This window comes from Argentina anserina, chromosome 6 (genome assembly GCF_933775445.1).
Source record: "Argentina anserina chromosome 6, drPotAnse1.1, whole genome shotgun sequence".
NCBI lineage: Eukaryota > Viridiplantae > Streptophyta > Magnoliopsida > Rosales > Rosaceae > Argentina > Argentina anserina.
In genome coordinates this window covers 24,869,286-25,119,784 of record NC_065877.1, presented here as the reverse complement: position 1 = coordinate 25,119,784, position 250,499 = coordinate 24,869,286, and the positions used below count along the sequence as shown (strand labels likewise).

General features: G+C 37.3%; 23 protein-coding genes, 1 non-coding gene and 1 pseudogene across 24 annotated transcripts; 16 read left to right on the top strand and 9 right to left on the bottom strand.

Annotated features, from left to right (window-relative positions):
* The first annotated feature begins 17,514 nt into the window (after positions 1-17,514).
* Positions 17,515-19,731, top strand: LOC126797148 (probable polygalacturonase At3g15720). Its single transcript, XM_050523822.1, has 8 exons — positions 17,515-17,646; positions 17,739-17,888; positions 17,976-18,152; positions 18,515-18,722; positions 18,838-18,919; positions 19,024-19,132; positions 19,260-19,376; positions 19,471-19,731. Exons 1-8 carry the CDS (start codon positions 17,515-17,517, stop codon positions 19,729-19,731), a joined length of 1,236 nt encoding a protein of 411 aa, XP_050379779.1.
* A 1,815-nt stretch (positions 19,732-21,546) lies between these two features.
* LOC126800736 (ABC transporter G family member 29-like) lies at positions 21,547-31,204 on the bottom strand. Its single transcript, XM_050528145.1, has 22 exons — positions 31,051-31,204; positions 30,335-30,719; positions 29,027-29,236; positions 28,858-28,942; positions 28,588-28,747; positions 28,400-28,476; positions 28,194-28,247; positions 27,431-27,521; positions 26,740-27,041; positions 25,964-26,562; positions 25,559-25,719; positions 25,337-25,446; positions 25,081-25,234; positions 24,837-24,992; positions 24,567-24,742; positions 24,129-24,461; positions 23,665-24,039; positions 23,437-23,570; positions 23,129-23,356; positions 22,853-23,024; positions 22,411-22,665; positions 21,547-22,065 (listed from the first exon to the last, which is right to left on the bottom strand). Exons 2-22 carry the CDS (start codon positions 30,703-30,705, stop codon positions 21,793-21,795), a joined length of 4,476 nt encoding a protein of 1,491 aa, XP_050384102.1. The 5' UTR covers positions 30,706-30,719; positions 31,051-31,204; the 3' UTR covers positions 21,547-21,792.
* A 5,917-nt stretch (positions 31,205-37,121) lies between these two features.
* LOC126798978 (uncharacterized) lies at positions 37,122-224,507 on the top strand. The gene is made up of 5 exons (XM_050526081.1): positions 37,122-37,126; positions 221,421-221,533; positions 222,310-222,416; positions 223,606-223,754; positions 224,021-224,507. The coding sequence occupies exons 3-5, from the start codon at positions 222,314-222,316 to the stop codon at positions 224,096-224,098; spliced, it is 330 nt and encodes a 109-aa protein (XP_050382038.1). The 5' UTR covers positions 37,122-37,126; positions 221,421-221,533; positions 222,310-222,313; the 3' UTR covers positions 224,099-224,507.
* Positions 54,486-57,579, top strand: LOC126798970 (protein SRG1). The gene is made up of 3 exons (XM_050526072.1): positions 54,486-55,190; positions 55,285-55,642; positions 57,278-57,579. The coding sequence occupies exons 1-3, from the start codon at positions 54,652-54,654 to the stop codon at positions 57,497-57,499; spliced, it is 1,119 nt and encodes a 372-aa protein (XP_050382029.1). The 5' UTR covers positions 54,486-54,651; the 3' UTR covers positions 57,500-57,579.
* LOC126798974 (protein SAWADEE HOMEODOMAIN HOMOLOG 1) lies at positions 58,124-62,094 on the top strand. The gene is made up of 9 exons (XM_050526076.1): positions 58,124-58,295; positions 58,701-58,786; positions 58,877-58,922; positions 59,005-59,167; positions 60,217-60,280; positions 61,025-61,076; positions 61,302-61,445; positions 61,656-61,775; positions 61,891-62,094. The coding sequence occupies exons 1-9, from the start codon at positions 58,203-58,205 to the stop codon at positions 62,029-62,031; spliced, it is 909 nt and encodes a 302-aa protein (XP_050382033.1). The 5' UTR covers positions 58,124-58,202; the 3' UTR covers positions 62,032-62,094.
* LOC126798969 (casein kinase 1-like protein HD16) lies at positions 62,725-67,971 on the bottom strand. The gene is made up of 16 exons (XM_050526071.1): positions 67,437-67,971; positions 66,879-67,010; positions 66,714-66,787; positions 66,557-66,626; positions 66,293-66,348; positions 66,105-66,176; positions 65,238-65,332; positions 65,077-65,143; positions 64,842-64,971; positions 64,547-64,765; positions 64,280-64,422; positions 63,932-64,106; positions 63,679-63,769; positions 63,397-63,554; positions 63,099-63,287; positions 62,725-63,002 (listed from the first exon to the last, which is right to left on the bottom strand). Exons 1-16 carry the CDS (start codon positions 67,710-67,712, stop codon positions 62,943-62,945), a joined length of 2,007 nt encoding a protein of 668 aa, XP_050382028.1. The 5' UTR covers positions 67,713-67,971; the 3' UTR covers positions 62,725-62,942.
* On the top strand, positions 78,726-79,406 carry LOC126800133 (uncharacterized; annotated as a pseudogene).
* Positions 89,048-89,850, bottom strand: LOC126798976 (uncharacterized). The gene has a single exon (XM_050526079.1). The coding sequence runs from the start codon at positions 89,770-89,772 to the stop codon at positions 89,158-89,160; it is 615 nt and encodes a 204-aa protein (XP_050382036.1). The 5' UTR covers positions 89,773-89,850; the 3' UTR covers positions 89,048-89,157.
* LOC126797147 (uncharacterized) lies at positions 111,324-111,896 on the top strand. Its single transcript, XM_050523821.1, has one exon. The coding sequence runs from the start codon at positions 111,324-111,326 to the stop codon at positions 111,894-111,896; it is 573 nt and encodes a 190-aa protein (XP_050379778.1).
* LOC126798966 (homeobox-leucine zipper protein ATHB-15) lies at positions 113,521-120,164 on the bottom strand. The gene is made up of 18 exons (XM_050526067.1): positions 119,457-120,164; positions 118,900-119,059; positions 118,644-118,744; positions 118,448-118,538; positions 118,111-118,206; positions 117,906-118,019; positions 117,728-117,811; positions 117,412-117,567; positions 117,241-117,315; positions 116,973-117,079; positions 116,694-116,886; positions 116,096-116,281; positions 115,889-115,972; positions 115,528-115,662; positions 115,118-115,443; positions 114,269-114,374; positions 113,980-114,129; positions 113,521-113,863 (listed from the first exon to the last, which is right to left on the bottom strand). The coding sequence occupies exons 1-18, from the start codon at positions 119,660-119,662 to the stop codon at positions 113,717-113,719; spliced, it is 2,517 nt and encodes an 838-aa protein (XP_050382024.1). The 5' UTR covers positions 119,663-120,164; the 3' UTR covers positions 113,521-113,716.
* LOC126798973 (protein transport protein SEC13 homolog A-like) lies at positions 129,842-131,452 on the top strand. Its single transcript, XM_050526075.1, has 2 exons — positions 129,842-129,924; positions 130,350-131,452. Exon 2 carries the CDS (start codon positions 130,357-130,359, stop codon positions 131,269-131,271), a length of 915 nt encoding a protein of 304 aa, XP_050382032.1. The 5' UTR covers positions 129,842-129,924; positions 130,350-130,356; the 3' UTR covers positions 131,272-131,452.
* LOC126798972 (GATA transcription factor 9-like) lies at positions 136,288-137,664 on the top strand. The gene is made up of 2 exons (XM_050526074.1): positions 136,288-136,619; positions 136,815-137,664. The coding sequence occupies exons 1-2, from the start codon at positions 136,350-136,352 to the stop codon at positions 137,523-137,525; spliced, it is 981 nt and encodes a 326-aa protein (XP_050382031.1). The 5' UTR covers positions 136,288-136,349; the 3' UTR covers positions 137,526-137,664.
* On the top strand, positions 147,435-150,711 carry LOC126798971 (nuclear pore complex protein NUP35). The gene is made up of 4 exons (XM_050526073.1): positions 147,435-147,499; positions 148,222-148,829; positions 149,075-149,186; positions 150,097-150,711. Exons 2-4 carry the CDS (start codon positions 148,252-148,254, stop codon positions 150,406-150,408), a joined length of 1,002 nt encoding a protein of 333 aa, XP_050382030.1. The 5' UTR covers positions 147,435-147,499; positions 148,222-148,251; the 3' UTR covers positions 150,409-150,711.
* LOC126798975 (CASP-like protein 3A1) lies at positions 152,249-154,569 on the top strand. The gene is made up of 3 exons (XM_050526078.1): positions 152,249-152,632; positions 153,550-153,685; positions 154,207-154,569. The coding sequence occupies exons 1-3, from the start codon at positions 152,331-152,333 to the stop codon at positions 154,420-154,422; spliced, it is 654 nt and encodes a 217-aa protein (XP_050382035.1). The 5' UTR covers positions 152,249-152,330; the 3' UTR covers positions 154,423-154,569.
* LOC126798965 (probable inactive ATP-dependent zinc metalloprotease FTSHI 2, chloroplastic) lies at positions 156,943-161,942 on the top strand. The gene is made up of 11 exons (XM_050526066.1): positions 156,943-158,395; positions 158,550-158,722; positions 158,940-159,041; positions 159,143-159,307; positions 159,425-159,565; positions 159,888-160,046; positions 160,239-160,324; positions 160,726-160,804; positions 160,940-161,062; positions 161,258-161,314; positions 161,402-161,942. Exons 1-11 carry the CDS (start codon positions 157,048-157,050, stop codon positions 161,615-161,617), a joined length of 2,649 nt encoding a protein of 882 aa, XP_050382023.1. The 5' UTR covers positions 156,943-157,047; the 3' UTR covers positions 161,618-161,942.
* LOC126800126 (uncharacterized) lies at positions 166,464-176,359 on the bottom strand. Its single transcript, XM_050527414.1, is given in 9 exon segments — positions 166,464-167,801; positions 167,907-168,322; positions 168,419-168,887; positions 168,986-168,990; positions 169,088-169,144; positions 170,300-171,296; positions 171,669-172,084; positions 172,222-174,020; positions 174,115-176,359. Coding segments are annotated over 8 exon segments (4,011 nt in total). The 5' UTR covers positions 172,676-174,020; positions 174,115-176,359; the 3' UTR covers positions 166,464-166,604.
* LOC126798967 (ankyrin repeat-containing protein At5g02620-like) lies at positions 179,632-192,840 on the bottom strand. The gene is made up of 4 exons (XM_050526068.1): positions 191,679-192,840; positions 191,115-191,530; positions 190,156-190,856; positions 179,632-180,773 (listed from the first exon to the last, which is right to left on the bottom strand). The coding sequence occupies exons 1-4, from the start codon at positions 192,133-192,135 to the stop codon at positions 180,236-180,238; spliced, it is 2,112 nt and encodes a 703-aa protein (XP_050382025.1). The 5' UTR covers positions 192,136-192,840; the 3' UTR covers positions 179,632-180,235.
* On the bottom strand, positions 195,213-198,028 carry LOC126798968 (ankyrin repeat-containing protein ITN1-like). The gene is made up of 4 exons (XM_050526070.1): positions 197,951-198,028; positions 197,356-197,798; positions 196,811-197,226; positions 195,213-196,574 (listed from the first exon to the last, which is right to left on the bottom strand). Exons 1-4 carry the CDS (start codon positions 197,983-197,985, stop codon positions 195,459-195,461), a joined length of 2,010 nt encoding a protein of 669 aa, XP_050382027.1. The 5' UTR covers positions 197,986-198,028; the 3' UTR covers positions 195,213-195,458.
* LOC126797146 (receptor-like protein EIX2) lies at positions 199,370-200,110 on the bottom strand. The gene is made up of 2 exons (XM_050523820.1): positions 199,876-200,110; positions 199,370-199,788 (listed from the first exon to the last, which is right to left on the bottom strand). Exons 1-2 carry the CDS (start codon positions 200,108-200,110, stop codon positions 199,370-199,372), a joined length of 654 nt encoding a protein of 217 aa, XP_050379777.1.
* Positions 201,602-212,223, top strand: LOC126798979 (putative pentatricopeptide repeat-containing protein At2g01510). Its single transcript, XM_050526082.1, has 6 exons — positions 201,602-201,723; positions 202,337-203,868; positions 209,015-210,357; positions 210,446-210,545; positions 210,988-211,088; positions 211,608-212,223. The coding sequence occupies exons 2-3, from the start codon at positions 202,345-202,347 to the stop codon at positions 209,966-209,968; spliced, it is 2,478 nt and encodes an 825-aa protein (XP_050382039.1). The 5' UTR covers positions 201,602-201,723; positions 202,337-202,344; the 3' UTR covers positions 209,969-210,357; positions 210,446-210,545; positions 210,988-211,088; positions 211,608-212,223.
* LOC126798977 (BTB/POZ and MATH domain-containing protein 1-like) lies at positions 207,062-207,852 on the top strand. Its single transcript, XM_050526080.1, has 2 exons — positions 207,062-207,155; positions 207,283-207,852. The coding sequence occupies exons 1-2, from the start codon at positions 207,096-207,098 to the stop codon at positions 207,607-207,609; spliced, it is 387 nt and encodes a 128-aa protein (XP_050382037.1). The 5' UTR covers positions 207,062-207,095; the 3' UTR covers positions 207,610-207,852.
* Positions 224,508-225,310: 803 nt separating the features above from the next.
* Positions 225,311-225,994, top strand: LOC126799971 (agamous-like MADS-box protein AGL61). The gene has a single exon (XM_050527231.1). The coding sequence runs from the start codon at positions 225,311-225,313 to the stop codon at positions 225,992-225,994; it is 684 nt and encodes a 227-aa protein (XP_050383188.1).
* Positions 225,995-228,046: 2,052 nt separating this feature from the next.
* On the top strand, positions 228,047-228,709 carry LOC126797145 (agamous-like MADS-box protein AGL61). The gene has a single exon (XM_050523819.1). The coding sequence runs from the start codon at positions 228,047-228,049 to the stop codon at positions 228,707-228,709; it is 663 nt and encodes a 220-aa protein (XP_050379776.1).
* An 884-nt stretch (positions 228,710-229,593) lies between these two features.
* On the top strand, positions 229,594-236,333 carry LOC126798161 (calmodulin-interacting protein 111). Its single transcript, XM_050525022.1, has 10 exons — positions 229,594-230,007; positions 230,118-230,270; positions 230,752-231,590; positions 232,084-232,288; positions 232,973-233,180; positions 233,464-233,927; positions 234,879-235,305; positions 235,485-235,565; positions 235,659-235,846; positions 235,935-236,333. Exons 1-10 carry the CDS (start codon positions 229,732-229,734, stop codon positions 236,100-236,102), a joined length of 3,009 nt encoding a protein of 1,002 aa, XP_050380979.1. The 5' UTR covers positions 229,594-229,731; the 3' UTR covers positions 236,103-236,333.
* A 6,723-nt stretch (positions 236,334-243,056) lies between these two features.
* TRNAR-UCU (transfer RNA arginine (anticodon UCU)) lies at positions 243,057-243,129 on the bottom strand. Its single transcript has one exon. It is a non-coding gene; the product is annotated as a tRNA-Arg (tRNA).
* Positions 243,130-250,499: the final 7,370 nt, after the last annotated feature.

Sequence of the window (250,499 nt, the reverse complement as noted above, 5' to 3'; positions counted from 1 at the left end):
AGGATTTGAAACCTATAAGGGTTCAAGTATAGTTTATGAAATTGACCTTATATTAAAACTGCGTAATAAAATGATTGAACTTACAATTTTGTGTAATTTCTCGTAGAATTCGTTCTTTTTCAAATGAAGGGAATTTATAGAATACCAAAAACTACTAGTACATATATTAAGATGTTTGGAGATCCTAAACTAGTTAAAATATAAAAAAGTACAAAAGTAAAGAAAGTTAGTAATTTATCCATTTGTTAATTCAAGCTTTTTTTGTTTTTTTTGTAAATGCATAGAATTTTATATTTTTAGATCAAAAGAAATCAATTATTTTATCTATTTTGATTGGTATGGGATAAAAACAAGTCAAAATACTCCTAATATAATTAAATTGTCATTTCAATTGATTGGTTATGATAAATTCTAGGGAGTTGATGATGAAATTAAGTAAGAATTGAACTAACTTTATATATTAATTAACTAACTAAGGAAGCAAATATCAAATATGCTAAAACCCATGGGGATCTGAACCCCTTCATACTTCATAATAGATCCGCCCCTACTACTTGCATGTACATTCGATAACTGCGCGCCCAATTCTAGGGCTCGTCAACGGGCGGACCGACCCATAAGTGGTGGGCCCGGACCAGGCAGTAGTATATTTAAATAAGTGACGGGGTTGGATCGGGCCAGATATTTTCATAAATATGAAAATCCAAGCCCACCCACTTAAAGCGGGCTTTTGCGGGCTTGTATTAGAGAAAAACATAATAATCTTATTTAAGGGTTTGGAACAATAAAAAAATTATTAGAAAACATTCTAAAAAATGTCACAAATAAATTCTAATTTTGAAATATTGTCGATCAACATCAGTAAATGTAATCATATATATATATTTAGAGACCCTGTAAAAATTTCGTCCGTTTTGAACATGGTTTCACCGTCCGTACCTACGGTCAACTAAAAAAGAGGTGTTATGATATAATAAAACCCCATTGACCGAGGTTTTTCCAAATGAGTTTCCTCGGTGCGACCGCACATGATCATGCAAAAATTAGGTGATTTCAAATATGTAAACATCTTTCAACATTCGCATATTAGTAATGGGTCATCCCATGACATATTAGTGGTGTTTTTGGTTTACTGGAAATTACAACGGTCAAATGAGGTCCGAATTGAATGAAATTTTAAAATAGTCACTAAATATATATACCGATCACATCGGATGATGTTGATTAATTCCGAGAAGTTTCATTAATATAGTCGCTTTATAATGCGATAGTTTTATTATAAACCTGATATAAAGGTTATGATACATTAGTGGACACTTCGACGATCGACACTAGCAGATGTGATCGGTATATATATTTAGGGAACCAGTAAAAAATTTGTCCGTTTTGGACATGGTTTTACCGTCCGTACCTATGATCAATAAAAAAGAGGCATTTTGACATATTAAAACCCTCATTGACCGGGGCTTTGCCAAATGGGTTTCCTCGGTGCGACCATGCATGATCGGTGATAAAAAATAGGTGATTTCATATATGAAAACGACATTTGGTGTTCGCATCTTGGTAATAGCTATTCCCTTAAGGCATATTAGTGGTGTTTTGGTTTACCGTAAATTCCGACGGTCAAATAAGGTCCGAATTAGATGAAATATTTACAGTGTCACTAAATATATATACCGATCACATCTGCTAATGTCAATTGATCCCAAGAAATTTCTTTCATATAGTCGCTTCATAATGCGATAGTTTTATTCTAAACCTAATATAAAGATTATAATACATTAGTGGACACTTAGGCGATCGACAACTCCAGTTCGAAAATATGGTCGATCGACACCAGCAGATGTGATCGGTATATATATTTAAGGACCCCATAAATATTTCGTTTGTTTTGGACATGGTTCGACCAATGACCGTTCGTACCTATAATCAACCAAAAAAGAGGCATTTGACATATTGAAACCCCATTGACCGAGACTCTGTCAAATGAGTTTTCTTAGTGCGACCGGCACGATATAGGTAACAAAAATTATGTGATTTCAGATATGCAAACGGCTTTTGGCATTTACATCTTTATAATGGGTCTTCCCTTATAGCATATTAGTGGTGTTTTCGATTTACCACTAAATGATGAGGCTTGGGCCAATTCCTTCCCAAAGAGAAATGTTATCTCCATTTCCTAGTTTAGCTAGCCATTAATCGTAGGGCTTTTAATTTCGACACAATGGAACAATATAATTTAAATTTCATACAAGCACATAGGTAAATTTGCATGCTAGTACATACATTATGTTTAAGTTGTAAAAACAGTTAAAGTCGGTTGATAAATGTATGATGTAGAGAGACTTTTTACTCGCAAGTAACATGCTTTACCCCTTATGTTGATTGTGTATTGAACTGGTCATGTTTGAAATCAATTGAATATAAGTACAAGTTAAAAATGATTGTTTATATTCTTATTCTTGCTTCTAAATTAAGTCATATATACAAAAAAAAACTATAATGATGATTGTTGGGAACTTGTGGGCAAACCAAACTAACTCTTATACATGGAGCCCTCGGAAACAAGAACTAATTGGTTTTGACGAAATAGGTCAGTTTGAACAAGTAATTAAACCAGTTGAACAAGTAACTTGTTTTCAACATATGACCTAGGTCTTAGTTTGAACTTTTTGATGTTTGGCAATACTCGGATTTGTACAACTCTTGCCAATACCCTTGAAAATGATATGAGCTTAATTTGATTTGACCCACCGACACCGCGCCACCTTGCCTCTAAATAAAATATATATTATCTTTTAAGATATATACGGTGAAAATATATAAATTTAATTAAAAATTGAATCAAATAACACTTTGTAATTTTAAAATAAATATTCACTATAAAGTGAAACTTCACTCCGAACGAGTATAAAACTTAAAAGCGTAATTTCATTCTCGATAACAACTAGTATGTATACATAGATATCACAAAATTTGAGGGTCTCTGATAAAGTAGGCTTAAAATGATCGACCGAGATTTTTTTTCTTTTGATTTGAACGAGGTTGCGAGACGGTAATGAAAAGGAAATTATGTATAATCAATCAGAATTAGTTAGTATATAATGAGTTAACGTTATTATTCGCTTACAATTTAAATTGAGAGAAAATACCATGTGGCGAATTGAAAACTATGACACTAGAGCAAACAAGTATTAATAAATAATAACAGACTAGCTTCGCCAACATGCGATGTATAATCACTAAAATTTATATCAGTAATTTGGTTCTTCAGCTAGGTAAAAAACTTGACCAACCCTTAATTAGTTGCCAAGGTTAGCGGTCAGCTCATGGAATTAATTAGAGCTAGCCTATTGTTTGCTGTTGCCAGTTAATTGTGATAGATAAGTAGTAGTTGGCCGATGGAGTTGGATATGACAAACTATCTACGATCCCACATCATCCATGCTGGCAGGCTACCATGCATCTTGTTTTTTCAAAACTAACGCTTTTTCCATATTCAGAATTGGCTCCGGCCCGCCTAACTTGCATTGTGCATTACGGAGTACATTTCTTCGTTGGAAAAGGGTCATCTAAATTCACCTGGTGAAGGTTGCATTTGGTTGCTTTAGTTATAAATTAAACCTGGCCTTTGACCATTCATCTTTCTAGAGGAAGAAGGGTTCAAGTGTCTAATCAACTACAACTGGTTTAACCCTTTCACATCAATCTTCTTGTGGTTACTGTCAACTTAATTATTTTGAAGTTACCGTTTTCTTGATATAGATATGTACATTACTGTATATATAAAGTTTATATAAGCTCTATTTTCCCATTCTCATTATATAAAGAAGGGCTTTAAAGAATGATACCTTCAACGAAGGAAAATAGAGCCAATTGTTTCGCATGCGAAAAACTGACGACGTGTTAAAGGGAATTCCACCCACCACTTCAACATAGCATTCGAATGCATGTTTTGACTGTGTGCATGATAAATTATTATATATACTCTGTATATAATTTATGTTATAATTTTAATGTTATTAGTGTATATTTGTTGTGTTTATTTTTAATTATTTATTTATTTTTAAATATTTTAATTGTTTGTAGATGTGAACCTAAGTAGCACGGACACGGATACGAGTGTCCGTATTGGACACGATTCGATACGTAGACACGACATATAGAAATTTTTTTGGACACGGACACGTGGTGGACACGTTAATTAAATATTATTTTTAATATATATATTTATTAAAAAAATATTTTATAAATTTGAAAGTATTTAAAATTTTAGATGCATATATATGTCAAAATGTGCATTAAAATGATAAAAACATAACTTGTTATAATGACTAAGTACTTGATAAGTACCTTGGATAACTAAAGTTCGAATCTCACCACAAGCATTCTTATTTTTATCACGAGTTTCTCTCCTTATATATATTAAAGTGTGCATAAATATAACAAAAACTGAATCTGTTGGAATGGTTGAGGAGTTGTTGAGTGCCTTGGATGACCAAGGTTCGATTCTCACCATAAGCACTTTCACTTTTATTATGAGTTGGTGCGTTTTCGATTTGGACACTCGCGTGTCCGGACCGTGTCCAAAGTCAGTTCGCGTGTCCGAATGCGGACACGCGTATTAGTCCGTGTCTGTCGGACACGCGATACGCCACTACAATGGTGTGTCCGTGCAACCTAGATGTGAACTATACTTTAAATATAATTGACTGAATGCATTAGTCACATGATGTCTCAGTCTCAGTACACAAAATAATAAGTCGATTACCAAAAAGGAGTGGAGGCAGGTAAACCGCGTTGGCTCGCTACCAATTAAACAACATGAGAAAGTGATACATGGGCCAATTGAGTTACGAGTCACTGACAATTACTGGGTACAAACAGAGTGCAGAGAAGTCAGATATCATGGAGTCCGATGGAACCACCACTACATAGTCACTCACTCGCTCGCCGCGCCACCATCTTAGTTAGGCATCAGGCCACCATCATAGTACATAGTCAGTTAGCCATGATGCTAGACGCTGGGTTTCTAATATTAATGCTGCTACAGCTAAGAATCCAAAATCCATTTATTTTTATCCGAATTCGTAATTGGATAATTTTGTTCTCTTCTCCACATTTTGACCATAATGAATACCAAAGTTATTTTTCCTCAGTCACATTGCAACAACACGAGCGAGGTTTTGGCCGCTCAGTCCGAATCTTTCTTTGTGTTCGAGGTTGATCTTCATTGAGATTAGATTCTCAATTCTTATTGATAGTTTTGGAACATATCGTTTACTACGATCAGCTATTTCAGCTAGACAGCATCATGTCCTTGAATCTCTTTCGTCATTCGCAATAAGCTAAGAACATTTCAAAACATATCTTACCAGAAAATTTATGCGTTCAATCTCGTGAATTTGCTATATCAATCAATATATATTACTATTACTTCAATGAAGTGAATATATATCTAGTACAAGGTACTTTTGACCAACCCAGCCAACCTAGCTATCTCGACATGGAGTAAACTCCATCTTATCGTTTGAGGCTAACCGATCCCTCAGAAATGAGGTTAGGTATTACCTCTGTTGTACTTCATTGATGTATATAAAATACTAGAAGCAACATATAGTTATTTTGTGATCCGGGGTCTAGCTCCCCTAGGGAATAGGTGGTGCATGCCGAAATGTGCACAGTGCACTTAACCTAGTATACCTACAGAAACTGAACGCATGCAACAATTGGCAAAAATATTCATAATCACTTGCAACGTACTGATCGAGGTCAGGTCTCATCATCCAGTGAGCTTCTCCCTCCAGATTCCGTCTATATGATAAAAACAGATGCGGTGCGCAAGGTAGCATGTATAAACGGGCTGCTGCTGATTTCCCGATCTCCCCCCACTCGAACTACCACCACTATTCACTACTTGGGAGTTGGGAGAATGGAGTCAGCGGCCGATCCTATTGGAAGTATGGTGGTGGTATGATGAAGCATGATTATAACCAAAGGATACATATATGGCTATGTTCATGGAAGCATGATTATATCCAAAGGATGCATGGTTGATCTTATGCCCCAAACTAGTGTGATGTATAGTGTGTTGGCGTGAATAGTGGCGTGAAACACGGCCCGTGATTCACTCTGTGAATTACGGACTAAATCACGGATAGATAGATTGGTAAATTAGTATATATATAGGTTGATAAGTGTATGAATAATCATCAAGTAATATAACTAATTTATTCCAGTTGGTATCAGAGCTGTGCTCTGTTTTTTACCTGGGTTTGTTGTTTGCAGTTTTTTGGTGCCAAGCCGCCGAGCTTGCTGCCTTGGAGCACACATCGTGGTATCGTCGACAACGTCAGCAATCTTGCGACTCGGCGACGTCACCTCCTTTTCCTCGAAGTACACACCACTGCAACGTAATCAGTCGGAATACCCGACTGTTTCCTGGCGACGTGCAGCTCACCCGAGCTCCAGCAGTCAACACCGACGAGCGCCGCTATCCTCGCTGTTCCCGCTGCTGCGACCTTTCCACAGGAGGCACCTCCTCGACGCCTCGACGAGCGTCGTTCTCCTCGACACCGACGAGCCGCCTCGACAAGCGCCGTTCTTTTCGACACCGATGAGCCCCTCGACACCGGTGAGCCCCTCGGCACCTCGACAATGCTCTGATCTCCTCGTCGTTCCCGCTGCTGCAACCTTTCCACCACCGACATCTCTTTCCGTCAACACCGCCGCGTCAAGACCGCCACATCACGCTGTCAAAATCACAACTGCCGCGTCCGAAACCGACCCGTCCAGATCCGAGAAGCCAGGCCCGGTCAAATCAACCCGACCCGGCCACCTCAACCCGACCCGGTCAACTCAGCTTCAGTCAGTGCATACTCACCGACAGTGCAAGTGCACCGGCGACAGATTGTTCTCCATTTCTCGCATTTTTTGCTCTCTAATCCCTGATTTTTACATTGTCTCCTTTTTCAATGGGTTCTAGACATGAAGCGGAGGGTTCTCATCTCCCTGATGTTCCGACCTTCGAAGTATCTGTCAAAGGTTCTGACAGTGGTTCATTTGGGGGCGCCAAACTCAACGGAACCAATTTCCGTAAATGGAAACGACTTATGGCTGCTCATATTCGAGGCATGCACAAGATGGGCTATGTCACCGGCGTCACTAAGGCTCCTAGTCTTGAGGATGTTGTTGCCTACAATAAATGGGACGATGATGATGGTCTTGTCATGTCCGTCTTGTGGAAAGCTATGAATGATGAGATAGTTGATCTGGTGGAAGCATGTGCTACTGCACAGGTAATATGGGAGACACTAGCCGACTTATTTACTAATGACTCTGATTTCATACATGTTCATGAGTTAATGTGCACAGCTTTGGCAATACACCAGGATGGGCAACCGGTGGCGCACTATTTCACCAAACTAAAGAATATTTGGGATGAGATTGATATGAAACGTCCTTGCATGATCAAAAATCAAGAGGATATTGTTTGGTACCAAAAAGAGAAGGAGCTTGAACGAGTTCACCATTTCCTAAAAGGTCTCGATGCAAAGCATACTAGTGCAAAAGGCGAATTGCTCCAAATGACCGAACCACCTAGCCTTCTCACCGCTTTCACCTATATCCGAAAGGATGAGTCTCAGCAGGAGAGTAGTCTTCAGGCACCGGCTGTCGTTTCCAGTCTCACTGTTCATGCTCGTTCTCTGGCACCACCCCTTCCACCAGCAACTTCCGCTCCCCTTCACCGACAAGGACCACCACCAGGCTTCGGGAATCAGCCTCGTCCTCCTTGCTCTTATTGCCATGATTCTAACCATGCTCGTGTGACCTATTGGAAATTATATCCACACCTTAGGCCTAAGAGGCCTCATTATCGTCCCCAGGCGAAAGCAGCTCTTCAATTAGTTCCGGAACCCGATATCTATAGTGTGGTTGGGCATGATCATCATACTGCTGGAGGAGCACCTACAGTCTCCATCGTTGGCTGCGGTCAAATTGGTATGGCTTTTAATATTTCTTACTATGTTAGTTTTGATACATGGATTATTGATTCTGGTGCATCTGATCATATGACTTATGACAAATCTTATTTCACCGTATTGTCCCATCCACCCTACCCTATGTTACTAATGCTAATGGTGAGGCATTCCCCGTGTTAGGGACATGATCCGTTCGTATTACTCCCACCATAGAGCTTCACAATGTCCTCTATGTACATGCTTTATCTCATCATTTGATATCTGTTCCCCAATTGAACGCTGATGCTCAGTGCTCTGTAACCTTTTTTCCTATGTATGTGATATTTCAAGATCTTCTCACCGGACGGGCAATTGGTCGGGGGTATCTGAGGGGCCGGTTGTTTCATCTGGATCTGACATACGCAGGGGAAAAACCAGGGGGACAGTCTCGGACCGCTTTACTCTCCACTTCTGACAAGCTAAGTGAAGTTTGGTTATGTTATCGTCGCTTAGGGCATCCATCTTTTAGTGTTATGAAAAAATCCATGCCCACTTTATTTCTTAGTGTGGACGAGTCTTGTTTATGTTGTGAGATATGTGTTTTGGGCAAGAGTCATCGATCTACCTATTCCCCTAGTACTTCTACTAAAAGTTCTATTCCTTTTGAATTAATTCATTCTGATGTTTGGGAACCCTCTAAAGAGTCTAAAGTGTCAGGAATGCGCTATTTTGTGTCTTTTATTGATGATTGCACACGTCTTTCCTGGATTGTTCTTCTTAAGAATAAAGATGAGGTTTTTCCAGCCTTTCGTGCCTTCCATGCCTCTGTCCAAACACAATATAATGCTACCATTCGAGTTCTTCGTTCTGATAATGGGGGGGGGGGGGAATATGTGAATCATGTCTTTCAGGAGTTCTTTAACGCACACGGGATTGTTCATCAAACAACGTGTCCTTACACACCTGAGCAAAATGGGGTTTCTGAAAGGAAAAATCGTCATTTACTTGATATGGCTCGGTGTATTCTTTTTAGTGCCCACATGCCTAAATACCTTTGGTGGGGTGATGCTGTCATTACTTCCGCCCACCTTATTAATCGTCTTCCATCTCGTGTTCTTCAAGGGAAAGTTCCATATGAGGTGCTTGCATCTCATGTCAAATTACCCTATTTTCATAATCTTCTTGCCCGTGTTTTTGGTTGTGTTGCTTTTGTTCATCTTCCGCAACATCAGCGTTCTAATTTAGATGCCCGGGCAGTTAAATGTGTGTTTGTTTGGTACGGAGGCCATCAGAAAGGGTACCGGTGCTACCATCCCCCTACTCGGAAGTACTATGTCACTATGGATGTTACATTTTTTGAGGATATGAGTTATTTTTCCTCTTCTGATACTGCTCTTCAGGGGGAGAATTCCTATTTTGAAGAGCTGTATCATGGAGAGGGGGAGACAAGTGAGCCAGTCGATATGGTAAAAAGTTCTGTTGAGATTACCAAGGTGTCAGCCACACAGGCACCATCGGAGGTCGTCACTCAAGAGATTCAGGCACCAGAAGCTGACAACACAACTGCCCCTCATGTCTCTCGTACTACTGTTTATACCCATGATCAATGCTCTCCTGGTATAGAAGATCACTCATCTGAGGTTAGTCATTCTATTCGGGCTAATAGTAGACAATATGTTTTGCCAAATATGTCTACTCGAGGTCAACCAACAAAAAAATATGAGCCTACCCTTCACATTAAAGCCAAGTATCCGGTGGCCAATTTTATATCTACCAAAAGATTATCTAAGTCATATGAGTCATTTGTGAATCAAATATCTACTGTATCAGTACCTAACAAAGTGCAGGATGCATTGAGCGATCCAAAATGGAGGAAAGCAATGGAGGAAGAGATGGAAGCATTACAAAAGAACAATACTTAGGAGCTTGTACCTCCACCATATGGCAAGAAGACTGTAGGATGTTGATGGGTGTTTACAGTGAAGCATAATCCAGATGGGTCAGTAAGCTGGTATAAAGCACGCCTAGTAGCAAAGGGGTTCACCCAGGCATATGGCATAGACTATGATGAGACATTTGCACCTGTTGCAAAGATAAACACTATCCGGGTATTGCTCTCTATCGCTGCTAACTTGAACTGGCCACTTAGGCAGTTTGATGTTAAGAATGCATTCCTTCATGGAGAACTAACAGATGAAGTATACATGGATCTTCCGCCTGGATATGTGGCCACTTCTCCAAGTAACTCCGTATGCAGATTGAGAAAGTCTTTGTATGATCTTAAACAGTCACCTCGTGCTTGGTTTGGAAGATTCTCACAATTCATGAGGAAAATTGGATACATGCAGAGTAATTCAGACCACACATTATTTCTCAAACACCAACAAGGGAAGGTAACAGCCCTAATCATATATGTTGACGATATGGTAGTTACTGGTAATGATACTATTGAGGTGGACAGATTACAAAAGCAGCTAGCCACAGACTTTGAGATGAAGGACCTACGTACACTCAAGTACTTCTTGGGTATTGAGGTAGCCCGGGGAAGTGATGGTATCTATCTGTGTCAGAGGAAGTACATCCTTGATCTACTAACGGAGACAGGGATGTTAGATTGCACTCCAATTGATAACTTCTATTGAGCAGGATCATCAGTTAGCAGAGTATCCAGATCAAGTGCCCACTGACAAAACTCGTTATCAGAGGCTAGTTGGACGCCTGATTTATTTGTCACATACTAGGCCAGATGTTGCATATGCAGTTTGTGTAGTGAGTCAGTTCATGCATAATCCGAGTGTGGATCATATGGATGCTGTTGTGACAATTTTGAGATACTTGAAGTCAGCTCCAGGGAGAAGAGTAATGTTTTCTAATCACAACAATATCCTTGAGATTTGTGGCTTCACAGATGCAGACTGGGCTGAAAATATTACCGATCGGATGTCCACATTAGGGTACTTTACCTTTGTTGGAGGCAATCTTGTTACGTGGAGGAGTAAGAAACAAAATGTGGTAGCTCGATCTAGTGCTGAAGCAGAATACAGAGATATGGCTCAGGGAGTGTGCGAATTATTATGGCTTAGAAATTTACTACAAGACTTGGGTATTAAGCCTAAATGTGCTATGCAGCTGTACTGTGACAACAAGGCAGCTATTGATATTTCACATAATCCTGTGCAACATGATCGTACAAAACATGTTGAGGTTGATCGTCATTTTATAAAAGAGAAGCTAGACGCAAAGATCATTAGTTTTCCTTTTGTTTCCACAGAAGACAAACTTGCCGATATGCTCACAAAAGGAGTGTTAAAAAGGGTTTTTTATGATTCACTTAGCAAGTTGGGCATAGTTGATATGTATGCACCAACTTGAGGGGGAGTGTTGGCGTGAATAGTGGCGTGAAACACGGCCCGTGATTCACTCGGTGAATCACAGACTAAATCACAGATAGATAGATTGGTAAATTACTATATATATAGGTTGATATGTGTATGAATAATCATCAAGTAATATAACCAATTTATTCCAGTTAGTGGATTGATGGGTGTTGTTGTGTCCCTTCCAGCCTCATCTATCATTGTTAATAGTTTACTTGTATACTTTACCTTTGTCTTCTTTTATTAGTGTTGATATGTATATATTGCTTGTTGTGCTGACTGTTCCTTTGATCAAGGGCTATTCTTGTGCTTATAAGAGAAGTATGGGTGATAAAGTCTGTTTCAATACTTCAATCTCTTCTATATATAGTTTAGAGTTGTAAACTTATTTTTCACCAAGAAGAATTTCAGAAAACCTTTCGCAAGTTTTGTGTTCAGTTTTTCAATAATAGAATCGTCGTGAGAATGACATCGTGCTCGATATTAGTGTAATCAGTGGCGGACCTAGGATTACTAACGGGGGTGGACTTGAATGATAAGAAGATATAATGCAAAAAAAAAAAGCTCGTAAAATACTTATGCAATTTATTGTGATGTAAAACACTAGAACTCATTAAAAACTACTATTTGAATAATTACTAGAACGAAAGTTAAGAAAACATATGTAAATCTAAATTGATATTATATCAAATATAAAGGTTAGCTTGGTAGCCTTAAAGACGAAATAGATTGAAAATTAAACACAAGGGAGGCAAATTTTCCAAATTGAGTCTAGTATACTTTAGGAGAAATTTTAAAACCCACATATTATACAAGAAAAATGAAGCCAAAAGGGGTTGATAGGAATTAACACGGGTAGGGTGGGTAATCGTGAAATAAGAAACCATTTAAACTAAGTCTTCAGATAAGGAAAAAAAACACACATAGCAAAAACTATGTTACAATTAGTAGTAGTTTTTTTTTCTTTGCCCAACAATCTGGGTGGACTTGAGTCCACCCTAAGCTTCACTTAGGTCCTCCCTGAGTGTAGTGGGATTGATGAACAGTCCCAAATAAGTTGTACAAACCCTCATTCGCAATCAAACGACAAGTCGTCCAGAAAGAGCCGTAACTGCTGGCAGGGTCCATTGCGTCATTAACGGCGGAGCATTTGACCCCGCAGGCTCGGAGGGCAGTTATCAACCGATCATACGACATCCAGTTCAGCCATTGAGTGGCAGCTCTGCCGTAAGTGTTCATTTTCGAGGTGGTAGTGGCGTAAATGAGGCAAAACTCAGTGTCAGAGTCGATGATGCTGAGAAGTCTGATACTTCGAATGGTAGAGGCGACAAAGGTAGGGAACTCCGTTTGAGACGTGGTGCACAACGCTTCTGGGTTTATTCGAGAAGTGAAGGCTATGTAAGTGTAGAGCATGACCACCTTTTGCGGAGCGGTTGTAGCAGCTCCACATAGCGAAGTCGACGGGGGAGCCAATGTCGTTGTTGATGGTGGTGGTGATGTCAGACATGGTGCCGGCGTATTGGTCGGTGAGGGGGTCCAAAAAGGTGTAGATTCGCTTGAGAAGGTCTTGGTCGATGTCATGGACGACGGGGGCGGAGACGGTGTTGTAAGGAGTCAGAGGGAGGCGGCCGTAGGCTATGATCTCTTCAACGATAGAGGTCATCTTGTTGGCCAGAGATATATTAGAAAGTTAGAATTGTTGGATTAGGGTTTGGTGCAAACTTGTAAATTCTTAATATATCCGAGTTTGAAGTCCCTTAAAAAAATTAAAACAGTCCCTTACGAGGAGGGTTTATTTTTGGAGAAAAATAAAATTATATTAATAGAGGAGTTCCATTTGCACCTCTTATATTGTTGTTTGTGCCTCTTTAATTTTTCTATTTGTGCTTAACTGAACTCAAATGAAAATACAAATATGGATAAAACATATATCAAACAATGATCAAAACCCACCTCCCAAAAACCTCAAACCTACCAAAACCCCCAAAATTTGTCAAATTCACGAAAACTCAACTCTAAAAGTTGAATTCTCCTGTCGTCGGTGATGTGAATTGTCGTTACCGGAAAAGTCAATGACCATCAGAGCTTCGATTGCAATGGGTGTAGATTGAAATTTAACAAATACGAAGAACTAATTTAGAAAAAAAGATGAAGAACTAATTCAAATTGGGGAGAAATTGAAACCCTTTGATGAAAAAAGAGAGGAGAAACAGTTAGGGGAATATTATATGTCGTTGTTCAGTTTCAAAGATGAGTTTTATATATTTCTTCGCTTCTTTTCTCCCAATCCAAATTAATAGAACAATAGGGTATTATGATAAATAAGAGGAGGTATATTTAATTAATTGTAAAAGCTAAAATTAATTAAGAGATTTATTTTGCAATGAGGTACAAATAACAATATAGGATGTGCAAATAGAACCCTCTTAATAGAATTCAACATTACAATAGGGAGATCAAAGTGCTAAAAGTGCCTACCAAATACCAATTATTACAATGGACAATGGGACAAGAACCTAAAAGGTTCATATGTAACGAGACAGTCGATATCTCCTCACGACCAATCTTAAGAAGAAAACCATTCTACAAACTAAACACTATATACCAAAACCGCTAACATATATTCCACAGACTATCATCCCTGTTACATTCACTAAGAATTTATGAATGAACATTATAATATTCTTTAGAGCTGACACACATAATAATATAACACACCTAACAACAACGCGCGCTGACGATCCAAAATTACTGACACCCTAAACCCTCATTACCTCACATAAGGATGAGGGATGAAAAATCCAATTAAAAAAAACCAAAAAAATGGACTTGAGCCAAGAAGTTTAAGACAACCTAAATAACCTAGTCCAGGCCCATTAAGGACATGCCCACCTCTTTGGATCACCAAAGGACAATCCACTATGATCATAGGCGACATGCCACTACCTTTGACCACGAGGTAATCTGATCAACGTTGACGGTCGCCATCAAAGGCCACTACTCATTTGTGGCAAAGTGTAGCTTCATAAATCAATTCAGCACTGAGGCAACAAGAGCTGACCCAGATTCATGAAGCAATTTAGGGAAAATATCGCCCTCTGTCGCTTCCCTATTTTGTACCAACACACCAGCACCAGCTCCCACCTGCCAACAAAATCCCGACTAGTGACACCATAAGCACCGTCAAGAACAACCAAAGCAATGTAGAAACATGAGCAGCATCTCTAACTAGAAAACATATCCGCCACCCTCTTGCGGTTCACCACCACCAACCTGCCAATTAGCTAGACCACTAATTGACCGGCCATTACATATGTTCGACAACAACATCAAAAGACGTGCCATCAGACACAATTATTTTTGAACCTAGATTAAGATCCGGTATCTCAGAGCTCTCATGGCTATTATTCAGTCATAAGTATGATTAGACCTTCGTACATACACATGCTTTTATGAAGAACATCACTTAAATGTAGGAAATACCTTATATGAAAAGATTTTTTTGTGTGGCCTGAAGAAAAAATGGGATGGGCCTTTTTTTTTTGCCGCACTAAATATCTCCAATTTATCACCCCCTAACTACTATTATCGTCCAAGGTAGAGCAATGGAGATGCAGGCTATTCGGGCTGGCTTTCTCCTAGCTATCCACCAGCAATGGCAGGAGGTAGAAGTTGAGTGATAGTGCGGTGACTTTAGCAGCATTGACTAACGAAGTAGAAGACTTGTCAGAAATTGTCATGGTCATTGAAGATTGCAAGTACTTTATGCAATGCTTTAATTTCATTCTTATTCGGCATGTGTTTAGAGAAGCAAACGGAGTAGAATAGATTAGTTACCCTTGATAGTAATTCTAGAATAGATGATATTTGGATTGATGATACACCAGATGTTATTCTTGATATCCTTATTGAGGATGGGTGTACGATACTACGAGGTTTAAGCACTACGTTCCCCTTGGCGTCAAATTCCAATATTATCAATAATATTTGCGACACCTAACTTGTGCTAGGTGCTTTGCCTTAAAAAACCACCATTATCGTCCAAGGTAGAGCAATCACACATCTTTGTAAGCGTACACTCTCGCAAGCTTGTATTTTATAATTGCTTGATTCATTCCCATGGAAAAATTTAAAGAGTAAAACACTTCTCAAAATTGTATAACACGTGATCACATTTCAATAGATAGAAAGAAAGGATCGAGAGATAATTTTTCGAAAAAGATGAAAAAAAATGATGAACATGTTAATTAATAATATAAGTGTCACCGAGCAAATGATTATACGTTAAAAAAAAGTAGAGAAAAAATGCTCTCGCACACTCTGTCTCTCGAAACCCTACGAACGCAACCTCTCGGCAATGGCTCAGCAAATTGATTGCTTCTGGGCAATAAAATTTGGACTGGTGAGGGTATCCATGCCTTTCCTTCTTCCTCCTCTTCATCGGTAGGTTCATGGGTGGGGTGTCTCCTTGCTCGGGTGTTGTGCCTACTGATGGTGGTGGAGATTTGGCGATGGCGTCGCCGATTCCTTATCAGATTAACAAGGATGAGTAGAGTCTCTAGGGGAGAGGACCATTACTAGTTCTAGGTTTTTAGATTGGCAATGGCAGCGACAGGTCTAATGCCTTGTATCTCACTGGGGTGAAGTGTGACGGTGATGTTAGATCGACTATTGATTTGAAGGGTTTAACTCAGTGGAAGTCTGGCATAAAGGAGGTTGCACTGCAGCTTTTTACGGTGGGGAGGCTTGTAACGATGGAGATTTTTGTAACTACAGTGGCAGCTGTTACGACGGCGGTGGGATTGGTATCCTCTCGTAGCAATAGAGCCAATCTAGCGAAGTTGGGGACTCATCAAGTCTCTTTTAGGCTTTTTGGGTTTTGATTTGGGCTGTTGTTGTGACGGGGCTTCTCTTTGGGCCCGTGAGATTTTGGGTCTTGACTTGTGCGTCTACCATGAATGGCGTTGCTCTAGTGTGGGCTTGGTTGGATTGAGTTTTTATGGCCCATTCTCCTTTAGTTTAACTTGAGTCGCGTTGCAGTTATACAATTGTGTGGTTGTTAAAAATTATTTAGATCTTCTACATCGTATGTATGCTGTTAGTTTTGTGTTTCATGACCATGAAAAGGTGGGTGAATCTTGGCTTGGTTGGATAGTTTTACCTAGGAATTGCTAGTTGTTAGCTAGTTTTGCTTCGTGATAGGTAATTATTTGAGTATGGTGTGGTTGTTAAAATTTATTTAGATCTTCTACATTATATGTTGTTAGTCTTATGCTCCATGACCATGAAAAGATGGGTGAATCTTGGCTTGGTTGACTAGTTTTACTAGGATTTGCTAGTTGTTAGCTACTTTTGCTTAGTGATGGCTAATTATTTGAGTAAGAAGAGATATCTCTTTTTGTCCGCCTTTAGGTGTATTATCTTAGTTTTGTCTGTTAAAATACAAATGAATTGACGTTGGATTGAAAAAAAAAAGTGCTTATATATGAGTCACTACATATCATAAAGAGAAGAAAATTGCAACATTGTTACAACCCCAACATAACTCTCAGATATATTATGATCATAATATATTTGAGAGTTATATATATATATATATATATATATATATATATATATATATATAACACCAACTTATTGGGTTGTAACTCCCTGTCATGCCCTAGCTATAGACATTAAACAAAAGAGAAATTCAATTCCAACATTTAAATGATCTAAGGAAAATCATTGAAAACTTGTTTATATTGTTTTCTTGAGAAAAAAAATTTTGTGTTATCGCTAAAGAATGGCCATAACAATTTCACTTTCTTCGTATATGAAATTCGATATTTCTAATGGAGAATTCTGGCTATGTCACTGCCTAAACGCGGTTAGATTAGAGGAAACAGTTTGAGAGGTGCTCTAGTTCTTTACCTAAAACTGAAAATTCAATCAGTCAAAATAGCATTTATATGGATTAAGAAACTAATCTGACTTGTTTGATAACGAAACAATAGAAATACACTGAAATAAATGTGAATTCATGAATAAAAAAACATGGCATGCATATATTCATTTCACCCTTAATCAGTCCTTGCATATATAAACATGGCATGGTTGTATAGCTGTCGATCAGGTTCTACTGTGCAATTGTATCACTCTTTCAATTTGAAATGCTTAGGTCGAAGTCTTTAAACATGAGGAATATACTTTGCTATATGATGCTTTATGCTATTGCGTCATCAAATTTTAGTTTTGGACACGGGCAAACAACTTTTAATGTAATTGATTATGGTGCTGCTGGAGATGGCGAAACAGATGATTCTGCGGTAAAGTTTAATTATCAATCATATTTCTTTCATATGTTATTGTATATAGTTCTTAAGAATTAGTATGTCAGTATATGCTTAATTATAAACAGGCATTCATAGAAGCATGGAATGCTTCATGTTCAACTAATAACGCTAGTGAAGGGTCACCAACATTAGTAATACCAGCAGAGAAGACATTCCTTTTGCAACCTACCATCTTCGTAGGTCCTTGCGATTCTAGCGACGGTATCCGGGTTGAGGTAGGAAACTGAAGCAAAAGTCCAACAATATAAATCCTGATTCCTGAATCATATATATACAACTATAACATTCTTTTCCTGTTGCAGATTATGGGGAAAATCGTGGCACCAAAAAATCCAGATGAATGGAAAGGGGGTGATACGTGTGTAGAATATTGGTTATCCTTCGTAAATTTGAGCAACCTCATCATAAATGGAACAGGAGAAATAAATGGCCAAGGTTCACTTTGGTGGAGCAATAATACTACCTCCCATCCTAAAAAAGTAATAATCTATGTAAATTATTGTCCCCCCCCCCCCCCCCCCCCATTCATCAATAGCTAGTGACCATCTGATGTCCTTACGTGTAAACTATTGCTACTTAATACCTTTTCTTATTATCCTGACTTTCTTATGTATGTGTATAATGTGTATATATACAAGTTAATGTAGAACTTCTCCGAGTCTCTCAGGTCTCAGCTGACCCTGAAATGATCACTCATATGCAGGTGAGCAAAGCTAAATGCAGACGACCAAAGGTGAGCGATACGTCTATGAAATATGCATCGATCATATTATGAAAATGTCGCCTTTTGTCGATCATCTTCTAACTTGACCTTTTTTCTAAAATGCATATTATGTTGCAGGCTCTACACTTTTCAAGATGCGATCATCTTTGGTTAACTGGACTTACACACGTTGACAGTCCAATGGCTCATATTAGTCTCACCCATAGCAATAATGTTACTATCTCCAATCTTTATATTCATGCACCTGAAGATAGTCCTAACACAGATGGCATAGACATCTCTGTCTCAACATATGTCAATATTCATGACTCAATAATAGCAACTGGTAATCTTAATTCTCTTTCAAGCATTTGTGAGTTTATCCATCAACCTTATACATCATTCATTAGGTTTGATGTAATTCTCATCAAATAGTTTTCTTTTGGGAATTCTTACAACAGGTGATGATTGTATTGCCATTAACAATGGTTCATCCTTCATCAATATCTCCAATATTGCATGTGGACCTGGTCATGGGATTAGGTTTGTATACATGTTGCAACTATATAATTATATGCATACGTGAATATTGGTTGGAATGCATACCATGGTGATAAGTCTCCAACTTGTCCTTGTATTTTTCAAAGTGTGGGAAGTTTAGGTGTCAAAAAAAGTCACCAGACAGCAGAAAATATACTCGTACGAAATTGTAGTTTCAATGGTACACAAAATGGAGCTAGAATTAAGACATGGCAGGTAATTGGTATTATTGTTGCTAAAATTATTTTTATCTAATTTTGTTTTCTGTACAAGTGTAACTTCTGTAGTGTCTGATGGTTATGAAACTGTTGTTGTTGTTTTTTTTTTTTTTTTGGCATTTTAGGGTGGTTCTGGCTACGCTAGGAATATAACATTTGAACAAATAACACTAATAGACGCGAAGCATCCTATCATCATTGACCAACATTATTGTAACGGCAGGCATGACTGTCCAAGTTCGGTGGGTTTTCTATTTTCATACCTTATAGTAAATTTGGTTGAAGTGACTATTATTCTAACCGTGTTCGTTATACTATGTTCAACATGTATAATAGACTCAGGCAGTAGAAGTGAGTAATGTTACATATAGTGATTTTCAAGGAACTTCTTCGAGTTCGGAGGCGATTGTATTCAACTGCACAGAAATGTCAGGTTGTACTAACATTGTGATGAAGCAGATCAATATCACTTCGGCAGATGCTGATCAGAACATTTCTGCCTCTTGTATCAATGCGAATGGGACTTGTAGCTCAACTGTTCCCCAAGTATCTTGCTTGAAGACAAATGAAACACTCGCTTTCAATTTATATACGTAGACGTACGTACTTACTACAGTAGGTGACTAAAAGTTTTGGAACAAGCTAAAGTTTGCAGTATAATTTGTTGTACTCCAGAAGTTCAGAATGTCATTACATCTGATTATGTATACAATTTGAATTGATTTCATAGATATATATATATGAGAACTTTCAAGTGCGGACCGTATGTACCTTATGTAAAGTATAAATTCACCGAGTCTAGCGATGGCAGGCCGCAACGGCGGGGCAGACCAGCACATCTGCACTCCTCACCTCTAGGCAATCCCGTTTGTGCCGGTCGGAGCTCCATTGGCTACCCACGGCGGCTGAAATCGCAAAATCGCCAGAATCTGCCTAGAAACTTGAGTTTTGCAGATTCCGGCCATCGTGGGTCACCGATAGAGCTCCAACCAGCAAATACGAGATCGCCTGGAGGTGGGTAATGTGGCTGTGCTGGTCCACCGCGCCGTTGCGGCTTGCCGTCGCCGGAATCGGTGAATCCGCACGGTGCGGACAACCGCACCTGAAACAGCCTGTATATCAGCCCTTCTTGGCTGCGGAGGTCCGCACCAAGATTTTGGTGCGGATTTCCATCTTTTTACCACTTTTGATCAAATTTTCTCATCTCCACCGTCTAATATCTAGATAATATTGTGTAGATCATCTCTGCAAAATTTCAGCTAATTTGATAATCGCTAAGGCCCTCAAAATTGCGTTTTTCTGTTAAAAATATGAACGGTAACGGTTCGACAGAATTCGGTCCGTCCATTTGTTATTCGATTTTGAGGGCCTTAACGATTACCAAATTGGCTGAAAATTTGCAGAGATGATCTACACAATATTATCTAGATACTAGACGGTGAAGATGAGAAAATTCGATCAAAAAGTGGTAAAAAGATGGAAATCCGCACCAAAATCATTGGTGCGGACCTCCGCATTTGAGAAAATATGTATATAGATATATATATATATATATATATATCAGTCCCTATCCAGAGTGAAGGTTCACTCTGAAGTTTCAGAGTGAAGTTATAATTTTGACACACTTTTCGGTCAAATTTTTTCACCATAAGTGATTCAATATTTAGATATGCTATTCAAGATCATCTCTATAAAGTTTCATCTAATTCGGACATCGTTAAGGTATTTAAATTAGATTAAATCAATGAATGAATTAAAACTGTTCAACGTGAACCGTTCGTGTAAATCTCAATTTTGAAAGCTCAAATCATTGTCAAATTGGATGAAACTTTATAGAGATGATCTTGAATAACATAGCTAAATATTGAATCACTTATGGTGAAAAAATTTGACCGAAAAGTGTGTCAAAATTGGAACTTCACTCTGAAACTTCAGAGTGAACCTTCACTCTGGATAGGGACTATATATATATATATATATATATATATATATATATGCACATCTGTGAAGTCACCTCACTCACCATTGCCTGTGCATAAGGTAACGCAGAGTTGCGGAGTACTTTCTGGCAGCTCTTTCTCGGTAGAAAACCAGTTATTTTTTCAGTGAAAACGTACTTTTGACTGCAGTCACTGTACTTATGTAGTTATTACATCAGTTTGAGATCGATCAGCACGCACTGGTTTCCCTGCATGTTGGAATAACCAAGTAATTAGACAAATCAGTCTAGCTCACCTACTCCAAAAAAGATTAGCTGGACTTCATTTGAACTTGTTATCAGTAGCTAAACTCACAAATCTTTCATCGTCAACCTTCCAGAACACAGACCCAAGAATGAGAGAAGTAATCAAGGTAATAGATTGGAGAGAACGAAAATTATGGGCTATAATGATATGAACTTGTACTGGGATGTAGTAGACAAAATTTTTCCATTGATGGCAGTACAGAACTACAGATACAAATCTTTCTCAAAGAAAAAAAAAAGGACTACAGATACAAAGCGTACAAGCTAGTATACAACCTTGACATTTTGAAGTTCACACGTTTAACTTCCCTATGAAACAATCAAGGCTTGTACATAGAAACTCTTACATCTATTTACACCTATATACTTATTATTCACTGCTTGTAATCCAACTTCGTCTGACAAGAATTCTTCTACCTGATTTGGAAGTTGAGTGTTTTAATGCAGTAGGCATACATGAAAGCAAAGAAGAGTGTGAAGCCAACCAGAACTGCAGCCACTGGTCCCATGAAATCTGGATCATACCCGAAATGGTGTTCTACATACCATTTCACAGTCGGATTAGGTGACATTCCAGGTGCCCTAATGGGGTCCAAAATATCACCATATTGTGATACTATCAAACCATACACTGTCCACGCTACAGGGCAAATATAGTAATACCAAATCCACCATTTCGGTATTTTCTGAAAATTAGAGGTCAAAGTATTAACACATAGAAATGAAACATATATGACAATTTGTTAATCATAATGTCTATACATATTGGTACAGAGGGTGAAACCCTCCTATATAGGTGGATCACACTTCCAAATTAGAGATGTATTAGTAGTAACATGCATCTTTGAAATGCTTTTAATTAGAATGCTACAAGCGCCACGATGATAAAAGCGCCCGTTTGGCAACATTTGACAGAACTAGCTACAAGTTAATGCGGCTGATCATAAGAAAGCACTTCCTAGAGAAGCATCCCAATTTTCCAACATTTATGATTAGATTTAAACTTAGCTACTTGTAAAAAGAGAACTTACTGGTCTAGGTATGAAGAAACCGGAGAAGAGGTTGAAAAGCGAATAGAAAGCTGCAGCGAATATGGATGCTACTTGGTGGTTTGGGGTAATGGAAACAGTCATCATTCCGTAGTATGTGAAGTAAAGGAATGAGAAGAAGTTGACGAAGAAGAACCAGAAGAATTTTGCTGCTGTCCATTGAAAGCTCACCATGGCATACACTATCAGCGTATAATATGTGGTTTGAATAAACACATATGGCATTTCAATAATAACCTGCAATTTGATTGGTTTAAATCAAATGTCAAAATATAAAAAAACTGATTCAACATACAATAGTAAGTTATTTGACGAGTTGATGAATATTAAGGAAGTATTCTCATCTAAAGGTAGAGGTATTTCACGTCCAGCAGAATCTAGATTTCTAGCATGTCTATGTATATTTTCTGCTCTAACTAGTTACCTGTGCTAGTGCATAAGGTAATGCAGAGTACATCCCAGCAGCTCTTTCTCGATAGAATACCGTTCTTTCAGTGGCGATAATTGGCTGCACTGTGGAGCAGTTATTAATTCCAACAAACAACACAGCAGAATACATAGCCCCGATAATCATGGTCAGATCAGAAATGCTTTCCCTGAATATGAAAGATACATCACTTAGCTCTTTGTCAAATACTCTTGAACAGCTTATTACTCAGCCAAAAGAATCTTGAAACTTCAACTTGTTATAAGCTCATACCTTTTAGTGCCAACCTTCCAGAACATGGTTCCAAGCATGAGAGCAGATGCTAAGGTGAAAAAGAATCTAACAAGATTATAATCAGGAGTTCTCCAATAAGTCCACCATTGCTTCCACAGACATGATTTGAATTGTTGGAATGATGACTGAGAATACTGAGTAGCAAAGTAGAGATCTTTTGCTCCTGGTGGTGGTGTGCTTAGCTCCTTTACTAAAGCTTTGTTTCTCCTGGACATAGGATTTTATATTAAACTTTAGAGCCTGAAATAATTACTTACTAGCATGAAATTTTTTTGTTAGTCACTTACTTCTGCAAGAAAGATGATTTGTAGTATTGAGCAAAGTCCATTCCAAGCTTGACCTCAGTTCCTACTGAGCTTACCTCAAGCATCCATGTGGCTGGGTTATACTTCTCTTTGATGTTTTGCACTCCAGGAATAGCCTGACATAGCATAAGTGAAGAGTTAAATAACTATGCATTGATTAACAAATTTAATACGTAAAATTAATAAAGAACTTATTAGGCAGATGAACACCTCAAAATATTCTATGATCTTGTGGGAATTGCGGCCTAATGGTCCCGAGTAAATAATTTGCCCTCCTCTCTTCAGGAGTAGAAGCTCATCGAATGCCTCAAATATGTCAATGCTAGGCTGGTGAATTGTGCAGACAACTGTTCTCCCAGTGTCCACAGTATTTCTAACAGTCCTCATAACAATTGCAGCTGCCCTTGCATCAAGACCTGATGTTGGTTCATCCATGAAAATGATTGAAGGATTAGCAACAAGCTCAACTGCAATTGTTAACCTCTTTCTTTGTTCTGTCGACAACCCTGTAATTCCAGGAAGCCCGACTAGAGCATCCTTGAGACTGTCTAGCTCAACCAAATCCATCACCTCTTCTACGAAAATCTGGAAAATAAAAATGAAACAAAGAAAAGGTACTTTTAACATTTGAATCCATAAATTATTTAGACAAGTGTTATAAGTCATTTGTTTACCATCTTGTCCTGTTTGCTGACTTCTTTAGGGAGCCTAAGGAATGCTGAGTAAATTAGTGACTCTTTGACAGTGACTTGGGGTGAGTGGATATCAGTTTGTTCACAATAACCAGAGATTCTTGCAAAGGTTTCTTGTTTCTTAGGGAACCCAGAGATCCTAATATCCCCTTCGATGTATCCACCAGTCTTTCTTCCTGCTAGGACATCCATCAAAGTTGTCTTTCCAGCCCCACTAATCCCCATTAGAGCAGTCAAGACCCCAGGCCTAAAAGCACCAGTAACTTCACTAAGTAGTTGCAGCCTGTCCTCATTTACTCCTTCTTCTTTCATTTCCTGTTATATGTACCAAGTTAGCTAAGTGTTGAAGTTGGACAAGTCACTTCAATATAAAATTTTCCTTGAAGGGAAAAGAGTGAAATCAGGAGAAAGAAAAATTACAGGAGGCATGTCCACATAGTAATTAACATCATCAAAGGACATTGCCAGAGGAGTGAAAGGAAGAACCATTCCTCTCTTGGGCGCAACCCCATTGGCTACTTCAAGAGAAGAATCAGCATTCCTACTTAAACCACTGCCATTGGTTTGACTGCTCATTCGCCGGATTGCCATTTCTCCTGAAAAAAATTTAGGTTCAATAGGAAGTTAGGAACACTTGTGACCACCATATTAAAAAAGAAAAGAAAAAAGAAAGCAGTGTTTGCTTCTCACTTGAATTGTTTGCATCAGCAGATGATAATGACCGAGAAAATGAATCTCGCGTTGACTGAGGCCTTCTAAGTCTTGGTTCCTCCCTGCATTCTTCTTGGTCTCCCTCCATTTCTTCGGCCAATTCTTCAGATATAATAGCTTGTGATTTTCCAGGAGCTATCGAAACAAGAGCATTATAAGTAGTCATGAAATAAGATAAGAATTCCAATCCGTGTTTGACAGAAGGGAAAAAGTTGGTTCTTACGACTGAGGTACATCAGAGATAAAGTGTAAAGGATGTTGAAAAGAATAGCAAACCCCAGAAGGGCTGCAGAGCCAATCCAAAACCAGTTTTTGTCAGGGAAAACTTCAACATTTTGAAGCACTGCCACACCCAATCTGGTAACATTATCTGAAGCCTGCGACACAGTTAAGTTAGTTAACTTCAGAAGTTCAGATGCTATGGCATTTTATCAAATAAATTTATTCTGTCATGGAACATTAAGTTAACCATATCATACCAGTTTGTTCATCCACCTGGGAGAAAACATTTCATTTACAGCAATGGCATTGTAACCATAGGTCAGAGGTGAAACCCAGTAGCCCCACCGCCACCAGTTTGGAATGTCACCTGCCACATGTAAAAGCACAACTCATTGATAATTCAGTAAAGTACTAAAATCTCATTTTGGTTTGGTTTGGACTTCATTAAAAAGAGGACTTCATATTCAGTTCATACTAACCTTTAGGAAGTATGAAACCTCCAAGCAAAAAGACCATGAGCAAAGTGAGAGCTCCACCAGTGTTTGCTATGATCATGGTCCTGCAGACTCCAGAAATTAGCCTGAAGAGCCCAGCAGCCATTTGTTGGATCAGAAATACCAATAATAGTTGCTTGAAAAACCTGCAAAAGTTGTTTACAACTGCAATGAGGATCTCAACAATGGTGATAGCAATTGTGACAGTGTGCTAAGGGTATAAAATTTTTAAAGCATGCCCTTTACACTCTAATTAAGATATAGGAAGCGCCAAGGGGTATAGAGAGATGTTGACCATCAGTGTACGGCCGGATAATATTATGATTATCACATAAGTTATCTGAACATTTACCACCATAGAGAAATGAAATGAAGCCAAGAATGTAGTACCTGCTAGCTTCAGGTGCAAAACCGATAGTGTAATATGTTACGATCATCCAAACTACGGATTCAATAATTGATATAGGTATAGTGAGCAGGATAGTTGGGAGAGTGAAAGTCCAAGCAGGATGGAAAACAAGGTCTCTATGCTTGTAAAATACAGGTAGTCTTGCAATGGTCATCGAGAGCTCAGCAAATCCGTTAAATGTGTTGATGATCATGGAAAATAGAAGTGCACCAATATAGACTGCTCCATCTTCTTCATTTCTGGTGTGCATTTGTGTCTTCAAAAACACAGTTGAGGTAATCATTGCCCCTATAGTGATTTGGACTGTCTTAAAAATGTAGACAAAGGAATTCCTCTTCATGAGTAGCCATTCCTTGTCCCAACTGGCCTTTAGAAGTTCCATTTTGGATACTGAATATCTTTTGAATACTAGAGCTGCTTTGTGGCCTTGGGACTTATCAAAAGGAATTGTTAGCTCATTTTCAAGCCTCATGCCTACATGGAAACGTTTAAACCGTTTTGAGAATTCAGTTACTGATACGTATTTGTATGGCTTTCTTCTATCTGCCCAATATTGCTCTTGGTCTTTTCTGGAGGTAACCTGAAAATATTTGGACAATAATGGTCAATATCTAGCCAAGTGGATTTGATCGGCATTAACATGTTAATGGAACTATAAGTCTGATATCTAGTGGTTTTTATTCATGTTAGTGCTGTTAAGAACTTTTGTGATGCATGTGTCACACACTACTGCTCGTTACTGAAGTGCTGATGTTACCTCTTGCAAGAAATCAGCAGTTCCCTTTCGCTCGGGGCATCGAAAGCCACAGCTCTCAAAAAACTCAACTATGTTCTCACGCGGTCCCTGGTAAACAATCTGACCCTCTGATAAAAGGATGATATCATCGAAGAGATCGAACGTCTCTGGAGCAGGTTGGAGTAGGGACATGAAGATAGTAGCTTCAGTTATGTGCACAATTTGCTGCAAGCACTTCACTATCTGAAATGTGGTGGAGCTATCTAGACCGGTTGATATTTCATCCATGAAAAGTGTTTTCGTAGGCCCAACTATCATTTCACCTGAATTTCGATATTGGAAATTTAAATTGTCAAGACACACAAATGACGACGTCTAATACTTTCAAATGTTGCGGTTTTAACTTCGGAGCTTAGATAGAAAATGATTAACAGTATTGGTTTCAAATTCGATTGACCAAGTAAATGTTCTAAATTCACTGTTTAGTAAAGGGTCGACATATTCATATATGCTTTGGTTGAAGTAGGTGCATGCTTTTTAGACAAGTTCCATGACTTCATAGTGCAACAGTCGCAAGTATTTAATTATGTTTGACATTTCAGAAGAAATTTGGGACAAGTTTGAATTGACATTAGGAATCAAAGACGATATCTTGGAACCCGTTTAGCTCGATTACCACACAAATTGAGAATAAGATTGGAAATAAATTCACCTGTGGTTACACGTTTCTTTTGGCCACCAGAAATCCCTCTCAGCATTTCGTTTCCAATAATGGTATCCTTGCATATATCAAGTCCTAAAATCTGTTCCATTCATAATAAGTTGTAAGAGGCCGGAGAGGCAAAGGTACAAGATTTATATCCACGTAAAATCTATTACACATATATATTACATATCAGTTTCAGTAGCAGCTTCCTTTGCCATGAAACTAATATGTCTCTTCAACTCTAAAAACTGTGTTTACCAGAAACAAAATTAATCTAAGAACTGTGGACGTGTGCAATAGGTGACTGGATGAACTCAGAATACCAAGTTCATTAGTAAAATATATTTTATTATTTTATTTTGTTTTTGTTTTTGTTTTTGGGTTTTTTTTATGAGAAATGGCCGGGTAGGCCACCAACCAAGTGCAGCAAAAAGGAAAAGCGAGGCAAAGTGGTGGTTTCAGACAGCAGTCAGCAAAGTGAACTCTGCAAAAGTTGGTGAGCAGAAGAAAATGGTGACAAAACGACGTAGTGGATATGAATATCTATGAATGAATGATGGTGTCATGGTGACAATAGTGAGATGTGAGCTGTACTTTTAGATAATAGTCGATCTGATTTTCTGGATATGTCTTCAAACAGAATAATATAAAGTAGAGGACATGTTCCAAAAACTAGTGAGTAGTGACGTGCAATTTCCACTATCTTAATCCTCAGAAACTAAATTGAGTTCATTTTTGAGATCAGGGGTCGGGTTAATTATTTACGTACTCTGAGAGTGTAGTCGGTGATGAGATTGCTCTCAACTCCTCCAATTGAAGTGGCCTGAAATAAAGCAGAAAGCATAGATAGGTTAGTTCACGGTCCATGGAGCTAGATGCCTGTCGACTGTACGTGTTAGGGTTCCGAATATACAGTCGATGGACAACAATCGCAATATACATACTAATTTTAGCAGAAGTTTGAATTAGGCTTACCTTCATGAAAAGGTCGACTTCTGCCTCAGGATATATTCCAGCATCCTTCTCCCTTCTCGCAAGCTCAGATAAAAGTTCTATATGGTCGCAATGAACAAGTTAAATTTAGGTTTACCAAATTCATTACCATAGTTCTCTATAAATTTAAAGACATGGGTCAATTTTGGTTTAGCTAGTTCACCACTTACCATATCGAGTACCAACCCCTTGGCACCTTGCTGAAAAGTCTAGGGTTTCTTTGACAGTCATCTCTCCTACATGAACATCATTTTGGCTAATATATGCAGATGTCTTCTGCGGTATAAATTCGTTCAACCTATATCCATTGTATGTGATCTCTCCTTTAACCTGTTCCATATATAAAAAGAAAATAACTTTATTGCTTATTAGTACTTAGCGCGCAGTATTAACGTATATATGCTGAAAGCAATTGCACACCCATAAGATGAGAGCCTGACCTTCAAGCTTGGGTCCAACTTCCCAGCCAGAGCCAACAAAAGGGTTGTTTTCCCTGAAGATGGGGGGCCTAATAGTAGTGCCATCCTACAAATATGCAAGAACTAATCATTTCAACAATTGCTTTCTCTAGAACATAAAATTGTTCTATGGAAAAGAAATAATGTATACCTTGATGGTTTGATGATGCCAGTGGCATTCTTGAGAATTGTTAGGTTTGTTCTCTTAGTCATTGTAATCCCAATGAAACTAAGAGCTGATTCTGCAATGTTCCTGGCAACATTTGGGAGAGTAGGAAGAGCTCTGTTACCAATATGGCAATCTGCTTCGACTGTCAAGTGCTCAAACCTAACTTCCACTGTGGGAAGTCTAATCCCAACCCTGAAAATCACAACAACAAGAGGAAATCAATTAGCTAAATGTTGATCAATGTGTACCAATTTGTTTGTTCAGTCACTTCAGTGTTCGAGTAATTAATATTTAGTTTTTACAAAGTTGATACCCTTTACAACAAAGTAGCTGCCGGAAATTTCTTTGCTAACCAAATATGTTTTGTCACATAATAAACCATTGAAAGAGACTAAAGGCCTTTAAATTAAGAGAGAGGTATGAGAAAGTGACTACAAATAGAATAGGTCAACAAATCTAATATCTCAACATGATGGAGCAAACAAAACAAGCAAGACAAATACATAATTATTAGCAAATTAAGTATATATTATTAAGATTGATCATGGTAAAGATCACTGTTGGTTTTTATGCTTGCTTGCCATGCCTGCAAAGATCCTCACAGAGATAACGACTTAAGCAGTTAGGCTTGGTTCACATCTTAAGCTTCCATTTGTGAAACAACATCATTTTTTTTTAGTCAAGATATGAAACTACATCATGATATTCAAGGTTCTTGACATAAATCATACTAAAAAATTCTTAATATCACATTTTCTTACAAGGGTAAATTTGTCATTAACCTAGTAATCTGATTTCCATTGCCCTCTTTCTTGTTCTCACTCCGGTTGATTAGTAAACAAGGCAATGAGAATCACTCCCTCTCATTCCCATTCTTTCATAATCTCATTCAAGTTTAGTAAACGCCCCCTAGGTGAATAAATCTATAGAAGTTAATGGAAAGAAATCCATGTTTATGATAATGCATCATAGCAATCAGATAGCTAATCAATGTGCTACAGAGTAGAGGAAACTTGGCCAAATAAGCATTTGAGCATTTCTAGCCTCTAGCATTCCTCCAAAATAGAGTTACTTCAAAGGATTTCAGCAATAATCGAAGGGGCTCTAAATTTAAAGAATTTAGGAAAAAATTTCTTTAGAAGATTACGTCTAAACTCTTGACAAGAACTGCTCCACCTACTTTCGAGTGTGATTGATCCCCACAAAAATAGTTAACGTCAAGACTAAAATCAATTCTCTCGTCCTCCCAAACGTCTTTTGGTAAAGATAAAAGATAAAACAAGAACTTACTTGTCGATTCTGCTTCGGAACTTCTTCAAGAACTTCTCATTATCCTCTTCTGCAACCTTAAAAATTCTGTCGATGAAATCTTGACGGTCGGTTACACCAAGCTTCAGAACATCAACTTCCCTGTGCACCACTTTATTGTTCATCCTTTGCGGATACTCGCTCTCCACAATGGACTGGATGAGCCCTGTTCTCAATCTATCAAATGTTGGCAGTTTCTCAACGGCAGCCCAAGTCAGAGCCTCTTCGTCTTCTGCTCGACTGCTTCTTCGAGAGTGCGTTGCAGTCACAAACACTTCCTCCATGCTCCAACTCTGGTTTCTGCTTCTGCTTCTTCGATTTGCACCTACTTTCACTCGTTCTGCTCCGTCCATTTTTAATCACTTTCCTGGAAAAGAAATTGAGCTTAGACAGAAAATGGGAGTTACCCAGATCATGAGAAGGGAAGAGAAGTAGGTATTTACTTGAGAGAATGCTCAAGTTTTCGAGGACAGAAACGATTGAGTTTTAGAGTTTCAAGAATCAGAGCGTTACATGCAAATGGTGGTTGAAATCATTCATTACAATTTGCTTTTGTTCAGAGTTTGTTTGAAAGAGATTTTAAATTGGTAAACTTGGCTTCTGAACATGTGAAACAGTGAAAGCAAAAGGATGGAGACGTGATGTCAGCTTGGTTTTCTGAATTTTCTTGTCAAGAACATGAAAGGAGAAGCACTTACTCAATATCTCTTGGAAATGGAAGAAGGAATACTAATGGGTTGGTGGAGAATTGAAAGTTCTATCAACTAAAACATCTCTCTTCCAAAACGAGAGATTTTGAGAGTGATGATGCAAAATCTAAAGAGTCATCTCATTTGGAGCGAGCATGGGAGTTTTTATACACTACCCAAGGAGGGTGAAACCTAAATGAAAATCGCAAGCAAGTGACAAAAATAAACAGCATACAAATAACAATAACAGTTCAAAAGTGACGGCCGTACCCACTTCTTCTGGAATGTCTATTGATGGAGTAACGTGGGCTCCACATATGCCCATGCATACGAATATGCGATTCCCAATTTGTCACATGAGATCTGGTGACAACATAGATATATGCTAAGTTGATGATAAATTTGAAGTTGAATAAAAATATTTAGAGCTAATACGAGAGTGGAAATAAAGCTTGCAAATATATGTGCAAACATAAAGTGACGAGTTATACATCATGATTCATGAGCATCATTAGCGCGAAGAAGGTGTTGACCTGTAATCGACATCCCAAATCGGCAAATCTTACATCAAATGGCGGATCAAAGTTATCTCGTATTAATTGGGTTGACAGTTTGACACACTCTGATTCTTTCGGCTCATTATTGGTATAGTACAGTTATATCTACGATCGAAACAAAAAAAAAATTCTCAGTATTGGAATTAAGTTAATTGATTCATGTCCACATATATTGATTAAATTCACTTCATGCAATAAGAACTCGATCATTAGTCATTACTTAACCATTGATGTGACCTTGGAAACGAAGAATGGTAACTAAGTCAAGTTAGACTTAATTTGGATATCAACTTAACCGAAAGAAAATATGTTGTCCCTTTTTTCCTGTTTCTCTCCATGTCTCCCATTAGTTTTCTGACATGTGTCGTCACCCCATTTAACAGCTCTTTCAAAGCGTTAGGATGAGGAGAAAATTCATATATTTCATAATATTAATTAATTAAAAAATAAACCAATATTAAGGTTGAAGAAAACGAACCCAGATCTGAAAGGACATGGAAGAACACATGTCAGTAAACTAATGGGAGACAGGGAGAGGGACGGGAAAAAAGGGACACCATATTCCAACTTAACCATTGATGTCAACTTGGTAACTTAATTTGGTTCACGCGTACGGAAGGTATCTAGCTAGGTCAAGTTAGATCCGAAAAGAAATATCTTACATGTCGGTAGGTTTTTGGTTGATTGGGAGTCTGGTAAAATTTTTCATCTGCTTCATGAATATCGGTGTCTGAGATTCATAATTTTTGTTATTGAATACAAGCTTTTTAGTTGAAATTAGTTTTATACGGATGAAGTCAGTATTTTCAGAATACGCATTTACATCTAGGATTATATAAATTTTTTTTGTAAGTATTGTCACCTTCTACTACAAAGCTTTAATTAAGTGGCATGGAGGGTTACAAAGTGTGAACGCTACTTAAAAATAATAAAGACAGATAACCCAATTGCAGATTTGCAGAGCTCGTAACCCTATGATCTTCTGCTAAGAACAATTGGTTTGTGGGGAGGGGGGTAGCAAAGTTGTAAGTTTGTGAATAAGCGCATGTGTTGTGTATGCTTGTTTGTTCTAAGGATGGTTATGGGCACCTAATCAAGGGAGAAATAGTAATAAATATACATACATCCTAATGCTCTTATACAGTGCATAATGGAGACCCTAATGGCAATCCTTTTGTTAAAAAAAATTGTCAGCACTAATTAAGCAGATTTTAAATTAAGCGAAAAACTGAAATCCAACCATGCATGTAGAAACAAATCCATTCAGCCACTTGCACTTGTAGCTCTGAAATTAGTTTAGATAATGAAACTGTTGAGCGTCCCCTAATCGATCAGTATGTTCGTAATTCGTGTACGTTGAACTAAACAATTCCAAATTCTTCCGCTAGCTGTCGTCCGAAATGAATCCGTTGACCCGAATCAATAATTGTTGTGGTTCAGCAAACTCATCCTTGTCTCTTCTAACGAACAGGGGGACTCTAGTCAACTTGAGGTACACCGTAGACGATCGGGAAGTTTTCACCGTAGACCAAAAAATGAACAGACGATCTGGAAGGTGGGTGGATATATGTGGTGGCTCTATTAGGCTAGCAGTCTAATTATCCAAATAATCAAATGAAACTTGGTTGGTGAAGACATCGATCATCATAGATTGGAGCCTTGTAAGGAAATTCAGTGGGAATTATATAATTTCTAAACGATAACCAAGATTGATCCATTAATTATAGTTAATTATAAATTTAAGAAGCACTAATACTGATTTAGCTAACTCATTAGTAACTTTAATTGTGATGCAAAATGAGGGACGAGGAGAAAACTTTCTCAAGGTCAACTGCTCGAGCGGATCGGAATGCAAAATAAGGCTCATTCTTCCTTTGGGAACAAGCTTCTTAATTAAGCTAAATTTTAGCCTGACAATTACTTAAAGAATATGATAACAAGTTAACAACGACATAATTGTATTAAGACTCCAATGGTAACCGATTCATCATGAAGTATATCCTGAAATATCGATAAATTTGGTAACGTCATAAATTAAGCATATGCGTGAATGTTTCAATGGTCATCTTGAATGATACTATTAACAACCTTTTCCCATTGCCAGCAGTCTAAATCTTTGAATTGTATACGCAACATGAATTTTTGAATTGTATACGCATCCAGCACTACAGCAAAATTTGTTATTTACGATGTGTAAATTACACCCTAAATGACAATTTACGATGTGCAACACCAGAAAAGAAAATGTCTTTATAGAACACACTGAAAATGATTTTTTTTACGGTGCACATTTTGCTCACACAGAGTATGATGTGCGTACGACTATAGGTAACAAACGTGGCCATACATTGATGAATGATAACCAAGCATGATATTGCTAAATTGTATAAACTTTGTCAACAAAGGCAAATCCAAAATTGAAAAATGAGATAGGCTAATTTATGCAAGTTTTTTTTGGGCGAAGCCCAAAAAATCTTTGAAAATAAAAGACATGATAACTCAACAAGCTCAAGTTACCGTCAATGCCCATATAATTATTGTCATTGAATAAAAAAGTGAGGAAAAATTGAAAAACACATAAGAAACAAAAATAAAAATGCGAGAACAAAAAAGAAAAAAAAAGAAGAAAAAAAAATGAGAAAAAAAAACTAGCTGGGATCGTACCAAGAAAAACCAAGTCTCAACATACTTAACTAACTCAACTACCACGTTTTAATTTTATATGGCTTATAAAAACTAAAAAAAAAAAAAGAATTCTGTAATATGTCTGGCGGCCCTTGAATAGGTCCGCCGGTGGTCGTCAGTTGGACTTCTCCCCAGGTCAGTACCAACCCCAACCGAAGAAAAATGTGGAGGTTGTTAATTTAAGGCCAAAGAGTTGCTTTATTTAGGTCCACCTTCACCTGCCCCAAATATTAGTTATCCTAATTCAGAGAAAATGTTATATGATAATTGAGATAATGAAGTGGAAACTTCGTGTGCCATGATTTAAAAACCTTAAATCTTACAATGTCATTCAGCCCGGCAGGTGATCCTCTATCCATTTTTCTCTATTCCCTTCCATGTACTCTAATGAAATTTTGACATGGGTCATGCCACTTAAGACAACTTAACGGTAACACAATCCCGTCTATTTTTCTTTTTTAATGAAATTAAATTTCTTAATTACAAAAAGAAAAGACTGAGATGCACTCTAGCTCTTCCATCAAAGCATCTGCTCCATGGATCTCAAGCAATTTGTCCATGGAATGAGATTATGAGACAAACAATCTTTGATGGGTATTAGATTACGGTGGTGTAATCGGTGATGGATATGCCATTGCGGTCTCTTAGCCATACTCACCTCTTTCACCTTCCTCCTCCTATCTCCTACGACCCAAAAATCCTCCTACCATTCTCTCTTTCATCTCCGATTCCCTCTCCTCCAACACATCCATCTCCCACCACCTCCACATCCTCACGCGCCGGCCCTGCGTCGCCGAAACCCCTGCCAACGCCAAAGCCAAAGTCGCCGCCTACGTCCTCTTCACCCTTCACCTCCTCCAATCTCCAATCCCACATCACCCCTACAACGTCACCCTCACTTACCCCATCTCCCGCTCCCTTGCGTTAACCCCTTCACCTTCTTCGCCACCCTCACTTTCGACCTCCAACATGAAACCTACCCGACGACCTCTACACTGACGTGGCAACGGAAATCCTCCCCACTTTCCACCGCTTTGCCAAGTCCGAAGTTGTCACCGGTGACATGGTGTACGTCAATTACGGGCATTTGAGGGCTACGAGACTGAAAAAATTGGGAGTCAACTTTTCTGGCATTGTAAGGTAGATGGAGATGCTAATACTTTATTTTCTTTCTTTTTAATTTTTAAACACAATTTGATTTATTTGATATTAACTAGAAAATAAGTTAACAGAGTTAGATATGGCAGTTAGATTGCTTAGGTGGCATGACACATGTCCAAAATTTATTAGGGAACATAGAAGGGTATAGAGAAAAAGGGATAGAAGATCAGCTGCCATAATGTATGACCTATCTATATGAAGCATTCCTTAATTCATTATTATTAGAAAATATTTTTCTCTTAACTCAAATCTTAGTCTAGTCTGTAAATGCATGCACCACTGTATTTAAATAACTGTAATTGAAGAACCGGGTCTCTGTAGATGACCGATTCCTTGTTAATTTCTAAGTTCCATTGATATCATGCATACCAAGTCTCAAAAGTCTTGGTGAATTAAAAATTCCCACGATTGTTAAATAATCTTGTGATGGTAACTTTTACAAGCTTTGTCATTTGTTTAGGTTCAATATGTACGTATATAATTAACACTCAATTTGCAATCCTGCATATTTCTGTGTATTGTAATCAAACAGGTAAACAAGAGGTCGTACAAAAGTCATTAGGGTTTACAACTTAAAGGCCATTACGTACATTGTACCTACGTCTTCGTAAATTCTAAATTTGTATTAATAATTTCTGGTTGATGTAGTTTGCCAACATATCAGAAACATGTAAATGTCCTCATTTTAGCGAGAGAGATATATATCTGAGGGGGCAGGGGGCATTTGAAAGTGAGCAAATAGGGTGATAATGTGAAATGGACTTAATTAATTAGTTGGCGCGCGGGACTTTTCTGGATCATGTCCTTCAACATGTCAAACCTCGAATGCGAAATTGCGAAGCCTTGGTATATATGCATATGACCCAATCAAAAGGAATGAAATTCTTTGAGGTAGGTACGTGAGCGAAATAATATTGAAATGACCAAGGAAAATTTAGCGTGAACCAAATCTTCGATCCATATTTGAAAGACCATTTTGGTGTCTTGGTTGAATATATCAGATTCTAATTGTATAGCTAGGTATCATATCGAGCTATAACATGAAGGAACTAGACCTGCTGGGAGAGGAAGAGAAACAAAGTTTAAGTTAAACAAGCGGAAAATCTTCAAGGGTAGATGGGTTTCCAATCAGTAAGTTCATAATTTAATCCCACTCAAAAAAGTTATAGCATCCGTTGCAAAATTGTCTTCTCTTATAATATGAAAGAAAGATATTCAAAATAAATCTAGAGCTTCGTAATGTCTTTGTCATTGGAAAATTCTATGATACAACGCTCTATAGTACTGTGAATAGTTACTATGAATAGTAGTAAAAAGAGCTATAACCTTAGTGAACAGTAAAACAATGAAAAAATGTGAAATCTAAATAGTAAAAATTTATTACTTTTCTATTATGAACTTATATTTAATTTCCTATGAACTAGCTTTCAACATGCCAATAATTTTCACCTAACGACATTTTTCTCTAAACGGTTACTTTTCTTTTGACATAATCACTGAAAACAATAAACTTAGGTTCTAATAGTGAAAAATAAACACATATGAAACATGCAAATTTGACTAAATGTGCATATGCAAGGATAGAAAATTTCATGCAAAACTAAATATTTTTGCGACGAATTTTAGGGCACCAGATAGAGTTTATTTATTCAACATAAATACAAATACAAAACTCAGAGCCTTCCTCTTACCTACTCATAATTAAAATACAAACTTATTTGAAGAAAAATGCACTCCACATCAGATTTATATAGTAGAAGATTATTTCACACAATATTAAGCACACTCACACTCAAGTTATGCTATACACTCTTATTCTTAGAACACTTAGTAGAATGTCACTCTTTCTTTATGAGACTATGCCACGATCTTATGATTTTTTTTTCCAACCTTTGTTTTCCCAAAGAAGCTCATACTCTTTATATAGAGCTCATACTCTAAGCTTCAGGCCGAACTCATTTTTGAAAATGGACGACAAAGAATCTCATTTTCTAAAGCTGGTTTTCATTATGTGTCGACAAACTATTTCACAAAAGTAGAAAGAGACCCTTTATTGTTTGGATGTGTCGGCAGCTCACGTTCTTTATTTGGATGCGTCGGCGGCTCACGTTCCTTGTTTGGATGTGTTGGCAGCTCTTACTTTTCCATCATGTTTGTGATATTATCATATTCATCATCTGCACAATCATAATCTGTCAAAAGAATCTTGGTCTTCATGGTCATTTTCTTGCTATGTGTCTTATTTTTCATCTAGATTTGTGTCATAGGGAAAATGATAACGAATCATGTATCCTTTCTCTTTCTCCACTTTCTTTAGCCATGTGGTAGTTTCTGGAGTTCCATTTATTTCATTTCTCATGATGGTAGAGAAGAAATCACATGCATCTGGTGGAGGATGATTGTAGCATGTGAGTATGATTTTTTCTCCATTGGCTAAAAGACTGAACTCATAATTCCATCGAACCATGTTTTTGATGCACATAATGGACATGGATTTCATCCACGGAATGTTATTGTTGGGATTACAATTTTTTCCTGAATCTTTTGAACTCTTGATTGGACCATGAATAATTCTCACATAGTGATATAGAGAAATATAATTTTTGCGTCCATCCAATACTTTCCATTCCGGAGGGGTAGAAATGAATTTCAATCTCAAGATACATCCATTTGGAAAAATGTTCTTTACTACCACAGCTTTTGCTTCTGAGGGTATTCGGCTTGAACATGTACAAGATATCTCCCATAATATGGGCCAGAAACTATTACCAAGGTTGAAGGAAATTACCGTCTCCGATTTTATAGTGAAATTCCCACCAAGTTGACTTTCCATTTCTTTCCTATCTTCTTTCCTGTAATGAGGGATGACCTTTAAATGGCAAATGACATTGGCATCATGCATTTTAAGCTGGCAATATACCAGATCATTGTCCCAGTATAGTTGACACATTCTTCTGCTCAACTCTATTAGCATACACCTTCAAGTTATGCTCTCTAATATATTCCTCTTCTCCATCTGAGCTTTTAAGTTCTAGTGAATCTGAATCAGATCAATTTTCAAGAAAATTGAACTCTTCTCTTGGCTCAGTGTCTTCTGATTTTGTAATACCCTGAAATTTAATATTTACTATTTAGTACTCTAAGGTTATATTAACTTAGAATTAATTCAATTTTTCTTCTAATATTTCTCTTTAAAAACTAATGATTCTAAGGCACATACTTTCAAAGATAGATAATTTCTTTTTGTAAGTATTAGACCACGATTTGAATACGTTAGCTCACATTATTGCGTATACTCGATACTTTGTAATCGAGTTTAAGACTACTACTCATGGTATTATTTTTATGCATTATATTAGTATTAGATAGTGCAAATATATTGAAAACCTTATGAAAGGAATATACTAATTTCCTTTACTTTTTAGAATAACACATATAAATGTGTTTGTTATATCTACATGTATATATATATATATAATCTTTATGTCAATATGTTTTGAACCTAGCTGATTTATTTTTATATTTTCCTCCATCACACTATTTTTTTTGCCAACAACCACACTAACTAGCTAGGCCATCACTCAATATTAATTATTGAGAATGGTATGTGAGAATTGAACTTTTGTGTTCATTCTTGGCCTATTTATAGTTGTAAGCTACCTCAAGTTTTCTTCACACTTCAAAATCAAAAATCATGCAAGTCTAGAGTTCCCTTAGTTGATAGAAAACTCAACCATCCAATGTTTCTCAAACTAAAATTCTAGCATTCACTCTTTCTCTCTTAAACAAGTTCATTCTTTACTGAAGTACTGCAACTTTGGATCCACATCAAAATCTTCCTTTCACCCCTGAAACTTTAAAGTAAGTACATCTTACATCCTTAAAAATCTTTTGCCTTTTAAGATTTATCAAAATGCATAACTAATGATAAAATGGAAAAGATCATGTTTTTGTAAGAGTTATATTTTCGTATTTTATAACATCTGAGTTTGTCCAAGGTAATAATAAATTCCTCATGACAAATACTTCAATTTAGGCTTTTGAATCACTCAAAAATTTTTAGAAATGAAGAAGCTATGGTTAATCAAAGTTGTTAATAAACTCACTGAAAATCTTTTATAACACTCACAACTTTAAAAACTCATATCTCACTCATTTCTTAACCATTCCACAAAATTTATATCAAATTAAAGTATAAGACCTATACTTTTAATCTGGAAAGTTTCAGAAGAAATGATTAAATTTGTGTTACAAGTAGAATACGTAAACATCTAAGATGATAACTTGATGATCGGTTTTTGCACTGCTACTGTGTTTGAACTTTTTTGGACTCAATGACTTTGAACTGGACTATATGACTTATCCTATTGGATTCCTTACGAAAAATCCTTGAACATAGACTCCTCACTTAGCTAATTTGGACGTTTATTAATTGAGTTATCAATACGGAAAGTTGACGGACTTTGACACTATTATTTGAATGACAATTGCTACTTTGGACAAAGACTTTCCTCATTATGGGAGAAATGACTACTAATCCTTTGACTACTAACTAATATTATCTAATTACTTTTAATTTAAAGTACATTTACTTTATTTGTACATTTACTTTCAAATTTAATAACTTGTTTATTTCATGCATACACTGAGTTATTGATTAGTATTTATATATTGGTGTAAGATTATATATATATATTTAAATAAATAAATATATATATATTTAGTCTTTAAATATTGTCTTAATTACTAAATTTTTTGATATTCTATTGACGTTATTGAGTTAGAGGTGTGAAGCCGTGTGATTAGTACTACCCCGTGCTTAAGTGAATTGCTGGTAAAATTGTTTGTGCTTTGTGAGTTAGCCTTGGGCTCTAGTCCCTACAGATAGTGCACTATTATATTAATAAGAGAATTGACCTTGAGTATACATATTTTGGTGTTGGCCTCGGTATGCTGAGACTTATCCGTGTTTTGGGTAAACGTGAACCCTAACATGTGACTTTGTGATTAATTACCAGTTTCTTGAAAATTCACACAATTGATTGAATATATCAATGCTGATATGTATATCTATATGCATAAGTTAGAATTCGTGTGACCAAATACATCTCGTCTTGATACATTTTACTTGGTTGTTCATATTTGAATTTGTCATTAGCCAAATTATTATAAGAATGTATTATGTACTTACTGGGTTTGTGTTACTCATGATGCTACACAATCTTATTTTCAGGTAATAAGTAAATGCTTGGGGAATGTGATGAAACTGCTAAATAAAATGATGGTTTTCTTTTAGTACTATTTCAAGACAATAAATGCGAGACTCATGTATCTTCGCTAAATTTTAATATTTTTAAATCTGTTGTATTATAAAACTCTGATTTAGTTTTTCTAATAAAAGTATTATTCAAACATATATTTATGTCATTTTTATTGAGAAAATTTTATTGGTTTTAAGATCACACCTCTAATTCAAGAACCATATTTCCATATAATAGTGGTCTCGGATTTGGGGCGTGACAGATTCCTTGTTTGACACTATCTCACTGTGATATTTTAAATGACCCTTTAGCAGCAAAATGGGTTCCAAAACGGGCTTGTAATCACCACTCTTCGCTGGCGACCTCTGATATTGATCCGTAAATTCTTTTTCAGTGACACTTACTACTTCTACAAGGCGAGATTCCCAGAAGAACTTGCGATTCTTCTCCAAACCAATCATTTGTGAATTTTGAATAACAATTTGCTGAGAAGGAAATCATTTCCAACCAACACATCAGCTCCCTGGCTTTCACATTGACAGATAATCTTGAATATAAAATTTCCTCCACCTAGGAAAATATTAACATTTTGCGTCATAGTGTTCATGATGATCTCATGTTCTCCCATATCGACTCCAGTGACTGATTTTGAAGATTTTTCCCAATAGTCGTTTGGGATGGCATACCACTTGACAAGTGTATATCTTGAGCCGTTGTCTACGAATGCATGCAGGTTGTATTTCTTGTATTAGGAAAACTTCAATCCTATGTTGATGTAGTTGCTGAATCTGCTAGTTTGAACTTGCTTGACGTGTTCTTCCTTTTTTTCTGTAGTTAGCAACTCTATGAAAGGGTTAATTCTTTCAATGATAGGTTCTCTGATGAGATAATGAGTTTTGTTAGAATGATATTCTATTCATTTGCTGGTATTAACAGATTCTGTTATTTCCTTTTTCTGACTTAATGAAGTAGGAGTCCCTAATATCTTGGGACATATGTTTTCAACTCCCCTGAGTTGTTTCTTTATAGTTTTTGATTTCATGTTCTCTACACATTGCATTCTTAGGAGATCACTGACTCTATCTGCAATCTCTCCTACTGTAAAAAAAGATTAAGAGATTTTTTTCTAGAGACTGTGCTACTACATCATTCCAGGGTTCTTGTAGTTTCATGTAATAGGTTCTCACCAGATCTTCATTATATATGTCTCCGATGGTGCAGTAGTAATTTTGGAACTCATTGGTGTACTCCTCAAAGTATCTCATGTTGCAGATACTTAACTTTTGAATGTTTGCCCTGACCATTTCCTTTGCCTGCTCTCTATGTCCAATTATATCTCCGCAGAATTGTGCATATATCAGACATGCAAAATCTAAAGGATTGTTGGTTTCAGCCAACTTAGTTGCCCAATCAGGCCACTATGTGCTCCTTTTGAAGGATCAATACCACTTTTGGACTATTCCGGTCAATGTTGACTCATAATAGGCATGATTCAGAGTACTCATATTTTGACAACACCAAGGCTTGGGTTAATCTCAAGTTAGTCACTCAATTATCTATGACTTTTCTTTTGTCTCCAACCTGGTCTAAATCAAGATATACTCCTCTTTCAGATACCAACTGTCCCCATTTTGGTTCAGTATGAATGAACTTTTGAGAACTCATTTCTCCAGGTTTTCCTATAGGGGCTATTCCTTTGGGAGTTTAACTTTATTTCTTCTGAATATCTTAGTAGGGTAGTTCGTGATATTCTGAACTACTGTACTTCCTTGAGGGGGATTTGCCATATTTACATTTTCTATATCCATGTTAGAGGATTCACCAGATTCTGGTTTAGCCTCTTGATATGGAAGAATCTTCCTTCTTGGTTTTCTTCTTATCTCAACCTGTGAGATTTTTTGCATGATTTCTCCTAACTCTTTTGCTGACTCACACGTTTCTGCTTTTGCATAAGACTCTTGAGTCTTTCAGCTCCAAGCATCTTTATTGGTCTCTTTTTATCTTCTTCCTCGAATGATTCTTCAAGGAATGTAGATGACTTGGTTCCCGAAGTCTTCATAACTGGTAAATGAATGTCTATGGAATTGTAGGCTTATCTTTTCTCCCATGTCTTCATAGATTGATGCTTTGGTATTCTCAATTTACTTGACTAGAGGAGTCAGGTTTAACTCTCGTGGAATGCCACCTCATTTCATTTTGTAACATGCTTATGCTCGGTATAATTTTTGGGATTGGTGATGATAGATGTAGTGAGTCCGGGACTGTTAAGGAATTTAGTATCTGGGACAACATTCGAGCTCATGTGCTTAAAATAGATTCGGTAATCTATGACAAGCTCTATCATTCCATTTTTCATAGAAATCATGTCTGTCTTGATTCTCAACCTGAGGCAGTGTGATGCATCTCTGAAGTGCATAGTGAAATTTAGAAAAACATTGAAGTACGCAACATGATTTCATAGAGAGGCTTCCACCGTTCCTAACAGGCTTTACTCGAAGTCTGTTATCTTATCATCTTGCAAGACACATAAGACAGAGCAGTCTATTCCGTTCTTGGTTAGAAGTTTTATTCCCACTTGAACCGAACTGCTAATGTGCATGTATGAATAACTTCTTCGAATTGCTTCACTTACTTCCTTATGAGTTATCAACCTGATATCAGTTTCTTCACCTGTTGTTGGAATGGTTAGTTCAAGAATCTTGAACTTGTGAGAATCTAAAAGGAAAGAACCTCTCTTATAGATTTCGTTGAATCTGAATTTATGAAATGTAGCATTCCGTACACTTGATTCTATCTAATTGTATTCAAATTCTTGAGCATTGATGAGTTGTATAGGAATTGTGCTCATTTTGTTGAATACTCTGCTCAACATCTTCATGTTCCTTCTCTTAGTGGAATTGGAGGATTTCCATGTAAAAAGCTTAGGTTCACTAAACTTAAGTTTACTTTCTTCTCTTGGGTAGGAATGTAAGATCACCTTACTTGCTACATTTTGAGCTAGTTGTTCTTCATCAGTGTTCTCTATTCCAGCTTCAGCTTTCATATTTTCTATGTTTTTTTTTTTTGCAAATGGGAGAGTTTAAGGTTCAACTCTCTTAATCGTCCTTCCAGCTCCATACATATCTTTTGAAGATATGTAATATTATAATTTTGCTGATAAATTATTGCTTTCAGATTTTCAGCAATGGCTTCTGAGGTAGGAAGATATAAGTTTTTTGCTTCTTTGTCTCTTTTCTTGACTTTTACCTCAACCATTTGGTTCATCCTATTAAGACGATAAAGGCTTTTGAATGCTCTTTCAAAGTTTATTGAGCTTTTCTTAGTTCAAACGATTGCTCTTGGATGTTATTAGCAAAAGTTTCTGTTAGAACTAACTTCTTTTCTATGTCTAACAGATATTGCATTTTTTTTATTGAGGTAGCCAAGCTTTACTTCAAGCCTTCAAATTCTTGTGTTTACTTCTTCAAGTTGATTGATCTTGAGATGAAATTGGAGATGAAAACTCTCTTAGTTGTACAAGCAGCTTCTCTGCAACCTTGTTGCTGGATATATGATTTAGAAATTCTATCAAACTTGGCCGAGTTGGGTCAAGATTTTCAACTCCTATCTCTAGTTGAAGATATGATAATTCGTCGTAGAGTGTATTCAGTACTCTACAAGCGTACTCTATCGCGTATTGATCCTCCTAGATATGTTTTGAATGAAACACTATTGCCACCTATCAGAATCTTTTGTAATACAAAAGGACTAATAATTTTTTTGGTTTGGATTCTCTTTTGTTAGTTGAGATAAGCCAACTTTGTGGCATAAGGCTTTTAACCTACCTGCTTTTGAGCTAAGCAGGCTCTGATATCTGCTATAGGCAGATCTAACTGATGCTCAAAATGTTTACGGGTCTTTGATCTTCTTCAAAAATTTCCTCGAGGACTCTAGTTTCGTAGATTCTATGTTAGACTCTATAGATAATATCCTAACAATTTATGGTTTTTTAGGAAGGTTATCTTTATATCTCACTAATTTTTTTTATATTTTTCCTTTTCTTCTTGGGGTTCTTTTAATGAGATTTTTGCAAAAGCTAAAAGTTCAAGCCTGGAAGCTATTAAGTTTGCAATAATGATAAAGAAATAATTGTTTACCTTCGAGTATATAATGAATTTATATATTTGTAGTATGTAAATAAACAAACTCAGAGGTCAATGCCTACCATGTTCTGTCAAAAATATATATACTTAAATAGTACTTAAGATAAAATGCATAGGTAAATAGCGAATATTACATATAATACAGCGCTGCACTTGAGACGAACCCTTGTCATCCTCTAACTTAAACCCTTAAGTCTAAATCAATTCAAACAACAGTAAAATGATTAGAAATTTAGAAATATTGTGTTAATTAACCTAAGTACCTAACCCTATTATAAGGCGCACGCATGTACTGTGGAACTGGAAACAGGCAGGAAACATTTTCATCATTATTGGTTTTTGTTGCATCATCTTCCTTAGTAGAATGACCTCATTTCCAGAGAGAGAGAGAGAGAGAGAGAGAGAGTACAGAGTCAATTCACATTATTTCACATTATGAGCAGCCAGCTGCTAGGTGTTTGATGACCAATGTTGCCCATTCGGTTTGGTCAGCAATACATTTGCAAATGCAAATAGTTTTTCTACACTGGTTTTCCTATCAACATATATGGACTCCCATCGATAAAAAAAAACATATATGGATTCCCAAATCAATATCTACCGCCAGCTTGCTTGCTAGGTAGCTAGTTTTTTCTTTACTTATATGTCAGTATCGATCGCTGATTATTTAGCAGTTCGTTCTTCTCAGATACTCAACGTCTTCCCTACTTACAACCATAAGTTTTGTCCAAATGTCCAGATCGAGCTATGTTTCTTTTCTGACATTATTTGTCCCAAAATGACTCGCGCGACTTATCTGCACAGATAGCGATCAGTTCGTGTCCATAATGACTTCAAAATTTCGTTTTCTTGAGTGATTCCTTTTTTGTTTTAGAATGGTTTTCTTGAGTGACATTCAAGTAAGGAAGAAAAACATGAAATACTTTGTGCCACTTCAATTCAAATCAGTTGTTGATTAGTCACCTGGGTGATTGTTTAATTAAGGAATATTCAATCATGATAAAAAAAATGTCGCTATGTCGGGATGTACATATATATCCACTATACGTTAATTTTATAGCAAGATATTCAATCAAGAGTTCAAGATGTTCAAATACTTTAATTTGATCCATCGAATAGAAATTATAACTTACATGTACGACATACCTTTAAACTTGAAGCCACTCGTCACGTAATTTAGCATCCAAGTCTTCAAATTTAGATATCAGATTCTGGAACATTATATTAATTAAATCCTAAATCATCATTTTCAATTAAATTCCCCTTATCTTTGTCATCCGAACACGCACTAGCTAATCCTTCACTCATAACCCTAGATCGATCATCCACGAAACACGTACTAACTAGCTAGGTAGCGAGCTAGCTCTACTTCAGTCTCATTTTAGACTAATTACGTATATATCTCAAAAGGAAAAACAAAAAAAATAAGTCAATAATAAACTCTTGCCCTTTTAATAAATAGAACCGAACATAGAGATGAGCCGGTTCCAAACCCCTTTAAAAAAAATAAAAAAAAATAAACTCTTGCCCTTTCCTCCTCTTATATACTAGAAAACCCCTTAAAAAAACACAGAATTCTTAATTATTAATTCAGAGCTAGTAAGATACGGTAATTTACATCATCAAGGCGAGTTTATTATATCTAAAGGGCTAGTTAGGCTGCTTGAGCGTCTCAAGCTTGCTTAAAAGATACCCAAATGCATGTAGCCACATTGTGTGAATCTAAGGAGGAATTGTCATAACTTGAATCGAAGCTTTCATTTGGAATTAGTACAACGTAACAAGCTTAACATATTGTGTGTGTACTAATTCAAGAAAACCAGAAAGTACGTACATTAATCCGAGTTCGTGAAAACAACATTTGCTATATTTGCCAAAGGAAAAATAACTTTTTAAATCAAGGTTAATTATACATATATCCACTTCCCGCTACGCAAGGATAATAAAAATGCTCACAGATCCAAAACATACATCGGTTACGGGTAAGCAACTAAATGTTAAGTTAGACAATTCCAAAACAAGATCATTTCATGCCGCCTCATGATGCTGATGCTCCTGCTGCTTTATTTATGTACACTGTATTTCGCAGAACACTTTGAATAATTAATTATTAGGATACCTAATCATATTTGCCACTCAAATCTTATACTCGATCTGATGTTTATTCCATTGTGTACATTTAACGCACAACAGAGAGATGCCTGATCTGTATATCTATTTCATTGTCCAATTGATCAGGTCAACGTACTCAGATTGCAAACTTCTATTTTGTTTCTCAACCGGCGAAATTCCAGTACGCACACGTACATGCATGCATGATATGGACAAATTATCATATAAAAACTGACTTGTTTGATCCATCGTGATTCGTGATAAAAATCATACGTACGTACAATGTGGCTAAAAATTATGGTATTTGTATATTTCTTATATATTTATCTTATTACATATCGTTGCTTTGAGAGTATATTTCCTCCCAAAAGTGGAATAGGTTTCCGAAGCCGATTTGAATCGTTTTTAGTTTTATGCTTTGCATAATTGCATAAAGATCGATCAAACTCATCAATAAACAATTGCATAATTGTTTGTGTTATGGACCAACCTAGCTCGCACACTGCTTGACAAGACACATGCAGACATGCAGTTCCCACTTATCCAATTTCTTTTTGTTAATGCATGTCTCATGTCAATGAAATCTTCGCTGTTCAATTTCACTTTCACACACTGAATGGAACTCGACTTTGGCAAGGTGTCTGGTATGGAGCTAGTTTCAATGAGTCTTCCGATAGAGATAATTCGTTTGTGCCACCATTTTTGTATTTATTACATATGAGATACGATGTCGTAATTAGTCTTAGAATTAATGCATAAATTGCTTAGTTTTTTATTAGGCTTCCTTTATGCAAGTTGATTGGTTGCAATGGAATCTGATGATACTTGTTTTAAAAGGATAATTGTTTGCCCAGCATCTCTTCTATTTTCAAAAATCATATAGCATATTAGCATTCACAGTATTCTTAATGGCAATATATAATTTCTCGTACAAAGACTGAAATAAAAATTTCGGCAGATGTGGATGATAATGATTTGCCCAAATCCTACTATGAGAGCCTCTCTTCTCTCTCTATTGCTGCTCCTTGCAGCTACCATCTCATGGCGGTCTTACGGTCACAACCCAATTTCAAGTCATCTTCATTCTATCTCCCTCACCCTCTTTCTCTACTACCAGGAGATTCACAACCTCCATAATTTTGATTCTCCACTTGCTCTGTTGTGCGGTGACTCATGGAAGGATAATTGGGATGATTGCATCCAGATTTGGTACAAGAGGAATAATGACAACATTCCCATGTTTATTCTATGGCGGCGAAGCTACAAGATTCACAAGGCCGACTATAGTGCAAGGACAATCACATCACGCGGAGGCGGCTGAAGCTTCTAGGTTGGAGCCTCTAGGTGAGAGATATCAATAACGCCATCACCGAGGGAAGTGAGCAAACCATCACCTCCAAACTTGGTTTGCTCACTTTTCTCAGTGATGACGGTATTGATGTCTCCCACAAAGGTAGCGAACGAAGTTGATGGTGGCCGCCGAAGGGTGATCTGCGGTCGTTGCAATCTCAAACTAGACTTTCCCATAATTGGGTTTGAGCCTGAGTCTAAACTCAAATTTTCAATTTAACTATTATACATGTCTATTACTATGGTGTAAGTTGTATAGACGTAGAATAGGTATTTTAATTTTTTAATCAGGAAAATTTAAATTTCTAGAGAATAGATATATGTGATGGGTCGGTAAGAAATTCATGTGGTGATTTACTATATGAGATAAACATGTGTTGCAAGAGCCTTGATGACTCATTGACTTACACAAAGCTAGTTTGATGTTCATATAGCATGTGGGTGCAGCTTAGTTTGAAATGAAGAAACAAACCTATAAACATAGGTGGGAAGGTGACAGCAATATTTGAAGATAGAGGACAATGACAATAATTTTTGAAGATGGATGAAGTATGCATTAATGAGCATGCAAACATTGAACTATGAAATGAGGAAGACATTTGACTTTGCTTCCAATTGCATGTTACTTGCATGAGTTGCATAACATGGTGCATGGAGTCATTTGCCTATATAAGGACATGAAGATTGCAACAAATAGATCACAACAAGACAAAGTACAAACCATAGAGTGTTTGTGTGATCCTCACTTAGATAGCTTGAGAGAAAGAGTGAGAAGAAAATTCATCTTGAGAGAGAGAGGTGTGTTACTACTTTAGTTAGTCTAGAGTGAGTTTTTATTGTAATCACATTATTTAGTATAGTGGAAGAACGCACAACTGCTGCCCTGAGGACGTAGGCTTATTTGCTGAACCTCGTTAATTATCGTGTCTTCTTTTATGTTGCCATTTCCGCTAATCACACTAGGGGTAGGAAAAGTCAGATCCTGAGATAATCATTTATCTATCGGCCTTGTATTAGGCAACCACTACTTTCCCAACAAGTGGTATCAGAGCCCGGTGCTCATCGTCTGTGGCATCTGGTGGTGATTAAGATGGCAGAATCGTCGTCATCATCGGCAACAATGGTTAAGTTGACATCGTCAAATTACTCCATTTGGAAGCCCATAATGGAGAATATCCTTTACAACAAGGATATGTACGAGTCTCTTCAAAATGATGGAGATAAGTCAACAGGCAAGACCGATGTGGAATGGAGCATCATGAACAGAAAAGTTGTTGCAGGAATTCATCAATGGATTGATGAAAGTGTTTTTCATCATGTGGCGCAAGAAACTAATGCTTCCTCAATGTGGACAAAGCTTGAGTCCATGTATGAGCGAAAGACAACACAAAACAAAGCCTCATTCATTCGGCGGTTGGTGAACACGAAGTACAAGGATAGTCGTAGTGTTTCGGAACACTTAAGCAAATTCCAAGGCATGGTGAATCAATTGACGAATATGAAAATGGGGCTTGATGATGAGTTGCAAGCACTGTTGTTACTGGGCTCATTGCCAGACAGCTGGACACCTTGGTGGTGTCATTAAGCAACTCAGCTCCTCAAGGCATTATTACATTGAACATTGTAAAAGACAGTATGTTCAACAAAGAAGCAAGGAGGAAGGAGTAAGGAGCAAGGAGCAATGAGCAAGGAATATCGACCGAATCAAAAGCCGTCGTCACCGACAATCGTGGAAGCAGTCGGAAGTTCCATAACCGAGGGAAAGGAAAAGATCGGTCAAGGGGCAAGTCCAGCCCAAAGAAGAATATCCAATGTTATCACTGTGGCCTAAAAGGTCACATGAGGAATGAGTGCATGAAGCTCAAAGAAGAGCTAGCTGAAAAAGGTGGTACCAAAGATACAACCCCTACCTCATATGGAGACGAGGTAATCATCATTTGTGGAGATGGTCATGTTAATATGACATCTCAAGATACATGTTGGGTTGTCGATTCCGGCGCATCATTTCATGTAACCTCACGAAGGGAGTTCTTTACATCCTACAATACCGGACACTTCGGTAATGTCAGGATGAGAAATGGTCCAAGGTCGTGGGAAGAGGAGATATTTCTCTTGAAACCAACACACATCACTGCATGGTTCTAAAGGATGTGAGACATGTTCCAAACATGCGTATTAATTTGATCTTCACAGGGTTACTTGATGATGAAGGCTGCACAAATGTCTTTAGTGATGGAAAGTGGAAGCTTAGTAGAGGTCCAAAAATTCTAGCCCGAGGAAGGAAGGAGAACACTCTCTACATGACGTATGCAAAGTCTGTAGTGGGTATGCAATTACACTCGGAGAAGATTCACCGGTAGAGCTATGGCACAAGCGGCTCAGTCATATCAACGAGAATGGACTTTCTATTCTAGCCAAAAGAGAGGTATTGACTGGGGTCAATGTTAAAGATATTTCTCTAAAATGATGTACACACTGTTTGGCTGGAAAACAACACTGAGCGGCATTCCATCGTTTCCTTGCCTCAAGGAAATCCAATGTTTTGGATGTTGTACATTATGATGTGGTGGTCTCATGACCACAAGTACTCTCAGAGGTGCAAGATACTTCGTTACCTTCATTGATGATCATTCCCGGATGGTATGGGCTTATGCACTAAGGACTAAAGATAAAGTGTAGGAAGTATTCAAGAAATTTCATGCCAGAGTTGAACGGGAGACCGACAGAACTCTGAAATACATACACACCGATAACAAGGGAGAGACATGGGGGCGTTCAGACACTACTGCAAAAGTAACGGAATTAGGCATGAACGATCTGTTCTGAAGACACTTCAGCACAACGAAGTGGCTGAGAGGATGAACATAACTATTGTTGAAAGAATTAGAACAATGTTATCTCATGCCAAGCTACCTAAGAGCTTTTGGGGTGATGTTATAATGACTGCAGTTGATGTGATCAACCTTTCTCCCTCAACTCCATTAAATAGTGACGTGTTGAACATGTTTTGGACCGGAAAAGACGTCTCATACAATCATTTAAAGGTATTTGGCTGAAAAGCATTTGTTCATATTCCCATAGATGAAAGATCGAAGATTGACAACAAGACGAAAGAATGCATATTTCTGGGATATGGAAATGAAGAATATGGGTACAGGCTGTGGGATCCCGTCAATATGAAGATTGTCAGAAGCTGAGATGTTGTCTTCTTCGAAGATCAGAACCTCAAAGATACTCAGAAAATTGAGAAGCCTAAGAATTCTATAGAATATCCGATCAGTTCAGATAATGTTTTTTTGCCGATAAAGCAAGGTAGCAAGAGAGAAGCTGGAGATGTCGATGATGCAACAAATGATGGAATGATTGATGGTTCAGTTGATAATACAACTGATGATGAGGAAGTGGCACCACGTCCTAGCAAATCAACCAGGGAACACATAACCTCAAAGAGACACCCTCAAAATGAGTTTGTTACTCTCACAGATGGAGGAGAACTAGTCTTATGAAGAAGCTCTAATTGATTACCACAAGGGGGAGCGGTTGGAAGCCATGCAAGAAGAGATGCAATCCTTGCATGAGAACCAGACTTATAACAAATGGGTGTATATACTGAAGACTGAAGAGAATAACTTACGACCTAGATACAAGGCAAGGGTGGTTGTTAAAGGCTTCAGTCAGAAGAAGGGAATTGACTTTGAAGAAATTTTCTCACCCGTGGTGAAGATGACATATATCTGGGTGGTACTTGGTTTGGCTGCAAGTTTAAAGTTAGAGATTGAACAACTTGATGTGAAGACGACTTTCCTTCACGATGACCATGAAGAGGAAATTTACATGGAGCAGCCAAAATGATTTAAAGTCAAAATCCAAGAAAATCTAGTCTGCAGAATGAAAAAGAGTTTGTATTGACTAAAGCAGGCGCCACGACAATGGCACAAGAAGTTTGATTCTTTCATGATCGAGCAAGGATATCAGAGGACAACTTCATACCATTGTGTATTTGTGAGGAAATTATAAAGTGGTGAATTCATCATACTACTCTTGTATGTTGATGACATGTCGATCGTAGGACCAAATGTGACAAGATTAGCAAACTGAAGAAAGAGCTCAATAAGTCTTTTTCCATGAAAGACTTGGGACCCGCAAAGTAAATTCTTGGTATGAATATTATCCGTGATCGAGAAAACGAGAAGTTGTGGTTATCACAAGAAAAATATATTAAGAAAGTATTGAAGCGGTTCAACATGGCGAAAGCAAATCAAGTTGCTACTCCACTTGCTAGTCACTTTAAGCTCAGTTCAAACAGAGTCTTGCATGTGAGAAAGAGGAGGAAGAAATGGCAAACATGCCATATGCCTTAGCGGTAGGAAGCTTAATACGCTATGGTGTGTACAAGATCAAACAGAACACACGCAGTTGGTGTAGTTAGTCGATATCTGTCTAATCCAGGCAAAGAGTATTGGAATGCTGTAAAAAGTGGATTCTCAAATATTTCAAAGGTACTTCCAAAATGGATTTATGTTTTGGAAGTGGGGACCCTAAACTGATTGGCTACACAAATGCAGATATGACCGGAGATGTTGATTCGAGAAAGTCTACATCTGGATACCTGATTACACTTTCAGGGGGAGCTGTCTCATGAAAATCAAAACTACAAAAATGTGTCGCTTTGTCAACTACAAAAGCCGAGTTCATTGCAGCTACAGAAGCATGCACAAAAATTTTATGGATAAAGAGATTCCTACATGAATTGGGACATAAGGAACAAAAGTTTGTTATGCATTGTGATAGTCAAAGTGCAATTCATCTGAGTGAGAACTCGAGTTTTCACTCGAAGTCAAAGCACATTGATGTAAGGTATCATTGGATACATGATGTGCTAGAAGCCAAACAACTACAACTTGAGAAGATTCACACAGATGACATCAGTTCAAATATGATGACCAAGTCATTACCAAATGAGAAGTTTGAGTTTTGTAGAAGCGCGTCAGGAATGACGCATCCCTCCAACTAAGTCGGAAGGGGGAGATTGATGGGTCAGTCCCTCCTTAATTGGAGGAAGAAATTCATGTGATGATTTACTGCATGAGATAAACATGTGTTGCAAGTGCTTTGATGACCCATTGACTTACACAAGGCTTGTTTGCTATTCATATAGCATGAGGTGCAGCTTAGTTTGAAAATAAAGAAACAAACCTATAAAGTATAAACATAGGTGGGAAGGTGGCAGCAATCTTTGAAGATTGAGGAAAGTGGCAGCAATTTTTGAAGATGGAGGCAGTATGCATTAATGAGCATGCAAATATTGAACTATGAAATGAGGAAGACATTTGACTTTGCTTCCAATTGCATGTTACTTGCATGAGTTTCATAACATGGTGCATGAAGTCATTTGCCTATATAAATGCATGAAGATTGCAGGAAATATATCACAACAAGGCAAAGATACAAACCTTAGAGTGTTTCTGTAGTAATGTGATCCTCACTTAGATAGCTTGAGAGAAAGAGTGTCTCAATTAGTGAGAAGAAAATTCTTCTTGAGAGAGAGATGTGTGTTACCACTTTAGTTAGTATATAGTGAGTTGTTTCTTGTAATCTCATTATTTAGTATAGTGGAAGAAAGTACTACTGCTGCCCTGATAACGTATACTTATTTGCCGAACCTCGTTAAATATCGTGTCTTTTTTTTGTTGCTATTTCTGCTAATCACACCAGGAGTGGGAACAGTCAGATCCTGAGATAATCATTTATCCATCGGCTTTGTATTAGGCAACCACTACTTTCCCAACAATATGTTATGTATCAATTTTGAAATTTTCTCATAAACTCTTGTTTATTGTATTAGCAAAGATATATGTAATGGATATTCTGGCCTTAAAATCGTATGATTTTCTTAAAAAAAAAACATAAAAATTTCGGTATTATAATAATACAACATTCTCATCTCTCTTTGAATATTTTCCATTTAACAAGATGGTAATAATGATTTAAGGTCCTCAGATTAGAAAAAGAAAGGGAATGCTTACTAAGAGAGAATCTAAGATGATGATTAACTGTGGATCGAGCTGTAAAACAGAGTAATGAGAAAGAAATAAAGATAAGCCCCAAAGTGAAGCACCTTATGATCATGATCATTCCCGGGTTGTAATCAACATCCAAGACATGCCATCATTCAAGCTTGCTTCTTGCTCTTTTCTCTTTTTCTTTACCAACATTTATCAAATTAATAAAGATAGATACCCTAATGTCGATCATATACACAACTACTAGGACTACAAGCTACTGAGCTAGTGAGCTCATTCCATAACTAGCTCATCGATCCCTTGTTTCAGTACCAATAAAATGGCGAACTTACCTCATCCCGTCTCCGAGAACCCCATTGATTTCCGTGCCCCGCCACCTTCTCCTGTTGCCTCTGGCCGCCGATCGTCTCTCACAAATGACGATGTCATTACCGAATTTCTCCAGCATTCCCTCAATGTCCCTGACCTCATCTTACCGGACAAATTCTTTCCAAAACAAAAGTCAGCTGAAAATCCCCCCACAATTGATTTTGAAACATTGTGTTCAGGTCAATATGACGATGCTAGAGTTACCAAGATTGCGGAGTCAATAGCAAGAAACGGGTGCTTTCAGCTAGTGAACCATGGAATTTCAAGAGATTTTGTTAGATTAGTGCAGGCTGAGGCCTCCAGGATTTTCCAGGTGCCACTGGAGAAGAGAGCAGACATAACAAGGTCACTGGAGAGGCCATATGGGTTCGAGGAAGGTCACGGTGAGGAGGCTGACACAGAGTTGAGTGAAGAGTTCGTTTGGTGTAGACAGCAAGGTTTAAAGTTGGCAATGGAGGGAATTTGGCCATTTGGGTATTCAAATTTCAGGTAACATTAACCAACTGCTCTAGTGTTTTGGGTAAACAAAACATGTATTGAACTAAAGATGTATAATGGTAGTTTAAATGCTTGACTTGTGCAGCAAGAAACTGGAGACCTTAATGACAGATATTGAGAAGATTTGTGACAGAATTCTACGAAGCTTATTGATGAACACTGAACATCCTTCTGTTTATGGAAATACTTTTGTTCAGGGAAAAGAACTTGATACAGTTTGTTGTTTCTACAAGCACAATCGGAATGTTTTAGCAGATGAGTGGGATAGCTATCTCAGACATGATGTGATTAGGATGCTGATAAGAGGAACTGATTACTCTCATGCCTTGTGTTTGCATCTATGTGATGGATCCTCAGAATTTCATGTTTACTCAAAGAAAGGTTGGGTGTCTTTTCGGCCAGATAAGGATGCTCTTGTTGTTACCACAGGAGACCAAATGCAGGTAAACAATCTAAACTACTGTTGTTGGCATGGTATATATGTGTGTCATTATTGAAGTTCTTTGCATTAGTATCTGCTAACTGGACCAAAGAGAAACCACGATAATAATGAAGCCAGTATGATAATTACTTTGTCCCCAAGATGGCAGATTGATTATGGGGTTATTGTTGTGTTTAAAATTATGAAGAGAGTTGCAATCATCGTATTCGACACAATACGATACGAAGACACGGCAAATTAAATTTTTTTAGACACACGTTAGTTAATTATTATTTTTAATATATATGAATATTAAAAAAATTAAAACATAAGTGATATAGTTTCTTAATTTAAAACATTTAAACAAAAAGTTAAACCAATGACTAAAAATATTGATTTTTGATGAAAGATTAACATTATAAAAAAGATATTGATAAACTTTTTAAAAAATTGATTTATATTCTATAGAACTATTTAGATCGTTATATATGTTAAATTGTGCATAACTATTAGCAAAAGTATTTTCAGTCGAAATGGTGAGGAGTTCCCTATGTGCATTGACAACCCAAGTTCGAATTACACCATGTGCATTTTTATCCGAATTTATCGCCTTCGTGTGTCCAATTTAGAGAATACGCGTGTCCATTACGTATATGAAAACAATGTGTGTCTGTGAGTATTATACGCGTGTCCGGCCGTATTGTGTCTGTATCTGTGTTGGACACGTGATACGTGAGTGAATGCACATGTCAGTGCTACATAGGTTGCAATAAGGTTGTGTTCTACCCAGGGGCTCGGTCCGTTGAACTTAGAGGCCCTGTGCAGAAGTTTTTTTTACTGATATATATATTACTTAATGATTTCAAGAATTTATTGAAACAAAATTGATGAAGATATATAATAAAAAAGAAGAATAAGGAGGAGAGATACAAAGAGAAAAAAGAAAAAAAACGGTGTATATATATATTTTTAGAAATAAAAGAAATGGTGTCTTAAAATACAGAATAGTGTATACATTTTTTTTTTGTTGAGAAAGAAAAGAAATGGTATCTAAAATACAGACAAACAAATATAGTGGAGTTTGAACCCCTTACTATAAGACAAGGAGAGTTAAAAGAGTCTAAGGTATTATCAACTGATATATACATTGGTTTAGTAAAAATATATACCAAAAAGAAAAATATTTAGAGCCCCCCTCGGACGGAAATCAAAAGCCATGTGCGGCCGCATGGTTGGCATACCCTCCGGGCCGCCCCTGGTTCTACCCCTACTTTGTAAAGAACAGGTAGGTCATTATGGATTAGCGTCATGCCATCGTGACAAAAACATTCATTATTTGCGATTCTAATTTTGCAGACAACTTTGGGGAATCAATGCCTAGCAATTATCAATGACACTATTGAGATATATATTCTTATGTCTTCACATTTTGTAACTTATACGTACATATCGTTTTATTTACGAATGCATGCTATTTTGGGCAGTTATATACGTGTTATGTCACTGATCATGTCGAAGTGGTAAAAATATCGAAGGGGAAGAATAGCACGACATATGTTATGAAGAGTTATCGCGAATTGTTGTATTGTACTTGGGTAGTTTAGAAGTTGAATTCTATCAGTGCAAGTTTTACTATCCACTTTCTTTCCTCTTCCAGGCATGGAGCGGAAGCCAGTACAAGCATGTGATAGGAAGGCCAATCTTTAAGGCTGAGAAGGAGGAATACATTTCAATGGGCTTTCTCTATTCACCCCTAAACATCATGACACACTCCCATGGCAACAAGGAAAAGAAAATTTTACTCAGCGAACAGTTCATGGTGGCATTATTACTAACTCTGATCTACCAATTTTCAGTATACTTCTACAGAAATATGTGATGTGTGTTATTCTGAACAAATTATAAGGATTATTGTTTATTCCTTCAAATTCTACAATGATATTAAAATTTCAGTGCTCTTCTTTCTTTACAGTGCTGCATATGCAACTATTATTTCGCACCGCAACAATTTATTTTTGGGCCTAAAGATCGAGTTTCATACTTATGTGCTTGGTATTTACTATTTAGACCGAGTGCAAAAGTGAAACACTGCTTCTGCATCATCGGGCAAATGGGAGTTGTTCCACTTGTTCATATTATAGAAATTCATCAAGCTTGTATTAACAAATCAATAGAATAATATCGCTCATTTTGGTTGAATTTAGAAAATATCATTATATGATCTCAGACCATCACGCGAGCATGATATTAAAAAGTAGAAATGATGGTTTAAAAAATGTTCAGTATTAAATTGGATGGATCCTTTATTTCTCACTGGATGACTCCGCCCAGTATTCCAATTGGATGGAATATCCGTTAAACGATTTCCCCCGAAATGCTCCCTTATTTTCAAGTTTTAGTGGCTATCTGTGTAATTCCTCGGAATACCCCATCAGATATCTTATTAAAGAACCCAGATAGACTAAGACTACTTGGCAGAATCGCAGTGAACCCAGATAGTCTACTGTACTAGGCAAACTTCCTTCCTTCTTTTGGGAGCTGTGAGTTGAAGTATCAGTGAGTCAGTCTCACTCTCACCAGTCATGAAAGACCTGAAATTTACATACAGTCGTCGTCAGACAGACACAGTGGAAAGAAAACCAATTGATTCCCTCTCTGTATTCACCCATTCTGAGGTAATTCTGCTTTCTTTCCCCCAATAGCTCTCTGTCAAGTGTATTCAATCTGCACCAAATTCTTCTTCCTTTTGCTTTAAATCCAGCTGCTTTATGGGTTTCCTAAATGGGTTCTTTCCTTTATGATGCTTGGTGCCAGAGTTTCGCTTCTTATGGCAATTTACTTTTTGTATTGCAACGTTTTAACCTCTTGAGCTGAGATTTTCTTTGCTTGATTTGTGCTAGGAGTGGATAATGCTTTGTGGTCAAACAAGTAATGTTGTAAATAGCAACATTTTAATTGCTTAGCTAAAAGAAGAGAATGTATCAAATGTTCAAGTCCTGGGAATCCTCATTGCATTATAATCTTTGCTGTTTAACATTCTGCGATAGGTGTTCGACTGTATGTATATATTTTTATGTTAGGTTATGGAAATGGAGAATATATTCAAGGAGAGACCACAACAGTTACTTACTCAGGGGTTTTTCCAAAATCTTGCAACAGATTTCAGGTGAAGTCCTTTATATGTGACTGTCATTTGTTAGCTTTAATCCAACCAACTACTTATCTCCTGTGAACTCATTTGCCACGCTTCTTTCAGCTGCCAACCAAGCCGTCTTGGGAAATCAAATATAACACAGCAACAGGTTTTTCTTCTAGTGATTTAAATCTTTTTTTTTTATAGTATGGAGCCTCTTGTACCAATGATTTCATCATATGCTATTCTAGGTGGAAGATTGGTTCCTGAGCAAACGAAAAGAGATTCAAGCCGAGATTCAAGCCAAAAGCACTAAATCATCTGGTGCCTTTGATTGGGTTGTTGAATCCCATGAAGATCTTTCAGATATGACTATGTTCAGCAATGCACCAGACAATTCTCATAAGGCAAAAGGTTATTTCTTTGTCAGTACCAAAGAACTGTTCAAAAACTTTTCGCATGATGTTTAAATTCAAAGATTTTTGCAATATATATATACAGGGCTTCTCGGCTGCAGACGTCCGCACCGTACGGACGGTGCGGATTCGGTGATTCCGGCCACCGGTGACACTCAACGACGGCGCCGACCAACACAACCGCACTCCCCTCCTCCCGGCGCTCATGTCTGGGCTGGCCAGAGTTGCAGCGCCGGTGTGGGCTGGCCGGAATCTCGAAATTTCAAGTTTCTGGGCACCGTGCGGAGATTTCGAAATTTCGGCCGGCGCTGCAGCTCCGGCCGGCACAGACAGGAGTGCCGGGAGGAGAGGAGTGCGGCTGTGCTGGTCGACGTCGTCGTTGCGCGTCGCCGGTGGCCGGAATCGCCGAATTTGCACCGTACGGACGGTGCGGACGTCCGCAGCTGAGAATTTATATATATATATATATATATATAGCATCAAAACAACATAAATAGTCTTAAATGGTGGATATTGAAAAGCCATTCAAGATCCATAAGTATTTTCTTTTGTAGAGCTATGTATGCATCCTATATCAAATATTTGTTTAGCATGGACTTTTGCTTATCGTAATATAGTTACATGAGATATCTTGTTATACATATATTCAGTTTTCACTGCATGCTTCTTTATCTCTCTGCTGAGGGTGCCTTTCCCAGAGTTTTCTGTTCATTATTTCTGTACATTTAGCAGGGTTGCATGTACATCTATATTTGCTGAGAATTGAACTTTTGCTTATTGTAAAATAGTTTCATGGGATATCTTGTTATACAATATACAAAGATTCGGTTTTCACTATATTTGTGCCTTCTTCAGATATCTCTGGCGAGAAGGGTCCCTTGTACTGTATATAAATCTCTTTCTGTCGCATCTAGTTCTTACATTGTTCTCAAGTCGTGATCTATGTGTAGTAATGTGGTTTGTTAAGGAGTGTAATTGGGAATTGTCCACATATCTCTAAGTTCAGTTAATATATTCTGAAAACTTATGATTGTGACTTCAATACAGATCAATGCGTCACAGATCTTTCAGAGTTGGCATTTGAGGCAAAATCATCGAAAGATGGTGCATGGTGAGAATGCATTCAAGAACTATAGAAGCTCGTGTTATTAAGGCAGATAATTACCCAAAAGAAAAAAGTAATACATCTGCATAAATATTTCAAATCTAGAATTAAATTTTAGTGCATACTTACGTTTATTGTGATGCATGAATGTTCCCTATGTAATAAGAGGTGTACAAATTTTTATATGCTAATGGCATTAAAAGCATATATGAGGATAACTAAAACATATTTGGCGCCCATACATACATACGCGTGGGTGTATCGATATTTTATACACATGAATGTATAAAATATGTTTCACCTCATCCCCAAATCTCAAGTACATATGTTAAGATTTATTCTAGTACTCTTTTCTGCAGCAAGTTGAGTCTTCTCTTGTAGCTTTTACCTCAGCTGTTCTGTGGGATTATCTTTCCTAAGTGATGTCATGTTGGAAGACCTCTTCTGTGTGAATGAGAAGAATAGAAAAATTAAAGGATCTTTAAAAAGGATATAATTATCACGTAATATATGCAATCAAACACTGGTCCACAAGGAACTCTGGATTCTGTTGCTTATCTGTTAGTAGGTATTTCTTAATATTTAAGTGTGGAGTTGCCTTGTAAATTTAGCGTTGTGCTTGTTTTTTTTTGGGGGGGGGGGGAGCATGAACAGTACTGCCAAGAGAGAAAACAGTGTGAGAGCTTTGTTCATCTCTGCACTTCCGATACTATTTCTTGTTCAACTGACTAAACAATCTCTTGCTTTCAGGTATGATGTTGCTGCTTTCCTCACTTACAGAGTTGTCAGTTCAGGAGAACTAGTAAGATTGATCCGTATCTATATGGCCGTTATCCTCATAACATTTGGATGGAAGAGTACTTCTCAGCTTAAGTCTTTTTTTCTAATTAGTGTGTTTTGAGAGAACAGTGCGATGGTTTTTTTTTTTTTTAGCAAATCTAGTTCTAATCATGTCGTTGTGGTATTCACTTGTTCATTTTGAGCTAGTTATTTATTTTTAGAGGAGTTTAATTGTGTTATGATACAGGAAGTTCGAGTTCGTTATGCTGGATTTGGTAGGGAGGAGGATGAATGGGTGAATGTGAGAAGAGCAGTGCGTGACAGATCTATTCCTTTAGAAGAGTCCGAGTGTCATAAGGTCAAGGTTGGGGATCTTATCCTATGCTTCCAGGTAATATGTGCTTTATTTTTTAGAACCTGTCCCCTAATTACATTGACAGAAGGTACCAGAGTTTAGGATATAGTGGAGGGCAAATTCTGACCTGTGAAAACCTGTTTCAAGACTCCATGATATAGTGCCAGGCTTCTGTAGATTGTGAAGATCTCTCCAATGATTATCATTATTACTGTCTTCTCTTTCAGCTTTAACACCTATGTACAGGAACGCGAAGATGAGGCTGTCTACTGTGATGGGCATGTTGAGGAAATCCAGAGGAACCTACATGACCAAACAGGCTGCCGGTGTAACTTTGTTGTTCGGTTCGACCATGATAAAAGCAAGGTAGATCTGTGAGAAAGTTTAGTTCTCAACTCTCCCTACGCATATTTGTGCATAAAGGAACAATTTGAAGTGCATATTATCTATCTAATGCTGCCAATTTTATGCTTTATACCAGGAACAAGTGTCGTTGGGAAGGATATGTTGCAGGCCTTCACAGTACACTTCTTCAGCCATTGTTAAATCCAATCAGGACATCACACCTAAGCTGGAAATAAATAGAGATAATAAGGACATGAAGTTTACTTTTCTTTATTGAAATGTGGCACAACAAAAGATCTTGAGAGTTCAATCCTCAACATCAGAGTACTTTTGCAAAGCATGGTGTTTGACCCATGCTTGTTACGGTTGATGATCGAACCAATAAAAATTCTTGAACATATTTTCTTGCTAACAAATAGTTGTGCATTCATCAGAGGCGCCTATAACAAATGTGCCTTGACAATGTTCAAGTTGGTGCTTCTGGTTGACCACATTTGGGTTGAGTTGCTTCTGCCAGGGCAATCCTGGATTCACCAATGGTGAGAGCCAGTTTTATCCAAGAGGATGCGGATGTGTTCTTAGCTATATCCCATTGAGTCACTAGAATGTTCCGTACAGATTAGTACATTATGAATCAAAGGCAAGTTTACCACCAAGAGCGCCTATTGGCTTCCACTCGATCAATTCCTCGGGTCTTTTTCATCGGAAACAAGTAACTTGACTGATTTCGGAGAATCAAAAGATTGATCGCCCACCCTTGTACACTACAGATTTGACAATGTAAGTCTCTAAAGTGTTAATCTTCTTCCGAGCAGTTTTCTCAAGAGCCTTTCCCTGTTTTATAATTTCTACAAGACAATGCAATGAGAGATGTAGGCAACACTTGGAAAGGTAGACTGTAGGCTATAGTTTATTAAATGGTATCAAATTGTTTTGCTCAGAATTGGCTAAAGAGCAAACATGATGTTCCTTTTTGTAAGAAAATGAGATTTTAATTTATCATTGGCACAAGGATGGTTTCCAGACCTTGACATAGGCAGATAGGTTTTCCTACAATTATATACTTTAATTACAAACTAAGGCTTTTTGTCATCAAAATTTTCTTGATGGTGGGTGTAAATATCCCAGGTAGGAGCAGATAATATGGAACAGCCATCTGGACAGCATTCCAAAAAAAGGTCGCAGCTTTTAAGATACTGTTCGTCCATAACAAATAGATGCAATATAAAGGTTCTTTGCCCACTTCTCCTGTAAAACGCGGGGTATTATAAGATGTTTCACGGCAACAACAGGAAGAATAACAATGAGAAGAAAAGGTAAAAAAAAAAAACAACAGCATGCTACCTTGACATGTGCACTTGGGAAGGCAGAAGTACGTAGCGTTTCCTGTGTTTCATCTTGAGGCTTCTTTCTTGGCACACTAAGAACAAAAGCGGCCTGGTCCCACGTTGCCGCAGTTGCTGTTATACGATATCCAGAATCCCATCGTCGGTGTATTCCTTCGCTAGGATAGAGGAAATCTAGTTCAACCACCTGAAAACAAAATATTGGGCCTGTTACATGAAGGCTACATGATCAAAGTGAATTGAATCCCAGGCAATTTGCAAAATCAGTCACAAAAGAGTTTTGATGTCATGATTACTTGGTCTGAAAAATTAGCACCCCGAGACATAACAATCGCCCATCTATTTCCAGCAGTGGCCATTGATGTAACATAGAAATCTTCTTTCCACTTTTTGTTAATCCACTTAAAAGGAAATGTATCACTGACTTTGTATGACTGCTGCGTAAATGTTGTACCTGAACCAATCAACTCAACAATTATGCAGAATTCACTAAGGAAAAAAGACGAGAAAAAAAGAACAACAAAACAGAAAACAAAAGAATTTTCTGCATCAGAAATGTTCATGAATAGTATTCTAACCCTTGGACATTACTACTAATGAACTCCCATTAGTCGCTCCAGCTAATGCACTGATGTAATAGCTTTTCTCCCACTGCTCCATTATCCATTCCTTCAACAAGATAAAAAATTAGACAAAGATATTAGTATTTGGTGCAACAAACATATTAGGTTACTGTATATTTTAATATGAGAAAATCATAGTAAAAACTCCATTAAAAGTAACCACTATGCCGAAGAAGACTATAACTTCAGGTTTCTTTAAAGCATTTACCTTGTGAAGACATGTCGGAGCAAGTTCATAAACTTGGGAACTGAAACCAGTGCCTGCATCCATAATCAAGGCCCACAAATTCTGAGAAGAAGAAACACTGCTAATATATAACCCATCCTCATTCCCTTTCTCAATATGCTGAGCAAGCCTTGTATCAGCCACATTATAGTGATACCTACAGCAACATGAAAATTAATAAACTTAATAAAATAAAATCTAACATAAGGGAGAATGATGGCGACTAGAAAACTACAGAAACAGAAAACAGGATAATAGAGTGAATTTAAAATAAATGTGCCAAACTTGGTGAGTTCATAAACAGGCTCATTGCTGAAGTTGTAAAAGTACCTCTGCTTCATCGGTCTCCGAGCATTATAGATACTGATCCATTGTGTCGCTGGCATACCCATTCTAATTCTCTTTTTTGGTTGTTCATCCTCCTCCTCTTCCATGGTCAATCTTCCTCTCTTATGACCAACGAGATTGATAAGCTTCACAAGATATAAAGCGTATGTTAGATACACCAGTGATACCATGAAATATGTACATACACCATACTCAAAGGCACATTATCAACAGAAAAAAAATATATATATATATATATATATTATGTACCTTCTGTGCACCCTCTGTGTTTATTGGCCTGATATCAGGATTTGGACTTACAGTCCCATCAAATAATGATATATATTTTGCATAATTAGGTTCTTCATCAAACTTCAAGTTCACCACATGTTCAACAAAATGTCTAAAAGGGAGTGGACAAAAAGAACACAAGGTCTCTGGAGACGTTGCCATTTTCTTCTTGCAGACAAGGAATCCTTTATTCTCTCCCTGAAAACACCTTCATGTTACACACTATAAGGCAAGTAACAATACATCTACTCCAGCTAAGAGAAAAAGGACAGACCTGGTATCCTTGCCAGGGGAGTCGACCACGGAGAAGGAAGACAAGGGTGTAAGCTAGAGACTCAAGATCATCTCTCCTACTACTGGTTCTCCCTAAATGAGCATGCCCACTAGCGTAACGTACTGTTCCTCTGTCATAAAATATAATTAAGTAAGCGACAGACAGCTTAAAACTACAAACATAAAAGGAGACCAGCTTTATGTCTTCTATAAAGAATAGGGAACAGTGTCTGTACCTGAAAACATCTGGCCTTTGGTCATAATCAACATGCTGACCAGTTGAACTATCTCGCCATTTAGTTGCTGATAGGCCAAAACAGGAATAAGATAAGGGTCATTGCCTACCATGCTACGTAAAATAAATAAAAATAATGATACAAGAACAAGATGAAAGTACCTAGTCCAAGATCAACTAAAAATAGCTTTTTCTCATCAGGAGTCCCAGGAGTACCAAGTAGAAAGTTCTCAGGCTTCACGTCTCCATGCACATACCTGATAATGGCATAGAAACAAATTACACATTTATCATGGCTTTAAAGAATCATAGTCATCTCTAAATTACAATGTTCTAAAAATCCCCGCCTAGGACCGCCTCAATTTTGGGCCGATTAATCCCCGATTAATCCTCTGGGCGCTGGTTTTTAGCTGTCCGCCCGATTAACGCCTAGCGTTTTTTAGAACCTTGCTAAATTATATTGACATGGTAAAAACACATTAGGTGTACAAATCCCAAAACTATATCAGTTGTTCCTCAATCAAATTATAGTAATTACATTCTAACTTGTGCAATGTCAAATATTCAGCACTCCAACTACTCTGAACTGTCTACGTAGGCTTTACATTGATAAAAGTCATAAAACAAACATAATGGGAATGTGTAATTAGCATTTCATATATATATGATTTAAGAATATCGTACTACTGTGTTACATAAACTTCAATAAAAATATGATTTAAGCATAATGTGTTCTTTCATCCTGAGGTTCAGTTGAATGAATATAACACTTAAATAAGTAAATTCTATGAACTGTACTCTGCCTTCGCTTTTTTTTTTTAAATCATATTACAATTCTAAAAATTCTCTCGACAAGGAAAAATGAAACTAAATTTCATACTAAAAAAACAAAACAAGAGAGAAACCAGGCTTACAATTGTGTGTGTGTGTATGTGTGTGATGTGTATATGTAGCAAAGACACAAAGAGAGAGAGAGAGAGAGATGACAATGAGAATAATTATGTGGCGATGGGTAACAGATATCCATACCCTCGAGAATGCATCTTCTCCAATATTGATAATGCCTCAATGGCAATACATGCAACCATCTCAATGGCCATCCTGAAAGTAACAGATTAACTTAATCATGATACTGCAGATGAATGAAAGCAAATATCTGTATATATGTGTATACTATAACATTATAGATGACTTTAGAACAAACGTTTCTGACTTACGTTTGACTGCCATTATTCCAAACATCCCACAAGCTTGGCCCCAACATGTCCATCACCTGCAACATAAATGTTCAGTAAAAATACTATCCCAGATGATACAGTGTGTTCCTGTGTGTATTTTATTTTAAAATGGACTATAGCATATATATATATATATATATATATATATATATATATATATATATTCTAGAACGCATGATTAACATCAAGCTTGACAGAAAATAAAAACTCCAAAACCCAATAAGCCAAAGAATGACCGCCTACCATGATATAATACTCTCCTTGCTTGCCCTTATAGTGTACCCGTGGCACACCATGGCTGCCACCAAGAGTGCTGAGAAGGCAAAACAAATGTCAAAATGGATATCCAAATACAAAAGTATAAGAGAGGATATACAATCAGAAACAGAAGAATCCTCACTCATAAACTTTCCACTCCTGTGGCGGTCCATAATTGCACCCTTTACTATTTTTGTGCTCGAGTTTTAAGGCCACCTGAGAAGCAGATAGTGTGAGCAAGAGACAGATGTAAAAGCAGAAGTGAGCACCAAGAACTCTACGATAACAAACCACCACATTACTATACCTCAACAGCTCCCGGTCCAGTTCTCTCATTTGTATTTACAGCAGACACACGCCGACCAACATAAACTTGCCCAAAACCACCCTTACCCAGCTTTCTATCTAATCTGTAGATAGGGGAACCACCAACAGTGACCTGCAATAACAAATTTGGGTATCATTATAGTAAAAATTAATTCCTTTTCTTAAATATACAGTTTGAGATGGCAAGAAACTGACAGAAGTAATACAGACAGCAAAGCTAGGACATTAAAACAAATACTGCTTGTCCTACAACATTTGTACCCGTATATCAAGAGGGAAATAAAGTCATATATTTGTGACTAGACAATTCCACATAGCACATTAGCCAACTAGTTATTCCCTAAAAAATTCTAAAAGAATAACCATGATCTCCTCTCCACTGCACGAAAATAAAGAGAGGATCCTAAACCCTCTCCATTGTGAAAAATGAAGAGAAAATCATAATCCCCAAAAGAGTAAAACTGCAGGCCAATAGAGTACAACACAAAATCATCATATTTTACTGCAACAATTAATAAAGATCACATCTTTAATTAACCTTCTCAGGTAGAGGAGTAGTGGTGCCTTCTTCTTCAGCCTTAGCATTACTCCTACCGCCGCCACTACCACTATCATTCATCTTCTTCTCTTCCACTTCCACTTCCTCCTTCTTCTTCTCCGCCTTCACCACTACCTTCTTCTCATCACCGGCCTCCGCCTTCGCCGCCGCTCGCCTGCGCCTAGTTCTGGTGGCAATGGCCTCTCCAGCGTCGATCGGATTCACAACCTCCTGCTTCTTAGCTGCTCCACGGCCCCTTCCACGCTGTACCGGCATCGTTCATCCTCTGATTCTCCTCATCCGTCGCCCGCTCTCCGTCTCCGACGAGCTCACCACCGCGCCGCCGCCAATCGCTGAGAAACGCGCAATGTGGAGAAGAACGATCCTTGCCTTCTATTTCCGCCTTCAACGCCGAGCAAAATCTGCACAAACTCCGAGCCCTTTGCCTCAGATATCAGAGTCAATTGGATGCTCTGTGATTATCGACGGCGAATTAGGGTTTGGAGCGGATCGGAAAACTAAAGGTTTCAGAGGAAGAAGCTTACTTCCAGAGAGACGCAGGGAGAGAGGAGAAGGAGACGGACGATGTATTAATTTAATATTAAATGTTTTTTATTTGTGATATTAGGAAAAAGATTAAGAGGGGCGATTTGGGAAAGTTTTGTATTTGATTATATGTCGGTTATTGTGTAAGCGTAGATGTTTTAGACTTTTAGTAACGGTGTGATTAAGGAGATGAGGGGGGAAAGGACGAAAATGGGGCTGGGGAGTTGGGATATTTGATTGGACACGCGGTCCACGTAGGCGGGTTGTAACGTACAGCCGGTACAGGGCGAGTGTGTGCTGGTTCACGCCTCACATTCAATTGGCACAGATTTTCGGGTCGGGTTTCTGATTTGGGCCGAGATTGGAACTTCACGTTGACATGTATGTAGAAGAGAAGCAGACGTTGACTATTGGACTGTACGTTTATTTTGGACTTCCACTCACTCTTTCAGGAGTCAAGACTATGTTCAAGGTGATCATATGATCATACAACTGATACAAGGGTGTGGGCGATCGATTTGGAATCGTACTGACAATTAATTTGGTTGATTTGAGTGACGCAAGCCTTCACATTATAACTCGTTTGACGCTGATCGCAGCTCTTCACGCTGTCATGAATAGTGAAAATTAATTGGCCAAGAATATGCCTATATCGGCGGAAAATTCTATGTTGTAGCGTTGTATGCGTGCAACAACCCTAATTCACCGTCCATACATCTCACACACCCCACGTGCATTTTAAGACACCATTTATCCACCGTTTGATTCTGTATGTATGGTATGCAGCGCTGACAATAGTCAAACCCCTATATCGGCCTGATGTTGATATACTTTATAGATTTCTTCGGTAGAGTTGTTAGACTCTCCAATAGTAATGTTATGGCTTAATAAGTCGTCAGGCATGCTATCCTCGGTTGAATATTTTGAGTAGAATTGTTGATTAGCTAGTTTGCCGTATTTTGATTTCTGAGGTCAAATTACCTCATGACGGCTAGCTAGCATGCATAACATGTTGAACTGGATCCATAAAAGTATTATAAATACACTGTCTCATGTTTCAGCAATTACTAGCACACAAGAGTTATTTAGATAAAGAAGAGTACCAACCTTAGTTGTACATGTTGAGAGCCATGAAACCTTGACAATAGAAGTCTTATGCACAATGCTCAAGCGTGTCTTACACAATGAGAATGCAAACTTAATAACGTAAATGAGCTTGTACAAGGACCCATATATATATTGATAAGTTTAATTAGAGTCTCATCTCACGATGCAACTCTAGAAAACCAATCAAAAGCTTTATGTGATAACTGAAATATAAGATTATATATATTTTGAACTCCTTGTATTTATCTAATCAGATTATTAGATAAATATGAAAGTTAAATGTAATTCAATTAATCTCTTTTACTTATTTCAAGATGATGTGTATACAAATAAGAATGCAGACACGTATACAAATAAAATGTAATTTATTGATAATCGAGCGTGAGGTTACAATCTTTGTGAACTCCTCTAATTCTATCTTCGTATGTAACTTGGCTCAAGGGTGACGTGCACTTAATCTTGAGAATTTGAGTTTGGATTTGGATTTGGATTTGATGAAGAATAAGCAATTTGGTAGCTTGATGATTCTTCGTGGACTTAAGAGTTTTCGGGATTTCTCAAGAGTGATCTTGCTCTCTCTTGTGTTGAAGTCGAAGTAGGGGTCATTCTCTTTAGCTCTAGTACCTCTTCTCTTTTTCAAGTGATTTTCTCTCTTTTTTTCAAGTCCTTGTTTCTTCATGTTGGAATAGGTATTTATAGTGTCAATGCTTCTATTTTATAGAATATTTTAATGACACTAAAATAATAATATTTCTTTTTATTGTATAATTATATCAATATTTATTTTTTGATTAATTTAAAATTAGTTATTCTCATAACTAAATTAAACAGATTCAAATAATTGACTTAATTATAACCGTCAAGGAATTTATTAATTTAATCAAATGTCTGATTACCATTTCGAATCATCAATGACATTCAATTTCCAATTTAAGTCGGAATCACATAGCTTCGATTACAATTATCCATTTATATGCTGACGCGAGTTTTACTCGGATCCGCACTAACTTTGTTGACTTTTGGGTCATGTGTGCAATTTTGTCGGGTTCTTGGTTGATTTAATCATTTAATGAAGATGATTTACTTCATTAAATTTCATGTGTCTACAGAGATATTCTTGAGTCCATATTAGATTTAACTCTAAAATTCTCCCACCTGGACTATGAGTATCTCACACAACAAAACATAAGTTTTGTTAGAATATAGTAAATCCTTAGTGCGCAATTGAGATTAACTGAAAACATATAAGCTCACAACTTTGATCTATGAATAAGCTACAATAATGCAGAATCAAGAAATGAGGTGCATCAGAAGACACAGTCACTCCAAAACCACTGAATTCCAGCAACAAACCATATCAATCAAACAAAGTTATCACCTGTAATCACATTAAACTACCTGATGTATCTGAAACAGTTTACTGTAATTTTGATCCTCCTTATGGTTCCGTATGCAAGAACCTGACACCACCTTTTAATGAAAATGTTTGTGTCCTTGATATTATGAAACAAAACATTGTCCAAATAGACAACACAATAATCATATAGCTATATCTTGATCCAATAATCATTAACACAACACAACAAACACTGAATTTTTTGTATCAACCAGAAAATTCATAAGCTGCAAACATAAGGTTCAAATCTGGAAAGTAAACAAATGAGGCAATACAGAAAAATAGACCTTAAACAAAAATCTAAAAACTGGAAAGAAATGACTCCCACTGATCCAACTCCCACTTATCTATCTAACACTATAGAACTTTTATGTGTGAATGGTGACTTTCTTAATCCTCTCATGTTCTTGAACACAAATAGCAATGAGCTCGTTAAGAGTCCACTTGTCTTTTTGGGTATTATATGTTGTTTCCAGCTTACCAAACTCCATCGGAAGTGACTTCAAAACTAGGATAACTAAAAGATCATCTGCAATTGGCATCTTAAGGACATTAAGCTGAGTTGCTATCTCAATCATCTTCATAATATACTCCCTGATATTCACTTCATTCCATAAAGAGCATCAAGCAACATGCTTGTCTGAGCCTTCTCACTAACTTGGAACCTCTCAGCTATGGCAATAAGCAACTCACTAGCTAAGTCATTTTGAGGAATACCACCCTTCATAGCATCGGACATGGACCTCATGATGGTGAGCTTACAAATTTTGTTAGCTCTCATCCACTATCCCTAGCAACACTACCTTCTATAGTTTGAGCAGGAATAGGGGTAGTCAAACACCAATCAACATTCTGTTGGGCTAGGCTGAGTTCTAAATCATCTTTCCAGTCCTTATAATTGCTACCGGTTATGGGAACAATGGTACCCATGCTGCCTAGAGCCAAAACTTGAAAACAAAGCAAAAGAAAAGTTTAAGTAATGGTGTATTTGGTTTACTGTAATTATATATATATATATATATTTTTTTTTTTTACATAAAAGAAATTTTTTAAATCAGAACCATACCAAAACAAGCTTTCACAAAACACATCAAGTGTCAAACTAATACATTTCAGAATATACGTACAATAAGCATACTTATAGTTCAATAACCAGTCTATCTGTATGGTAAAGCACAAGTTATTCTTTATTTTATCTGAACTACAACACATTATAATTCTACAACATGATCAGTCAATACCTGTAGGCAAAAAGAAAAGATCACATTGTTCTTGATGATTCATAAAATGTCATATTCAGAACCATATTTGTTTCTCATAGTAGGTAAGGTTTAAACCATCTGTGGATGATACAATGCCTATTTAAAGAACATTTATGCAATTTTCCAGTAACAATGGCTTTTAGTTAACATAAGATTTTCAAATAACTTTGTTGTGTGCAATATGAAATTTAAAAATTTAAGTTAACATTTGAATACTGAGACTGTTTCTTGATGTTTCATACCATAAACAATAGCTCACTAGAAACACAGCCGATTAATACTTGTTAAGCACAATTTTGACATTTAAACTTGCAACAGGGAAAAGCCACAATCGTTCCAATACCAAAATCATAACTTACCAGTCATAACTACATTTATATTATAGAGTGAATAATAGAATCTCATAAGCCTTCAACAAATTACCAGAAGCCATATCGATATTCTATATGTATAATCAATATCAGCAAATTTTGACATTTAAACTTCATCTGGGCGCACTCAATCAAATCTTAATGCTCCCAGGAGAGCTCTAGGAATCTGAACATTCAATTTATAATAAAATTAGACCGAAAATTTCATCTAATTCAGAACATACAGGATGCAATCCCGCGCTGTAAAAACAAGGTTAGAGGAAGCATACATGCTATTTGGCAGAGGATTCATACAAGCCATGATATCTCAAACTTAATCAAACAGCAAATTCAACAAACAAGAAATATTTGTATGTCTGGGTTTGGTTTTGCAAAAGGGGATTATGGGAATAAGAAATGAAACATACCGGCATTGTTTTCCCTTTTAATGCGAATGCACTTTTTTTTTTTAATAATACCAAACCAGGTTGCAGATTGTGGATTGTGGGTCAAGAAGGATCCGCGTGTTTTAAAATGGGTCCCAGGTTCATGCAATTGTGCTAGTTCATGGTTGTACATTTTGAGAGAGAAAATTTCCAAAAAACTTTCAAAACAACCCAAGCATAACATCAGGCCCGGACCTGAGATGAGGCCCAAGCAACGGCCACCTCATGATAGGGGCACTTTGTGCGATGTTCTTAATATGTTTTTACCTCTAGTTGTACTTTTTTTAGCTCTTATTGTTGTAGTATTGAGTCATTTAGTCGAGTTAGGAGTCTATGGTGACGTTGGTTGCATTTTGGTGTTAAAACAGGTTGAAAACACAGAAATTGTCGAGAGTCATATTTAAAGTAGGATTCCTTGTGTAACTAGGAAACCTAGTTAAATTATGAGTCTTCATTAATCGGCATTTCTATAACATTTGTGATATATTGAGAATCCTACTTGCATTAGGAATCCTTTTTAAACTAGGAAACGTACCATTTGGGAAAATTCTACTTGAACTGAAACTCTTATTCCGTAACTTTCCTAATCATACTTTCCTACTCCGTAACTTTCCTAATCATATTTTCCTACTCCGTAACTTACTTGTCTTTATTCTTGTCTTTTATTATTTTCAGATTTTAAAAATGAGATTGTGTAGCTAGAATGAAAAAAAAAGAAGGAAAATAAGCAAATGAGGTAAATAAAGAAACAATAAGACACCTAAAAATGAGAAAAAGCATGAATTTATCAAAAGAGATTGCACCCACTAATGACAAAAATTAGTGAAAGAAAAAGAAAGAGCTAAATTAAGTAAATAAAAAGAGATAATGCAAGAGAGAAAGAATGAGACACTTAAAAAAATGAATTGATCAAAGGAGATTGCACCCACCAATGACAAAAATAAATGAAAGAAAATGAATGAAAGAATGAGACACCTAAAGATGAGAAAAAGAAGGAATTGATCAAATGAGATTGTACCCACCAATGACAAAAATAAATGAAAGAAAAAGAGATAAAGAAAAAGGAAGAGATAGAAGAGGGATTAAGTAAATAAAAAGAGATAATGCAAGAGAGAAAGATAGAAACACCTAAAAAAGAGAAAAAGAAGGAATTTATCAAAGGTGATTGTACCCACCAATGACAAAAATAAGTGAAAGAAATTGAGGAGAAAAAGTCCAAGCTATAATATTCAAGGAGTCAAAACTCTTCTATAAATAGCACATCATTTACAAATAAAAATCATCACTTCTCCTTAGCATTCAAGAGTTGAAACTCTACCAAAACACCACCATAAACTTCCTTCACAAATCAGCCAAGTCATCCACCCCAAAGCCATCATCATCTCCACCGAGTTTCACATATTGCAGCCGTACCTCTAAGGTTCCTACAATGTGTGATTCTCGCAAATCATCTTCATGGCTTTGTTTATTTGTGTTAATCTACAATTTTTTGTCTATGAAAATTGTAGTTTGTTGTTTATATGGAAGTATTGGTTTTGTATTTGTTTCAAAATTTTCAGATTGTATTTTATATGTTTTTGAGACTATGCCGAATCTATGTTCTTATAATTATTGAAGTTTGTATTTCTATTGTTGTGTTTTACTCTTCTTTTACTTGCTCTTAGATAATTTTCAGATATGTGCATACGAATTTAGTGCTTGTTTAAGATTGTATTTGAATGATATCTTCATCATCCATATTGACACAAATTGAATCAAGCCCTAAGTAGGTTCGGTTTGTGTTAATTAAATTGGGAAATTCTGGAAATTTACATGTACCTCATGGTGAGTGATGCCACCGTGAAGCATGTCTCCAACAAGAATTTGATGTTTAAATGTAATCTTGTTTGATTTCTACCCTAAGTGTTGTTAAACTTGATTTCATGCAATTTAGGTGAGGCCCTAAGTCAACCTAAACGACAATAGAAATCTTGTATGATTAGATGCTCTCCTAAGTCTCTGATTGTATTGGTGTCTAAAAGTATGTAATCAAATGAATTAGAATGCATGATATAACCAAACTTGTAATTATGTGGTGCATTGGTGAATTTGGTTTAGTTTGGTAAATATAAGTCAATTATGTAAATAGTAATTTAGGTTTTATTTTAGTAGTTAATAATCAATCTTAAACCCCTCATTATTTGTTAATACTAAAAGTTTAGAGTTCCCTTCAATTCCCCGGACTAAACGATCTCTACTTATTCTATACTAACTATGACATTTTACATGGTTAATGGTGTGACGCCTTAGAACGCTCTATCACCTCAGGCCCCAAATTCTAACTCTCTTTTTTTACATATATAAAATGTATTTTGAGAATTTGTTATACTAATAACCCACGATAGTTATGGTCTCTTCCCAGTTCCCATTTCTTCATCACTTCGGCTATCATTTCACCAATTCTTGATTTCCAGGCGCCGAATCTCAATAAACCAAGCATGATGGGGCAAATCAATAGAATCAATTTCGTATAGGGTTTCTAAACGGTTTGGTTGCTCAAAACTTGCTCCTCTCCAAGTCTCCAACTTATCCTATTAGAAGTCTCTCCCTCGAATTATGAATTATCTCCAAATTAAATCGCTCAAGAACTCCAAACATTCACCCTTCAATCGGTCTCCAAGTAGGTATATTGGGTTGCTTATAATCTCACAAATATTGATGTTATTTCAAATTGTGCTTCATATTCTTACATATTAACAGTATTGAATTTGGTTGGTTTTTATACAAATATTGTTCTAGACTTCTAGACTTTAGAATGAATTAATACTTTTGAAATGGCCAAATGGGTTCTTATTTTTTAGATTCCAGTACTCTAGTGGGCTATGAGCCTCTAATTGACTGTTTGGTCATATGAAAATAATTAATCATAAACGATTGATGGAAAAATACATAATACTTCAATTGATGAAAAGATGATTGATATGCATAAACTATTATTAAGCTAGTTCAATACTTGATTATCAACACTAAAGGTGTACAATAGGTTATAGGTTTGATATATGACTCAAAGAAATTATAAGTTGTTTCTTCTTTTGTGTAGCATATAAACATTCAAAAGCATATACTTACAGAAAGAGTGTTTCCATAGATATTTTCAGTGATTGACTCAGGTGCAGGTTGTCCACTACTGTAATTAAACGGCAAAAAGATCACATATATTGAGTCAGATCTTACCAAGTAGACGAAGTAGTCGATGTATAAACATCATAATGTGTTAGCAGAGAACTGAACAGGGCAAGACAAAAGAAGTTGAGACATTTAGTTTGATAAACATGAAGCTTTGCATTTTAGGGTTGCCATTAAATTGTTTTACACTTTACTAATTATTTTCTTTATCAGAGAAGCAAGCTACAAAGTGCGCAGACATGCATCCTATAAGAAAAAAAAACCGTGTGGAGCTGTGAAAAAAGAAAAAGAAAGGAGCAGCGAAATGCATTAACTCAAAGTATGGCAAGGACTATTACTAACTACTTTACTAGGAATCAAACAATAGAGAGGGGTGGAACTATAGAAGTCACAAAACAAGTTTAGGTGAATCAACTTGCAAATGAAGAGATGAATCAACTGATAATGACAATGTGGATCAACCTGCAAATAAAGAACTAGATCAGCTTACCAATGAAGATGTGGATCAACAAGAAAATGAAGAGGTGAATCAATTAGCCAATGGAGAGGTTGATCAACCAGCAAATGGAGATGTGGATCAACAACTCAATGAAGAGGTTGATCAACCAGCAAATGGAGATGTAGATCAACAACCCAATGAAGAGGTTGATCAACCAATAAATGGAGATACAGATCAGCCAGCAAATGAAGATGTGAATTAACCTGCCAATGAAATTTCACAGCAGCCTGAGAATGAGGAAGGTGAAGATATAGATCAGGAGAATGAAGCGATTCTTGATGTGCTTGCGAATGTTGATGGATATATTAATCAAGAGATCTTGTTTCCTTTAAATATTGATGATCCAGTAAATTGGGAGAAAATTGGGCATAATATCAGGGACTTTTTAGTGGAAAGAGGTCCCATAAGAGATGACGGAGTCAAGTTTCCCCTTAATAGTGATAAACGATATTTTGAGTCAAGGCATTATAAATGGCAACTATCTACTGGTGAGATTATTAACAAAAGGTGGCTTGTGTACTATATTTCGTTGGACAAGATCTTTTATTTATGTTGCAAGTTGTTCAAGACTCAGAGCACTATGGCTCAATATGGTCAATTGGGAAACGAAGGATTTTGTTATTGGAAAATGTTAGTCGATGTCTCAGCTCCCATGAAACCAGTAAGTACTATATTGCTTGCATCACTAAATGGCTTGAGTTAGAAAGAAAACTTGACAAGAACAAGACAATTGATGAAAGTGTGCAATTGGCCATCAACAAAGAGAGACAACACTAGAAGCAAGTTCTGAAGAGAATACCATCCAGAGAATTGCGAAAAATAACTTGGCTCTTCGAGGTGATTGTGAGAAGCTTTTTGTGGACAACAATGGAATTAAAACAGCTAATTTAAATGGTTGATGAGTTTGATCCAGTGATGAAAGAGCACCTCCATCGTATTCAGGCGCACAAGATTCGTTATTCATACCTTGGCCCCAAGATTTAGAATGAGCTGATACAAATATTGGCTGCTGATGTGAAAGATTCAATTATTACTAAGATCAAACAAGCAAAGTCTTTTACAGTCATACTTGATTGTACTCCAAATGCAAGCCATGAGGAGCAGATGTCCCTTGTAATTCGATGTGTGGATGCTTCAGGAAATACAGTAACAGTGGAAGAATTTTGGCTTGAGTTTTTGAAGGTTGACGATACATTGGGACTTGTCCTTTTACAGAGTTTTCAAATTTTTTTGAGCATGCTTAAGTTTGACATTGATCACATAAGAGGCCAAGGATACGACAATGGGTCGAATATAAAATGGAAACACAAAGGTTTATAGAGACTTGAAGTTAATCCCATAGCTTTCTACATTCCTTGTGGATGTCACCAGTGGCAGATCCAAGAATTCAAACCGGGTGGGACTTGAATTTGCCTACAAAAAACATTTCGACTGTACTCTAATATAAATTAAAAATAAGCTCAATAATCATTCGAAATGTATCACAAATTAAATAAGGTACATATACAATCGTATTGTAATACAAAATATATGGATGCAAACCTAGCTCAGCTAACTAAATTTTACTCTACGAGTACTCGAAACCTCATATTTCTCTATCACAAAATCATTACTAATGACATCAGCATATTCCTTCTCAATGTGAAGGACCATACAATCACCTAAAAATTTTCATTTCATCTTATTTCTAAGCTTATTTTTGATGATATTCATGGCTGGAAATACTCTTTCAGTTGTTGTTGTAGATATTGGAAGAGTCAAAACTAGACAGATTAATCTGTAAAGCACGAGAAAGAATTTTGACTTTCTTGTTTGAACTAATAATGTGCATAACTCACATATAGAAGTCAAATTTCAAAAGTTAGCATCAATATGCATGTCTTTCTCATAGTATGCACACTCTGACCAAGACACCAAGTCTATTTTATTATTGATATATCATGGGCTTGAACAATATAAGTGTTGGACTTATAATTTTGGCCTTTTGGGTGGGACTAATATATTATATCAAACCCTAATTATCCCACGTTAACATGTATATTATATGTAGGTTTTTTTCCTCCTAAAGTTTTTGGGTGGGACTTGAGTCCCACTCTCTCTTTTGCTCTAGCTCCACCCCTAGATGTCACATTCCCAACCTGGCCTTATGTGATATGGTAACTTGTTGTTCTAAAGCAATGTCTTTTTTTGGAGGTATATAACGCATATACACATTATTCTCTTCTTCTACTAAGAGGTGGTAGATTTTCTTTAAAAAAATTGAAGAGACTTACAATAAAGCCGCTCATATTGGGAAAGCCACGTTGAGAGTGTTAAAACCATAAAAGAGCAAGTTGCATAAATTAGAGATGTTTTATTTGAATTGGCAACAACAAGTGAAGACCCAAAAACCAAAAGTGAAGCGGAAAGCCTAGCTGATTTTGAACTTGCAAATTTTGAGTTTTTGTTTGGAATAGTAATCCGGTACAAGCTGCTACATTAGATTAACATTGTTAGTAAATTTCTTCAAGCATAGAATATGGATATTGATGTTGTTATTAGCCAATTAAAATGGATTATTTCTTCTCTTAAAGAGTATAAAGAATCTGGGTTTGATCAGGCATTGACTCAAGGTGAACATATAGCAAGTGAAATGGGGTTAAAGTTGTATTTAAAGAAAAACGCATCATTCGAAGAAATAGGCAATTTGATGAGATCAACAGTGAAGAGGTAACTCATTCATGTAAAGAATGTTTTCGGGATAACTACTTTATATTTATAATTGATTAAGCTCTTTCTTCACTTGAATCTCGATTTGAGCAATTCAAGAATATGAGAAAACCTTTGGCTTTTTGTTTACTGTGGAGAAGTTAAAGTCTGTTGATGATACTAGTCTTTTTATCTCATGTGTCAATCTTCAAAAGTCACTAACACATGATGGACACTCAGACATTGATGTTTCAGATTTATGTATAGAGTTACAATTGATAAGACACTCACTGCCAGTAGAAACAATAAGAGCAATAGATGTGTTGAATTATTTGAGGAAGATGGATGAATGTTATCCAAATGCATATGTTGCCTACCGAATTTTACTAACCATTCATGTTACAATAGCATCTGTTGAAAGGAGTTTTTCCAAGTTGAAGTTGATTAAAACTTATCTCCGGTCAACTATGTCACAAGAGAGTCTAAATGGCTCGATTATGTTATCTATTGAAAAAAAGTGGTCGAGAAGGTTGATTGATACTTTCGCATCCAAGACTGCGAGACGAGTAATTTTTAAGTGACTTTGTGAGTAAATTTGAGTAATTTTTAGTGATATATTTTAGAACTTGGAAATTGTAGTTTTATCTTATGATTTATCGTATGAAACATATTTTATTAGTTATTGTTCGTAGATCCAATACGTGTTTATTTATTGATTTTTTTCGTACTGAAGTGCTACAGGGCCCCATTTTATGATCTCGCATTAGGTTCGGCCATGCATAACACAACAATGATTTATACTAAATTTATGGTATGGCTCTGATACCACATGTTGAACTGGATCCATAAAAGTATTATAAATACACTGTCACATGCAAGGACTAAAAAATCAAAAATATAGTCGAAATTTCGGCGATATTTTCGCTTTTCTCACATGAGGATATTTCCTTCACATACCAACTCATTTTCGTCCGATATTTTCATAATTTCCCGATATACTGCGATATTTTCGAAAATATCGTGATATATCCCGATATCTTGCATGGACCAACCTCACATCGCCATTTGTTGTCACCACCACCTTATATTTAAAGGTTGAAGAGGGGGTTCAAACCTTTGATCAGCCCCTTACACATGTAGTGTCTTGGCCATCTCAACCAAACCCATTTATTGTTATATTATGCATTGTAATAATATATGTATTTTCCTTAATTACTAGTCTTTGTTTATAAAAATGATTTACTAATTCCAACTAATTATACTACTTTTTTTCTTCCTTTAATAGTTTGATTATTCACTACAAGTCAATTGTTAGCTAATTTTAAAAAAATCCTTAACTTTGCTACACTATAAATAGGTAAAAGATTGTTGCACCACTACTCTTTTCCTTTGTTCTTCTTGAATTCTGTTTTACCACTTACCTACTATCATATAAAGTAATAATGAACTTACGGGGGAAATTTAGCAATACAGTATCTACTATATTCCTTTTCAAGTCAATTAGATGCTAAATTTTAAAGTCATTTTTAAAGAATTATCGACAATTGTTTCACCTCAAAGTACTACAACTCATTATAGACTAATAGTTACAATTTTTTTTCTAAAATATAGTAGATAATTGATCAAAGAAACATCTCTCAAAATTTCATTCAAAGTTTCCATCAAATTTCTCAATTAATTTTCAATATCGATATTCTCCGAAATTTCAGTCGAAATTTCCATTTTTTAGACCCTCGATATTTCCGTTCTCGCCGATATTTTAGTCTTTGGTCACATGTTTCACAATTAGCACACAAGAGTTATTTAGATTAAAAAGAGTACCAACATTGGTTGTACATGTTGAGAGTCATAAAACCTTGACAATATATGTCTTTCACATTGAGAATGAAAATTTAAGAACGTAAATGTGCTTGTGCAGGGACCCATGTATATATTGAAAAGTTCAATTAGAGCCCCATCTTACAAGGAAACTCTAGCAAACCAATCAAAAGCTTTATGTGACAACTGAAATATAAGATTATATATATTTTGAAGTCCTTGTATTTATCTAATGATTATTAGATAAATATCCACATTAAATGTAATTCAATTAATCTCTTTTACTTATTTCATAAGATACATATGTGTGTTGAACTCTCATGAGATATTTTTTAGTCCACATTAGATTTAAGGGTTAATTCCTCATATGGTACATAGAGTATGACTACTTGGATAATTTGGTACCTGATGTATGAAAACGGACAATTTGGTACCTGAAGTTCTCATTTTGTAAGCCATTTTGGTACCTCTATCAATTTTGATCATATTTTTAAGGTTATTTTCGTCATTCTAGCCCTAAACACATTAAATTCACATTTTTCTTCATTTATTCCTATAATTGTGGTCTATTTGGAGATAATTATATTGATATATCTACTCCACTTAGCAACTACTTCGCATATATCAAAAATAATTTTTTTTAATATACTTATTGTATCCTAATTATTTTTTGCAAAGGAAATAAATTGCCTTTTATGCAATTGTACTTGTTTATTAAAATATATATTTTAAATTACTTATAATTAAAATTAATTTAGATTGATAGCTACATTATGAAAAATTATATACGTAAATCATCACATATACTAAGTTGATGAGTTATCAAATTTTTAGTGATAATTTAGAGGCAATTTGAAGGTATTATGAAAAAATGAAGTAAAGTAGAAATAAGATGACGGAAATAACCTTGAAAATATGGTCAAAATTGACATAAGTACCAAAATGGCCTAAATTTGAGAACTTTAGGTACCAAATTGTCCAAGTAGCCAAACATCAAGTACCATATGAGGAATTTACCCTAAATTTAACTCTAACTTAACAAGCTTGCTCTCTGTATATATCTGAACCAACTGGCAGGTACAACATGCTTCTAGCTATGAGACGATGGGAGTAGGGAAAATCTGCTGCTAATGTGGCGCTCTGAGGTAAACACAATTAACGGTGGCCAGCGTCGATCGGCGCTGTCCTATGTGCGGGCATGTGCCGCTTGTCATATATATAGTTATAGTTTTGATCCACAACAGATAAGATCAATTCCAAGGATTAGTTAAATAATCCTAGAACCTGGCTCATAGAGTGTCTTCTTTGTTAAGAGATAGAGAAAACGGTTCTTAATTAATTATATCCATTATGCTCACGATCATGCTTCCCATTTGCTAAGTATTACTTCTTCAGAGGACATACACGTACATTCGGATAGTACGTCAAGAGGAATGAAGCCCTGTCGTAAACTTTTGATCCAAAACAGATAAGATGGATAGAAAGGATTAGTTATATAATCCCACAAGCTAGCTAGGACCCGCTTTCTAGTCTCTTAACTAGGAAGACATCCAAGGGATCGATTTAACAATCAGAAAATATGGTTCAAAAGGCCTCTAAATCTATTTTCCATGCAGGAGCTAAGATTCTGTACTTACATTCTTGATATCCTCTGATGTCTGATCTACATATACTTCTTTCTGTGACCAGAGTTGTAAGTTGTAACTTCGATTTTACATATGATCAAGCTCGTGAACATATACAGATATCAAGTTTTATATGTGTAAACGGCAGAGATCTTCTTCGTCTTCTTCTTTTCATGCATGCAGCTAATGATCGATATTAATTAGAAGAGAAGAATTCATAAAATTCGAAATATCAAGTTGCTTTGCAGTGTATTAATAGTGATATGTGGCCGCTGCTTGATTTTTGGGGTCGGAAGGGATTGAGAAGTGCCACCTAAAGTTCAAAAGTCTAATCTGTTTTGGCCATTTTGTGCACAAATGCACAAAATGCCCACCCAATTCTCGTATTGTATTCAGTGGATGAGCACTACTATGATTAATTAGGATCCTTCAGGTCCACAAACTTTGGCTTTAGGTGTGTAAACAGACTAAATCATTCTAAGAGGCCATAAAGGCACAGCATGAACTCTAAAGTCCCTTTAACAATCACCATGAACAATTATTTTGAACCAAAAGGGAAAGGCATGCCAATATAAATTTAACTTTGCTATAGCTGCTCTAAGTTTCCTTACCAATAATTACATTGGTGCAGTGGTTCTAATTGATTGATTGACTTAGAACCAATTGGAAGTGATTTTCACTAATGCATGCCAATTTTTGATGAACTTCAAAGAACCAACCCCATTCTTTCTAAACTGGCTGTCTAGAGCTAGAGGTAGCCGGTATATAAATTGTATATACTGAATATTAATTTTTCATCCTTTTCGGAAAGACACTGTGAATGATATGATCGAGACATCGAGTCATGACTTGAGGAGGTGAGGGTTTCTTTTCTTAACTAGATAACTAATTGCATCGAATGCCATGTGTCCTCCTTAACAAATGGTTTGAGAAAGAGTGTAATCTTTAATCATAGAACATCCATTTATAAAAAGCCTTATGGCTAAAAGGTTAATCTAAAGTATATGCGTTCTCTCGTCGTAGAGAGAGAGAGAGAGAGAGAGAGAGATATGTGCAGTAATTAGGCACTTCGCTGCCATCCCGCCAACAACTCTTTCTTTGGGGTCGTTTTCGAATTCGAAATTTGCTTTTGCAACGTTAATCTATATATAAGTTGCATTATATGGGTTAATTAGTGCACTATTATAAAAGTTGTAGGTATATATGTGTTTGCCATACATGCAAACTAATCAGGTTGTCGATCTATGTATAAAGAATGGTTTCGTAAAAATTTACGTGTCTATTTGAGTATAATTATCTAAGATGGCGACAGGGCGAATATATAAACTCATATTGTGAAATCTTCTCAATATTCTTTCGTTGCTTGTATAAACTCATTGTTTTCAAGATTTAATTGTTGAGCCAGCGACAGGGCGAATATATAATATTCTTCAAATCATTATGATTTCGAATTCGGATTGTTAAGTTTCAAATTAATCGCCGGTTTTGAATTTTTTGCCAGAAAAGTCTTTACCTTGTTATTTGGTAAACGAAGTCCAAATCAATCATGCATGATAGAGTAGCACAAATTGAGTACAACGAACAAATTAAGATGTTCGAGAGGAAATCATTATGCTTGTTCATTAGAGCAGGCTGCTTAATTTTTTCTTTTCTTCTGTTACTTATCTTTAAACTGCCATTGCTTGCAGACTCTTCGAATGTTAAGTTTCGGCCGTATCTATTACAGAATATTGAAGTATTCAATAGCAGTGGCTTACATATTACGTACCATGGCTAGCTAATAGAGGTCTGAACTTTAACGTACTTAGCTTGTTCTCTGAGTCTAAATCGATCTTTTACGAAAACTTGACAGTAGTGTTTTCATTAGTAATTTACATAACATCTCTTTATTTTACATTCGTAGGTAGCATCCTATCCACTCTTTTTTCCTTCTGTTCAAACAAAACTATTGATCAAACAAGACAGTACCTAACAGATCGATATCTGCTCATAGATCTGCGTACCAGTATTATTTTTTTATTTCTTTTAATTAAATTAGATTAACACAAGCTTTTGAAGTACAAATTTCATCCACAAATATACATATATATATATAAGTATGTTATTATGTATATGTGTGATCTAATGCATTTGGTTTTCTTAAATTGTATTTAGGATTTAAAAATAGTGAAAAGATGCATGTATACTTTGTATTGTTATAATACCTTGCTTTTGTTAGTGGGATAATGGAGAAAAGCTGATTCATAAAAAAATTGTACGTACTTGGTTTGAAGGTATGAACTGTAGATTGTAGGACGTCGTCTGTGGTTTCTCCACTCTCTCCCAACCTTTAAGCTATCAAGACTCTCTCTTTATCCAGCGGCATGTTTAAGCAGCAAAGAAGTAAAGCACCTTCCCACTTCGCAGCTGAAGGTTTTGAATCTGGAGGTCATTAGTATTTTAGCGCACGGTTTAGCTTCGCAAGTTGTTTTTTCGTCCCGATATCATGATGACCACCAGACCAAGTATATATGAATAAAGAGGCTCTTTTGACCATTCTATTGGGAGTGAGCTTTAACCCTATTTCCAGTGACAATTGTATATATGAAGTTTAATCATAGAAAAGAAAGGTATTAAGATCGAGCGTGGTATATCACAGGTTACTTTTATGAACTTTTATCAATCTCATATCAGTCAAAGAAAAAAAATCTCAAACCCTCTGTCTACAACAAACACAAATCCATTTTATTTTCACATTCACATTTCAAAATTACTCTGACGAGAAAAATCAACTAGATTGAATATCGTGTTTCATTTTATGCAGATAATAATAGTTCCATCGTCCTTAGTACCTTACATATCTCAATTGTTAGCCAAACAAATTATCTGTTTGATATATCGATCGTATTGAAGGTTCAATTATAAAGCTGAAGATTAACAGTATTTGATAATCTTAAGTACGTGCAGGGTGGAGGATGAACATGCAGATACGTATAAATGAAACTAATCAAACGATATGTTGCTTTACCTAGATCATTGTAAGAACTTCAAGAAATTATCCGAGTTTACTTTGTGAAAGATTTCCTTTAATTTGCAGACACTGCCATATTAGAAAGGGGCCAGCTGATTCGGCCTAGCTAGGTCAACTGCTTTTGAAGCATTCTTCCAAAAAAAAAAACTGCTTTAAATTGCCATATTAGAATCATGGAATAATGGCAATCGATGTAAAAATGTCAAACAAAAACACAGATGAAAGCATGTCTAAATCAGGTACATATTATCTAATTCTAAACAAAGTACAGAATTTCAACAATTGGAGTTCAAATCTAGAGCTAAATGAGAGAATATCTGCATGCAGCTAATTAAGCGCCTTAAAATTAGGAGTTTGGCAATTTAATTACCTAAAACATCAATTCAGGTTAAAGTATAATCTTCCAACATATATTCATACATTCCTCACCTGTCATTATATATGAATTTAACTAATTCTTCCAGCTGGTTCATCCTCTATTTCTTAATCAACTAATTTGTAATGTAGTGATATTATCTCCCATGCATCTAGGGATCTGGATTTCTACTGATAATTATTCATCTGTTCATCTATAATATTCCAATTTCCAAACCCTACTATACTAAGAAACGTCGAAATTGGTCGAAATTTTGTTGTTTACCAAGAGTTTCGATCAGTGTCAAAATAATTAGAAGAGAATATAATTAATTTTGTGGCCGAATTTTGATTTAGTATTGCCTTCTGTCTGATTAAAGTTGATAGAGTTCATTACAATTTACAAGATGAGTCGCCAACTCCTTCAACCATTTCAGAACATACATGCATATGTGCAAAGCTCATAGATAGTTGTGGACTTGCGATTGTGTCGGGATTGTACAGTATATATACGATAAAACTTCATATATAGTTGTTTCTGATAAGAATTCAATAAAATATGAAAGCAAGCTTTGTAACAAGTAGAGTGGGGAAGAGCCTTTCACTAGAAACCGTCTCTTCCATAGTTCTATTGTCCTAGATAAACTGATAAATTCTCTAGACTTAGTAGCTAAGTCTGCGTGCCTAGTGTTCTTTATTATATTATAACGTGAACTGTGGTCGTTTTCACTAAATAATTCATGTAGATGATTAATCAATGATTGTGATTACATGTGAAGCATGGCATTAGCAACATTAAGACCGCATATCATGTGTTGCCAATAACAATAAATGTGATGAAATCCCAAAAACATGCCACATATTTCAATAAATGTGACATTTTATTGAGATATGTGACATGTTTTTGAGATTTCAACATCGGCAACACATGCTGACCATAATTTGCTATTACCGCATTTTGTTGTAGTGCTTGACCAAAGATGAGTTCCAAAAGTGACATCTGTCTAGCAATGTGCCTTGATTTCTTCTTTTCAAGATTCACCTAACATATTACCTAAAACTTTGGCTCCATGAGAGTTTAACATGGATAGGACTACATTATAAAACGCAAATTATTTTAAAAGTTGAAGCGACGTCTTGCAAGTTATTAACAGTCTGCAGGCAATAAGGCAAATATCTTTCCCCACAAGAAATAACAACGTATCTGTACGCATGCATCTCATGACTTTCAAAGACGAGAAATTAACTTCGTCGACTTGTCAGCTAAGGGTTTAAATATTGCTTATTGGTATCGTATCAATCGAGGAGTAAATCGATATATCGATATATATCGGTTTTATTTACTTATTTTCAATAAAATCTATAAAATTATACTTTAATATGTATCAAATAAATTAAAAATACGGTACTAAGTAAATTAAAGAAAATAAATACTTGATTTTGTGATAATTAAAGTACATGAACGACACCTAATAATAAAAATAGATATTTAAGAATAGTTATTTAGGCTTGAAATTCATCATATATATTTAAAATATATATAAATTTAAAATATATATGAAAAAATGAAAAATATATATAAGTTTTTTTAAAAGAGGAAATAAATATTAAAAAAATAAACAAAAATTGAAAAAAAAAATCAAAGTTCACCCGATATTTGACCGTTGACCGATATATTCAACCGATATGGCGATATAATATCGTTTTCTAAATATCACAAATATATCGACCGATATTTAGAAAAGAGATATCAGCTAATGGAACTACAGATTTATTACTAACTAATTGGTAATCATTGTTTACAACAATTTCAGTAAAAGAAGAAAATATATTCTAAACGAACGAATGAACTTGTCGTTTATATGACGAGCAAATCACTGAGAATGCTAATAATTAACTAGTAGAGGAAACTACAGTTTAATATCTGATCGATCTGTCATGCATATACCTAATCCAGGTCTGTCGACCGGATAGATCCAACGTGTATTAGAGTTTAAATACAATTGAAGTTGATATCTTCAAGTATTAACTTGACCAACTTTCTTACTGTTTTCTTACTTCCTAAACAAAACTTTTGATTAATTTTAAAATTACATGGTTGCGCATTAAAGTATTCACTAAGTTTCATGCATCTATATAATCAAACGCGCTGGACTATGATTTGTTTTAAAATTTCAACCCTGGTTTAACGTTTCCTGTCGTATAAAATTGCCTGGGTCATGATCATCGGCCTCGTAGCAGGTCCTAGCTGTTCGGTAAAGAAGCTCTTTACGCAACCCTAATTAGAGTAATGCACTACATTTCTTTTTATTTGTATTTGGGTCTAAAAGATGTTACAAATCTTCAAAAGGAGCCAATTACCAACCCAAAGTGGCTGGGTTTCCTATAAAATTTGATGTAAAAACAAAGGGAAAGGGAGCTAGCAAAAGCAAAAGCTTATACATGCATGAAAAGGTGATTATATTTTAAGGGGCCAGCTAGAACTACTATTTTGGTTCACTTTAACTTAGTGGAAGCACATCAGGACCTCTTAGTGGTGGAAGTGGGACTGAGAGAGAGAAGCTGTAAAAGCCATTTGAGCTTTTCAATTACATGAAAACAGACAATATGCGATTCCAAAGATTAAACCCTTCAAAATTAATCAACCCTTCAATTATTTTGGTAGAAAACTAACTATAATATGATTGTTGGTCCTTGTGAATTGGAGCATGCATGACTTATAAACTAAGATTCATCATATGATGAGAAGGTCAGACTTTGCTCCTGACTCTTGTAGGTTCAGCAGGACAGAAGTAATATTAATAACATTGGCAAGTCAAGCAATCCCAAATTAGAAATAAGAACTATAAAATTTTTATAGCAGGAGTGGCAATAATGAATTAACCACGAACCCTAAATTTTTAGAGAATATCAAGTATAAACTGTACTTTGATCTTATATAAAAGAAAAAAGGATACGTACAGAGTGTTTATGTTTATATATGCACGTTCTATGGATCTAATTATATACATGCAAGCATGTTTTTGTTTCAAAATAATGAAAATATATGTGAATCAACAAAGAAAGAACACACCAAGTTAAAAATAAGACTTAATTCCTACAGAGGTCCGTGCACTAGTTGCTGTACGAGTAGTAGTACCCTGTACCCCTGTGGGGAATCTTTTGTATGTACCTCTTTTTTATTGGATTGATATTAGAGTATATTCAAAATATCTTTCTTTCAGAAGACCCTATTACTAGATTGATTGAAGAAATCCGTTCAGGCTAAAAGCGATGTTAAAAATCAAATAAAGACTCGAAATTAACAAATTAGAAAGATATCAGAAACTTCATTTTGATACAAGCTAGCTAATTTTCTCTTTTATTGTAATATTTATCAACACTGCCAACAACGATAACACTCAAATATGCCAAATTAAATTTCATGGTAATACTGCAAACTCGATCTTTCTCACTCATGCATTTTGCTTCTGATGTCTCAGGTTCTTGTAAAACTTCTCAATAAACTCCTCAGCTGCTTTGTCCACATGGCTGTCTTCATCGGCCTCCCTCAACGGGAACGGTGAGTCAGTTATCCTCAGCTGGCGGACCATGGGGCTCCGCCCGAACCCGGGAAGTGAAGGCGTCTGAAATGGAGTCGGCATCGGAGACGCCTCCACTGCCGCCACAACCTCATGATTATTCAGAATCTCCAGCACTGCCTTAACCGCATTCATCGCCGCCACATCATCTTCTTCAGTGGCAGGCGCGTGGGCGCACGCAAAGAAGTGGCTGCTGTGGTGGCTGCGGCGCTTGCCACCCATGAGATGAAACGGGTATTTGGGAGTGTTGCTGCAGCTGAACTCATACTCACGCTGGGTCGCGGCAGCCGAAGAAGCACCGGAGGCGCCATGGTGGTGGTGGAACATGAGGTTGCTTAGGGCTTTGCTGGCGAGCTTGCCGCGCTTCATCATCATGTTGAGGTCTAGGAGGAGCTTTCGCTTTGAGATGCCTTTTCGTAGCATGAAGAAAGCCACCCGGACTATGCTCCATAGTTTCTTGGCAATAACAGGTAGATTATTTTGCTCCATTTAATTTTAAGTTGATGAGGGTTTATGGATTATTTCTTTCTTTCTTCCTTCGGAGAGAGAAATGGAGAAGGGGGGAGAGAGTTGTTGAGTGCGAGCTCTAAAGAAGAGGAGGGATGCGGTATATAAAGGGGGAGAGGCTAGGGAGGTACGTGGAATAAGAGAGAAAGGATTTTCGTATTTTCAATAAGCACTACAATCACATGTGGGTGCATAGCTTTTTCAGTGTTACTTTAGTTCGAGAGGCATGCATAATTATCGTACAGGCTAAACGTGTAAAATTTTGAATGCGGCATTTCATTTTCATCGAAAAGAAAGTTAAATGGATGAATTGATCTTGCAAAGCAAATAAAAAAAGTTGCAAATGATCGACTATTCTTATTTTCTTAAGGCACATGAGAAATAGCCATATAATTAAGTTAGAACCAAAAAATCTCATTGCACTGATCGATTTCGCAGTGTACCACTATTTTGGCAACTACACTTTTCTTAACACCTTGATCTATCAATCATAATCATCTACTCACCTTCCAGAAGAACAAGGAATCTGGGTAGCTACCATGTTTAATATAGGGTAATCTCTAAAACTAGTAGTCATTAGGTGTCACCATATATTCACCAATCGAACACAAAACCTCTTTGAGCTCCGAAGAAGCCAGATCTCTAGGATTTTCTGAAGAAAAAAAAATTGTTTCCCTCCGACGATGCATCAATGTCGGATGGGAGTTATAGAGGTCAGTTGGTGGCCTTGCTCTGGTGGTTGATGGCGGTGGATTGTGAGAGGTCAGCAGCTCCAGGTGTGACCTGACTTGTGGTTTCTAGGTTCGGTTTGCATCGGCTTTTGCTCACCGAGGATGTTGGGCGTTCTTGAGGTGTTGTTCGGGACTTTGTGGCGGTCGGAGTTATGTTGATGTGGTTGCAGAGATGAGGTAATGCAGGTCTTTGTCGATCTCTGATTTGGGTTTCTAACCCAGGTCGAAGCTTGATAATTTATGTTGTTAGATTGATTCTTTGAAGGTGGTGTCTCGTCGTCACGGTTTCAAACGGGATCCTCAATTTCGGTCGACATTGACGGCGGGCAGTGGTGCGGTGGTCAGACAGAGGACGGCATGTCGTTGAACTTTGGTAGCAGTTAGTCTTAGGGATGTTAATCGGTTTGAATGGTTCGGTTTATAGATGATACCGAACACCAAACCGTTCTATTTATTCGGTTTGGTTCGGTTTGGTTTTTCACTTTTTTTTTTCAAAAACCAATTGTGTTCGGTTTGGTTCGGTTTGGTTTTTCTCTGGTTTATATTGGTTTTTCTTTTGGTTATTTTGTAAAGAAAATCGGAGTTTCTTTCCTTGTCTATCTACTTGATTCTTAACGAAATAAAAAGAATATGCGGACAGATTTGCAAAATTCTATTTACAAGATATAGTTGCTTCACAAATGCATACAATTGCAAAAAGGCACTAAACAACTTATACCACATTAGTAGGCATGTTGTGGTTCCAATGTCTAAAATTCAAAATATTAAATTTTGACCATCAGATGTGATCAGCATATTTAAATACGGATATGGTAAAAAATTCATCTAATTTTGATAAAATTTGGGTCTCGATCGATGTGGTCAACATTAACTTAATTTCATCTAATTAAATGTAAATTCGTTCTTACCCCCTCCTTCTTGACTAGTTTTGGTGGATTCTTTCATGCACACACTCTCATATATATGTGATGTAGCAGCTCGTGTAAAATTTTCAAAAATTTTACCTTCCAGGGATAGGGCTACCCATAGGCCCATAGGGGATAATAAGCGTAAAAAGGGTTGACCGCCTCGATCGGGACACAAACGTTATCGAAAATATGTGATTTTTTTACCATAACCATATTTCACTATACGTAACGCATCATGCGGACAGATTTGCAAAATTCTATTTATAATATATAGTTGCTTCACAAATGCATACATTTGCAAAAAACCACTAAACAAGTTATACCACATTAGTAGGCATGTTGTGGTTCCAATGTCTAAAATTTAAAATATTAAATTTTGACCGTCAGATGTGATCAGCATATTTAAATAAGGATATGGTAAAAAATTCATCTAATATTGATAATATTTGGGTCTCGATCGATGTGGTCAACATTAACTTAATTTCATCTAATTAAGTGAATTTGTTCTTACCCCCTCCTTCTTAACTAGTTTTGGTGGATTTTTTCATGCACACACTCTCACATATATGTGATATAGCAGCTCGTGTAAAATTTTCAAAAATTTTACGTTCCAGGGATAAGGCTACCCATAGGGGATAATAAGCGTAAAAAGGGTTGACCGCCACGATCGGGACACAAACGTTATCGAAAATATGTGATTTTTTTACCATTACCATATTTCATTATACGTAACGTATCATGCGGACAGATTTGCAAAATTCTATTTATAATATATAGTTGCTTCACAAATGCATACATTTGCAAAAAGCCACTAAATAAGTTATACCACATTAGTAGGCATGTTGTGGTTCCAATGTCTAAAATTCAAAATATTAAATTTTGACCGTCAGATGTGATCAGCATATTTAAATAAGGATATGGTAAAAAATTCATCTAATATTGATAATATTTGGGTCTCGATCGATGTGGTCAATATTAACTTAATTTCATCTAATTAAGTGAATTTGTTCTTACCCCCTCCTTCTTGACTAGTTTTGGTGGATTTTTTCATGCACACACTCTCACATATATGTGATGTAGCAGCTCGTGTAAAATTTTCAAAAATTTTACGTTCCAGGGATAAGGCTACCCATAGGGAATAATAAGCGTAAAAATGGTTGACCGCCTCGATCGGGACACAAACATTATCGAAAATATGTGATTTTTTTACCATAACCATATTTCACAATACGTAACGCATCATGCAGACATATTTGCAAAATTATATTTATAATATATAGTTATTTAACAAATGCATACATTTGCAAAAAGCCACTAAACAAGTTATACCACATTAGTAGGCATGTTGTGGTTCCAATGTCTAAAATTCAAAATATTAAATTTTGACCTCAGATGTGATCAGCATATTTAAATAAGGATATGGTAAAAAATTCATCTAATGTTGATAATATTTGGGTCTCGATCGATGTGGTCAACATTAACTTAATTTCATCTAATTAAGTGAATTTGTTCTTACCCCCTCCTTCTTGACTAGTTTTGGTGGATTTTTTCATGCACACACTCTCACATATATGTGATGTAGCAGCTCGTGTAAAATGTTCAAAAAAATTACGTTCCAGGGATAAGGCTACCCATAAGGGATAATAAGCGTAAAAAGGGTTGACCGCCTCGATCGGGACACAAACGTTATCGAAAATATGTGATTTTTTTACCACAACCATATTTCACAATACGTAACGCATCATGCGGACATATTTTCAAAATTATATTTATAATATATAGTTCCTTCACAAATGCATACATTTGAAAAAAGCCACTAAACAAGTTATACCACATTAGTAGGCATGTTGTGGTTCCAATGTCTAAAATTCAAAATATTAAATTTTGACCATCAGATGTGATCAACATATTTAAATAATGATATGGTAAAAAATTCATCTAATATTGATAATATTTGGGTCTCGATCGATTTGGTCAACATTAATTTAATTTCATCTAATTAAGTGAATTTGTTCTTACCCCTCCTTCTTGACTAGTTTTGGTGGATTTTTTCATGCACACACTCTCACATATATGTGATGTAGCAGCTCGTGTAAAATGTTCAAAAAATTTACGTTCCAGGGATAATAAGCGTAAAAAGGGTTGACCGCCTCGATCGGGACACAAACGTTATCGAAAATATGTGATTTTTTTACCATAACCATATTTCACTATACGTAACGTATTAAGATATAGTTGTTTCACAACTGCATACATTTGCAAAAAGACCACTAAACAAGTTAATCACATTAGTAGACATGTTGTGGTTCTAATATCTAAAATTAAAAATATTAAATTTCGACCGTCGGATGTGATCAGCATATATAAATACAGATATGGTAAAAAATTCACCGAATTTTGATAAAGTTTGGGTCTCGATCGATAACATATTTAATTATGTATATTAAATATATCTATAAATAATATAATTTCTTTATAATATATATATATTCGGTTTTTCGGTTCGGTTTCGGTTTCCAAACATCCCAAACCAAAACCACACCAAATATTTCGGTTTAGTGTGGTTTTTTTGCGGTTTGGTGCGATTTTTTTTTCTTCGGTTTTTTTTCAGTTTTGGTTCGGTTATGGTTCGGTTTTTTTTCGGTTTTCAATTAACACCCCTAGTTAGTCTCTTACGATTCCTCTAGTGGTCCTAGGCTCTTTGAGCCTAGGATGGGTGGTCTTAGGTGGGTTTGGGCTTGTTTGGACATACCTTTTTGTCTTTTTTTTTTTAGGTTTATTTTAGATTTTTTTTATCGTCCCTCCTCTTTTGAGCAAGGGTTTAGGTCATCAATAGGGTAGGTGTCATTATGTGCGCCATCTATGGCGCATGTCATCTTCAGGGACTATTTTAAATGTCAGTGCATTCTAGGTGTCAATGTACGTAATGACGAGGATTGTTTCTACAAATATGTCAGAGGTTTTGGTATGTGATGCTATTGGAACGGTTTCTTCTTGAGATTGGCGACGAGTTGGTATCAATTACTTTTAGAATCATTTGGTTTGGTTCGGGATTGTGCCTTCTTAACATAATTGCTTCTTGTTAGGTTAATATTAACCTAATAATGTTTGCCTTATTCTTATTCTTATTCTTTTGCTTTATCTTTTTATATATTTATTTATTTTTATTACGTTTCCTACTCATGTTAGGAAAATATGCAAATGATCAGAAACACGTCAAAATGAGTGGATTTAGCGCACATTCTGGATTCGGGTGAAAATTTCAAGCCAAAAAAAGTAAATGTGGAGATTTCACAAGAAAACAAAAGTCAATGCCGGAAAATGCTGGTTAAACTTCGGCGATGAGAATGTGGTTGTCGGAAATGATGGTGGCAAAGTCAATAAGTCAATGGAGCATTGGTGAATCATGAATTGTGGATTTAAATTTAAATTCAAATTCAAAATAGAAGAAGACAAATGAAGATGACCATTTCAAAAATAATATCCACAATTTGTGCTACATGAATTGTGGATTTAAATTTAAATTCAAAATAAAAGAAGACAATTGAAGTGGACCATTTCAAGAATAAGATCCACAATTTGTGCTTCCACATTTGTCCACCATATCTAGTCATTCATACCCTTACATCTTCACCCTTCATTTGTGTCACTAAGGCCTTTAAATACCCTCATTCTCCCCAAAAAGGGATTGCACCCTTTACCACACTAAAATTCTATCAAAACTTCATCTTTTCCATAGTTTTAACATAGTTTTCTTAAGCCGAAGTCATAGATATCAAGTTGTGTAGAGAAAAGTGTAAAGTGTCTTGAGTTTTCACCAAAAACCAAATATCTTTTACACCTTTGATCAATCACAAACTTGTTTCATAGATTTGGGTTGGAGTAAAAAGTTGTGATAGTGTGGGGTTTTACCAAAGTCATACTCACTTCACTCTCTTCATCCTCTACTCATAATCATCATTAACCCTTGTTCTTTGTTTCTAGATTGTGTGGATAAAGTATGATGTTCATGGAGTTCTTCCTTTTCTAGAAGTCTAGAACCCATTAATATCATACTTAGAAGCACTTTCTTTCTTATTACATCTTTGTGGGTAGTGAACCTTTAGAGGTACGGTTTGGTATCATTTGTACCAAACTCTTGGTAATTTCTTCTCTCTTTACTCTACTTGTCTTTTGATGTATTTCATTTTCAAAAGTTTGTTGTATTTAATGGGTTGTGAGTAGTTGGATTTGAGGCTAAGCTAGCCCTAGCCAAATTCATGTGCTAATGAATTCATTTTACTCTTAATTGATGTTGATGCATGTTGAATCTATGGGCTTCTACATTTAAAATGCTTACTAAATGTGTTGCTAGTTTTGTCACCTAGAAACATGTTTAGGTCATTAATGAATCGGAACTTGAACTTGACAACTTCTTGAATCCATGAGTATGGGTAGCCTTTAAGTGGTGACTTAGTATTTCTTACGGGAAATATTAAGTTACTTGGATTTCTTACCTTGAACCATGAGTGTAATTACTCTAAGGGGTGTTATGCTTGTGGTACATAGCTCACTTGTATTATAAGGTAATATAATTGTGACGGTTGTGTGATTTAATTTAGCTCCAAATGACTTTGTTAAATTACATGATTAGTTGGTTTCTTAGTAGCTTAACTAAAGCACTAGGGGAAAGTTTGCCAAACATGTTTATGCATTAATCTTGAGTTACATTTGTGCATGAGTAAGGCTAGGTGGGCCTAAGTCTCTACTCATCTTTTAATTATATCTCTACATTTACATTTCTTTGTTGTTTTTGTGCAAGAATTAGTTTGCTTAGCTTAATTTTAAAATCAACCAAGCTGATTCATTACCACTTGTTAATACCATCTCCATGACTCTTAGCTTCTAAATGGCTAAGGTTGTGAACTTGTAAAAAGTTAGAATGCATGTTTTTCTAGTTTTTCTTACGGAAATCTAGTTAGAGTTGAGTTTCCCTCAATCCCTCGAGTACGATACTTTACATTTTCACTTACTAAAATTTGACCTCCTATATTTGGGAGTAGGTAGTTTCACACACAAATACACATAATCATACTTAAGTGATGCAATCCACACTTCTTGCGATAGTCCTGTGACTAACAGTCTTAGTAGAAATGAGCGTGGAGATTTTAGTTCTACCACCGAGTATTCCTCTTTGTTGTAATCTTATTTTGCTACAATATATATAGTTTCTTTTTCTAAAAAAAAAAACACCTTAATCACTAAACCGTCTTTATCTCATGTGGCACAATGATTTTCATTCTTTGCTAATACGGACGTTAGTACTCATTATATAATGTCTAAATATTTTATTAAGTTTTAGCCTTTAGGTCTTTAGTACTCACATAAATGTCTATGTTTGATTGGAACAAAGTAATGGTTATATGTAGAACTATCACAACAGATTATTAATTCCAACAACTCTTCTTTGAGTTCTTTCTTTCTCATGGACAGGAGTCAGTTCCTTTCGTCTTCTCTCTGAGACATATCTGGGCAGACATGGCTCTCTTTGATTAAGGGGCTCGACCTATAAGGATATGAGTCATTGAGTCTTCTATCTCATACATCTAATCATCTATGTGGCTCTCTTCTCTCTGGGTTTCTTTAGTTTTTGATTTTTCATCTTCTTCTACTATTTTAGTTTTGATTTTGATCGTTTTGGTTTCGAGTTGGGGGATGATAATTAAAGACTCGGGAATGCACTGATGAAGCAATGAAGAAGATGTTGAGAGAAATAAAAACCTGTCAGAAATTTACACCAGAGGCCCGCGCCGAACTTAATTTTTAGTGCACCGATAATCTGACTCTCTGCATTTACAGTTTGGTGCTCGGTGCTGATTTTTCACAAACCGAGTACTCCAGGTCGAATACGGGTTTGGACCTAACTTAATCTCAGCCCTAGTTTCATGAACATAGCTAGGGTAGAGTGGGTGCTGCCTTGTGTTAAAATAGTATTATATTCTTTCAAGTGTACCGATGAAGTTAATGATATGAGTAATCTACATGTTCATTATAAACTCATACAAGTTATCATTTAATTATTTGATGGTCATAATTTAAATATTTATGATATGGCTCAATATGTATGATTTGAATATGATCGAGCGCGCTAATGATCATTCAATCATCAATCCTGCCAATTGAAAATGGTGTACGTACGTACATGTAGATCAGCCTAGCTAGCGCCCCGGCGTTTGTTTACATATGCATGCCCTAATGCATGCCTATACGTGACTTCAGAAACTTTCAGTTGTATATAAATTAGGTGGAAGCATGGAGCCAGATCAAACAATCTATTGCCATCTGGCTAGCTAACTTCTTACTTCGCCAAGAAGCCACAAAATAGCTAGCTAGCTTTCTTACTCCACCTAGCAATTAGCTTGCTCTAATCATAGACGATTAGTTATGAATTATGATGACCTGTAATGATGGTCGTCATGAATATGACAATATTGCGATTAATATAAACATGGTCTATGATAAGAAAAGATACAAAAAGACACAAATTAACATCATAGAGAATTACATTATGACAGTATTGACAAGTAGTCTAGTACTGCATAAATTGAAACTGAAAGCAGGCAATATATTTATGGGTATAACTCACATACCAACCGGAGGGTACCTAACTGATGAAGAGTAGCGAAGACGACGATAAATATATTGTGATCCATCGGAACGTGAAGCAAACTTCTTGAAGCATATGGTGGAAGAGCGCTTCAGAAGTGGATGCAGATACTGAACAACAAGGTTAATTGTCCTAGGGAGTTATGCGCGCTTTTCCCCTTGCGATGCCGATTAAATTAACCAAGCTTGATTTTGATCACATCATTCACATGTGAAGTTTAAACACTTATTTGTTTGGATTCAACTGTAATAATAAATAAATAACATACAACACTCATCAATTGTATGTAACATCAGTGAAAATACAAAATAGAACAATAACGAGTAATAACAACGGAAATTATAGAAGAATTTTTCACTTTTCTGTTGAACAATTCATATTACAAAAATTACACTTTAATATATTATAATATAGTTCTCAAAAGTAAAATACTTCTTATTTGATAGTCACAATCAAGTATTGAAACAACCTCACTATGCCGTTGCTTCAAGTGTCAATTACAACATCACTAAGATCGTTGTAATCGCATGTACTTCGACTTCATTAAGCTTGTCGATGATGCCACTAAGGTCTTTAATGGAGTCACTAAGATCTCCTAGCACAAAGCTCTTCTTTGATGTGAATTTTTTTTTCTCACTTGTTTTCACCCTTTCTCTTCTATTGTTTCTTGTTCGTGTATCTCATGGGGGCAGCCAACCTACTGCCTCTCTATGCCATATATACCAGCCGGCCATCAATAGGCAATCAATCCAAATCCTTTCCTAATACAACCTTATATAGAGAAGGAAAAAATACATATGGAATACACCTTTTAATATAAATATATTTGAAACTTATTTTCCAAATATAATTTATTCTACCCATATATAATCCAATATATATTTGATTCGGCCAAATCGTAAAAACCTTGCCTTAAGTGTTTCCTAGTCCGACTAGGAAATGTTCTCAATGCTCCCCCTTTGTTGTCACAACTTGTTATTGACATCTTTGGTTCTTCATCACCTCTATGGAGGCCAATATACATCACCTTCAATCTCCCCCTTTGGCCTTCCATGCACATTTCACCATCAAGTACCTACACACTCACAAAGAACACTATAAGGACAAGTTTAATCAAATAACCTAATCTAAATAGCAAGTTGAACCTCTCACATTCTCAACACGAGAATAAGTCACTTGGTATCAAGAATCAATGATCATCCTTTTCAAGATATCAAGTGACATGATCATAGATTTTAATAAACAAAAACCAATAAAAACTTTAGAATTCAAGTAAACATGAATAATCAAACATAGTTTGTGCATAGTACTTAGGGTACACATCAAAACCAAACTAATAGAAAATAGTTCTTATCAAAATAAAACAAGGAAAATCTTGAATAGGAACTTGATGTCTCCCCCTAAGGTGATGAAGCCAAAGGAGGAAAAGTCTTGATTATGGGAGCATCCTAGGCATGGCCACCACGGCGCCCACGTCCTCGACGAGCACTCCGCCTACGACCACCTATGGAGTTGTAATTTGTCCATTCATGGGGTGCTATCTCCCCATTCTGAAAAGCATGACCTTTGGGTGGCGGAGGAGAAGGAGGAGCATCATCAACAACTACCACCGGAAGTGATTCTTGGGGATGAGGTTGAGGTCCGTGAAGATGTTTGTGATCAGCCAACCATGCCGTCCGAGTTGCAATCATATTCCTCTCGGCACGGCGCTCTCGTTCTTGGAAGATTGCATCCCACAAAGGACTCCCCTCTGTTGGAAGAGGAGGAAGGGGAGGGAAGGATCCATCCGAACCTGATGATGACATGAAACTGTAAGAAGCATTTGGTCCTGTAGGAGGAGCTTGAGAAGGTGAAGTCTGCATCATGGACTGTGTCTCCGGCCCGAGATCAATGAGCAGCTATATTGCTGCCTCAATCCGATGGAGGTGCCTTGTGACATTATCATGACCAGTTTCGTGCAACAGCTGCACACGATTGATCTGTGTTTGAAATTGAAACCCAATCCGAGAGAAAGCGTGATTGATTTCACCTAGGGTGACTGGACGAGCAATATCAGCATGATAAGCAGCATCATCTTGATGATGACGAAGTGCAGCTTCACGTCTGGCCTCCTCTGTCTCGTGTCGGTTTCGCCTTGCTCCGTTCATGATGATGACCTGCACACTCGGAACAAACCGTGAAGAAAAGAGTAGGAGAGGAGGAAAATGATTGGTGGGAAGAAAACCCTAGACTCGTGAAAGTTATATATAGAGGAATAACCAAGAGAGCATGCAAAGATTTCTAAGTGTGAAGGAACAAAATATGCACCAGATTTTACTTACTTTTGCAACCTGGACGGCATGAAGATCTTGAACACAAATATGACATATAATAGATTTCCTTCTATAATTTGAAAATCTTGTCAAAACCGAGAAGGAAAAGATGATAGATCGAAACAGAGAAGGAAACTAAACCTTCCATAGTAATAAATATGCAAGGCATGATACTCATTACTTCAAACCCTAAATCGGGTGATTCTGTTGACGTTAGAGACGATCCCGAGAGTTGAAGTTCCTATACTCAAATACTTAGTAAAGTAGATATGCCCAATAAGCCTCTCAAGGCGTGGTAAGCTGCCAAGAACCTTGATAAACTTGCAATTTGAACTATGCTCAGGGTACTAAACATTTTCATCAGTCATGTACAAAGCAACAGATAAATCAACCAAAAGAGGAGTATTTTCTAGAGTTATGTCCTCAAATTTACCTTCGAGACACAAGTACTTGAGATTCGGAGCATGGATAATTAAAGCTAGGCTATCAAAGTATGACAAAGATGGACTCTCAAGTAGCGGGCAACTAGAAATAAGACTTTCAATTGCCTCAGGAGCAACAAAAATTTGATGAAGATTTAGGCTCTTCAAATGCAAGAATCCTTTAAAGCTAGGAGGTGGATCCAACTCGCAACGAAATAGGTCCAGACGGGTCAGCTTTTCACAAAAATATATATGCAGAGAAGATTTGCATGCATGAAGTATAATAAAGTATGAAAGGGAACATGAATCAATAACCCAGAAGAGAGTAACGTTACATCTAACCTTACAAACAAACTTTTGCACGTAAGCTAACTAACACCGTTACCCAAACCGTGATTAGAATAAGAGATGACTTGTACGCGGAACTTGAATCTTTCTAAAATGAACAAGCAGACCAAACTTTGAAACTAGAACATCTTAGACCGTATACTCACTGAGCTCGCAATAAGATTTTTAACAAAATGACAGAGACCACAATGTCAAGGTAACACGAAACAAGTCCAAGCATATCATACAACTATAGTAAGAGTTAATACAATGACATGAGCATTCTTATTAAGCAAGAAAATACACTTTATCAACCACACAAACAAGCATCCTCGAGTAATATGTATGATCATTAGCCAATACGAAGATGTGATGTCCTTTGAATATACGTCATAATGGGAATTAAAAAAGATGAGTGATTAAATGCGCAAGCCAACTTAAACGACACTCCCCCTATCTCTCCATATAATCTCCTTATAACACCATAATTTGTATTTTTTTTATAATGATAATGTATGCTCAGTACATTGCTGGGACATTTTTGCAACCACCGTGGAGACCAAGCCAGCCCATTTCAACAAGTATCGAGTAGTTAGTCAATCCCTGAAGAGGAGAGCTAGCCTGGCCTAAAAATATCATAACCTCAGGGGAGACCAAACCAATCTATTCCTCTAGGAGTCGAGTAGTTAGTAAACTTTTGAAGATGTAGAACTAGCCTGGCTTATGATTGCATGCATACATTTTTTTTTTCGTTTTCTTTTGCATGCAGTCAAAGTCTATAACATGTATTCAACTACACAGGCTCCTGATTAGGTGACTCAATTCAGATTTATCCACCACTATGAAGTATGTGTACGCGAGAATTAAACATAAAGTCTAATGACCATGAATGACGTCTGAGAACACAAGAGGTGTGATCCAAAGTAACAATGTCAAGAGGCCTAAAGAACTAACAGGTAAACTGCAGTAACTCATCCATAGAAAGATAAGATCACGGACAAATAAAGGTTACCTTGACATATGTACCCACCAAAGCTGTTATTTGTCAATATTGAGAGCAAACGCCAATGACATAACGTAAGGTTAGAAAGCGTTCTGTATCCAATGGTTTGGTGAACAAATATGCCCATTGATAATTTGTAGAAACAAATGATAGAATATTTTTATCAACAAGTTTATGAATGAAATGATATAGTATATCAATGTGTTTAGTTCTAGTATGATGAACATGATTTTTGGAAATATTAATAGCACTTGTATTATCACAGAAAATCACAAGTTTTTCTTGCGGAATACCATAATCCTTAAGCATATTCTTCATCCAAAGCATTTGAGTACAACAACTACCTGCGGCAATATATTCAGTTTCTGAAGTAGACAATGAAGTACAATTTGTTTCTTACTATGCCATACAACTAAATTCTTACCAATGAAGAAACAACCACCACTAGTGCTTTTTCGATCTTGCAAATTACCTCCCATATCTGCATCAGAATATCCTGCAATTTCAGCATTAGTGTCATACATATAAAAAATACACCACAAGTTATACTTCCGGAAACATAACGAATAATTCTTTTAACAGCCTCCAAATGTGATTCTTTTGGGTTAGCCTGAAACCTTGCACAAACATCTACACTGTAAGATATATCAGGACGACTGGCAGTAAGGTAAAGCAAACTACCAATCATACTACGATATTTAGTTTCGTCAACAGACTTACCATCAAGATCATGACATAACTTTGTGGTGGTACGCATAGGTGTACTAACATATTTCTTCTCAGTCATATCAAATTTCTTAATAAGATTTTCAGCATATTTAGATTGGGATAGAAAAATACCATTTTGATTTTGTTTAATTTGCAAACCCAAAAAGTAAGTAAGTTCACCAAACATACTCATTTCAAACTCATTAGTCATAATTTTAGTGAATTATTTTACTAGAGCATCAGAAGTAGACTCAAACACAATATCATCAATATAATTTGAGCAACCATGAGATGACTTCCAACATGTTTAACAAATAGGGTTTTGTCTACAGTGAAACGAAAATATCCTTAAGAAATAAGATAAGTAGAGAGTTTATCATACCAAGCACGAGGAGCTTGTTTAAGACCATAAACAACTTTTTTAAGTTTACAAACGTAATCAGGATGATGAATATCTTTGAATCATGGAGGTTGTTCAACAAACACTTCCTCCTGTACTTCACCATTTAAAAAGGCAGTTTTTACATCCATTTGAAATAACTTAAACTTACGGTGACATGCAATGGCTAGCAAAAGTCTGATGGATTCAATTCGAGCCACCGAGGCAAAGGTTTCATAAAAGTCCAAGCCTTCGACTTGTGAATATCCTTGAGCAACTAATCTAGATTTATTTTTTATAATTGTGCCATGTTCATCCACTTTATTCCTAAAAATCCACTTAGTACCAACAACATTAGTATTTTCAGGACGAGGAACAATAATCCATACCTCATTCTTTTCAAATTGGTTGAGTTCTTATTGCATTGCATTGATCCAATCATCATCTAGCATAGCATCCTTGATATTTTTAGGTTCAATCAAAGAAACAAATCCAAAACATTTTAGTTTGTTAGTTTCTTTAACTTTTTCTTTAACAAAACTTACAAGAGCTTTGTTTATTTTCACAATCTCTGTGTTGGAGCATCAAAAGTCATCTTCTGTGGTTGGAGTAATCTCAATAGTTTTCTTTCTTGTGCGCATGCCTTCGCCAGTATCTCTAATGATATCATTGGATGAATGATCTTTTCTAACCTGCTTGAATCCAGTTTGATATTTTACTGCAGGTTGTAGATTTTTGTCCACTTCTGTGACTGCTTCCTGTGATTGTACATTCTTATCTTTTGAACTAGTTAAACTTTCATCAGATAAAATGGGCTCATTAAAATTATCATCAACAGATACATTTATGAAATCCATGACAGTTTGAGTTTCTTTATTATACACTCTATAGGCACGACTGTCTAGAGAATAGCCAAGAAAAATACATGAGTCTGATCTTGGAGCAAATTTAGCTAAATGTTCACGGTCTTTTAAAATATAACAAGGATTTTCAAAAACATGAAAATAACTTACATCGAGTTACTTACATTTCCATAGTTCATATGGAGTATTCTTTGTACCTGAACAAAGAAGAACTCGATTTCCAACATAGCATGCAGTATTTACAGCTTCAGCCCAGAAATTCTCACTTAAACCAGATGAATGTAACATTACCCTTGCCATGTCTAATAAGGATATGTTTTTATGTTCAGCTATTTCATTCTACTGAGGGGTTATAGGAGCTGAAAACTCATGAAACACACCATAATCTCGACAATATTTAAAAAAATTAGAATTTTTTAATTCAGTTCTATTGTCAGATCTAATTCTAGCAATTTAAAGATTATGTTGTTGTTTTTCCACTATAAGTTGTTTTTAAATTCAGTTCCATTGTCAGATCTAATTCTAGCAAATGTCTCACTCTTATCCTTTAGAAAATCAACCCATGTAAACCGAGAATAATCATCAACCACAACAAAGATATATTCCTTACCTGCTATACTTACAGTAGGAGACGGTCTCATTAAGTCCATATGTAACAACTCCAAAGGTTGAGATGAGGAGGAAGCATTCACAACTTTATGATTTGCATGAGTTTGTTTACATGTTTTACATCCTTCACAAATAACATCAGTACGATCACTTAATGTAGGTAAGCCTCTTACTAATTTTTGACTAGATAGTTTAAGAAAATCCTGAAAGTTCAAATGACCAAGACGCTTATATCAAAGTTCCATGGTTTTCTCAACTGAAATAGTCTTGAAACACGATTATGAGTTGTCAGATTTCAAATAAGAGGCAACATGATAACATTTATCTCCTGATCTATCCCCTCCCATCACAATTGTATCATCTTTGTCAAAAACAACACAACTACATTTATTAAACCATACATTTTCATGCTCATCAGCTAATTGACTAACACTAATAAGGTTATTAGATAAACCTTCAACATAAAGAACATTATTTAAGCAGGTAAGATCCTCAGATCTAATTGAGCATTCTTAGTTTTGCTTTCCTCCCGTCTCCAAACATGACAGCACCTGACACACCTGATTCTTTTAAGTCAAAAAACCAATATTTGTTACCACACATGTGTCTAGAACAACCACTGTCAATATACCAAGTGTCAACATGTCTAGCAGATAAAGCAGTAATAGCAACATTACAAGTAGCCTCAATGTCATTCGATTCATAATCTATATCAATATGGCACATATTACAAAAAGCTTCTATGAAATCTTGATTATCCTTTTTCCTCCAAACCTTCTTACCTGAGTATCTCCTAGCAACGTTCGCATCTTGTTTAGTTTCTTTATAAGATTTGGACAAACCAACAAAATGAGAGATATCAAGTAAAAACTGACTATGTTCTTTCAAATTACTTCGAATATCTTTAATATCTTTCTCATACATGTCATCTGAGTTGACAGCATTTGATTTGAAGGAGGTCTGAACATTTTCAGATTTTTCATGTTCTCCAATGTATTTCTCACATTCCTTCGAACCTGATTGTTCATGGACAAAATTAGTGGAAAAATTAGAATTTCTAGTTGAGTTAGACTTACCAGTATATCCAAGTCCAATTCTATCATTGTAGCTTTTTCCTGAATTCAAAATGTCAGATAATGATTTCGAGCTATTTTGAAACTTTTTAATCTTGTTATCCGTTCCATCAAGCAAAACATGCAACTTGCCAAGTTTATAGTTTAATAAATCAATTAAATTATTTTTTTCTGTTACCTCATCCTGTAGCATTTGAATTTTTGCTAAAAGACATTTTCGTTCAAGCACTTGATCACCATAGTCATTTTTCTTTCTCATGTTTAGTTTTTCCTCTTCCCATTTCACTTTTTCTTCCAGCATCTCCACTTGTTGTTTTAACAGGATGTTCTTTTCATAAATTTTCTCTGCAGCTTTTATAACTCTTGCTTGATATTCAAACATCTCATTATCTTCATACCAATTGTCTTCATCTTCTTCTTGATCCTCAGTTTCTGAACATGCATAATCTAAAGAGAAAGAAGATACAAGAGCAAATGTTTTGTCCCTTTTTGTGGAACTATCATCATCGTCACTCCAAGATGTCTTGTAAGCCTTGTTACTTGAATCAGTCTTTTTATTTCCACAGTCAGTAGCAATGTGGCCAATGCCACCACAAGTATAACACTTTTTATTGTTGTTACTACTACTTCCATATTCATACTTCCTTTGAGAGAAATTATCATTACGTTTTTCAAAATTCTTATTATTTCCATTAAAATTTCTCCTAGAATTCTGATTATTTTGTTTATTCCTATTATTTTTCTGATTCAAAAATTTCTTAAACTTTTTAGTTAAAAGCAGTACTTCATTATGTTCACACTCCTCAGACTTTGATTTTTATAGTTCAGTAACCTTTAAAGCAATATTTTTTGAATTCTTACATTTCGGTCTTTCATCCTCATCAAGCTCCATCTCTCAAGCTTTTAGATTTCCAATCAACAAGTCCACATAATATTCGTTTAGATTATATTGCTCCTGGATTGTTGTTTTCTTCATCTTGTATGACTTTGGAAGAGATCGTAATATTTTCCTTACAATATCAGATTCTTGTAAAGGTCTTCAAAAGCTTTCACACAAATTAGAGAGATCAGTAAAACGACTGTAAAATTCATCAATAGACTCATCATCTCTCATTTTTAACGCATCTATCTCAGAGTAATATTGTTGTAATCTTTGTTCTTTTACAATATCATTACCTTCATTTAAAACACATAATTTATCCCAAACCAGCTTGGCCATGATGCAGTTCTGAACTCTTTTCTTTTCATCTCTGCTCATTGATGCGTAAAGAGCATTCAAAGCTTTATGATTTCCTTCACTAGCTTTGATTTCCTTGTCAGTCCACTCATCTTCATCTTCATCTTCTAATTCTTGCTTAGACGATCCTTCAAGAGCTTTTAAATCAACTTCTTTCATTGGAGGTTTCCATCCACGTTCTACACTTCTCCATGCATGAAAGTCAATACCATATATAAAGGATCTCATTTAAAGCTTCCATTGAGCGAAATCCATACTTACGAGCAAAGGTGGTTGATTCAATCCTTGACGTTCCATCTTGAGCTAGATCTACCGGACACCTCCAGTACCTACTCTGATGCCAAATGAAAATACAAGATAGAACAATAACGAGTAATAGCAACATAAATTATAGAATAATTTCACTTTTCTATTGAACAATTCATATTACAAAGATTACACTTTAATCTATTATAATATAGTTCTCAAAAGTAAAATACTTCTTACTAGATAGTCACAATCAAGTATTGAAACAACCTCACTAAGACCGTTGCTTTAAGTGTCAATTACAACCTCACTAAGATCGTTGTAATCGCACGTACTTCGACTTCACTAAGCTTGTCGATGATGCCACTAAGGTTTTCAATAGAGTCACTAAGATCTCCTAGCACAAAGCTCTTCTTTGATGTGAAATTTTTTTTTCTCACTTGTTTTTACCCTTTCTCTTCTATTATTTCTTGTCCGTGTATCTCATGGGGGGGGCAGCCAACCTACTGCCTCTCTATGCCATATATACCAGCCGGCCATCAATCCCTTAACCCTAGTACCAATAGGCAATCAACCCAAATCCTTTACTAATACAATCTTATATAGAAAAAGAAAAAAAATACAGATGGAATACACCTTTTAATATAAATATATTTCATATTTTCCAAATATAATTTATTCTACCCATATATAATCCAATATATATTTGATTCGGCCAAATCGTAAAAACCATGCCTTAAGTGTTTCCTAGTCCGACTAGGAAACGTTCTCAATGCTCCCCCTTTGTTGTCACAACTTGTTCTTCACATCTTTGGTTATTCATCACCTCTATGGAGGCCAATATATGTACCTTCAATCAGTCGAGAGACCCCTGCCATTACCATTTCTTCTTTTTCTTCTTTAGCTTTTGGTGCGACTTTGGGCCTTCTTCCAATCTTCCCTTAAGTTGCACTGGGTTGGGCAATTGGGTACTAATTAAGTATTTCTTTTTCTTCGGATCAAATTGGGTTACTGTTAAAGCACAGCCGGGTACGTACCTAATAGTTTGCACAGAAATAGAACAACTGCAATGCAGTAGTGACTTTGCTTGGAAGATATTTATATTTAGAGGAAAATTCACCAACAGTCCCTAAACTTACGTGGTAAGGACAGTTTGATCCCTGACCTTTAAAAAAGATCAAAGAGATCCATGAACTCTTATTCTGATATCAATAAGGTACTTCTGTTAAAACTTTTGGAATATTCCGTTAAAATATTATTTTTTCTGTTAATTTTGTCATTTTGGTAAAATTTTGACGGAGCATGGTGGACCTAATTCTTAAAATTTATTTTTCTAAGCAGTTTACTAATCTTTAAATCTACCCTCTATACTCAAAGGTAAATAGTTATTTTATCATCATAGCAATTATCATAGCTTCTAGACTTAGGCTTTTAGCGTTTGCTAAACTGTCTTTAAAAGAACTGCAACAAGAAAAAGAAAAATATAAAAAAACTAATAAGAAATAGAAAGAACCTTCCAAGAAATACCAAAAATTATTGGGATATTATCCACAGAATACATCGTAGAATTTACGCATCCCAAGAAAATATCGAAGTTCTTCAAGAAATTTTTGAAGAAGATCAGAAACCTCTTCACATTTTGAGCATTGGTTAGATTCGCCCTAGCTGGTATCAGAGCTTGTTTCGCTCAAAAACAAGTGAAGATTAGGCTTATGCCACAAAATTGGCTCCTTTTATCCAATAAAAAAGAAGTCAGACCTAAAAATTACCAGTCTTTTTGTACTGAAAAAGTTACTGATAAGTGGCAAGTGTGCTTTTATTCAAAACATATTCAAGAAAGCTAGTACTCCATAGAATACGTTTGTAGAATATTAAATATCATATACGACGAACATATTCATCTCCAAAAGGAGATCGGAGTAGCAGATATTGATCGTTAAGACCTATCCTGATTGAATTTCTAGATTATCTATATAGAGAAAAAGACAATAACAAAATTGCAGAACAACTCGAAAGGTTTAATCTTCGATTAGATCAACTCAAATAAATAAATTCTGAACTAACAAATAACAAAATGACAAAATTAACAGAAAAATAACATTTTAACGGAATATTCCAAAAGTTTTAACATAAGTACCTTATTGATATTAGAATAAGAGTTCAGGGATCTCTTTGATCATTTTTAAAGGTCATGGATCAAACTGTCCTTACTACATGAGTTCAGGGACTATTGGTGAATTTTCTCTTATATTTATGTCGACATTGCATTGTCAATCACATGATGACTGTGTCCGTCTTATTGCTCTTTTTCACCGAATCGTTCCGTCAGTTCTCGGCTGGATCCAACAGTGGTGTAGAAGTACTATGTACCATATTTGGAACAGATATCTATCACCTTCGTTCTTCTCTTTTGATATAACAGCATCAATATATGATGTCAAAAACCTCCCGTTCGCGGTTTAAAATTAATCTTCAACCTGATCACTTGCTCTGATTTGATTTCCAGGTTGCATAGCTCAAATTTCTTTTGTTTCTGGCCGATCTAATCGCTGCTCTTCATGAACTACGAATCACAGGTAATTACAATCAAAGGGATTCAAACCACTAAATTAGGCAGACGAACATCTCTGTATAACCAACTCGATCGCTAATACCGACGACGTTGTAGAGAATCTAAATTCATGTCATTATCGTAACAATGAAACCACATATTCAAAGCAGCTTTAAATCTGTAGCTGTTAAGTTACAAAGACTTTGATCCTTGGATTAATTAAGATGTTAGCTCCTTTTGTCATAACAAACCCTCAACAACCTCTCACTTCTACAGTCCACACATACTTGATATGATGGATTTTACTGCTCGTGAGAATGAGATTTGTGGTTGCAGGAAAGAAACCATGTGAGGCAAAGTCCATTTCCTTCATGTTCTGCCTGAATCTGCAGCTACTAGTGTTTGAAAGCTATGGACCATTCATGGAGTATACGGTTTCAGTAGGTTCACCCGTGATCGTGAATCTGCAACTTGTAGACTTCTGTAGGAAAAAGAAAACTGTTGTTTTTTTTAGGGCATGCATCCATGATAGACACAAATGATTGTTGGAGTTAAGCAAAAAGGATAACGTTCTTGAGCAAGAAGGTCGGCTCTCAGGCCAGAAAATGCTAGAAGACACTAGCTAATTCATGCAAGCATGTATATGTTTTTTTCCCTTCTTTTGTCTGATGCAAGAAGAACGATACCTTTTCTTCTAAAAAAAATAAAATTACGTTGTTCAGAAAAACATGTAATGCAATCCGATATTCTCATGCACAGGCAATATTATTGTGGCAAATACCCTAGCTTCAATTCATATTTGCATTGATCAAATATCTGGGTTCGTATAATCATGTATCATCAGTTTTTTTCCAACTTAATTAATTTGAAATAACTCTTTCTGAGATGGTTGGATTATCATATATATGCATTTCGAATAGGGATCACGTGTTCCTATTACGCCCTGCGCCCACCCAAGAGGATTAAACTATTTTGCGTCAATATATTTGGATTAAAATCAGTATGAATCTACAATATGTTACGTAGCATGTCTAGTGGTCTGTTATGTGCCACAGCTTTCCTACTTCCTACACTATCCTGAAACTGAAAACGGATCAGTATGCTACCTTTTCACCAAGACCATCCTCTTCCTCATAAGTCATAAAGAATGCGAAGAATTAATGAATTGTAAAAAAGAAAAATTAAGGAAGAAGGAAAATGTTTATTTACTTTTAGCCAGGGATTGATTTCAAACCTAACAAAGCAAAACAGTTCAATATCTTTCAATGCTTTCTTGAAAAATCTAGCACGGTCAGACTATTCACACTTTGATTGATAAGACAGGTGCATTAACAAGATCCATGCAGAAGTTCATGGTTCTAGAATCAACTAAAGAGGAACTACTACAACTATAAATAGGCTATACTTCACATTCCTCTACCACCACGTGAATATCTTCAAGCTTATAGCTCTAGCTAGCCAAGTTCTTGCTAATTCTCAGTAACCTTTCGAAGTTTTAACAGCAACTTAACCTCTTCCATGGCGCCTCATGGAGAAGCTAATGCTACCACTTACTCCACACCCACCAGAAACATCTCCAAGTCCAAACCACCAAGGCTCTCATTCTCATCCGATAGCCTTAAGAGAAGCATATCGGATATCTCATTCGAACTCAGCAAGGAGAGCTCTATCGAGGATATCAAAGAACTTCCACCCATTTCAGAGGTTGAAGATGCGAGGTGCGAGTGCTGTGGCATGAGCGAAGAGTGCACGCCCGAGTACATAGACAAAGTGAGAAACAAGTACTTGGGGAAGTGGATTTGTGGGCTCTGTGCTGAGGCAGTGAAAGAAGAGCTGGAAAAAAATGGAGGAAACATTGAAGACTCCTTGAATGCACATATAAGTGCATGTGTTAGGTTTAACAAGTATAGCAGGGCTTATCCTGTTTTGTTCCAAGCTGAAGCTATGAAAGATATGTTGAAGAAGAGCAAACTAGAAGGTAGGAGCATGAGAGCCAAGTCCATCAGTCCTACGGACAAAGCAGGGTCAAGGAAGGGTGTGATTGCTCGGAGTTCGAGCTGCATTCCGGCCATTACTAAGGAGATGAGATAAAATGATGAGATCTCTAGCTAGGGGAGATGGTTCTATAATTCTCAACCATGTCCTCCAGTGTCTGTGCCAATCAATTAGTATAGTTCTCCCTCTTAATCTTCTTAAACTCTTCTAGGGTTCCTCAGCTTCAATTCCAAATCTCCCCGTCCGCAAAAGTATTATATATATGTTTCTGATGTCTGAAGAGTACGTCGACTCTAAATGGGTTTTTTCGGGGTAATCATCTAAAGTCCCCTAGCTACCCATTCTGAGTTTCCAAGGCTTTTTTCTTAGCTTTATCCGTGTCCAGTCCATCGGCATCCCACCTTTCAGTCAATTTACCCTCTAGGGTTTTCTTTTGGTCGGGTTCTGATCAATATTCTAAGTATTACTAAATCCATGCACGTACGGACGCTTATGTAAGTTAACTCTTGTTGAAGCAGGATCAAGATATGTGCCACCCCTATATATGGAGTTTTTGGGGTTTCTCTGAATGCTTCTTCTATGCATTTTTCCCCTAGGGTTTTGTTTCCTCCTTCCACTTAATTAGTTCTTCTTTTGTCTACTGCATGAAGGATCAAAATGCTACAGCCCTCTAATATATAGCTTATGTTTATCCTATGCTAGTTGTTGGTTTCTCTGAAGAGTTCACTTTGACTCCTTAGTCGATCCATTCTATGTAATTTTATATAATCATGTAAGTTAACATATTTTAGCAATAATGATGGTGTAATTAAGTTCTAATGATTTCGTTTGGTCTTATTGTCCCATATATTTTCTCCTGTTGTAAATTAGAGGAAGAACAGAGCTAAATAGAAAATCAATAACCGCAATTAGTGATCAAGTTGGTAAAAGCCTAAAGTACAAAATCTAGGTTTAAATCCCACCAACACTGGCTGGAGATATAGATATCAAACTATTCATGGTGACCAAGGGTTAACGGGATACAATCACACTAAAATAAATCTCACTCACGAGAAGCAATATCACTCACTAGTCACTGCTTCCCTTATATATATAGCAATTAGAATCAATTAATAATAATACATACTAGAAGCCACACAGTTTGCGGTTCTTCATTTTCTAGCCAGTTCAAACAATCCTGAAAATATAATTCAACCTCTGCAAATATCGTACCAAAGGACCTTCTCCGAAAAATATATATCATTTGTTGCAAACGAATGATGTTATAGATCGATGGATCCTGACATCGTTTCCATGGGTTAAATGTACTCGGGTTTTAAACAATCTGGTTCGAGGTGCTTAGGGGAAAAATGCTAATACTCTGAAACCTAGATTTTGTACCTAGGCTTTGAATTTGTTATAGCCCAAGTATAAAATCCATTAGTCCATTTCTCTAATATATATTCTAGTTAAATTCAAACTCCGCCTCACATCAAATTTCAAGCTCGAAGAGCTAATACTCTGAAAAATCATGCTTACAGAACCCACTGCTTGTCTTGATTCCGGCCTAATACATACATGTAATCTACAAACACAAAGGCATACAATGTGGACAGCAGCATGGTAGCATCTTCCCATAATCTGCCAAGATATGTACATCATTTGACTCTAAAATCCAATTCAGCAAGTTAATTAGCAGAACAGAAGCAAGAGTTAGAAAGGCATCCCATAGACAAAGAACTAGAAAACAAAGGGCACAGCTCAATTTGTAGAGTGCAGCAGCAACAATCTAACACAACACTGGTCTTAGCATCCATCGTCATTATCACTTACAAAAGGTAAAAGACTTAGTTAAGCACAAAAGGTTTAGGAGTCTCCCTTCTATTTAACCCTATTATTATCGGCTCCTAACCATAAACGGTTTCCTGGTCCCAACATCACACAAAAGACCAGTTCACAAACAAGAAACATATGCAGTGAGCTGTCTCCTCTTCATTCAACACCTTCCAAGCTACTGCTCTTTCATACGACACTGGCCGCCCCATGCTTGAAAGACAGATGCCACCTTGAAGACAAGCAAAACCCTACAGAGCAGTACCCATCACCAAAAAATTAGAATAAAGATTAGGTCTGAATCAATCCAACATGTTCAGTGCCAGTCTAAATTGAGAAAAGTCCGAATTTTGGAAAGATCATATACCTGTTGCATTATCTGCGGAAACTCAGAGAAGAGAGTCTTGCGTCCATGGTCATCAAATATCTTTTCCAAAGCTATATCTTGCAGTGCAACCAAGGTGGTCTCAAGCATGTCGAGTCCTGCCTGGTTTGCAAAGGTGAAAACTGGAACAGCCTGCATAAAAAGAACTATTAATACTTGAAAATGTGGAGGAGAGAGAGAGAGGGGGGGGGGGGGCTGCAATGCTCAATACTTGACTAGGCAGAGAACATGTCTCCCTCTGTTCTTTTTCTCTTATTTCTTATATACGCACCTTCAGAGAGCAGCACATAATCGCGTCAGAGTGATGCCACAAGGATTTGAGATTGGATTCACTTCCTTCATTACAGGATTTGAGCAGCTCCACACCCAGATATCCCCTGCAACATTAACAGTGCACTTTAATCAGTTCTGATTACAAACCTCATAGCCGATGAAGTTAAGTTTTCTAGTATTAGCTACAAACTAGAGAATTTCAACTTCATTCATATAAACGTCGTAGCTTTTCATAATTTATTCACTGTATCTACACTAATTACCAACTTGGTAAATATCAAGGTGCGGTGGATTTTAGAACTTAAGATTGTCAAAGGGAAAATATGGAGATCATATGGCTAGAAAACAAAGGACAATGAACTAATCAGATGACTATTTATACAGCTACTCTTAACACAAGCTATACTCAGATGTCAGAACTATAAGAGGATGGCATTTAATGTGAATTCATGCATGAGCAGGTTAAAATAGCTTGAAACTCAATTTGGTTGAAACCAGTATCAATTTGTTTTACTATTAGTGATATATTGAGTAACCTTTATACTCACGATTCAGAATGAGGGTAAAGACTTGGTCAGGTTGCAGCCTTCTTGGGGGTTATCAGGCATCAAGCATATTTATTCAATACGTAGTAAGCAGAAACTCAATACAAAAAAAGGATAGTTTTTAGCCTCAGTTGTTTATCGGATTGTCATAAAATATCCAGTATAGAGAAAATTAAATTTTTCTTAGTGGTAAGAATGAAAAAGCCCAATTTTCAGACAGCTGCATAACTCTCAGGGAATATATTGACCATCTCTTAAACAAGAAAGTATAATGAAAACAATGAAGGGAAGTGTTATAATACCTGTAACTGTTGCATATCCAACGAGCAAGGGTCTGCGCTTCAGGGGTACCAAGTGGTGAACGAAGACCAGCATGCGAACTCAAGTGTGAAGGAGAGAGTGCTAGTGCCACCCTCTGAACTGACGATATGATGCTACGAACATATTGTCTAGCCATGGACGCAACATGCTCCTGCATGTGGCTCTCAAATGCAAATTCAAATGCTATAGTCATCACAGATCTCACACAACCCGCATTTGCAGAATACTCACTAGATGCCCTGCTTCCAGTCGGTCCAACTTCAAGAGCAGAAGCAAGATCCAAGGTGCGATTTGGACTGGAGGCTTCCTGAAATTTTTTCAGCTCAATTATAAAAATTTCCGTTGAAGATGAGTTATGGATTCTTACATTTAATATGGATCATACACTAACCTTTCCAGAATCAAGAGGAATGATTCGAAAACCAGAAGGTAGGAGAGGTGCATCATCAGCAAATGACGCATCAATTGGAGCAAAAATCAGTTCAGCACAGGAACCAACAGCAGTCTCATCCATTCCACTGCATAGCTATTTAACAGCAGAAGAAGAAAATAATTAACAAAAACTTAATATGACAACACCTCTTATCAATATCATATGTACTTAAACAATTCAAGCTTGAAAGGTCACAAATGTATCTTAACAATGCTGGCGATATTTAGAAAATCCACGGAAAAAGCCGCCCTAAGCAAGCATTCTCATAGAGAAGTATGCATCAGAAATTCATAACATTCCAAGACGAATTATATCTTACTTGCAAGAGGAACATCTCTCTAGTTTGCATCATAGGATCGTCAGGAGAATGGCCAATACCCTCCAGTTTAATGACTTCCAAGAACTAATAAACACAAAAAGATAGTAATAAGAGAATACTAAATTATTGACTTAATATGTGGTATAAAAAATTACAAAACAAGGCATCATCAAGAGGTGTAAATTCCATGAGTACCATATTGCTCACCTCTTCATGCTCAATAGTGTGAGCTAGGGGGAGTATAACTTGACCACCGAAACTTCCAACTCGAGACCCCGCTAAGCTACAGGGGCCAACTTTAACAGCTGCAGCTGAGTAAGCATCAATAGTGTTGTCTGCCCATTCTGACCTATGCTCACGTAGGAACCTTAGAAGGATAGCAGGAGGCACATTCTGAAAATGCAGAAGAAAGCAAGCCAGGAACAAAATCAAATGTCAAACCAATTATCCCCTATGAATAATAAGCATGATAAGACATTCTGCAACTTCTAAAATGGACGAGTTTCCAATTTTCTTAAGTATCTAACTTAGGAAGGAATTTCAAGAAAATGGGCACATAAAGCAAGGATTCTAACTTCAGAATTACCAAATAATGATCTTTACCAACATAACATATATAACCATGTGTTGGTTACCGGTGCTTTTACAATCTACATTAAAGGAACCCCATGCATTAGTAGTGTGTGACACACAGACCCATTACGAAAATCTAGGGGATATCAATATAGCATATACTAGTTTTCTTTTCTGTTCTGCAGTTGTCTCTGGTGGATCATGGGAAAGAAAAGATGTGAAGTATCCTGACCTGTAAAAGCATTGATGCTTTGGCACATAAGACAGCATTACTGACAGCTGGAAATCCATTACCAAATGAAAGATTTAAACCCATCAGCTTTTCAGGAGAAGAGTTAATGAGGATAGTGACATCATCCAAGCCATCATTTCCCATCAATGACCACCCCTCGTCAGTAAATCCATTTAGTGCCTCGTTAAAACCCCTGGAAGAAAATATTCATGAGCTTCCAAGCAGTGAAGCCTTTGTTCACTGAAAATTTTACTAAAAACAACCTTAATTAATACTAACCTGCTAAGCCTCTGGCTTAGTGCTCGTAAAGCTGCAGGTCGTCTGCCCCAGCCAGTGACACTAGATTGAGAAACTTCATGGGCTATCTGCCTCAGCTGGCGTAAAGCCTGAATGTCAAAGAGAGACGAGTGAAAAACTTGAACCTCACCCATTTGCACTTCATTATTACATTCTTGTGGGACAAATAAGTATCCATAGAGATGATCATTATGCAGACATCTTAGCAATATTAAAAATTACGATATCTACTGTCATACGGTAATCTTACCGCCATTGTCATCTTTTGGGCAAGAACAGCTGAAGATTCATACAATGGACGCAGTACTTCTGGCACGCCACAAGGCTAGAAGATGGAAAACATGTACGAGTTGAAAACCTATCAACACTATCAAACCAAAATTCATAAAGTACATTAACAACACATGCTTTAAAAGATTACCTCCAAATCCATGTGATCAACAATGTGTATGATTGAACCACCTCCTTCACATGGTCGTATCAAATATCCACTAGGCAGCATTTCTGCTCTAACAAAATGCTGCACCGGAGGCATAGACGGACCATTATGTGTGTTTTTGAGAGATCTCACACAAACCTGAGCATTATGCATATAATGAGAACAATTTAATTTGAACTAGTAAACGGAAACATATGCATGTGCGATTAATTTGTGTTCCGCTGAAGCAGATTAGTGCTTAACATACATGACAGTTGTTTGGCAAGAAGTTTATATTCATAATTTTGGAACAACATACCACAAGGCTGCCATCTTCCAAAACAGAAGTATAGCGGAGCATCCAGAAATCACATGCAGGTGCCAAAGTGGTCGGCGCATAGAGCTATATCAGGAAGATAAGAGATTAATACATTAAATATTGGTAAGAACCAAGAACGCTTAAGTTATATGAAAAGATAAATGTAATTCGATCTTACCTGCATGTAAAGGAGCTCAATGGTTCCCCCGTTTGCTGTAGGCAGTACATTTATGACATCTACAGTGCGGCAGTCACGCAACCACGAAGGCAGATCCTTGAGGATCTCTGCAACCTGAGCAAAGTATAATCATTAGTCAGTCATACATCCTCTTAAGCTCACAGAAGAAAAAATTAGCAAAAGAAAAGAACTCATGTTCACTTACCCGTGTAGGCTCTAGACCCACCAGGCCGCAGGCTCGTGCTGCCACTCCAGTGCAACCATGAGAAATAGCAACGATTCCAATGGAATCCGGACCAGGCTACGTTCACCAACAAGAGATGACAAAAAAAACATAAGAAAACTGGAAGCCATTCAATCAGAAAAAAGAAACTCGCATTTCACTATTTTCCTAGTGCACCCACAAATTTAGTTGATAAAAGTACACATAACAGTGCACCAAATTCCAATAATCAAAATGTATATTTTGTAACAAACATCCTCTAACTTAAATATTAAGCATGATTAGTTAAACAACCAAGCAAAAGTTTTAGATGAATCACCTTCATTCCAGGCATTTGGACCCACTCTACAGCAGTTCCAGTAGCCTTTGAAAGAAACTCTGCTAAAGTTTCTTCTGCAATGGACAAAAGTCTAGAAAAACACAAAACATGAATCCATAAGCCACAAACACACAACAACAAGAATTTTACGAAGAACGATGAACTGAAAATGACACAACATCTTTATCCCACTAACCCTGCAGGACTTGCATCCCTTGGCGGATGCTGAGGTGTCAAATGGTGTTGACCACTCGTCACCACTGATTCACAGCTTGTATCTTTGGTTGCAAGCGTCGTCTGTAATAAAAAAAATAAACACCATCATATCAGTCACCACGCAAATTCATATGTGACCCAAATAATACTAATCTAAGAAAAAAAAGTTCCAATCTTGGAATTCTAGGATTGAAGGTATCATCATCTTGCTACAAAAGAGAGGCAAGATCTCTCACGGTCTGGGTGTGCTGGCGGAAGTAGCCATTTTCATAGACCAAGTGTGACACTTGCTTCTGCAACCTATCATTTTCCTCCATTAAGAGCTTGTTCATAGCAGTGAGTTTTCTGTTCACAGCTTGGAGGCGTGAGGCCTCTTTCCTCTGCTTCTCTCTGCATCTGCAAACAACAAAACAGAGCACAAACGGACAATGTGCATTCATATCAGACCAGTTGGTCAGAAAAATATAATAAATGCAACGTTTTTCCATTCAAGATTTCTAAGCTACCAATTTTAGCATAAAAAAGGAAGATAAAGCCTCATCCAACCAATTTAACTAACTCCATGTTCTTCCCAACCAAAAACATTGTCCAGAATTTGAAAAATAATATATGTAAAAGAAATAACTTGAAATCTTTTTTTTTCAATTCTTTTGTGCTAAAGAACTAAACTTCAAGATCCAAAACCATAAAAGTTCATTTCTTTTGCTCAGATTGTCTAAGCCAAAAATGAAACAGAGCAGAAAGCCTAAATATGAAGAAAAAGGCAATTGGGTATGGAAAAAAACAAGAATACCTTCTGTTTTGGAACCAGACTTTGATTTGTTTAGGCTCAATGTTGGAGAGAATAGGACACTCCCTAATGAGCTGTTGGCGACGAATCGAACTGGGTTTGGGGCATTCATGATAAAGCCTCTCAAGGGCTTCAACCTGCTCCGGTGTGTACCTCACATACTTGCCATTATCCATTACTCCTTTACCATCCTTGCAGGACATGGCCATTTTCCAATTCTCCCCTCACAAAAATCCAAACCCAGAAAGACCTCCTCTACCTCTAAACACAAAAACAAACCAAAACGCCAAACTGGTCCTCTAGAAAACTTGCAAGTACTACTTTTACTTTAAGCCTAACAACGACTTGGGATTGGGATATAAGCCGACAAGGGACAGCACTACCCTTAACTGGAACGGCGTCTGTCCTCGTTTCTCTTCAGCACCAAACACAACGAAACTGTACACAACTCTCTCTCCTTCGGGATCAGCAAACAAGACCGATCTAACGATCCAACTCGAGTCAGTAACCGTGACGATGATTCTTCAACGATCTCTGAAACTACGACCGGAGAACTAGAGGGAACGTCACCGTTTGGCCGATCTTGAAGGTTGCCATGTACAATCTGCGAGGCATTTCAGAATGGGAGAGGGAGAAGGCTCAAGTGGGTTGAAGCAGCATGCTTAGTGCGTATGTGGGATAGGGTTTGGAAACTGAAAAGGTACAAGTGAGAGAGAGAGGACTTGGTGGAGTTTGAGGAAGAAGAAAGGCAAAGCAGTAGTATTTTATGATCCTCTGCTTTTGTTTGGGGTTTTTAACTTTGGAAAGAGTTTCTACTACATACGGTCCTTTTTGGTTTTGTTGTTGCTGATGATGGTGAGGTTTAGCTGTTGTTGCTGATGATGGTGAGGTTTAGCTGTTGTTGCTCTTGTTGTTGTCTTCCATTGGTTCGTCACTTTCGGCTTTCACAGAGAGAGAGAGAGAGAGAGAGAGAGAGAGAGAGAGAGAGAGAAAGAGAGAGAGAGCTTGGTTTGCTCCACTGTGTAGTGTAGGGAAATGGAGCAATTACCTTTGGAATATTTTGAACACATTTGGAGAATGTCGAAAGTGACCTTGGGAGAGGCTGAGAGTGACAATCTTTGATTGGGAGAAGTGAAGTCATTACCGGAACTACCCTTCCTTCAATGGCTTTGATGAGTTGAAGACAAAGGCGAAATGAAAAACCGGCTTTGGCAGTCCTAGGGCTTATAGCATAATCATACACAAGTAAACAACTTAGATTCGTATTAGATACTAGAAGTCTAGAAAGTAAATATCTCTGAGGAATTGGTTGCATTGGCAACCAAAGGGAAAATGTTGGTTTGATTTCATCTAATGATCGATCAGTGTGTATAAGAAACCCTAAAGTCTTCACTATTTCCTTAAATTTGCTACTTCCATCGTGACACATGCATTTTGCTATATATATATAGTATAGAATTTTCACTTTGAAATTACAGAGTAAAGTTCTAATTTTAACACACTTTTCGGTAAAATATTTTCATCACAAATGATTCAATATTTAGGTATGTTATTAAAGATCATCTCTACAAAGTTTCATCTAATTTAACAATGATTTGAGCTTTCAAAATAGATATTTACACGAACGGTTCACGTTAAATAGTTTAATTCGTTCATTGATTTAATCTAATTTCAATACATTAACGATAATCGAATTAGATGAAATTTTGTAGAGATGATCTTTAATAGCATACCTAAATATTGAATCATTTCTGATGAACAATATTTGACCGAAAAATGTGTCAAAATTAGAACTTCAATCTGTAATTTCAGAATGAATATTCTCTGAATAGTGATTATATATATATAAATGATGCAACTCATTTTCAAGATCAAAATACCTTATCAAGACAGTGAACAAATTATACAACTTATTATTAAAGTCTTCTACCAACACCTCCATACTCATCTACAAAAGAGCGATTTCGAGAACATAGTTATTCTCGGAAAATTTTAGTATATGTCAATGTATGCTATACATCTCACATCCAACGGTTGATATTGTTTTATGAGTGGGGCCAAAAAAATAATATCGGTTGTCAACCGTTTAATGTAGGATGTATAACATACATTGATGTATACTAGATTAACCCGTTATTCTCAAGGATATCGATACCAAACTGATATCGACCACATATATATGTTGACCATAGATGAAGATTTTTTTTCTAAGAACCATCGATCGTTAAACAAATGATATACAATTCGTGCTATGAATATAACATCACAAGCACAATAGTTTTAATCAGTATATTTCATAACAACTAATGGTTGCGATTTTGATTTGCCTTAAAGTACAAATTGGCATGTCATGGATCCACCCCCAAAAATCATATGCAACTCATCTTCTTTCGTAGAAATGTAACGCTTTGATAACTTGGGGATTGGTGATATTTTGAATGCTGAGATTTGGGGCTTATTTTTTTGTCTGAAATTCATTGTCAAACATTACAGTATAAATGTTAAAATTAAATTTGACTATACCATTCTTAACCAACTTATGCAAAAGAATAACACTTTTATGCATCCTCTTGGGTCTATGCTTGCTAGTTGTGCTTATATGATTTCCAAACTATAGAATGTGAAGAACTCTCATATTTTTAGATAGTGTAACATAGTTGCTGATGTTTTGACTAGGGGTGGACTCGGTTCCATCGGTTCGATTTAAAAGCACCAACCGAAAACCGAAACCGATGTCTCAGTTTTGTATTTCTCAAAACCTAAACCGAAAAAATATATTAACCACAGTTTCGGTTAACTTATAATTTGGTTCGGTTCGGTTCGGTTTTTGTTACATAACCTATCATTTGTGATAACTTTTCATATTAGACTTAAAACAAAAGTTAAAATCAAAGTAAAGTAGTAAGCTACAAGTTTAATACTTCAATTTAGTAAATAAGTGAACTAGATTGCAATAAGTTAGAAATAACAAATAAAATCAACAAAGTTACGATAGAGTATTAACCAAAACGTAATATTTAATGAGTTAAAGGATTGTGAGCAATTAAATTAGACATTTCGAGGTCATAATCATGTAAAATCTGTATATCGTATGTAACTCTTAGTCAATAAAAACATGACATACACCTATTACTATATTACATATTAATAATTAAATACATATATGTTGATTCGGTTCGGTTCGGTTTGATCGGTTTTTTACACGGACGAAACCGCAAATTGAAACCGAACTATTTAATTTGATGTTAAAACCGAAACCGATAGATCAGTTTTGTTCGGTTTCGGTTCGGTACGATTTTGGTCGGTTTTCAATTTTTCGGTGTCTAAAAGTCCACCCCTAGTTTTGAACAAAAAATATTTTTTATGAGTTTGGGTTGATTGAGGTTGTTGATCCCCCTGCACATGATGCGCATGTTTTTTTGGATAATCTGGTCAGTGTTACTAGATGTAGACGCACATAAGCCTACTTTAATATTTAGTCTCTATATTTTTTGTTTATGGCTATTTTAGGTGCCCTTTGTAATTAAAAAAAATGTAACGCTTTGATAGTATATACATTATTGTATAATTAAGTAAATAAGTAGGTCTTTCATTAATGGTAAATCTAATTATGAGGAAGAACACGTCTTGGACAGAATAGGAAAGGTCTAAAATGTGCGCAAGCAGGAGGGTAGGGGCATTAATGGAAAGAGAAGCTTGGGCAGATGAGAGAAGAAGAGGAAGAGGGGGGGGGAAGGAAGCTTTTGAGAGACTAAAGGCATGGGAAGTCTGCAGAAGAAGCAGAGGACACCATCATGAGGTTTTTGCATGCGTTTTTCTCGATTTCAATTTCAAAAAACAACCTCGCCGTACAAAAAAAACTAATATACATCATAACCCTTTTCTATTTATCTATCATTATTAGGGTTTTCAGGTTTTAGGGTTTGATAATAATAACAGGGCTAGCTACGTCATCATCATGGCAGAGCCCCAGACGCCAGAGCTGAGCTACAAGGAGGCCCTGGATTTATATGCAGCACGATATACTCTATTTATTTCTCTCTCCACAAACTCAAGAAGAGGAGGTGGAGAGAAAGAGGGAGGGGACTGTTGGAGCTGCAAAAGCAGAGGGGAGTACAGAGTAGTATCAGAAGCATATTCATACTGAGATGACCATTTGACAGGACATGTGACATGAAATATGAGAAAGAGAGGGAAAAGAAGGAAGAATGAAGGGGTTCTGGGGAGGAAGGGATGGGGATGGTCATGGTGGAGCTAGCCAGCTAGGGAGGCTTTGTGTGTGATGGTTAGGTTTAGGTTTAGGGAGGGGAGTGTGTGATGTTTGTAGGGACAAATTGGGGGTTGGCACAGTGACAGAGGGAGAGACCTTATCATCTCTCTGTTTGGGAAATGTCAGCAGCCAGGTTTTACTCACAAGAAGTCAAGTGGGATAATGCCATATTGCCATGCCCACTCCCCCCAATTGGCCAATTTTACCGTTTTTAAACCCAACAATACAAACGGCAAATTGCGTGGTAAAAAGATAGCTAAAGAAGTTCCCCGTATAGTTATGTGAAGAATTATGGCAGCTACTGAGATCATCTCTAACCCATACTCCAACATGCTATAAATCCTACATCAATTGTAGCACTTAAGGTCTCAATCGATCCGTGTTAATTTGTACGTGCACGTGTGCTACAAAAGTGTCATACCAAAGGGCTAGCTACTTGTAGCGCCTTATGTTAGTGTGCTGACATTTGAGTAGCTAGCACACATGAATATGTGAGTTTTAATTGAAATTAACTCTATAAGACCCATTTGGTTGGCAGAAAATTCTGTTATGAAAAATAAATTTATTTCAATTTTCATGCTTCAATGTTATTTGGTTGTAATTGAATATTTGAATAGAAATTAAAAAAAATGTAATTTGACTAGAAATTGACTCCTTAAAATCAAAAATGAATTACCTACCCAGTGGTGGTATTCTATTTCCATTTCAATCAGCAAAAACTAATTTCTTTTTAAATTGCATCTTCTTTCCTTATAAATGAGTTTTAATGAAAATTTTGATTAAATATTTCATTCTAATTACTTACCAAAATAATTCTAATTTTAAATTCTGATATCTCCAAACACTCATATGGAATTAACAAAACCATTTCTATTTCCATATTAACCTGGAAATCAAATCAAATCTTTTTCTTTTTCTCATATTCCATTTAAACAAACGGGGCCTAAATGTGATAAATTCTTAAATTTTTTGTAGTTAAACGAGAATATATAAATTAAAATATACGAAAGAGTTGCATTGTAGCCCAATAGAGTTAGAGATAACTAATATCAAATCGATTGATAAGACTGCTCTAGTGTTTAGAGTATATCCAACAGATTATGCATTTTAAAGAAAAATGAAGACTTGGAGAAAAAAATGCATATTTTTCACTTCAATAACTTATCCATCTCATTCTCCAAAATAGATAAATGGATGAAAAAAAGATGTTATTCTCTAAATTTGTAGCAGTTGTCAAAAATTTGCATAACTAAATATTAAATATTTACACATTTTTCAATAACTCAAACTTATATTACAACCAATAAAAAATATGCAATAAATATTTCAAGTGAACAATATGAAATTATGAAATATATTATGGTTATGATAAATAAGAAAATATAATATTTAATTGAAGTAATAAATGTAAAAATCTACAAAATAAATAAGCTGTTGGAGTTTGAACATAATTTTTTTTTTTTTTTGAGATTTTGAAATTTACTTCTCTATTTTAGAGAAAACATGGAGAAACGATTGGAAATACACTTGTAATATAGGGTTATATAGCCATGGGCTTATGTAGGAGATGGCCTGAGTAGATTTTTTTGTTTGAGAAAATGGAATTATGATCTATTATACGATGCCACCATGTCAAGTAAATCAGAAATCCATAATACATATCGATGTCTGAATTAGGTGCCCTCTTGAAGAAAAAAATATCAATGTATGAAATAATGTGCAGCTTTAAGCAAACAATCATAAAAACAAAACCAAACTAATAGAGAAATCAGTAGAATTTCAAACTATAAAACTTTTCTGTGCACCTACCTACATGATCAGAGTCACTACATTGACAAACGTTGAAGTCTACAGACCTATTGATGTACATCGTATAGCTATGACCACGATAGAAAAAGATATAAGGGTGGAGCAAAAGCTCAATCACTCAAAGCAACATAAGAAGAATTCCTTCCCGGGTTAAGTAGGGTAACATCCTCCAGCTCATGTCCCCGAACGTACTTTGCAGCGACTGTAGGCTTGAGCTTGTTACAACAATCAAGGGGACGTCCAGTTTTCTTCGTCACCTTCTGAAATTGCCGCAACAAGAACCTCTATAGTCTATAGTCAAGGTTTGCCCTTCATTGTGGAAAAGATAACTGAGAAAAGCTCGTTTTCTAGGCAAATTTCCATTTATAAATCGGTTATTCTCAAACTTATGCACTATTCTAACCCCAATGACAAATCAAACACCCATCTGCAAGAGAGTACGTGACTATGAGATTCATTGGAGTGTGAATGGCTTAAGCGAGCGCTGGTGGAGTGTCAATGTTGGACCATGGTAAGTGGGCGAGAACGATGCTGTGTGAAGCCTATGTGACTTCTTTGTGCCTGTAAATCTGTTAGGGTATCTCCAACCCACATCTTTAAAACCTATTATTGGAAATCTCATATCCAATTCATTTTCCAAAATTGAGCTAAAATATGGCTTACCCAAAACCCGGTCATATTTTGACTCGACGAAAATGACTCAAGATCTTAAAGGTGTTATACCCATAACAGAAAGAAAAATAAAAATTGGTTGTAAGTCCATACCTGAGCTGCATGGAATCGGGTGCGGGTACGTAAAAGCGAAGCGTTTTTAAGCGCGGAAGCGATTTTTTTTCTAATTTTTTTAGAAGCATGTACGTTTTAGAAGCTTTATAATAAAATAATATATATTTATATCTAAAAATATATTATATAAAACAACAAATTAATTACTAAAACATTATAGAAGAACAATATAATAGAAAATTAACCCAATAAATATTTTGTAATGGCCTAGAATAAACAACACAAACACTTGAATAACTAACATGATACTAGTAGTGTAGCTAACCACAAATTATGCGCATCACCTTTCAGTTAATCAATCATACACCAGACGAACTCTCTAATCACACGAACCAAGTGTGTAAAATCAAAAATGTATGTATTTACATTTTGTAATGAGCGGCACACCCTAAAGTTGAATGACTTTGCACTCTCTCTCTCTGAGCTTCATCTTAGTCTAGTCTCAAAATCCACATCATTGATTTTTTACTCATCTAGTTTCACTCAGTATCTTGCTCCAAATCAAACTCATGTATAATCTTATATGCCCTTGTTGTCTCACACAAAACTAAAAGCTCAAACAAATCCTCAAATCTTATTCAACTTGCTTGAACGACGCTTCAACTGTATGTTTTATGGGTTTTCATTCAATTCTAGATTTTGATTTATCTTCATGAATTATCGAGTCCTTACAATATGGAGATTTTTAAGAGGGATTTATATTAGAGCCGGAAAATAGAGAAGAAAACTATAAAAACCCAACAATTCTCGCGCTTCCACGACGCTTCTAAAATCTTTTTTTTTGGAACCGTGCTTCTGCCGCGCTTCCGAGCGCTTCCGGACGTTTCCGCTTTCGATTCCGATTCCGATTCTGATTCCGATGCGTGAATCATACCTCCAGTGAAGCTTTTGTGCATCATAGGTCCATACTCAAGGATTATACGTGTAATTATTATTATATTTTTTTCTTTTTATCGTACTTGTACAAACTTCAGTAATTAAAATTAGGCCTTAGACTTTAAACCCGAGAACCGTTTAGAATTATGAGAACAACACCGAAATGGTTGATTTGATTCGATTCAAAAAATAAATAAATTACTAACCGTAGAGGAACAACACCGAAACAACTGATTTGATTCAATTTCGGTTCCTTTTTTTAAAAATGATTTTGGAACCGTTAGAACCGAGTATTCACAAATATATAAGAAAAATCCATAAAAGAAACATCTTTCGTCGTCGCATCCCTAATCACATTTTTTAATTTAATTCTTAGACTCATACTGATCACTATATAAACAAAAAAAAACTTTATTCACTTTGCCTTATACTCTGACTTTCTCTATTACTTTGTTACCCCCTAAAATCCAAATTATCATAAGTTTGCAGTCTCTCTCTCTCTCAATGTTTTTTGAAATAATTGAGTATGTTAATTGTTGATCATTGAGTAATTTTACTAAAGAGGTTGATGGCGTTCTGTATTTGTATTTTGAAGTTTGTATTTTATATGGTTATTGTTTAAGGCTTTGAGACTATATATATATATTACAATAAACTTTTGGAACCGTAAAAAAACCAGAAACCGATATGATATTGGCGATTCAATTTGATTCCTGTTCCGGAAGCAAATTGTGCTAAATCCGTACCATTTTTTCTTTTTCGATTCCAGGAAAAAAATCAGTATTTTGGAACCGGTCTCAAGCCTAATTAAAATTAAGAATTGTCCAATAATTTGACCACAATTTAATTGACTTTGGCGTGTTTAATCACCTTAAGTCATTCGAATTGATTAATTTAGGGGTGGGCATAAAAAACAGAAATCCCGATCCCATCCTGAAATTCATAGGGACGGGACGGGACGGGACGGGACGAAGGTCTAAAAACGTTTGTCCCGTCCCGATCCCATCCTGTTTCATAATAGTGGGATGAGACGTGCGACGAATAATTTCTATCCCGCTTCATCCCGTCCCGTCCCACCTTTAATAAAACTTAAAAATTCTTATATATTTGTATCAAAATGAAACTAATTTATGTTCTTAATAACTCCAAAATTATATTAACTCAAATAATAATGGTAAATTATAATATTTTGAACATAATATGCATTTGTTTTGTTAAAATTTCATTATTAAATGTTAATTTGTTAATGAAAAAGTAAAAATATAAGTTTTTATTTAACTTCATAGGAATGTGGCATTTGTCTCGTTCCGTCCCGATCTCGTTCCGTCCTAACCGGGATTAATCCCGAGTGAGATGCATTCTTGAAAACCCTCGTCCTGTCCCGATTCAAAAGAGTGGGATGAGACATGGGATGAGCCATATCCCGTCCCGTGCCCACCCCTAGATTAATTGGCCGCAAATGGTTCCGAAGTTCGTTTTCATATAAAAAGAATCAAAATCCTAAACTCTAATAGTATCTCCAACAACTCATTTTAAAATTCTCTATTATAGAGGATGAAAACACAAAAAAAAAAACTCAATTCCAACAACTCATCTATTATATTGTATAAAATTAAATACGAATGTATATAATTAAATAAAAATCAAATTAAATCTCATAATGTTATAATTTATACCAAGAATCATTCTCTATTTTTTGTTATTTTTTTTATGGAGAGTGATTTTTTTTTATAAGAAATAAAGTTTAGAGATTGTTTTAAAAATTATATAGATTTTAAAAATTTATAAATCTAAATTTTTTGTTTATCTTTGTTTCCACTTTCTTTATTATAAAAAACGGTTTAAATAAGTTATTAAAGCTAAAAATTAATGTATTTTCTCTATAATATAAATCATTTTGATTTTAAAAGAGTTGTTCAAGATGTTATAAGTTGAAATTTCCCTCAATAATCAAATACAACAAAACAACATTATTGTACCAGAATAGTGTCATACCTCATGCAGGGTCATGATCTCAATCAATACACACTTAAAAATTCAGTCTTTTCTTCATCGTTCATTATTGATCCACTTAGTGTAGATTTTTTTCAGACAAAAAAAAAGTGTAGATTTTGTTCTGATAATCTCCCACCCCAAAAAAGGTAAATCAATTAATAAGATCCCAGAACGACAAGGTTGAGCTATTCTCAGACGTACACCTTTTGACTTCGTTGTTCTACAAACTCAAAAGCCTCCATCACTCGTACATATTCCACCAAATCTTGACCACAAAACAAAATACGTTGCGTATGGTCGAACCGTATGTAGGAAGTCGCCGTATGTATGTACCATACACGCAGGTGACCACCCGAAAAAAGGTCCGCGGGACCCGCCAGGTAAACAGGCATGACCCGACCAGAAACCCGTGGACCCCATGAGTCCCGACAACCAATCGTTGACGGGGCGACAACGCTAATGATGGTTTTTGGAGATTTTCAGCTATGGCTCGCCGTCGTCTACGGCATGTCGTCCACCACTCGAGTTTTGCGTGCTTTTGAAGTCTCTCCCACAATCCCAATTTGGGCCTAGAGACTCTCATATAGGCCTGCTTTTTTATAAAATGTGGGCCCAACTCAAAAGCGTTGTGGTTATGAAACCGAAAGAAGGTCTCTGTTATGATTCACAGCAGTAGAGAATTGCTCTCTTGGTCCTGAAACTGCGTCGTTTGAGATCCCTAGCTTTGTTACCCAGGTAAGATCTGTCGCTCTCTCCTCACTCTTATTGGATTTCCTCATCGATTTTAATTTCGTCGTTTTATTCCTGTTCTGGTTTCGTAATGTGAAAACCCAAATATTGTATTGTAATCTCTGTAAAATTCAGAAATCGATAATCGATCTTCGTTTTTCGTTAAGCCCCGATTGCTTGCATGGGTTATATCTAAACATGTATGTGAGATCTCATTGATGATATCGCGTACGGATTGGAATTTGATGTTTGTTAATATAAGAAACACCAGGCTTCTTTTGTTTAATTTGATATTATTTGTGTAATGATGATTAGAAGAACTAATAATCTAAGAATTGGAGGATTTGTGTTGTTTGGGGAGAGGACAATGTAGTTTGATTTGTGTCTGAATTTAGGTTGAATTTGCTGATTTTTGTATATTGTTGGAATAGTTGAGAAATGCCTGCGCAGAAGGTTGAGACTGGTCACCAGGACACTGTCCACGATGTGGTCATGGATTACTACGGCAAGCGCCTAGCCACTGCTTCGTCCGACAACACCATCAAGATAGTGGGAGTCAGCAACTCGGCCTCGCAGCATCTTGCCACCCTGACTGGTCATCAGGGGCCTGTTTGGCAGGTGGCTTGGGCGCACCCTAAGTTCGGGTCGTTGCTTGCTTCTTGTTCATATGACGGGCGCGTCATTATCTGGAAGGAAGGGAATCAGAATGAGTGGACGCAGGCTCATGTTTTCGATGATCACAAATCGTCTGTCAACTCGATTGCTTGGGCTCCTCATGAACTTGGTCTCTGTTTGGCTTGTGGCTCTTCTGATGGGAATATTTCGGTTTTCACTGCTAAAGGAGAGAATGTTTATGCTGGTTGGGAGACCACAAAGATTGATCAAGCTCACCCTGTTGGTGTCACCTCTGTTTCCTGGGCCCCTTCAACAGCTCCTGGTGCTCTTGTTGGTTCTGGTCTGCTTGACACGGTTCAGAAGCTCTGTTCTGGTGGTTGTGATAACAGCGTAAAGATCTGGAAGCTTACTAATGGCGCTTGGAAGATGGACTGTTTTCCAGCTCTTCAAAAGCATCTTGATTGGGTTAGGGATGTTGCCTGGGCACCTAACTTGGGACTGCCAAAATCCACAATAGCCAGTGCATCACAGGATGGTACAGTTATCATCTGGACTGTGGCCAAGGATGGGGATCAGTGGGAACATAAGGTGCTGCATGATTTCAAGGCACCCGTTTGGAAGGTCTCATGGTCACTTACAGGGAACATATTGGCTGTGGCTGATGGGAACAACAGTGTGACATTGTGGAAGGAAGAAGTTGATGGGGACTGGCAACAGGTGACAACAGTTGAGCCATAAAATCTTATTTTCATAATTTTGCTTCTGTTGCATCAGATTATTTCCCAGATGTCTTCTATGAACACAGATATAAAGACTTATTATGAGATTATGATAAATTAAGTACTGTTGATAGTTGTTATCAACTTTACATTTCTTACACTACTGCACTCCGGATACATGTGAGTTCTGTTTTCAAGTTTTGTTTTCTTTAACAAATGAAAATGAGAGAAGGAAATACTATGATTTGCATGTCTTTAATTTCTGTTTTTATCATACCAATGTTTTTCAGTGGCATATTGCACATTGCCACCTTAACCTGCAGGTTATTATCTACTTGAACTAGACAAGCTGATGCAATTCGCATTGTAGCCAAGACCATGAATGTTTATTTTCCTATTAGTCTAATGATCTTTGGATTTGTTGTTCATGATGTTATGACTTTGTTATGCAGAATTACTTACCTGCCAATATATTTGTCTGAGTTTATATCTGTTGAAACTTGGTTTCGAAAAGTTGTTTGCTGCCTTGTTTGACTGGAAGTTTTTCTGGGGGCTTAGCTTACCTCAGTCATTAATCATCATATGTTGGGAACACTGACGGTTGTTTATTTACTTTGTGCTTTGTTTATAGGGCACGTTGAAGCGTAATAGCAATTTTGCTTTGTATTACAAAGGTTTTTGCTGTGTATATACTGCTGTAGTTTTCTTAAGCTTTTGAATCAAGTTTATTTTCCCATTTAAACTTGGTGTTGTTTTCAACCAACTCTGATATGCGCTGGTTTTGCCTTATCAGTGGCTCAATAGATTGATACATGTGATTCTCAATACAGATACCATATGTGGAATGAGTTTGTAACTTTGTATCCATTGAAACTTGGTTTCTAAAAATTGTTTGCTGCCTTGTTTGATTGGAATTGTTTTTGATGGCTTAGCTTACCTTGGTCATTAATCATGTGTTGGGAACACCGACTGTTGTTTAGTTACCTTGTGCTTTGTTTATTGGGCACGTTGAAGCTAAATTGCAATCTTGCTTTGTACTTCAAAGTTTTTGCGTGCATATAACTGCTGCATTTTTCTTCAGCGTTTGTATCAAGTCTGATATACACTGTTTTGCCTATTTAAACGTGGTGCTGTTTTCAATTTACACTTAGAACTGGTTTTCCTTGTCAGTGGCTCAATATAGTGAGACATGTGCTTCTTGAAACAGATCCCTAATGTGGATTATGGACCTGCACCACTAACACCAGAGCCGACATTTACAATGGCTGTGACCGCTTTTCAGTAGATATCTCATTCTGTAGTTTATTCAGGTAGGTGAAAGGATTTGCTTTACTTTCTGAAAACTCGTCATCGGAAGAGAGTCCGTTTGAAAATGAGTTATCTGAAGTGAGATGGTATCAAGTTATTTGGATTGCTCAGTTACTAATTGACATGAATTCGAAATGACACAACTCCAGTGGCCGACTGCATAGTGCCCGGAAGTGGTATATCTTCCCTCCTTTCTCATGTCAGTATAAGAACCTAGCAGCGGAGCTGCATAGTGCCTTCACTCTCCCCTCCCATCTCTTCTTAATATAAGAACCTGTCAGTTTCATTAATGGCAACGGTGTGAGGGCTGTTGTTTCTAGCCCTTATATATATGAACCTATCTCCCCGCCACCCTGCTCTGGAGCGTGTAGTGTGTTTCCAGTACACCACAACACAAGTAGCCACAAATGCTTCATAAAACATATGACCTCTGTACCTCTTTGAAGTTGCATGAGCCTGCAATGTGTTTGGATTTGTGACATGTAATACACGCCCGGAGAAACAAGAAAGATTAATATGGGAGAAACCCAACCTCTTCGTTGGAGATGCATCTATCGTGGGAGTCGATGCCTTTCCAACTCGGTGCCTTTCTTGACATTACTAAAAATTGCTTAAAACTATTGTTCCTCTGATAATTTTTTTAGTCCGCAACCTGAGTATGGCGCAATAGCTCCGACAGCCCCAACCTCAGCCACTTACAGGCATTTGATTTCGTAATGCATCGCAAAGGCGAATGAAGAGTGAGCATTACTGTTGATCGGGGAATGTTTCTCCGCGCCTCCTTGTAATTTGTGGCTGATTTTACCATCCGAATTTCGACCCCTATATGCGCAAAATCGTTTAAGTATTCTTTCATGTAGTAGAGGGGGTAGAGTCAGTAAAGCACTGGAGACTGGAGTGGGCAAGTCCACAGTGTGCACCAGTGACATTGCCAATAATTGAGGTTAGCTACTAGCTAATCTTATAATTAAGCTACTCCCCCTCAATCAATTAAGGTCTAAGCCCATGCATTAAGGAGAGAGGCACGTGACCTACGGTGCACGTGCTACCATGTTACTGTTTAGACATGCAGAGCATAATGCACGTGTGAGGAAGCACCAAGAGAAAGTGAAAGTCGTCATCGATAGATTCCGGCCATACTCGGAGTCTTTGGACTTGACCACCTCCCCGCCTAAGTAAACATTATCTTCCCAAATTCATTTCTCTATTGAAGACGTGCAAGTGATGTTTCTATAAGAATTTTCAATCAGTACGTGATGCATGGTTGAGAGTTGGGACATTAAGCCTTTGCACTCACTTGGTACATTGGAGTCATGGGACTAAAGTCACTAAACTAATGCTATTTTCAGACCGAAAATTAAAGTTTGAAAACATTTTTTTTCCTTGAGAGATTTCACTTGAGTGTCAAGAGTCAAGACGTTCATGTATTCACTAGAAGGTATTTCACTAAAGTGCTAAGACTCTAATGACGTTTTTTACGATACACTTCTTTTTTCTATAAGTAAAAAGACAAGAGTTCGACGTATGCAATTATGCATTAATTGTTTTAAATGACACATAACGTTATATATAATGATTGCAAGTGTCATTTCTTATTTTGTTATCATGTCAGCTTAAAATTCTGCCAGCTTAAAACTAGAAACATCTGGTTCCCGAAATCATTATCAGTGACAAGAAACACTTGAGAGTCATCAAACCCATTATCATTTTACATCTGGTTATTTCTAGTAAGAATGAAGTGAAAATTAAGGAGAAGTAATCGAGTTAACAAGTAGAACCTGGTAGAATCGATCCTCCTGCAGGTTTTGTCGCAGAAGCAAGGAGAGTCTCCTCCAATAATAGCATCCAAGTTTACAGCCGGATTCCTCTGCTCCTAATACTTTTTATCCCTCGGGAATTGTGCTCCCCTCTTTAGTTTAAGTTTCCTCCCTCTGATTTTTTTTTCAATTTTTTAACTTTAATCCGTTGTCTTTCTACCCCCTATTTGCTGCTACTACTGCTCCTATATCATAACCACCCCTATTATATTCCCTCACCCACGTTTAAGCACGATGCTTACAGCTCAACTTAACCTAATAACGGTCATGATCTCGTCCACGTGGCTTTGTTAGTAAGGGTTTTCACTCTAATGAGTTTAATCCCACCTGCCACATCGGATTAACTATGAGCATCTTCCCTTTTTGTTCTCAATTTATTTCTTGTTTTCTCATTCTCACCAGTCCATTTTCACCCACTAAATGTTGGGTAATACTCTCCCCCACCACTGAAGTATGATGAGAACAAAATCAATTCATGTTCAATTTTTACCTCATAAGAGAAAAGTTCACATTTTTGTTTTTTATTTCGATGTCATACTATAATGCACTTCAATTATAGAGAAAATACATCGTTATCACTTGTTGGGGGCATTGAGAAGTGTCGACTTCGATAGGGAGAGAGCATAAGAAGCGGTCCAGGTGGTTCCCCAGAGTAAACTAGATTTTTTACTATATAGTGATGTGTAATGTACAATGATAGTCATAGTTTCCAACGAGTGAAACGATGTGTTTGTAAACTCATTAGGAAACTTACTCTTTTTTTTAAATAAGAAAAATCATGTGAGAATGAATGACATACTAAACGTAATAACAAGACTATAAATTCATTTTACACGACATATGTAGTTTTTTGTTTTGTTTTTCTTTTAACAAAGACTAGAATGGCCGCCCCGAGTTATAGCCATTAATGAAATTGTAAAACACAATGGGGGACATTGAGTACATACAAACAAACTATAAGAGCCACACATAACTTGTGTATTATAGCAAGCACCATTTAGAAAAATAGTGCATCATCATTTATTTTATTTACTTTACAATTTTTGTGATACACTAGAAAGATAATGCTCATTGAGAGACATAAATTGTTATGTTTATCAGCTTTTCTACCATGTAGCTACTAGAACATACGAATAACAGTAAGTTTCATTTTGTTAATAGGAGACTGTAGCCATTTGACCGACGAAACAAGTAACTCACATTGCCTCACTAGAACAAACGCCATAACGCATACTTAAAAGAATAGTTTTGACTCAATTAAATTTGTAGAGCGAGACAATCTCCAACAGATAATGAAAAGTTTAAAACACGGAAATTTACCCATTACTTATTGTTAGAAAGGTGCCAGAGTCTTGGTGCACATACCCTCCCAGAATTGAGGAGTGAAATGTAAGGGGAAGCTCTACTTAAGCCAAGTGTTTAAGATCAAAGAACTAATATTACTGCCTCTGCCGTACTATCCATTTGCATTTACTACACAATGGTTTCCCCTGACTGGGTCAGATGGGCCCGAGTCACCCGACACCAATCCCCATGCCAATTGACCCTGGTAAATACTGGGATAAGCTTTTGTTAACACCTCCATTTATTACCACTTACATTTTGTCAACCCCACAGTAAAACTATCCGTTCTCACTCTGGGGGTGGGTGGGTCCAAAAGGCACGTGACAAAGGTGGAGGCATTGTCAGCGATCATGTGAGACTTCTTAAGGTTCGGTTCAAAAGGCCAGCAAAGGGGGGGGCAGCACTTCCCCCTATTATTTAATCCAAACCTCTCCTCCTCTAAACCCGCCCTCCAATTATCCACTTTATTACATCCCTACCCCTCTCCTCACTCCTCAAAACCCCCCCCCACCCTTCACTCTCTCTCTGAATCCCTCAAGATACTCACAAACCACCACACTCTTCATTCTCCACCCTTTTCTCTCTCTCTCTCTCAACGACTTGCATCGATTCCGATACACATTTCCCAATGGAACTGCCGGAATTCTACGTCGGCGGATACTTTGACGGCCAGCTCTCCCCTGAGAAGCGGCAGCTCCCGGACCAGAAGCCCGACCAATTCACCATCGACGACCTCCTCGACTTCTCCAACGAGGACGCTCTCGTCACCGACGCCTTCTTCGACAGCACCGTCACCGCCGTCGACAGCTGCAACTCCTCCGTCTCCGGCGGAGAGGCGCAATTCTCCGGCAACCGCAGCTTCAGCGAGTCTCAATTCTCCGGCGACCTCTGCGTTCCGGTAATAATTGAGCACCTAACCGTAATTGGAATTTAATTTAACGCTGTCATTAATTCTCTGCATTCTGCATGCAGTTTGCATGACCGTGACGTTAATATTGTCATTATTACTTTAATTAAACACTTAATTAGAATTTAAATTTCGCATGCAAATTTGGAAGTAAACTAAATTCTGTAACTGTAAATTTTGTTACAGTACGACGACTTGGCCGAGCTGGAATGGCTATCGAACTTTGTGGAAGACTCATTCTCGGCGGACAAAGACCTCAATGCCCTTCAATTCCTCTCCACCACCACCACCACCACAACCGCCGCCACGGCGAAACCCCAAACACCGGAAACCTCCTCCTCCTCGGCCGAGACGCCGCAAAACCCGCCGCTATTCCACCACGAGACGCCTCTCCCGGGGAAGGCCCGCAGCAAGCGGTCACGCGCCGCCCCCGGCGACTGGACCACTCGCCTCCTCCACCTCATCACTCCCAACACCGAGCCGACGCCTCCGAAGACGGCGGCGGCGGCGACTACGTCGCGGAAGAAGCGGGAAGGCGGGAGCTCGAACTCCGGCTCGGACTCTTCCGGCCGGAAATGCCTCCACTGCGCGTCGGAGAAGACGCCGCAGTGGCGGACGGGGCCGATGGGCCCGAAGACGCTGTGCAACGCGTGCGGGGTGCGGTACAAGTCGGGGCGGCTGGTGCCGGAGTACCGGCCGGCGGCAAGCCCGACGTTCGTGTCGGCGCGGCATTCGAATTCGCACAGGAAGGTTCTGGAGCTGCGGCGGCAGAAGGAGTTTCAGAGGTCGCATCAGCATCAGTTTCTGAGCCCGCCTTCGATTTTTGGCGTATCCAACGGTGGGGGTGAGTTCTTGATCCACCACCGGGCTGCGAGCGATTTTCGGCAGATGATGTAGTGGGAGTGATAGAGTGTAGGGTAAGGTTTAGGTTGGACCTCTGCTGGGGTTTAACATGGAGTTTTAATTTTAATTTCCCAGCTTAAGTTAAAATTAATTTTGCTAATTTTTGCTGTTCAATATTTGAATTTGTAGTTAAAGGGGCCATTGAGCAAAAGTTGTAGAATTTGAGGGAAAAAGGAAATAAAAAGTGGAGGAAGAAGAAAGCTTTGTATTGCACCTTTTTTTTGTTTTGCCAAACAAGATTGGCAAATTGAGAATCACATTATTTTGTTTCCCTTTTTTGTTAAATTAATAAAATTAATCTTTATTTATCTGTTGTTTATTCTATTATGATTCATAACTTAGATGGACAATCTAACAGGTCACAACACTATATTACTTTTATGGACAATTTAATTTAGAAATGAATAGGTTAAAATGGGTAGTGATTCATAACAAACATACTATGAACTAAAGAAAACCACTCATGTAGTCAACTTCTCCTCATTAGCGCTTTGTTGATTCAAAAATGAATCATGTAATAACTTCTTCTTTTTTGAAGAATCATTGAATAACTTCTAAGACTTTGTACTGTAACCTTGGTTATTATTAAGCTTCTCATTATGAGATTGGATAATAAATTTTTATACGAGGGAAAAAATTATTTTATCATGTGTATACATATCTAACATACTAGTTTCCTTTTTCCTTTTTTTTTTTAAAAAAAAATCTTTATAAAACACAGTCCTTTCTTAATAATTAAATCAGAGTTGTGATATTAGATAGGTCGTAAATTGGAGATTGCGACTAGTAAGAATAACATGTAAATTAGGCACATCAACACATCAAAATTACATGCTTTCTCATGTGCCTTTCGCAGAGTTAATGGTCATCATCCTTTTAGAACATTAGAGCTGCTTCTTTGATCAAATGGCATCCCCCGGACCCTGGTTGGCACAAGCTCAACTTTGATGGTGCCCTCAACTCCTCCAATGTTGCGGCTGGTTTTGTGATTAGGAACTCTAATGGTACTCTTGTTCTTTATGGAGCTCGCCGTTTGTCCCCTTCATCTATTCTGTTTGCTGAAGGTTGTGGGCCTGTGGCCTTAAGGATGGTCTCATTGCTGCATCTCATTTACATATTACTCACTTGATGATTGAAGGCGACTCTGATACTCTCATCAAGTGCCTTCAGCTCAATGTCACCCCCCCCCCCCCCCCCCCGCAAATCTTGACGCTAATTTGAGACTGCAAACACTTCTTATCCAAATTGGACAACTTTAAGGTTGCTCATGTATTTAGAGTGGCCAATTTTCTCGCTGATGCTATCACTGTTGTTGTCTCACCCTCGATGAACCTCGATAATGGGTTGGTATCCCCCAAGCTGCTACTGCCTTAGAGCTTGATTTATCCCTTAACGGTCATGTTATAAGGGGTCCTCTATAATTTTTCTTTTTCTGCTAAAAAAAACGCATCAAAATTACGAAACTAGGTTTTAGGGGTTTCCATATATAAGTCTTTTTTTTTCATATTATTTCCAAGATTATATGATTTAGATCATATATATCTATTGACTTCCTATTCTTGGAAAATTACTAATGTACAAATGTACAATGTAAACAGAGAGAAATTGAACTCGTTGTTAATTTGACGAGATGATGATGATGATGATGGGGGTCCAACTTTGAGGCATGAGAGAATAACAAGCAGCTGGGTAGCAACCAATAAGAAGTCGCATGGGTTTCAGTGAAATGATGATTTGGGAATTTAAGTAATCTCTCATCCTTCGCCTTTCGTACGTACCATGCTACCATTAAACTTCGTTTATTTAAAGATAAAGTCGTACAACGAAGAAGGAAACCAGTGCAGGAAGAGTAGAGAAAGCAAAGCACAGAAACAATGGGGGGTTTTTTTAATTGGAATTCACAGAATTGAAGAGACGATCGACGGGTATTTGGTTTGATAGCTTGCAAAATGGTGCAGGTAGCACGAAAGGTTAAGGTCATGTGGAGATGAGATAAACAAATTATTAGGTACACTTGTGGACTGTTATAATTGTCCACCCGATCCTAGACATTTTGCTCTTCTATGGGCTCCCACTGTCTTAGAGTCACTTTCTAGTTCATTTAGCAACTAATTCGTGTTTTCTTCTCGTTACATCAATTAGTGTTGTGATTATAAGAGGAGAATCAGTAAATATAACTGTAAATTCTCCTTTTCCAACAACTGGTTGCGGTACATCTGGACTCTTACAAACTAAGTTCAAATAAACGCGGAAGTAAAGCTAGGATAGACACAGAAACCACAAGGTAGTAGATCGGATACAATGAAATGATTTAGCATTTATATATTGAAATGAATTGTGAAAGAAAGTAAAGAAAACAAGAATACTTTAGAAGTTACATTATGTTGATTCTCATTGATATAGAATAAAGAAGTTACAAGAGTTATATACCTAAGTTGAGATAATCGAATGACAAAACTACTCTAGGGTAAAACAATCTTATAATTCTAACAAGTTTTACATTGCTTTAATCGTCCGTGTTTGCTTCATATGCACTGCAACTGCTTTTCAGGTAAAACAGGCTGATGAGAGCTCCTTAGACCTGAACGTTCGATCCCCAGCCTTTCGTGTTGATTCGAATCCCAGTATATATCTGAGAACCCTTTGACAATTTGAAACGCGCGTCCAGGGGTACCAACTCACCAACCAATTATTCAACTCCTGAGTATCTCTAAAGTACTAAACTACATTCAAAATACCAGAATTTAGATACTTAATCAGTGGCACATATGCCCATTCCTTTTGATGCATCTATATACCCGTAATGTGATAGAATTGAATTGAAGACAAAGCCAAGTGCAGCTGGGCCACGCAATTAATCCATGCTAGCTATCAATCAACCTCTTGAAAAGTCACACATTTATATACGTAGAACTTAGAAGGGTACACAAAAGTACACAACATTTGTACGCATTACACATGCGTACATAGAATCATATTGATATTGTTGGTCTTACCCTAACATCGTATATAATTGAAAACGAAGCTTATAGCTAGCAGCTGGAGCATGATAGAATGTGATTTGAAGGAGGCTCGGGGTTTTGCATGTGGATGATGAAACCTAGCACATGCTTCTCTACGTGACGTGCATGCCTGCCTCCGTCTATATTCTGCATCGGATAATATAAATTTCCCAGATTAATTTCACGAATATGGCTTTGCTGACTCCTTTGTCTAAGGATAGGTATATGGGGATATTTTCCACCATGTTATTTGTTTAAGTAAAACAGACACGATCATAATATATATATGTTTGTTGTCCCTTCCCTATAGATTTCTAGCTAACCTTTTATGACTTTGGCATCATGTCACGGAAAATTCTAGTATACATCAATGTATACTATACATCTCACATCCGACGGTCCATATTGTTTTATGAGTGAGGTCAGAAAAATAATATCTGTTGTCAACCGTTAGATGTGGGATGTATAACATACATTGATGTATGCTAGATTAACCCTCATGACACGGGTCTAGTTTTTTCATTTTGCCTTCAGCTAGTATTAAGCAATATTGATTATAATTCATTCTCAAACTTCGATTACTAGATGGCCCCTTTGTTCATTGTGATAGTACTTAAATTTTGAGCTCCGAGTTTAGCAGGCGATATGATCACGGAAAAGTTAAGTGGTTTGGCTCCGACAGTTTGAGAACACGAACTTGTTCGACACTACGGATTAAATATGGTGGACAAGCTCCCAGTGCTTGTTGCTTCATAATTGTGACAAGAACCAAACCTAGCAAGCTTCCCGGTCGTCCTCAAAGATTGCATTGACCGGTCTTGGTGATGAGGTTAGCTGGCTGAGATATATGAGCTTAAAAATGAAAGCCTACCCGTATATTTTTGGAACTCCTTTTTATAGAATGTTATAGTTTGTCTACGTTACACCGTATATAAGTGCATGTGCTGTACGCGTACGTCTACAACAATCAACCTCTTTTCTCGTATAACTGCATTAAGTTTTCTCTATCTTGATAGCCAGCTGCCAAAACTTATGTTTGATCTTAATTTGTAAGGTCTCGATTGCTGTAACTTCGTCTTTGGCTGAATGTGTTCCTTATTAGATTAGATATCCCTCGACATACTGTATTGTCTGTATATAGTTTAATATACTTGTACTAATTAACTTCTACGTATATATTCCATCCAAGTTAGAACCCTATATATACATCCCCCCCACCAAAAAAGTTAGAACCCTAGACGTACTGGAGGCTAGGTTAATTTTGAACTACATGCATATAGGAATATTCACAGTATAGCTGGAAGCATTGGTATAAAGTCGATATCCTAAAGCAGCTGAGCAGGAAAGGGATCAATCGGAGCACTGAAAAGGAAAATGGGTGGCTATTGATGTTTACTTAGATTTTAGAAAGCATCCCACATGGAGCACCAATTTTTTTTTTCCACCATGAAGAAAATATGCCCAACTGAATAGTGATCAGCTTATAAATGGTAATGGGAAGCAGGACTTCTAAATTAGTTGAATGATGATGATAACTGATAAGGTTTGGGGTATAGGCTTCTTTTTCGGAAGTCCCACTCCATGATGAACAAATACCCATTCTCTCCATATGTGACCTTCAATTCCTATTCACATGGCCAGAGAGATAACGATCAAATCAAGATGTGTTCATCATGGCATGAGATTCTGTTCATCTGATCAAGGGAACAATTCTGAAAAAACGAAGTTCTTTGCTTTGGTTTCATTTGCATTATGAGTAACATGAACAAGATGGGCGAAGGAATATACACTTTGTCTCATATCTTCTTTCTTTACCTTTAGGATTGGAATTTGACCCCAAAACTGTTTGACAAACTTGGGAAGGGGGGTATATAATTCAACAAAAGAAGCTAATCCCAGTTGCTAGCTAGGTGGGTATGCACCTTTAGATTCTTATGTTATTCTTAACAAATTGAGTTAATTATGTAAAACTGTGTGCTGTATAGTACAAATTGATCGATTTAATATAGCAATTATGAACTAAATGGAACAAATTAATCTTTAGGGTAAACTAGAACCAGTAATTAAACTATTCGCTCCCCTTTTCTCAGAGGAGTCGAGCAGTGCGAAACCTAGGTTTCAAGGAGAAACGGCGGTGCCTATAGGATCTGCTCGCGTTGGGGGCCTCGGACACCCATCTTCTGGTGTCGCCCATTTAGGTGGTTGCTCCTCGGACACCCATCTATGGTGCTTTCGTTTTTATTTTCTGGGTTGTGGTTCTTTGATCGGCGATCAAAGTACGAATAAGAAGTTGGGTTTCTTCCCATTCGAATCTTAGGTGTATATTAGCGGCGACCTATTTTCTCCCAAGGTAAGAGCCGGGTAGCGGAGCCAAGACCTTGCGCTCCTGTTCTGTTTTTGTTCCGGTGGCAAAAGTCGGGTTCAACGGTTGGTAACGATGACAAAAGTAGTTGGGCTTGTTGATCTATTTTCTTCTTGTACCAGCGTCGCTTGTCTGAGGGTCAGCGAAAGCTCTCCATGGCGGAAGCCACCAGATTGAGGTGGCTGAGGAACCCTTGTGGCCAGTTGTTCGGATCTACAATCGGAGAGGGAGATTTTGGGGTATTGGGCCTTAGTCTCTTTGTGTTATGCTTCATAATTTCAATTCTCTTTTTTTTGATGGTTTGATATGTTTTTGGACTCAAAGGGAAATATCATTTTTCTCCCTTATCTTGTCTCTCTCTTCTAGTGTAGGGTACGTAATTGATGCCTTAGGCCTGATTTGGTTGAAGTGTTACTTGATTTTGGGGTAAAAATGTTATTATGCTTTAGCTTTACTTAAGTTGTTTTTTTTTGTCTTGAACTTTAGTTTTTTTAATAAATGCGTTTGTGCGTTGTTATTAGCTTAATTTAGCTTGTATTTGGAGTGATTCTGTCACTCCATTTATTTGGTCCTTATGGCCGTGCATGGCGATTGTCAAATGAAGTCATTCATTCCCCTAAAAAAAGGAACAAATTAACAGGTCGGCCGCCTTGTGTCTAAAGAGACTTAAGGCATAAATTATTTTGAGGCCTTAAAATAGATACTTAAAAAAATCTTAAACAAAAAAAATCATCTACTATATATTAATAACTCACAAGTTTAAATTTCAATAAATTACGATTATTTTATGATGTCTTATGTGTTTTAGTAAAAAATTGTGAATGAATGATGGTAACTCATTAGACATATATATAAATACACTAATTTATAAAAAATATAGACTTTATTTTTATTTTTATCTCATGTTTGTTTAGTGGGTAATGCTAACTTTTCATTACTAAAAATGATAATGAGTCAATTTAGCTCTTTTTTTTTCTTTAATTGATGTCTCTTAAAATATAGGGCCGTAGAGCTTACTTACTCTTGCCCCGGGGGCCGGCAGTGCAAATTAATCTACTTGATATACCGATACATTAATTTAATGTACAACTACATCACCTCACATGAGTTCACCTGATTAAATGGGTTCATAAACTAGGGTAGGTTTTTTTTTTTGACTAAATTGATTAAATGATTAGTGATCTCAATTCACCAACGAAAGAGAGGGAGAGCTAAGCAAATTAAATTAGTAAATCAAGCAAAAACTAGCTAGATAATACTGATGCTATTCTTGACCTACCCACACTAGCTAGGCTTGGGCAGGCACATGGCTTTGCAAACACCAGTTGGCTACAGTTGCTTCTCCTTGTTTGTTCTTGTTAACCTTGTTTTGTATGGAGTTATAGTCAACTTGATTAATAATGCTGCTCCATGTAAATGCTCTTCTCACTAGATTATACTTAGTTTATACCCCATAAGTTTTAGATTAATTAACTGCTATACCAAACTTGAGATTTTTTGAGCATATCTTGAAATCTTAGTAGTAGTATATAAGGTCAAAGACCAACATAGGGTGGTCTATACTCTGTAATCTATAGGGGCTACTTGAGGCTTATTTGTTTAGCTCTGTTGGGCTTTGATAAAGAATTATGATGCTTGCCTCTGACTCTGAGTAATTGATACCTAGAAATTTCATTACTCCACCCAGAAAATCATTAGAACATTGCAAAATAGTGAAAATACTCTTAAGTACTGCCCCCTAGGAATGTAATGATCGATCAGAAAAAAAAAACAATCGTAATATATAAGAACTTGAGTAATCCAATATATTCACAAGCGAAGGCCCCGGCCGGATCATATGAATTTCATTGACTGTGATCGCGCATTAGTATTACAGTTAACGTACAGTTGGGATGTGATCACTTGGTAATTTACAGCTCATAGATATTAAAAACACATCCTATCCTCCACCAAATATATATCAGCTAACCAATTACATGCAACATATCAGATAATACACCTATGTATATATTCTCCTCACCATAGAAAATTTCTGCAGTATCAGAGAAGCACGGGATGTGAGTGATAGTGAGATTTCGCTTTGCTTTATAAGCTTCATCTCTACTTCTCCGTCATATACTCCGTGAAAGATGTTACACCAGAAAAAAACACATCGGCGCTATATATGTCACAGATGATCGACTATATATATGGATCGGTCTATAATCCAATAGTCTCAGTAATCGGTGTTACAGTACCACCATTGAGATCGATCGATCAAGTCTGTGCTCGTTTATCATGGCCAGAGTTTGTTGCTCCATCGAGACGGAGCCTAGGACCTTGAGTCAAGTACAACTCGACCATGCAAGGGTACTAGTTATATATACATTCCATCATTAATCATGCTACCTTCGTATATTATTATTTTCGTTCCGTATGTTTTGAGCTGCATGTTTTCGATCGATCAGTTTCGCATAATAACTATCCTGGCATGCAGGAAATGGCTGCAGATGTTGTTCAGAAGACGGAACCAAATGAAGCCTCAGCTACATTCAGTGAGGTAATGTTCTTTTACTTCACAGCATCCATCAATATCTATGAACTCTAGAATCGGTTGCTCGTGTACGCGAGCTTAAAACTAGTTAAGCATCGATTATGAGTAGCGCCTAGAATTGCGTTGATTAATTATATAGGATTGCTGTATCACTTGGCTATATCTAATCTAGCTTATAGGTGCCCAAGACCCCTAGTGAATGAGCATTTTCACAGTAAAGTGATACGGAAATAGAAGAAATCATGCATGATCCTCCTAGCTCGTGAGTTAGATATTCATCGCAAGAATGGGATGTTATAATTGCAGATAGAAGAAATTGGGCTTAATGAAGTATATATACGCGTTGAGTGTATGATCATTAATATATTGCTGCTTCTGAATTTGCAAATTAATTAATCTCTGTAGGGTTTGAGACCGATTTTTTCAAAGAGACAGATGATGGAGAAAGAAAATATTGATAACGAAGGTGAAGAAGCAAGTAACAATAAGCTAAATCTAAAGTTGGAGGAGGCTCAAGTACTTGAAAGACCATGCCAATGCTTGTGTGCACCTGTGAATATTGAAACACCGGATCAAGAAAAGATAAAGGAGCCCCTCTCGGCACCATTTTGAAGCCTCATATAGAACGTTGGTCGTGTAGCATATATATCATGGTGGTTACTAATTTGTAATCTAATTTAACTACTGGGTAATGGGTATAACTAAGGAAGATGTTTGAGAAGGCAATGATGCATATATGTCACTAGAGTAAATGATACTGGGATGTACGACATTTTTAATGATAAGATATATTTCTTTTAATTTTGGAGAAATTGAGTTAGTACTGAGAAGATTCATACAATTTAAATTTGAGAACTCTAAAATTTTAACCATACATGCTGATATCAAATATAATTTTGAGGTTGCAGGAAGTAGTTGAACTTGTTATTATGAAACAAAGATCGCTGCAGCGGCCCTGTGTACTAGCCCACCTTGAAAGAGTTGTCTAGCTAATAGCTCAAGTTCATTGATTTTACAATGGTATTCTTTCTGAAAAAAAAATTTACTAGTTTATCAAAAAAGAAAAGTTAACTCGCGACAGAGATGACATAGAGCCTAAACCCGAGATATAGAAACACCACTACACATATCCTCGTAGAGAACGTCATAAATGATAGCATGAGTCTCCTCTAACCAAACGCCATCAAGATAAAATTGACAAGCAAAGTGGGTTGATCTATTCGCCACACCATTCGTTTCACGAAATATATGTTGAATTATGACTAACTGAAAAACAGTAAAGTAATGCTTATAATTATCCAAAATATGACCCACCTCTGAAAGGTTCTCCTCTGATCTAGCAAGGGTGGCAATTAGGATGACTGAATCACTTTCAATGTCAATTTCAGACCAACCTTGGTGAATACTAAGGAGTAAGCCATATCTACACGCCTCCACTTCCATAATAAGAGCCGAGTGTGCATATACAAAAGGCTTCACAAGCGCATCAATTCCCACACCATTAAAATCCCACACCACTACCCCACACCACCACGTCCACACTCAGCAACAAATGCTCCATCAATGTTCATTTTCAGCCTTCCTCTCGGAGGGCACTCCCACTTCATCAACGACCACTTTCTCTTATCACAAAACAATGTATCATTCTAGACATTATTTTAGAGCGTTTTTTCCCATCGTAACACTAGAATCTCGCATCAATAACCATAAAAAATGTAGATTGGTTACTAATACTGTGACTATTAAAGTATTGAAATTCGACTTGACTTTTACTATGGAAATCCATATGAACAGACTCAACAGAGTAACAAACTGATTATTCCAATCAATTTCTGATGAAAAGGCATATGCCGGAGCGTAGGACCAAATAATGGTAAGAGTTCCGGAACAAAAAAATACTGTACGACGCCAATAATAGACGAGGACAAAATGGTAATATCGAACAAATACACCGAATCTAAATCAAATTTGAAAATGGTGGAAGAGGGTTTAGGGTTTCAAATTGGTCCGAAGGCCCAGAATAAAAGTCCTCCCATTTCTCAATCTTTAACTTCAATCCTTCGATTCCCAGGTGACTCTATCTCCCTAACCTCATCGCAGTTGTCGCTTTTTCAGTATTTAATTTTGAACTATTATTAGTTTTTTTTCGTGCTTAGAATCTGAATAACTGCAAGTTCAGTATTGTGGAATCAGAATCAAAGCCATTCAATTAAATAGGAGAATGAATTCGGTCTTTTCTGATCTACTGTGAAAAACAGTCTGGTCTTTATGTCCCTGTTTCATTGTGTGTTCATTTGATTTATGGCAAGAAAATAAAAGTACAAAATTTGGGTTTTTGCTGTTGTTTTTGAATTGGGTTCCAATAGTTTTGAACTGCACATAGATTCCTGGGGATTTTATCTAAACTACAAACTGTGCAATTTGGGGTGGTGATTTATACATTGTAAGATCAAAGTTACTTAAGGTTTGATACTAGGGGATGGACTCCAGGACCAAGATTCTGCGTTTACTTGCGTATATGAATTCACCGTGTTGATATTACTGTGAGAGTTTATTCTTAGTTTGAACTAAGCTGTCATTTGGTTGCCGAGAAAGTTTGCACGAGGAAAAGTAACAAAAGTTGGGATATTTTTGGGGATTGTAATATGTAAAGTAGTGTGTCAGGACTGAACATTCTCCGATATTTAGTTGTAATGAGATTATTTTAAACATTCTAGTTGCCGGAATAAACCAAGTATTCCTTGTTTGATGTGGAGACTAAATGCAATGCTGTGTTGTGGTGTTGATTTCCAGAGGCAAATCTGGCCTTGAAGAATTCACAGGATGAGTGCCACTGTGAACAGAACTCCGAAATCTAGCAGGCAGACATTGTTTTACCAGGATTTAGCTTCACCTATCTCGTCGCGGAGAGGAAAGATTTCAACTCCAGGCCAGGCGGCTGCAGTATCTGCTCTATGGCGTGAGAGTTGTAGTGATCGGTCGGACCTTCCCCCTCCTCCTCTCTACACTTTCGAAGACCGTTCAGATTTCTCCCCTGAATCTGGAATTCATGATTATCCGATATCCCCAGAAATCAAATCGGATCCCAGAAGTCCATTCCAAAGTTCTGGATATGATTTTTCTACTCCTGTTAAAAACAAATTGGAGGCCAGCACTTCTTATGCTCTCTCAAGTGGACAGCATGGGCAACAGGGTTCAGCTGGTATGAATTGGTGGGGGTCACCCTCAAAGAGTGGTGGTGAGCAAGACGACAAAGGAATGAGTTCACCTGTGGAGGGTGTTGTTCAGCCTGGTGCTCTGATCACTCTCCCACCTCCAAGGGAAGTTGCAAGGCCAGAAATGCAAAGGAATACCATGCCTGCTGCAAATCCCCAAGAGGAAGAATGGGTTACTGTTTATGGGTAATGACTTGACCACACCTTTTCTTATGCATTACTCTAAATTTAGTGGGATCTCTCTCTTGTTCTCTGTCATTTTTATCTTTGGTGTGCTTTTGGATGTCTTATTGTTTACCAAATTTTGAGGCGTAAGTTCTAGTGATTAAACCTTATTCAGTCTAAAGTTACATGCATGAGAGTACTTATCTATCTTTGTGTTGAAGTTATGAATCTACATTATGGCCTCTCATAGTGTTTGCTCTTTCCAGATTTTCTCCAGCTGATACAAATTTAGTTTTACGGGAGTTGGAGAAATGTGGTGTCATTTTGAAACATGTTCCTGGCCCAAGAGATGCCAACTGGATGCACATTCTATACCAGGTTCTTCTCTTTTACCGTGTTAAAGTATAGTGAATTTATACCATATATCAGTTTAGTTTTTGCAACCTTTATCTGTTTATAGATTTTAGAGCTAGGCTCACTATAAGAAATGCATGCCAAATGGAAGATAGAAGTTGAATAAAAATTAAGAAAACATCATGGGTCATTAAATTACACTCTTCCATTGATTATTGTTTTTCACGTATTGAAAGATACAGTCCTGAATTTTTTATTTGATTTATGTAAGAAGTGTACTGTATCTTCTGTTCAAATTGATTTTTGGTTGTCGACTAGGTGCTCTATGGAAGTCTGAATAAGATCCAAATGACTTCGTATTTCGTCTTGCCTTGTAATTTATTTTAGATCCGGGTTACAAAATCCTTGATCCACTACAAGCATTGCCAATTTTGTGACATGTATCGCTGCCAAATCATTATCACTTATGTAAAATTGGTTCAACATTGCTGCATGGAGGCATCATATGCACCTTGATCATTCCTAGGTCATTCTGTCTAAGAAATTGCAAGATCAAGTTATTACTGCTAGGCTATGACAAAAAAAGAAGAAGAAGAAAATGTGGTTATATTGAACGAAAGGAATTTATGATGGTGTTAGTTCATGGGTTGGCCATTTGGAAATAACAATCATTCTTTGGTTAATTTTTGACCTTCTTTCCCATCTTGTGTCTGGCCTCTTTTTGTTGTCATGATCCGCCCATTGTACTGGATATTTTTGTAGGTAGCGTATGTAATGTGGGTGTGCCTTTGTTTTTCAAATTCTTGGCTATATATTCCCAATGTGAATATGTGCTTTACTTGGCTGATGAATTAAGCTATGGTTTCGGCAACTGCACTGAAGATGATGTAAATTTGAGTACAAGTTCTGAATGTTCACTTCTTTGGTGGTGCAGAGTTCCTCTGATGCTCAGAAAGCTCTCAGTAAGAACGGGATGCAAATTAATGGAGCATTGATCATAGGTGTGAAGCCACTGGATCCAATGCAACGCCATACCTTAAATGAACGGCTCATCAACAATCAGGGTTTCATGACCTTGCCCCCGCCATCATCCACGAGACATGCAGAGCTGGATGCTTCAGGAGCGGCCCCTCGCCCTTACTATCTTCAAAATGGTAATACCAGTGCGCAGCAATCTGGAGGCACAATTGCTTCCCCAACGAAGTCTTTGGTTTCCAAGGTCATGGATTTGATGTTCGGAGTCTAGCTGCTGTGGTCAGCCAACTGTTACTGTGAGATTTCTGTGTCGAGATGTAATAGTTGCGGCGATTAGGTTTACCGTCCAAATTTGAAGGGGTGACCAGATCACTCAATTAAACCCCCCCTTTTATATTCTCCAGAATTTTCAAAGCTATAATAGTGTAATACAGGTCACTTGAGGGCGAGGTAAAACGTTTGGTTTGTTCCAGTTTTTGTGCAATGATTGATGGTTGATAGTTGATACCGTGGAGAGCTGATATCAATGATAGTGTCTCAGGCTTCTCTTGTCGCAGATTGATATAATGATATATTCTTCGAGTGGCATGCTCGGCTATGGCCCCAATAGTATATAGAACGTTTCAATGTTTAGGCAGATTTCGACTCTAACCCTCCCCCTTCTGCTGAATTTGATCCAAATTATGGAGATCATGTTGTTCCATGCTTCTACGTTCTATGCATGATAGTCGAGAACATGAATCATGCAATTACTTATGTGAGTAACATGGGCTTTAATGCTAGTCGTCAGTTTTGATTCCTACATAGGGAAGATGAATATCATCGTTTGTCCCAAACTCAATCCAGTAGCTAGTGCAATAATAATAGTTACGATTTAGATGCCACCTTAAATGTCTTCTGAACTTTCTGGGCTCGTCTCTAACATTTGACACGCAAGACGTACATGAACACAGATATAGTCATTGCATTGCTTTCTCCGGCAATTATTTTATCTTAGACTGCTTCTTTTTCTGTTTTCATCTGAAGTTGCTAAATAGATATGGATCATAGATAGATCACATCTACTTAAGAGTTGTACGTATTGATTTTTTTTCTTGATACGACCGACACTTTCTCTATGAAAAAAAACACAACATATCCTTTTCAAGAATGACATTTTTAGGATCAGGAAGAAGGTTCAAAACTTGAGGTGCCCCATGAGGTCCTTGATCGTTAGCTCATCGCAGTGGTGATTCCAAGTGACGAGTCCAACAAGTGTACGTGTGGTAGAACTGAAATACCGTATAACAAAACAAAGCTATCACTTCCATGGCGATATATGTACACAAGTACAGAGACTCACGGGTGCTGAACTGATCATGATCTTATCACCGCTATACGTATGTAGTGTTTCAAATGGTTGAACTCCAATAGGTTATTGACTTGATGTGATAGATAAGACAGACCTGAACTAGTTTGTACAATATGTTATGTGATATAAAATGATGTTTTCATTTGACTGATAGTAGAATGGATAGAATTTGAGACGAGATTGGGACTATCTTAAGGAGGCAGGGAGGTAAGGCAATGCCAAATTGCAAATTGGATATTATGTTCTACAAATGAATGTTTAAAGTAGAAAATTGAGTTAGTTTGTGATCAGTAGGAATGTTTGAGAGGCGTTTGAAATTAAATATATGTTGGCACCGCTATAAATACAAAATTGCATGATAGTATTATCATGACGTTCGGTCGAAAACGTCATCTTCTACTAATTTTACGACGTTTAAATTTGGATGACGTTATAAAAATGATGGCAAAAAAATGATCATTAAAACTTTTTGTGTGGTAGTGGCCACTGGTAATTAGTGCCGCACTACGAGATCATACTTGGTTTGCTATAATATACTTGTAGATCTCAGTTCTACAAATAGTCATTAAATCGTACCAAAACATAATTGTGATGACTTTGCTATTATCTCTTGTTTTGTCATAAAAAAGAACTGAACAAGGACAAATGGAAGAACACCGCATGGTAGAGTAACCGGTTGGTCCATTTATAAAACAAAAATCGCCAAATAGGCGTCACTAGTTCACTGCTACTTCTACCTCGCAGTTTGCTCACGTATCTCTACACCTACAACCCTCTCTCTCTCTCTCTCTCTCTCTCTCTCTCTCTCTCTCTCACCAAAAAGAGAGAAAAGACTACTGACGATGTTGGGCGGCAGGAAAACGACGTCATGCGACGTGGAGGTGGCGGAGACCAAGGCGGTGGCGAACGGAACCACCACGAGTAGTACTACTGGGCCGCAACAGCCGGCCAAGTCGTCATCTTCATCATCAGCTCATCAACTCGGGAAAGCTGACTTGGCTCACGTGTGCCTGAGGCTGCTCTGCATGGCGTCCTCCCTCACGGCGTTGTCGTTCATGCTCACTGCCCGGCAAGCCAGCAACATCACCATCTATGGTTTCCACTTCCCCGTTTACTCCAAGTGGTCTTTCGCTCAGTCCTTCGAGTAAGTCCCCCTTCTACTTTTCTCCATCTTGCCGGAAAGGTTCCATATTCCGGCCGTTGTCTACCTCTTTCGATTTCTTTTTTTCAAAATAGACTTGGTGTTTCGTGTTTATTTTTACTGCTCGGTTTTCTCCCAAGCTGGTCGGAGAATCCGGCCAGGTGTACTGGTTTGGTTTGTCATGTTATGTTGGTTTTCCCTTGAGACGAGGTTTCGTGTTGACGAAAGTACCCTTCTGATTGGCACTTCGAAAGTTCGAAGTGACAAGTTTTGAACCTAGCTATTCCCAGCTTCATTTCAATTTCGATGAACAGAATCAGACCCGTGAGGGATTTTAAAATTCTACTTGGTTTTTCTAAAATCTATTCACCCTTTTTTTTTATTTTGTCTCCTTTTAACATTTGTCATCTTGTTTGATATAACTTGGAAACTAGCTCACAAGTCACAACCAAGAATAATTGTTAGATCAAATTATTTGATAGCTGGAATCTTGCTCTATTGATTATATTGCCAAGAGTGGAATGTTTCCCCATAACTAATCTTGAAATTAACTAGTTGAAATAGAAATTTGCTCTGCATTTTAGGCCCCAGTGGTTACCAATTAATTGGGAAACAATCAATCAGAATTCCATGATCAAATATCATGTTTTACCGGCTATTGGGATTGTAGGGAAGTTGCATCTGTGTTTCTCGTCATGCATTAGTAATGTAGCATTGATCATTTGAAGTGCATGAATTTGAATCTGGGAGTTTAAACTTGAAATTAAAGTAAGATTTACATTTTACAATAGGTTAGTACTTAATAACGATAATGAGGTTATCTAGCAAATGTAATATTTTAGGTGTTGTTGTTGTTAAAACTTAAAGGGGCGATTTGGATGATATGAAGGTACTGAAGTTTCTAAATTTTGGGTGTGCAGATATGTGGTTGGTATCACAGCAGCTGTGACAGTTTATTCATTGCTGCAACTACTGATGAGTGGAACTAGGCTGCTGAGAAAGTATCCGATGATTCCCTCGAGGAATCATGCCTGGCTTAGCTTTGCTGGGGATCAGGTAATCCATACACCCTTGTAAATTGGCCTTTGCGGAAATGCAATTACAACCCGGCATATAAGCTCTGTGGTTTTAGTGGTTTCTTCAATTTGTTGATAATTAGTTTCCTCTCTAGCCCATCCTCCTGAAAGTTCTGAGTTGAGTTTGTAGTAATATAGCTTTGTTTTTTTAGTTATAATGTCCTCCTGCTAGTATATAATAGACAGGCTTATCTGTCTCCTTGTATTGAAGTTGAATTATAATTGAAGATTCATAAGATTCTCACTTTGCTTAAAGTCCAGATGAAAACGATAAAAAACATATGTCATGTCACTCATGTGAATCAAGGTCTATATCATAGAGATTCATAATGGAGCAAATGATTCCATGATATTGGTAGAATTGTGTTTTCTTCCATATGGTATAGCTTGCATAGTACCAAACCCTTCCCAAATTCAACCTTGATGTCCTATTTGGTAGCACTACAGTATTTAGTATTTACATTTCAGTGAAATTGAAGTGTCACCGTTTTCCTTCCACAGGTATTTGCATATGCGCTGATGAGCGCAGGGTCAGCTGCATCCGGAGTAAGCAACCTGAATCGCACAGGAATCCGGCACACACCTCTCCCGAACTTCTGTAAACCACTAAATATCTTCTGCAACCACATTGCCATCTCCATAGCCTTCACTTTCTTAAGTTGCCTTTTGCTGGCCACATCTGCTGTTCAGAATGTAATCTGGCTCTCCAACAATTGAGCTACCCTGCTTATTTGTTTCCACGCAGTACTTAATCACTTGCACCCTAGCCATATCATAATTCTAAAACATTAAGCCTTATCTGTCTTAAGGCTTCATGTATTTCCTATATAGTTCCAAATACGTATCTTTCTTTATGTGGTGAAATGCTGAATGTTGAATAACTCAATGTCTAGGTCTCATCATTTAGCGCGGATCTGAAAAGCCGGTGGAGGCCAGCAAGCCCGATGGGCTTTTACCCGGCCTGGCCCGCGAGAAAGCCTGCAAAAGCTCGCTTCCGTGGGTAGAGAACCAGGTTTAGATTAGAGGTGTGAAACTTGGCCGTGAACCCGGCCCGCCAAAAGCTCACAAAACCCGGTCTGTGAAAGCTCGCTAAATAATAAAATATTATACATACATATTTTTATTAGGTTTTATAATAAAATTATCGCATTATGAAGCGACTATATGAAAGAAACTTCTTGGGACCGATCGACACTAGCCGAAGTGATCGGTATATATATATAGTGTATAATGACCCTGTAAAAAATTCATCCAATTCGGACCTCTTTTGTCTGTCGGAATTTCCGATAAACCGAAAACAACACTAATATGTCATAAGGGAAGATCCATTACCAAAATGCGAACACCGAAAGCCGTTTGCATATCTGAAATCACCTAATTTTTATCACCGATTGTGTGCGGTCGCACTAAGGAAACCCATTTGGTAAAGCCCCGGTCAATGAGGATTTTAATATGTCAAAACGCCTTTTTTTTGTTGACCGTAGGTACGGACGGTCAAATAATATCCAAAACAAACGAAATTTTTACGGGGTCCCTAAATATATATACTAATCACATCTACTGGTGTCGATTGACCATATTTCGAACTGGAGTTATCGATTGCCGAAGTGTCCACTAATGTATCACCACTTTTATATTAAGTTTTATAATAAAAATATCGCATTATGAAGCGACTATATGAAGAAAACTTCTCGGAATCGATCGACACCAACCGCAGTGATAGGTATATATATTTAGTGGTTCTGTAAAAATTTCATCCAATTCATACCTCGTTTGACCATCGGAATTTCAGGTATACCGAAAACACCACTTATATATCCTAAGGCCTCACCCATTACAAAGATATGAACGCCAAAAGCCGTTTGCATATTTAAAATCACCTAATTTTTGTTACCTATCGTGTGCGGTCGCACTGAAGAAATCTATTTGGCAAAGCTCCGGTAAATGGGGTTTCAATATGTCAAAACGCCTATTTTTTAGTTGACCGTTGGTACGAATGGTCAAACCATGTCCAAAACAGACGAAATTTTTACGGGGTCCCTAAATATATATACTGATCACATCTGTTGGTCTCGATCGACCATATTTTGAACTAGAGTTGGCGATCGCCTAAGTGTCAACTAATGTATTATAACCTTTATATTAGGTTTAGAATAAAAACTATCACATTATGAAACGACTATATGAATGAAACTTCTCGGGATTGATCGATACCAGCTGATGTGATCGGTATATATATTTAGTGACTCTATAAAAATTTCATCCAATTCGGACCTCATTTGACCGTTAGAATTTTCGGTAAATTGAAAACACTATTAATATGCTATAAGGGGGGACCCATTACCAAGTGCGAATGTAGAAAACTGTTTACATGTTTGAAATTACCTAATTTTTTTCATCGATCGTGAGTGATCGTAACAAGGAAACTCATTTGGAAAAGCCCTAGTCAATGAGGTTTTATTATGTGAAAATGCATAATTTTTGGTTGACCGTAGGTACGGACGGTCAAACCATGTTCAAAACGGATGAAATTTTTACATGGTCCCTAAATATATATATATCGATCACATCTATTGGTGTAGATCAACAATATTTCGAAACTAAATATTATTTGTGACTTTTTTAGAATGTTTTCTAATAATTCTTTTATTGTTTCAAACCTTTAAATTAGAATACTATATATTTTTTAATACAAGCTCGCAAGGCCCAGCCCGGCTCACAAAAGTCCGCACGGCCCGCTTTAGATGGACGGGCTTGGATTTTCGTATTTTTAAAAATACCCGGTCCGCCACTTATTTAAATTTACTAAGGCCCGAACCCGGCCCGTTGACGAGCATACCTGTCTCTTGTTGTGACTCGAACCCAAGACCTAATATAGCCTATTTCCTAAGAACTCAAAAGTTTCAAAATTAAGGACATTTGGAGAGCAAATCCAGATCATGACACTTTTCTAGATAAGTTTTTACCGATTTTCTCACACGTACAATAACTGTAATGTTTGATTTTGTTCAAAAATTGAAATTCGCACTTCCCGTTTTATAATCTACACTCCTCATTTATGTTTTAAAGTTTAGGAATCCTCAACATCAATCCCTTAAGACGACGACGTTGCGTTTGGCACTAAAACGCACCGTTTTGAAGCCAACAGAAAAGTAACACCAAAACGACGACGTTGATTTTAGTCGTCGTTCCCAATCTCCTAATCTCATAAATAACGAAACATTTCAACTCGCAGAGAAGCTCACTTGAGCTCCCTGCAAAAACCAAGCTCCTTCATCTCAAAAACTCACCTCCTCTTGTCAAATGTGGCAGAGAATCTAGCTTCCTTACTACCCACCAACAATGGCCTGCCAATGCCTTCTGGGCTCTTATTCATCCTCACCCCTACTCCCAAATCCCAAAACCCCCAAACCCCCAAAACCCAGACTCTCCTCCTCCTCCTCCTCCATTTCCTCCCACTTCTCCACTTCTTCCGATAATAACGACGAAAATGACAAAACCAGGACCCCCAATTTCGACTTCCTCAAGCTCTCCGTCACTCTAACCGTAATTTCCGCCGCTCTCCCCCAAACCCCGCCCTCACGCGCCGCCGTCAAGCCCAAAAAGCCACGCGCCCCCAAGAAATCCGACGCCTTATCTCCTCAGGAGCTCCACTCCTGGTCCCAGGGCCTCCCCGTCGTCTCCAACCGCATCCCCTACACTCAGCTCCTCGACCTCAGCCGCGACGCCAACCTCAAGCACGTCATCAAGCCGCCGGGGACCGAGCTCCGGCTCAGAGCCGAGCCGGTGCTGGTGGTTCTCCAAGACTCGCGAGTCCTCCGCACGGTTCTGCCGCCGGCGGAGAGCGACCGGCGGTTCTGGGAGGAGTGGGAGAAGCTGGGGTTTGACTCGCTCTGTGTCAACGCCTACACGCCGCCGCTGCGGCCGCCGGAGGTGCCGCTGCCGTATCTGAGTTTTTTGGCGAGAATGCCGGCGGTGGTGGCGTGGTTTTCGAGGACGAGGAAGCCGGCGAGGAAGGAGAGCAAGCGGGCGGCGGAGCTCCGGCAGGCGAGGGAGCAGTTCAAGGCGCAGAGGAAGGAGGAGCTGGAGAGGATGAGGAGTGAGAGAGAGATGATTGATCGGGCAATGAAGGCGCAGAAGAAGGAGGAGGAGAGGAGAGTGAGGAGAGAAATTAGAAAGAAGAAACACGACGAGTCGTTGAGGGCGGCTCGCCGGAACTACTTGGAAATGGCCAATGTGTGGGCCAATTTGGCTCAGGACTCGAATGTGGCCACCGCGCTTGGGTTGGTGTTCTTTTATATATTTTACAGGACTGTGGTGCTTAGTTATAGGCGGCAGAAGAAGGATTACGAGGACAGGTTGAAGATCGAGCAGGCGGAGGCGGAGGAGAGGAAGAAGATGAGGGATTTGGAGAGGATGGAGGGGATTGAGGGGGGAGAGGAGGATGAGGAGGGGGAACAGGGGAAGGGGGAGCAGAATCCTTATATGAAGATGGCAATGCAGTTCATGAAATCCGGGGCTCGTGTGAGACGGGCGCATAATAAGAGGATGCCGCAGTATTTGGAGAGAGGTGTGGATGTTAAGTTTACGGATGTGGCGGGGCTTGGGAAGATCAGGCTTGAGCTTGAGGAGATTGTCAAGTTCTTCACTCATGGGGAAATGTATAGGAGAAGAGGTGTTAAAATTCCAGGTTGGTTTTTGCTGCAATGCTGCTCTGTTATTGACTTTTAAGGGATAGTTTTTGGTCATGATTGGAGTGTCTATGCTTCTATTTTGCAAAAGCATATTACGTCTGTGTTTTTGATGTTTGCTTATATATTTTGGGTGATTGTTTTGTTCATCAGGTGGGATACTTCTTTGTGGCCCTCCTGGAGTGGGGAAGACTTTGCTTGCAAAAGCCGTTGCTGGTGAGGCTGGCGTCAACTTCTTTTCCATTTCGGCCTCTCAGTTTGTGGAGATATATGTTGGCGTTGGTGCTTCTCGTGTCCGAGCACTCTACCAGGAAGCAAAGGAAAATGTAAGTGGACATTAGCTGTTCAATTGTGATTCTTTTATGTTCCATCTCTCTCAATATCATTATTTAATAAGTTGTTCCTGCTAATTCTTTTCAGTATTATAATTGAGGTATTATACCATATTTGAAGATGCTGTCCGTTTCTTGTTCATCCTGTTCTTTTTTTGCTGAGCACATCGTTACATTTTATAGTTGTGTTGTGTCATTTGTGTGTGCGCAGGCTCCATCAGTTGTCTTCATTGATGAGTTGGATGCTGTTGGAAGGGAGCGTGGTTTGATCAAGGGTTCTGGTGGACAAGAACGTGATGCTACTCTTAACCAGGTTGGTTATAAATTAATGCTTGAACTTTTTAGCATTTATTATTTTATTTATATTTTGTAGCTAATAGCTTAAAATTGTTCAATGTTGTCTTGATGCTCCAGCTCCTCGTTTGCTTGGATGGGTTTGAAGGAAGAGGGGAAGTTATCACTATTGCTTCCACAAATAGACCAGACATTTTAGATCCAGCCCTGGTCAGACCTGGACGTTTTGATCGGAAGATATTTATCCCTAAGCCTGGCCTTATAGGTCGCATTGAAATTCTGAAGGTATTTGGACTTCACATCATGCTCCATTTCCACTCCCAGACATTGATTGTTCTTAGTTTTTATTGTTTCTATGAGCGGCGTATAATTTTCCGGTTTCTTTGTGTATCCTGATTATAGGTCCATGCACGCAAGAAACCAATGGCCGATGATGTGGACTATATGGCTATTGCAAGTATGAGTGATGGAATGGTCGGTGCGGAGCTAGCTAATATAGTCGAGGTTGCTGCAATCAACATGATGCGTGATGGAAGAACTGAGGTATTACTTTCTCTCAACTTTCCATAAAAAACCTATACCTTTAATCAAAGAGGCAGAAGAAGAGAAATAGTAGTGAAAAAAAAGTTTTGAAAGCTTAGTCAGGCAACATGATATGACATCTTTTGGAATATGAGAGTTATGTTGCAATTATACTTCTGTCTATTCCCTTAAAAGATGTGGTAGAGGCATGGCCGCATGGTCATGTAATCTGAGCTCTATTGGCTAATTCTTTGAAGATTTATATATTCATGCCTTTTAATTAAATTATTTATGCTACACATTGTGTATGTTTTACGAATGCCTTTGATTCTGATGAATGCAGATTACTACAGACGACCTATTACAAGCTGCGCAAATGGAAGAAAGAGGAATGCTAGATAGAAAGGACAGAAGTTTTGATACATGGAAGCAAGTAGCTATTAATGAAGCAGCGATGGCTGTTGTTGCTGCGAACTTTCCTGATCTGAGAAACATTGAGTTTGTACGTTCTCCTAGCTCAAGCCTTTCTTCCTTTATCTTTTGGTTTAAAAAGTCATAGCTTCTTCTGTTTACCTTTTATAGCATAAGATTGTTGGTTTATTTCTACTTTGCACTACCTTTACATGTTGGGCAATTTATAAATAGAAAAAAAATATCACGTATATATCTTATGACAGCTTCTCATATGTTGCAGGTCACGATTGCTCCTAGAGCTGGCAGGGAATTGGGTTATGTTCGAATGAAGATGGATCCTATCAACTTCAAAGAGGGAACGCTAACGTAAGACATACTGATTCCTTATTTTTTGTCTTGATTTTTAAGGAAAAGTACATGTGAAATGCCCATTTATTATTGACTATAATAATCACAGTTCAGTATAAAAAAAAAAGAGCGAGTAGGATTACTGTTTACCCATCTTCTTACTGTTTGTACATAATACACATATTAGGGATACAACCAGAGCATGTCAAGAAAAGGAACTGAAATGTGTAAAGATACAATTCAAACCTGCTTGGTTACTGAAATATGTAACTTAAAGTAGATGTTGGTTCAACTTTGTTAGATCATTTGTGTTCCCTATCGTTGAAAGTGCATAACACATTCATGTTTAATTGCTCATTGTACCTTTTTTTCCTTCTTGTTTTCCTTCTAACACTTTTCATGTCTCCAATGTCGTGAAGTCGACAATCCCTACTGGATCATATTACTGTTCAACTAGCACCTCGTGCAGCTGATGAACTTTGGTTTGGTGAGGGTCAGGTAAGAAAATCTTTTATTTTTGCAAAGTTATTTTCATTTATGGTAAATTATGGGCCTTGATGTAAAAACTGTGGTAAAATATCTCTCAAACTAAAAGTTTTATTATTTCTTTTCTTGTGCTTCTGTTTTCTCCAGTTAAGTACAATATGGGCTGAAACAGCAGACAATGCTAGGTCAGCTGCACGGACGTATGTTCTTGGTGGCCTTTCTGAGAAAAATTATGGTCTATCTAATTTTTGGGTGGCAGATCGTCTCAATGTAATACAATTATTTACTTTTCATTTTCAGAGTTCTGTTCTGGTGTTTGTCATTTTACTTGTGTAATTTGAAATTTGGTCACTGGTCTTTGGTGTTGTCAATATATATGTATCTGTCCAAGCTCCTTCACTATGCTGTGAATGTAAGAGGAAGACAGAATGTACTGTTAATGTATTGTAATGAACTTTATTTCAGGACCTTGATGTCCAGGCATTGCAGATTGTCAACATGTGCTATGAACGCGCAAAAGAGGTGATGCAGGGTAATGAAGTCTCTTTAGTGAGGTTTCTCATCATTCTTATACTAACAGAGTGAACATGGCATTGTTGTGGATTGCAGATTCTGGAGCAAAACCGAAAGCTCATGGATGCAGTTGTTGATGAACTTGTGAAGAAGAAGAGTCTGACCAAACAAGATTTCTTTAGCCTCGTTGAGTTACACGGTTCCCTCAAACCTGTACCACCTAGTTTACTTGACATCCGGGCTGCCAAAAGAGAGCAGTTCCAGGACATGATGATGAAGCAAAATGAATTAGTTTCAGGTAGTAACTTATGAGCTAGATGTGGAGAGTATCTTACCGGAGAGTCTTGATCGCAGCTGTGGAAGCAAGCAACACATGAGCTGGGTTAATTACATGTATTGGTCATTGATTTTGAGAGCGTCAATGTAGTATGTATCATGCTGCAATGATCAAATTTAGAAGTGTAACGCAAATTAGGAGCAAATAGGATACAGATGGTGGGGGTCAGGTATAGGCGTATAGCAACATGACCTCACGAGGAAGAAACCCCTTCGATATTCTTTGATTTAATTTTTTAGTTAAAAATGTTTCAGTGAACTAAGAGTCTAAAACACTACGGCATTATGATTATGAAGAATCTCACTGTTGGTTAATTTCTTAACAATTTACATGCTTTTAAAACAACCAGGAAGCAATTGAGAAAAAAAGTTACACCAGCACATGCAAGAAAACACAACTAAACATTGAGCAAGCCATCACATTCAGAGTTGGCAATCGGCATTGCCAACATACAGCACTATCAGTCAACAAGTGCAGCGGAGATGGCAAAAAACTCTACATGTGCAGATATAAGCAAGCTAGCGCAGTGCCGCAGTGTAAAGCAGTAATTCTTCTAAAATTGGGTGCATGCCGATCTAAAACGTTGCATCATAATTTTTATGTGCATAAATGGGCTAAGGTGAAGAAGATTTGCATAATTGAGTGGCATGTTCAGACCAATATAGAATATCGGACTATTCTTAAATCAGTATAATGTTTATGCTAAAAATATGTACGTCTCTCACAAATTTTAGATATATTTCTCAACTAAACATTTTCTTTTCCAACAATACTTAATTGAACAATAGAGGTGTTCTTAAATTGGAAAAGTATAAATCTACATAAGATAAGATTATTTGTGGATATTGAGTCATTGACTGAATTTCCTTAAGTAAACTATTGAAGGTAGGGACTTGAAATTGTATTTACATTTGACCACATAATCTAAAACTTGTATTAATCTGAAATTCAAATTGCATTTAATTAAGCTCTTCTGTAAAGAGCATCTCTAAGAATGAACTAAATCTAGCTTGTTCTTAAGTTATATAATCTAGTAGATACTTAGACTTAAAGTAAGTTGTATATTTAGCTAAAATCTGTTTTTTTTTGTCTCATCTTAGCTAAAGCTAAACCTTGATACTTTTTAGATATTCTAGTGGAGATCGATAAAAAATTAGTAAAGAAACTAGCCAAGTTTTAAAACATTTTATAAATAGTAGTCTCTTGGAGTAATTACGATTGAAAATCCATGTGTATTAATTTTCTCCATTATCTTAGTGACCAGAAGAATTGGTGATATAACAACTACTTAATTTGATCTAAACTTTGTGTGTTTCCGAAAATTATACCCTGTGTTCTTATAAGTAAAAGTAACAACTAACTAAAACACATGAGGGAGTCATGACAATATATGCCCACTCTTTCTTTGTGATGGAGTTCTAATAAAACGTAAGAAAGAAAAAAACAGAAAAACGTGACAACATTTCAGTCTGGGAAAAATTCTCAAGGCCCCATTGGTTATCGTAATTGAAGTTTGAACTGAAATTTAACCGCCAACAGGCACACAATCACCCAGAGGTGTCCCATATTCTCCTCACGATCTCCAAACAACCGTTATACAAGTCTTCTTCTTCTTCTTCAGGTCAGTTTTCAGTTTCATTTCCATATTGCTTCCTAGACCCGCAGCAATAGCGACTGCGAGAATACATCAAAACATGGCTTCTTTCATGGTGTCTTTCTTGATGCTTTTATTGGCTCTTGTTGTTGTAAACTCTTCTGCTACGGAATTCCAAGTTGGTGATGATTTCGGCTGGCAGCAGCCTGGCTCAAACAACTCCGCTGTCTACTCTGACTGGGCTTCCAGGAACAGGTTTCATGTTGGAGATTCACTCTGTGAGTTCTATCATTACTCTCTCTAACTAAATAGATCGTCCTCTTTTATATATAGCACACTATGCCTCAGGTTTCTTGACTTCTTATTCTTTCATTTGTTGAATCTGTTACCTATTGCGAAGTTTGGCTTCTAAGTACGTTGTCTCTTTAACTGATATATTGCATGCATTAATTTGGTTATATTACTTCTATATTTGATGGTACGTACGTACTGTTGGTTTGTTTTACAGCTTTCAAGTACAAGAATGATTCAGTTCTTGAGGTAGACAAATGGGGCTATTACCACTGCGACACAAGGAATCCAATCATCGGATTTAATAACGGGAAGAGCATAATGAAGCTCGATAGGTCTGGCCCCTTTTACTACATCAGTGGAGTCCCAGATCATTGCAAAAACGGCCAGAGAGTGATAGTTGAAGTGATGGAACCTCATCCAATTTCGCAATCTCCACAGTCCTCTGCTGACTCACCTGAACCTCATGATTTTGTTGCAGACTCTCCTTTATCTTCACCAAGTTTAGGAGTTGTGATCTCAATAACACCTTGGTCACTTACTGCTCTTGTTGTCACAAGTTTAGCTCTAGTGTGTTCAGCCCCGTAGTCTTTTCATTTCTTAGAAATTAATCTTGGCTGTTAAAAAGTGTGCGCACCTCGCCTTTTAATATAAGATTCAGTATTGAACCTTGTTTCTTAATTATAATATATGGCGGGTCTGTGTTTGATTATTTATTTGGTCCAATACGTACGAGCTATCATGATGAACTTTTTTCTTGTATGTCTTATCAAGTATCAACACTATACAATTTCCCAATGATACGTGGGGATAAATTTCGATTGTTGACGACAGACATAAATTAAACCAATTTTTTTTTCAGTTTCTGTTAGCTACAAAGGGAAGTGTTGCACATTCTATCATAATTTGCCCATTTGTTGATTCTTCCGTTGCCTAATATGCTCATAATTATTATCTTTTATTTATGTTATATATTTTAGGATTGGAAATATATAAATTCTCTAAAAGCTTGACTTCGGAGAGAGAATCATTTGCACTGAATGCCACCCGGTGTCCTCGGCATATGAGGAATTTTTCAGTTCACCCGGAGAACATGTGGCAGTGTCCAGTAATATTTTATTTCAATCACCATTTGACACTTATGATTTAATTAAAAAAATTATATTTAAGCTATTTTATCGAAGACTATTTTGGGTTTCTTTCTAAAACCCTACACCCTACACTCTAATACCCTAAACTCTAAAACCCTAAACCCTAAACCTAAACTCTAAACTCTAAACTCTAAATTCTAGTTCAAAATTATCAATACTCATGAATGTCATTTCACAAATAATAAAATATATAAAATTATAATTTTAGTGTAATAAATCCATGTGTCAAAATATAACAGATGATGAGAACCGCTAGATATTACCACGTGGTTCTCCGTGAGCACTAAATTTTTTTTCCCGGCATAGAGCCAATTCCTACACAATTCAAGGGTCAACAATTTGAATTCGTGCATCATCGGCAAAAAAAAGACACCTAACGTTGCCGCAAACAGTTGAATTTGCTTGAATTCATTCTTTAATTGTAAAGTATTTGTTGAGAACTATCATGACGGCCAGCATCCTCTTGTTGGAGACATAAAAAAGAGAGATGGTGTGGAGAAGTGAGAGCTCATTGCGATACTAATTTGGTTGCCGTCCAAAATTGAAATTCATGGCGATGTAGTAAGTTTGACAAAAAGTTGTTCTAATCACTAATTAGATCCGAAAGATGAGGGAGTATGTTTGCTTCATTTGCTTTGAGACTGGACTATATGTTCATAATAATGTATATATTTTAACAATTTTGAACATCCTATTGTAATTCTAATAAATTACTACGTTGTTAATTCCCTCCATTATCCCAATGAATCTTATGAAAATATATATTTAAAACAAAATTGTCATAATATATGTTGCTACCGTGTGTGTACTGACCAATGTTTGCAGTTGTTAATGTTGTTGGAGAGTACTTAAAAGGAACAAAGATGAGTAAAACTAATGATATATGGAAATGTCATATGTAAAATGTAAAAGTTACTTGAAGCACCTCACTCACGCCAATCTCATCATGTAAAATGTAATGTCTATTACGGTGTCCTCACGAGCTCTTCATTTCTCACATAAACTGATCAGCAAAACACAAGTTACACAACCGAACTCAAGCAACTACACCAGCTGTGCCACTCCATTGTCATATTATAGGAAATTTGGTGGATGGATGCTCCTCTAGTCATCATGATTTCGTCTCCTATAAAGTCATGTAAATACAAGATACTATATTAGTAATAATTAAGTCGAAATCAATATAACATAACATAATATGAATACTTATATTTGATTAACGAGACTTACAACCAACATTTGAATGAAGAAATGTTTAAGGTTGAAGTGTGTAAACACTGGCCTTAAGAGTAGATTTCGTCACTCGGAGACAATGTCTCGGTGTAGTAGGTTTGTGGCGTCTACCCAACATGATACAACAACCGTTGATCCTTGTAGGTGTACACTCGCAGACTCGGATCCTATAATTAGTTGTTATTCCTTTGGCATGATAGAAAGACAACTAAAGAGAGATTTAACTATATAGAAAATAGATTGGAGAATGTGTATATGAGTATATGCGTATATATGTATCTCATGGAATGAGAAAGAGATATCAAGATTATATAAGAGTGGAAGTTTGTATATCATAAAGATAAAAGAGAAGTTATAAAATAATTGCAATACCCCCATATATATTATGAATATGATAAACATATATAAATATGAGTTATTTATTAGCTTGTAACACCCACTAAATGTTTTAGAAATAAAATAGATATTCAACTTTAGAATTTAAGATTACTCAAAATAATATTGTAATTTGAAATTTAACAAAAATTCCAATACATATCACCTAAACTGATGAGCAAGAACACATGCATCTACAGTACGAAAGCTTAATGTTGATCTAGAAAGGCAACAATTCCTTCACTTGTTTTTGCTCAGTATGTACGGTATCCTGGTTACCTCCAATTGGGAAGAAGACAGTTTCTCCACTCCCTTTGTTCAGTATGTATGATATCCTAGTTCTTTGCAACTCTCAGCACGGGCGTTTGTGGATACTGACGAGCTAGATTCTGGTGTTTCCTCTGTTCTTCTCAGTGCCCTTCTATGTGCTTCCTCTGTACTTCTCTGTGCCCTTTTATGACGTGCTTGCTTTTGTGCTCGTTGGTGTGCTCGTGCTGCTTGTCTTTGTGCTCTTTTCTCTGCAGTCTCGCGTATCTGTTTCCTCCATTTCAATTTCATCAACAAGTGTCTAATCCAGGTGACACCAAGAAATAAGAAAACAGATCCCATAGTCCCTGCACAAACAGATGCCACAACTCCAAGGGTCCAATTTTTACCTTCGCCGTGTCCGTGTGGCATGATTATCCATGAGGCTGCAATGAAAGCTGTGGCCATGAGTGACACTGCCACCCACAAGACTTTGTGAGCAACCACGAGAAGTGTCATCAGTGATTTTCTCCGGAAGGGAATGATGCTCACCAACACAATGACAATGCACATAGATATGAACAATGCCGCAGTGTTGCTTATTGTGAAGACCTTATAGGCTGTTGTTCTGCCACCTGTTGACTGCCCTCGATACCATCCGTCCTGGTAGACACCACCAGGTGGATTTATGCCAGCAGTAAAAGTGACTGAGGCAATCAAAACCGCAACTATTGTGATTGTGTTCCTAGTATTTTGCAATGCTTCTCTATATATTTCATATTGCCCGGTTTTATTCACTTTCCCTCTTGGCTTTCGGAGCTACTGCGAATTCAAGACTGGTGAGCTCATTCTTGTTCTACACGATTCTGAGCTAACAAAAACACCAGAATTCATCACAAAATCATGGCTGGGATTAATCTTTGCTTGTGCCATAGCAAAGTTGTCCATTTGTTGATTGTCCTGAGCCGAATGCGCAATGCCAATTTCTGGATCAGATTGATCACTACCTGGACGCGTGTTACATTCAAATAGCCTATCAAATTCTTTATCCAATGCAGCTCTAGGACTTTCTAATGTTGCAGTAATTCCTGATTCAACCTCTGGGGTTGAAGAGAACAGCTCAGTACTTGTCCTGGCACCAAATCTCTTCAATGTATGTCTAAGATCCGACAATCTTCTTTGTTCATCAAGGATGTCCAATGCTGTTTGGCCTCTTTGGTTCATACAATTGGCATCTACTGCAGTATTATTGATGATGTACTCTGATAACTGAAAAGTTTACATAGTTTAGATATTAAAATCATGCAAATTTGAAGGTATATATGAGGTAAGATAACTGACCAATACTATAAAATTAGAATAGGAGTAACTTACTCGAATGTACCCGGCAGAGACAGCAAGATGCAAGACTGTGTTACCATTCTTGTCAGCCTGGTTAAGCAGGTTGGTGTTGTTATAATTCTTTACCAATGAGGTAAACACATCATATCTGTTAAATCTCACAGAAATATGAAACACAATTTCTCCATCTCCTGTGAGAAGTTCTAAGGATCTGGGAGAGCACACAACAAGTTCCTCAATGATTTGGATATGACCATTCATTGCAGCCAAGTGCAGTGGTGTGTAACAGTAGCGATTGAGTTCAAGAGAAAGGTTTGAGTCAATCATCAAGAGTGTTTTTGTTATCTCTACCTGACCTTTTTCACAAGCCAGATGCAGCGGCAGAAATCCATTGTTGTCAACCTTCCAAGCAAAGCGGGGACATGCATTCAAAATAGTCTTAACAATATCTGCAGGGTTCATTGAAATACTAGTTCAGGGTTATGATCACAAAAGAGCAAGGTTCATTTTACAAACATATAGAGAACTGCAGGGGTACAGCTTACCGACATAGCCTTCTGCTATAGAAAAATGAAGAGGACTGAAAGCTTCATGTTGCTCAAAGTCTAACAGCCCTGGTTGGTTTGCCATGTACTTGACAATATCAACATCCCCGTAACTGCAAGCTACGAAGAAAGCAGTTTGCTCGTCGTTAAGACTACAAGTCACATGCGGATTGGCCTCCAACAGCAGCTTCACAACACTAGTATTCCCTTGGCGACAAGCTTCGTGTAACGCAGTTTCTCCCTTAACATTTCTAACAGAAACCAAGTCAGGAAGCAGCTTAATAATGTAGGTAACCAGCTCAACATGCCCGAATCTTGCAGTAAGGTGAAGCACTGAATTTCTTGTTTCCTCAGTTTTCCGCAAGAGAGATTCTCTATTGTAATGAACCAAGTCCTTGAACGTTTGCATGTCATTTCTTGCAATTGCTTCAAACAGCCCTGGAATCATTTCTGCAATTTTCAATTTTTTCTATATGGGGGAATTTAAAGTAGAGACTGTCTCACAACCAGTTATACAATCAGACAATCAGTCATAGGAAATAGCAGATAGTTATAAATTTATAATACTACATCTGCTTATAGCCAAGAAGAATCATAGAGACTTCAAAGAAAAAACTCAAAAAAGTCCAAGTCAAGGTCTTCAGTCCAAGTCCATGATCCGGATACTACTCTCATCATGGCATCCTTTACCAAGCTGGAAGACATACATGAGCCAATCTATCAGCTCTGTTCAAGTCAAAGAAAATCAAATAATTTCTCACCAACTGTTAGGAAATATCCTAATTTTGGAATGCCAGGTTCATACGTCCCGGCAACTATTACTGAAACACGTAAGAAGTTGCAGAGAAATCTTCCTTCCAATTCCTGAATAGAAATCCCGTCCAGTATACCAATCTTTCACTATATCGAATTAATCTACGAACCAACTATGCTAATAAACATGAACAACGTTTAAGCTCATCACTGAAAAATCAAATATATGATGACTTAACAAATTCCTGCTCTTATATAACTAAAATTTAACAGTTAAGCTCATTATGATCCACAAATAGAAGGGCCCCATCCCTTTCAATTCATAAAGAGCAACGACGAATGCCCTAGCTTTAGAGATTACATACATGCATATATATCAAAATCAAGAAAAACGATCTCATTCCACAATTACGTTACAGCCTTCGACGATTGTAGGTACATCGGCCGATCCCTATATACCCCTCCTTTCTGTTTCGATGCCATTGCCGCCTCGCCCAGCCTTCTAATTTCTTATTTACCCCGATTTCAAATTTCGTGACTTTTGCGGCTTGGTCCCTATGCCCTTTTTATGTTTGCTATTCCATCGTTAAATTTTACATCATTTGCCTTTGCGGTTGGAAGTTAATCTAAATTGTATTTTTGGTCTTCAAGTTCAAGTTTTAACCTGGGAATAACTTGTGAAAAAAATAAAGAAACACGAGTAAATGTACTAGCTCCCGGAGTCATATATGTACATTATTTCAGCAGGACCATTTGATCGATGAGTTGTAGGTAATTTTTTCATGATCATTATCATACTGTTCTGAAGTTTCTTGTGCAATATTACTTGGATTAACCCAACAACATTACTAATAAAACCAAGCAGGTTTCTTCGATTTGATCAAGCTATGTGGTTTAAATTTCATTTGTTGTATCAATTGTGCACTGCTTCTAAAGGAAACTAGGATAATGGTGAATTTTGATAGATTTCGAACCCTTTAATCCAGATACAAATTGGGAGATCACCATACTAGGATATTCCAAAGCTAGAAAATCACAACAATAGAAGATTTTGGATTGATGTGTGAATAATATTACACATTTAAGTACAATAAATACTCTTATTCAGTAATCAGTATGAATGATAACCTTGATGGAATGAGCTCTCAACATCAGAATTTTGGCTTTCAATTTCATCTGCACCGCCCCAGATTCCCCTTTTCAGTTTCCTCCAATTCAACTTTCTTAACCGGTGATCCACAAGCATCACTCCCAAACCAATGAAAATTGTTCCCAGAGTGCCACCACTAATAGCTAGTAGAGCCACAAACACATAGGCTGTCCCATGATTTCTCGGCATGATCACCCATGTGGCTGCAACATAACCTGTTGCCATGAAAGCCACAGCTATCCACATGATCTTGTGGGAAAACACCAAGAGTTTCATCTGTGGTTTTCGTCTAAAGGGTATAACACTAACAAGAACAACAACTATTGACAGTGATGAGAAGAGAGCAATATCATTGCTAATTGCAAACACCTTGAAAGCTGTTGTTGTGCCTGCTATCGATTTCCCTTTCATCGCTCCTTCCTGATAGACACCTCCAGGAGGGGTAATTCCAGCAGTAAAGGTAACTGTCGCAATTAAAATGGCAACTAGTGTTATGGTGTTCCTAGCATTCTGTATCGCTTCTCTGTACATCTTATGCTGCTTATGATCTTCACGATGCCTTTTGCTCGAAGACTTGCTACAGTGATGACGTGAGTTGGTTGATGGGGATGACTTTAGTTTGTGTGCTTCCTTGTCAAATCTCCCTTGAACTTGATTGTGGTGTGATGACTGTCTTGACTTGTATTGGTTCTCTGGTTGAGTGCAGGTCATTTCTTGCCAAGAGGGTAAAGCATTTTCAACTGTGATACAGGACATGTCTTCGAATATGCAACTCTGGCCTGAAGAGGTTGTTTCTGGTGAACAAGAATTTTCCACATTACTGCATCTTTCACCACCGGCTTTGTGGAATATTGTCCAAAGATGACGAGCCCCTGCACTGTCCTTGGCCTCACTGAGGAGGTCAAATGCAGTAAGTCCTTTGCTGTTCCGTGAATTAATCTCCATCTTTGCTTTGTTGATCAAGTACTCAGCAATCTGAATTGAAGAATGAAGAAACCTTTCGTTTATAAGTGAATTGAATGATGTCAGTCCTTGCCAATTGGCACATTATCTTTGAAATCCCTAGACTCTATGCTTGGCATATTATCTTTTACTTACAGGTAGAGATTTCTTATAAAGAATCATGGCAGTAATACTGATATATATATATATATATATATATATATATATATGCTATCTCCATTAAACTTAGTTAAAAGATTCAAGAATGATGCTTAGATATGTAGCTGATAAAGCTGTGGCATTTAATTTGTATATATTTTACTACAATTGCAGATTCTGCTTCAATAATCACTTTTGATAAATATCTTCTCAATTACTTTAGTTAAGAAAGTTAAAAGATCATACCTCATAACGCGCTCCATAAACAGCAAGGTGCAAGATAGTGTTACCGTATCGATCTTGACAGTGAAGGAGATTAGTACTGTTAGCAACACGCACCAAGAATAACAAAGCTTGATAATTGCCGTATCTCACAGTCAGATGAAATATTGTCTCCTCTTCTTTTGTGAGATAATGAAAAGCCGCTGGTGCTTTCAATGCGAAGTCTTCAAGGACTGATATCTTTCCATATATGGCTGCCAAGTGCAGAGGTGTATAACCGTTGTTGTTATACTGCAAGGCCAGATTGACATCACGGCGTAGGAGTAACCAGGTTATTTCTCTATGCCCTTTGTTGCAAGCATAGTGCAAGGGTGAATTTCCATTGTCATCAGCCTTTTGAGCATAGTTAGGGCAGATGTTTAGTATCTCTCTAACAATATCTGCACAATCACATCATTATTATATTTTGCAAGACAGTTAAAAAGCAGTGACACAATATATAGTTTCATGCAATGATATAAGAAAGAGTATCGATGCATAAAATCAGCTACGAGAGATTTACAGCTATTAGCTATACCTGTGTGTCCGTTAGATGCCGCAACATGAATGCATGTTTGATCAAGCCCAACATCCTCTAAGGTCTCAATCCAAGGCTGATTCAATAGGAGATTGACTGCATCAAGATGGCCAAAACTGCAAGCTAGAAACAAAGCACTCTTTTTTTGAATATTGAGCTTACATGCTGCTTGAGGATTGGCTTCTAATAGCAGCTTCAAGATGTTGGCATTTCCAAGGCGACAAGCTTCATGAACTGGAGTCTCAAGGTACATGTTTTCAGCAGCAACAAATTCAGGGAATAACTTAATAATTTCCAGGACCATGTCAGTGTGTCCCAGTTTTGAAGCGAGGTGTAGAACTGTGTTGAAGGAATCAGCTGTTCTTTGTGAAAATATTCCTTCATTTTCATGAAGTAAGTCGAGAAATTCAGGAATGTTGTTGCTGCTAATGCACACTAAAAGCCTCGGATCCATTTAAGGCTTCAACGTTGGAACATACACTTTGTTGTCGATCTGTTCTTTTGACTAGGCTCAAGAATTAGGGGGTACGGTGTTGTACGATAGAGTACAATGACTATATATAGTAAAGGGCAGTGGATTGAGTGGAGTAGGCTTCAAAACGTAAATTGCACGTTTTTGCAAGCTCTATTCATGCACGGCAAGTTCTTGGGAATTTTTGATAAAAATTGGAAATTTACACGAATATTTGACTGAATCAGGAATATGTACATGATGCATGGATGTAACTGTGAATATTCAAGGGGACTATTCACCCCAAAGTACTAGGTATTTTCAAGGAATATGGTAATCAAGTATCTCCAAGGAATATGGGATAAGATAATTCAACAATTAATCTGTACAACTTTTTTTTGATCAGAAAATGAAGCTAAGTTTGCTAGTTCTTAACTCAATCAATAAAGAACGTGGTTTACTACGTGGTGATGACTGGGAAAAGAAAAAGAAAAATAAACTACTGAGAGTTAGTGATTCATCCTGGTTTACTATATGGTAATGACTGGGACAGAACGTGACAACGAGCTACTGGAAATGAGGATTAAACCTGGTCTTCTATGACTTATTCCCGACAGTCAAGTCTTTCATCACCTACTCTAGGAAACTTCCTGATTATGTAGTGCTGCATTTTGCCAATCATACCAGTTGTGTTCTATTTGTCGACTAAAAGATTCCCTCGTTTGTACCAAACCTTGATGTACATGTCCTTCAAGGCAAAATTTGCTCAAGTTGAAAGAACGATGCATTTATGCACCATAAAAATGTATATGCCATGTTAAAATTCTTATAATGCTTACTCTAATCTAATGAAATTCAGGCTCTGTAGATTGATAAAATTCAGGTTGGCCTGATGTTGATAGAATGTCGACGCCCATTCCACAATTTCTGGATATTGTTCTATCTTAGATCCTTGTGTATATTTTATGGTTCTCTTATATCAGTCTAGGCCAGACATTTCAGAAAATGTATATAGGAGTGCAAATTCTGCAGCTGAAGGGATTGGTTGACTTTGTCAAACCTTGTTGCTTAAGCAATAATCTTTCACTTGCAGAATTCCACAAGTTCAATCATTTAGTATGTTCTTGACTGACCACTGCTTTGTATTTACATACATGACTCTGGTATTGGTGTATAACCAGTACGTCCTCCTTTACGAGAATTGAGACCACCAGTACCTCTGACGTCTTTGCCAAGCTACACATAGGTTAATCAGCTCACTCAACAATTTAAACTTGATCAATAGCTTTCTAGAGAAGATGTGCTTTGGAAGTTTAAGACCGAGAATGTAGAGTACAAAACAGACCAACTGGAAATGGTTGAACACTACGATTAGTGAAGACAACCACAGCTCACAATAACAGTGACTAGAATCAAAATACTGAAGTAATTTAAACTCTTACCTCTCCATTGGTAGCTAAAAGAGTCAAGATATGCATCATTATTAGCATCGCAAACTGTTGATGCTATCATCATCTGAGTCTAGGCTTCCGATCTCAGATACTGTATATAGAATTATAAACCTCCATTTTCTTTCTCCACATTGATCTTCACAGCCAATGACCTGATAACGAACACATCACACAAAAATGAAATCACATGATCACAACACACAAAAGAAAAAGGAAAAGAAAAATTTGAAAAGAGCATCACTTGTTTACAACTTATATATAGATACCAAGAAATAACAAATGGCCTATCAAAATAAGATCTGAGGTTGTAGATAGCTTGTTCTGCGGTTGTAAAATACAGTATTCTGTTAGAACAAAAGAAAAGTAAGGACCCTTAGAATGTGGCACAAAATAAAAGTATAACCATTTGTTTCTCCTAAATTCCTGGTCAGAATCCAACCAAAACTTGTAGTTTACGTAATAATACCAAGAAGAATATCTACTTGGAGCATTTATCAGATTTTTGTATCCTATCAAGCCATGCTTTTTGCAATCAGCCGAAACACTCTATCAAGAGAGTTATTGTCAAAGTCAGGATTCTTAAGAAGAGCCTTCTGCGATGTAAAATCCAACAACCGTGCACAAACTCTTGAAGCCATCTGAACAATTGACGAGTCATCATGTGTGCTTTCTATCCAATAAGCCAATGCTTTCAATAGGTTAACAGCAGTTGAGTGATCCAAAGGCACAGGCACTTTGTTTGACAGAAGATTCAAGATGGTCTCCCATGCAAAATAGATGCAGCCATTATCCGCTGATTCCGCTCCCTATATAACGATTATGCTGCCTAATCAATCTTACAAGGCAATCAACAACAGTGTTATGACCTCCAAAAGAAACCAAAGCTATACATCCTCCAATGTCTACTGTCATTCGGGACAGCATTGGAAGCAAATATAGCATACCGAGTGGAAGGGTCCTCTTGGTTCATCATCACCCTCAATCGAGACTCGAGAGCATATACCCTAAAAGCTCTCCAATCTTGTCTTCGCATGCATCTGATGCAACAGGAGTTTCTGCAACATATCTCCCAATTTTCCTCACCGCAGCGAGAAGATCATTCCCCTTCTTCTCTCCATGTTCCTTTGCATCCTTTAAGTACTCCAGAACCACACCAACTGTCTCATCGATCAAGGTCTTTAATCATATTCACACAAGCATCAAATTAATTATCTTCTCAAGCAAGGAATACACAACAGCCACACTCCTTTTCTTTGAACAAGCCGTCTCACCAGTGTGCGACGCTTTCAAATTCTTACTTCCTCTATTTCTCAAATAGGCAAGTGCCTCCAACAGAACAGCAACCTCAACTCTCAATTGCGCCATAACAAGCACCAAGCACCTGTCAGCAGGAACATCCTCTTTCATCTCACCATCAGCTACTTCACCTACATTATCTACCTCCCCTATCAACCACCCCTCCCCGAAAATCCACACCATCCCCTCAGCCAAAACAAGCGCCTCCAGCTTCTCATTGGCTCCAACATGGTTCTGCAGAATCGCCACAACACCGTCACGCATATAATTCGGCCACTTTTCATCCTTAAGCACCCGAGCTTCGCGGCATTGTACGACATAGCAAAGTGCCTAGCCAATGTAGCCACAATCACTGGGAGCTCCGCCGCGCGTACACATCAAGAAACACCAGTTTACTGCACAAGCTTCATAGCAACATTGTGGGGGTAATATCGGTGTATGAGAAGCCAGCAATTTGATGAAGCCGGCGGAGTTGAACAGGGTGATGGCTCCCTTATCGGAAGCTGTAGAAACCAAGTGAAGAAACTCATAGCATTCATGGAGAATCGGGTTTGATTCTTGAGAAGTTGAGATGAGTTTGAGGACGAGTGGGATCTTAGGAACGGCGTCGTTGGCGGCGGCGATTTGAGGGACGCGGCAGAAGACGGCGAGGGAGGTGATTGAGAGGCGTAAAACGACGTCGTTTTTTAGGGCGGCGACTTTGCGCAGGAGGTGGTCGAGAAAGTGGGGAGGGAGGGTTTGGTGGAGAGTGAGGAGAGAGGAGAGGTCGTTGGTATTGCAGAATTGGGTGAGGAGGTCAAGGCCGGCGAGGCGATGGTGGTCTGTGTCGGAGGTCAGTAGTTTTAAGCTGTCGTGGACCAGCGGCGGAGATTGGGTGTCTTGTTGTGAAGCCATCGGTGACTCAAAGGTGGCCGGGGATCGAAGAGATCAAAGGGAGTAGGTTTTGGTTTGCCCAAAAAAAGAGAGAGTAGGTTTTGCAGGGTTTTTTTTTTTTGGATTGTAGAGTTTTGTTTTCCTATCGTATTAGGAAGGGATACGGTGTCCTTTGGCCTTTGCCCTCCTGTTAGGAATTGGAAACAGATAAGGTACTTGCTATCGTATTAGAACGGTAAATTCTTTATGCGGTACGTACTTGATGTATCTCTATTTAGATAATTCTGATATATGAAAATAGGCTGGTAGAGTGGTAGTCATATATATATATATATATATATATTCAGTTTTAATATTTTTGTTTTTTAATTTTTTAATTTTATATTGTAATTCATATTTTCTTATCATCACCAAATTGTCTCTCACTTATCTCTAAAATACAAGTATATGTCCTCCATATCCACTACGCATATATCAAAATAAAATATTAGTATAATTACTACAAAAGTACTATAAAATGATTAGTCCTTGAAAATAAATTACAAATAAATTGTCTGTTTTTATTGGATGTCATAACTATATTAAGAAGACTTATATTTCGATATATACATAGTAGATCCTTATCAAACTTTAAAAGATTTTTTTTGGAGTCAAAGACAGCTTTATAGATCATGAGTAGGTTATAGCATGGACACATTCCACCCGCTAATCCAGACTACGTTAAAATTTAAATATGCAAAATTACTACAATCTTTGAACAAAGACTAATATTCAAGCAAATTCTATGTTGAAACCATAAGAATAAACTCCCAAGCAAGAGTTACCAAGGAACCAGAGGAGCTAGTCACCAAGGAAAGTGTAAAGTGAAAGAGTGCACCATAAACATGGAACGCCCTATGGGGCCACCGAGGAACCATATGAAAATACCGAGCATAAACCCAAGCAATTTCAATGATACAAACCCTAGAATGAAACACCACACGTAACACATATCGATGCCACCAATCCAAGAAGGATCAGATGCCATATCGACCAACACTAACTTCTTGGGTCCCAAATCCGAGCCCAAGTGTGGATTGGCCTTGAGTGTCAAACCCACTCCCCAACTTGGCCCATATTAGCCCAAAGTCATACAACAGTCCAAAGCCATAATAAGGCACCCAAGGCAAATATGCTGCTGCCGATCGAGACTTTAGCCTGCACTCCGAGAAGTACCACTGACGCCGCACCAACTTCTCCAGTCCGCCCCACCATTTGGGGGCCCAGGCATCGCCACATGAAGCAGCTTCACCCACTGATGCACCCAACAACAAAATCCTCACAGTTGGAGTTGTAGACCGCCACCAATGGCTAGCCAACCGAGGTCCCAAGACCAACCTCGCCGAAATTGAGCATCGCACAACCCGCAGCCAACCCAACCACCAATCTACTACTCTGGCATGACAACGATGATGGCCTGGATCCCATAACCGGGTCCAATACCACCGATTAGATCTTCACCGACCCAGATCTTCATCGCCGCCACCCAAAAAGCTGCAACCCTGCCTTGCTCCGTCGACTGCCCAGAAACTGACAAAGCCCTCTCCTAGAGTCGAGAGAGAACTCCCCAACACCTCGCTGATGACGCCAGTGATTTTCAAAACCAATCTGTGTTCCCCCATGAGAATAAGGGAATTTGCCTGAATGATTAAGCCACCAATGGCCGCCACCCATTAACCCTAGCAGAGCACTGCTAGGTTTCATATCTATCAAACTTTTAAAGATAATTGTGAGGTAATTTGGGAATAATAGATTAAAATGAATTTAAGTGTGGTTTTAAGGAGTTTATAATTAGAATTACGAAAATATCCTGAAAATAAGATCAAAACTGACATAAGTACCAAAAAGGAATGCAATTGAGAACTTCAGATACTAAATTGTTCGTTTTCATATATCAGATACCAAATTATTCAAGTAGTCATACATGAAGTACCATAGGAGGAATTTACCCATATTAGAAATGGGTGCGTTTTTAAATCTTGTGCCATTTTACAGTGTGTGTAAACTATTAACACAACCCTCACGGCTAATGTAAAGAGTAAATTTATAAGTATAATGGTATTGAGTTTCCCAAACAAAATGTTTCACCACACTACGACAAAGGTTGCTAGCATGGGGCTCTGTTTTTTTACAGAGAAACCCGGGCCGACTTGAGAACTGTTTATGAATCGAACCGTTGTCGCCTCACTTGTTACCTGCAAAGCAATAACACTGGATAGGAGCTATTGGGTCGATGGGGCAGGCCTATATGATACAGTAGCGGTCGTATTGCTATTTTCAATAGGAGCTGGGTTATATGACAGTGCTACTCTTCTAAGAGTGGTGTTCACGTTAGTTCTATGGCGGTGTTGTCGATCGATGACGTGAGGAAGACTATAGAGGTGCTCTCCGGCTCGATGATGGTCTTTGGGTTTGTATCAAAAATTAGATCTATGAAATGTTCTAAACACCCCCCCCCCGTTCCAATTTTGCCTAATCGGATATGTCAAGGCGTTTTTGTCAAAAAAATTTCCTAGGCGGGTCCTGGGCGGATTCTAGGCCTGTTCTGGGCGTTTTCTGTGCGGGTCGGGATGGTTTCTAGGCGTGTTCTAGGCGGGTTATGGGCAGTTTTATCTATATTTTGATTATTTTCAGTATATTTTTTTATTTTGGATCATTCAAATACCTATTTTAATGTTATTTTAATTTTTATATGTCATATAAAAATTAAAAATAATTAAAAATACAAACCGCCTAGGCCCCCGATTTGTCCTCTAGGCGTTAGTCCCCGGCAATCCGCCCCACTAGCGCCTAGCGTTTTTTAGAACCGTGGTTTTTAATGAGGTCCACACCTAAACTAGATAGAAACGTGCCATTTTGTGTCATAGCACAGCAGCAGGATAATTGGCTTTCCTTTGCTTCCTGATGAGCTGCTGGCAATTGAGGCCGGCATAGATTAACTCTTGATGGAAATTTATTGAAAACCATAACAGATGGAGCAATTTTTCTTTCTTGTATTGAATGAATAATAGAAGAAGAAGAATACAACTTGAATTCATACAAGTATAGAAGAGAAAACAAACTACCTAAAACACTTTACAAGACATACATATGCATGGATTAAAACTAAGAAAATGGTGTTAACACCATGCTGCAGCAGAAAGGAGAAGGTGAGCACATGCTGCACAGTACTTCCATGCTGCAACTTCAACAACAAAAAAATTCTGAAACAGATTGTCGGGTGCGATGAAAGTGTTACAAAGGATGTGGTGTGCTATGCTACGGAAGGTGTGCATTCTGGAGGAAGTGAACAGCTGTGTTAGCTCCTACACAGCCAGAGAGCTTGGATGCCAGGCCCATACAAGGTTGAAATTGAAGACGGAGCTTTTGACTGAGTTGGTATAGGATCAGTTGTGAGGGATGGTCGATGGAGGAAAGTTGAAAGCTGCAGTATATTTTCGCACAAAGCGGTCTTTTGCTTGAGTGAATGCTATTGCCAAATTATACAAGTAGAAACTGTTGCCATGAACATGATCTCAGCTATCAACAACTTTGAATAAGATTTGACTATGGACGGCCCATATTTCATGAACCTAAATATCTGAAGCAATACATTGCTATACAGCTGCTCGAGTTTATCTGTCGTTGGAACTAGAGAGTAGAAGTTGAAATAAATCCAGTGATGGAATTGATTTGTATCAACAACCCTGGTTTCATTTGTAGTTGGGTTCTTTTTTTTTCTTTCCTTTGCTTCCATCAAGCAAAGGTTTATGAAGAAGCCACATCTAGCCTCTTGGTTATGAGAATTGCCTTATAATCAAAATATATCTTTGATAAAAGAATAAACAAAATCATGATTGGCCATACTGGTTCAAATGAAGAGAAGGAAAGCGAAAACCAGAAACCATTTGGGAGGTGAAGGCGTTTAATATGAATGATACCCTTGATTGTAGGTGCTATCAACATCAGAATTTTGGCTTCCCAGTTCAGGATCCTCATTAGCATTTCCAGCTTCTCTTCTTCTCTTCCTCCACTTCGACTTTCGCAGCCAATGAACCACTAGCATAACACCTAAACCAATGAAAACTGTCCCAAGAATTCCAATGCTTATAGTCAAAAGGACTATAAACAACAAATCATTCATCTGATCTTGTGGCATGATAACCAATGTGGCTGAAACAAATCCTGTTGCCATGAACGCCACAGCCACCCACATTACCTTGTGTGAAAAACTCAACAATCTTATCAGTACCTTTCTCCGATATGGAATGATACTCACAAGAACAACCACTATCGAAAGTGATGTGAATAGTGCGATGTAGTTGCTTATTTCAAACACCTTGAAAGCAGTTGTGGTTCCTGCTATTGACTTCCCTTGCATAAGTCCTTCTTGATTAACACCACCCGGGGGACTAATGCCAGCTGCAAAAGTGACCGTTGCGATCAAAATTGAAACTAGTATTGTAATAACCCTCGTTTTCAAACAATATTCAAAATTGAATTTAATTTTATTAAGTTGTGAAATTTAATTAGAATGGATGAGATTGTTTACGACGTTATGAAACGAGTAACGGATACGTTATCGGAACGTTTAATTCAAAAAACGTTACATTTCCGAACGTTTATATCGACTTTTAACCCGTTGCTCGGTTCCGAAAACTTTCTTCACGGAAGTTGTAGAGCTCGTTGATACGAGTTCGTGGATATGTGACGCGTTCGAAACGGACATCGTACGTAAAAGTTATTAACGACGGGAGTTGGTTTCCGATTTTGGGAGGGGGTATATAAGTAATTGGTTGCAACTAGGGTTCCCATATTTGGAAACCCTTTCACCCTCAACCCGCCGCTCTCTTCTCTCTCACTCTCTCGACTTCTCTTTCTCTCCCTCACTCGGTTCTCTCTCGCCCTCGCCGATCGCTCCCCCTCTTTCCCTCACCGATTGCTCTCTCCCTTCTCCTCTCACTGATCGCTCTCTCCCTCTCCCTCTCACTGTCACTTCCTCCCTCTCCCTCACACGGATTTGCTCGCTCGCTCATCCTCTCGGCTCGCCTGCGATTCGCCGCCCTCCGAGTACGGTGCTCCTCACCGACGACAGCTGTGACTTCACCACCACGATGCGACCACCCCACAAGCAAGGCGCAGTCCCGGCGACACCGTGAAGCTCGGCGTGGCTCTCGGGATCCAAACACGGTCGATCCGATCCAATCAACGAATCAAATCGTGTTTTAGGTATGGGTTGGTTAAATTCGATTTTGGATTTGTTGGTTGTGTATTTGTGTTTGTACTAGGAAGGTTTTGAGGTGGATTCGGAGGTGGATAGAATAGATGGTTACCGCCGCCTAGAGGCGGCGCGTGGGAGTGCGTGGGCGGGTTTAGGAGGGGTCTATGGTGGTGGGAGGGAAGAGGAGGAGGAGGAGGAGAGAATCACGGCGGCGGTGGCATCACACGCGCCTTGGTTGGCGCCGGCGCGTGGGCCCCACGCGCTGCCGGCCGGAGGTGGTGCGTGTGCCACACGCGCCGCCGTGTAAGGCGGTGTAATTAGTTTTGACTGAAAGGGTATTTTGGTAATTTACTGTGTAACGGTAAAAATGTAAATGTAAATTTTATTTACGTATGGTAAATGTAATTAAGTTTTACCTACGGTAAATGTAATTATAAATTACTTTCAGTAATTGTAAAAAGTAATTTTGTAAAAAGGGTAACTTAGTAAATTTTATTTACTGAATTTGTATTTACATTAAATCGTACGTTTACGTACAGAAATACGTATATAATATTTATACGTACAGAAATACGTATTAATATTTATACGTACAGAAATACGTATAGAATATTTATACGTACAGAAACACGTATTAATATTTATACGTACAGAAATACGTATTTAATATTTATACGTACAGAAATACGTATATAATATTTATACGTACAAAAATACGTATTAATTGAGTATTGTACAGTAACCGTGAATAGTGAACAGTGAACAGTAACTTCGCATAAACCAAAATTGCTGAACAGTAACCGTATATTACTGTTTTGGCATTTAAAGGTTTACGAAACGATTCTAAATTCTTTTCTTATTCTTTTAAGGTGATCGTTAAATCGAGGAAAGGAATTAGCATCGCGAATTGTGGAATTACGCTCAAGTCAATAAGGTGAGTAAAATCTCACTGAATTACGAATCTACCTTCGTGGTGATTCAACATTTTTACAAGTGTGTTTATCAGATGAATTACAACATGTATATAATTTTGTGGACTACATATATACAGTATAATGGTAATAAGTACATATATATATAGTTCATTAAATTACGTACTGTTATTAATTAATTAAAATAGTCATTTCGGTGACAGAAAAATTGTGCATGTGTGTGATTTAAATGGTACGATATGATGTGAGATTATCGTACGTAATTTTCAGGTGTTTATGAAATATGACATGTATAGGATATAGTGGACTATGTATATATTGTATAAATGGTAAATAAGTACGAATATATATAGTTTGCTATATAATATACTGTTATGATTTTTATTGTGGATATATCGTGAAAGTTTTAAAACGTACAATATGATGTGTGATTATTGTACATGATTTATCACGGAAAATGTGAAATATTGTGATTTGTCTTCGGACGTGATGTGTGGTACAATATGATGTGAGATTATTGTACATGTGAGGCAAGTCGGAACCTAGCCTTTGGCCGGGCGAAGGTTACGATACAGTTAGAGCTCTAGTCTGTCTGCCATAGTACTGCATGAGGTAACGGGTGGTTATCTGATCATGGGTACTCAGCTTGTTTTGGATGTTGGGTGGCGGGTGGTTACCCAACATCAGCGGTATACTAAGTGAGGGGTAACGGATGTGTACCAGCGCTCATTAGATACCATTTTGTGAAAGTATTAGAGTAACCAGATGGGTTGCTCGTTTTCTCATGATTTTTCATTATACTGTGTTGATGTGGAGTTGTGTCTTTTATGAGACTTGAGTTATTTTAATATTTTACTCATACGAGCTGTAAAGCTTACCGGGTTTGTGTTGCAATCCCGGTGCACCAATTTCAATGGTGTAGGGAATACTTCCGCAGGTGCTGAGTAGTGGTGATTGAGTGACGACTCCGAAAACTCGAAGTCGATCGCATCCAGTCGTGGTGAGGTTCCAGCGTGGATTGTGTGTGAGATTTGGTGTGATTTTATTTGTGAGGTTGTTGTGAGGATTATACAATTCCATTTGTTATATGTTGAATTATCATTTGGGTTTGTAATAATCGGCTTGACTGAGTTATATTTTAAACTCAGATGTGATCCGCTGTTACACTTAAATGATTTCGGTTTATTTGAGATTATTTGTGTTTAACGACTTTAAAATTTTGAGTTTTAGGCTCAAAATTTTGGGGTCGTTACAGTTGGTATCAGAGCCTAAGTGCGTATTTGGCGATTATCAATACCATCCAGGAGCGATGATCCGACTGCAGGCGGGCTCCCATCACATGCTCCTCGGTATTGATATGTCGTCGGGTACGCGAGAGTGTTAGGAGCCATACCTTATGGTTTGGTCCTGTAGAGAGTATTGTGACGATACTCCGATGATTCACCTTCTTCTGAAATTTCATAATTGATATTGGTTGGATCTATTTTGCTGAATTCGAGACTTAACATGTATGACTGAGTGTTAAGTGTTGAATGGTGATGAATTTGGAAAATGGCCGTGGACAGGGCCGAGGATGGACGAGAGGTCGAGGCCGAATTAGGGCTGCAGGCCGAGTTCGCAATGTATAGAACCTTTATTAGGAGGCTGCTCCACTGGAAAGACAAGTTGATCTTGTTGCTATCATTAGAGACGATAGTCGTGTGTTGAGGTTGATCACAGACATGAGTGAGCTGCTAGTGCTGTCATTTCATGACGCTTGGATCATACGGTAGCCGACCATTGGATCGAGAGTATTGGGACTTACTTGGTAATGATTGAGTACTCTGAGTTAGAGAAGACGATGATAGCCACATTCATTTATTGATAGTTGGCAGTGGAGGGGTTAGGATTGATTCCTACGCCTATGGGAAACTCTTTATGTGTCACTTCGCCTTTGGAGTGTTCCTCGAAATTGGAGACAATGAAAGGCTTATCCTATTGTGATTGGAAGTAAAGAGTTCTCTGCTTATTTGATAGTGATTCCGGACCACACTATGATGTGATCTGAGGAATCGATTGGGTGAGGCCGCAGTATGCGGTGATTGATTGTTTGGACATAGTGGGTTCTTTCGTAGACCCAGGAAACCAGAGTTTCGTATCTCAGACTCGAGTCGGATAATGCCATGAGAGCTTGAGTCATAGCATATGTTGAGTATGTGGATCTGAAGTAGCTATCACAGACATCGTTGTGATGTCTGAGTAAAGTGAGACGTTCCCGGGGATACTGTGTTATAGCACCTATAACGAAGACTCTGTATGGATTGGACAAATGAATTCAAAGACTTAATGACTAGAGCGATCAACTTAGAGAGGCTACAATACTCTCTGAGTTTGACATGCGATCCAAATACTGGAATGCTAACAGGTTTGAGTATATAGTTTCCTATCAGGGCAGAGAACTGTCAAGGAGACTTGATGGAGAACGTTGACCCTATGTTGAGGGATGTTCAGTGTTTAAATGTTGAGGACTAGATTTTAGTTATGCAACAAATCTAGAGATGTGTAGACCATAGGTTGGAGGTGGTTAACGAAAATTTTCTTGACTAGCATCTCTAACGCTATTGGTAATAGAGTGGTAGGGCGTATGATACGTCCATAAAGTGGTAATACAATTATTGAATTGAGATTCACTTTTTGTCGACGTGACATTCCAAACTTGTTTGGTTCGACTATAGACAATTGATGTTACGCATTGTTCTTGGCTGAGCGAGAAATATAAGGTGATGGAGAAATCTCGATGTGGCGATATGAATTAATTATTTGCTAGATGAGCATTTAAATGAGAACGCTGGCCTTTCAGGATTTAATTAATTTGGTGTTGGGGATTGGAACTTCACAATGCCACAGGTCCAAATGAGACGCAATGGCGGTGAAGTAACTCTGTTGAAGGTAAGGTATGAGTTGACCTTAGCTTAGTGGGGTTTTAACGAATTGGTCGTGACAAGTACCTTCTAACTGGTAAAGAAATGGTTGAGGACTAAATTTTCTTTTCAACTGCAAGTGGCGTTAGTATGGGAGACTTAGAGGTTCTTTTCTTCTATGCATCAGATGGTTTATTTTTGGATAAGGGGAAGTTGACTGAAGTGTTCAACAAGGGATACATTTTACAATAAAGAGTAATCAATTATATTACTACTTGCAGAGAAGTTATTTTGGTCGAGTGCGTTGACCATGAGGGTTCTTAATGAAAGTAAAGAAACAACTGTTTAGAGTGGTGGTATAGCAATCATCTTGGGTTAGTCTGGAGGAGATGGTGGACCCAATATCAGGATTCAGTTGTTGAATTGTTTACTGAATATATTGTATTACGACTGTGGAAAAAAAAAAAAAATCAATACTATGGATGATGCCACTGGGGCGTTGTGTGGGACCATGGGTCATACATTTGAGGTATGCATGAACCAAGGGGTATGGTATATCTCAGTTGTGGTTGTGTTTATTTTGCATAGTAATTCCATCTAATTTTCATGTTCCACTATCGGGAGATAAATGCTTTCTTACTTGTCCTGCGACTTGAAACAGATAGCTGTAACTTCTTTTTCGACGGGAGTTTTGATGAGGATGATAGGATGCATGATGCGTCGCTCTTGTGATAACGAAGGTGATTCTCTACTGGCTTGTGAGAATAGTAGTCAAATCCCTGGTGAACTGTTCGAGAGTAATCCTTAGTCAAAGGTAGGGTTATGTTGTGGTCGTGGACTCAGTGAGTTAAGACCCTTATTGAGTTACCATTACAAAGGAGGTGCTGGATGAGTAACATGCACAACAACCTTTGAGGATTGTAAAAGATAATCATGAACGGAGATTGTTTGTAGATTGGAAGGAATGGTAGATTCATGGTTTTAGTGATGGGTTGAGGTGAAATCATAACGGTACTGTTGTGGATATAAGTACGATTCCCTTGGAAACCGATGTGTGTGATGCAAGTGGTAGGTATGTGTTAAATATTTATTTTGACTTGTGTTAGATATTGAGAGTCTTGACCATGCATAGTGGGTGGGCAAGCTCATGACGGGAGAATTGTCTGATAACCGCAAGGGAGGGGTGAATTAGACAAAGGGGTATGTTGACATCTCTACCGAGACCACCATTATATTTTGGTGACTCACATGTGGCGGTTAATGTTAGAACACGTGACAGATTGGGTGTTTGGAGGAGAGTTGAGCAATGGAGGACATGCTGAGATCATACATGCTGGATATTATAGGTAACTGGGAAGATCATTCGAGGATCGATTGAGTTGCTTGCAACAACCGTTACCATTCTAGCGTCGGCAGGGCACCTTATGGGACTCTTTATGGTAGACAGTGTCGATCACCTATCTCTTGGGCCCTTGAAAGTCTCGAGAAGGTAGGAAACTAGCATATCGACTAGCCTTGCCTACTAACATGTTGGGCATTCACAACACCATCCACATTCCCATGTTAAGAAAATAGGTACCAAATGAGTAGCATGTGATCGATCATAGCATCATGGAAGTGAAGAAAATGCTACTTTTGTTATTAAGCCGGTTGGAAATTTGGATAGACCCACAAAGCAACTTTGGAGAAAAGAAGTTGAGCTAGTCAAGGTGCTGTGGAGTCACCATGTTGAGGGTGACGCATCTTGGGAGCTAGAGTCAGACATGATGACTAGATATCCACAGTTTGTTGAGTGAGTTTGAATTTCGGGACGAAATTCCTTTAAGGGGGGTAGATTGTAATAACCCTCGTTTTCAAACAATATTCAAAATTGAATTTAATTTTATTAAGTTGTGAAATTTAATTAGAATGGATGAGATTGTTTACGACGTTATGAAACGAGTAACGGATACGTTATCGGAACGTTTAATTCAAAAAACGTTACATTTCCGAACGTTTATATCGACTTTTAACCCGTTGCTCGGTTCCGAAAACTTTCTTCACGGAAGTTGTAGAGCTCGTTGATACGAGTTCGTGGATATGTGACGCGTTCGAAACGGACATCGTACGTAAAAGTTATTAACGACGGGAGTTGGTTTCCGATTTTGGGAGGGGGTATATAAGTAATTGGTTGCAACTAGGGTTCCCATATTTGGAAACCCTTTCACCCTCAACCCGCCGCTCTCTTCTCTTTCACTCTCTCGACTTCTCTTTCTCTCCCTCACTCGGTTCTCTCTCGCCCTCGCCGATCGCTCCCCCTCTTTCCCTCACCGATTGCTCTCTCCCTCTCCCTCTCACTGATCGCTCTCTCCCTCTCCCTCTCACTGTCACTTCCTCCCTCTCCCTCACACGGATTTGCTCGCTCGCTCATCCTCTCGGCTCGCCTGCGATTCGCCGCCCTCCGAGTACGGTGCTCCTCACCGACGACAGCTGTGACTTCACCACCACGATGCGACCACCCCACAAGCAAGGCGCAGTCCCGGCGACACCGTGAAGCTCGGCGTGGCTCTCGGGATCCAAACACGGTCGATCCGATCCAATCAACGAATCAAATCGTGTTTTAGGTATGGGTTGGTTAAATTCGATTTTGGATTTGTTGGTTGTGTATTTGTGTTTGTACTAGGAAGGTTTTGAGGTGGATTCGGAGGTGGATAGAATAGATGGTTACCGCCGCCTAGAGGCGGCGCGTGGGAGTGCGTGGGCGGGTTTAGGAGGGGTCTATGGTGGTGGGAGGGAAGAGGAGGAGGAGGAGGAGGAGAGAATCACGGCGGCGGTGGCATCACACGCGCCTTGGTTGGCGCCGGCGCGTGGGCCCCACGCGCTGCCGGCCGGAGGTGGTGCGTGTGCCACACGCGCCGCCGTGTAAGGCGGTGTAATTAGTTTTGACTGAAAGGGTATTTTGGTAATTTACTGTGTAACGGTAAAAATGTAAATGTAAATTTTATTTACGTATGGTAAATGTAATTAAGTTTTACCTACGGTAAATGTAATTATAAATTACTTTCAGTAATTGTAAAAAGTAATTTTGTAAAAAGGGTAACTTAGTAAATTTTATTTACTGAATTTGTATTTACATTAAATCGTACGTTTACGTACAGAAATACGTATATAATATTTATACGTACAGAAATACGTATTAATATTTATACGTACAGAAATACGTATAGAATATTTATACGTACAGAAACACGTATTAATATTTATACGTACAGAAATACGTATTTAATATTTATACGTACAGAAATACGTATATAATATTTATACGTACAAAAATACGTATTAATTGAGTATTGTACAGTAACCGTGAATAGTGAACAGTGAACAGTAACTTCGCATAAACCAAAATTGCTGAACAGTAACCGTATATTACTGTTTTGGCATTTAAAGGTTTACGAAACGATTCTAAATTCTTTTCTTATTCTTTTAAGGTGATCGTTAAATCGAGGAAAGGAATTAGCATCGCGAATTGTGGAATTACGCTCAAGTCAATAAGGTGAGTAAAATCTCACTGAATTACGAATCTACCTTCGTGGTGATTCAACATTTTTACAAGTGTGTTTATCAGATGAATTACAACATGTATATAATTTTGTGGACTACATATATACAGTATAATGGTAATAAGTACATATATATATATAGTTCATTAAATTACGTACTGTTATTAATTAATTAAAATAGTCATTTCGGTGACAGAAAAATTGTGCATGTGTGTGATTTAAATGGTACGATATGATGTGAGATTATCGTACGTAATTTTCAGGTGTTTATGAAATATGACATGTATAGGATATAGTGGACTATGTATATATTGTATAAATGGTAAATAAGTACGAATATATATAGTTTGCTATATAATATACTGTTATGATTTTTATTGTGGATATATCGTGAAAGTTTTAAAACGTACAATATGATGTGTGATTATTGTACATGATTTATCACGGAAAATGTGAAATATTGTGATTTGTCTTCGGACGTGATGTGTGGTACAATATGATGTGAGATTATTGTACATGTGAGGCAAGACGGAACCTAGCCTTTGGCCGGGCGAAGGTTACGATACAGTTAGAGCTCTAGTCTGTCTGCCATAGTACTGCATGAGGTAACGGGTGGTTATCTGATCATGGGTACTCAGCTTGTTTTGGATGTTGGGTGGCGGGTGGTTACCCAACATCAGCGGTATACTAAGTGAGGGGTAACGGATGTGTACCAGCGCTCATTAGATACCATTTTGTGAAAGTATTAGAGTAACCAGATGGGTTGCTCGTTTTCTCATGATTTTTCATTATACTGTGTTGATGTGGAGTTGTGTCTTTTATGAGACTTGAGTTATTTTAATATTTTACTCATACGAGCTGTAAAGCTTACCGGGTTTGTGTTGCAATCTCGGTGCACCAATTTCAATGGTGTAGGGAATACTTCCGCAGGTGCTGAGTAGTGGTGATTGAGTGACGACTCCGAAAACTCGAAGTCGATCGCATCCAGTCGTGGTGAGGTTCCAGCGTGGATTGTGTGTGAGATTTGGTGTGATTTTATTTGTGAGGTTGTTGTGAGGATTATACAATTCCATTTGTTATATGTTGAATTATCATTTGGGTTTGTAATAATCGGCTTGACTGAGTTATATTTTAAACTCAGATGTGATCCGCTGTTACACTTAAATGATTTCGGTTTATTTGAGATTATTTGTGTTTAACGACTTTAAAATTTTGAGTTTTAGGCTCAAAATTTTGGGGTCGTTACAAGTATTATGGTGTTCCTGGCATTCTGAAGTGCCTCAGTGTACACCTTCTCATGCTTCCTTCTCCGGGTGTAGAAAATCTCAGCACTCATTTGAGTCATTTCTAGTTGGTTCCATTTTCTAGGATGCTTGTGTTCTCTGGCAGAGGTTTGCAAAAGAAACTCTTCCTTCTTTTGTTTTTCATTATTCAGTCCCTTAACTTCAAATGCTGATCCAACTTGCAGCTGACGTGATGAGCCTTCCCCAGCCTGAAGCTGAGGTGATGGCATGTTGGATTGTGGTGATGGCAGCTTAGGTGATGACTTGCTAGACTGCGGTGATGGAAGCTTAGGCGAAGACTTGCTGGATTGAGGTGATGGAAAAGGTGATGACATCATGGACATAGGGGCTGATGAGCTTGATTGAGACTTGGATGCAGCAGAAGCTGTTTCCTTTATGATTGACAATTGCAGCTCATACTCTTTAACAAACTGTGCTCGTTTCAGAGTGTTTTCAGGAAGTGTCACTGGCTGAGAAGTGGCCTTTTCTGCCTCTGGTGATGTAGCTAACAGCTCAATTCTTGTTTTACCTCCTGCTTTCATTAACATTGCTTCAAGGCGCTGATTGTCTACGCTATCTTTCTTCTGTTTCAGGAGGTCAAGGGCTGTGAGTCCTTCATTGTTTCGAGAGTTGAGCTCCACTTTCTTTTTGCTGATTAGATATTCTGCTATCTGGGATAGGAAGAAGATAAAATTAATCAATGTTCAGCCAGGCATTATTATGAAAAAATTTCCGCTATGGTTGTAAGAACATTAGCAAGAACTTTATATTATTGACATCATACATTTGCAGGATAAATTTGTTTTTCATGACTACAAGATGCAGGTAATAACATTAAATAATATTCTTTAATTAACCGACAGATGAATACATTTAGGCAAGTTACATGTTCTTCATATGAATTTGCTTAATACTCTTCAAAATCTCACCTTGTGTTGTGCTTCAGAAACTGCAAGATGAAGGATGGTGTTACTATAACGGTCTCTACAGTCAAAGAAATCCATATCAACACAGACATAGGTCAAGTACACTAAAGCATCATATCGCCCATATCTCACAGCCAAGTGGAATACCGTCTCTCCGTCTTTTGTTACAATCTGAAACGCTGGTTTAGCCACAGAGACAAACACTTGAAGGACTGAGACTTTGTAATTTATTGCTGCCAAGTGCAAGGGTGTGTGACCACTGAGATTGTGCTGCTGAGCAAGTTTTGGATCAAGCTTGAGGAGCGTCCATGTTATCTCCCGGTTCTCTTTGCTAGTAGCATTGTGCAATGGATAGTTTCCTTTCTCATCAACCTTATAAGCAAGGCCAGGACACACTCTTAGCAACTCTTTAACAACATCTGCACCACCAAAAAGATACCATTTATACATATGTAAACACAATTCAAGCTAAAAGTCTAACACCATAAAGAAATTCCCAAAAACCAAAATTGAAGAAATATCCATATATATGAATCCAAACTTATATGAGATAACTTAGAGACTCACCTATGTGTCCACCAGTCACAGCCAAGTGTATACATGTTTGATCAAACCCTTCTTTCCCTAAGCCCAGCTTCCCATGTTCTTTCAGTAAGACCTTCACCACATCAATATGACCATGGCTAGAAGCCAGAGATAGTGCACTGACCTTTTCTTTACTGTTTAGCTTATGAACTACCTCCGGATTTGCCTCCAGTAGTATCTTTAAAATCCGGGGATTCCCTGTCCGACAAGCTTCATGGACTGGAGTCTCCTGGTTCTTATTCTCAGCAGCAACCATTTCCGGGCACAGAGAAACAATTTCAGATGTCATTTCAAGGTATCCAAACTTTGACACAAGGTGTAGTAGCGTGTTCAGAGTATCAGCTTCTCTTTGCCAAAGAATTCCTTCATTTTCTCTGACTAAACTAGCAAATGTGACTATATCCTTTCTCTCAATTGCCTCTAGAATACTGAATTCCATATTAACCTCTTTGTTTTTGAACAAAAATTGCAATGTCTCATCATATATACCCAAACAACCAAATATGCTAAAGGAAGGTGCTTTGAAAATTTGCTGCAAGTGCTTGGATGGAACAGAGAAATTTGTTCACATTGACAAACTTCAAAGAAATTACAAGAGGGCAAGATAAACTTGAAGACCATAAAATAATGAGTTATATCAGAAAATTAAGGACCTGAATATGACAGCTGATAGAGGTAGTGATAACTTCCTGGAAAACCAGATTTCGGGACCCAAAATTCCATGCAAGTCGAGTTTGACACTTTTGGCATCCTTCTAGATTGATCGCTAAAGTTGGACGAAGTATGCAATGATGCAAATGCAGGCAAGTACTTATAAGAGTCAACGTTGACAAGAGCTTATTGTACATAAGTCAACTCAAGTAAACCTGACTCGTAAACTATCGCACAAGTAACCAACTAACACTCTAAGCATCAATAATCCAACCACTAAACCCCAATTACTCCAATACATAAAACTAAACAAAATTACTCCATCTTAACTTAAATTTCCATATCATCAAAACAACAAACACTAAGAACCATACAAAACAGTGTGACAGTAGTTTACCCCTCTGAGCTAAAAGCGAGTCGATTTCCTCCATCACCGGAACAAGAACAAATTTGATCCCCAGGTGATGGAGAAATGCAATGTCCTGAAAATCAACACTAGACAACTTAAGCACATATTCAACCTCAGTAAAAAACAATTTTAAGTAAACAAAATTAAGTATGTTAAATGACCATAATATACATATTATTATTGGAAAAGAAAAAAGAGAAAATGAAAAAGAAAAACTGAATTTACTTAGACATCTTTATTTCTATACCTCTGACGAATTTGTTGAGTTCAATTTGTTCTATACTATCCTTTCTCCATAAGTCATGAACTGAGTTTTGGCTATTAAGATAATTATATGAATGGCTTTCTTTGAGGTATGTGTTATATCTTCAAAGTGATTGATGGCATAGTAGAACTTTTTTTTTTATATAGATGGCATAGTTGAGTAGAGAGGTTGGGTTACAAGCTAGACTTCACTACTGAATAATAAGTTCCTATATGCTCAAATGTTTCTAACAAATAACGTAAAAGATTTAAAAAAAAATCTATGTTAGTTAAATTATAATTATACTAAATAATAAAATATTTTATGATATATAGATAAATGATAGTTTTGGTACTTTGGGGTATGCATTTAGATTGGTAGTGTATTAAGAAGTGGGTGTGTATTAAGATAAATAGGGTATGTATTTAAAACTTCTCTAGAAAGGGTCATTCTAATTCTGTATTTTCTCTTGTCAGGAGTATTTTGAAATACAGATACTGGTGTGCAAAAAGTCCTCCCATTATCTTCAAAGAAAGTTCAAGAGGGCAAGATAAATTTGAAGACCATAAAATAATGAGTTATCAGAAAATTAAGGACCTGAATATGAAAGCTGATAGAGGTAGTGATAGCTTCCTGGAAAACCAGAATTTGGGACCCGAAATTACAGCAAGTCTACTAAGAAACTTCGTTTGACATTTGTGGCATCCTTCTAGACTGATCGCTAAAGTTGGACGAAATATGCAATAATGCAAATGCAGGCAAGTACTTATAAGAGTCAACGTTGACAAGAGCTTGTTGTATGTACATAAGTCAACTCAAGTAAACCTGACTTCGATCTAAAACTATCGCACAACTTAATTCTCTAAGAGAATCTAGATTGATAATTTTTGTTTTCTAAGGATTAAACAGTAAGAACATTTGGAATCGATCATTAAATTTCTCTTAAGCTTATGACAGTACAAAAGAAAGCCAACTACTGCAAGGTTAACACTATCACTGTCAAAACATATAGACTAGGCATAACAATGATCATTTGGTAAAATAAAGAATAATTATGTGGAACCTTAAGTAAAGTCTTCCATACTTGTATAATCAAGTGTGTTCTATAAATTATGTTCATACTGTTAGCAGATTATTCACATGAATTTATGTTACTGATGGAGATGAATTCTTAGAAACAACTTTTTGGACCACAAACCATAATCTGAGTACTACTGGCATTGGGAAGCTTCTCTGGAGTGTGATTTTTTGTGGACTTTTTAGGCATGCATGCTTCATTATTAATCAGACAACCACGTAAAAGTTTAAAGAAATTATTTCCAAGCTAATCGAAAGATAAGCTTGTAATGCAAGCAAAACCAACTAACCAAGTATGTAAATGCTATCTTAAGATTGAAGCCCCAGTTTTAATGAGTAGATAGTTTAGCCAACCAAGGAGGAAATGTACAAATTTGCAAAAGCCTGAGTCAATTTGGAAACAAGACTAATGACAGACTCATAAAGATTCATTTTATCGTCTTTTTTATCTCTTTTTTCTACCCATTTTACCATCTTCAACTTAGCTTGATCATAATTTTTTTTTCTGACCACCTTGAATAAAAAAAAGATAGCAGCTTGATCCAGATTCCAGAGGCGAATCTAAGAGGAACCACACCCAGCGGCTGCTGGGTAAACTTTGATTGCACCAGCTTAGTTTTATTTTTCTGCTGGGTAAAAACCTACCCTCCACTTAGTAAACTTGTGAGGTATTTCATTATTTGTTGCTTTGCTGTTTAAATTCAACAGGTAATAACCAATACATTGGTTCATTCCATAAGTTCTGTATGCGTGCATGATTGTGTCAAGTAACTTATGAGTTTGACATAATAAAATTTGGCAGCTTCTGATAACAAATGCATTTGCCTAAATTCATTAGCTACTAAACCAACAAAGTCTAAGTAAAAAAAAAAAACGAAGGAATATAACTTTTTTCCTATGCTTGATGAAAAAAATTTCCGCTCACCTAACTTTTGAACTCTAGATCCGCCACTGACTTGATCTTCTGTCTAAAATCATATCTGACCAGCACTTCGTTTTATTTGCAAGATTCTTTACCGCAGTTATTACAAAATCTAATGAAAAGAGTATATAATCACAAGTCTCCAGTGGGAACAAAATTTCTGTAAATCATCTTATATTCACATAAAAAAGAGTAACAAGTACATGACTATTATGGCTGCTTTCAATCATTAAGCTTCCAAAGCATATGAGGAAAGAATACAGTGCAAAACACAATCTAACATACTTGGCCTCACAGCTTCTTTTTTATTTTTGGTCCGAGGCCTCACAGCTTCCCCATGACCATATTTGGTATAAAGAACAAAAAAAAAACTTATCAAATGACTAATCTCATAGAAATCAAGTGCGTTCTTACTTGGAAACCAAGATATACCTGTAAATCTTTTGGAAGATGGAACATTCAGTATGAGTGATATCCCTTCTTGTTGGTGCTCTCAATGTCTGAATTTTGGCTTCCCGTTTCCAGGTCTGCATTAGCCTCTCCTCTTTCTCTTCTTTCCTTTCTCCACTTCGATTTCTTCAAACAGTGATTAACTAGCATCACAGTAAGACCAATAAAAGCTGTTCCCAAACTGCCAATGCTCACAGCCAGTAAAGCTACAAACACTAATTCTTCACGCTCATTATGGGGCAGGATCACCCATGTTGCTGCAACATAACTTGTTGCCATGAATGCAACAGCTACCCACATGACCTTGTGAGCAACCACCAATAGTCTTGTCAATGGTTTTCTCCGATATGGGATGATACTGACTACCACAACCACTATGGAGAGTGACGTGAATAGCGCAACATGATTGCTTATTTCAAAGATTTTGAAAGCTGTTGTTTTGCTTGCAATTGACTTCCCTGTCATCAGTTCCCCTTGATAAACACCTCCAGGAGGGTTGATACCAGCAGAAAAAGTAACTGTGGCGATCAAACCAGCAACTAGTATTATAGTGTTCCTGGCATTTTGTAACGCCTCTCTATGTGCCTTCTGATGCTTCCTTCGGGGTTCCAGTAAATTCTCACTAGGAAACCTGTGTTGTGTCACCATGGGAGACAAGACAGGGTCTGGCATTTGAGCTTTATTGTCAAATACATTTTTTACTGGATGTTGAGGCGAAGAGTTGTTAGTCTGGGGTGATGGCAGATAAGGCGATGACCGGCTAGACTGAGGTGATGGCAAGCTTGATGAGTTCCTGGAAATGGGTGATGTAAAACTAGATGGGGAATATGATGCAGGGGAAGAACCTATTTCAAGATTCTTAGTGGTCAACTGCAGTTCATGCTTCGTAACGAATTGGGCTCTTTTTGGTGTGTTATCAAGGAGAGTCACTGCATGGCCTCTAGCATTTCCTGATTGAGATAACAACTCCATGCTCCTTTTACCTCCTGCTTTCATGAACATTGCTGCAAGATGCTGATTTTCTTGACTTTGTTTTGCCTGGTCAAGAATATCAAGTGCTGTGAGTCCTCTGCAATTTAAAGAGTTGATCTCCACCCGTGTCTTGTTGAGGATGTACTCTGCTATCTGGAACAAAGGTGAATATACAGTTATAAGCGATGCTTGGATACACAAACACTTTAATATATTTCAAAGTAGTACTTAAAAGAAGACATAAAATTCTCTCAATCTTATATCAGCATCATATTGTGGTCAACACAAACTTAACTAAAGGACAAAAATTTCATTTGTTCCATAAACTTGTATTTAGAATACCAGGTGAAAATCCAAACAATATGGTTTAAAGCACAATAATATCTCACCTGATGTTGTCCTCCATAAACTGCAAGATGTAAGATGGTGTTTCCATAACGATCTCCACGACCAAAGAGATTCATACCATTGCAGATAAGGATCAAGAAAACCAAAGCATCATATCGGCCATATCTCACAGCCAAGTGAAACACTGTCTCTCCATCTTTTGTGGCTAACTGAAAAGATGCAGGAGCTATGAGGACAAACCCTTCAATGACTGGAGCTTTGTAGTTTATTGTTGCCAAGTGCAGTGGTGTGTGACCACTGTTATTGTATTGCTGAGCAAGTTTTGTATCGAGCCTTAAGAGCGCCCAGGTGATCTCTCTGTGTCCTTTTTCAGATGCACAATGCAATGGCGAGTTTCCATTCTCATCAATTCTCCTTGCAAGGCCAGGACAAACACTTAACAATTCTCTGACAACATCTGCACCAACAATACTATTTCAGTATGTGCAGAACAAAAGTTGAGTACATAAATCAAACATATTAAATAAATTACATTGTTTCATATCAGAATGTGTAGTACAGGAGAGACGAGAATCATACTACTTACCCATGTGTCCAACGGACACGGCTGCATGAATGCAAGTGTGATCAATTCCATCTTCAAGCAAATCCAGCATCCCAGGCTCCTTCAGTAGGACATTCACCACATCAACATGGCCACAGCTGCAAGCCAGGAAAAGGGCACTCTTCCTTTCGGTATTAAGCTTATGAGCTGCCCCAGGATTGGCATATAGTAACAGCTTCAAGATCTCAGCATTCCCTATTCGACAAGCTTCATGAACAGGAGTCTCCCGGCCCTTATTCTCGGCAGCAACCATATCAGGGCGCAATGCGACAATTTCAGACACCATGTCAGCATGACCAAACTTTGACACAAGGTGTAATGGTGTGTTCCAGGTATCAGCTTCTCTCTGCTCAAGAATTCCTTTGCTTTTTTTGACCAACTGGCTAAATGAGGGTATATCGTTTCTCTTGATTGCCACTAAAAGTCTAGAATCCATTGTAATTAAAACTTCCTCAAGACTCTACTTTAATTGCACAATAGAGGACAATAAGTATACGAACCGCTTCCAAACAACTATAAATAGCTATGAACTGGAAGTTGCTTGGAAACTAAACGTTGACAAAGAAAGAAGTCTAACATGTAAGTCTTCGCACCTTCTTGGTGGAAATGCATTGACAATCCTCAAAGAAATTACGTGTTGACTAAGAAATCTCTATTATCTATATAAGTATCAGACAATATAATAGAAAAAAATCAGAAACCAAAATACAAGCCGTGGACAAGAATGATAGAGCTCAAAAAAGGACTTACCATGAATCTCAGCGGCAGTTGTTGGTTTGAAAATTTCATGAAGCAATTTCTCCAGAATTACATTCTTTCCCGGAAGCAAGCATCGTGGTTGCTACAAACTCATAGAAGGACAAAGCTATTGCAACAACTGTGAGGAAACAAAACTGAAAGTGAAGCTTTGGATAATAAGGTCTCAGGAAACGACATATAGGGCCCCAACACACAGACACAAGCCCATTGGGAGACTTTAGCTTAGATCACAAAACGTGTGAATCTAGAAACAAGTGATTTTGAACAGTATATAAACGTAGGCAGAGACGTAAGAAAGGAATCAACTACAGTATCTGCCACCCTAAACCTACAAATGAACAATTAATTAATAACCCGATGCAATTAGGAATGATGTAGTCTAAAATATACATGCGCATTGAAATGATATACTATATAATCAAAGCAAGCAAATAAGGTTTTAGCAATGAATCAAGACAAGAAAATATGCTAACAAGTAATAGCCAGCAATTCCAGATAATTGGCCACCACCATGGAACATGAAGCGGGTACAAGCCGCCACTAACTTCAGTATTTCAGCAACCGTCAACCATTTCCTTGTACGAATATTGTACTTCAGACATTTCTTTCTTTCTACCAATTTTTCTGATCAGATACCAAATAAAATCATTAATTGCGACCACCGTAATGTTGCTTGAAATCATTTCTTCATTTAGTGTATAAACCCTCATCTAATTCAAAAACACTTCTTCATCATTCAAGTCCAGCACATATACAGTTACAATCATATCTTGAAAACTGTGATACATCAATCATACAGTTCCCAAGATAATCAATCAAGCACAAGATTTATATTTTGCTGAAAGCTAATCCACACATGCATTAAGCCTTGAATATCCTCTGCTCCTGGGGTAATCAGCCTCATTTCCCCCAATGATTTCCTAACATCATAGTAAAAGAAATGCATGACAATCAATGAACAGTATTTCTAGTTAAAAAAAAACTGTATTTCTAAAAGAGTGTTACAAACTATAAGTATATATAGGCAGACAAATAAACACAAGAAAAAAAAAATTAGTGTAGTTTACATTTGCGTACCATTTATCTTTGAAGTCTAGCCCCTCAGCAATTTTCCCCTGTACACAGTCAATTTGACATAAATCCAATTTCTTGAATCATCCAAGAATTTGAAATAGACGTATCTCCAACTCTCCAAGAGCTCTTCAGCAGTAAACTGCCACAGACCATCCAAAATCCACTAATAAATCCCAACACTGATAAGGAATCCCAGGTTTATGAGACCATCATTATTATGTTCCTTGATATCATCAGCTTGAGTTGTTCCATTTCCTGAGCAATTTGCTATCAAAGGTGGTCCGCAAAGTGCAAGATTTCCGGTATATGCAGAAGCATTAAAACTTTGAAGTTGGGTGCCTGGTGGAATTCTTCCTGACAATTGGTTGTGCGATACGTCCAGCACTCCAAGAAAGTTTAATCTCAAAAAAGTTGCAGGATTGTTGCCAGATAAAATGTTTCTTGACAAATCAAGAGATTCCAACATCTTCATGTTACCAACGTCTGCAGGAAGCTTTCTCCTCATATGGTTTCTTGACAAGTTGAGGGATTTCAACTCAGTCATACTTGTTATACTCTGGAATTTCGCCAACCAAATAATTTCTAGACATGTCAATGCTTCTCATAAGATTTGTCCCAAAAACTCAATTTATATTGCTTTCCACGCTAGTTCTATTGTATTATCCTTGCCTGTTGTAATATCACCAGCCAAAACTGAGATGTTGTAAAAGCAATGTGGCAAGGCTCCTGAAATATTGTTGTGTGAAAGGTCCAAAACATGAATGGAGGCTAGATTGCACAGGGACAAAGGTATGATTCCATTGAACTCGTTGGAGTGTAAGCGTAGAATCTCCAAGTCGGCTAGGCTTTCGCCAATCCATGCTGGTATCATTCCCGAAAGGTTATTGTTTTCTACGACAACCATCGCTAATTCAGTACAGTTCTCCAAAGACAGTTCTCCTGAAAAGTTGTTTTCGTGGAGACGCAATACAACTAGAGAAAATTAATTAGTAGTACTAAATAACTAAAAACTCACTTTTCATATTTATTATACAAATTAAGACATAAGGTCAAACTCAAATAATAAGTAAAATAAAACTGATTAATTAATTAATGCAAAAAATATCTAAATACCCATATTTTCGTGATAATTACCAAATATGACTCATAGATCTAACAAATTTCTTTGTGCTCATTTTTTAGTTTTTTTTTTTCAGAAAATTAAGTTTTCTAGGCCCAACCACCGGCATTTTAGAGGTATGCCAATATATAAAGTTGTTCCTTATGTCATGGGCTTTCATTTAAGTACCATATTGCATATGTTTTGAGAAATTTTGAAATTTTGAATTTTTCTCACCAAAAACCACAGTAGCAGTTAGTTTTTTAATCGACAGTAGCAGGTACCTTCCAAGTCGACAGTAGTATGTGTCTTCCAAGTCGACAATAGCAGTTAATTTTTAATTCGACAGTAGCAGTTAGTTTTTATAATCAACAATAGCAGATAACCTCTCTATTGATAGTAGCAAACACTATGGGTCAAAGAGGGTAAAAAGTAAAATATTTGATGACATGTGGCAACTTGTAATCATTTGACCCTTATTTGCTTTATCAAATTAAGTAGTGAGTTATTTATAAACTAAATTATTGTCTGATACTTTTAAGTAGTTTGCTAATACAACTATCCACCCTAAATTTCCTAATGAGCTTGGTAGCTTCCCGGATAATTTATTCCCAACAAATATTGAAATTGCATCCAACAATTAGGAAGCTCCCCTCTCAATAGGTTGTGAGAAATGTCAAGAACACTCAATGTACTATGCGCATCGAAAGAAGTTGCACAGATGGAAGACAAGGGCTCTGAAAACATTATACGAGAGATCCACGGTAACATCCTTAAATTTTGAAGAATAAAATTTCATAATTAAGGATTTCAATCCTCTAAAATAATTTCAATAAAATTAAAATTACATTACAACAGCTAATTATCGATTTTGAGTTTAAAATATACATTTGTCACTCTCACAAGCCTCACCAAAGACTAACTTGGGAAAACTATAATCAATAATAGCTCTCAGTTGTCACACACTGCTTCCCCTCCTGTCACAGCTACTGTGAAGTACCTGCAACACTACCTCATGCACCATTAGTTGATACACCGGAATTGTAAACACAAATCCGGTCAGCTTCACAGTTAGTATGAGTAAACTTAAATAAAAGAACTCGTATTGAACAACATTAACACAACAATGCCACAACAACATCACCAACACGTCTCATATCACAACGACTCAACGAGGTTACTGTGACTCTCACGTCGCACCCATAAAAGATTAGAAATAAAATGCTCTAGCTAAAATGCTCTATCACATTTGGATACCCCGCTAAGGCCGCCAGATAGGCAGAACAGTTAAAATGAAAATTTCGAAACACCAATGAAAGTTTCAAGGTTTTACACGACCCAACGAGGAAGGCGAAGAAGAAGAAGAAGAAAAAGAGGGAGCAATCGTGGCTTTTTGCAGGCGGTTCCAAAATCCCAAGGTCAAATTCTTTCTCCGGTTTATCACTTTCTTCAGTTTCTTAGCTTTTGATTGTTTGCGGTGAAAGTGATGCAAAATGAAAAGAAATTGTTTCAGTTGTTCCTTTCTTAAATCTTCACCTTGTATTTTGAATATTAAGCTTTGAAAGTTTAAGAGTATGAATGTCTGGCGACCCAAATGCATTGTTTATGGTTTTCTTCTTGTTTTCCTTTAATGTTATCTAGTAAATTTCATGGAAAAGCTACTTGGGTATTGTCTGGTAACTGGTAAGTGAGATGAACTTTGGTAATGCATCAAAATTGAATATTTAAGCAGCCAATTTGCTCTGTGTGTATGTCTGCTTCACTTGGAGGATACAGTGCTTTTCGGGTTGGAGGTTTTGTTAGGATGGAACCAAACAACGAAATTAGATTAGGGGGTTGGCACTTTGTAGTGTTCATTTTGTTGTTATGATAAAAGCTTGAAATTTGCTCTTATTTGAAATAAAATAGAAAGGAGTAAATGAAGTTTTTTATGCTTTGTATGCAACTCAAATCATCACATTACTACTGCTTTGATTTTCATTGCAATAAAAGAGCTGTGCTTTACTATCTGTTCTGGTCTTTTTTCCACAGTTTAACCCATGACAGCATTTAGATCAAACCTGATAAAACAATGTGCAAGTTTAATAGTCTCTGAATCCCCAAAACCAAAAGAACTCCTCAGTTTCCACCTGAACCCCCCAAGTTTCATAGATGCCCGCATCATCAAGACGGGCTTTGATCCCAACACCTACCGCTCTAATTTTCAGCTCAATGACTTGCTAAAACGAGGCAAGTTATGTCAAGCACGGCAGGTGTTTGAGCAGATGCCTCAGAAGAATACTTTTTCAGTAAACCTGATGATTTCCAGTTATGTCAACTGTGGCAGTCTTTCTAAGGCCAGAGAGTTGCTTGATAGCATGGCTGAGCGTACAGCTGTTACATGGACGATATTGATAGGTGGGTATTCACAAGCTGGTCAATACCGTGAAGCGTTTAAACTGTATCGTGAGATGCATCGGTGGGGAACTAAGCCAGATTATGTGACTTTTGCAACTCTATTATCTGGATGCAGCAACATGGATGCTACAAAGGAATTAGTTCAGGTTCATTGTCATATCCTTATATTGGGATATCATTCTACACTCATGGTCTGTAATTCTTTGGTTGATTCCTACTGCAAATCACATTGCCTGGCTTTTGCTTCTCGGGTTTTCAAGGAAATGCCTGAGAGAGATGCTGTTACATTCAATGCATTGATAACAGGGTACTCGAAGGATGGGTTGAATGAAGATGCTATTAACCTCTTTGCTAAAATGCAAAATCTGGGTTACAAGCCTTCTGACTTTACATTTGCAGCAGTACTTTGTGCTGGTATCAGTTTAGATGACATTGTTTTTGGTCTTCAGGTTCATGGTTCAGTTGTTAAGACTAATTTTGTTTGGAATGTTTTTGTGGGAAATGCATTGCTCGATTTCTACTCAAAGCATGACTATGTGGTTGAAGCAAGGAAACTTTTTGAGGAGATGCCAAAATTGGATTGTATTTCTTACAATATAATCATTTCCTCCTATGTATGGGACGGGCAATTCAAAGAGGCTCTTGTTTTTTTCCGTAAATTGCAGTGTACCAAAAATGACCGAAAGCAATTCCCTTTTGCAACCATGTTGAGCATTGCAGCGAGTACTATGAACATAAATGTGGGCCGGCAGATCCATTCCCAGGCCATTGTAGCAACAGCTGACTCAGAACCTCAGGTTGGAAATTCTTTGGTTGACATGTATGGCAAATGTGGCAAATTTACTGAAGCAAGAAGAATATTTGCTAGTATGGCTGTCAGAAGTACGGTGCCGTGGACTGCACTCATCTCAGCATATGTTCAGAAGGGGCTCCATGAAGACGGCCTGGAACTGTATAATGAGATGCGCAGAGTAAATATTAGTCCCGACCAGGCCACATTTGCATGCATCTTGAGAGCCTCTGCAAATTTGGCTTCACTGTCTCTAGGAAAGCAGTTACACTCATCAGTCATCATGTTAGGATTCATAAGCAACGTGTTTCCTGCAAGTGCACTTCTAGACATGTATGCGAAATGTGGGTCCATGAAAGATGCTCTTCAGACCTATGTTGCACGGACACGGACACGGACACGGCGACACGACACGGCGCGACACGGCGACACGGCAAATCTGAAAAGCTTCTCTTTCGACACGGCTCCGACACGGCAAATAAAAAATATTTATATATATTTTTAATACATAAAATAAATTAACAATACTATTATAAAGTTGTAAAATTTATCAATTTCATAACAATGTTTAAGAAATAACATCAAATAGTCAAAAAATGCAAGTGACAAAGTGCATAGTTTTACATCATACTACAAAGTATTCAAAATGTAGTTAAATTAAACTTCTCAAAAAGTCATAAAAATGCCTCGATAGCTTAGGAAATCCGCACTATCTCCATGACCTTTATTACCTACATATTTAAACCACAACAATTACAAAGTTAGCCAATTATATATGGACCTAGTAAATCTTCTCATATTGAACAAATATTCAAATATAATTTACCTCCATATAGTTAGGCCTCAAGACTCCATCTCATCATTGAAAATCACCCTCTCTAATGCCGGTTCATCAAGGGACAAAGTTGCAAGCTCTAGCATATCCACATTCTCCTCCACCAATGACTCATGGCCATCCCCCGCAAGATCCCACATTGTGTCCTTGTTTTTGTAGTAGTTAGGATCCCTCCTAGCCAAAAGTCTAAGATTGGTATGAATATAAACCAAGTCTTGAGCTCTTTTTGGCTCCAACTTGTTCCTCTTCAAACCATATATGAAACTATATGTGCTCCAATTGCGTTCACAACAAGAAGATGAACAAGGTTGATTGAGCAACTTGAGAGCTAAAGTTTGAAGAAGTGGTGTAGAAGCTCCATAACTTGCCCACCAAATTATAGGCTCAAAATGAAACTTATTCTCCAAAGCTTCGGGTGTTGAATAATCCCTCATGTTCAATGAAAAATAGGCAAATTCCTCCATCACTTTGTTGCGAACTTGGGAATCCGGAAAGAGCTTTTGAAGACATTTCCTCCTTTCATTGTTGAGCTCGGGATCTCTATGTGGAGGAACCCGATTAGGAACCTCCTCAAGCCATTGGGAACTATAATACCTTGGATTCAAGGAGTGTGCTAAGCAATGAAGAGATGTAGAACTCCTAGTCCACCTATGTATTAAGATGGAGTACACCACATTATAGAATCTATCTACCTCTACATCCTTCTCCGCTAAGACACTTGCAAATTCCGGCTTATAAATTGCATTCCTCACTTTCTCAATCATCACATCCCACCACTCATAAACTAAGTGAAGACAAGGTCTATCCAAATCTGTCATCCTTATCATCTCATATATAGGACCCATGAATGCAACTATGAAATCAATTTGGTCCCATAGCCTTTCTTCAATAAGCATCTTCTTCACCGCTTTTGCCTTATTGACATCATCTTCCTTATACATGTCCCATCTTAGACTAATAACCATAGCTTGCAAGCCACTCTTCATCTCCTTAAACCTTTTAAGCATTACAAAATGAGAGGCAAATCTTGTCTCCGCAATAGTGAGCAACTTCAAGGCACAATGATCATTATACATAGACAAACGCATGCCATGGTTCATGATAAAGTTCTTGACAAACCACACATCATTGACAACACTTTCAGTAAGCCACCCCAACTCTTTCTCTACACTCTCACCCGGGTCATGTGACTTTGCCTTCAATATATCCTTCAAAACAAGATTGAGAGTATGAACCACACACGGTGTCCAAAAGATACGTGGATGTGTAGTCTCAACTATTGCACCGGCAGCAGCGCACACAGGGGCATTATCAGTCACCACTTGAACCACATGTTCGGCACCTATCTCATTGATGGATTCCAAAAGCAATCTACTAATTTCATGCTTGTCTTTATATTGCCCTTCACAATTTATTGCCTTTAACATAATAGCCCCATTGGTGGAAGCAGCCATCATATTGATCAATGGCCTTCGTTGATCATCGGTCCACCCGTCGGAACACAAGCTTACACCGGTCTCCTTCCATGTCTTCTTAACGGGTTGTAGCACCCGTTCAATGTGGCGCCTCTCATCATCAAGAAGAGTGGTCCTCAATGCATTGTACCCCGGGGGAGTATAACCCGGAATGTGTGAAGCACGAAGGTAGGAGTCTCGGTAATAAGGATTTCTTGCAACATTGAACGGTAATCCACTAGTGTAAAACAATCTTGCAACTTCAGCATCACATTGTTGCCTCTCTTCAATCTTGAAAGCTTTGGTAAGATGTGGACTCACCACCCTTCTCTTTTTGCTTGCATCATCCCTCTCCTCCAAGGGAAAGTAAGTTCCACTTCCTGACATAGAGAAATTTGAAGGAGGCAAAGAAACTTTCTTAGGAGCTTTCTCCCGCAACTTTTGCTCACAAAAGGATAGAAGATGATGTACTTCTTGACTCTGATCATCATTGATTTTGCTACAAATCCTGACCCCTGTGCCCTTTTCTTTAAGCAAATGAGACCTAACTCTAGAATGTGACCCATTGAAGCTCACATGGCAGAACTTACATTCCCAGCTAACATTTCCTCCTGCGGTTTTGACAACGTTTCCATCATCATCAAGCACTGTATGCTTAATAACATATTTCCAAAGAGGAGCACTTAAATTTCCCACATCAGTTGTGTTAACACTGCGTTCGGTTGATGCTACACTTGAACTCATCCTATTAAAGTATTCAACAATTAAATCATCACATCTAATTACTTCTACTTCAATAATCAATACTCAACATCAACAATCTAGACAAACACTACAGCACTACCTCTACAATAGCCAATATCATTCTACAATTACCTACACAGTTTCAGTCCTATATCACTGTACAACATTTCCTTTTTACTCTTTCTCAGTCCAAATCTAAACAAGCCAAGTGAAGTAAAGTTTAAAACAAAAAAGTAAGAACAGTGGAAAAAAAAACTCCACAAATTATCAAATTAATTCACCACTATAACAGACTGACATCATTCAATAAGAGTATGAATTTCTTAGAGATATACTCACACTGAAACAATGACCTTGGTATTTCCAAATTCTGCATATGCAGATCCTGCAGCAGCATTGACAGCACCAGTCTTGAAAACTGTAAATTACGAACACACTTCAGTTTCTTTATGCGCATACTAATGCAATTGCACAGCGACATAGAAACAGATGTCATAGTCGACCATTTATGAAAGAAAAACATTATAATCAGAAAAAGTAAAACATTATAATCAGAAACTATTTGGTCCTATGAAAGACCAGAACTTTCATTGCATAAATGTTGAGGACATAGAGGCTCCAGTCTTTAAGGTATGATGCCTATCTCTTTCTCTGGTTATTATGTGTATAAGTCATTATTCAACTAATGCTTATTGTATGTTTCTACCAAGATGGGATACTAGGATTGACAATGCATTTATCCCTTTTCCATGTGTAGGCTCTACTTCATTTCATGTATTGGGATTCACTGCCTGACATTGAGGATCTTACTGGCATCAATTCTCATGGAGCTGCCACTCTGATGGCTCAGCATCTGCTTGCTGCAGCAGATCGGTATGGCTTAGAAAGGTTAAAATTGCTGTGCGAGGAGAGTCTGTGCAAGGATGTAGCAATTAACACTGTGGCAACGACATTAGCTTTGGCAGAACAACATCACTGTTTCCAGTTGAAAGCAGTGTGCCTCAAATTCATTGCGACACCTGGAAATCTACAAGGTGAGTCTTTTATATCTCTCCAGTTTTGTTTAACTAATAACTTAAAATGAATTTAGCTTTTAAAGATGAAAGGTAAATCATCATCCTCAGCAGTCCCAGATGAGATTGTTGATGATGATTATGGACGAATTAAGTTGCTCAAGTGGATTGTTGAATAACTCTAAAAAGCTGTGCTAGAAATATAGTGTAATCAATCATTGCAGAATGGAGAATCACTTTTGTATGAGTTGCAATGTTCTGATATTCAAATTCCTGCTTTATCTATTGATGTTTTGATTTTGGATTCAGTAGCATCTTATGTACAAATTTGTAATACATCATGCTGGCTTGATCCTTGTTTGTCTTTGTCTAATTATATGGTCCCTGGATGTGATGTATGCTTAAGTGACATATAATAATACTCTCCTCGTTCTAATTTTAATCAACGGTTTTACTTGATGTGTTCAACTATAGACTATCCAATGATTCTATCAAACTGGGTTTAGCTACAATTGTTATTTTCCAGGTAACCTTCATATAACTAGTATAAATTATTCACAAAATGGGGGCAGCAACATTAGAGTACGATGTAATGAAATTAAGAACTGGGGCCTCCATAAGGATACTTAAACAGAAGCAACTACCATTTTGTGTTTCAACCTATTCTAGTAAAGTAGTAATATTATTATTGGCATTTAAATCTCAAAATCAAGTAGGCACCTTATTCCTTTGAAATCTTTATTCAGGTCTGCAAGCAAGAGCTGTGCAAAGAAAACCTGCAGAGGATGGGCATACAACAAGCAAGGATGAAAAAAATTACTCTCACACAAACAGGAGCACACCCTGACACAGAGGCCCTCCTCCCTACCCTGAAATGAAAAAAAGATAAAACAAACACCCCACACAGTATAAAGTTGAAGACTTTGAGCACAAATTGAAAGACCCAGATACAAACATGACATGAAGACTGGGATTTGATGCCAAGGTTATCAAAACACTTTGTTGAATTTGAAAACCATATTACCCGTCAAGATATATAGAAGAACATTTGAAGTATATATGATAGAACCTCAATGATTAGGAAAGATCACATACCTGTGCCTTTATTGAAAGATCATATACTTGTGCAGTTGTGCCTTTGCTTGAGAGATCCCGATCAAGAGCAGTATTGCCTGCGATTTGAGATTTGAGGCTTGGAACTGAGTGAGAGGCAGAAAATGATGTTTCTGAAACGAGATTTCAGTTTTAGGTTTTAGGTTTTTTTTTTTTTTTTTTTTTAAATTGTCAAATTGCTGACGTGGCGTATCCATGCTGACGTGGCGTGTCGGTCAACGTATCCGAAAGTCAACATTTTGCGATACGCCACGTGGCGTGTCTGATACGTTAAAAATGCGTATCGTGTCGTATCGGCGTGTCGGAGCGTGTCGGACACGGCGACACGCCTCCTCTTGCCGTATCCATGCAACATAGCTTCAGACATTTGAAGAGATGCCAAAGAGAAATGTTGTATGTTGGAATGCCCTGATCTCAGCTTATGCACAGAATGGTGACGGTAAAGGGACTTTAAGATCGTTTGAATGGATGGTTCGGTCAGGTTTTTCACCAGATTCTGTTAGCTTCTTGAGCGTTTTAACTGCTTGTAGCCACTGTGGGCTTGTTGAAGAAGGATTACATTACTTCAACTCCTTGATACATAACTCTAACATTGTTCCAAAGAGAGAACACTATACATCAATCGTGGATGTGCTGTGTCGAAGTGGGAGATTTGATGAAGCAGAGAAGTTAATGGCTCAAATACCATTTGAGCCCGATGAGATTATGTGGTCGTCTGTACTAAGCTCGTGCAGAATCCATAAGAATCAAAAATTGGCAGAGAGAGCCGCAAACAGACTTTTCAATATGGCTGAGCTTAGGGATGCAGCTGCTTATGTCAACATGTCAAACATTTATGCAGAAATAGGTGAGTGGGAGAGTTTGAGGGAGGTGAAGAAGGCGATGAGGGAGAGGGGAGTGAGAAAGGTGACAGCGTATAGTTGGGTAGAAATCAAACACAAGATTCATGTATTTACAGCGAATGATAATAGTCACTCAGAGAGTGGAAAAATTATGTCAAAAATTGATGAGTTGGCGGAGGAGATGGAAAAGGAAGGATACAATGCTGACACCCGTTGTGCCCTTCACAATGACGATGAGGATAGAAAACTGGAGTCTCTCAAATATCACAGTGAACGCCTAGCGATAGCATTTGCATTGATCAGCACACCAGAAAGTTCACCTATAGTGGTGATGAAGAATTTACGAGCTTGCACAGACTGCCATTCTGCAATCAAAGTGATCTCGAAGATTGTTGGGAGGGAAATAACAGTTCGAGACTCCAGCAGGTTCCATCATTTTAAAGATGGACTTTGCTCTTGTGGGGACTTTTGGTGACATTTTTTCTCAACTTGGCATTATCATATGTTATCTGTATATGCACACATGTTATATTTAAAAAGCTTCCCTGGTGAGTGCACAATATATCGTACATCTTTGTGAGCAACGTAGCTTTCATTTGAATGCAATTGATTCTCCTATATTTCTTCTCAGTTTGATTTTTCTTTTTGCTTTTTCCTCCTTGGCAGAGTACTTGGAAGGTTTTAATTATTTTCTGTATAGAATTCATTTTTCACTACATTCATTTCCAATTATCAGTCTTATCTGTGGTGCCGTTGAAGAGATTGTTCTGAATTTTATTTTCTCTGGTGGTTGCATCACATGTGAGTGTGTGACTGATTTGAAGGTGTGTTGTGCTTGCTTGCGATGGTTTTCCCTCTGAAGTGGTACTTAGTTTCCAGGCACTAATGTTAGTCTTCAATATTCATAATTCGCTACAAGGGGTTTGAATTTATATAAGGTCTGTATTTGCAGGAAAAAAAAAACGGTTTTGAATCTTGATATGGACAATGGAGTTAAAGCATGCAGCTAGGAAGGGCCTATTGACACCATTATAATTATTCGGAAAAATATGGTGAGATAAGGGAGACTTGTTTTTTTTTTTTTTCAATTCTTTTCTCTGTTTATAACTTCTTGATCAAATTCATTTGAAACATAATTTCATTCAAAATTCAACAGCAAGTATCTGAAACTATATGGTAATTGTGACTGTCCGCAGAGTAATTGTAAATATTGAGTTTTGAGTTATCAAATTATTAACATTGTAAAATAAAGATAGTTTGCCCCAGTTTCGATACAGGAGAACTTGATTAACCTATACGGCTATACATATGTATATAAATGACAGAACTGTAGTTGAATCAGAACAAGAATGGTTTAAAGTGTGGGACAGTAGCTCTTTTATGTTTGTCTTCTATATGAATGAGATTAAGGCCAATTTTTTTCATAGAAGTGGTATAATTTCTCTTTCTGCAAAAATGTCCTCTCTTCTGATCTCATTTGCTCAACCTACCCAGCCTTGATGCTCTGCCAATCCAGCCGCCGCCTCTCATCATCGAACAAGACAGACAATGAGTGGAGTTATGCTTCTTCTCTACAGCATATGATGGCCCCAGAGGTATAGAAATTGTTCCAATCACAATCATTCAGGAAAATATATTATTTGAAGTGTGACATGACTACACATATTACGTTACTTCCTTCTGTGTTGGCAGATGAGCATTATTAGAGTAATATAAGGTGATCGAAAATTAGCCTACCAGAATGGTAGGCTTCCATATGTTGCTTGTTGGGCATTATGCTATGTGTGTAAGCTCAATATGCTTTTTCTGCATCACTAGAATTTGTTTTGTTGTCCTTGCACCATAAAAAGGTAGCAGAATGCCAGCTTCAATTGTATATGATTGTTAGCAAATTTGAAATTTCTTACTCTGTCCAACTCCAGTTCTTCATTTCAGTTGAGTGGTTTAGGACATGCCTAAACATATTAATTTCATCACCCCATCTAATAGGTTACTGAAGAAAATGGCAAACTGACCATTTTACGATACCTCATTAGGTGACAATTCTCGTATATAAAAATAGTTGCTGAGGTTATCACACCCTATCTGCTAAACAAAATGATGTTCCATTTCAGGTGGTTGCCCTGGTGGGAAAAGTATCTAGCAGTTCTGCAGCTAAGGATGAGAAGTTCTGCAGTTTTCCGTATGTGTGCCTTATGGGGAATTTGCTTCTTCGAATATATTGCCTACTATCACTCACGATGGGATCATACAGGCTAGGTAGGACTGAAATGAGGAGTCTGCAATCAATCAGCAATTAGTTTTGGTAATTTAGAAGGATGTTTGTTGTAGCAAGTAGGAAGCCATGAGAGAGAAATCGATACTAATAGAAACAATCCTAGTGCATTTAGAAAATAAATAATTACATGGATCAATTTGTGCCCACCTCAGGTTTAAATGATGTTACATATATAAGCACTCGCTTCCAGGCACATCTGCAACCTTGGTGTCCTGCGTCCTGCGTCCTGCTGCAAGGCATACTGCACAGGTGGTTGAAACGACCAACTGTTCCTTTTCTGATATTTTCTGTGAATGATGTGCTTGAATTGCGAGGATCAGGGGCTGTCCTTTTCTGATGGTAAAACCGCCAAGGGGACAGGCCATTTGGTAATGCGATTGCTCCAAGTATTAGTACTCTAGCCAATCTAAATGTTCAACATATCTTTTGAGGCAAGTTTATAATGTATCTCATGTATCTGTTTGGTAAAGCCTCCTTAGCTAACGTTGTCATTAGATAACATATTAGAATAGGTGTATTGCTGCAGGCCAATTCCACTGGTTTTGCTTTGTGCTTCAAGCTAAAGTAAAAATTGTATTCACAGAAGTCGAGGGTCTCTTAAGGTTTCAACGATATTTTTTCTTCAATCTTTATGTGATACCTTATGAGACATCTGTCATATACAGGCTCTCCGTGATTTGAAAATGATTCTAAATCTGTGTTTACTTCGAAATAAGCTCATCTGCACATAATGGCATATTCTTTACTGAGTTTACTCTACAAGACAAAACTTCGAATTCGAATGCAAAGCTAAAACCGAATTATATACGTACACAATTGAAGAGCAATAAATCAAGATGACCAAATATGGTAATAATAACCAGCAATTCCAGACAATCATGAACGGTATTTATTTCAGAAATGAGCACAGAATCTACGTCAAAACTTGATCAGTGTGACAAGAACCTCATGTCATAGAGCAAGCTTGGGCGACCCGGCCTTGAAACTGGGGACACAGAGAAGGTAAATCAATGTTGTGCTAGTGTAGGAACCGGTGTCGGCCACCATAAAACAGCAAGTGAGCACAAGATACCAATAACTTTGGTAGTTTCACAACCGTCGTCCATGTCCCTGTACGAATATTGCACTTGACAATGTCTTTCTTTCTACCAATTCTTCTAACCAGATACAAAATATCATCATCATCATCTGGGTCGAAACCTTTAATTGTGACCACCGTAGTATCACTTGGAATCATTTCTTCATTCAGTGTATAAATCCTCATCTGATCCAGGCGGACTTCTTCATCGTTCAAGTCCACCACATATAGAGTACGCGTTGCTGTAGCATACTTGTATATCCGCATACACCCTTTGTACACCCCTAAAGGCCAAAACTTATAATTCTCATGATTCTGCCATAATGCTATGAAACAACAATTGTTGTTATCAATAATGTCACCACCAGTAGTATTGATGCTGCTAGCACCAGACAAACTAGCAGTGTTGTTGATGCTAAAAGGATTTAATCCGATGAGAAAATTATCACCCCAATGAGTCGTCTGACCAATCCAATATAGCATTCCCTTGTTAGCATAGCTTCTGAAATGATGTATGCGAGCAAATTGAAATGGTGAGGGGAACGACACAATTGTCTCTATCCATTCACTAGTCTCAGAGGAGAAGATCTGCACTTTATATTCTCTCAAAAATGAACCCGTCTGATCCTCAGGACAAGTTAGTCGCACCACCTTGCACCTATACTCAGCATTAAGATGAGTGATACTTCCACTCTGATTTGACCTACATTCATAGTAGGGAAGATCGCAGATGAATCCAACTGGTGTGTACTTGTAGACTTGAGGAGGTGGAGGAAGAGTAATCCATTGGACTGTGGATGGACTGCAGATGTAGTAATCCCGTTGATCGAAAACGGTGTGATTGTAAACTTGTAAACTTGGAGGCACACTTGGATTGAGCTACAGATTTATAGCGACCAAGTCGATAAAAGATCTCAAGTAAGGTTGGGCATAAAAACCGATTGGAAAACAAAAACCCGCTGAACCGGACCAACCAGACCAAACCGGTCCATTCGGGTCGGGCTTTATACTCAAAATTCAGTGTTTTATCCGATCCGGTCCAGTCCGGTTCGTCTCTAACCCGATCCGGTCCTGGTCCTTCAGATTTTAGAAAACCTTAGACCCGAGAAACCCGACTATGTCTTATATGCTATTAATCCTATTATTAGATTGTTTTCCAAGCCTACCATATTATAATAGGATTGAGTACATGTGATTGTTTTGTTATAATAAACCCTAAAAACCTAGCAATAGTCAGTTCACCCGCCACACATCCTTTAGTTCTCTCTGATGGTCCTCCTCTCCTCCTCTTCCTCCTCCTCTTCTGCTTCCTTCCCTTCTCGGCATAGACATTTTTAGTTAGTATTGAAAATTTTGCTCTTGAGACTTATTTTTAATTATTTTTAAGGGTTAAATACTTGTGACATTCTATACTTTAGGTGTAAAAACAGTTTTGTCCTTCTACTTTCAAATTTAATCTGTATATTCTTTAACTCTTATTTTTTAACAATTGTGTCCATTCCGTTAGTTGACCGTTAAAAAATTCCGTTAAGCCGTTAAAATGTCTAGAATATCCCAAATTCAAATATTTTTTTTTCTTTTTTTCTTATGCCTTTTTTATTTTCTCTTTTGGTCTTTCTTTTTGTTTTTCTTGTTTTTAAATTTCATTCATCATATGTGCTATCCATACTTTGATGAAAAAATAGTTTCAAATTATTTATTTCCAACTTGATGTTAAGCAATTGTCATTAATTCTCCTCTTGTTTACAATTAATTTGATAATTTGTGTTGATTATAATTATATATATTGGATAGCACATATGATGAATTAAATTTAAAACCAAGAAAAGCCAAAAGAGAAAATAAAAAAGGCATGAGAAAAGAAAGAAAAAAATCTCATTTGAATCGGAGGTATTCCAGGCATTTTAACGGCTTAACGGAATTTTTTGACGGTCAACTAACGGAATTGACTAAAATGTTAAAAAAAGAAGGACAAAACTGTTAAAAATAAGAGTTAAAGGATATACAAGTTTAATTTGAAAAGTAAAAGAACAAAACTGTTTTTACACCTAAAGTATAGGGTGTCACAAGTATTTTTAATCTGTTATATATTTTTTTTGATTGTGACTGGTTGGGTATTTCAATTAGTTCTACCATTACAATTTTGATTGAGTATTTGAATTAGTTTTGCTATTTGGAAATCTGAAAATTTGAAATCAAATTAAGATAATCGAGTTATCAGTTATACGATTGGGTGGTTTTATAGTCATACTGACTTGAAATATTGATGTTGTACAGCAGGTTTGTGAAACAATGAAGGTGAGGATTGTCAGAATGCAGAAGCAAAACTGAACATTGACATGCCTCAAAGCCCGGCAGGACCGACCGGGTTAATGACGGTCCGGGCTTTTGCCGATCCCGTCATTTCTAAAATAGAAATCGGCCTGAAATTAGAGCAACTGGTCCGGGCTTGAGCCTTGCAAAAAAAGTGTCGGTCTGGGACTGAGCCCAGCCCTAATCTCAAGCAATGCTTCATCGGGGATATCATTGATATTAGTATGCATGACTTTTGATGATGACCTTGTCGATTGCTTGGAGTGATAGATATGATCGGAGGGTAGTTGTGCCCCCAGATACGACTGGGATTTTCTTTTGCAACCGTCCATTGGTGGTTGCAATGAAGGATATTATCGCCCGGCTCCTTCTCTTATTTGGTCTAGCTAACAGTTGACCTAGTTTATAACTTTATATAATCATCGATACAACATAGAAATTATTATATATACCCACTACTATCTCATGTGGCATACCTCCATAATGTTATTGGTTCATTTTTTACTGTGATTGTTTCTGATTGGTTCTTATATGTAAATAAACTTTTATCATTTTCACTGCGTGCATGTTAATTATACCATGACGTAATATGATTGGATGAATACACCATATGGCAATGCCACGTGGTGTGGCGGGTACACAGAATAATTACTCTGATACCACTTTATTTGTAGAGAAATTCAGAATTAGCTAATGAAACAATCCTTTTTTTTTCGGGAATACTATTGAAACAATGATATTGCACACATGTACATATAGGATAGTTTTTAAAAAGGAAAGTTCGCTAGGGTGTGTCTGTCCATGGCAACGGCGGATGCTAATTTGTTGTTCCTAACAAACCCGTTCAAGCGGAACCCTTGCTTGTACCTCGATCTTGTTCCTGCTCGACCAGTCAAAGTCATCTGCTGCATTGCAACCCCGAAATCTCATTTTTCCCTGCAATACCATCATCAAGCAAAAAAGCTTCAACCTTTAGACTTGAAACCAAAGCTTCAACCTGTGGACCTGAAATCAAATGTTGAATCATCATCATCATGCCAAGTATGGAGATTTGGTGTAAAAGTGATGGCGGAATCTGGATTTATGGGTGCATTGTTGTTGCATGCTCATGTAGACATGACCAGATCAAAACTGGCAATGGCCGGCTCTCTGGGGTGGGTCCTTGCAACCTGCGAGCCCCTAGATGAGAAGATTCGGTGTCGGCTGAACAGTATGTACAGGGAAGTACATTGGTACAATACGTGGCTTACAATATGTAATATTGTAGGGTTATTTAATTTATATATCGTTTTACAGCACACTTTGTGTTGCTTGTTGTGCTCGACATATTTCGCCGATTTCTAATAAGGACCGACTCTTATGTGGAGGATTGGTGTAATGATTGGTACAATTGGTAGGTGCCAAGGAGACTACTAAGCAAGATTCATTTTAGAAAAAAATTCATCATCAGTACCTAAACTCTGGTGGTAAGGTTAATATGGTACCCAAGCTTATAAAACTATCACAGTATTACCCAAACTAATTATTTGTTATCAACTAGGAGCCGAAGGCTATTTTCCGGCACAGAGTTGTCAGTTTAATCACATGCAAGCACATGCCCATTAAAAAAAGGGCATAATGCTCTCAAAAACCAAACTCCCTCTCACTCAAATCCCAATTCCATCACAATTTTATGAAGAAAACATAATTGCTCTCTATCAAAATCTCTCAAATTCCCAGTCATCTCATTTCAATAAAAAATTATTGCAATTAGAAAGGGGGAAAGATGAGACCGTGAGACCATATCAAATTACCATCCTTCAATTTCACTAAATCTTCTACTATAAAGATCATGGAGATGAGAACAATATTTGGAATTTTTCGCGAATCTGGACCACCTCAAGAAAACAGTTAAAGGTACATTACTACTTATTTATTTATTTCAGTTTCATTATATTTAACAACTTGATTGGTTTTTACATGGCTAACATATTTTGATTGGTTTGTAATAGCTTTCTTCTTTAATGCTAAGCATACACATTGTGTCAGACATTTGTACAACAATTTCAAGGGTAAATTTCCTAACCAAGGTCTCGAGCAGTTAGTGTGGAATGCAGCTAGAAGTAGCATACAACCTTGGTACAACAAATACATGGATAAGTTGAAAATGCTGAACAAGGATGCTTTTGACTGGTTTATGACAAACCTCCAAGGCAGTGGAGTAGAGCTATCTTTGTGGATGAGTCCAAGTGTGACATTCTTCTAAACAACTTATGTGAGTTATTCAACCATGTTATCTTACCTGCTAGGGATAAACCAATTCTCTTCATGTTTGAAAAGTTTAGGATGAACATGATGGTTAGGAATGCTAATAGGAAAGTTGCTTGTGAGAAGTGGAAGTATGTTATTGGTCCTAAGATATAAAAGTTCATTGATAAGACTAGAAAAAGAGTAACATTGTACAAATCACATACAAGAACTGAATACACCTTTCAAGTGACTGAAACTAAGGATAATGGGAGCAAGCATGTAGTGGATTTGGGTCTCCATACATGTACTTGCATAAAGTGGCAGCTTAGTGGCATACCTTGTGTTCATGCTCTTTGTGCCATAAGATTGAAAAAACAAGATGTTGCCTTGTATTGTGATGACTACATGATGGCTTCCTCCTACTTGCAGACATATACTCCTGCCATAAATCTCATTGCAGGGGAGAAAGATTATGAACAAGTTGACTACCCAATTGCTCCTCCTCCATATAAAAAAATAGCTTGGGAGGCCAAAAATGAATAGGACTAAGGAACCAGGTGAGAAGAACAAGACCATAGCACCACCAGCTCCCATTGAAGGAAACTTGGGTTTGAAATCTAGGAAAACTAGGATAAAGATGTCATGTGGAATATGTAAGCAGCAAGGACACTATAAATTGGGATGTCCTCTCACTAAGGCTAAAAGAATAGTAGCAGTAAGTAGTTTGCACTTACCTGCCTTATATCATTGCATTATTTAACATTGTTTTCATTTAAATGACTTCATTTGTTTATGGAACAGGGGGAAAGACCATCTAGTGGAACTAACAATAAGAAGAGAGTTAGAATAAAAGTTTGTATATGTTAGTTGCTGCATGTTTGTTTCTTATTTAGAACTAGAAATTTCTTATAACTAACATTAACATTGAGTTGTTTAGTTGCTGCATGTTTGTTTCTTGTTTAGAACTATAAATTTCTTATAACTAACATTAACACTGAGTTTGTTTAGTTGCTGCATGTTGAGACATTGATTTTGTGATATTTATATGGTACGCATTAATATAGGTTACCAGAGCACCAACCCCACCCAAAGATTCTTCTAATGTCAAGGATCAAATCATTAAGTCTACCAAGGGCTGGTTGAAAAGAAAAGCAGCAAAAGAAGGTACTTCAACCTCAACAACCTCCTACTCAAAGCAGCCAGAATCCAACGACAAGGAGGGGTTGAAACAATGTCCATTAGGGGTTGTAAAATATCTATTGTGTAATTGTGGTGTCATTTTTTATCTTCAATTGACATTATTGTTGGTTTAGAACTGTTAAACAACAAGTTTGTTGAATGATCTTTTTTTAAATGCACACATACAGTGTCATTTTCATCCCCATTTCTTTGCTTTTATATTTGTGATTTTGTGTTTATCAGTCATTAAATCATGGTACCTATACTTTTACATAAATGTTCAATGTGATACCTAGTAGTATAACATTATTGTAGCAGTCAAATTTTGGCAGGAAAATATGAATTAGAACACAACATAAGGTTATTTTCATAATTCTGCCCTTTTTAATGAGCACGTGCCTCGCACGTGATCAAACTAACGGCTCTGTGCCGGAAAATGGCATCATGTCCCTCATTGATAGCAAATAATGAATTTGGATACCATTTTGATAGTTTTATAAGTCTAAGTACCACACTAACATTGCCACCAAAGTTTATGTACTGATGGTGACTTTTTTCTTCCTTTTAGTAGCTTATCAAGTTTCACATTTTGAATTTATCAAGTTTCAAGAGACCTTTTGGATTAAAGTTGTTTTATAGTTTCCCATCATTTAAGTTGAAAGGCATTGAGAAATCATTATTGATGTTATTAGGGCCGGCTATGGGGCTCTGCAACTGGTGCGCCGGCACAAGGCCCCTATTTCGGTAACTTATACTATTAAAATATTGAATAAAATGAATAAATTGATAGTTTATATGGTTTCTGCTAACTCAGTTGGAGAGGTAGGGTTGTTTTAGTTTGTTGGCAAGTGAGATCTTAGGTTCAATTCCCAGTTCATACGTTTTTTTTTTCAATAACTCAGCAATTATACCTAGTGCTGGAAATATTGAGCCAAATAAAACCGTACCAACATCTACTAACCGAACTAAATATAGTTAGTTACCAGTATGTTTGTTACTGAAGTGTTGGTATGGTAATACCGAGCCAATATATTGAAGTTGGCTAGTAATGATAATGTTTTTGACAAAGTTTGGTATTACAGTACCAACCGAACATTTCTATATTTATTAATTTGTTCTTCTTAAACTATCATTACATATATCAGTTTTACATGTTCATTTTTACATATTTAATACCAATATATAATCTCAGCCCTTCATTATTACCAATAGTTTGATATTACCAATTTTCATTCAAAATTTATTTTTTATTTTTTATAATATTTCATTAGAGATTTAGAGTCAGTAACATTTTATATAAATTTTGTATGAACTTGTATGTAATTTGAAAGTCATAAGAAATTTTTTTTGCTAAACAAAAAATTGGTATTATTTTTTCACACAATTGGACCTAAATCATATATTGGTAAAGACCAATTACCAACCGTACTAACCGAAAGTATTGATATACCGAGAAGTTGGTACACGGGCTTTGGTGGTTGGTAATGAGAACAATTTTCTCTTTACCGATTAGAATTGGTTGGTAGATGGTATAGGCAAAATTAAGTCGGTATTGTACCAAACCCACCCCTAATTATACCACCTCAGTGACATCACTCAACCTCTTCTCATCCACTCATCCCACCACATCGTGAATACCATACCTCACTCAAACCTTTTCTCATCCACTCATCCCACCACATCTAAAACACCCTCTCATCTCAAAACCTCACCTTCTCTGTCTCTGCCCCAAATCAAAAAGCCAAAAACCCATCTCAAAATCTCATGTCTATTCTTTTGGATTCATGGCTCCTACAAGAAAAATGCCATCTTGTCATTCTAAGATTCAGAAGAAAAGAAGAATAGAGAAATTGAAAATCTCTCAAAAGGGGGCTATGCATCAATTGATCGACGATTTTGCTGCTAAAAATACAAGAAGATCTATCTTTATCAAGTAATATTGTAACAACTGTGTTATTCTCTTTTGGTAAGGCCTAGTGATTGTTAAAGTTCTTGAAATTTGGATGGGATTGCTGGGGAAGTTCATAGGGCAGATAAGGTATTTTTTTTTATTTCTCTTCTTTTTGGTGAGAGCAAGTTTTTTTATTTCATTGTTCATATGATTATCATGATGTATGCAAATAATGATTCAAGTTATATATGATATTAGAAGTACTTATTTACACTACTTAGATTGATGTGGTGACAATTAGACAATATGCTTGTACGTCAGCTTTATTTCAAGAACATCATGGGGTCCTATTTTAGATTTCGCACAAGGTCCCCGATTTCTCAGGCATTGCCTTGGATGTTATTACTCACAATTATGTGACTCCATAGAGGGCAGCTGCATTGATTCATGATATTTGTGCATTCAGACCGAACAAATTACCTCTATTACTTGTAAGTATGTTTGGAGGAAGAGAAATTTTGTTGTGGACTTTGGCGAATATTTGACATCAATCAGTTAGCTGAATTTTGTATTCCATGTTGCACAAAATGGTTGAATTGCATGCCTCATGTCTCACAAAATGCTTTTTTATTTGACTCATTGTCCACTTGTCGTAATTGTACGGGTAGTTTTAGTTTGTGATTTTATTTTTATTTCGTCGGACTTTTAGAGTTTAGATTACCAAATACGTTAATGAAAATATGTACCTAGGGGCGACACTTCCAAAGCGAAGAACCGAATCGAAACCAAAAAACTGAATAATTAAATAAAGCAAGAAAACCGGTCAGATCCGGTTCGGTTTTCAGTTTAATAATCTAACCGAACCGAACCGAACCGAACTTAATTCTAAACTGTGTAAAAGGACGTCGTATGGTAATACAGACTAAAAAACCCTATCGCTCATTCGCTCTAATCGCACTGAAGCCCTCAACAGCGAATTCGCTCTCTGCCTCTGTCGCTCTCACACTCTCCCCAGTCTCCCTCCGACGCCCCTGCGGCCGGGCCGATCTCTTTCTTCATCTCAAATTCTCAGGTGAGTTGTGTAGCTCTCGAAAATCAAATCTTTTGAGTTCATTCTGTCTTTTATGTGTTCTATTTCTGGGTTCGATGTTTGATTCTTAGGTTAAAGCTCAGTGCCTCACCCTCTCTCTCTCACTCTGATTGTTCGTATTCATTTCTTTGATTCACATATGGATTTGTTTGTTTCAATTTTACTGCGAAAATTTCTCAGATTGTACAATACAGATGATTACATGTTTAATAGTATATACACAGGATCTGTATTGATCGGTCTTATTGATAGTATATATGTATATGATTTCATTTGTAGTTGATTTGCTTAATTATAAGCTTGGTCTATTGATCGTCAATTTTACTAGCCATTGTAGCCAACTGATAGTGTATATATACAGAAGCTGTTAAGCTGATAGAGTGATGGTATATATATACAGAGGCTTCATTAATGTACCAATGGTATTATGTTTTTTCAATCTACAAACTAAAATTATTGGTCGGTAATTAAATTAGTCTTCTGTGCACAATGTAAATGAACAAGGGTTGAGGTAATTAAAAAACCCAAAGTCCCCGAGCACCGCCAAAAAGTCCCCTCTCTACTTCTTCCCCTCTTCTACTTTGGCAGCTTATTAGGCATATCTTGATTCACCTGCATCTCACTTCTGATTGATTCAAGTTCTGAAAGTAAAACACGGGTTTTTATCCACTTATCTGTTCATGATGTTTTTAGTTTAGTCTCTGTGTCTATTTTGATCAACTGAATTCAGAGCTTTCTGTGTCTTTTTTACTCTACAGAAACATGGCTTGGAGGCAGATACTACACCACACCAGAGCCACTTTGACACCGGCACATTCGACAACTGGGCTCGCCAGGTTCTCCACCAAATCAACCCCTTACTTGGGTAAGCAAATGTTCTTGGATTTAGTACCATTGTCTTGCGTCTTTGTCTTTCATTTAAGATTGCCAAAATTATTGGTAATAAAATAGTGGGTTTATTCGAAAAATGAAAGACGTTGTGATAGATTTGTGCCCCCTCAGATCAATTTTGTCAGCTATATTGCTGTACTCTATGTCTTTAACCCAGAAAGAAACTTTCTTTAGTTTCTTATGTGTTTAAGTCGATGTATAATTGAAAAGCCAATTATTACTTAGAGCTTTGGAGCCCGAAGCTTCTCCCCTTCATAATACCCATAAGCCCCAAATATTTATATTTCTGCGATCAACAAGACAACAAGCTTTGGTTATATGCTCTCTCAATGTATAGAAGAACTTCAGATGAATCATAGGTTATCTAGGTATTCATTTTGTCTTTGACTAATAGTATTCTCCTTTGTTTTCAAAATTCTATATTTTTTATTTGATCATGTAATTTTCTGAGATTCTAATGTTCATGAACAATGAGCTTATAAAGCAAAGGATATCTATTGATGATTTGAGCGCTATTGTTTTTAAATTCTAACCTTTTTTTTTTAAAGATATTGGTTTTCTTTTTTGCTGGAAATTATTTCTGGGTGTAGTACGTGTATGGACTCATTGCAAACTTAGGGGATGTATTGAATTGGATTGTGTTGTGCGATGCTTGATCCCATGCATCAATGGAATTTCTTGTTTGGTTTCTCCCTCCACCTTAGTTAACTAGCTGTTTGACGACATTGGAGGTTGTCTTTTTCTGAATGCTTAGAAATGGAATGACGTAATTTCATAATGGGGTTTATTGTTGCTCTTTATGAATAGAAGCGTTGGCCACCCATGCGAAACGACTGTGAGAGATGTTTATGAGGTTCGTTAGGCTTGTGTTTTTACACCTTAGGTTGCTGAGAAATTTGGAGATTAAAGCCTTTAAAGGCTCAGTGAGTGCGATTTTACGGTGCTACTTAATATCGCACTTGGGTTCTGTTTGAGCATTTTCAATTTGGGGAGAAATGTGATTGGACACTTGGTATCCAAAATGTAATTGCTTATGTGCGCCACTTGGTTAGTTGTTTAGATTAAAATGAGGGGTTCCAAAATAGTGAAATTATACATCTAAACAATGGGTTTGGGTCAATGGGAGATCTGAATTGTGTTTTGCTGGTTGTTTTTCTTTTCAGAGAAAGTTGGGATATCTGAATTTTTAAATGGAATAGGCAAAGGGGTGGAAGCTCATGTGACCAAAGTGGAATCTGAGATCGGTGACTTTCAGAAGCTGCTCGTCACTCGTACTCTAAGACTGAAGAAACTTGGCATCCCTGTCAAACAAGTAATCCATCTGAAATCGATATTACTTACCTTATCTGTATCACTTACTTTATGTGCTCATTCTTTGTTGCGTGTTCCGTTGGGATCTTACTATCAATTTTATATCCATTCTTTGACATTGGAATGAGTGCAAACTATGCCTTTTGGGAATGAAAATCCAAGGATTCCAATGTTTTACACTTTGTAATTACATTTCATGAGTGCATTTCACTTCAGTTGTCTAACATGGAATTTATTTAAACTTTGTATCTGAATTTTGGTTGGCAGAGGAAGCTGATCTTGAAATATACCCACAAGTATAGGCTGGGACTCTGGAGGCCTCTAGCTCAGCCAATAAAATCCTAGTTAGTATAGAACTAGCATGTCCTTTACACAGAAGTTGTCTGCTGCGAAATCACTGGTGCTAAATGTACGAAACCTGGAAAGAGGAGCATCTTTCTTCAGATTTTAGTATTCCTTCACTTTTTTTTCCAAAATTTCATGGACAAAGTTTGGCTATTTAGTAAAAGGGTACTGTGGTCAACTGCATTTAGTTGAGCGATCTACTTTGTAACTTCATGGGAGTACCCTCAGTTGCATGTGGTGTAGATGTTCAATCTTCTAGCAATATGTTTTAATGTTAGCCTGCAAAATATGATGGCATTGAAGTCTCAATTATTGGCTTGCCTGACTCATTATCTGTGATAGTAAATTTCATAATATCAAATCTCAACCTTCTCTTATACTTAAGCTATTCAGAAATTGTGTGGTGTTGTTGACTTAAAAGAATGGTTGTGTAACCCCTCAACCTTTTCCTGGCATGGTTAGTTCTCTGCTTTTTACTGTTAATATTATCGCTAAATCATTGTTTCTGGCTCTTGGTCGTTGTTGAGGCATTTCTATAACATTCAGAGTGCGAGGATTTCAATGAGACTAGTATCTGTGAGTCTTACAGTGAGGTTTTGAGATGATAAACCCGAATTGCTAACGACTTCGCCACAACTAACTTGTGTGTAACTGTGCATCATCAGTACATGTGTGTTTCCTTTTCCACCGGAGTTAGTGTTGCGAATGCTTCAAAGCTAGAAAGATGCATGGAACAAGATTGAAATGAAATGAAGCTCTGGCCTTTTACTATTGCCTCTTGATAGATGCGGGAGAACCTGATAAAGTCACAAAACTATAACTCTTTTCTACAGTCAGGTGCAAGCTAGCATAAGGGTGTTGTGGTTGGTTCACAATTTCACATTCACTTCTGAAATTTACTCCATCTGTATTATGCCAATCATAATGGAGTTATTAGTTTTCACTGGAATTATCTACCAAGTGAATGAGATTGTAACCTACCAAATCTTCCTCGGCCAAAAAAAAACTTCCAAAAGATCTTCTGTTATAATCATATACTGTGATTGAGCATTATGTCAGTAATGGCACCATACTATGTCCAACATAAGTGCTTATTTATGAGTACTAGTATAAAAACTATAAATACATGTTTCTGTGCGGATACCCCTCAAAACATCACAACTTTGATTCACTGCAAGAAAAGGTAAGATTTCCACAATCCAAGTTTCTTCTATGATGAAGAAGAGCAAGAAGCATAGCCTGGGTCGCCAAAAAATTGCAATTGCCAAAATACCAAAGAGAAGTAACTTACAAGTCACATTCTCAAAACGTTGTTCAGGACTTTTCAAAAAGGCTAGTGAGCTCTGCACACTCTGTGGAGTTGAGATTGTGATCATAATTTTCTCACCGGCTAACAAGCCATTCTCTTTTGGCCAACCTAGTGTTGAGAGCATTATCGACCGCTTTCTTAATCCATACCCATCATCATTCTCTAGTTCTACACAACAAGCTCAATACTGTCGGGAGTTTAGTGTTGAACATAAGCTAAATATGCAGTTAACGCAGACTCAAGGTCACTTGGAGGCTGAGAAACAGCGAGGAGAAGTGATTGACAAGATGAGGGAGGACAGTGAGAGATCAAGCCAGTGTTGGTGGGAAAAATCCATTGAGGAACTTGGATTGGATGAGCTCCACATATTGAAGGCTGCACTGGAGGAGCTGAAGAAGAATGTGACTGAAGAAGTGCATCAAATGAATGACCCTTGCAATTCTTCAGTACCATTCTTAATGATGAATGGTATTCAAACAGATCATCATCTTTCTGATAGAAATTTTTTTGAACCTAATGGATCAGATGGTATAATGATCCCTCCTAGTGCGGCCTATAGCTTTGGTCATGGACATGGTTTTTTCTAAAATTTTCTTTGTTTTGGTTGATTGCTCTTTATTCTTTAGAAGGCAGATAGAAGCTAGCACCTTGCTAGCGCTTAATAATTGGTGTTCTGTCTTTCAGTTTTGATTGTCGATATGTAGCTATGAATTTAATTTGCAATAATCTTTAAATTTATGGCACTAAGATGATAATCCAAATGCCGAAGAAGAACCATGTGATATTCTAAATTTCTAATCACTAAAGAGCAGTTATTCTGCAGTTACATCTTACTGAATACTAAATGCATGAGGGTGATCTTGCTAATCATCTGTTTGGAATGATTTAATAGACATTTGTAATGCTTTATATGAGTTCATAAGCACAGCTGCAAGATTATATCAGCTCCTTGATAAGATGGCTCGGGGAAAAGACAACTCAACTCACAGTAGCATCTTTACAATTATATTCAACAACTGGTAAGAACCTTAAGGTGTTAACAAAATGAGTGTCTAGAAAAAAAGGTCATATGAGTTTCTGAATTCATAGCTAGCTAACAACTATTCTTTTTGGTATTCTTTACAATATCAAACATGCTTTAAGGTTATTACCAAGGTGCTTCTACCCTTAAAGTTAGATATGTTCATGAACATTATAAACTTTGGCAAGTGCTCTTGCCTGTAATATGATTGATATTTGAATATGGTGTCCTACTTGTATTTTTAATTAAATATAGTTTTTGTGATCAATCCGAATCTGGGGCATTATCAGTAGCATGTGAAGAATGTGTTCTTGATATGCAATAATTCAAGCTCTTTAGCTCTCTCCCTGCAGCAGAGATTTAGCCGAAAATAATGGATTACTCCCAAGACTTGGACAATTTATGGCTTCTATAGCATGCAATGCGCCACTTATCAAGTCTACCGGATCATATACTTAATTGGTACCTATGAAAGATGATCTGAAGTAGCTGCTGCACGTAATGTTACTGCATCTATATAATTTCGAGGACACTGGCTAATAGACAATCTGAACTGTAAGGTTTTACTGGCACATCTGGAATTGGATGTCATCTGTACTATGCACTTCAACTAGGTAGATGTCAAATTTGACTGCAGGGTCTTGCAAGCATCTTTGTATTAAAGTTACAACCATAACTCCATAAGGCTGTGTTAAGGTGAATGTTGACGACTCAAGAAGGTGACATTTTCTGTAACTATATATAAGAATGCTTGAAGTGAGATATTAGGGCTGAACTGTGGAGTCTCTACTTTAGACTTACTGCTAGAGATGAACACATTTAGGTCACTGTAGAGACAGATTCAGGTTTGATTATCAACATAGGGCGTTTTTTGAGTTTGATACAATTGGAAATGGGATATGGCATTATTGCTCACCCTCTTCAGACCAGATGTCATTTTTTAATGTTAACAGGGAGACTATTCTTGCGGCGAAATTTGAAATGATGGATTATTCGAAACGGATACTGGATTCTTATCAGTGGTATACTAGAAACTAAGAAATGTCTGTAGACTAAGCTTTTAATCCTTGTTCTTTGGACAATCAGATAGGTGATTTTTTACATACATGTAAACATGGTGCCATGCACTGAGCAAGAAAGCATGTTTGTTTTCGTTTTTAGCTAAACTAAAGACTTGACAGCAATAAATTGGTATTGATAAATGGAGGAAAGATTGAACGATTTGGAAGTGAATGAGCCTTGAATAGAATAACCAACAGATGCAAGAGCTCCTTGTTTCAGTATAGTCCAGGCTGCAGGTACCACAAGGATACGTTTTTGTTAGTGGATGTGCATATCATGTCAATCATAATGGCCTAATGGGTTATTATCACTTTTTTAGTTCTCATGGTAATTAAATCACTATCTTGAGAAGAATTTGTAACTTCCAGAAGATCTTGTGGAATCATATATGGTAAATGGATATCATTAAGTCCCCATTGGAGAATAATTGTGCTACTTTAAGAGCACTAATATAAATTCATGCTTCTGGATACCTCCCAAACCATCACAAGTTGATCAAAACTACACAACAAAAGCTTTCTTTCATTGTCTAGCCTCCAAAATCTAAGAATCTACTATGGCAATGCAGACCAAGAGACAGTTTCAGGGTCGCCAAAAGATAGCAATGACCAAAATTCCTAACAGGAGTCATTTACAAGTCACATTCTCGAAACGCTGTGCAGGTCTTTTCAAGAAGGCTAGTGAGCTCTGCACACTTTGTGGAGTTGAGATTGCAATAGTAGTCTTTTCTCCTTCCAACAAACCCTTCTCTTTTGGCCACCCTAGCATTAAGATCCTCATCGACCGCTTTCTCACTCCAAGTCTTTCATCATTTCCCATTAGTACTCATCCAGCTCTTCCCCCCAGGAAGGCTAGTGTTGAACATGAGCTGAACATGCAGCTAACCACGACGCAAGGTCGTCTGGAGGCTGAGAAAAAGCGAGGAGAAGAGCTCGGCAAGATGATTAAAGACAGTGAGCAGTCGAGTCATTGTTGGTGGGAGAATCCAATTGAGGAACTTGGATTGGATGAGCTAGAGATGTTGAAGGCTGCATTGGAGGAGCTCAAGATGAATGTGACAGAACAAGTCCACAAAATGAATGGCCCTGCCACATTTTCAGTACCATTCTCTGTGATGAATCGTGATCATCATCTTTCTGAGAGAAAGTTTTCTGAGATTAATGGATGTCATGGTTCCATGATCCCTCATTGTGCCTACGGACATGGTTCTTTCCTTTGAAGGCCGTTACAACCTAGCAGTTACAACTCTACCTCTCAGTTATTATCATAATGGAATAATTATGAAATTGGTTTGCTAAGCTTATTTGGTTGCTCAGTGCATTTGGCTAGCTTTCACAAATAACATTTCAGTCTAATGGAATTTTCCTGAAAATCATCATTGTACATTGCACTGTGTTTGCCCCATGGCCGTTGTATTGAAGAAAACAGAAAATTTCAAAATTACACTAGGGGTAAGAAACTAAAATCTCCAAAATAAAATAACATTGGGTTTTCAAAAAAAAAAAACATCGGTAAACGAATCATCTCATCTTAGAAATAAACTTACCCAATTTTATTACTTTTGCATCCAAACAATAAAAAACCGGTTTAGTTTTCAATTTTGTTTCCGACCTATAGACTAAATTACTGAGAAAAACTTATGGTCCAAGTGTGACCTTAAACAGTTATGTTAATGTGAAAATACATACATGTGTAGTTTTATTATTTATTTCCTTCTTTGAGTTCTTTCTTACAAAAAACCCTAAATCTTGAGAAATTTTTCAGTGTTATTGTAGTACCACGTGGTAATACCTAGTGGTTTACTATTTCAATCACAATTTGACACGTTAGTTAGATATATAATATTTAAGCTATTTTGTCAAAAACTATTTTGAGTTTTTTTCTAAAACTCTATACCCTATACTCTTATAGCTTAAATTATAAATCTGAAATTCTAATTCAAAATTATCAATACATACGAATGTCATTTTATAAATAATAAAATATATTAAATTATAATTTTAGGGTGATAAATTTAGGTAGTTCTACCGTAGCATATCAAAATTTCTCCAAAACCCTGTTCCTGTTTTGAACTGAGAGACCTCTAAAACCCCAGTCGTTAAACTGTGAAACATAGCCCGGCGCCTCTACTCTACTTTCCCTTTGCTCTCTCAATCCTAAAGTTGATTCCTTTTTCTGGGTTCTCTTCTCTGTTCTTGACTCTGCAAACTACATATCATCTGCTTCTGTATCACTACAGATATGCCTTCAAAGGGCAAGAAGAGTTCAAAGCCCCAATCGAGGCTATCCAACTCTGACTGCTTCCCCTCTTCTGCTGGGTCCATCGATTCCGAACCCAATGAAGTGGGTTTTGCCTCCTCTCTTGAACAAGCTTCCACCAAGTACCCTTCTCTCATTGCCAAATCAGCCTTCGTTGCCCAGCTCACCGATGTCGATGAGTCCTCCAAAGGCTGCAAGGTTTGGCTTTCTGAGCCTGCCATGGTTGCCAATCACTTCGCTCCTGGCTCCTTTGTTTCGGTAATGTGTTGTGTTCTGTGAGGTGTACTGTGTTTGTTTCAATGTTTAGTTTTGTTGATGCAATGTTGGTGAACTGAACTGTGTTTTGTGATATGGTTTTCGATTGCCAGGTGTCGTTACCGTGTTTGAATAGAAGAGAGAGCTTTCCTCTCTGCTCATTAGCAGATGAGTGTGCTAGGCGTTTTGGAGTTGGGGCTTGCCAACAGTTGGATGATGAACCTGGGAACTACTTTGCTCTTGCAACTATATTTCCTTCTGCTAAGGTTTGAATCACAACTCGTTTTTTTTTATTTTGTTTGGATTCTCTCTTTGCTTTAAAATTTTAGTTTATATGACAATTGGGATAAATGGTTTTCCAAAGGAATAATAAGTGTAGAAAAGAGGTCCTGGATGCATTGCTATTCTATGAGTTATTGTTTTGCTGTGGTGTAATTATTTCCTAATTGGATTTTCACTGTGAACTTGTGTGATTGCAAGAGGAATGGTGGAACTTCACTTGTACTGTGTAAGATTTAAACTTTTGAGCAGTATTGTGCAATCAGGATCGGACAGTCTTAGTATTGAATTAGCTGGGTGCAATTTGGTTAATAATTATTCATAAACTTATGGAATTTTTAAGAATAAAATTGAACTTATAGAATCAGTGACGCTTTTAGGACTTTGGAGAATGAAAATGTGACCAGGATCCACATGATCCTAACTCCTAAGACAGTTTCTTTACCCTGATGTTGTATTCTATCTCAGGTTTCAAAGAACGGGGTACGATTATCTTCAAATCTTTCAAACACCATGGGTTGTCCTGCATTAGGCAGGACCATATGTATCTACTCCGTACAAAATACAGTCCGAGCTGGTCTTTTATATGATACAGAAAAACGCCGTTGTACCAAAGATTGCCTCTCAGTGTCCGACTGTAAGGAGTTAAATTTACAGCTACTCCATTCCAACAGCAGATTAACTATGAAAAGTACCCCTACAAACATTTCTGCTGAAAAGTCAGATTACCGGCCTGACAATGGAGTTCCTGCATCCCCTAAGACACCATCGAACCGATCACAACTTAGCTTTTCTTATAGCAGCCCATCAGCTTCACCTCGACGTGAGGACTCAGCATCAAGTGTAATCACTCCAGATGAGTCATTTGTTGAATCTTTTAATGTTGAAGAGGTTCTTGGGGATGACACTTCAAAAAGACTTCTTCAGACATGTGCTACTACGTGGTTGTGTTCTCGTTGTTTACTTCGTGGAAATCTAGTGACTATTCCGGTGCTTTCACAAAATTGTTTACTTCGAGTCATCAGTGCAAAGAAATTATCTGATGATAAAGCTATTCATGGTTTGTTTCATGAGTCCTCTGTGTTAGTGGACGAAGTAAATGATGCTTTTCTAGTGAAGCGGGAAACAAAAGTATGCTTTAATTTGCCATCAAACCAGGAATCTAAAAGAACAGATCTTTCTATGGTGCAATTTAAGGATGCTACAGTTAATACAGCAGATGACTCATCAAGATTGGGTGGTCTGTCAAAAGAATATGCAGTTTTGAAGGGCATCATAATATCATCATCTACGGATACCTTGTCACGGTATGTGATACTCATATGACACCTTTTGCTTTGTACTAGTGCAAACCTACTTTTTCTTGTCATTTTAAACCTGGCCTTTGTGTGGGGGGCAGGCTACCCTATAGCCGCTTTTTCTATTTGTAATAAAAACATTTTAGGTGTATATGAACATCTCTAGTAGTTCCTGGGACGCTTCCCTCTGTTAACTATGCACATCCTTAAATCTAGATGACTTGTTAATCTAATTAGTATATATCAACCACCAAAATAATGAAATATCCACACAGCCTTTGATAAATATTTTAGATTCATATAATGATGGATAACAATTTCTTAGAAAAAGAAAAAAATGAGTAGTTATCTCCTCTGCTGCATTTATCTTTTGACTTTAATACAATGAATATAGCTGATTTTGGGAATGACACATTTCACCTGTAGAAAAACATGGTTTTTATTTCTCTTTTTTTTAAAATTCTTTTATTACGTTCATTTATGCATATCTTTTTATAATTAGTCTTGGTTTACGACCTGCAAAAGGAGTGCTTCTTCATGGTCCACCTGGTACGGGAAAGACTTCTTTGGCTCGATTATGTGCCCGTGATGCTGGTGTCAACTTTTTCTCTCTCAATGGACCTGAAGTTGTGAGTCAGTACTATGGAAAAAGTGAGCAAGCTTTACGTGAAGTTTTTGACTCAGCTAGCCAAGCTGCACCTTCTGTGGTTAGATTTCTTCTCCCTCATGATTTTGATGCCTTGTGTTTAAGGATCATTACTCTTTCCTGAATAGACATAGGTGATGCATATGGTGGTAAGGTTCATTGACCTATTAAACATTAAATTATGCCCTTCTGTCCAAACTTACATGGTTGACATTGTGCCTCTATGTTCAAACATACAATTGAAAGATCTTTAGTATTTTGGGTGACTTGGTTACAATGCATGTGGTACTGAAGGTAATTGGTTAATTGTTGTTGATGCCTTTGTCCAAATATTCACGGTAACACTGAAGCCTGTTGAAGTGCAGTAACTAAGGTGTGGGGCTGTGGGAAAATTTATGGGCCTTTGTTTCTGGGCTTTTTCCTCTTTCATTGGAACACAGTTGTTATTTAGGGTTTTCTGTCCTCTCTTCTTTGGTGGCCCTTGAGCCTACTTGGTTATTATTTTGGTTTTCTTCTCTAGCTTCTTTTCTGTGGCCTTCCTTTTCAAACAGTGAAGAAGTTTGAAAGGAAGAGAAAAACCTACTGTTATGTTAATTGGATGTAGAATGTCATCATTTCAGTAGTTTTTATATTTTTTTTTGGTTATTGGAAAGAAGAGTCTTAATCATGACTGATAGCTTTTCCTTTGAGAAACTAGCTGGTCATTCACAAATTTGATTTGCCTTCTATTGGATTTTGTCTTCAGGTTTTCATTGATGAGTTGGAATCAATTGCACCTGCAAGGAAAGAGGGAGGTGAAGACCTATCTCTGAGAATGGTTGCCACTCTGTTGAATTTGATGGATGGGATTAGTACAACTGAAAGAGTTCTTGTGATTGCTGCTACCAACAGCCCTGATAATATTGAGCCTGCACTCAGACGACCTGGAAGACTTGACAGGGAAATTGAACTAGGTGATATATGAGTTTTTTTTTTTTGTATATTTGTACAATGTTGCAGTAGCCAAACATTTTTTGAATACTTATGCTGTTATACTTGTAACAAACATCAGTAGCCATCTAATATCCTACACGTTAAACTGTTTCACATGGAATTTGTTATCGTTATTATTCATTGTTTTGGAGAAGTAGTTGAATGAAGATTTCTTTTTCCGTTTATTGATACTGGTAGTTTGAACTTGCTTTCTTCATTTTGTATCTCAACTCATCCTCTTTCTTTTTGAAAACTGATATTCAGGGGTGCCATCTCCCAGGCAACGGCGTGAGATTCTACATGTTCTTGTCAGTGAAATTGAACACCGTCTTTCAGATGTGCAAGTCCAAGAACTTGCTAATGCTACACATGGTTTTGTAGGCTCTGATCTAGCTGCCCTTTGCAATGAGGCAGCGTTCAGTTCTCTCAGGCGTTATGTCAGTTCTAAATTCCCACATGGTTTCACGCATAGAGCATCTAATACTTATGAAGATTGTTCTAACAGTCTAATGGTATCTGATTGCCTAAAAGATACAACAGACATGTCAAAAGATTACTCAGATACCGCATCTTCATCTATCACACATTTGAAGGTTTCTTCAGAGAATTGGTTGTCTGTGGATATGAAATGGACAAATCAAGATAATGACATTGAAGAAGACTTAAAAGTGGCTTATGAAGATTTTAAAAGTGCCAGGATGAAAGTGAGACCCAGTGCTATGCGAGAGGTATGTGAATTACAATATCTGGCAGGCATTTATTGTTAGTTTATGATGGTGTATGAATGTTCATTATCCCCAAAATAGTTTAATGATGTTAAATATCTTGTGCTCTATTTACGAACCTGTCAAACAACATACCAGCACAGACTAATTTGGCTAACTATTACTATATGTAATTGAATCCGCTTGCTATTATACAAAACTACAGGAATGTTTTTTTCCCTCATTTCATAGCCATTCCACAAATTCTCCGAATGTGAAAATCTCACTGACTTGTTTATATAATCATGTAATGCTATGTGTTTGACTATGGTGATGTAAGCGGCTACTGATATCATCAATTGTTTACCATGGAGACTGCCAGGGCAGGCCTTTGGCCTGTGCTGGTTGTGCGGTGGCACAAGGACACCGATCGGCGGAGGCTGCAATTTTTATATATCATACATATTCATTTAGTTTTAAGTAAAAGAAAAGGGAAGCAAATGAATGAATGTTGATTCTGCAAAGTTGGTTATGCACTGATACTCGCAAGTATCCCACCACGGTTCAAATCCCAACAGCTCCATTTTTAAGCTGTTTATTCCTTTTGTCTTTTAGGTTTCTCACTTTTGTCTCCTTTTCTTCAGTGGTTTTTCCCTTCTTTTTTTTACCAATTTTTTCTATTTATGTAACAACTCTTTATGTTTGTTTTACGAACTTGAGGAATACAGTATATTTAAGATGATTTTTTGCTCAGTTTGTATTCTTGTTTTACTTTTTGGTTTTTATTTTGAGGATTTGAAAAATATGTAGTCCTTATTTCGAAATGTTGTATTTGTTGTTTGTTGACAAAAAAAGAATTGACATCATGTAAATATATAAGTACACACACTAAGGCCGCAAAAAAAAATTCACACAGGTCCGGCCCTGGAGACTGCTGTAACTTTTCATGCTCTTAATCGTTCCTTTAATATGTAGGTAATTGTTGAGGTCCCGAAGGTTAATTGGGAAGATGTTGGTGGTCAAACAGAGGTGAAGAATCAATTGATAGAAGCTGTAATGTGGCCCCAAAAGCACCAGGATGAATTCAAACGTTTAGGGATTTCTCCGCCAACAGGGGTCCTTATGTTTGGTCCTCCTGGTTGCAGCAAAACCCTCATGGCTCGTGCTGTAGCTTCTGAGGCACGGCTGAATTTCCTTTCTGTGAAGGGTCCAGAACTTTATAGCAAATGGGTTGGTGAATCTGAGAAGGCTGTGAGATCAGTGTTTGCAAAGGCAAGGGCTAATGCCCCAGCAATCATATTCTTTGATGAAATTGACGGTCTTGCTGCCATTCGTGGGAAGGAAAATGATGGAGTTTCTGTTTCAGATAGGGTCATAAGTCAACTTCTTGTCGAAATGGATGGTTAGTGGCAAACTTATTATTGAATCCGCATTTATTACCCTTTTCTCCTTCCTAAGGTCTTGGTTTTGACGATGTTTTAGCATCGTTATGTATATAATGACAGTCAAAAGTTTAGCCAGTGATTATGTCATTGTTTTGCTGTCTTATCCTTGAACTGATCACAGTATTGTTAAAATTAGGTTTGCAAGAAAGAGTTGACGTCACTGTTATTGCTGCTACAAATCGGCCTGACAAGATTGATAGTGCGCTTCTAAGACCAGGTCTCTCTCTCTCTCGCCCCCTCTCCATCTCTCTCTTTCTTATCTCACTCAGAGATAACAGTTTCCTAACTATAAAAAAAACTGTTTGGACAGGGCGGTTTGATCGGTTGCTATATGTGGGACCCCCGGATGAGATTGATCGTGAAGAAATATTTCGTATCCATTTGAACAATATGAAATGCAGCGATATTAGCAGACATGATCTCGCTCGCCAGACGGAAGGCTACACAGGTGCTGATATAAGATTAATCTGTCGAGAAGCAGGTCTTGCAGCTATTGAGGTTCGATGTTGTGCTACACTATTACATAAAGTTTTCTTTTCTGTTTTTGAATCTCTCCATCAATCCATGATTTTTGTTTTGCTATCAGGAGAGTTTATGCCGTAAGGAGAGCCTTGATGCCTTAGAAATTAAAATGCAGCATTTAGAGACTGCAATTAGACAAGTGAAGCCAACAAAAATTCAGTTTTACCAAGAGCTATCTGGAAAGTTTCAAAGACTCGTTATTTCTAATATAAACCCAGGAAATTCTTATTAGTCTCTACAAATGTCACTTTGATGGAAGCTGGATTTCTGCTACACCAACAAATTGCAAAACTGACGATGATCTGGTTAAAAACCTGCGTGGAGGAATACATGGTTGAAACGGGATTGATGTACATTATTACTTCTTTTTTTGATACGATGTACATTATTAGTTTAGGCTATAAAAAAGCACAAGTTAATCACAAACTGGGATTTTGCCTGTCCAACTGCTTGTTTTGTTTTTTTTTTTAATTTTTTTATTCCTTCTATAAGAACTGTACCAAACGTTACTAATTAGATGTATTACATGACATCTTTTGCATACTGTTTTTTTGGTCCATAAGTCACTTGTTGTCTATGGTGAGGATTGCCTATATAGGCTGGTATCAGAATAATATAAAATTGGTACTGATTATAATCTCAGAGTTAACTGCAGTGATTGCAAAAGCTGGTTTCAGAACATCAGGAAAATGGGATTATTGATCTTCCATACAGACTGGGCGGCAGTTGAGTTACAGAGGAACAAAGATGGAGAAAGGGAACAAGTACAGCAAGGACTAACTCAAAGATACTGGAATAAATTTTGGGGCAAGAATGTCCCTCAAAATCAATGTTCATGCGGCTGGCATGTAGGGAGTTTCTTCCTATTGTTGGCAGTGAGGAAGTTGTGTAGAATAAGTTTTGCATGTGTTATGGGAAACTCGTTTTGCTCGCTCAAGTTTGGAGTCCCTTATTAGTGAAGTCTGTAAGATGTGGATGGAACCACTCTTTCTCGTATAGATTCGCATCAATCGCATGTTATGTCCATCGCGTGTGGAACTGAAAGGGAGGAGTTTGCTTATGTGGTACGTTGGTTATGGAGGCACCGAAAATTTTAAGGGGCCTGGAGAGGAGTTGAACTGTATACCGAGTTATATGCAGCAGCAAGTTGGAAAGTAGAGGATTTCTGAAACTTTGAAGCTTGTGGTAAAGACGGAGCTCGGCTCGTGTTATATTGGGTGCAGTTTTCCGGGATGAAACTGGGACATGGAGATCTGGCAGTACATCCATGACGATAGGGAGGACCTAAGTGAGGAGGGAAATGTGCTAGCTAAAGAAGCTATGGGGCTTCATAATCAGTGTAGCGGGGGGTTAAGTGATAAGGGAAAATGTGAATAAAATCATTTGAATCCCTTTAAGTTCAGTAGTAACCGCAGAACTGTCACTACAAAGGTCTCAAATTTTTTGGAGGAAAATTTGGAAACTGAATGTCCCTGGCAAAGTGGCAATGTTAAAATACTTAATAATTTCAGAATGAGCAGGCAACTCGGGATGTCTTTTCACTGCAAGCGCATCAGCTTCCGAGGTTTCAAATGTATCAACAGAAAACAAACATCAATTCCTTCTCTGGCTGGTTAGCACATATCAGCAACGAAGCCCCACCCAACAGCGGAATCCTAAAGCTTAAGCCAAGGTCATCCTATCAACTGGACAGTATGGGATTCACCAAACTTGATCTTCAGACAAAGTAAGCCCCGGCGATCCTGTTTCTTGCCAAAAATCGAGCCTCATCCAGTGAATGTCCTTGTCGAAACTCATGCATGGCAGAGAATCCTGGGATGCTAACTCCAAAAGTGAAAACACGTCTACTGCAAATACCCCAAGGGTAATGAAATGGAGAAAATCAACCTCAAACTTTGTCTGGCTGAACTTTGATGGCTCAGAAGGTTAAGTTCATGGCACTGCAGTGCCTAGTTTTACAGTCAGAAATGAAGTTTTCATCCCTTCTGCTATGCTTACGAAGGGTATCAATAACAACGTATTACAGGCTGAATGAGTTGGCTTATAGCAATACTAGAAGCCTTGAAGCAACAGTCAGGAAAACTACAATAATCTCCTGTGTATATGGACCTTTAAGCTTCTGATTGACTGCATTGACAGACACTCCAACCTCCATGGCAAGCATAAACAATGTAGCGAACTCCATTTTCTTTAACTCCATTACTCTAAGAACATTTACACAGAAGCTAATGCAGTAGCAGATGCAGTATCTGTCACTGATTATGAGGTCTCAGAGATTTGCATATAGTCAGCGAAGGTGCCCCTAAAGGCCAATTATGCGTCCATGCCTATACTTTGACCAACTTAATCACACAAAATTGTTCTTTCCTATATATTTTTAAAGCATCGATGTCTTCTCAACCAAATTAGACTACCATGTTCTATTTGGATAACTCTTAGCGAAGCTACAACAACATACAAGAGAATATGTACTGCAGAATATGTACACAAAATTTGACAACTTCCGTTGCTTATGTACAACTTGTGATCAGTACCAACAATAAGCAACAAACTTATGCAACCTGACATTAGGCATTAGTGTGATCGTATGCCTACACAATAGTTTTAAGTTTTAACAATAAAGAAACAAAAACACAGTTCAGAATCAACAAGAACATATCCACCATTTTGGAGTATCAGCTTCAATTCATGAATGTAAAATCCATCTGATTACTACGTGTTTACTGGTTGAATTGTAAAATTTACTGGCTAATTTCAAAAATCAAACCCTCAGAATCGCCTTTGCCAATTTCTCATATGACAGAAAATGCAGTGGAGCAACAACCCTGAACAATTGCATTGTCAAGTTTAAACAATAGACGATTGAGATAGAGTAGGAAACCTGTCGAAAGTTTGCCGGTGAGGACTGACGCGGCTGAGCAGCACAAGTTTTCTGGTTTTCACTTTTCAGAGTAAAAAGTCGGCACAGGTTTACTTATAAGCATGCAACGGCGCCGTTTTACTTTTTACTCAGTATGGGCTTCAGCATAATAGTTATGATTGAGAGATTCTTTTTGCACCTCCAAAACGACTAAATGTACCTCTATTGTTTATTACACCTCAAAAATGTGAAAGTGTACCTTCATTGTCTAGTGAGATTTATATGTGAGTTGAAAAGTCAAAAAGAAAAAACAAAATTCAGGGGTACACTTAATTATTTCATGCAAATAGAACCCTCTTTAATGATATTCATTGGGTACCCCAAACTTTAAAACTAAAATATCTATTCAAACCCAAGTCAAATACTTAAATTGATGGTTCAATGTGGTTTTTTCTTCTTAATACAATATCCGAGCGCATCTCTCTTTCGAGTTCAATTTGATCTATGTTCTTTTCGAGTTCTTTTAGTTGACATTGGATAATAATTTAGGTTTTTTCAGCTTCGCTTAGATTGTCACCAAATGTTACTTAGATGTCAGGCCTTGGTTTGTTCAAATTGTTAGTATGTTTCACGTGCAGACATAAAATTAAAATTGCACGTGAAGATACATGTTGAAGAGGATAGTTCATACATCATAACTAAAAATATAATATAACCTTTTTTTGAATGGATGGCTTGTGCAGCTGAAATATAACTCAAGGCTTCTCTATTGAAATTGTCAAATACAAAGGAGGATGTAAAATATATATCACTTATTACAAAGACCTGAAATAATACCAGAGATCTATACAAACAAGTAGTCAACAAAACACCAACTAGCAAAGAGTATTACTCTAATGAAGACTCTATTTGCTTTAAAACAGCGGTGGCATAATGGAAAAATTAGTAGATATGAGACCATAACAACAATGAAGTATTAGTTAGATATCCTAATATCCAATAAAGCATCTCTCCAACTATGTTACCACCGGAAAACACTTCCAATGACACTTAATCTCACCGAGCCACTAGGCGGCAACAACCATTTGACGAAGCAAAAAGCTCACCGCCTACTTAGAGAAGACGAGACACATTGAGTGCACATATAGACACGAAACCCGACACGCTCTAAACATGGGCACTACATAATTAAATAAAATACATAACAACTAGAATTAAAAATATAAGTAGGGTTGGCCTAAAAGGTGAGCCCAAACCCAAACCTTATTTGAAGAGAGAAGGATTGGTCAGTGGTTGCCCTGATCTAACATCACTTCAATCACCACTTGAAAGCCACCCAAGTCGCTGCCCCGAGCAATCCCACTTCTCCTTAGATCAAACCTAGAGCAAGCAAACCAGATCGGATCAAACCCAACTCACATCACCACTAGATTATTGACATCAGACCACTCTCGCATCACCTCCTAACGATCTGGCCGATGAAGCATCAATCCAATCTCGACCAATTTTCTCATCCTCTCGCTTACAAACACCACACACAATCCCAATCAAAACTCGATCGAGTAGATCGGCGCACACCAATTCAACATGAAGACAACAAATCTCGTCCGACGACGACAAAAAGGCTCACCACCAGACTGGGATAGAGTCTCGAATTTTCGCTTAGAGCAGCTCATCTCGACATTTGGTTGTCTTTAAATCGGACGTCAAATATAATATAACTTATAAATGAGGAGATGATACTCAATTAAACCGAGTAGTTTTGTAATGAAAACTCAATAACTTTTCAAGTAGTTGAATTGGAAATTATCAGTCTAACGTCTTGATTACATGAACAAACAACATTCATCAATCAATAACTGGTACATCCACATAAGACCTTATAGTTTTCACAAATGCAGTAAAGATACAGCTAAGCTGCATGGAATCAGATGCGGATACGTGGAAGCGAAGCGTTTATTTTGAATTTTTTTTGTAGTGGGAACGTTTTGGAAGCGTAGGACAAAAAAATAAATTATATTTATTAATATTTTGCTCTTCCTTGTTTTTTGTTTTTGTCCAATATGAGGGGAAAGAACAAGAGTTGTTGGATCTCTTTTTATGGTTTATAACGGCTGAGATTAAATTTACATCATTGGTCACAACTTTTCTCTTATAAGCATGTGTGTAGATAATTTTTCTAGTTCACCTTTATTCTCCATCCTCCAAGATGAGTCTTATCCAAACCACACTTCAAATCAGCCATGAGAACCATCATAACCAGAATCAACTTAAGAATCACGACGTTCAAGCTTATTTAAGAACAATTTTCTCTCACTTACAAGCTCTACATCACTCTAAAACCCAGACCAATTCCTTACTCACTGTAATTTCCATTGCGCAGAGACATTATTCCTTTTCGTCTTAGCATATAGATGGTGTCGATCTGATCACCACCACCACAACCATTGTTCAAGATAACCCATAATCAGAGGCTTCTTCTCCTTTAAAACCGAACTCGAAAAACCCAGAAATTTTAATCTCATGGAGGCTATAGTTTCTATATGCAATTGGGTTAAACGCTTCCAGTTTGATTACTTAGCGCTTCCTGACTGAGAACCGTACAATTCCGCCAAGCTCCCAACTATACAATTTGCAAAAGCGCGCTTCCGACCCGCTTCCCTCCTCTTCCAACGCGCTTCTGCTTCAGAAGCGCGAAACGCGGAAGGAGAGGCGCTTTCGTGCTTCCTAGAGATAGAGGGCTAAAACCCACTACATACATTAGAAATATGGAAAATTATTAGAAATCATAATCAACAAAGCCTGACATAGATCCGCACCCAATATATATTATATCAATTTTACGTATGCAGAAGAAATGTCCCTAAAAAATCATTTTTGAAATCATAAACTAAGTACGTAGGCCTATAAATTAAGTCCAATGGCAACAGGTATACCCAAACTTAGCCCAAAAAATTAGGCTGCGGGCCGGCTCGGCCCAAACTAATGGGCAAGCTTTACTCGGCCCGTTTTGTAATTGATAGGATATGAGCAACACTTTTCAAGCATTGGGCCGACCCAAAATCTTGCGCATATAGTATATTATAGGGCCGACCCGTAGCCCGGCCAATTATCAATGTCAAATTTTATTATTAATTTATGAGTCATTTATATAACCAACAAATTTTGTTGATTCAATCGGCAAATGTGTTATTCTTATAAGAAATTGTTCATGAGTTCAACGTCTATCTCGATCAAATTTTTTGAAATGAAAGTTAAAATATTTTATTATTTAAAAATCACTAGTCAAATATAGGTCGGGTCATGAGCAAGCTTTTTAAGCCCAAACTTTATCCGCCTAAAGGGCGGGCCTGTACTTTACATATTTTGATAGGGTCGAACCTGCCTTGCCTATTTTACACCGAGGGCTAAAAAAGACATGGACTGAGTAGTATGTGGGTCTTCATATCTTAAGGCCGGGTCGGTCTTGCCCTGCCCATTTTACAAGCTTAGTACGTAGTGATGGTTTAATCTCTCCCCATTCCTTTGTTCGTATGATATTGTTCATTACATAAAGACTGAATGAAACCCTCTTGTTCATAACTCACATCAAATGTTGATGGTACACTATATCAAGAACTTTTTGTGCAACATAAATAACAAAAGGGATCCCATAACAAAATACAGTACATGACTCTTTTGAATTGGTATAATGCAATCATTGAGATTGATCAAAATATCCATCATAACCTTGTTTTTTTTTCTTGCAAACCATCAAGTCATGCATCAACTTTTGTTCTCCTAATGGAGCATTTGCAAAATTTGTTTCGACCCTTCGACTTTTGTTCTCCTAGAGAGGACTTAACACGTAATTATTTGGCCTTGAACCAAAGGCAAGGAATTGTTTAGATGTCTTCACTCTTCATATAGATTCTTGAACAACTATACCAGATCTGTGTCCTACTACAGACATCTCCCCAATGCTTTCAATCATAATTAGGTTGAAAAGGAAGTACTAGAGAGGTGCACTAGTTGAAGTGTGACAGCGATAATTTTAAATATAATATTTTTTATTTTTTTATAAAATTATTTATCACATACAAAATCTTATTAATAACCTAACCAATTCTAAAATTGTGGTAGTTCTTAGTTCCTACACACACGTGCGTCGACCGGAAAAAAAAAACTAAATGTGCCTAGCAAGTGTATGTGTAATATTGAAGGAGAGAGTGGGTTAAAAAATATATATATATATATATATATATATAAGTCTTCTAAAAAAATGATCAACATATAAATGAGCAGAGTATTAAACTAATAATCAAAAATACAAAATGTAAAACGGAACACGCCCAGTGGGACTCGAACCCACAATCGCTTGATTAGAAGTCAAGCGCCTTATCCATTAGGCCATGGGCGCTAGTTGGTAGTGGCTGTTTCTTGCAGGTATATAAAACCATATAACACTAATAACGTAACTCACAAAATTGTTCGTTTCCATTAGTAATAGACTAATAGATAATTAGTTGACTGTAGCAATCAGACCCAATCACAACCACATATCATAGGGTCCCTGACTCACTGCTAACCAGAATCGATTAATTAACAATATAGTGATTGTGTTCTCTAACTTCTCTCATCGCACCAAATTAATTAATTTTAAGCACCTACATCAGCAACTATGTACGTATGTGCAGGTAAATACTTGATGCTTGATCGTTATCAATCTAAACGCTAATTATGCAACCGCATGCAACTGTAGAGGTTGGTCCGAGCTAGCTACAAGACCGATTAAGGCATTATACCAACTAAATCAACTCTATTATGCTAATTATTATGCAAATTGAGCTTTTTTGGCCAACTGATTAGGAGTGCTCGAACTACCGGCTAGTGGGGCAAATGGCAATTCTGCAATTATGAGAAAGAATTATCCAGTTGACTTATATGTTAGTGTGACAGTTAACAATTCGATATTTAATCTTCAATTCTATGATTATGAATCATTGGAGCATATATATACTAGTGTTTCCAATAGTGCACAACCATCTTTAGGGTACAGAAAATCAGGGTTCAGAAACAAGTTCCTTCAACATTTTCATCGGATTAAAAATGCTAGGTAGCATGTTAGAAGACCCACCACATACTCCACTGTCTCCACATATCATATATGGAACTGGGCACCTAGCTAGAGTCCCCTAGAACATCGATCACTCCAGAGTTCGGATTCTCGTCATCGATTTGTAAACAAAAACTTACTGAAAGGTAGTGATCAATATACATATGAACCCCAGCTCAAACAACTCGCACCCTCCAATTATTTTCATTTTTCTCTTAAGTCAACACTCAACAGTAGCTCAATACCCACCGAGACCTGTGGCGGAGTTAGGAATTGAAAACGTGAGGGTCCAAACACAAAAATTATTTTACGCAATAAATATATTTAACGCTGTTATTAAAATAATATATATTTATTGCCGGTAATTATTTGTTCTCACAAATCCCATTATAATTTAGGAAAGAAAATCAATAATTTACATTGAGATTTAATAATTAGATATAAAAAAGGATGATATAAATGCAATTTACCATATTCTCTAATTAATTTAACATGATTAGATGACGTTCTATAAATAGTAACTTCACCATTCTAGCTGGTACTACTGATATAAATCTCTTAATTATAGTCTGCCTATTCTGAATACTGATATAGGCAATTAATTTGGGGGTGCCAGTTTAGTACCAAAACTTCTTTACACTAGGGTTTTGAGTATAATTAAGAGTTGGTTGTAAGGTTAAGCTAATCATTGTGGGGGTGCCATGACACCCAAAACCCTCTACGTGGCTCCGCCACTGACTCCGAGACTGCACCAAATGCAGACCGAGCTTCATATAATATGATTCAGTGATTCGTATATTCTTCTGATGGATCTGTTTTGGAGTTAAGTACGTAAATTTTAAACTTCTAGCTAGCTATCTGATCGAGTTGGTATACTGTATGAATCAAAATGTATTTGTGGATAATTGACATTGTATAATTGAACCACTTGGTGTAGAGTTGCTGTTTAATATGTTATTATCGATCTACAACAACGTCTTAACCCAAAATAAATAAATATTTGATCTATAACAACGTCTCTCTGCATGCGCAAGAAAATCTTTTAATTGGCAAAATTTAAGTCTCCTCTTTTTTCTTCTCCTTCTTAGTCGTAGTCAGGAAAGCCTAGTTAAAAAGCAATCAATGGAATTCAGCCAAAACCCCTAATCGGGGAAATTTCAGTATCTGTTGGAATGTTGGGTCACATCAACAAGCGCAAAAGTATTTACAATAGTGAAACGGCACAACACCATTTATTCGATCATAACTAGTATGTTATGAATGAAGTCCATGCATGAGACAAGGCCGGCAACGTACGTACGTACGTAGTGCGTACCACTACTACTACATCAACTTTTTTGTAGATTAAATTATTAGACAAGCTTAGTGTCACGTGCCGTTTTTGGGAGTGTCCATTGTGGGCATCGTTGGTTAAATATGCTTCATGCATACGTGAGATTGCTCCAAGACCAGAAGGTGTAGAGATATATGGCTGCTCCTTCCGACGGGTTCAGGCAGGCCGACCCGGTTGAGTTTGGAGAGCTTGTCGCTAGTCGGGGACTTAACGTCGAAGAAGGGAGTTGGCCGTCCTACACACTGGTCGGGGTCTGGAGCCGATCCCCTGATGAGCCCAAGGTAGGGCGAAACTAGTGCATTGCCCCGTTGGATAAGGCTGGCTCCATGAGGATGGAGCGCCGCATGGACCAAGTGTGGCAGCTGAATGGCTAGGTCCGTTACAAGTGGTATTAGAGCCACCTCAACATCGTTGTCGTTGTGTCGCCAAGCGCTCACACGTGTCGCTGTGTCTCCAGGATACGGAGGGCTCTGCGGGGGAGTCAAGTAGGCAGAGTCGCCTCAAGGGGAGGGCTGGACGAGAGGATCTATGGCAAAGTCTAGGACAAGAGATCCGGCGCGAAGTCATTGTTGGGCGATCTTTGGGAACTCCTTTTCGTCGCTCTAGACATCGCGAGCGTACAAGGGTTACGCGGGCCGCAAGTGGGGATGCCGTGTACAAGGACGTACACCAATTTTGGTGGGGGAGGATGCCACGTCCCGTTTTCGGGAGTGTCTACTGTGGGCATCGCTGGTTAAATGTGCTTCATGCATACGTGGGATTGCTCCAAGGCCAGAAGGTGTGGGAGATATATGGCTGCTCCTTCCAATGGGTTCAAGTAGGCCGACCCGGTTGAGTTTGGGGAGCTTGTCGCTAGTCGGGGACTTAACGTCGAAGAAGGGAGTTGACCGCCCTACACACTGATCATGGTCTAGAACTGATCCCTTGATGAGCCCAAGACAGGGCGAAACCGGTGCATTGCCCCGTTGAATAAGGCTGGCTGCATGGGGATTGAGCGCCGCATGGACCAAGTGTGGCAGCCGAATGGCTAGGTCCGTGACATTAAGCCATAAATGTATGTAATACTCAGGGTCAATCATAGTTAAGCTGTAGATGTACGTGCTACTGAGGTAACCTTGCAGTGGTCATTTATAGAACAGAGTTTCTATTCATACTTCCCAAAACAACACTTATTCGTGTTGGCTTTTTCTAACGCATGTGAAATCACCAAACAGACATATAAGAGTGAAAAAAAACTCAACCTCCCTAATTTAAAATAGTGAATATAAATGATATTTTTTTCTTTTTCATCAATCCTTTATTCATTCACTTATTTTAAGGAAACCCCAATTTGGAATAATAAATTGAATAAGATGATTTAATTAATTTCATTTTATATTGTTAAAAATTTTAATAAATCACATTATTAATCTTCATGTATCAATTGAAAAGCTACATAGAATTTTTGATAAACTTCGGTTAGGATCTGAGAGAAAAAATTGTTCAATAGATATTTGAATTTTTTGTGTTATTTTTACTATTTGGTAAGTTTCAAATCAATGAATGAAAAAAAAGAACAATATTATTAGGAGTGAAAGAGAACATTAATTTTAGAAGATGGATTATGTAATTATTAAAAAAATATTTATAATAATTGAATAAAAGTAAAATTGGAAAAATCATTAATCCTAATAATAAAATACTAATTATTGGCTTTTTAAAAAGAGTATGGAGGTCTAAATATCATTTTAAGTATTTGTAAAAATAAAAAAGATGTCTACTAAATAAGGAGGTCCAAATAACATTTTTGAAGGTATGAATATAAGATTCTATAGTTGCCTCTCGTTATATTGGCTTTTGGTTGCCAACTATAATAGAAGTCTTCTCCTCCTTCAAAGATTGATATAGTCATGATGACTTTGTCAACCTCTTGGTTAAGTTAGCTTTTTTTTTACTGATTGTTACGGTGTTCCAAAGGTTTTCTAGGCCCAATAACTAATCCGTTGGGGAGGTCTTCCTACAGGGGCATTGCAACTCCTCTCTGGCCACTTTTGATAGTTTCGTGAATCGAACCTAGGTCGGGGAGTACACCCAACTAGAAAAGATCCACTACTACCTTGCAGTGGTTTTGGTTAAGCTAGCTAGTATATGTTACTTGCATTGTCACTTGAAATACATATATGTGTGTGCGTGTGTGAGATTTTGATCGAGTTCTGCGGCTTGCACCCTTTTTGATCTCCCTCTGTTAATATGAAAGTGATAGGCTTACTCCTTTGCATGCTAATTAGTATAGAAAGAGCACCATTATTGAGTTGAAGCAGCTAGAAAAGCCAAATATATATATATATAATATATATAAGAGGAAATTATAATACGATCGATACAAGGACAAGGCCGAGTCACATGTTCTCGATCTTAAGGTCCTAAAAAATTAAACCTCGTTTGAGGAGAGCATGGCATAGCATAGCAGCTCTTTCTTTTAAGAATTAATCAACGACTACTTCAGAATATCAATCATCAACTAGGAAAATTATAAGAGGCGTAGATCGAAGATCTCCGAGATGCAATGAGAAGAAACCATGTAAGAAGTCCTTCAAAAAACTAATGAAAGACCAATAAGTGAAGTGTAATAATTAATGTAAGAAGGTATTAGATCGAAGAATAATAATCCCATTTTAAGTTTAAATACTATATATTGTTTTCTTCGTTTGGCCCCCAACGATTTAATTTAATATATCTTTATACCTCAAATTTCTTGTGACTCCTTATATAAAACTAGTTAGCCTCTTAATATCCCAACGTGTGCTGGCCGTGCTTAGATCCATTAGTATTAAGCATTTAGATTTGTATTAATAAGTAAAACAGGACAATTAGAGATGAAAAACTCAAAATCCAGACCTTACAGAAATAGTGATTCAACTATAATGTAGAGTATCAGCAATCTAGCTACAAGCATATACATGTCTCAGAATGATGAGTCATCACAAATGAGTTTTCATATATATACAAGTAATACAACTCACACTCACTGTGTATCATTTTAATTGATTTACTCGTATACAACTCACGTACTCAAAGACGTACACTACTAAAAACAACAACAAACCAAAGAGTAGATAAAATTAAGATCAGTGCATGCTAGCTATGACATACATGTTAAACAATAAACTGCATAGTTAGCTATGAATCGAGATCGATAATCATTAACTAAAGTGTTGAACTCATCCTAGGTTATATCAGCTTGGTGACAATGCAGAAACTAATTATTTTCTCAAAATTTGACATTTTGTCATAGCAATCCCAACTTTAAATTAGTATTTACATATATCATTGAACATAACAAAAAACAAGGATGTAGCTAGCTCATATGGTTCTTATTGTTCTCCTCAATATAAAAGACCAAATTGCAACGTATCTTCTGGCATCCCAAAAGAAATTGTTGGGTGATGTTGATATTTTTTGTCCACTAATTTCGTATATGAAGCAAGAAGGTCCAGAAACGAGGTCCTCACTTATTGGAATCATTGCAAGGGTATACATAATTTGTAGTCATTCCCACACCTTTTGATGACAATATATACCACTTCCAAACCTTCCAACGGTACATTACATTTTTTCCTCCAACAATGATAAGAGCCACTTCTGTCAATAACTGCGTGATAAATGGTAATGCTAATTTACCCTAAATATGGTAAGAAAATTATAGTAAGGAGACTGACAAATTGAGAAGTATATATGCCTCCTTCTGTGGTGCAGCCGACGTGCAGGTGCTCCTAAAAATCTTTTGATTGCAGATTAATGCAGTTGAATATAAATTAGATAAATGTAGGTATGAACTAGGGTTAAATATCACTTGAGAAGAAAACTCTTATGATTTAGGGTTTGAAGAGATTAATAAGACTTATTTGAATGTTAATTGCAATTGCACGTTAAAAACTCTCACGAAGCATGATGGTTAAATTATTAGTTACTTATTGAAGTAAACACACAAAGTCCTCCATTCATTGTAAATTAGGGCAGAGAGAGAGAGAGAGAGATGATCTCATTGATGATGGTACGGTGATAACGATCATCATCATTGCCATGATTGGAAGTTTTTTTTATAAATGGGGTCATTAGCCCAAGTAAAAGAAAGCAACGAAGAAACTAGCCAGAGCTACAAGTCATAAACTCTCTAGCTCTAGAAAGACCAACAATGTCATCCAGCAGAGCATCAGAAACCAGCGTATGAGGGTCATGTAAGATACATATTCCTCTATCGTTAGAGGTACTATGCTTAGCAAAGATATCAGCTACCATATTCCTCTCCATGATTGGAAGTTCAGAACTACTAGCAACTATATATGTAATCAATTAATACGTAGGGTAATTATGACGACCATCACTACGCCAATTATACACTTAGGCGACAAACCTTTATCAAAATCATAAATTGCATCACCTATGTAAAGCTTAAGTGATGAATAAACGATGTCATCCCGTAAAATTGGCAAGTCGTTGCTTAAGTGTCATTAAAGCGACGAATAGAGAATTATATCGTCCTAACTCTTTTAAACGAAGAACCTGTGACGACATAAATAAGTTCGTCACTTTAAACCCTCTTAGGCAATGAAAGTTTTTTGTTTCCGTCACTTTAATTTTTTTCATCTACCACTTATATGCCCTATGGGTGGATCCCACTTCCGGGGCCTTTTGGGGGGGGGGGGGGCGGGGTTGTCATATTCCAGAATCTTTGGTCATTTTTTTCTACCGTCTCCTATCTGTTGCGGAGAAATATTTCCGAAAAGCGGTGGTCAAAGTGCACTTTTTCGGTATTCTTGATGATTAGACGGACAAATGACGCATGTTCCATCCCAAATTTTAACTATGTACCATAATATACATATATCTGACATACAATGGTTAGTTAGTCCAAATGATTACTTTACTAATTGAAAACTTAAGTAGCCTCTTATGTTACATAACCTTTGTACTAGGTTAACAAAGAAGTTGTTTTCTTGAAAGCGCTATTTGAAGTTGACATCCGTCAGAAAAACTGACCGTTAGATATGGCATGTACGTAGAATAATAAGAATGGTTAACATTTGGGCCGAAATGTGCATTATTTGGTCGTCCGATCATTGGAAAATCGAAAACACCACTTATATGCTCTATGGGTGGACCCTACTTCTGGAACCTTTCAGGGGCGGGGTTGCCATATTCCAGACCCGGTGGTCATTTCCTTCTACCGTCTCCTATCCGTCGTTGAAGAAGATTTTCGAAGGGTGGCGGTCATAGTGTATTTGTGTGGTCAAAATGCACTTTTTTTTGTTTTCTTGATGATTAGATGGTCAAACGATGCCCGTTTCATCCAAGATTTTAA

Excerpts from the sequence above, each read along its gene's own strand:
- LOC126798978 (XM_050526081.1), top strand. The coding sequence starts at position 222,314 with ATGGCTTGGAGGCAGATACTACACCACACCAGAGCCACTTTGACACCG. Across the intron at positions 222,417-223,605 it reads CAAATCAACCCCTTACTTGG|AGAAAGTTGGGATATCTGAA; the intron begins GTAAGCAAATGT and ends TTTTCTTTTCAG. Across the intron at positions 223,755-224,020 it reads TTGGCATCCCTGTCAAACAA|AGGAAGCTGATCTTGAAATA; the intron begins GTAATCCATCTG and ends TTTGGTTGGCAG.
- LOC126797148 (XM_050523822.1), top strand. The coding sequence starts at position 17,515 with ATGAGGAATATACTTTGCTATATGATGCTTTATGCTATTGCGTCATCA. Across the intron at positions 17,647-17,738 it reads GCGAAACAGATGATTCTGCG|GCATTCATAGAAGCATGGAA; the intron begins GTAAAGTTTAAT and ends AATTATAAACAG. Across the intron at positions 19,133-19,259 it reads CTAGAATTAAGACATGGCAG|GGTGGTTCTGGCTACGCTAG; the intron begins GTAATTGGTATT and ends TTGGCATTTTAG.
- LOC126799971 (XM_050527231.1), top strand. The coding sequence starts at position 225,311 with ATGATGAAGAAGAGCAAGAAGCATAGCCTGGGTCGCCAAAAAATTGCA.
- LOC126798972 (XM_050526074.1), top strand. The coding sequence starts at position 136,350 with ATGGAACTGCCGGAATTCTACGTCGGCGGATACTTTGACGGCCAGCTC. Across the intron at positions 136,620-136,814 it reads CCGGCGACCTCTGCGTTCCG|TACGACGACTTGGCCGAGCT; the intron begins GTAATAATTGAG and ends ATTTTGTTACAG.
- LOC126798971 (XM_050526073.1), top strand. The coding sequence starts at position 148,252 with ATGAGTGCCACTGTGAACAGAACTCCGAAATCTAGCAGGCAGACATTG. Across the intron at positions 148,830-149,074 it reads GAATGGGTTACTGTTTATGG|ATTTTCTCCAGCTGATACAA; the intron begins GTAATGACTTGA and ends TGCTCTTTCCAG. Across the intron at positions 149,187-150,096 it reads GGATGCACATTCTATACCAG|AGTTCCTCTGATGCTCAGAA; the intron begins GTTCTTCTCTTT and ends TTGGTGGTGCAG.
- LOC126798968 (XM_050526070.1), bottom strand. The coding sequence starts at position 197,985 with ATGCATTTCCACCAAGAAGGTGCGAAGACTTACAT. Across the intron at positions 197,227-197,355 it reads CGTGTCCGTTGGACACATGG|ATGTTGTCAGAGAATTGTTA; the intron begins GTAAGTAGTATG and ends TTGTTGGTGCAG. Across the intron at positions 196,575-196,810 it reads TTTATGGAGGACAACATCAG|ATAGCAGAGTACATCCTCAA; the intron begins GTGAGATATTAT and ends CCTTTGTTCCAG.
- LOC126798973 (XM_050526075.1), top strand. The coding sequence starts at position 130,357 with ATGCCTGCGCAGAAGGTTGAGACTGGTCACCAGGACACTGTCCACGAT.
- LOC126797147 (XM_050523821.1), top strand. The coding sequence starts at position 111,324 with ATGGCGCCTCATGGAGAAGCTAATGCTACCACTTACTCCACACCCACC.
- LOC126798979 (XM_050526082.1), top strand. The coding sequence starts at position 202,345 with ATGACAGCATTTAGATCAAACCTGATAAAACAATGTGCAAGTTTAATA. Across the intron at positions 203,869-209,014 it reads AAGATGCTCTTCAGACCTAT|ACATTTGAAGAGATGCCAAA; the intron begins GTTGCACGGACA and ends ACATAGCTTCAG.
- LOC126798975 (XM_050526078.1), top strand. The coding sequence starts at position 152,331 with ATGTTGGGCGGCAGGAAAACGACGTCATGCGACGTGGAGGTGGCGGAG. Across the intron at positions 152,633-153,549 it reads TCTTTCGCTCAGTCCTTCGA|ATATGTGGTTGGTATCACAG; the intron begins GTAAGTCCCCCT and ends TTGGGTGTGCAG. Across the intron at positions 153,686-154,206 it reads TTAGCTTTGCTGGGGATCAG|GTATTTGCATATGCGCTGAT; the intron begins GTAATCCATACA and ends TTCCTTCCACAG.
- LOC126798967 (XM_050526068.1), bottom strand. The coding sequence starts at position 192,135 with ATGGAATTCAGTATTCTAGAGGCAATTGAGAGAAAGGATATAGTCACA. Across the intron at positions 191,531-191,678 it reads TGTGACTGGTGGACACATAG|ATGTTGTTAAAGAGTTGCTA; the intron begins GTGAGTCTCTAA and ends TTGGTGGTGCAG. Across the intron at positions 190,857-191,114 it reads TTTCTGAAGCACAACACAAG|ATAGCAGAATATCTAATCAG; the intron begins GTGAGATTTTGA and ends TTCCTATCCCAG.
- LOC126800736 (XM_050528145.1), bottom strand. The coding sequence starts at position 30,705 with ATGGACGGAGCAGAACGAGTGAAAGTAGGTGCAAATCGAAGAAGCAGA. Across the intron at positions 29,237-30,334 it reads TTCCGAAGCAGAATCGACAA|GGTTGGGATTAGACTTCCCA; the intron begins GTAAGTTCTTGT and ends TGTGATTTTCAG. Across the intron at positions 27,042-27,430 it reads AAAGAAACGTGTAACCACAG|GTGAAATGATAGTTGGGCCT; the intron begins GTGAATTTATTT and ends ATCGAAATTCAG.
- LOC126798976 (XM_050526079.1), bottom strand. The coding sequence starts at position 89,772 with ATGGAGCAAAATAATCTACCTGTTATTGCCAAGAAACTATGGAGCATA.
- LOC126798965 (XM_050526066.1), top strand. The coding sequence starts at position 157,048 with ATGGCCTGCCAATGCCTTCTGGGCTCTTATTCATCCTCACCCCTACTC. Across the intron at positions 159,308-159,424 it reads GTCGCATTGAAATTCTGAAG|GTCCATGCACGCAAGAAACC; the intron begins GTATTTGGACTT and ends TCCTGATTATAG. Across the intron at positions 160,047-160,238 it reads ATCTGAGAAACATTGAGTTT|GTCACGATTGCTCCTAGAGC; the intron begins GTACGTTCTCCT and ends CATATGTTGCAG.
- LOC126798969 (XM_050526071.1), bottom strand. The coding sequence starts at position 67,712 with ATGCCGGTACAGCGTGGAAGGGGCCGTGGAGCAGCTAAGAAGCAGGAG. Across the intron at positions 66,627-66,713 it reads CAGGAGTGGAAAGTTTATGA|CACTCTTGGTGGCAGCCATG; the intron begins GTGAGGATTCTT and ends TTGCCTTCTCAG. Across the intron at positions 66,349-66,556 it reads AAGGAGAGTATTATATCATG|GTGATGGACATGTTGGGGCC; the intron begins GTAGGCGGTCAT and ends TTTATGTTGCAG.
- LOC126798966 (XM_050526067.1), bottom strand. The coding sequence starts at position 119,662 with ATGGCCATGTCCTGCAAGGATGGTAAAGGAGTAATGGATAATGGCAAG. Across the intron at positions 118,207-118,447 it reads TCCAAATGCCTGGAATGAAG|CCTGGTCCGGATTCCATTGG; the intron begins GTGATTCATCTA and ends TGGTGAACGTAG. Across the intron at positions 116,282-116,693 it reads AAGCATCAATGCTTTTACAG|AATGTGCCTCCTGCTATCCT; the intron begins GTCAGGATACTT and ends CTGCATTTTCAG.
- LOC126797146 (XM_050523820.1), bottom strand. The coding sequence starts at position 200,110 with ATGGTTGTCGTAGAAAACAATAACCTTTCGGGAATGATACCAGCATGG. Across the intron at positions 199,789-199,875 it reads GGCTGGTGATATTACAACAG|AAATTATTTGGTTGGCGAAA; the intron begins GCAAGGATAATA and ends TGACATGTCTAG.
- LOC126798977 (XM_050526080.1), top strand. The coding sequence starts at position 207,096 with ATGAAAGACCAGAACTTTCATTGCATAAATGTTGAGGACATAGAGGCT. Across the intron at positions 207,156-207,282 it reads TAGAGGCTCCAGTCTTTAAG|GCTCTACTTCATTTCATGTA; the intron begins GTATGATGCCTA and ends TTCCATGTGTAG.
- LOC126798161 (XM_050525022.1), top strand. The coding sequence starts at position 229,732 with ATGCCTTCAAAGGGCAAGAAGAGTTCAAAGCCCCAATCGAGGCTATCC. Across the intron at positions 230,008-230,117 it reads CTCCTGGCTCCTTTGTTTCG|GTGTCGTTACCGTGTTTGAA; the intron begins GTAATGTGTTGT and ends TTCGATTGCCAG. Across the intron at positions 232,289-232,972 it reads GCCAAGCTGCACCTTCTGTG|GTTTTCATTGATGAGTTGGA; the intron begins GTTAGATTTCTT and ends TTTTGTCTTCAG.
- LOC126798970 (XM_050526072.1), top strand. The coding sequence starts at position 54,652 with ATGGCGAACTTACCTCATCCCGTCTCCGAGAACCCCATTGATTTCCGT. Across the intron at positions 55,191-55,284 it reads TTTGGGTATTCAAATTTCAG|CAAGAAACTGGAGACCTTAA; the intron begins GTAACATTAACC and ends TGACTTGTGCAG. Across the intron at positions 55,643-57,277 it reads CCACAGGAGACCAAATGCAG|GCATGGAGCGGAAGCCAGTA; the intron begins GTAAACAATCTA and ends TTCCTCTTCCAG.
- LOC126798974 (XM_050526076.1), top strand. The coding sequence starts at position 58,203 with ATGAAAGACCTGAAATTTACATACAGTCGTCGTCAGACAGACACAGTG. Across the intron at positions 59,168-60,216 it reads CAATTCTCATAAGGCAAAAG|ATCAATGCGTCACAGATCTT; the intron begins GTTATTTCTTTG and ends ACTTCAATACAG. Across the intron at positions 61,077-61,301 it reads TTGTCAGTTCAGGAGAACTA|GAAGTTCGAGTTCGTTATGC; the intron begins GTAAGATTGATC and ends GTTATGATACAG.
- LOC126797145 (XM_050523819.1), top strand. The coding sequence starts at position 228,047 with ATGGCAATGCAGACCAAGAGACAGTTTCAGGGTCGCCAAAAGATAGCA.